Source organism: Pelecanus crispus, chromosome 3 (assembly GCF_030463565.1).
Source record: "Pelecanus crispus isolate bPelCri1 chromosome 3, bPelCri1.pri, whole genome shotgun sequence".
Taxonomy (NCBI): Eukaryota; Metazoa; Chordata; class Aves; order Pelecaniformes; family Pelecanidae; genus Pelecanus; species Pelecanus crispus.
The window spans coordinates 75,279,168-75,539,963 of NC_134645.1; the positions used below are offsets into that span (position 1 = coordinate 75,279,168).

The 260,796-nt window shown below is 40.0% G+C and overlaps 1 protein-coding gene across 1 annotated transcript; it reads left to right on the forward strand.

The window, feature by feature from the left end:
• Positions 1 to 44,753: 44,753 nt before the first annotated feature.
• Positions 44,754 to 193,838, forward strand: MAN1A1 (mannosidase alpha class 1A member 1). The gene is made up of 12 exons (XM_075707345.1): positions 44,754 to 45,347; positions 85,199 to 85,295; positions 95,969 to 96,084; positions 107,535 to 107,615; positions 133,196 to 133,290; positions 166,752 to 166,875; positions 169,243 to 169,336; positions 173,413 to 173,528; positions 186,417 to 186,636; positions 187,442 to 187,614; positions 193,074 to 193,189; positions 193,712 to 193,838. Exons 1-12 carry the CDS (start codon positions 44,754 to 44,756, stop codon positions 193,836 to 193,838), a joined length of 1,953 nt encoding a protein of 650 aa, XP_075563460.1.
• The last annotated feature ends 66,958 nt before the right edge of the window (positions 193,839 to 260,796 follow it).

The window sequence follows — 260,796 nt, forward strand, 5'->3', positions numbered from 1 at the left end:
TGTATTCTGTACCAGCTCCCCAATAAGATAAAACATATAATGACATTATACAGTAATTTGGGTATTTTACTGACTTTATATTCTGGCAGTATGTTTCATGCCTCATTTGGTAGAAAACTCATTAGACGAGTGCAAACCATGTTTTAATGCAATAGGTTGAGACTTCTTTCCCAACTAACTTGAGTCCCTGCCTATTTTCTGTACTTTCATGCTCGAGTTAATAAATTGCAAACTTTTAACTCTTCAGTTTGCTCTGGTCTCCTTTACATACCATTTATTGGTAGTTCTATATTTTGAGAGAGAAGGAAGAGATGAAAAGCAAATTATCCCCTTGGGCTCGTGGAATAAATTTTGCCTTCATATAATCTGTATTCTTATGGAGCATTATATTTTATTGAGCTCTCAATTTGTGACAAAAGCATTCACTGAAACATGGAAATATCAATAGGGAAGAACACTGAAGAGCAAACAGTTGAGAAGTTTCAAACCCAAATAGAGTTTTAGCCATGATTTTGGATTTGATAGCTGGAATCAATTGGAAGATCTGCTGCTAGGTCTAGTGTATTCTAACATCAGACATAAGTAGTTTGTTAAAGTTCTTATAAAATGTAAAATAACTTTATCACTGATTAATTATAAATGGTGCATATGCATGCATACAGATGTGCATGTGCAGTGATATGTGTCCTACGCTAGGTTTCTTGGTTAACTGACTAACTATCCAAGTAGTGGGAACTCAGAACTTCAGCCGACACTGCTTTGCAAACTCCAAGACACTTAAGATACAAGTGTGCCATGGCCCTGGCTCCAATGTTCAGAGAACTTACTGAGTCTAGACCTAAAAGTACACACAGTAACCAGCAGAACAGTGCTGAAATCTTATTTAGGTCATCCAGCAAGAGTGCAGTCAGCAACATATTATTTGTGATTACAAAGCAAGAGCTGACAGGACTGTGGTTGCATCATAAACATAATAAGAGGTGGAAAACGCCGATTCTAGTCTTTGCAATGTAACTACTTGGGAACAAATTTTTAAATTTTTGGAAGAGGATAAATTTACAGTCTCAAGGACCTGGCTATGTTAAAGGATCTAGAACACACAAAACAAAAGTGTCTCTAATAGTACATTTTTTCTTAAAATTACATCCCTAGATAGGATCATAGGATCAGAGAATCACAGAATAGTTGAGATTGGAAGGGACTTCTGGAGGTCATCTGGTCCAACCCCCTGCTAAAGCAGGATTATCTAGAGAGGGTTTCCCAGATCCGTATCCAGATGGCTTTTGCATATCTCCAAGGGTGGAGACTCCACAAACTCTCTGGGCAACCCGTGCCGGTGCTCAGTCAATTATCGTGGGATAACAGGCTGGATGGGAGGGCTGCCCCACTGGCTCGCCAGGGAAAAGCCTTTTCCGCATATCCCATCTGAACCTCTCTTGCTTGTTTCAGACAATGCCCTTTGTCTAACTCCCTCTTCACCTCTCCATAGGTACTGGGGGGCTGCTGTTAGTCCACCCAGAGCTGTCTCTCCCTGAGGCTGAGCTAGGCCCAGTCCCTCAGCCTCTCCTTGCAGGGCAACCTATTCCCAGGGGTTATTGACTATGCAGTTGTCCCCACTGAATTTCATAAAGCTCCTGTTGGCCTGTTCCTCCAACTTGTCTTGGTCCCTGTGAATGGCAGCCCTGCTCTCAAGCTCATCAACTGATCCCCCCATTTACTGTCACCTGCAGACTTGAAGAGAGTGCAGCCCATCATCTCCAGATCACCGATAAAGATATTACATGGGACAGGTCCGAGGACAGACCCCAGCAGTACCCAATTTGTTGCCAGCCTCCAGGCAAAGTACAATCTATTAACGACCACCCTCCAGTTGTGCAAATTGTCCCACCACATCTCAGCTATTCCAACAACCTTGCAGGTTTGTGAGAGCACATGGTGCTCAAGATCCTCCTGCTTGTTTCCCTGGCTATGTGCATTTGTGTGAATACAGTTAACGGGGTGTCACCTTACATATGTTCTGGAGCAGCCACTGGACCCTCACAGCCATTGGCATCTCTCTTACTGCAACTCTTTGGCAAGGGTAGAGCAAGTAATCCACATCTCAATCCATCCACGAGAAGTATTGAGAAAGCTTTATGAGGAAAAATATATGTAATTATCTCCACTGATTTTACCAGGATTTGATATGTCATCACTTCTGATGCAAGTCACACTTTTGCCTCAGGTTTACATGTATGCAGTACATATTACTGTCAGCTGTTAGTGAGATTATTGTAACCAAAAGGTGCTGTCACAATAGCACAACTAGAGAAACAAAATTATAAGAGTAATTTATAGGTCAATAAATATCACAGTTGAAGGAAAAGGAAAATGAGCTTGTAGTTACTCATGATTGTCTACAAAAATTAGAGTTCTAACAATAATGCAAGCATGCATAGAAATGATAGCCAGGAGATAATTTCACTTTGTGCCTGTGATACCACCTGCACTGTTTTTATTAAATATTTTAGAATAAAAGCACACAGCTGGATTAAAAAATAATTTTAAAATGATCTGACATTGAAATACTTCCTTCTTCTTCCCTTGAAGAGTATGTGTCTCCCAGGACAGAATCATTCAGTTCTGGATCAGTTACCAATTTCTGAGATATACAGATACCTAATGATCCAAAAACATAGCGGTTCTGCTAGGCATTGTCTTTCCACCTCACTCCTAGTGAATTCTTGTGATTCTTGTGATTCTTTGGCTTTGAATTCCAATATTCTAGTTCTCCCACATCATGGTATATGGTTTGTTTGGATCTACATCATTACTTATGTGGATTGAAAAATAATTTCAGGTTGCATCTAGAGATAAACCTTACTATAAATAAAATATCAACCTTTATGTACAAGTAGTAACAAAAAGCCTCAATAATGAATATAAACAATTTTTGTGTATCACATAACAAAGACAGTCTCTGCATAAGGTTTGTTTGGTACTTGTTGGGATGACCTACATAATTTAGCTTTGCCTTTTGCATCTCTCGAGTAATGCAGGCATCTCATACTCATGTTGATAAATTCTTTATATTACACCACCATGTCTTCCCTTTACATAATGCATCATGCATGGTTTGGGGGTTTTTGTCATGTGTTTTATACACAGTCCCATGCACTTCTGTTTTCCTGAGGGAGATGGATTGAAGAAAATACTCAAAAAGAAAAGAGACTGTGTTGGCACAGCATAGCACTTACTTATGCAGGCACACACAGCACATGTTCTCTTTAACTTAAGTGGTGCAACAGTTGAATAATTCTGGCCCAGCACATCTGGTTTAAAACATTGGAACCACTTTAAAAATTATACATAAAGCAGGAGGGGGAGAAATGAAAACAATATTTACTCCAGGGTCTTCAAACACTGCACATCTTTTTTTGAGAAATATGTATTCTGCCAACCTGATTCTCCTTGACTTACTTATTTAAATTCAAAAGTTACAGGTGAAGGTCACATCTGTAACATCCTATTAGGATTTTTGAGTGTAAAGTCATTAAAGAGAAATTGTGTCCCCGGAATACGACAATGCAAAGAACCAAGTTTATTTGTTTTTGTCAGTGTCCTTCCTGTATACTCACTTTGCTTCCCCTATCATGGATAATGTTTTTCAAGAGCCTTTAAGGTACTGTGACCAAGCTGCAGTATTCTGAAACTAATTAATCTGTGGTGCATTTGTAAGAAGCAACTGCATCTCATTATAGATATATATTGCTGTAGAGAAAGAGCAGCTTAATCTTTCTAATATCTAGTCTTACAGGGTTTATTACACAGCTTCTGGCATGATCATTTTTCATTTTTTTGACTATTTCTCTAATGATTGATAAACATTCTTACAAAGGTGCTCAGGTGAGCTCATTACTCAGTTTTAAGCTATTTAAATTGCAATTCTTAAAATGCCTGTGAAGTGTAACCGAGACTAATGCACAAGTGTGGGGCCTGAGTCAGAATCAGAGCACGTGGCACTATCTGGTGTCCTGCTACAGTGCCCCACGGCTTACTGGGTCCTCACCAGCTATGCTGAAACATTGCAGGTGAGCACACCAAAAATTGTAAGAAAGGGAAAGATAAAACAGTGGTAATAAACATTACGTGGCTGCAATAAATATTAAACTAGTATCACAAATTACTCTGATTTAAGGGAAGACAACCAGCCATTTGTGACTGTTGCACAGATCAGGTGTTACAATCTGGGGTTACAGAACAATAAAACAGTACTGAGTTGTACTCCATTAATTTCACTGAAGATAAATTTTTCTTTCCCATATCATCTCCTACACGCGCTAGTATTTTTCCAGTGGCACACATTAGTAGCTACAGAACAGAGTTCTTTGCAGATGAAGTGAAAATCTTGATTTTAAAAAATAGGATTTTTTGATTTTATGATATGATTTTAAAAAAAAGGACTCTACAGTTAGGTTCTGAAATACTGTTTTTTTTAAATGTTGACCTTTCAGTATTGGTGTGAAAACCCAAAGCTCTAATTCTTCAATGCAATCGCTGCCTGGATAACTCAGATTTTATATTTGTGTTCATCTCTTCATATTTTAAACAGTTTTTAAAACTGTTACCTATGGTACCATTTTCACAAAAAATATCCTGAAAATAATTCTCAGTAGACCTGAACGTTTGGAAAGTGGCTGCTTTACACACAAATACCTACAGCTGTCTGCATGCATGACTATCAGTGTGTGAACAATATTTGTTTGGCACTTCTTATAATCTTGTTGTTTGGTTTTTGTTGGGTTTTTATCCCTCTACTTGCTTTGTTTCGGTTACCCTATTAAGGGCCTGATCCAGTACCATATGATAGAATTTTTTGCACATCATAAATATTCATTGCAAACAACCATTGCACCTGACAAGTATTCAACCAACTTGGCAACTGATTATAACTAACAAATACTTTCACAGAAATGAATGCACAAATCATACACAGAAAAGAAGACCATGTTTAGCCATAATATATTTGCAAGGAGTGCAATACCGAGCTCCAATCCCTACACAAAATATTTACCCCAAATATAGTTCCTCGAAGATAGTTCTTTTTTTTCCTTAAGTTGTTTTTGTTTTGCTATCAGCAATAGCAGCATTCACGGTGCATAGCAGAAAATAGCTAATTTAGGAGAATGAATCACCAAACCGTTTCACAGCCTGTCAATATAATATCACTTATAATTGCTATTGTTTATGTCATTAACAACCCATTCAAATAAAGCTGCTTAAAGATACGTTATCAGGTGTGGTATGTTGCCATGACACATTCATTCTGGATTCCAGGAGAGATGCAGACTTCAGAGGGAAATCTCTCCTTACTCACTTATCAAGCAGTGCGGTTGAAACCTTGACACTTCCAATTTGCAGAGATCTATGCAAACCTTTCTCTTGGCATGGATTCAAGCCTCCTGAATTTCACTGTGAGCTTTAGGTTTGAATTAGTCCAAACCCCACAGTAACACTTAGCCAAAATTGTTAATTTCTGCCAAATTCACAGAGCTTTGAATGGTTTCCATTTCTTGTTAAATAAGTGCTGTACAGCTGGCTTAAAAATTGGTTCGGGTTTGGCAGTAAGCTCGCAAATTAAATCTGACTCAGTTCTGTACCCACACTAAATCTTGCCTAGTAAGTGCAAACCCATACGTGGAGGGGGGAGCAGAGCTCCCACTGCGGGGAAACTCTCAGAGGAGCAGCCCAGGGGCAGGTATGAAGAGCACGCAGCCTCTTTGGCTGCAGCAAGTGTCCCCTTCCAGCCTGCTCTTTGCTGAAATGACTTGCTGCATGCTACTCAGAGGCACTCGTCAGGGCAAGCATACCCTGCTTTCTGCCTCGGAGATTCCCCCTTCCCAGGCACTGTCACATTTTCATTTCTTACTTTTCACGTAGCTGTTCTGTCCTCATTATGATAGCAATCAATATATCCCTATCATCTAGCACTGGCTAAATTTCAAGGACAAAAACATCCAGATACCATTTTTCATCTGGATTAGACCTGCCTGAAGCAGATCCATAGCTGTGCCAACTACCTGGGATTCGGGGCTCTGACAGACAAATGAGGACTGTCTACCCTGGGGCAGCGATTGTGGTTCCCGCTTCCAGCTCTGCTCCCCCTCCCTTCCTCCACTGTACAGGTGACAGAGATGTTCATGTTGAGGGTGTGTACCATGTACCAAGGTAAGCAGGTGCTCATTTCACATTGCCTCAGTACTACAGGCTGCAAGCTGGGACCCAGGCAAACAGCGGAGCATCCAACAGGAGGGGTGAGAAGCTCTGAGAAGGAGTGGGCTGTGCAGGCGGAGCCAGGAGCGACTGTGGCTTTCACTCTGTTGTAAATCTGCATCATTTCTGAAGGCAGCAAGTGTTAGGAACATTAAATCACCCATGCTGGATCTGGGGGTTTTTCCACAAAACTTGAGATGGGATTTACTAAAACTCAGACACAATTTTGAAAAATGAAGATTTTCCAATTTTCCAATAATAGATTTTCCAGTAACATTCTCCAGTATAAAACAAAGCACAGCCAACTAACAAATTTAGTTTTCTGATCCTATAAAAAGCCTTTGTCTTGCTTGCAATGTGTTGTGATTGATGTATATAAGTTTCACCACCATGAAGAAAAAAGACATATTCAAATCTTTGCTTGTCAAGGTAAGAGTGGACTCCTAAAACCATTTCAAAAGCCCTCTAGCTATAATTTCTATTTACATTTTATTACAAAAAGAACATTGCAATAAATATATCTCCTATTCTACCCAAGCTAATTTGTAAAATATTCCGTTATTTGGAATCATTCACAACTCCTAAAAAACAAAGCATATTTAACTGTGTCATAAATTTAGCTGGTTTTGAAAATTCCAGATGATGCTTCGATTAAATCTAGTGTCAGCAGCAACCAACTTGAACACAGTATAGTGTGCACCCAAGTCTAAGCTGCAAAATCATTTGACTTAAATCAGCAGCAAAGTAATACAAAAGGAAAATAACCATTAAAACACTTTAATCTTTGAGTTTCGCTTACAGGGTTGCCTGGTTAAAGCATATAGCCTCTGTTTCCAGATGTGCTTACAGTAAGCGGTGCACCTGCTCATTGTTTCAGAGCAGTGCAATGCAGATGGACATCAGCAACTGGTCTGGAAACAGATGGCCTTCATGTATTTTTCATCATTTTAATAAAAAGAAAGCTCATATCTTTGCCTCACAATCAATATCTTTGCCAGCAAGCTCCATAGGCAAATCAGTGAGGAAACACTGGAAGGAGACCTGTCCCCCACCCCAGGAGGAGCACGCTTTGCCTCACAGGGCAGACATCCTGAGTGGGGCTGGTGGAGGCACCTGCAGGACCAGCCTCGTGTGGCCTCCACATCACACGGTGACAGTTTCGGAGCAGTGTCACTCACAGGATAATGCTCCGAAAGGTTCTCCCTCAGAGAGACGAGTTAGCTTGGCAAAAAAAAAAAAAAAGACACCTGATGTTTTCATCTCCTTGTAACACCTTAGTCCTCTTCCTGCTTTCCCCACCCTCTTGTGATGGCTCCCTCTCCTCCCCGCCTCCTCAGCTGCCTTTCTGCCTCAGGCAGATGTCAGAGGACAACTTTTACCACAGGACATCTCAGCCTGTGTATGGCTGCTAAGTGTCACCTTAGTCAAAAGAGGTATTGCTGATAACGCTAATAGTGATGAGGAGAACAATAGATTTTATGAGTGAAAAAGCAGACTACATGTCAAAAGTGGGCAGGGAGGGAAGAAAAGCCACGTGGCGGGGAGCTGATGGAAGATGAGGGATCCCTTCACAGGGGGGACCATCCCCATCCCTTTGGCAAGGAAAATGGGGACCAGTGAAGACCCTCTATTCCCATGCTCCTTTGCTTTATGCTTATGCTCCCCTCCTTTCCCATTTCTGTCTTACCAGACCTCTCCCCTTCCTCCCTCTCACACTCTGCCCTGGTATTTCACACTTCATCCTCACTTTCCTATCTTCTTGGTTCCTTTTTTTTTTTCGCACTTTCCACATATTGGAAACCTAATGTTCCTCAGAGTGGAAAAGCCTGTCTTCCTCTCCTTGCTGAGGATGTATGCAATTCCCTACCTGAGCTGCCCCACTGCTCCCCCAAACCTGCCTCCACAGCTCCTGAGGGACAGACTCCCAGCACAGGAGTGTCCTGCTCCAGCAGAAGGGCTCCCCCAGAGATCCCCCCGCTGGCGCTGGCAGCAGATGCCTTGCTTGTTGGGGCACCATGGGCTGCCTGGAGGCTGCACTTGCAGTCAGCCAGCACACAGGCAGTTTCACTGGAAGGGTGGGCAGCAGCCTCCGAGGAGCCCCAGCTTCTCAGATTTGTGGATGTTAGAGCAAAACACTGATTTGTGTCACAAATGAAAGCTGGTGGAGACGCGGTGATGGGCCCTGAAACCAGTGCACATTCCCAGTTACTAGAGATACGTGTTCTCTTTTGCGGTGTCTGCATGCGCATCCCCTCAGGGATGGTACCAAAGGAACTTCACAGAGAGAGCCCAGCCGGGCAGCATGGATCCCACGGAAACAAGCACTGAGGGGGAAAAGTGTGACGGTTTCTAAAGGGACGCTGTGTGCCTCAGTCTGCCTGCCTTTTGATGCTTACAAGAAAATACTCCTGAATCAAATGCTTGTATCGAACAGATCCAAATCGTCCTAATGATAAAGTAGTGCGTTTAATATGTTCTTCGTATGCTAGGATGGTTTCCATTAATCCTTCACATAGTGTTAAGATTTCAGCCAACAGTCATTCATTGTATTAACACATCCTGGATTTTCCAGTCATTACTTTATCTCCTACTGTTTAACACACCACCAAGCATTTTCCAGTTCTGCCCTAGGATCTATCTCCTGCTTTATGCTAAACTTAAACCTTTTTCACATTCATTTTATATATTCTTATGTCTTTTATAGAATTATTATGCTAATTCCAAGTCAATTTATGATCATTTAAGGATGCAGTTTTGAGCATATAACAAAATGTTATTGTTTTCACTGAGTTGTAGCATTTACAATACAGCTATGTTTATGAGAGATTAAACACCTCCAAATTTATGAAGGCTATTACGTTTTTAACAACAAAATTAAATGATAGTGAGAAGAGAAAGAAATCGATACATTCAGACCAGGAGTAGACAAAATCTGGAATAATTGGGCTGATCCTTTTGACAGGGAGAAATAGGAAACTAATTTTATACAGTGTTGCATAAGCTTTACATCAGGATAAGCAATGCATGTCACCCAACAGAGACATTTCTGGGTTTTCTTGTCTTTAAACTGGAGACAGATTGATGAAAATCCAGCCCAAGAATTTTCTTCGAGACTTGAGGACATAGTGTGTAGCTTCGGAAAAAGGAAAAATATTCTGTAATACTCTCTGGAAGGCTGTTCATGCAGGAAGTTATTCCAGAATAGCTTGGTTTACTATACGCTCATGTTGGCTAGTTTGTACTTGTTGACAGTCCCTTACGAACAGGAAAAAAAAAAAATGGTGGAGAGAAAGATGAAAAGAGCACAAGGGGAAGAGAGACATGGATCTGTGAAATGGAGAGGTTTTGAAGCAAGAAGGGTAAATTTGACATTAAAAATGGTGAGCAAAATCATCTGATCATGCAGGAGAGATTGTGACCATCTGTGCATATGTGCAAAGGGATGTACCATTCCAGGTATGCTGCAATATGGAAAATCAAGGAAAAGGGGAGACTGTAATGTCCTCCAACAATTTGCAGAACTTGTGCATTGCTCTTTGCACAGTCACCCATACCAGTATGCTCCCAGCAGGAAAGAGGAAAGGGACCCGTTGAGCAGGAGCAGGGTCACAAGTAAAAATGGAAAAACCCTAACTCAAAAATTCAACAGAGCAGCAAGACCCTGCCACTTGCGCAGGTGATGCCTTGCTTTGAGGAGGGGTGAGGGGGCAGCCCCCAAGCTCTGAGCGTGGCTGGGGCCAGGGACCCTGCGCATGAAGAGGCCAGGCCAGGCAGCGGGATCCCCCAGGGCTTTCTGCCACAAGCCCTGAGGCTTTGTCCCTCAATGAGAGAAGAGCACAGAGGATATACTACCCCCCAGAGAGCTCTTGGCAGTCGAAGGGGAGTTTCTTCCCTTCCAAAAAGGGAAGTGAGGCCATCCTATGCAAACCAAAGGATGTATGGATTTTTCATACTTCATCAAGAGATAGTGTGTTTTGCTTTCCCCCTGGCATTGGGTGTGTGAGCTATCCCAACAGAAATGTCCTTGTGTCTCTTCCCTTTTTTTCCTGCTGTTTTTCTTACTCTGGTCACACAAAGGTAAATTAGTATGCAAGGTGGAAGGCAGAGGGGAATGAGGCAGTCACAGCAGATTTATACTGGGAGACTTTGGCATCTGGGATAACATGGTGCAAACAAAAAATCTGAAGCACAGAAAGAAACTAGACACGTACCCTGCCCAAGATGAGCAAAAAGATAGCAAGTCAAAGGGGAAAATGAGTTTTGTCAACACCAACCAAAGGCAGGGATATGGACAAAAAGACCTTTATGTCTTACAGGTGATACTATGAGTGTACAGTTGAGAATCATCAGCATTAAAGCATGAGATATGAAGGTCACTTATCGAAACTTCCATCCAGCCTTAAGCAGCATAGATGTTAAAATACCCTCATTACTTTGAAAGCTCAGATGACTCATAAAACAGGATCTAAAATCTTCCATTTCCCAGCATTATTGTAGCATTTTATTAGTTAAGACTATAATATGGAGCAAATTCTCCCCATCATCAACATAACTTTTTTTTCACGCTACTTAAGAAATGAGGAGTTAGCAACAAAAGCTCCACTTCATTATTGTTAATTTTTTTTATTAGCTGCCATGTTTTTAAGCTGCTCCATCATCCTCCCTCTCAATTTCCATCAGTTTATTAACAAAGAGCCATGAAACTACAGCTGCTTTCTAAAATATCACCATTGTTATTTGGAGCTTCTTAGTAACACCAAGGATCAAGCTTTGACTGCTTTGTCTCAGAGGTGAAGGGGCAGGAGTTGTCTCCAGGTTAAGACACCTAAATGTAGGTATTTTACCCACCAAGTTCACAGGTTGACATCTTCAGTTAGGTATCTTACTCTGGAGCTGAATCCCACTCCAAACCTTCACTAGTGGGATTACATGGGACTTGGTTAATATTTCAACAGTATGCACGGCAAATCCCAGCAATTTTTTTTTTTTTTTTCTAGCAGAAGGCAATTGTACACAAGTGTGTATAAGGGTACACATGTTGATTGTGCACAAGCACATACGCACCCTAGAGTGTGGCAGTTCTTTTCCCTGTAATGAAAAAACTAACTGAGTTTATACAAGTGTTTTTCTTATTTCTACCCATGAGAGCAAAATCATAGTAGTAGACACCTTTGCTATGTCATTACAGTTTTTTTGTCTTCAGTTGCCACATTCTGTCTGTGCTGGTTTATACTTGTCATGGATGTCTGTTGCCATCTCTCTTGCAAAAAGCTACTGGCACCACTAGAAGCAAGGTTGTAACAGGTTGATTTATCACTGTCAGAGGTACTTTATTTCATTCTGTCTAAAATGACTGTAATTATTAAAGCACTTTTCTGATTATGAACTATTTACATGTTCACTATTTGATACTAAAGAAATCACTTGTGATTTTGCAAGAGAAAATTATCAGGGTTACGTAACTTTTTCACATCTTATTTTGTATTGTTAGGTGGGAACACAGCACTCTCTCCATACAGAGTAATTGCTGCCTGTAAAAGGGAACATTTGCTGCTCCCGCTGCAAAGGCCGTAGTTTTCATATTGATTTATCATTTTCTGTGGGCCAAATACCTCAGTGACTAGTAACTCCTGTGATACTTTTAGTGACCCAACAAAGCAGGTCACCTTCCCACTCAAGGTGTCCCTTGACTGAAAGTCCACCAATGCATCTCCATTTCCCTACACTGAACACTCTGTCCTCCCACAGGAGACGTCTGTTAAATCACTCTGGATTGCACTGACAGCTTACTCGCAAGCTTTTATATCCTCAGAGGATTCCTATAGTTCCATCTCCCTATATACAACAAAACCTCACCTACACACATATCTTCATTGAACTCCCTTAATATCTCACTTCACCATCAAACATGAAGTAGGGATATATGAAGTATACCAGGGTTTTCCACGGAGATTGGTTTAAACACAAAACCAAATGAAATAACTTAGCAACACTGTGAGATCACAGTTTACCTGATCATCCATTGCCCAAATGATATATGTCTGGCTTTGAATGCAAAGTTCTTTGAATGGAGAGAGTCTTTGTGAATACGTTAGACTATGTCTTGGCAACAAATGGAGAAAGAAATTTCTTCTGTACTACCAGGATTACAAATGCATAAACCAAATGCCCAGCCCTCTTGGTGAGCAAACTAACAGACCTTATGTCCCAGGGCTTTCCATCAAACTGACTTGCTGTTGACGTGCTATGGGACACGTTCCCTCAGTCCCCAACCCCCCTTCCTAGACCCCCTGTGCAATGTGAAAGTGATGGGAGCACCACAACAAACACAGAGGTAGTTGAAGCTCACAGCCACTGCCCCTCCCCATGCCCAGGCAGAGGACTATCAAGGTCCATAAAATTAAGTCTGGTCCTGACAGTTTTATTGGGTCAGTACTACAGTGCTTAGTACTGTGCTGGATTCAGCTGCAAGCCTGGCTGATCTCTCTGGCTTGGCTCTCACCACGAGCAAGGATGCCTACAGGAAGTTTCAGCTCCAGTTCGCACTCACGCCAAGGAAACAGGCTGAACATCCAAGCTGAATTATTTTGCATCTAACAATCACCTTCTGACTACAATGGTGCTTTGGTGGTGTTCTGCTTGTTTCTGATTTGACTCTCCGCTTCAGAAGTAGTCTTCTGCCAGTATATAACCTTGTGCCTGCTGACAACACAACAACAATTAAAGCTGGCTCAGTACCATCATTAAACTGTCATCTAGTATAGCCAAATTTGAGTACACACTCTTTGCATCTACAATACATTGGCTTATCTGTACCAACCAGAGGCTCCTCATAACACTTTATTCTTCATGTCATGCCTCGGGTGGCAATACCCCTGCCTCCACCTTCCAACCTGGGCACTCACTGCAAACACAGTGAGTATCCGTAACATCTTGTATCATAACAGGGGGTCTGAATTTCCAGTTAATTTTTATTCGTTTTCTTAAACAAAGCCTACACAGGGTCTATCACAAGTAACACGCAATCTAAGAAAGTATAAGCAATATAAGAACTCTGATGGAGTAGACCTGCAAGTTGAAGTATTTCTTTGAGCCCTATCTGTCTACACTGGCAGGTGATAGGAACATTGCACTTACTTGGCACACGTAAGAATAGTGACTGAATCAGTCTCTCAGTGCAGAGGTGGTCTCTCAAGTCCAGAAACTGTGGAACAATATTTATACCAGCAAAAATAAATATCATTAAGGTGATGAGTGACAGCAACAGACTAAAAGGAAAGCATTGTGCTCTCCATTTCTTGATGTCTTCTGGAAGTTATGCATTAATCAAAGATTTGAGCCTGGCTAAAGAACTGTAAGAAGCTCACACTCTGACTTTCGTAAGAGGCAAAACTAAATGACCTACTGGTTTACTTTTGGCTTCAAGATCTAAGACTACCTGTCCTAAAGCCTTGTATGAGATCAAATTCATATTGAGGGCTTTTTGTATGTAAAAAAATAAGCAAACTCCTTAACTCTGAAAGAGCAGCAGAGTCCAGTCTGATGCCTCCTAGTAACTCATTGGCTCAGTCTGCAAGTAAAAGTGAAAGCACAGAGCAGACATGTTTCCTGCCTGCCAGCCCAGCACAATTTTGCCCTTTCCACCACACACAGCTGTAGCAATGCAAAGGTTAGCAGGCCAAAGCGTGCACATGCAGGAAAAAACAGGGTCTGCTCCTTTTGCCAGGTGTCCTATCACAGCAGGGGGAACAGATGGGAAAATCAGCAAAATTTGGATGCACAGAAAAGCTGCTCCATCAGGCAGCATGCTACCTATTTAAAAATATGACCTTCCAGAAGAGAGCTTCCCACTAAAATCACAAGCTTAACATTGTTTTACATCAAAAGTAAATGTCAATAAAAGATTTTGAGGAAAGCAACAAGTTTCATACTTCTGGGTTTGTTCTTCAAAAAAGGCAAATTTACAACTGAATCAGTCATTAGAAAGTCAAGTTGCAGCTGTGACAAACAAGCGGAGAGCTATTCAAGTCACAGTATCACCAATAGTATTAATGATCTTGGTAATGAAAAGCTGATGAGTTTTAACAAGTGTTATCTGACACACAAGATAAATACTATTAAATATGAAAAGTCTCTTTAATTACATATGGAGTTTAGAGGCTTGTAAAAAAAAAAAAAGGAAATTGGTGTGCCATCATGTCCTTTACCTGTCACTGGGCAGAATAATGTGATCGCTCAATTACTGCCAGTGCCGCTGATGCCTGAGCCCTGGCTTCCCGCGACACGTGGAGGCGTGGGCTTCTGTTCCAGATCTTTCCATCAGGAAACCATAAGTTCAAGGCAATTGCAAAACCAGTGCTGAGTAGTTGGGTTAATAGAGACGACACAGGTTACCAGCTAACAAAGATGCCACTGCATTTAAATGGTTTTAACTGTGTTCATGTTTTTCCTGTGCAAGAACCTTACAGAGCAGCCTGTGTCATGTTTTTTTCTCTGAGGCACTGATAGTCACAAAGGCGGACTGTATCTCTCGAAGGAGAGTTAAAAAGGCAGAGTCTGACAGTCAGTTCCTGACCAAGTTTGTAATTTAGGATTCAGCGGGCTTTTGTTTCAGTGCCCATGATAAACACACAAAATGCCCGTCCTGCTTTTCACTGACGTGGTAAGACGTTTAAGAAAAAAAAATCCTTTCCAACCATCACACGTCTTTACATGTGTATTTTTATACCAAAATTTAAAACAGCAAATAAAAGATGAGACTTTTTTCATTTTAGTAGGTAACAAGCTTTCTTAATATTTCTGGCGATTCTATTAAGTTGTTTTGGTGAATGAAGTTTAACCTACCCTCATGAATAACAGAGCCACTTCCTAATACTTCTAATTTACAGCAGAAGCACAGGAGAGAAATATAATTTTCTAAAATTGCTCCTCCAGCTACATATTCTACTCCATCCCATCAACAGACCTGTGTAAGGAGTCTCATCTTTGACCTAAAAAAGCTAAGTCATGTTCACACTAGTTTGGAGGGTAGACCTGGGGTGCAAGGCTTCTCTTGCGGGGAATGGGAGGAACCTTCTGGCTACAGAAGGATTAAAATCTCCAATGAATGATTTTCTGTGCAGCATTTTCTTAAATAAATCAAATTTCAGTTTTGATTAAATTGGACCCTTGGTCCATTTATGTCTGAAAGACATGTATAACAACGTGATTTGTCAAAAATATGACATACATAAATTAAATTTTAATAGCATATACACAGTTGCCATTGGCATATTAAAAACCTCACGGCTTCATTTAACAGAGAATTAAAGTAAAAATACTCCTAAGGCGAGGTCTTCTGAACACCTGCTGTCTAACCTCCTTTTTCTGTCTTCTGAGGAAGAAGAAATGAGCTCCTAGTAGGTATGTATATAAGATGCAAATAAAAATATTTGGGGTGAGTCTGTATGTATGTCCTCCCAAACATCTTGGATCCACTCAAATAGGAAATAATATTTCCCACTTGATTTTTAAAATGTTTTTTTAATTAAAATATGAGTTCATACTCAATTGAAAACAAATTTTAGCCATGGCTGGAAGAAGGGGGAAGAGAAGGGAGGGAATGGGGTGGAGAGCAAATTAATGAAGTATCTTCACTTCACTTACCAGTTATTTGAAAACAGAAGTAAAACCCGCTTCTCCTCCCCGGCTTCTTGAATGGCACTTTAGGTGTATGTCCTATCCTGCTTATTTTTGCTTCTCTGCCACCGGCATTGGAATGTTTTTGTGGGAACCATGTAGCGGTGCCTTGAGTAGCCATTTGGGTGTCATACAGGTAAGCATCTAGGCTGACAAGCGCTACCCATTGGAGCAAACTCCAATAGGAACTGAGACTGCTGTGCCTCACAGGATTGATGTGTTATATTTGGTGCTGCCACTTGCTGTGGAGTCACATATGGTTGCTTTTAATAGGATTATGCAGTACTGTACAACAGACTCTACTCCTAATTGGTAAAAGCTCCACAACCTGACCCTGAAAAATGCAGCATTTTCCATTGAAATATTCCTCTCTATTGCTGCCAGGAGCTGAGGACCCTCAGTCCTTCCAGGAGTTGGTCAGCTCACTGCAGGATCCAGTCTGTTTGAGCCTGTTACTCTTCCCTGTGCATTAATTATCATCGCCATAGAAACAGACATAAAGTGCATTTGACTTAAGAAGGAAGCACAATTAATATTTTGTACTTCCAATTTAAAATGTTATTAACCTTTTATAATCAGAACCAGATACTTTCAAATTTTGAAATGATACAGTATTTTATTAAGTTTTGAAGCTGCCTCTATTAAAATCACTGGAGGTGTTAAAAACATGCCTTTGACTTTTAATGGGGACGAGGTAAACTCCTAAATTCCTGAACTAACTACAGGATTTTTTTATGAATTATGGGGCATGATACCCCCATGAGAATGTGGAAACAGTTTCACATCTTTATATTACTAAAGAGCCTTGCCATATCAATGATCTGGATGAGGGGATTGAGTGCACCCTCAGTAAGTTTGCAGATGACACCAAATTGGGTGGGAGTGTCGATCTGCTCGAGGGTAGGATGGCCCTGCAGAGGGATCTGGACAGGCTGGATCAATGGGCCGTGGCCAACTGTATGAGGTTCAACAAGGCCAAGTGCTGGGTCCTGCACTTCGGTCACAACAACCCCATGCAACGCTATAGGCTTGGGGAAGAGTGGCTGGAAAGCTGCTCTGTGGAAAAGAACCTGGGAGTGTTGGTCGACAGCCAGCTGAACATGAGCCAGCAGTGTGCCCACGTGGCCAAGAAGGCCAATGGCATCCTGGCTTGTATCAGGAATAGTGTGGCCAGCAGGAGCAGGGAGGCGATTGTCCCTCTGTACTCAGCACTGGTGAGGCCGCACCTTGAATACTGTGTCCAGTTTTGGGCCCCTCAATACAAGAAAGACATTGAGGTGCTGGAGCATGTCCAGAGAAGGGCAATGAAGCTGTCACCAGGGCCTGGATCACAAGTCTTATAAGGAATGGCTGAGGGAACCAGGTTTGTTTAGCCTGGAGAAGAGGAGGCTGAGGGGAGACTTTCTCGCTCTCTACAACTATCTGAAAGGAGGTTGTAGTGAGGTGGGTGTTGGTTTCTTCTCCCAAGTAACTAGCCATAGGACAAGAGGAAATGGCCTCAAACTGCACCAGGGGAGGTTTAGGTTGGAAATTAGGAAAAATTTCTTTACAGAAAGGGTGGTCAAGCATTGGAACAGGCTGCCCAGAGAGGTGGTGGAGTCACTATCCCTGGAAGTGTTCAAAAAACGGGTAGATGTGGCACTTTGGGACATGGTTTAGTAGGCATGGTGGTGTTGGGTTGATGGTTGGACTGATGATCTTAAGAGATCCTTTCCAACCTTAGTGATTCCTAGTTTTACTTTCATTAAAAAATAATCCAGCTACCAAGCTAGGAAACATGAAATTAATTATTACTCTATCCTTAACTGGTTTAGTGGTGGACTTGGTAATGTTAGGTTAATGGTTGGACTTGATGATCTTAAAGGTCTTTTCCAATCTAAACCATTCTATGATTCTATTTATTACTCACTTTCTTCTGCCCTAAGCATTTGAGAGGCCGAAAGGAGATGCTGAAAGGAGGTGTGTTAGCAAAAAAACCACAGTATGAAAAGGGTACAAGGGTTGTCAGATTAACAGGAGGAGACAAAAAGTTTAACATATTTAATTACAGAATTTTTATGGAATTTGTAATCCAAACCATTGGCCACCTTTATTTCGCCAAGCAGAACCAAATGCTGTAATTCGTTATACCTCTGGGACCAATGACGCTGCAGCAACTTGTTAAATACATAGCATATTACAATGCGTCCAAAGTGGCCAACTGTATGGTCAAACCTGTCTGCCAATACCCACCGTGCTCTACTGGAGGAAGCAATTCATTGTATTACCAGAACTGTCTTTGCACAATGTTTCCAGGTGGGAACATGGATTAAACTTTTTTCATCAACACGCAGCTCCTGGGCAGCTCAAAAGCACTGTGGGAAGGCGATGAGCCACCAAACTGCATGATGAGTAGCTACAGCTATGGTAGCTTTAGCATCTCATTCTGAGCTCACTGTCTTCCTTGGGGAAAATCACAGCGTAAAGGCAATATGCTCTGTGGTATGTTACCATGCCAGGTCTTTGGGTGCCTTCAGCTGCCTGCCAGTGTAAATCACCAAGATGAACATACATGCACACATGGAATACACAACGTGTGAGTTGTTCTGAGACCTCCACAGCAGCTTGGCTGACATCCTCAATGCAGTAAGTAAAGCCAGGGAAAACATGATAATATCCCGGCATCTCAGTTCCCTTCACCTGTTGTAAAGCTACACCCCATGAGTTTAGGAGGCTCTTTGCTCAGAAAGCACAGTCAAAGGACCAGTGGACCACAGTTCACTGCCACCTCCATGCTTACATTTCTTCAAAGGCAAAACTCCTGCTGACTCCAATGGTGCAGTATCAGAGGGAAGGTGCTCCTCGATATCATCTGGGGATCTGGCCACCCTCATTAGGTGTAATAGCACAGATGATGCACAGGCTCCTGAAACAAAACCATTTTCTCTCTCAGGAGATGGAATTGTAAAAACAAAGTATTAATGGTTCATCTGGTAAAAGCTTCACAGCGTGTTTGATCACCCAACAGTCAGAAACTGCCTTAACTTTCTCTCTGCTTTTAGTGTCACAGTACAACATAAAGCCTCCAAATGCGACAAAACCCCATGAACAGAGAAATACCTCATGTCCATATACTTTTACATAGATGCATTGTAATTTACACAGACTTTGTTATGGTTTACTTTTTCTAAAACCCAGCCTTAAAATCACACTTTAAAGTCACATGTAGATTTCTAATTATGAGTAAATGACACGAATATCTGTAAGCTGCATTGCAAACAGAATGCAAAAAAACCCAACCAAAACTTAAAACATGGAGTTATAAACTCAGGAATATTAAGACCTTATCTGGTAACAGCTTCATAGTGTGCCATCTGGGAAATAAACACAAATGATTGTGAGTATTTATTTTTCCCAGTCTAAAATAACCCATTGCATTTTTTGGGTGAAAAAATACCCTGCTCAAACAAACCCCGCAAGGAACTATCAAAAGTTGAACATACACAGAAACACATATGTGAATCTATCTATCTGTATCTACCCATATGATATATGATGCAGTTTTACCATCTGTATTCCACTATGGAAAGCAAAGTCATGAAAAGCCTTAAATACATGCTCATTTAGAATGGAGTTATATTCTGTTGACATACCAATAGCTATACTCTTCATTTGAGTAATATTTAGCATTCTTCCATCTATTTACATGTTTATATCAAAATGCAGCTATTACAATCATTGTAAAGCATCCCAGAGAAACAGAGGGTGTCTTACCCTTGTTTTATAGGCAGTTGGGCAGCAGGGACAGATATGTATCAAGCAACAGTCCATAGGCACAGGATGAACCAGCATTCAGAAAACGAATTCAGAGACCTGCATGGGGGGAAATAAAGCATAAAATCTTGATTAATCAAAACTGCATAATTGTTGTAGAAATGTATTGGGAAAGATCTCCTAGTGTCTCCAATGGTGCAGGGAGGTAGTTGGGTTTTTTGTTGTTATATCTGGAGATAGAGGAGAGCTCTGCTCCAGAATGGCTGAGCAGTTCTGTACTTATATCAAATGCAGGCAGGAAAGGGTCTTGTCCCTGGGCTAAAACAGATTATTAGGGTATTCAGTATCCAGTGTGAATGCCCCAAATACTCAGCTACTACTCACTGCTAGTGTCTTCACTCCATAAATAAATAAATAAAATGAACACAAAAAAAGGTCTCATTTTCCTCTCAGTATAAACCAGGAAAAAAGAAGATATCTCAAAAATTTCTTTCTCCAAACCATGCTGTTTCTGTATGCTATTACTTCTTTATCTTTCTATCAGAGAAACATGGAAGCACTAGGGCTGGGAGATGCAGCCAAGCGCAGCCACCTGCAGATACTAGGAAAACCACAAAATATTTCCTGGAGCAGCAGATGCCAATGTTTAGCTTGCTACATAGATCGAGGAGAAACAGGGGAGGGAGGGCTCAAGTAGGAGAAAAACATGAGGAAAGCTTCTGTGCGTAACTCACTGAAGGATGGAGAGATTAAATTAAGAGATGGCTAAATAAAAATGTAAATCTGGATTCATCTGTCTTTTCTGGGAGGTATAAAATGTGCAGAATAAGCAGGAATGTATAGATTGTTGTTTTCCCTGATTGAGGTCCACATTAATATTTCTGGTCTCAGAAATCTTCTTTCTCATTGAAAATGAGGTGCTCCTGACAGAAGGAGTTTCACATATTAGAACTGTTTAGCCTAAGGGTCTGAGCTGAAGAGAATATGAGTCAATAATGCGAAGTGAAACAAAGTAAATAATGAAATCAATGGAAAACTCCCACCAAGTCTAGCTCCCAGTGGACTACAGATCAGGCTGTAAGGCAGTAGAAATACATCCAGTGGAACAGAAATCCTGAGAGGAAAATGTATTTAGCAAAAAGTATATTTACATTTCTTAATGTGATTAAAAGCTACGGAAGGAATTCAACTATTTGGCATTACAATGTCCCTTGTGATGATGCAATGACCTACCTCACCAAGGGCCCAGACGCTGCTGAGCCTAATAGGAATGTGCTACGCTTGTACAAGACAGCAAATTGTTACTGGGGAGAGAAGCTGTATTCCTTGATTGTTGCGCATATTGGCAATAAACCCATATTTTCTCTCAATGAACACTTTTAAATTTAGTTTTCAAGGTAAAAGAAAAAGAAAACACGTTCAGCATGAGAAATACACTAGGAGGAATGAACAGATAGTACTGTAAATAGGAAGAGGTCAGACCTTTTCTTCTACTTGCTGATTTCTTCTCAAAGGTTTCATTAGAACAATGCTTTAAAAAGCTCAACAATTTGTAAAGGCTGATTAAAAAGCAATATGGAGTCATTCGAGAAAAGCTCAGTTATATGTGGCCACAGGAAAGGAAATGAAATGTACTCGGAGTGTAAAAATATTTTTGCCTGTCACTTCAAAAAATACACCTGATTATCTCCGTTTTCATAATTTGCCTTTTCCTGTTTTCCAGTTCAGTAGAATTAAAGGAGCTTAGTGGATGCCTTCAGCTACGTTGTTTTCTGTTTGGCCACAACTTTTAGAGGATCCAAAAATGCCAGGTATTTTTCTGAACAAGAACTACGAGCAGGGGGCTGCTTACCATTCTGGTTTCTTAGACAAAGAAGTAAAGCACAGACTGATTAAATGGCTTGCACAAGGCAATATGGGAAATCTGGAGCAGAACTGAGAAAGAAACCCTGCACCCCCAGCCAGGATTCAGCACCGTAACACCTTGACCACACTTTTGTCACTACCTCCTTGTTATCACAAAAACAGAACAGGAATTAAATTCTGACAAATAATCAATTATGTAAGCAAGGCAATCTGTCCTGGAGAAGGTATGTTTTAATCACCAGTTTCCCTCAGTCTTCAGCCAAAGGCCTGATGGCTGTGGTATTGCAAATCAAAAGCTCAGATCTGGCAGAATAATGCAGAAAAATATAGAAGTTCTTTAGTGTTATGACTTACCTGCACTTCACTGAGGGCAAAAAAATGCAGTAATTGTCCTCAGCGTAACTGAAAGGCTAAGGCTCATTGGAAATTCAGGAGATAATTTCTGATTTCTAACTGCTTGCTGCTTCCCAATTCCTGGTATCCTGTTAAGGACAAGAGAAATACTGCTGGCTGGTCATTCCTTTGAAATGGCAATGAAAAAGTTAATTCTCTTGGAACTAATCAGATGCTACACTGTTCTGGTTTCAGCTTTACTGTTCTACAATTATTGTATTGAACAAAGGTCTGTCTAAAGCAAAATTAGTCTAACACCTCTAAATGATGCAGTCACGTGTATTTTCAGTTGTCACAAATAAGAAATCTAGTCACCCTCTTAGCATCAATTCTTGCTGTATGGTTTTGTGGAAATAGTTCTCTTCAAAATTCATGAGATCTCTGTGTTCATTTAATTTCACCTGTTCTGAAGAAAGATATTAATATTTTGGCAAAGAGACAGAGCTCATTGTTTGTTATGACGACTGCCCAATAGCTGGATGCATTCAAAGGATCCCTGCCTTTTTTAATTCAAGACTGAATAGCATTATACCTTCTTTTGAGTGCTGGACTATAAAACCATCTGCCCATACAGTTGTTCTAGATTTCTCATTATTTTAGACTGCATACAGTGTGTTTGTTATTTTAAATTACAGTGCTGTAATTTACACCCACTGGCATGAGAGATGGAAACTGAAAAATCTTAATGCCTACTAAAGTCTGATGCGCTCAAGGGAAAGCAAGAAGCATAAACAAGTTGGCATTAATGCCCTTGTCGCTGAGTTTTTTACAGCAAGTGGCTTGAAACTTGTGCTTGCTGATGATAGATATATTAAATCATTGTGTCTGGAAGCCTTGACTCAACACCTCCCAGTTGTAAGGCTCTGCTGGCCCATCCTGTGGCTCTAACATAGTGCACAGGGTACTTGCACTGTGCTGCAATGCACCAGAAGATGAAGGAGCTGCTACCAGGCACTCTCCTGGTGATGGACACCAGTGTAGGCACTTTGTGAATCGAGCCTCCAGAATTTTCCAGACTGACCAGAATAAAACAACAACTGATATATATACAAAAATGTTGACATCCTGTGATGTTCCTGTTAATATCACCTTAAGAAAGTCCCATCACATTCATGAACTAGTATGAAATGGCCTAAGAAGGAAAGGAAACAGATATTAAAAGAAAGACAAACTCTTTGCTGGGACTCCCAGAGGTCCAGACCTGGTATAGTGATTTCCTGTGAGATCTCCAGCACAAGTGAAGGGCCACTGCCTTTTTCTTTCTCACCTGCATCCTACCAAGACCCACAAAAATGTCTGCCCACAACCTTGCCACACCTTGCTAAGAACTTCCTATAAATCTAGTGAATTAAGATATCCTGGAGCAGAAACCTGACGGCCTACTCCAACTTTCTACTGCCCCTTCCTACAAATAGTGTTGAATGTCCACACAGGACATCTAGCTAAAAGTGTAATAGCTATTACATTTTTAAAGGTGCAGCCTAAATTGTTCTATATGTATTTCATTTTGTGGGCAAGCGTCTAATTCAAGAACATTTATACAGCCTCCCTAAATAACTGTCTCCCTAAATAACTTAAAAATTACACTACTGACAAGTGGCTAATAAGCCATTAGGGTTATCATAAACTTTTTCCTAACAAGAATAAACTAAGAATGACAGAGACGTGGGAACTGTTTTAATTCAATCATAGAATACCAGCTTTATTTAAACAAAGCTAATGCTGTCTGTAAAAAGTTTTGAGTGTTTAAAAGATAGAAAGATTGGTGAGGGGTTCAATAAACTACTTGTTGCTTCTGTTACTGGACTCTCAAGGGAGAAATCTGGAAAAAAAATCCCACATCTATGCAACACACCACTACACTCAATCAACAGAATGCTCTGCTTTAAAAATGGTATGGAAAAACTCAGCTGGAAATTCAGTGTTGGTGTTCTCTCGCGTTGACCACGACAACGTATTTGTCTTAGTGCTCTGACAGTCGAACAAGCAGGCATGCATGAATGATGCTTATGGATGGCACTTGTGTATGTAATGCTTCCCAAAACCTGTTCAAGGACACCTCATCCTTGGAACACGCAATTCCTAATTCTGTCAAGTTTGGTTCCTCCACAGGTTATCTGCCAAGTAATTGTCAGTTCTTTAACCTAAAACTGTCTGGGGACAACTTCAGAGATCAATGGGAACACAGAGATATTTTGGCTTTCTCCTCTGCACACTCACCTCCCTTCAGCTGCAGGTTTTCCCCACATCACACCCTGTTTTCATACATCTACATCCTCATCAAACGGTGATCCAGCCATAACGTGGAGCAGTACAGGGCAGACCTGAGCTAGCTTATACTGAGCACTGCACAGCCAAGGTGACAGTGGTGCAAAGCCTGTTACAACAAGCAAATATTTGTGAGTGCTCCTGGCCCTCACCCTAGCCACTTCCGCACTCCTGCCTCCATGTCATCACACTTCCACTACTGCTCTCACCTCCAGCTGCAAATAATCTGCCTGCACACATCCCTGCTCAGCTTCCTCTATCCCACTTTGCTTGGAGGGCTCTTGACTTCACCCCTGCGTTGTCCTCTATGCCGCATCGCAACTCCCAGCAGCCCGTCCTGCGGCCACCTCGCCCAGGGCTCAGACTTCGTTCTGGGAAGAGGTATGCAAAAAGCACCAATTACATCCTCAGAGGAGCACACCTCACTAACTACTGCCTGATCACAGGACTGGACAGACCAGAAAACACCAAGCATTCACATTGAGGGCATGGGAGGCCAATGCCAAAAAATGGGGACCCAAAGCTGCCCTGACATCTGTAAACTCACCCGGCTTCTGAGCCATGCCCTGGACACGCATGCACAAACGTATCAGCAGGGTCAGGAGCTCACAAGCAGGCCCCAGGGGTGAGCAGACATGCTTCATCTCCTTTTCAGTCCAGAAAGGGGTGACAGTCATCTCAGAGGCACCCTAGCCCTGAATCACCACCTCTTCGCCTTGGACTGACTGCCTCATAGTACAGCAGCGTGAAGGTGATCTGCATGGGAGAACAAAGGGGGAGCTAAGCCTATCATCAGGGCAAGGTATTATTATGAAAGATTTGGGTGAGGTTTTACCCTCTAATTTTGGCTGTGACTTCCCAAGTGGTGAAATGGTACATTGTAAGCTCACTTCTAGTTGTCTGCTTCCCTTGACTCACCCATGCTTTGAAGATGCAGGTGAAGAGAGGTAAAAATGCAGTGCCATAAATGTAGTCTTACAGTGTTCAGAATGTCATTTTTCTTATGGTAGAGAAGCAAAAATAACAAGCTTTATCATTGTTGTAAAAAATAATATGCCATAAAATGTTATTAAATGCACCTCCACCCAAATACCATTTCATCTAAGTCTCACTCTCCCAAAAAGAAACCGAGATCAGTTTGATCCATTACTGGAAAGTGATAAAATAGCATGTGTTTTGCTCAGTAAAAATTACAGGTGTTCTCTGAAATTTCTTGTTAAGACTAGTATCCCTGTACTATCCTTGTAATTTGTCATTTTTACCCTGTTGCTAACCCAGCTATCTGCTAAAGATCCAGAAAAAATCCCTTTACACAAACAGAAAAGATCTTCTCTTCACAGCCCTGGTCCTGCTTCCCTGCCAGAGTGAAAGAAGAAGGGGAATGCCGTCCTGGTGATGGAAATCAGGTGGTCTGTAGCCAACTTCTGCACCAGCCTTTCGACAAGGAGGCAGCTGCAGGAGCAAAAGATATACTGCTGTGCCTGCCTCTGGTCACTTGGGCGAAGGGAACCTGCTCCTGTCACACCTTCCCATTTCCTCCCGCTGCCTGCAAGCACATAGACTAACGCACAGCACTGCCCAGAGCACTGCCTGCAAGCACTGAGTTACTATAGGGCAAACCGGGGGATGCTCCATACTGTCTATCCCACAATCAGACACGTGGTAAGATGGGGATAGAGAGAGGAAGCAGCCTGCTGACATGATGGGGTAGCTCTGCCATAATGCACTGACAAATGCGTTCACTAACATGTTGATGCTGACCTGTGGGCAGACAGGAATTAAGACAGACATGGCCTTCTGCCTTATTTTTTGATCTGTAGCTATAAGAAAAAAATCATTCTAACAGTTCAGGAAAGGGGATTCTGTTCTTCCCACTGGTGCTGCTGGAAATAAAGCATTTATAGGAAAGTAGTTATATAGCTAAAAGCGTATGGGTTTTTTTACAGCAAAAAGGCACAGTGCCCCTTCAACCTGCAGAAATAAAACATAAATGCTTTGTAGTCTGAATTACTACGACCTTCTTATATCAAAACCTTGTAAGTCAGGAGTAAGGAACATGACTATGGTCTGTATGGAATGTGCCCGTACTGGATATGAGCGTAGCACCTACAAGGCCCTCCAGTTTGTGTCCCTTCATGCACTGGAGTTAACCTAACATGAAAGCTGCTCTGAATGAAAATCATAGAATCATAGAATGGTTTGGTTTGGAAGGGACCTTAAAGACCATCTAGTTCCAATCCTCCTGCCATAGGCAGGGACATCTTCCACTAGACCAGGTTGCTCAAAGCCCCATCCTATCTAGCCTTGAACACTTCCAGGGATGGGGCATCCACAACTCCTCTGGGCAACCTGTTCCAGTGCCTCACCACCCTCATAGTAAGGAACTTCTTCCTTATATCTCATCTAAATCTACCCTCTTACAGTTTAAAGCCATTACCACTTGTCCTATCACTACATGCCCTTGTAAAAAGTCCCTCTCCAGCTTTCTTGTAGGCCCCCTTCAGGTACTGGAAGGCTGCTATAAGGTCTCCCTGGAGCCTTCCCTTCTCCAAGTTGAACAACCCCTACTGTCTCAGCCTGTCCTTGTAGGAAAGGTGCTCTAGCCCCCGATCATCTTTGTGGCCCTCCTCTGGACTTGCTCAAACAGGTCCATGTCCTTTTTATATTGGGGGCCCAAGAGCTGAATGTAGTACTCCAGGTGGGATCTCACGAGAGCAGAGTAGAGGGGCAGAATCACCTCCCTCAACATACTGGCCATGCTTCTTTTGATGAAGCCCAGGATACAGTTGGCTTTCTGGGCTGCAAGCACACATTGACGGGTCATGCTGAGCTTCTCGTCAACCAACACTTCTAAGTTCTTCCCCTCAAGGTTGCTCTCAATCCATTCTCTGCCCAGCCTCTATTTGTGCTTGGGATTGCCCTGATCCATGTGCAGGACCTTACATTTGGCCTTGTTAAACTTCATGAGGTTCACATAGGCCCACCTCTCAAGCCTGCCAAGGTCCCTCTGGATGGCATCCCTTCCCTCCAGCATGTCGACCGCACTACACAGCTTGGTGTTGTTGGCAAATTTGTTGACGGTGCACTCAGTCCCACTGTCCATGTTGCCAACAAAAATGTTAAACAGTGCCGGTCCCACTACCAACCCCTGAGGAACACCACTTGTCACTCATCTCCACTTGGACATCGAACTGTTGACCGCAACTCTTAAAATCTCTCTTAAGTTGCTCCAAAGTTTGGGATAAAATGTAGATCGATAATCCAGAGGGCATTATATAATCTTACTCAAGATTGTTAATAAATGCTATATATTCCAATTTCTGTCACCTTCCAAGAAAGATATAAAGTCATTCTGCCATCTCTCATTGTTGTCTAGGACTTTTACCTTTATATTTATGGCAGATTGGAAAGGTTGAAAAATTAATCTGGCAACAGATTTTACTTTCATAAAAATAAAAAACACATTCAAAACAAGTTAGGAAAATAGGAAATGTGGGGTTTTTTCATAGATCAGTATTTTCTGACTTGAGGGGAGTTGTGCTGCTACTGAGGGGTTTTGTACAGCAGCAACACAATAAACAAAATTCATGAAATATAGGCGAAAAAATCTGTAGCTGGAATTGTGGTCTCAGATAAAAGGTGCTGACTAGTAAAAAGATGAATTCTCATGAGACATTCAGAGAAACACTTTTGTTTATTCCTTGTCTAGAAATATATCAGTGCAGACCTCTATTTCACTTGTGTGAAAGGCAGAAAACAATTCCACTCTACTGCTTCTAGATCAGCAAGTGCCTTCTCATTTCACTTCTGGTGCCATCTTGTTCCCCTTGTGCTCTGCTTCTTTGACGTATCTCATTTTTAGCCATCTGGCCAAGCATCTTCTTTCCAGTTAAGGAACCCATGTGAAAAAAAAAAGAATGCCCACTGATTTTAAACTGTGCAAATGAGGCATCCACCATTTTATTTTCTGGCTATTCTATATATGCTGACACACAGTCAGCTCTTGTAGAATATAAGTTATTCATGAAGACAGTCTCATTTGCCCTAAACAACGCTCTGCTTTTAATTACATTGTCACAGAACAGCTGAACTACTCTCAGGAGTCCATTCCAAAATTCTAAAAAAAATGTCTTGGCTCAGACAAGACTTCTGTTTACTGCAAGGATGCATTTAAACTATATCTCTCTATATACAGATATATATGTAGTTAAAGATACAGATAATAGCTCTGGTAGTGGTGCCGCTTCTTGGCTGGTGTTGCATCAAAGATGCAGTTGCCTCTCTGTACTCCTTGCTGGAAAGCAGAAACACAAGAACACGATACCATTGAACAAAAAATCCCCCAAACTAAGTTGTTTAGTTGCTTGTTGCTTGTTGTCCCCTTGCTCCTTCCCATGCACTTCAACCCCAAATCCTATTCACTTGGGCCATATAAGCTCCACTGCTATAAAAGGTGTCCAAATCTGCTTCTGTTTGTGTCATTTTTTTTCTCCCAGATATTTATTTGGATATGTAAAATACATACTTTAATGGTACAATGATCCATCCTGGCTCTATCTATATAGCACAGCAGAGGTTTTTGCTCTGTGCTCCATAGTCCTGTTCCCCTAATACTGCAGATATGTTAGAGCTGTGATTCCCTTGGAAACTAAACTACAGAAAAGAGGGGTGAAGTGTGTGCGTGAGTACTGTGTCCCTGCAGCTCACACCTGAATCAGTGAGATGGGAAGAGCTCCTGGGTGGTACATGGGCTTGCTCTTTCCACGTTTCACAGTTATTTAGGATAGCAAGGAAAAATAAACAATAATTTATTAGGTAAAGGTTTTTTTAACCTCTTTGACACTGTGCTATTGTTCAGGCTACATTAAGCCTGACAGTGAAAAATCTGTTCTCTGTAACTGGAGATATGTAATCTGTAAAAGATCTAACTTAAATGATTTTCCTTAGCTGAAATCTGTGACCTAAGTCTTACTAGAATATTTTGATAACAAGAAGCTTCTCTATAATTAATTCAGAATGGTAATGTAACAAATGGTAAATTAAAAAATGGAAGACTCAGCTGTTGGAGTCTTAAAGTAAAACACCCATTGAACAAAAGCCTTTCTGAAAAAGTCTGTTTTCTTGCCACATACTTATAATGCAAGAGGAAAAACCAGATTGACTGATTAGTTACAAATTTAAAAACCAACACTGAAACTACCCTTAGGTTTTGTTCCTGGAGCATCACCTCAGCTGTAAAATCAGCTCTGCAAAGCTGTCTTCTGGCTAGAACCTGCCAGGATGAAATTAAGTCACTTTTCTTTAATACAGTACCTAGAAACTTCACAAAAGGCCTGACGTTTATTCCTAAAGAATTTCCAAGTGTTAGAAGTCTTATTTTTAAATCGTGCTTTTAAATACATTGCTTCACAAACATTGCATGCATTATAATATATAAAAAAAAATTACATTATAAAATAAAGATTTTGTTAAAGAGCACAATTGTGCTGAATTTTGTCAATGAAATGTTTACATGGGATTACAATTCAGTCCTCAGAGATTTAGCTGTCTGGTTCTTTCACTCACTGTTGATATAGAGAAAAAGGAATTGTGTAGTTCTAATAATCTGCTTTTAACCTCCAAATAGTATTTTCTAATTACTTAGGCCACTGACATTCAGATGCCTGAACTTCTTTGTTATACTATAGGTGGGGTTATTTACTCTTAAATCCAATTTTGAGCCCAAACCTCCTTAGTTGTTCACTGGTTTCCCATGAAACAGTGTCAGATGTTCTCACAACTAGCAGTTTCCTGCAGTTTGAGTATCTCATGTGTTAGAAAAAGAATTTCTTCCACTCAAAAACTACACTTCACATTTCATATAAAGCTGTTGTAATTACAAATAAGCAAAGTCATATTTTACTAATATCTATTCTACCTTTTCACACCCAGTGCAAAACCAGCACTTCCCCAAGGAAAGACTTGGGGGGCAGAACTTAGCCCAATAAATTCCTGCCTCAGTGGAGCCTTTAGGAACATACTTCACTCTGTGTTTAAAAAGAACGTGACTGAAGGTTTGCAGGGATCAGGGCCAAGACGACTAGTGCCCATCACTGCAAAGTAATAAATAAGCATACTAAATTTGCTCTGCAATAAATGGTAGCTTTCAAATCACAAAAGATGTGTGAAAATCACCTTTGTGAAATGAAAGAAGAAAATATCTAAGTCCAGGTACTAAATAATAAATCCTTCAGGGATTCAAATGACTCTGTTAATTAGTAACAGAGCTTGAAATTTTAATCTCTAGGTCACCCATTCAAATCCAGCTAAATTCAGTAATAAAAGGTTATTGCTGTTTAATGACACCTTCCTGAACAAGCAAAAAGGGTGTGTTTAAAGGTAGCCTTAAAGGAAGCCCAAGGACAGAGGGAGTCCTTCGATTGTGAATCCACTGATTTGAAAGAAAAGACACTTGCGTTAACACCAGCCACACCACATCACTATTTTTCCCTACACTAATGGGAAAACTACAACAATATTATATTTGAGTAAGCTATGAAGTTTTTCTCTTTGATTGTGTTAAATTATCTCAGTTCTTCACAGTGATCCATAAGGAAGGGGCTTTCCCACGCACAATGCTTCTGTTTGCCTGAGTCACTGCACAGGAGAGGCTTTACATAAAGCTGGCTTTAATAAGAAATAAATTACTTTGTGAGGGTAATAGAACAAGCAGCGGCTTGAGGGGAAAGGAAAACATCCAAGTGATCGGGGGGCTGACTCCATTCTTCCTTACATCAGTTTTAAAAAAGCTGAACTGCACAGGCTTTCAGTACTTAGCATGAACATTTCAGAGCGCATGGGCACTGCCAGATCAGACTATGGATACCCTATTACCTCTTCACAGGGTAAAAAATCCTTGCAAAGGTGAAAGGCAAAGGATGGTCAGGACTATAGGGTTCATCCCCAATAAGGGATAGATGTATATCCTCAGGGGGAAGAAAAAGACGACCTATCAGCATTACAGTCAAGAACACTGATAAAGAACTGCAACTCAGTGCAATCTCACTGCAGCTTTTGAACCAGCTCTGTGACAGGAACCTGTCAGAGTGCAATTCAGTTACTTTTCATTAAAGCAGTGCCTGGAAACTGCATACAAGACCTAACGTTTTACTAAGTGCTTGTGAGAGGACTGTAAGAGAGGAAAGCCCGTTTTCACTAATAGTTCATGCTTTATGAACAAGGATACCGAGATAGGAGCACATACTGCATCGGGCAAGAGTGGTCTTTCTCTTGATATTATATACCAGCTCATTCACTTGCCTGTTTCCCCATCTGACTCAGAAAACAAAATCTCCAGAGCTTTCCTACACCTCTGGAAGAAACCACTGGTGCTTGCTTGTCAGCTGCTCCTGGGCGATTATCACAGGCATTACTCTATAAGCTCCAAGAGTTTTTTCTGTTGCTGGTGGAGAGACACCATCTCTTCCATAAGAGATTCAGAACAAAAGCCCAAAGCAGCTGTACTTTATCACATCTGAAAGGGCTTATCTTTCTCCACTGACTACAGAGGACTCCATGGAAATGGCCCTTGCTAGACTAACAGTAGTCTTGTACAATACTCCCCTTCTTTCTCCAGAGTGTATCCTTTCCCATTACTTTAATTGTCTTTGTTTACAAGTAGCCAGAAAAGGAAGAGAAAGCTTAACTACCTACAATTTATCTTGCTTTGTAGGAGCTTTTTTCTGTAATGTTTATTAATAACAAATTATGTTGACAAAACATTTTTTACATATATTTACTGGACTATTTAGTGTCTTGACCTCCTAAATTATAGGCAAGGAGAACAACAAACAACAACAGAAGAAAAGAAGCATCAACTGATTTTAATGTCCATATTAAAAACTAGTAATATTGCCTTTGGAAAGAGATTTTTCTAAGATAACAAGACCAAGACCATTTACAGGATGAAGGGGTCTATACCAATAGTTTACATTTCATCTAAAACCAGCTAGAAACTATTTTAGATCATGGAGTATGGTAGAGTACTTCCTGATACCTAGATTTGACTGCAACCCACAGTGGCTGAAGTTTCTCAGTAGCCTTTTAGTGTATTTTAGTCTAACAAGGACAATAATTAGGGTGAGGTAAAAGAGAGGAGGGAGAATTGTTCTTGACTACCCATACCTGGGCACAAGGAAGAAGCTAGAGATTTAGTGGGATCACAGATCAGGACTTGGTTAAGAACCACTCACAAAAGGATCAAGCGTAAATTTTCCTCTTCTTGATGTGCTTTTTCACTTACCACATTATTTCAGTCCCGTATTGCACCACTTCCTGAAAACTCATCTTCACCAAGGCCCAAACAGAGCCAGACCCCTCTGACTCAGCACTTGAGATTGAGTGAAACTGAGACACATTTTGTGAGTCTACAGAGCACTAGAGTCTGACCTCATGATCCCTTTTGATGACTACAATCAACCTGAGTATAACTGATTGCAGGATTAGATTTATGTTTGTAAACATCTGAGCTCTGCACTTAAAAAAACCCCCACATGGGTTGTCCATTCACTGCAGTTTTATGCCTTTCAATAATGTCCACAGAGGAGTTTTTAGGGACAAGTTATAACTAATAGATTTCTATGTAGTATAACATATCTTACTTAAATCCTTTATTCATTTTTTTTATATTAAAAGCAAGCAAAAACAAATGAAAATCAATTTTTGCCATTTATTGCTTTATTGTTGGACATGTGGAAGGAGAAAGGAAAATGAGTAAAAAGGACATCTTACAAGGGGCCAGTACCCTACTTGGAGACAAGGCAATCTGGTGTACTTTGCTTATGGTTATGCAGGGCTTGTTTATTTAATCCTACAAAGCTCTTTTAAGAAAAAGCCTGAACTGAACCAAAACTCATTCAAGTGTCTTTAGCGATACTTTGCTGAGCAAATAGTTCAGTCAGGGAACTATGTTCTTTCCTACTACTTTTATTTTGTTCCTGTGGGAAACATTTAGGCAGGACATATTGTCTCTGTCAGGTTTGTACAGATAGTATGAGAGAGAAATTTTAGTACTGGCCAGTTGCCACGTCATGAGTCTTTCACTAGTATCAATCTAACCTACAGTAAAGGAAAACACACTGGCAATGGGGTGGTAAACATTGGAAATATCATATGACTGGGTTACTACTAGCCCTTCAAGTGAAATTCATCTTTGTAATTTTTAAAAGATTATTCATACATTATTTTATCACTATTATAAAAATATCTAGCTGGTATTTTTTTCATATTAAAGCTGGTTACTTCTTGTATTCCCAAATGCTTAGACTTGCTTTGGTACCCTATCTAGTTCTCCATCTCAATGACAGGCAGCTCAGATTAAATCTCCACAGCTAAAAATTGAAGGAGAGCAAAGGATAAGGAGTACTAGACAGGCCTGACACAGGACGCAACTCAGCAACTTCTATTTATGGATCCACTTTCCACATCCACCCATCCTGTTTTGGGAAGGACAGTGGAGTAACTCATTTTAGGTTAGTGCATTAACCTAAAGCAACCCATTCAAATTTTCTAGTAGTTGTTATTATTATGTCTGCTTTTCTTATGTATTTAAGCATTTATCCTAGTATTTAGTTCACTGCATTAACCATACACAAGCCATTCACAGACAAGCATGGTAGTAACCCTGCTGCCCTGGCAGCTTAACCTCCAAGCCATGCTTTTAAACAGATTCAGCTGCAGGGAAGAGCACTGCTCCTACGCAGAATTTGTTGGTCAAGGCTTCAGAGCACACAACTGACACATCATTACACAGATTATTTCCACATCACAATAAGTAATCCAATTGTCTAAAATAGGATGGAATTAGGCAGTATCTAATAGCAGTAACAGTAATAAAACTGTCTCTAAGAAAGACCTCACCCATAATTTTGAAAGGCTTATACCATGGCTGTACTTTCCCTGGTCACTGTGAACCATCCTGGTCAACATCTGGATGATCGCAGGTCAGTAAGGCTAAGAAATGCTGGTGTGTAGAGGAGGTGAGGCATAGATGTTTTAAGGTCTCCTTCTTGCCTCTGGCTAGCTCAGGAGACAACTACAAAGATACCTTGTCCTGGACAATGACTATGGATTGTGACTCTAGCTGGCAATAAATAAGGTTTCATGACAATGGCTGGTTTCCTGACACGGTGCCTCAGGGACGGACTTTTGCTCCCAATTGTCTGCTTTCTATTCCTTACTTTTTCTTCCACACACAAATAGCCCTAAGAACTGTTCTCTACATTCATCCTTCTAGCAGTCCATGTGCTATATGGTCCATATTCCATAGACAAATCATCCATATTTGTGTTGTCAGTCCAGAGCTGCTGGACCAATGACCCTTGCAGAATGTGCCAACGGAGCCAGCTCCAGGCTGGGGGGGGATTGTCTTCTTCTGTACAGGCTACAAAAGGATGGGAGGGTGCCAGCTGGCTGGTCCTTCAGGACAACTGGGTGTAGGGGCACATGAGGCAAGTCTGTAGACTGAAAGTCTGGCACCAGCCCATGTTCCTAATCTCCCACTTTTGCTATGAGGTGCTGATGGGCGATGGCTTAAATGAAGCTATTGGCTTTCTACAAGACCACGAGATGCCTACACGTGGCACAAACGCATCAGTGATGGAGTGAGTAGCCAGAGGTGCAAAAAGACCTTGGTGGTAAAGATGTGGTCTCTGAGATGCCTTGTGGAGGCCCCTCTACAGCCCCAGTAGGACTGTTAATAGGGCAGGACTGGTGAGAGGGCAAGTCAGCACAAGCCTTCCCCAGTGCAACAACCCTTTTGAGAGACCGAATAAAGCAGCACAGTGTTGGTCAGAAAGTAATTTCTTAACTTTCTTTCTACTGTATTCAGAGTTCTTTGCAATTTTTTCAAACATTCTGACACACATTTGGCAAATACGGTGTTACTTTTTAGTAGTGTCATATAAAAAGTTTCCATTAATGTTCTGAGGCAAACACTTGACTATTAATTTTTCTGGCCACCTGAGTTCTGCAGTGTCAAATTGTCACTATGAACCAAACCAGAGGAATAAACGTGAGGCAACAGAAGACAGAAAATCTTTCTTTGAAGAGAGATGGTGAGGTAGTAGTAAAACACAGCATGACACCAAACCACTTCTGATAAAGATCCTTAAAGACAACCCCATCTGTTTTTTCAAAAGCAGTATGTTCCAGCTCTTGCAAAAGGCATGGGGTAGGCCATGCCAGCCCAAACCGTTAGAGAAACGTGACTTCTCCCTGCCTGCTAGGTAGGATCCAACTAGAAAGAAGAATAAATTACTTGCAGCTGCTTAAATGCTATGTGGTAAACTTCGTTGTCTATCAGGAAACACTCCTTACTGATAAAGAAAAAACGATCCTAATTTTAAAGATCTTTCCAGAGCAGTTTGCAAATCAATGTCTTCCTAATATAGATCAAAGAATAAGGTGTATGGCCATGAAAAGAAACTGCCTCTGTGCTAAACTTTGGGGGAAAAACAAGGTAAATCTAAATTTAATGGGTGATTCTAGGAGCATGACAACCTTACCCGGACGCCTCATTCTGCTCTGTTTGGATTTTGTCCTCTGTGTTCATGTACATATGTTAACAATTAACTTATTTTGCTGTCTCTCATCGGTTGATTCAAATACATAAGGGGAAAGACATGCCAAATTGTTTTCAGTTGAGCAAAATAGCTGATGCCAATGATGAGACAAAAATAAGGAACAGAGCACGAATATTTTTCAAACGTAGCCAGTTACTGGTTAACTTGAGAAAAAAACAGATATTACCTCTTACAGTCGATATATTATCTAAATATATTGATGTCCAACCACTGTTACAAAAACTAACTATTCACTTCCCATGTTTGCAACTGCCCTGTAGGCTTATTCAAGACAAAGGCAGGTTCCCACCCTGCTGGCAGGGACATTAAAGGAACAGACTGTATAAAAGCGAACTAGAGAAATATGCAAAGAGGCAAGAAACTATGAAAAGCTTAGAGGACCTTCTCCCACTTATAACCCACTTTGTAGATTTGATTTACATAGAGATGTTTAGCCTTTTCTCAAGACAATACTCTACATGCATGAAGACCTTCATGCCACAGATACCAGAAAAATACATTCTTCAGTCTTCAGCATCTTCTTTGAGTTGGAAGGGTTTCCCTAAGAAACACTTGCTTCTGACTTAATAATTCTCTTCCCTTTTCAGCCTTGGATATTTTCCTGAGTCTCATCTTAAATAGAAATCTGCCTGTCTGAAAGCTGCTTGCTGCTAATTCATTCTTGTTATTCTCGAGTCTGGGATCCCGTACTGCCTGGTGCTTTTGGGGGACATAAAGCACTCATAGATACCTTGAATTCACAAAACCATTACACACTGCAAGCTCAGGGTTGCAGCAATGGACCAGAGCATCAGATGACACTGAAGCAATACAGATGTCAATAAAGTAGAAGGCTCAGGGACAACTGGACACATGTGGAGGAGGAAGGAGACCTGCGTTTCAGGAAGGCAGGCAAAAAAAGGGAAATGAACCAGAACTGGTCTAGGATAGATTGTCAGCAGTGTACTACAAGACCTCGGATTAGTAATTGAGTGTTGAAAACTAGGAAGAATTTAATTTTTAAGGAAAACAAAGCAAAACTTTGCACCCCAAAACAACATTTCATCTAAGGATATCAAAGCAAACTCCATACATTAGGTCTCACTGTGAAATAGGTTACCTCTTATTTTACAGCTAAGGAAACTAAGGCTTATTATCACACAGAGAAAAAATGGCAAAGCCATTTTTCTTATCTAGGTTTTCAATAAGATCCTGGTTTAGCCAAACAGCAAGAGCAAAGGTCAGATTAGCTCTGATCTTTTCTGCATAATTTAGCCCAAGCAGTAAATCAAACAAGGGAGTTTCAGTAGGATAAAAGATCAGATTTGAACTGAGGTTGAAACTCCTGGATTTCATTTAGAGAAGACAAATAATTTACAACTGTGTAAGATCTGAGCAGACACGTGTGTATTGTGTGCACACACACCAGCTGGCATTATGCAGCCGAGAGCCACTACTGTGGGAGTGATTTTACGAAAAAGAATTCAAGCGGCCTCTCAAGTGGTAGAGGGACACATCTAACTCATTATCACTACCTGTGAAGGTGAGTCAGAACACACATAGTGCAGACAGGAAAATAAAATAAAAAAAAAATCTCCATCACCAAAAGGCTTCTGTGGCTTGGGGTAAGAAAATCTGTCAAGGACTGATGGAACTGGCCACAACAATTTTGAACAAAAGTCTGTGAAGAGGAAATGTGTAGTGGTCCTAATTAGAACCACTGGAAAAAGGTGCACCACTTTTTTCCAGGTGACAGAGCCAATGAACAGTGGAACATTTTCAATAGGAAAGATTAACTAAGAAAATAACTAAATACATAACCTCTGCTGCTTATAACCCCAAAGCCGTGTAAGACCTACAGAAAGAGAAAGCGGCTTTAAAATAGACTTGAAAATAAAGTAAAGTTGCGGTAATGCCTCAATCAATCAGGGTACAGTTAGTAAGCCATGTCTATACTTGTATCAAAACGTGCTGTTGAGCAGAATTAACTAACCTTGTTAGGGAAACAGCCACTGGAAAGAGAGAGGCATGAGGACACCACTTCATCTCTTACATGAGGGCAATTTTACACAATCCACATGGCATCACATGTGGTTGGGGTGATAAAAGGTTGGGAACATTTTCAGCTTTGTTTTTTATGAAACAGCCGAGAAGCCATTAAATACAGAATTAAAATCTTGTACAAATCAAGCACTCCTAATATAAAGAAATAAATGAATAATTCACAGTGTCCTTTCTTTCTAAGATCTCTTGATACTTTCAATCATCTATTATAATATGCTTTGTAATATCCTTAGCACAGTTATCAGGTTAGTAATCTCCACTCTAACCACTTCTCCTTGGGGCTATATACTAAAAGAGCCAGCTCTGGTTTGCAACCAAGATGTCCAGTAATTCCCATCATTTGGCTGCTAAATACAGCTGTTAAATGACTGCAAAACCCAGCATCAATGGCCATGCCTTGTCTTCTGCCAACTCTTCTCCCCACTAGTTCAGGAAAATGATGCCACTTTGGAAAGGCAAGTAAGTCTGTTTTCCAAGGATCCTCTCACAAAATTTTGCCTCCTTGTCTCGATTTAATCTTGTCAGAATAAACTCTAGGTTCATACCTGTAAATGCGGTATACAAATTTGATGACAGCCAAGAAAGCGCTGCTGGGAGAAAGCAGTTGCTACAGTCATCTGGCACAAGATATTTTAGTGCTATTGGAGATAATTAAGACTAAAGGAAAGCACAGTGGTAAATCATTTTCAGTCACTCACAATCCACTGAGCTTTGTCCCTTAAATATATGCCATATCTGCTGGCCTTCTACCTTTGCTGGGGATTGTGGGTACAGAAACAGGAGACTGGAAGTAAAAGAACACATGAACATCTATCTAACAGCAGTCTCTTCAATTTGGAGGGATAGGGAAGAGAATAGAGGTATTTGCCATGATTTTTAATAATCTCTTAAAGATCTAAGGTCCAGATGGAATTTCATGGGATCTCTCAAAACAACTTCATCCTTAATTGCTATGAGAATAATTATATGAGACACCTATCTGAATCTTAAATGGTGAAATACCATAAATGCTAACTTCCATTTCTTAGCTCAGTAGCTAAAACTCTCTTCAAGGATGTGAGCATTAATAAACTGCTCGGAAAGAGGGACAAAAGTTTGTATCTCTTTTTCCTTCCTTCATTTTCCCTTGCACACGTAACACCACGGCCTTGTTTGCTTGCTCTGAGGGCCCGCAGACAGTCTGTAACAGAAGCAATAAAAAAAAGATGAAAAGCAAGGAGTAACTTAAGTGGGATATTCTCAACAATGCCATCTGGGGTTGAGTATGATAGGTCCATGCTAGTACTGAACACGATCCTGTAAGTGGTCACAGTTCAAGTTCTAGACTCAGGCTTCTTGCGATGTTGAAGAAAATGCTTTTAATCTTTCATGGTTTTATAGAACGAGAGTCAAATCTATTTTCTTCAGGCAGCATTTCTTGCAGTTCATTTTCTGTGCCTTCTGAAGTCTTGGAGAAGAGAGAAAGGGCAGAGCTTTTCTGCCCTTAGCTGGATGCTCCCAATAAGCACTGAAAGCTGTATGCACTACAGAGCCTTCATTTTGTGAAACAGATGATCCCCTCCCTCAGGTGAGGATGGAAGGGGTTATGAAGGATAATCCCAAAGATCCTGGTAGAAAAGAGACCTTTCGTAGCATTGATGGGCCATGCCAGAAAAGAGTTGAAGGGATGGAGTAAGAAGTTCTGAAAGCTTACAGCTTCATATTCCCGGTACATTTCTGTAGTATTTATAAGGTTTGGATATTAGCCACACTCATCTCATGTGTTTAACTAGAGGAAATGTTTGAGAAAGGTTGTCATGGAATTTATTTTTCTTTCTTCTCTTTTTCATCCTCAAATAGGAGACCAATCTTCAACATCCATCTCATTGGGAAAGGAATAAACTGCTATCTCCCATCTCTCAGATCAGTGCCCGAGCTCTTAGGCTGTAAGCTTCTCTGGGAGTGGAGTGTTCTCACTTCAGGGCTGTTGAGCCTTTACGGAAAACTTTTCTCCTCTTTTCCTTCAGAGTCCTGCACTCCTCTCTGAGTCATAGCACTACTTCAAAAGGAAAGGTGATGGGGAATGTACATGTTCTCCAGGATATTACTGAAAGGCAAAAGAGGATAATTTGAATCCCCTGAGACTACAAAACGTGTTGAACACAAATCTCCAACTTCCTGAGCAAGTGCTCTAACCACAGGACTCCTAAATAAGTGGTCAACACTTCTCTCTTCTGAGCTCTTAAAGAAAAGCATGAGGCAGTCTCTTATTCCTAAAGCACTGAAGATCAAGCAAAGTTTTTGTGGCTGTGAATCACACTTTCCTCACATACTGAACTCAGAACTGCAGCCAAGCGCCAAAATCAGAGAGACAGAGAGCATTTCATACACATCTGGTCCTCAAATGGCTGAAGCCTCCTTCTAAACAGCACACTGAGTGTTATGAATCCAGCTTGTGAGCCCTGGGAACCCTAAGTCTATGTCATGCTACTTACTTACTCCATGGAGAGCTAGGTGTATAGCTTGGGTTTGTCAATCACATTCCCAAAGGCAAGCCTTTTAAAAGTATCTCTGAAGAGCTGGGCAAAAGTATTGCATTTCAAAAGCAAGCTGTCAAATAATTTTTTACAGTACTCTTAACCAGAACGTAACACTTGGAACCCCTTGTAAGGGAGTGGTACTGTTACAAATATCAGTCAGTATCTCTGCTTCAGCTGAATGTGCCTAAAAATGGGCCAACTGTTAATACCCTCCTTAGCTGCTACATGTATCTTTTAGACCACGCAGGCTAATTCCCTATCACTAGGCAAGATCTAAGGCTAGAACCATGACAAATTAGGTGTAGCTGATTAAAAAAAAAAATAGGAAAAGAAACAGTAATTTTTTTTCCCAGGCCTTTCAGTCAATATGCAGCAAATTTGCCCATTCAGCACATTTATTATAGAGAAGTGTCTTGTCCCTTGATTATGCAAATCTCCCTCTCACCACCTCTCATGTATCAGTTTTACCTTTCTATAAATGCCTGACCTGTGCATGATTGCTGGAAAATGATTCCTGATCCTGCAGCTGAACCTGCAGAAGAGGCGTTTCCCTCCATGGGAGAGATGCAGTCCAGTGTTTTGTTGGCACAACCAAGCTGGATCGGACCCAGCCTTACCCAGCATAGCAAAACAACTGCCTGAATACTAGGGTTTTTTTTTTTCCCCCCCATTTAGCTGATGTCACCCAGGAAGTAATGCAGCTAAATTAGCAAAAAAAACAATTCCCCAAACCCCCCAAAAACCCAAAGTGTCAGCCACCTCAACGTTTCCATTAGTGGGATATGCTGACAAAGCTGTGTCAAAAGAGGCTCTTCCAGAGCAAGCCCTGGTGCAGGCGGGCGGGCTTTCCACTGCTCTCACTAGATTACTGCAAACACCAAGCTTCATTTGTTCATGCTTTATTTGGATTTTTTGACACTGTTTAAACACCTGTCAATGTGGTTTAACTTTACAGCTCCATTGCCTGTTGGACACAGCCAGTCAAAACTGAGCATGTACAATCCTTGCTTGCATTTGAGGTATTTTTTTCTGAGATATTCCCTCTGTTTTCATGTTCGTTGGAATATCCTGTACAGTTCTGTATTGTGCCTAACGTAAATCATTGACGAAAAACGAGGGACTTGCATAGTGATGTTGGGTTGAGGCAGGTTTTTTTTCTTTCAGTCTGCATTGCCCTCATCTTGTGAACAGGTCTGTATGCCAGTAACTTTATATGCATCAATAGTCCCACTGAATAGTTCCCACATGACTTCACTGGTAACTTTGTGACATCAGGTGTTAACAACAGGGAAGCTCTGCATACAAAATTTAGCGTCCTGTTCAGAGGAGGAGTCCCATTGTAGGGCCTAGATTACAGAATAATAGAATCATAGAATCGTTTAGGTTGGAAAAGACCTTTAAGATCATCCAGTCCGACCATTAACCTAACACTACCAAGTCCACCACTAAACCAACTAAGGGTAGAGTAATAATTAATTTCATGTTTCCCGGCTTGGTGGCTGGATTAGTTTTTAATGAAAGTAAAACTAGGAATCATTAAGGTTGGAAAGGACCTCTAAGGTCATCAGTCCAACCATCAACCCAACACCACCATGCCCACTAAACCATGTCCCAGATTATCATTGTCCTTGGAATGATCATCTTATCACAGAGGCTAGAGAATTTAACAACTTCTGTCTTTGCAGAGAAAATACTGGTGGTTGCCTCCCACATGCTCAGGAAATGAGCACGATGTCCCAAAGATAGCGAAGAGGGTGGCAGCAAAAACCCTAGCACGGATTCCTTTGTAACCCCTAGCACTTAGGAAGGACACCAAAAGGAGGCAAGAGGCTGGGGAATTTGGAGGGCTTCAGTTTAGGAAGAGGCACAGGAGCAGAACCCCATGTGATGACATTTTCAACTCTTGCATCCGTTCATGAAGTGCTATAGAAATATGGCAACCTAAGGAATTACTTCAGAATACTGAAGAAAGGCACTTCTTCCAGCAATAAATTCTGCCCCCAAATATTATCACATAAGTAGTGATGAGTTTTGAGGGCAATCTGTGAAAAATATTATACGCCCACATACACAGCGATTGAAACAGAATATGCTTGCTGAAGCCGAGAGCAGTATTTCACCATTTAGGAAGCTTTTTCAATAGTCAACTGTCTTTCAATAGCTAAACTCCATATTTGCTACCTTAAATGTTGCTTTTTTTTTTTTTTTTTTTAAAAAAAAGCAGCATAGATTCTTATCTCCTTTTCCAAACAGGCTGAATTCTTCAATCCTAAACAGTTTTACCTTGGCACAGCTATCAGGCTACGTTACACATTTCTGGGAAATGTGTGTCAAAATCAGAGTGCTTATTCTTTAGCTTAAGGAATAATTTCACATCTAAATGCGGGGAAATGTAACTCAGGAAAAAATAGGATTTAAAAGAAAACCAGAGTAAAACCTAAGGGAAATTACTGATTTCTCTGGACGCAAAATTGGGCCCCGATCCTTCAGTTTCACGCATAATCCCGAAATTTTACAGAAGCATATGCTTGTATAATTATGGCAGCTTTGCAGGACTCAGTCCAACGTTTCTATGTAACTGTCTTCTCTAAACCTGTTTTTAATTAATCTATTACATACTCTAACTCCTAAAGAATGGGATTTAGAAAAGCACTGAGCAGCAGCCTTACTTTATTCCTATTAAGTCAATGGTGAAACTCCCCTTAATTCCACTGGGAGCAGAATTAGGCCCATGCCAAGCCCATTTTCAAAATCACATCTCTACAGCTTATGCAATGCCGTCTCCCTGCCCTTGGTTAGAGCACAGACTTCCCTCTACCGTTTTTTGGTTTTTTTTTCCCCCTTGCAAAATAAAGTCATGCAAATGCCCAAACCAACCAACCTCAGCATCATAACTTCTGGGAACAACATATAGCACCGGTTGCTTTCTGACTCTGCGATTCACAGTTCGGAGGAAGCATTTAAGTTTACGGTGCTGAACCCGCCGTGAAAGTCTAGGTAGGCTCCAAGTCCGGTCCAAAAAAGTTGGAGATAAACCTCTGGGTATTGGCCGGATTCCCTTTTCCAGTTAAAGTGACCCAGCATTTTACTGTGTTTCCCTGCTTCTCGCATCCCCACTGTTTATTGCATCGCTCTGCAACTCCAGCAAAAGCATAGATCTGTATTGCTTTCTTTTTGGAAACTTCTCCTCTCGCGGAAAGCTTGGGGAGCTCGATGCAGCAATTTGATCAGCTATCCAACACGACACCTCTTTGCGCCAAGACGCGTTGTTTTTTCCCTTTGCACTCGCACAGACGAAAAGTCGAATTTTGCACACTCACAGAGATACATTCCCCCTACTTCCTCGCACCAGAGGAACCTTTTCCCTGCGGAAAAAGAAACTGAAATCAAAACCCCGGTTTTTTTTTTCCAAAGGACACGGCTCCTCCTGCAGCAGCGGGCAGGGGTTTACACCCAGCCCCGCTCCGCCGCCGGCCCCGCTCACGGGGACACCCGCGGGGCCGCTGCCCCCCCCCCCCCCCGCCCCGCCCCGCCGCTAGCTGCGTGCACGCCCGAGTGCGTGTGTGCACGCGTGTGCGCGTGTGCCCTCCGCCCGCGTGCAAGCACCCGCGCGCACCGCCGCGGGGTGGGGGGGGGAGGGGGGGGAGACGGACACGGACACGCGCCTCCGCACACGCGCCTGGCGCCGCGCTGCGCGTGTGCGCGCCCGGGCGTGCACGCACGGCCGGGGGGCGGCGCGCGCGCGCGCGCGCGCCTGTGTCTGTGCACAAGTGTGCACGTGGGTGCGCGTGTGCGCGCGTGCCCCCCTGCCGGCACGTGCCGCTGCCGCGCGCCGGCCTGGGGCCGCCGCCGCCGCCGCCGCAAGGAAGAAGCGGCCGCAGGCGCTGCCCCGGGCGGGCGGAGCCGCCGCCGCCGAAGCCCCGCGGAGGGCAGGCGGCGCCCGGGAAAGGCCCTCCCCGGGGCTGAGCCCGGGGCCCGCGGGCTCCGGCAGCGCGGGAGGGCGGTGGCGCCCGCGCCCCGCCCCCGCCCCGCCCCCCGCCATTGGGCCGGCGGCGGCCCCGCCCCGCCCCGCCCCGCCCCCGGCTGCCCGGCAGTTCCGCGCGGGCGGAGCGGGGAGCGGCGCCGCGGCCCGGCAGCATGGGCTGGAGCTGACAGCGCCCGCCCCGCAGACGCCGAGCGCTGCCGGCGGGGAAGCGAAAAGTTGCCGCGCCCGCCCGGGGAAACTTTCTGCCGCCCAGGCGGGGAAGGGGGCGGCGGAGCCCCAGCCGTCCGGTCCGGTCCGGCGCGCTGCGCTGCGGTCCCTGCGCGGCGGCGGGGCGCGCTGCGCTGCGCTGCGCTGCGCTGAGGCGGCGCGGGGGCCATGCCCGCCGCCAGCCTGCTGCCGCTCTTCGGTAGCGCGGCGGGGCCGGGGGCGCTGGGCGGCCCCGCGGGCGGCGGCGCGGGCGGCGGGGGCAGGAAGGCGGCGGGCCCCGGCGCGTTCCGGCTGACGGAGAAGTTCGTGCTGCTGCTGGTGTTCAGCGCCTTCATCACCCTCTGCTTCGGGGCCATCTTCTTCCTGCCCGACTCCTCCAAGCTCCTCAGCGGCGTCTTCTTCCACTCGGCCGCCCTGCAGCCGCCGCCGCCGCCGCCCGGCGGGCAGCCCCGCGCCCCGCCGCAGCCCGGGGGCGGCCCGGGGGTGGCGGCGGCGGCCGCGGGCGGGGCGGGCAGCCTGGAGCGGATCCGCGCGGACCACGAGCGGGCTCTGCGGGAGGCCAAGGAGACGCTGCAGAAGCTGCCCGAGGAGATCCGCAGGGACATCCGCCAGGACAAGGAGAAACTTCTGCAGGACGCCCGCGGCAGGAAGGAGGCGGGAGCCCCCGGGCTGCCCCAGCGCCTCTTCCGCCAGCCCGTCGGCGCCGTGGGGCAGGAGCCCGCCGACCCCGCCGTCCGGCAGAGGAGGGCCAAAATCAAGGAGGTGGGTGGCGGCGGCCGGTCCCGCTCCGGGGACGCGCCTCGGCACCGCCGCGCGGGGCAACAGGTCGCTGGTGGGGGGGGGGGGAAAGCCCTGAGCCCTCCTCCTCCTCCCTGCGGGAGGGGGTCTTTCTGGCCGCCCCTCGCTCGGCAGCCGCCGCGCAGGGCGGCTCGGTCGCCCGCGGTTGCACCCTGGCAGCCCGCGCTGCCTCCCGCACCCTTGCGCGGCGGCGGAGCGAGCGCTGCCTGCGGACCGGGCACTGCCGGCGCCGGCCGCCCCCCCCTCCCCCCCCCCCGCCCCGACGTTACCGGCCTCCCCGAGCTGTGGCACCGAAATCCGGCGGGGAGGCAAAGCCCGGCGAGCGCCGGGGGCCGGGCGAGGGCTTGCGGGCAGCGGCGCCGCGGGGAGGGAAAGCAGCGCCCGGCAAAGCCCGTGGCGACGCGGGTCCGCCTGCGCGCCCCGTGGGGCACACGGCGGGCCCGGCCGCCGGTCGGTGAGCGGCGAGTGCCTGCCCGGGGTGCCCGCAGCGTGCCCCGCGGCTGGCGGAGCGGCGGCCGCCCCGGGCTGCCCTGCGCTGGGCGAGCGGGTGGGTGCCCGGGGCCAGCTGTGCCGCCGCTGCTGCGGCGCCGCGGGGATGTCGCGGTCGGTCGGGGGCTCGTGCGGCTCGCTCCTCTGTGACATCGGCTGTCGGGAGAGTTGAGGGTATTTGGCAAAATACAGGCGCTTTAGGCGATAGCGGTAAAGCGTCTGAGCTGTGATGTGTTTCGGCAAATTCCCTCAACTGTCTCGTTCGTTCGTGCTGCTTGGGTGGTTCCGGTACCGTTTTAAAAGTCAGAAATTCTCCAAACTGCGTATAGCGAAGACTGTCTTGAGCGGAGCTTGACGGGGTCCTCTGACAGAAGAAGAATTTCCTTGATAATATAGTTCAACTTCCCGTCGTTGCTGGCTGGTTTATTTATCGAACTGACAATTACAGCTGCCTGCAGAGATTAGGGTTTATGAATTAATTAGTAGTATACGTTTCCTGTTCTGTGGCGATGGCAATGAGATAGGAGTAGGACTGTAACTACTGAGTATTTCTGTGTTTGTGAAACATCGTTAGCCTTATTTGGACCGATTTATTTGTATTGCGTGTTTGTACAGAGCGGTCTGAAAAGTGAGCCCTGACATCACACGGAGCACCAGATAATAAGCCCTCGCAATTCTCAAGTTGTGTTCCTTGCTCTGGAGTCCTTGCATCAGTTTAACTCTTTTAGCAAATTGTGCAGCAGTCATAAGCCAAATACCATTGCAAAGGTATTTTGAGGGGAGAAACTCTCAGGAGTGCACGGTACAGACCACATCTTGGTGTGCAGAGACTGTGTTCTCTTCTGTTTTAGTCATACAGCCTCCCTGAGGCATACAGAACAATTAGAAATACCAGCAAACTCTTTTCCCAGTTATCTGGAATTGCCACGTAGAAGTATTTAGAAGCAGTGGGGCTCCAGACCTGATGTACGTGATTCTGTAGTACAGAAGACTGAAACAAGTAAATAAGCAGAAGGAAGAAGATAAAACTTAAGTATGCTGCTTTTGCTGGTCCCGCTCTGTGCCAGCTAGTCCAAGTCATCTTTTATTAAATATGGATACGTGTGTGTATGTGTACGTATATTTATATGCTTGTGTATATATGTATGTGTACATACATACATACGCCAGTATCTCTTCAATTTTTCTTCCTCCCTTTCCATTCCATCACTCTTCTTTCTTTTCCACTTCTGCACGGGAGCCACCAACAACACAGTAACTCTCCAAACCATATTTTTGGCCATGTAAGCATAGGAGATGACAGAGACACTGCACTTAAGTTTCCAGATCTTTATTTTTCCTTCATATCCCAGTATAATTCCTCAGTACTGTGTGTTGTCTCTCGGAGTTTCCTTTCCTCCTGATTCAGTATGTGACTGTAACATGTTGTTTACTTAATTGCTTATGCAGTTTTGCAGTACCTTGACTGGTTTTGATTTTTCTTTTTTAAACAATACGTCCTTTTTTTTTTTTTTTTTTCCCCCTCCCTGACTGTAAAACAGTGTTTCCTATTCTGTGTTAACTTGCTTCACATTGTTTCATGTGTTGGCCTGTATGTTGCTTTTCTCTGTCTTTGCAAGCTCTTTCCCACTTTTTTTATGTTGATACTTTACTGTCAAGCTGGAATTCCAATCTGCAGACTTTTTAGAAATAGTTTAAAACTGTAACTTTTTAAAGTGTGAACTTTTGTATCACACTGTACATGCACAGAAACTGGAATTATTCTTTAAAGCTCCTCTCCTTGTGCCTGCTGGTTGCATGCTGGAGCTGCAAATGTAAAGAATCTTTCTGCGTTCATACCCTTTTGAGGCTGGAATTTGAGTCTGCATTGTATGATGTATGTTGTATACCTAGAACTCAAAATTGGAAGCTATTCCTGTGGATCTTTCTAACAGAAGGAAGTGGGCTACTTTAAATGGAAAGAATGCCAAGAAATAAGGTGGTCGTTCCCTGCATTTCTGTCCTGGGAGAGCTCTGTATCATTAACATGCTGATAGAAAGCTGAGGGGGAGAGAGAGCTTAGAGATGTTTTGTTCATGTGCTGTTTTAAGTTTCAAGTTAAAATAAATGTTTAGAAGTCTAGCCAGTACTAATATGCTTTACAATCACAAAACAATAAAATGCCATGACTTTATAGTGTTTCTTAACAAAGTTTTGTTATAGAAATTTTAACCATTTTTCTTTCCTATGGCATACTTTTTTTGTATTTTAAAAAAAGTGAAACTTAAAAAAGGTGGGAATATAAAGATTCTTGAACTTTATTTAGTATCAAAACCAACATAGTATGACAAATAACTAGAAAAATAAGTTGCTAGAAGCTTATCGAGCAAGTAAAAGACTGGTGGAGACATGGGAAGTGGAGATTGTGTTGCTGTCGCTGCCTTCCACTCCACCAGAATGATACGGTCGCTCTCAAGTTCTGTGTTTGGTAACCGTCCCGCCGTGTTACACCCACAGGGCCTGCCTGTGCGCATGTGTGCCCATACGGGTAAGGGGTGTGGGCCAAAGACTAGAGATCCTAATGGGTGCTGCGATACTCCTCTATTTCTCTTCTGATGATGGGTTACAGGCAAACTCAAAAGAAAGAGGATCTGTTCTGCTGGCAGTGGGGTTTGCCCCATACTTCCTGTTATAAAACCTCTGTCAGTTGCTTGTGGCTGCTGAATGTTTTACTGGCTAACCTCATGTTGGCTGCTCTGAGCGTCCTCCTCATGCCGGATGCTTCAGGAAGGCTTGAGCGAAGAGGCACAGCTGCATTTGAGCATAGCAGCGTGCTTGTATTTTGTCAGAACTTGAGTTCTTCAGGTAGTTCCACTGATGCTCTGGTGTCTCCATGACTTGGGGCAGAGTCTGGGTACCTGGTACACCTCACACTGGTCTCTGTTTCGATGTCCTGATTAGGAGCCCCAGACTGTGAACGAGGAAATTGTGGTTTATATTCCTGCCTTTCCACTCACTGATTTGAGAGGTGGCCCCTCTTTTGAGCAAGTACCTCCTGTGATATCTGTTCCTCATCTGTAAAAAGAGGGGAGTGGAAGGCAATGATGGCTCTGTTCCACTCAAGCTGAAAGTCTTCCAGTCTTTGCTCTTGTCACTGTTGGTTGTGGCTGGACATCATTATTTATAATGTCCAGGGAAGACTTGCAGGTGCATAGGCAGTTTGGAAAAGGTGGCAGCTTGGTATGAACAAAAGAAGTGATTAGAAGAGGATGGTAGTAGTGGGCTATGGAAGCAGGAGTTCCACTGTTTCAGTTTGGGAAACCTGACTTTGAATCTTTTTCAAGTCTCACTCCTCTCTCTTCCAAAAAAAAAAAAAAGTGATTGAATTATTTAGGTGTTAAGAAAATAGCAAAAACTGAACTCTTTTTATTTCAGAGGAAAGGAATAGAAAACGATGAATGAGCTAGCTCAGGTACTAGAAGCAATATAATCACATTAGTGCAGTGCTCTGCCCAGGCTAATTAATCCTGCTGAACAGGAAGCTATTGGTGTTGGTGGAGCACCATATTAATGCAGCTGTGCTGCTTTTGTGCAAGGTAGCTAGCTTGGAAACTGTACACATTATTGTTCAGAGCTGTTTGGACATGTTTTCAGGATAAAAGCCTTCTTGGTAAACTGGAATTTATGTCCGAAGAACATGATCATGCGGTGCTCCAAATACAGCTCTCAACTGTTGCAGTCATCGAGTAGAAGTCCTGGAGGGGAGAACTTTAGTCCCTGATTCTACAGTCATTCCTGAGCAGTAGTCCTTTGAGCTCAACGGGGCAATGGTCGCAAGTCAGCAAACCAGACTTTGCAGCTAAGCGTTACTTCACTCTGTCTTTCTATAAGGAACTGAATTGAGGTTGCATTGGTAGTGTGAATTCTGGAGCTTCCTAAGTCCTTAGCATTCATTTTGTTTGTTTAATTGTTTCCTATGGTGGCTTTTATGCAGTTTAGTTGGAAGTCATTAGGTTAAGCAAGAAGTCTCAGTAATGTTGCAAGGAAGTTCAGAAGTATCTGGAGGAAAGAAGGCTTGTGAGCATGGAAATGAAGCACTAATCGGAGATCTAATACGCACTTGACATGGCAGCACTTGGCCATAATCAGAACTCTCCAGTAACAAGGAGGAATGACGGCAAAAGTATAGGAGGTGGTTTGCTGCTGAAGAAGGGCAGTCAGCCCCTTATGCCTTCCTGCACGCTTCCACCGCTTGCTTTCCTACTGCCTACTATCCTGGTGCTGCTGCTCAGGGGGGATCCAGTGCCAGATTGAGGGGAGATTTCTTTCCTTTTGGTGATTTTTATGAGACAAGGTGAGCTCACTAATACTTGTTGCTGCCAAAAGAGGAGGGGAAGTCTCTTCTTATGACTTTTGACTGCCTTCTCCCACTGACTGCTCTGTGTTAATTCCACTGTAGCCCTCCCTAAGCTGCTTCAGCTCACTAAACCAGCAGAAACCTGCCAGAGCAAAAAAGTTGGATAGTTTTCTGCCAAGTTTTCTGCTAAGTTGGTGAGTTGAAGGCCTTAATGGAAGGGTTGACTTGATGCTAGTTTTGGCTCTGGTGAGGGAACAGTACTATGTGGATGAGAGAGGTACAAAACCTCTTTCAGTAGCCTTGTTCTAGGAGCTGGTATCTGATCTTCTGGCCTAGCTTCTCCATTAAAATTGAATCTCCACAATGTGACATTTGCAGAGCAAAGGCTCAATCTACTGTAATAACTTTCTATAGCGGGCTGAAGTGCTGCGCTTCAGGAGACTTACTTCCCAACTCCTTTTCTCAGAGTGGAAAAGGGGAAAAGAAACACAGTTACAGGAATTACTGAAGCCCCAGCTCCTATAGACCAAAATTCAGAGTGCTTTTACTGGGAGGAAGATTGTGGGGGCCTTCGCAGGAGGGGGAGGGAAAGAGTTAAAATGCAGCTGTGGAAGTATTGAGTGGTTTGGGTTTCAAACAGAAAAAGCCACCTTCCTTGATGGTAGGTTTCTTTAAGAACAAGATACAGTGAAAGGAAAGGAATTGACATGTAATGAGTAAGCAATGTGGTAATTCCTGGCAATATGCTGATGATGCAATGCATTTTGAAAGAAGTTTTCTTAAAGTACTTTGTGATCTTAATGCTGGCATCTTGTAGCTGTCATTCAGTTTGTCAAAGGAGTTTAAAATGAATCTTGGGGGGGGGGGGGTTCTCCCCCCAAAAAGCTTTATTTACCTACCTATAATCTTCAGTATTTTTGTATCTCTAGTTCTTTTTGAGTGTTTTGCAGTGCTTTCCTTCATGATAAATATGGTTGGGGTTTTTTTTGTTTGGGGAGGTTTTTTTAGTAATGGTTTTATAAAAGATGCTAAGGAGGTGAATCAAGTGCCTAAATACAGGTAATCAAATATGGTGGATAGGTAGGTACCTTATACTGCTAAGGTAAGGGCGTCCTTACAGAGCTCGCAGAGGTTCTCCCTGGGTTGTTTGGGAGATTTGTGCTCTTGTGAACTGGCAGCTGGAGGTGGCAGGGGCTATCTTATGGCACCTAAAATGTCACAAAACAGTAAGTTAAATTGCTTGCTTAGGGATAATGGCACTACAAGATGCAGAGAATCATAGAATAGTTTGGGTTGGAAGGGACCATTAAAGGTCATCTAGTCCAACCCCCAGAGAAGCTTTATCTGAGTTACTAAGGGTATGATTCAGTGACTCTCTTAAGCAACCTCTTGTTTCTGTCACTTGCCAGACCTTATGCAGAGCCAGTTCAACCTACCAACCAGACAGAAAGCTACCCCTGCTTTTGTTGGGTTCACGGCCTCGTGGGGTAAGGAGCCAAAATGGCTTAGTGGAGGTCTGAGCACAGTGGAAGCAGTGGACCCCCACTAAGCCGATGCATTTGAAAGGAGAGCAAAGTGGAGGAGAATGGGCCTGAGGCATCTTTCTGTCCGCAAGACCTGAAATAGGGTATGCGTTTGCCAAATTAATGTTCTTTCTGCTGGGAGCCCTTAAGGTCTTTTTAGGCGAGGACATTGTTTCAGGTGAGTTGCTTCAGCTGCCTGTTTTTTGAGAACCTGGCAGCCTCTTCTCAGTCAAATGACTTGAAGTTTCTGCCATGCAGGCAAATGCCTGTCTGATTTGAACATCAGTCATGAGATGGAGGGTTGTCTCAGTGTGTGGCTGTGTGCATATGTGACTGGAATAGGGTGTGTTCCCATTGCTAGTTCATGTTTTTTCAGTGTTATACCTGTTTTCTGTGAGCTAAGAAGAATATTTAATTTTCTTATGTTCAGACTTTGTGTTCTCAACAGGTAAATTTACTAATGTAACTGGATCCTCAGAATTGTGGGGAAAATGAAAAGGCTTTAAATGGTCAGTGGAAAACATCTGGCTTTCACAAAAAAATCAAGCACATGATTAATTCTTTAACTGAAAACCCACATGCGCATTTTATGTAAAGGCAAAACCTAAATTCCAGACACACAGGACTCTTTTCGTGAAAGCTACATAAGGTGATGTAAAGACATGAGGTAAAGCTTAAAATGGAATGTCTCCTGCGTTTTGGCAAAAGTTATATTCTCATGGTGATGATTTTGTATTTAATGTTAGTATAGCAGCCTATGGCAGCCATTTAATATAAAGAAACGGAGTAAATCGTAATGTTGGTCAGTACAGTTGCTTAAGGCTGTAGTTCTGTGGGCAAACTGAAGCAGAAAAATTCCACCTGTTTATTAAAATCTACCGCTAAGGCCAAAAAATGTCTTATTCAGGGGGGAAATAAGAGTGGTAGACAGCCAGGCTTTCATAGCTTCTTTGAATGCTAATGCAAGCATGGGACTACGAAAAGGAAATCATGGACAGACAGGAGACAGCACTTCTTGTGGAAGGTAATTAACGTTTTTACAGAAGCACTTGTATGACTATTGGATGGACAGACCTTAGCTTAAAGCTACCTGAAAAATGCTTCTGTAAGAATTGTTCAGTGTGTTAACTTTCTGTTTGGTTGGTTTGGCTTTGGTTTTTTTTTTTTCCCCTAGCTTGGTTGGTGAGCCAGCGTAGGTGTAAATTTCTGTAGTTTTCATCTTAAACAGAGTATCTTAGGAAGTAGTTCCTTTATTTACAAATAATAAATTTGTCTTCCTAACGTATTTGGCAGAATAAGAGTCTAATACTTCAGGAAAGCGGCTTTGATTCCGTGTTTCCTGCTGTCTAACGGTGCAGCACTTCTCTAGCAATAAACTGCCGCCTGAGATGGTACAGAGGTGATGAAACACTCTGGTTGTGTGCTTTTCTGGTAACAGCTATTCAGATGTGTCTCTGTATAAAGTATGTTTTAGACATTCAGTTTTGAAGGATTTTGTGGTCTATTTCTAAGTTATTTCTAGAACTGTCATTTTACAAATGAACCAAATAATTGTTTAGGTGGGCCTATGGATTAAGCAGTATGGGCAGTGTTCCAGATACCCAATATACTGGTCCCTTCTTTGGTGTGAAAATCTCCTTTATCCACAAAATTTGTTTAGAGGTTTTTTTGCTTGTTTTTTATTAAGCATGTGATATAAAGAATGTGAGCACACTTCTAAGAAGCATCTCTGTTTTTCTGTTTTCCGTGACTTTTTATAATCAGGTCTGCCAGTCTGTCATGAAAACATAATTGGTGAGTAAAAAAGCACATGCTTGCCCAAACCAGATTAAATGAAACCTTTTACAGAATTGCGGTTAAGTCACTGTTGTATCGCAGTACTCGGCAGCCTTTCCTGCAGGGTCCGGAAGACTTTTCCAGGGGTGAGAGGGGTTTAGTGACTTGCGCAAGATCGCACAGTGTGATGGTAAAGAGCAGAGCTTGACTACCTGGCTCCGAATTGTTTTTTTTTTCCCCACTAAGCCAGGGGCTGTTGCTGTGTGCTGGGCAAACGCTCCTACCCACGCTGCAGGTCTCCAGCCTGGGCATGTCAGCTCACTAGGGTCAGTTTAAACCTGGGTTTTTGGAGCCTGGTTCATGGCTGCATGTGGGTAGCTGCGGTTTGCCACTGAACTGCTGGTAATCACGCTGTTTATTACGGAGGGAGGCTAAACCTGAGACTCCCTGGTTCTATGTTTAGGTCACCAGCTGTAAGCTTTTTAAGCAATACTTGAAATCAAATGCTCTGGTCCAGTGCTGTTTTGAAGGAAGGCGAGTAGGGTGGTAAAACTCCCAGTTTGCCTTTCTTGCATCTTGAAATCTTCAGTTTGAACTCTGTTGTAACCAAGAAACGCTTGTACAAAATAATATGACAACTTGCTATAACTCTCTGCAGTAAACTGATTGGATTTTATAGCTGGTGTTTATGAAGATACAGGTATTGCTCATTCTGATGCCTCTAATTTTAAAAGCTTTTCAAACAGATTGGATGAGCACATAACCTGCTGTTACATTCTTATAACTGTTAAACATTCACAGCCCTTGTGGGAACACTGAGATATGCAGTCTCTTTTGCAAAGGTAACTACAAGTGTAAAATCTACTTTCATTTGTCCTCCCACTCCCTCTTGGAAACTATATGTACCTTGGCTTTTAAATTGTCTTAGGAATAAAGCAAGTGAATGGAAGTCTGGCTTCTAAGAAACTTGGGCCTTTTTTTTTTTTTTTAAATGTAAGTCTCTAATAAGGTAAGAAAAGACATGAAGATCAGAAGAGACAGTAGGTAATATTGAGCAGAGGACCAAAATGGTGCTGTGCAATGGATGAGCTGATGACTGTGGAACATCTGGCTGTTACAAGACTTCCTGTGCGCATCTCAAAAATTATTTCAGAAGAATCAACTTCTTTCTCTGATGCTGGGCAGAAACAGAAGTTGCATTTTTAATGTAAAAACATGTAGCTTTGCACTTCTCATGTGAAGATACGTATTGCTGGCATTTAGGTTAGAGGCAGTACTGTGTGTTGTTTATATGAATAAAGTAGAAAGGAAAGAACGTCTGATACTTTTTTCCAGAATTTTACATCATCTGACTTGTGTAGGGGTGATGGTATGGCTTGGCAACGTAAACCTTTTTTTTTTCAATTATTTATTCAAGGTCAGTATGTGCTTTTAAAACATTGCAATAAAATTGCGTTAGATCAGTGCAGCTTGCTTCTTTAATTAGTATTCACACCACTGTGAGGCTATTTTCTTAAAGTATTTGCATAATTTTCTTTCGCTTAGTCCACTGCGTAATAAACATATCTGTGCCTTTTGAAAGTTCTTTTGTTCAGGGGCTGCTTTCTTCCAAGGAAATAGGAAGTAGCTGGTGTAAAAGAATACCAAGCTAAAAAACATTTCGCTTTCAAAGCGTAGTGCTTAAGGAGATAGTAATTTTACCATTCACTAATACACACACGCAGATGCAGACCCGGTCTTTAACTCCACTGTCAGTTTTCTCACTGCCTTTGAGCACTGACATCTGTTGGTGCTCTGAATGGTGATACTAATGATAAAGCCTTGCCCATACTGCTGTCTGCAGGGAAATCTGCTGCTTGTTACTGTGGTTATAGTTCTCCACCCATCTGTGATTTTGAGAATTGCACTTTACATTTTGTTTTGGACCTACATAGTAATACTAGATTCTTTAAACTAAAGCTTGAAGAAGAGAAATAGATGTTAATCATTTGTAGTGATGGATTTCCACCCCCCTCGCCATCATGCAACAGAAAACCTAATTACCATTTAGAGAGTAGAAAAGTTACATGTATTACATATTTTAAAAGTCATAATACTTAAAAGATGCATGCTGCTGGCTTTGTTCTGGTGAGATTGCGTGAAGAATCACCAGGGGAAAACCTGTGCTATGTAAAGACAAACTGAAAGTTGAGTGATATTTTTATGTCTTATTCTGTAAAGCTCTAGAGTAAGCATGGCACTGAACCTGAACTGACTCTTCTTAGAAATGTGTGTGATCTTGTCAAGGGCTGAAGTGACATCACAGATCAAGAAGGGCATTTCAAAAAATGACCTTTCTGAAGACAAGCCCGTAAGTCTTTTCATGCAGTTTCTTTAAAAAAAATCACTGTATTCATATATTGAGACAGAGACGTATTCGTATCTCTCTCCATATATATGTTTTACATAAGAGCCAAATATATTGTACAGTTGGTGAATGATAAATTCTGTTGTCTGTAACTGAATACGTAGTTTGTTGGGGGCAAGCTCTGATCTGAGTAAACACCTTGAAAGAAATAAAAGGCATAGTTGGTTGTTTTTTTTTACAAATAGTCAGCTAAATTGAACAGATAATTATACATATGCTGCAAGCAAAATCCAGAACATTAGGATGGAGCAAAGAAATCCTTGTATTTCAATAATCAGTTTTGCTCAAGCTATTTTTTTATTATATAAATCTAAACCTTGCAGAAAGTAGATGCTCCGTGAGAAAGTTTTCAGACTTCATGGAAACAGTTTTCATATGCAGCCTGATCATCTGAAAGCATTACAGAGACATGGTTGGTCTGCATTTATGCACAATGTAGTCCTGTTTTGCTTTCTCCCAACTTTCTTCTTGCCATATGATTTTGTTGTTGAGAAGGAACGAGATTCAGACTCACCACTGGACCTCTGGAGGCCTGATTCCTTGCTTAGAGCAGGGCTGGCTTCAAAATTAAATTGGGTTGTTCAGTCTTGTGCACTCGTGTGGAAAATCTCTGTGGAGGGAGATTCTGCAGCCCCTCTGGACAAACATATTCCAGTGTTTGAAGGCTCTTATTGTAGGTTTTTTTAATTATTATTGTATTTAGTTAGAATTTCTCTTGCTGCAACTTGTGACCACTGCCTTTTCTCCTTTTACTGTGCACTGCTGAGAAGGTCTTGGCTACCATTACTCTGTGGGCACCAAGTCATTAAGAAGCCTTCTCTAGTCTAAATAAACCCAGCCTCATTTATCTCTTCTTGTATGTCATGTGTTTTCGTTTTTTTTTTTTTTTAAAAAAAAAATCTCTGATTGGTACAAGGGAGCTGAAAACCAAGAACAGGGCTCCCATTTGAGGCATCAGGAATGTTGCATAGAAAGTATTAATTGCTTCCCATCACTAGCAAGCATTCTTGCTAATGAAGCCCACTATACAGTTAGCCTTCATCAGTGCAAGAATGCCTTGCTTGCTTGTGTTCAACAGGTTGTTCACCAGGATGCCCAGGACATTTGTTGCAAAGCTGGTTTTGAGCCTGTAAGTGCCCATTATGTACTGTGGCGTGGGATTATTCCACATTAGGTATAAGATTTTTACATTTGCTTTTACTGGGCTTCATGAGGCTTGTCAGCTCACTCCTCCAGCTTGTTGAGGTCCTTCGGGTGGGAGCCCTGCTGTCCAGCCTCTTGATTGCTGTAGTTTGGTGTTACTCATGAAGTTGGTGAGGGTGTGTTCTGCTCTGTTGTTCAGATTAACTCCAGAGAAATGTTACTCATAGCTAGCCACTAGTTAGACTTTGACCTGTTTACTGCTGTCTTGAGCTTGTCAGTCCAGCTACTTTTTCCATCAACCTTGTTGACCAGCCATCTAGTCCATGCCTTTTGGCTGCCGTAGTGCTAAGGGGGGACTGCATCAAAAAGCATGCTAAAGTCAAGGTAAACGATGTCTGCTGCTGTGTCCTCATCCACAGGGCCAGTGGCTTCATCATAATAAGTAACTGGGTTGGTTGAGCACATTTTGCCTTTGGGAAATTATGCTTGCTGTTCACAAAGGTGTTACTGTCCTTTATGTTCCTGGAAATAGATTCAAGGAGGATTTGCTCCATTTTCTTCCCAGGGTTTGGAATAAGGCTGACTGGCCTGAAGTTCCCTGGATGTTCCTTCTTGCTTTTTTCCTCAGTTACCAGGGACCTCCCTTGGTTGCTACAGCCTTTCAAAGGTGGTCTGGAGAGGCCTTGCAATTAAATCAGCCAACTCCCTCAGCACTGTCAGAAGCATCTCATCTGGTCCCATGGACTTGCATATGTCCATTTTGCTTAAGTACTCTGTCCCTAACTTCATCTTCATTTACCTGACACCTTTCCCCAGGCCCTTGCCACTAAGCCCTGTGAGTATGCCTGGCCGATAAAGACCAAAGCAAAAGAGACAGACTGCTTCAGCCTTTTCATGTCCTTTGCCACTGGTTTTCTCAACCTGTTGAGCAGCAGCAGGTCCCTGTTCTGTTTGGTCCTTCTTTTGCTGCTGATGTACGTGTAGAGGCCACTCCTGTCCCGTGGCAGTTTCCAGCTGAGCTTTGGCCTTCTCTCCCCTCGTGCCTAGGCAGCACTGCCATGGGGCAGCCCCTGCCCGCTCCCCCTCCATGAGCTTCCTCGGGGGCTTGGGCTCAGCTGGGTGCTCCACATGCAGCCACCCTGCCATGGGCCATTCTCATGCTTGAAGATCAACGAGGTCTCGGGGGCGCCTTTGCCCTATGGGGAACTCTCCCATGGGATCCTGCGGATCAGGTCCCTGAACAGACTCAACTTGTTCCCCTGAAGTCTGGGGTCCTTATTACTTGTCTCCCTCAGTTCCTTCAGGATCTTAAACTCTCCTGTCTAGCACTTAAATAGGTTTGGGGTTTAGACATTTCTCATTTGTGCATTAATTGTTTTAAAGTGAGCTTTTATTATGGGAGGTGGGGTGATGGAGGAAAAGGGCATGTGGCCTTTTCTGACTAACTTGCATCTGTGCTACCTTTCTCGGTTTCATTAGGGAAGCACAGCAGGCAACTGCATGTTAGTTCAGCAGTATTTTGAAATTTTTAAAAATGAGGAAATGTGTACTGGACAAACAGTAATTCTGGACAAACAGGTTAATATAGGGAATTCCAATTTGAATTTTTGAAATACAAGTTACTGATGGAAAACAAACCTCTTAGTTGCAGCTTTTGCCACTTTTGTGGGTGTAAATGGGTTACTAGTGTACTGACATGGGCTGAGAGATGTGCCATCAAAGAATTGTATGCTGTTTTGAAGCTTCTTCACTCTACGTACCTCTGGTTAAAATATCGATCATCTGATGTTTATACATTGCAAATGCGAAACTAAGGACATGAAAGCCAATATAGTGTCAGCTAAAGTTGAGAAGTTCAATGTTTGAATCGTAACTGAAGTGTATACCACTGAATTAGATTTAAATCAAAGTTCTGCTTGAATTTTTTCTTAAGGGTGTAACTTCATTTGTAAGCACTTAAAATGAGCAAATACTTATTGCTAGCTTACAAACTTGTGGTTTTTGATTAAATTTCCATCTGTTTTGTGTGACTTAGTGCGCGATTTACAGCAGGCGCTGTAAATATTTTTACAGTAGGGTTGTACTATTGCCCTGCACTACCAATTCATGAGAGTCCAGCTCTTAAGCATTTGATTTTCTATCGCTTTTGACATCACAAGGAGGCCTGGCTTTACAGAAGTTTGGTTTTGAAAACAAAGTGTTTCTTTATACTACCTCATGCTCAGCGTTTCAACTCACTAGTCACGTGTAAAAGGGTAGGTTTCCAGCAATGCATGAGCATCCTGTCAATTTGATATGCCTATTCTGATTTTGTGATGTGAGAAGCAAAGCTCTTTCCAGCTATAGCAGGGACCATATAACCTTCCTTTTGCCCCAACTTTATGATCCTTTGTTATGGGAACAGTGATGACCCATAGTTTTTATTTGGCACTTAAAGCAAAAGTGTGAAAAGGTAGCTGTAAAACCTACACGAGTACTTTTGGTGGGAATAAGTTTGAGGAAGGAGCCTCTGAGTTTTGGAAAGTAGTCAAGCTTGGTTTAACTTTCATTCGACTTTTTTTCCTTAAATTTTCTACTAAGTCTGTGTATGGAAGTTTCATTTCATCAAGAAAGTAAGTTATTTTGAATCTTGTTTAGCAATCCAAAGCATGACCAGTGGCTGTGTCTCCACTTTTACATTTTTGGTGTGTGACTTGAAGTAGAAATTCAGCATTTCATTTTCTGATGTAAAGCAGGTCCTGTAGTCTAAGCTATTGAATATTGAAGGTCGTACCACTTGTGTCTCTTGCATGTGAAAAGAAACTTAGATGAATGGTCTTCTGATCCTTATGTGCTGAGCACTGAAAAAACATTTTTTTGGTAAGCCGTAGTCTTGATCATGAGAACCTAGAAGGACACAACTATTACGAAGCTATTTTAAACACATAATAGTGCACTGCAAGATGTTAACACAAGTTCACTTCAGAGTGACTTTATAGTAGCTTCCCAGTGTGCTAATTACCCATTACTGTGTTCTGTGATGGGGGGATTTTGTGGAGTTTTTTCTTCCCTTCTGTTTGAACACAGTACTTTTGTGATGCCTATTTTATTCTTTATTTGCCATGAGGAGTCTTATCCACTTCAGATTCATGCCACTGTTTGAAAAATGCTTGTTTTATTTTCTGAGGAAGGAACAAGGCCAGTGGATGGATGATGCCAAACACAAGTCTCAAAAAGAGCTTTAAAAGTCCTCTGTGTTCGTGTGAACACTGCAATGCAAATAAATGGGGGCGTGATCTACTACCTCAATGTCAAACACACCTAGTGTCTGTTTTACCAGCCCTACCTTATGTCCACATGGAGAAACATTTCCCAGAGAACTTTATGGTTGGTTTTACTGGCAGCTTCACCAATAATGGTTCTCTTGTACTTGGTCTTCATGTTGCTGTTAGTCCTCTGTTACGTAGGGAACTTCTGCAGGCTGTAAAACAAGCTGTGAATGTGCTATAATCAGAAAGAAAATAACTTATTCATAATTCTTCTTAGATATTCCTGCTGTGCTTTAATACCAGTTTCAACTATGCTGTCTATAGGAGACATCCTGGCTGGCATTGTATGTGCTGTAATCAAAACAACTGGGAATTTGTTACGTGTTACCTTTTCTACCACCACCATGCTCCCCCTGCTCCCCCGTCACCCACCCCCACCCCCCCCCCCCAAAAAAAAAAAAACAACCCAACCCACTCAAATTTCAGCTTATGTCTTTTCCTTAAATTAGTTGAGGACTTGACTGAATTCCCTAAAGATGTTATATAGAAGGAGGAGATAAACTTTGTGGGTTTTCTGATGGGATAAGGAACAATGAAAGTATGTGAAGGAAAACTTGCTTGTCTTTCATTTGAAAACTAAAAACTGGGAACATCACAGATGTGCCACGTTTTACCAAAGAAACTAGCATATAAAAGAGCTTTTGGAGTGAAGTGGAGGAAGCTTTGTGTGTGTGTATGTATATATAAATATGTATGTGTGTTAATGAAAAAAGACGAAAGAAAAAGCTCATGCTTTAATATATGGAATTATTGCCAAAGAAGTATAGCCAAGCTGTAATTCTTACCATCTTTTTAAACATGGTAAAGATAGGGTTGTAGCACGTTTTTCTATCTGTATTTGCTCTTACGGTAATTAGCATGAATGTTTCACAGCCATTACAGCTTGTATGTGAGACTGGAACCTGGGAAAGGCCCTCGTTTCGGCTGGCGAGTAGGGCGTAGGGAGGAAGTGTTTGGCAGCTTGGATGATGAAAGATAGTTCTTGAAACTTACTGTGTAGCTGTATATAAAGGTGTACTAATGACTTTATGAAGTATGGGTCAGTGGTTTTTTATTCATATTTTTTACCTTTTGCCTTTTTGGACTGCTGAGGAGAAATAACATTTTTGATCTTCAGAAGTGCTACTACGAATTAAATATAGACCTCGTTGGGTAGGAATAGTATTTGCCTGCAAGTTGTAACATGTTTAAAAGTAAATTTTATTCACTATTTTATAGCTTACTGAAAATCCTAATCAGCAGTTCTCAATCAGCTTTTTATACAAGGAATTTGATAACAATTAATTTGTACAGTTAATCCATGTAGTTAATCCTTCTAACTTTGGGACACCACTCAGTTTCATTCATGCTTTCCAGCATTTGTGATATGGTTAGTGTTACTGAAGTAGTTATGACCTCAGTAATACCTCTGGGTGAATTTAGAATTTTTTTTTTTTCCTAGCAGAATTTTCATTTCTTTTAGCATCTATCCCTAAATCTATTTGATTCTGTTTCTGCAGACAAATACTGAAAATATGTATTGTGAAGAAAAACAAACAATTTTTACGTCTTCATTACCTTTTGACATCTATACAGTCAGCCACTTTCCCAAAATCGTCACAAATCCATGTTCCTTTTTTCTCCTTTGGGCTTTGGCAGTACACTTAAAAATCTAACCAGCCTTGGCTCTGCCAGATCAGAGCTGGAGGCAAATTCACAAAAAACCCAGTGTTTTTTTGGCACACACCTTGCCACTGAAAAATTCCTCTTTCCTGAAGGCAGAGTTCACGTGCTAGTGTTGATCAGAGACAAGAATTGTGTGCACTTGGTGCCAAGCCTTTTGGACTGCAGGCGCCAAATGTATCTGGAAATGAATGCAGATTGTGGACTATTTGTACTTTTGCTTGAAGCTTTGGTCATATGATGAACATACATTCCTTTATTTGCTTTCTAACTTGGACGAAAGCCAAACTAACCAAAACTATCATGCACTTTGAGTGATCTGTAAAAACATACCTTGCATGAACAAATTGATTATAGCAGTTTGCTCCTAAGATGACTCCTAATCTACACATAAGGGATCACCAGCTGATCCCTCCAGCTGGGGCAAGGGCTTAAACTCTCCCACTGTCTACGTTTTAAGGCTACGTGTGACATGATGGCATGAAAACAGTTCTTTCCCAATGCTTTCTCAAGGCATTCTAATATACCTTCTTCCATTCTAATATACCTTCTTCAATATTGAGAATGGAAACAGATAAGAATTGGGACATTGCAGTGGACGAATGCTTCTGTTTTTTATGGCTGTATCAGTCAGTTTCAAACAAGGCAAATGCTTCTCCACAGAGACTGCCATTTTCTTGTAGAGAATGAAAGCAGTAAGCAACTTTGCTTAAAATCAATGAAAAACCCACCAGACTGCAAATATTAAACAAGTCTTTCAGGGCATGTGTTTTGGATGACTGTAATTTTTGAACTTGAGTTTATTTAATACTGTCAGGAAACTTCCAATGCAGATGTATTTCTGATGTGTTGCCTCTCTTGCAGACCATTCTTTTTCCATCCTGCTTGACACCCCCCTTGGGTTTAGTTTGCAGTCTGATTACAGCACTAGAGGCTGACTTCAAAACTTCCTCAGAAAATGTAAAATACTTGCTCAGTATTTAAACTTGATAGTTTCTTGCTGTGGCTCCTGGTTATTACCTATTAGCAAGTAGCAGTAGCAGCATATGTAAGGTACGCACGGAGTCAGCTAGAGGAATTGCAAGTCTGAGCTGCTGCGTGTTTTAATTATGCTGATCATAGAATCGTTTAGGTTGGAAAAGACCTTTAAGATCATCCAGTCCGACCATTAACCTACACTACCAACTCCATACTAAACCAATCAAGGGTAGACCAGACTAAACCATGTCCCAAAGTGCCTCGTCTACCCGTTTTTTGAACACTTCCATGGATGGGGACTCCACCACCTCTCTGGGCAGCCTGTTCCAATGCTTGACCACCCTTTCCGTAAAGAAATTTTTCCTAATTTCCAATCTAAACCTCCCCTGGCGCAGCTGGAGCCCATTTCCTCTCATCTATCACTAACTACATGGGAGAAGAGACCAACACCCACCTCGCTACAACCTCCTTTCAGGTAGTTGTCGAGAGCGATAAAGTCTCCCCTCAGCCTCCTCTTCTCTAGGCTAAACAACCCCAGTTCCCTCAGCTGCTCCTCATAAGGCCTGTGCTCCAGACCCTTCACCAGCCTTGTTGATGTGTTTGTGGGATGAACAGCAGGCCTACTCTCTGGCTTCCAGTTTGTTGGCCAGAGGCCCTGATACGAGACCAGCTCCAGTAGCACCGCGCGCCAGAGTAAGGCCTTCTCTGCTGGCCTGCACAGCCAAAAAGCTTTCCTGCCACGTCTCGCTGCTCTTGGTTAGGACGTGAAGAGCTCCGGGCTTCAGCACTTCAGCTGCGGTCTCTGACCGGTGTGATGCTTCTGGAGGGGTCTGCTTTGATTGAGCTGGAGCAATGGTTAGTGACCTGTTTCGGAGTCAGTAGCAGATGAACACGCTGCCTAGTAGCTTTCGTCAAAGCTACTATGCTAGTACATGGAAAAGGACTAGACTCAAAGCTGATACCTCCTCAAAGAAATGGCAGGCCTAAGAGAATATGGGCTATTAATGGGTACAAGTAGAATACAAGGAAATGAGTCTCTTCTGTTGAGCAGGGTAAGGCAGTGACAGAGTTGGCTGCTTTGTTTTTATGACTGGCAGATGGAACAATAAGATTTCCCCTTCAATAGCCACATCAGCACTTCATTGCCTTCTTTACCTAGTGCAGGTAAATTTTTAACTCTCAGTTAACCGTGCCAGCTAAAAGTTTGTAAATAGGCTTAACCTGGCCTGATTGTAACTACATGTATATCTTTTTGGGGACTAGCTATTACTGTTAAGAGCTTTTACTGTGGCAGCAAAATCAGTGGTAGTACGCTAGCATGGGGCACAGTGTTGAGTTTCCACGTATGGAGTTCTGTTGTAGATAGAAAGTGTATCTTCCCATCCTTAGGTACGCTGCTTGCTCATAACCTAATGAAAAGTTTCCCCGTATAGTGATAGGCTTAAGTTTTACTTAACAGATCTCACAGAACTGATTTTTTTTCTCTTTTAAATGATGCTTTACACCAGTACCTTTTTATGTAAGTGACAAGCTAATTCTGTCAAGTCTGAACCTCCTGGCCACGCAGGATCCTGTGTTTTGACTGCTATTTTAAAAGGTAATTTACTTGTTAGAACAAGTTCCACTTCCCTCTTAGAGACTAGCACCTTAATTGTATAGAGGAGTCAAATTTTGATTTTGACACGCATTTCTTTGTACTAGCCCTCAGCTCATATTTCAAATACATACAGGTTTGCTATTTCATGAAACACCAGATAAGTGTATGAAAAAGGCAGAAGTGAAAGTCAGTGGACTCTTGAATTACATCTTCTACTGTCTGTCTATAGTGGACTGTAGGTTGCTTGGGTTCTAAATTAATACTATACCTTTTAAAGAAAAATACTTCCTTTTACTTCTCCAAAATGGTGTGTATATATAGACATGTTGCCACAATACTGCATTGCTAAAAATTAAGAGCAATGAGGTATTTCAAGGTATTCTAAAGTAGCTCCTAAGAACGTGCTCTAAATCAAGAAAGAAGTGTTAAAATGAACTTGGGATATGCCAGAACAGAGGTCTCCAGGTTGCCTTTGTAAGCCTTGACAGTCAAACAAAGACAGTCCTGAAACATTCCATGTGCTTGGCAGACCTAAATCACTGGATGCAGAGGGTGATGGGGCTTGCTTTTTATGATTAACAGGAAACAACTAGGATACGTTATGTTCTACTGTAAACAAGTGATGCCAGGACCTTCTGAAGTGTCCTGGTTTTAAAACAAAGAAAGAAACAAAAAAATTACTCTTACGGATCCAAGTCATGGGCAGATGAGTGCTCTGTGTGTGGTTAATCATTTCCTGTGCATGTTGAAAATATAATTCAGCATTTTGTGAAAGTGGGCAGACAAGACAGACTTAGGGATGTGTCAGGAGGGTTTTTTTGTGATGGTTTTCTTTCCAAGTGGTCATTATAGGATGGAAACCTTGGAATGAGAAACTGACGTAGCTTTTCTGGGTTAATCTCAAGCACAGCAGCAGGGGAGCATTTGGAAGAAATGAAACGTCTCTCTCGAGTTCTTTGATGTCAGAGTGAAACATTTCACATTTTTTTGAAAATATAGTATTAGAATAACAACTATTTCTTCTCCTTTCATTTTTGAAGGGAGAGGTTATGAAAGAACAAGTTCTAGGAATGAAACATATTGCAGTTTTGAGAAGACTGTAAGAAGCTGCCTAAATAGCTTATATGTTCGACTTTTGTGCTCAAAAAGGGAGCTTTGTGTACTTCTGGAGAAATGTAATATCCGTAGAAGGACTGAAACCTCTGTTGCCCTAAACTGTCGTCTCTAAGGCATGTTAGTTTAACATGCTGAATGTTGTATTTGAATCCTTAAAGGTTAAAAGCTCTGGATTTCTGTAATTTGATTCTGACAGTAAGCATATGGAGACAGTGAGAACATAGGCAAGTAACCTGCGCGTCAGTATGAGTAAAAGGGTGCTGCTCATGAACATGGTGTAGAAACTGGATGCTATGATAACACATGGCTATTTTATGTAAGGTTTTTATAGATGGATCTTATAAAGCATTTCAGAGAAGATCAGAACTGCTCCCCCATTTTAGAATGCAGGAACTAAGGCAGACTTAAAGCACTTTAGCTCCTTCTAATACACAAATAGTAGATAATTAGAAGGAAGCTAAATTACACATCTCTGACAGTCAGTCTATTCACCACTACAACCATCTTTACCAAAATACATAATAAAAGCACACTTTGTTTCAAAATTTTAAGATTAAATAGATTCAGCGTTTTCTAGGAAGATAATGTAATTGGGAGAAAGAGGTAATAATAAGACATTGATTTTATGGTGTATTTAGTGGTGTTAGTTAAGACTATTCTGAGAAATATTCCTGCTTGTCGAACGTAGGGCACATCAAATGAAACTACTAGATGACAAAATCAGAACAAACCTGTTCTTTACACATTATGTTGTAGAGCTGTAGAGCTCTTTCTGCAGGAAATTGTGACTATCAAAAATTTTCACAAGTTCAGAAAACAGTTGAGTAATTTCATGAAAGAAAACACTGCTGGGGATTATTAATCATATAAACATCACATCTGGCTCTGAAAGTCCCTGACTCTCAAGCTCTGAATACTCCTATTACTCATAGGAAGTATTCCTGCTTGCTTGTCCTGCAATTTTTGTTAGGTGTAGGAAGCTGTAGTAGATACACCTTTTGGACTCTTCATCGAGCAGTCATTTTTTGTGTTGGGGATCTTCAAGAATTGGAATGGTTGTTGCCTGGCTTGTATGGAGAGAAATCTATTTTTGAGAGGGGAACAACAACCAAAAAAAGGCCCTGAAGATAGTTGCTGGAATTATTTCAGAATGACACAAACAGAATTCCTGTCTTAAATAGAATTACATTAGTATTACCCAAATGCTCAGTTAATGAGCTGTAAGCATGTGGAAAGGTCTGTTCCATCCTGTGCGTTGTTAGGACGTCAGGAGGTTCCCCTCTAGCTATTCTCGCACCAGCAGGAGGGCGAGCACCCAGGTTCCCCCTCACTGCGTAAGTCAGATGCAGATATGACCAGAGCATCAACAGAGGTATTGTCCTGTTCCAAGAGGTGTCAATAACGTGTCCTCAAACACCTGATTTTTTTTCCCCCTTGTATTCCCTTCTCCCATTTTTCCCTTTCCAAGTTCTTTCCATTTACCATCCTCATCGCTTCCCAATTAAACATCTCAGCCCTGTTTCTCTTTCCCCATGGGCCTCAGTTCTGTTGACTGGTAAGTTCTGTTAAGCTAGCGCTCCCCTTCGGTTATCCCTAGTGCCTGCCTGCCCTTTCCCATGTTACTGTCATGTTAGTGGTGCCACAGGACGGGGTGAGCCATCTGCATACACGCTACTTGTCCTCTGTTATCTGTAGCATCTTGCACTTGGTGGTGTCTTGTTAGAGGCACCACAAGCCTGGGCATGCCATTCGCACGCTACCCTGATGTACAGAAAGTCTTGTAGTCTGTAATTCTTTGTGTCTGTGCCCCAGAAAAGATTGCAGAATAATATAGTTTACATACACCTCAATGTTTACATAACTGTAGATGTGGCTGGGGATTTCCTGAAGTCTTTATATGGGGATTACCACAGCTGTTTGCACTGGAGATTAGGGGACTTGGTAACGGGAAAAGGTAGACTTGGAAAAGGGCTCAAGCCCAGTGCTGGATAGAGAACATTGCTTGTGGAAAAAGAAAGAGATTTAGGGAAGAAATGTCAGACAAAAGAACAATTTATTTATTCTCCAAAAATGTTTCACCCAGAAATAGAATCTTCAGAATTTACAAAATTTGCTCATGGGCAGCCAGTAAACCAGAAATGAAAATTGACAGGACCTGTCAAGAAGGGTGCTGGGGAAACTCAGTCCCTGCCTGCTCTGCCCCTCACCCATCAGTCTGCCTGGAAGGGACTTGTCAAATTCAGCTTTCTGTCCACAGCAAGTGAAGTTGATGTGGTTTTGGGTTTTTTGTTTGTTTGTTTTTGGTGGGTGTCCTGGTTTCAGCTGGGATAGACTTAATTTTCTTCCTAGTAGCTGGCATAGTGCTGTGTTTTGGATTTAGTATGAGAATAATGTTGATTACACACTGATGTTTTAGTTGTTCCTAAGTAGTGTTTATGCTAGTCAAGGATTTTTCAGCTTCTCATACTCTGCCAGATGCCCAAGAAACTGGGAGGGGGCACAGCCAGGACAGCTGACCCAAACTGACCCAAGGGGTATTCCATACCGTATGACGTCATGCTCGGTATATAAACTGCAGGAAGTTGGCCGGGGAGCAGCGATCGCTGCTTGGGGCTGGGCTGGGCATAAGTCAGAGGGTGGTGAGCAATTGCATTGTGCATCACTTGCTTTTTATATTATTATTACTATTATTATTATTACTATTTTGCTTTGTTTTATTTGAGTTATTAAACTGTTCTTATCTCAACCCAGGAATGTTTCTCACTCTTACTCCTCCGATTCTCTCCCCCATCCCATCGGGATAGGGGGAGTGAGTGAGCGGCTGCGTGGTGCTTAGTTGCTGGCTGGGATTAAACCATGACAGTGGGGCAAGGAGGAGCTGGTTTTTAAACATGGACAGTTGGATTTTCAACAGGGAACTTCTCCGCCAGTTCTACTCTACCCGACACTTTGTAGCTCAGTGACTTGACAGAGGTATTATTTTTTGGAAATTATTATGACGATTTGGTTGCTTTGTTTTCACTTTTGCCACATAATTGGGCTTATCTTTGAAGTATTTCTTAAAAACAGCTGCAGCAAACTCCCTAGATTATTTTGGATAGTTTAGGCAGAACTATCCAAAACAGTTTGAAGGAGAGCAAAGACTTTGTCTCTTTTGTATTGTAGATTAAAGTACAGTAAATACTTTGATTGATCTCCTTTGGGGAACTTCAAATAAAGTGTGGAATCAACAGAGCGGGTCTGGGAAACTTGTGTGGTTTTACATACCTGCCTGAAAAAAGCAAGAGAATTAAAAGGAAGGGGTGGTGTGTGCCGGAAAAGAAGTCCCATCCGCGGTCTTTCCTTTCTCCAAGCTTGCAGGTCTGTTAACTCTATAGCTGGCTTCCCCGTTCCTGCTTAGGAAAGGACAGAAAGTTCAGGTAGTTGCTTGACTGCATTGTATTATGGAGGAGCAGCCCATCTTCTGTATTTTTTATGATACCTTACGTATTTGTGTGAGGCACCATATATGCTGAGAAACTGGTAAGTTTAGATGGCAGTGCAAAGCTAAAATTTTTGCCTATTGTGGGAATAAGTCTCTACTGGGTGGGTGGCATGGAATATTTGTCCTCCTAATAACACTACACTGCATGAAAGTCAACTCACCATTAGCTGTGTTACAGATAGCGCAAACTGGAATTACACACCATTTGTGCTGTGAAAGCTGTAAGGCATTTGAAACACTTTCTGTTAACAGCTTAGGAAATGTAGTATGAAATTTAGGCCACTACGACCATCCACTCTCTCAAATCCTTCAGTATCCCATTAAGTTGTCACTGTCTGTATCTTCTGGCAATGATTCCTGACTGTTTACCTTTTCAGTAACAAACCTAATAGTTGTGCGTTTCACTTTCTCCTTTTCTTTTGTACAGAGATGTTCAGGAGGAGCCCTTACTTTCTGTATGCGTTTACTTTTATCTTCTTGTCTTTTTGTCCTTTTACAAATAACTAGAGCTGATTTTTCAGCCTTTCCATGCCTCTTAATTGAATCCTTTCTATTTTTTCTGCATCCTCTACTTCCAGGAGGTGATTGGAACAGACCACTAGTATTCATCTCGGCTTTTTTAATTGCATATCTGTTTTACGGTTTTCCATTTGTTTCCTTGTACAACTGAGCATCTGATTTCTTCTGCCTGTCATGAAAGCATGAGCATAGACATTCTCCATAAGCCTGTGGCAGCTCTTCTCAAATCCATGTAGAGCTGATGAAATATTAACCGTACTATAATTTGCTATCTCATTTATAAAGGCTTCTTGCTGAGGAACATTTAGATATATAAGAAAAATACTGTGTAGAGCATTAATGTGCTATGTATAGCACTGGAAGAGATGCTACCTAAGGGTTAAATTACTTCTAGTACATAAAAGCAGATTTGTATGGATTTTTAAGGTTGTTTTTAAATTGTATCTTTCCACAAAAGGATTCACTGCATATATATATACTTTCCAGTATAAAGGTGTCATTTCCAAGCTGTCTTCCTTAACTCCAGCTTGAATAGAGGCAATTATGGATACCAGTAGGTACATTTCATGCATTGGACATGAGGTCAAGTGTCTTATTACTTTTTTTGCAGATCTGTTTATCTGAACTGGAAAGCTAACTTACAAATCTGGTCACTGTTCTGTAACGTGTATACTACAGTAGTGGAATTAAGCAAAAGGTGTAAGGTCTGTGTGTCATGTATTTTGGGAACTTCATGAGCAGTGGTTGTGTCAGGATCCACAGGCCAGGTAATCACATAAATGTTGCAAGAGGAAAACAAATGCCACACAAAGAATGGCCATGTTTAGGTTTACCATATCAATTTTGAAAGCTGTGATAAAACTGCTAAAGGAAAATAACTGATACGTGTTTTCTGTTGTGGTGGTTCTTTCACTGTTTGTAAAGAGAGTGATGACTAATTTACAAGAAATTTTCACCTCAGAAAATTTGCTACAATGCAGCCCATGTTTCCTGGAGATAGTTTGAGGGCTGCAGAAGTCAATCCTTCTTAAAATAATTTTCTTCTGAAATCAAATGCGGCCCTGGGTAAGCTCTTTGATCAGCCCTGACCAAGATAAGTAGATGTAAATGTGAAATGGGCAGAAATCATGAATTTGTACATGACACTGGATCTTCATGTTTCACTAGGGTCTGATTATCTGAATTGTTCTTCTTGCATCTTTCTACACTAAGGCAGTAAGTAGATAGCTCTTAACTTCCTGTCAGAAACGAGCTGGCAGTGTTTTGCATAGCTGAAGTAGTTTATTCAATATAGAAAATACCTTGAAATATTTCTGAAGGCTGGGAAAAACCTTTAACAACTCGTAATTCTCATCTGGACCATTTTAAACAGTCACAATCGTGGGCTGGAATTTGAGTTGTGTCCTTGTTGTCGATGGGGAGAAGTAGCTCAATTTACTTGCTCTGTAAAATTTAGCTAAATATGTGCAATCCATACTGAATTTAATGGGATGACAGGATAACTTGGCCTGGCGGTCCAAGGAGGTCCCTGGTCCGTCCCTGCCGCAGCAGGCTCAGCGCTGAGGTCAGACCCAGCTGCTCAGGGCTGTGCCCCCCTCGGGGCTGGAACCCCCCCGGACCGAGCCGGCACTGCCTCCCTGGGCAGCCTGCGCCTCTGGTCCCCAGGGAAAAACCTTTTCTTCAGATCCCATCTCAACCTCTCTGCTTGGTCCAGCCGATGCCTCTTGTCTCTGTGGCTCCCTCTTCTCGACCACCTCCGTGCAGGTACGGGGGGGTGCTGCCAGCCCCCCCGGAGCCACCTCTGCCCAGGCTGAGCCAGCCCCGTCCCTCAGCCTCTCCTCGAGGGGGAACTGCTCCAGCCGTGACCAACTTGGGCCCCACGCCACTGGACTCACACCGGTTTATTGATATCTCCCCTGTACTGGGAGGCCCAGAGCTGGGTGCAGTATCTAGATGTGGCCTCCTGAGCACTGAGGACAGGGGGGTAATCCCACCCCTTGATGGGTGGGCTGTGGTCCTGCTGCCCAGGACGTGGGCGCTGCTGCTGGCACGTGCACAGCGCCCTGTGCACCAGAGCCCCAGGGCCTTACCCGCAGAGCTGCTCCCCAGCCCAGCCCTCCCCAGCCTGTGCCATCGCTAGGGGTTATGGACTTTGCATTTGTCCTCGCTGAATTTCATGAAGTTCCCATTGACCTGTTCCTCCGGCTTGTCTTAGCCTCTGTGAATGGCAGCCCTGAGTCCCAGATGGGATTTCCCTTGCCCGCCCCAACTTGGTGTTACCTGCAAACTTGATAAGGGTACACTGCATCACATCCTCCAGGTCACTGATAAAGATGTTAAAAGGAGGGGGGGGGGGGAAAAAGTCATACATTAGTATCATCTGCTTTTGACCTCAGTGTAACTGGTTTTCAGCTATTGGGAAATGGTCCAATCCTTTTGCTCTAATTTCAGGCTATTAGGCTGAAGATACTTCTGTGAGGGTAGTGGTAATGATGCAGACTTAGCCCTTGATCCCTGCAGCAGCTGCGTATCATATTAATCTATGTAAATACTTTTCAGTGAACAGGCTCTCTGACTTCTGAAAGTGCAGTTTCACCATGGCCACAATAATGAGCTTTAGCAGTGGAGTACTTTAGCTTCTTTAACTGGATGCTGCAGAGAGGAGAGCAGAGTGGAGAGGAAGAACTCATTTGGGGCACGGGAAGAGGAGAAAAATACTTACAGCTGACAATTAGTGGCACATGGATAAGGATTTGATATGGTCTGGTCTGGCCTGGCCTCTTGTCAAAAGCTGATGGCCTGAGGATGGGAAAAGTATTTACTGCCAGTACCCAGTATTTTGGAAAGCTCAAAGTGCCCTGCACTTCGTGAATTCAGTGATAACATGAAGCTTAGTAAGTTTCTCATTAACTGATAATCTAATATTTTTTTATAACTGGTTTGTGTTTTTACTTACTGTTATTAGCTACTTAACTAGGTTGGTGATAGTTCCAAATCTACTAATAATGCATGGCTCACTGTTTAATATTTTTTCCTTATGGAAAAAAAAAAACCCTACTGTGAAAAAAAAGTTTAAAAATAATTGCTTCAAAAGAATGTAATTAAATACAAGAAAATACAATTAAAGAAAAATTTTGCTTAGAAAATACATCTGAAATTTTGCCTTTCAGTGCCAGTCTGGCATTCCTCTCACAAATAAAACTTCTCACCGGCAAGGGTAGTCTCTTGTCCCTCCCAGTTTCTGACATGTGCCCTGGTAGGTAAACAGGATTGTGGGTTGAATGTAGACTCATTCTGCAAGGGGGAGAAACTTCTGGTGGGTTGTTGTTGGTTTTTTGGTTGTTGTTCCTGTTTAGTTTTTGTTTTGAAAGACATCCTGGGTAGGCCTGGATACACCGATGCCATTCCATATAATGGGGTGGACAAAAGTTTGATACTTACTGACTTTAGTGACAGAGTAAAACTTACAAGCATGGGAGGGGAGATTGCGAGTTCAAACTGTGGAAAAGAGAAATAAACAGGATCTTTAAATCTGTCTTACTTCCTTTTTGTGGATTTTAATCGTGGTCTGAAACAGCAATTTGAATCACCTTGATGTTAATCACTTCATCTGTATGTGTTGTACTGCATAGCACTGTGCTTATTTTTTATTTGCATTACCCCTGCTGAGATTGGGAACTTCAGTAGCAGCACGGCTATGTAGTGCCGGGTACCTAATGAACAAGTAAGAGATACAGTCCATGCCATGAATAATTTATAATCTAATTAGGAGCAAACCTTATCAAATAACTGTTTAAAGAACAGTTGGAGAAAATAGAGAACAAAAGCATGATTGTATCATGCAGTTGTGGGAGCCTAGCTGTTCATGCTGTTCAGCTTGGGAGTTCTTGGAAACTGTAGCAAGTCATAAGTAGACCAGGAAAAAAAAAAAAATGACACTGAGTGGGATGAGTCTATGTATACCACTGTTCTTCATAAGAGTAGTATTTCCACAAATTGCTTTCTTTTTTCTTTCCCTCTTATGACATTAGTCAAATTATGCATGAACTTCAGAGGCTGCTACTAATTCTGCATAAGATCAAAGAAATAAATTAGTTTTTTATACAACTCTGCAATGCTTTTCAGCTTTAAGTGAAAATACTTCAACTTTCTTTCTGGTTATTGGCAGTAATGAACAATGACTTGAGTTCTTGCACATTACCTTATGATGTGATATGTTTCTCTTTTAATGGATGTTTCAGTAACACAAAACATCTGTGTGATTTGGTTCTTTAAAAATTAGCCATCAGTGACTCTTCTTAGAAAAAAAAACATTGCAGCATCACTGATTTGTCTATCACAGAAATTATAAAAATTCAAACTGCTGAAATCATAGATTGTCTGAAGAAACATAATTTACCTCTTACGCTAGTAATAAGGAAGTAATTTTGCAGTCTGTCTGTTAAAGAGTCCATCTGACTTTTTTTGTTAAGTGTTTGAAGAGGACTTAGCTTTGGAGAAATACAGTGGTCTTGAGTGACAAGCTGTAGGATTCATTTTTTTTCTGAAATGCAGATCTTGGTAACAGTTGCTAAGTTGTAAGATAGAGGCTGTATGACTTATTCTTTAGACTGCTCTTTTGTTTGTAACAGAATGACTTGGGACAGTTCATTTAAGATTTCCACCTTGTGTATGTATACAGATGTAAATGGCAACTGAAACAAGTTGAAAATAGTGCATCTTCAACATCAAAGTCATCTATGCTCAATTTTGTAATTCAGTGCTATATTTTCATTTCTTTTTCCACTGGTGTAGTCACTGAGAACGTGTCACTGGTTCCCCCACTAGTAGCTGAGAGTTGGAGGCCAAAGCCATTCGACAGCATCTTAATTGGTGCTTTCAAGGCAGATATTTTCAGGAAAAGCTCTTCAGATGCCTACAGAACATATTCAAATGCTAGCTTACCTGGGGGGAGAAACAAATATATTATCCAAATCCCCCAGTTTTAAAAGGAAATAGTGATTTCTTGCATATCTATTTTGCTTTCTGTATGTTGGGCAGAAGACAGCTGAAGTTAAGCAAATGAATCTAAAACTGATCTACTTTGGATGGTTCAAGATAAGGTGAAAGCTGTTATGTTAGATTTGGGTAACTATATGGGCAAGGTTCTTGAACCACGTTTTGGGGGCTTTTTTTTTTTTTTTTTTTTTCCCTTCCTTTCCCCGGAATTAATATTTTCATTTGGCTGAAATTAGCCAGACTTCAGCTTCAGAAAGTGCAAGTACAGTGCTGTTTGTGGAAAGGGTTGTACATTGTTCTTCCCTTCCTAGTTTTTGTTTAGTCAAGGAAAGGGTCTCAGCTAGGATGTTTCTGTGCTGCACCAAATAGTTTGGTTTTCTTGTATGTGGGGTGTTGGGATGGCCAGGTAAGCAGCAGGCTGTAGATAGCAGCTTGTACTGAATGATATTTGTATTTGGAGTATGGAGGTGAACTCTGGTCTTTCTTCAAGTTTCGCTGCCTTATCACCCTGTGACTTCTACTAAAATGAACTGTGCGATAGTTAAAGCACTATGGCCCAGCTCTCGGAAACTAACGGTAAAGCATTCTGGTATCTCCAGTTTTGCAGTAAATTCATAGTTTTAGAAGTACTTTACTGTTCAGCAAAGAGAGGTATGCCTGACAAATGAGTAAAATGTAGCTTGTTATCATTGAGTAGTTTAGTATGTAGTGCAATCATTTTCAAATGAACTCCTTGTATTTTTTGGTGCAGACATATCAAAGCATCAGGGCTGCTGTTATTAATTATTTCTTACATGAAATAGTCTCATTTTTGCTGTGTGCTTGTGCATTAAATAAAATATGCAGTAACAGAATAAGTGTAGACAATACCTTACCTGCAAATTTCCTGTTCTTTTTAGTTACCTTTTAATTAGAATTCTTGTTACAGAATTAATAGGATAATTTTTTCCTTTTAAAATGCATAACAGAATGAAGCACTGTGCAACGTCTGTCCCTGGTTAACAAATGATGCCCAGAACAGCATATGATGAATATTAGTTGGATAGTTTAATACACTGCTAAAGAGTACTTACAAGCTACTGTGAGGATATAGAATATAAGCTTATCTGTTACTTAACATAACACATGTGGGAATAATACTTAGCATTTCTGTCAGGCTTTCCGTTGAGGATTTTGAAGTGCTTTGCAATACAAATGACGAATTAATCCTCAGAATAGTCCTTAAAGTTTTTATTTTCCCTCTTAGTTACTTTTTTTATATGCAGATATTAGACTTTTTTTTAAATTTTAATTTGGTTTTGAGGGCAACAAATGAAATATTTGTAGGATCCTGAAATGCTGAGGAGTAGCAGGAATTTGCTCACATATTCCTTTAATATAGAGCATTAAATACGGAACCATATAAAATATTTCATGATGTGATGTGCATGTTTAATATTAATGGAGAATCCTGTAAATCAGTTTGGCTGCCTTAAGCTCTATTGTCATTTTAAGAGTTGTAGGTATTTTCCCCACTCGGTTTGCAGCAATGCCGTATGCTGTGGGTAGCGCTCTCAGACAAACTTCTGAGTTGTTAGGAGTTCTTTGCTCCTGTCACAACGCAAAACGAAGCCGTGAGCTAAATGGCAAGCACCTAAATGTTCCCAAAATCTCTAGCTGCTGCTTAATGGAAGACAACAACTGGGAATTGTTGTTACTGGCCCATTAACAAATACAAAAGTCTCCACTGGGGGTTTACTTGGCTAAGTGGAAGTCACGTCAGGAAGCAGAAACTCTTCCAGCCTGCGTGTGCTTCAGAGCATGGTTGTCATCCACCTGCTAAATTAGAAACGGTGACACGTTGGCAGTGGCTGTTAAACAAACATTGACAGTGTGTAGCTGGCTTTTAACTCAGGATGATGCCATTAGGAAATGAGGTTATAAACACCAGAAATCTGTCAAGCTCCTGATTCGCAGTAATCTTCCTGCTGACAGATAAGTGGTTTTATATATATATATATATATATATATGAAGGTTCATAGTGACTGGATTTATTTTACGTGTCTTGAAGGTGAAAAACAAATTTCTGTTGCCAGTAGAGAAAGGGAGTATGTTGTCATTTGTATCTTACTCTGTCAGATTCAAGGAAAAAAAAGTAAACAGTATCCCATGAGATGAACCTTCTTTGGATATTTGAGGTTTAGGTTTGGTGGGTTTTTTTGTTTTGTTTTGTTTTGTTTTTTTACAGCTTTGTTTCTGGAATAAGAAATAGTAACTAAAAATGAAGAGCTTAGAATAAAATTCTGCCAACTGTAATTGCTAATTTTTAATTTGAAATCAAACTCTAGACACAGTTCTACCTACAGAAAACCTGATCTGAATATAAACCAGGTTTATCTAGTTTTCTAGTGAATCTTGGTCTTCAGTCAAGAAATTAACTTTGAGTGTTGTTTGATGAAAAATTGCTTAAAACTAATGTTGTCAGCAGTCTAGCATAACGGTAGACAGTGTAACTGAAAAAAACGGAAGCAGGCATGTATCACTGTCATATCTGCATTTCTGCTTAGATAAGGTTATGAACTAATTAGCAAAGAAGTAACTGCAGTAGAACACCCTACATCTTTACCTAAAATTTCCACTATACAGCAAGTCTGAACAGGGTAAAAGAGCTGCAAATACTGATAAAAATTACTTTCAAAATCCAATTTAATATTTTAAGGCAATTCAAGGCAGTTATTAGTGATCGAAACACTTCCAGATAGAAAAGACATTGGAGTGTGTTATGATTACATGCAGAACTGCAAAAAAAGATTGAAATACAGGGTTCAAAGTACTACCGAAGCAATAATAGTGAATAATGACAAAAGTAACAAAGATCAGGCTCTGAAACAAGGGAAATTGTGAAATGATTTCACAGTGTAGTTGTGCTTCTTAATCCTAGGAAAAAAATGTTACGTATTAAGATCTAGAGAAAAATTCACCTGTTACTTCATGTTTCCAAGATGCAAATTATTCAAGACAAGATCAATAAACTTAGTTAATAACTTATATTTCTATAGAAGTGCAGTGTTACACTAAATATCATTATGAAGATGATGAGACACAAATGTAGTACTTTTGATAACTAAAATAAAAAAGACAGACTGTGTATTGCCAAAAATTACTCACTGTGATAATCAGTAGATTCTGTAAGAGCATATTAAACAGAGCTTTTATATATGCAGTATGATTTTATGAAAACAGATAATGAATCAGTTGAAGGAGATCATACAGTTTTTCACAGAGAAATCCTGATTGGTGACAGTGCCTTCAAAGGTACTGTTACATTTACTAATAACAGATTTCTGGAATGATTGTGAAATTTTTCAACTGTACTGCAATTTGGCTGGTAGGTGGGGACTGTGAAAACAGTTGAGAATAGGTCTTTCAATGGGGGTTGGGCAAGATGACCTCCACAGTCCCTTCCAGCCTCAAGTTTTAGAATCATAGAAAGCTTTGGGTTGGAAGGGACCTTTAGAGATCATCTAGCCCAACCCCCCTGCAGTGAGCAGGGACAGCTTTAACCAGATCAGGTTGCTCAGAGCCCCGTCCAACCTGACCTTCAATGTTTCTAGGGATGGGGCCTCTACCACCTCTCTGGGCAACCTGTTCCAGTGCTTGACCACCCTCATCATAAAAAATTTCTTCCTTATGTCTAGTCTAAATCTGTTTTTCTTTAGTTTAAATCCATTACTGCTTGTCCTGTCACAAGAGGCCTTGCTAAAAAGATTGTCCCCATCTTTCCTATAGGCCCCCTTTAAGTACTGGAAGGTCGCAATAAGGTCTCCTCGCAGCATTCTCTTCTCCAGGCTGAACAACCCCAACTCTCTCAGCCTGGCCTCATAGGAGAGGTGCTCCAGCCCTCGGAGAGGTGCTCCAGCCCTCGGATCATTTTTGTGGCCCTCCTCTGGACCCACTCCACCAGGTCCATGTCCTTAGGTTCAGCTATGGTTAACAGTAATGGGAATGGAAAGTGAGGAAGTAAGGCTTTCTAAAGCTTGAGTTTTTGCTAATGGTTAATGTAATATTGTCATCAGAGCGAAGAAACCAGCTGGGGGCTGTCTTGTGGTCACAAACTTCCTGCACTGGAGATACTATGAGTGACACTGTGGAGGGTTCAGCCTGGCCAGGAGCCAAGCACCCACACAGCTGTTGGCCCACCAGGTGGGCTGCAGGAGAGAACAGGAAGAATGAAAGCGAGAAAAGTGGTGGGTCGAGATAAAGATCGTTTACTAGGTGAAGGAAGGAGGGGGCAGGAGCAAGTGATGCAAAGGCAATCACTCACCGCCTCCCACAAGCAGACTGATGCCTAGTCTCTGAGCAACAGCCACCTTGGAAAACCCCTCCTTTTTCTTCCTCTGCCTCAGTTTCTATTGCTGAACATGGTACATGGGACAGCTGGGATATTCCCTACCAGTTGTGTCCCCTCCCAAACTCTTGGCCACCCCCCCATCCTACTTGTCGGGGGGAGCAGGAAAGGGGCAGGGGATGGAAAAAGAGAAAGCCTTGCTGTTGTACAAGCACTGTTCAGCTTTAGCTAAAACATTGCTGTGTTATCAAATATTATTTCAGCCACAAATTCAAAACACCATATGGGCTGCTGTGAAGGATGCTAACTCCATCCCGGCCAGACCCAGTACAGTCATAGAATCATGGAATCATGGAATCATTTAGGTAAAATCGTTTAGGAAAAGACCTTTAAGATCATCCAGTCCAACCATTAACCTACACCACCAACTCCATACTAATAACCATGTCCCAAAGTGCCTCGTCTACCCGTTTTTTGAACACTTCCAGGGATGGGGACTCCACCACCTCTCTGGGCAGCCTGTTCCAATTCTTGACCACCCTTTCCGTAAAGAAATTTTTCCTAATATCAAATCTAAACCTCCCCTGGCACAGCTTGAGCCCATTTCCTCTCATCCTATCACTAACTACATGGGAGAAGAGACCAACACCCACCTCACTACAACCTCCTTTCAGGTAGTTGTAGAGAGCGATAAGGTCTCCCCTCAGCCTCCTCTTCTCCAGGCTAAACAACCCGAGTTCCCTCAGCCACTCCTCATAAGGCCTGTGCTCCAGACCCTTCACCAGCTTTGTTGCCCTTCTCTGAACACGCTCCAGCACCTCAATGTCCTTCTTGTATTGGGGGGCCCAAAACTGGACACAGTATTCCAGGTGCGGCCTCACCAGCGCCGAGTACAGGGGAACAATCGCCTCCCTGCTCCTGCTGGTCATCAACCATGCAAGTTGATTTGTACAGGAGGAAAGTTTAAGTGGACCATGTATAGAGGTTTCTTACCAATTCTAGGGACTTCCTTCATTTCCTTTGCTGATACCATGAAAGAAACAGAAAAGAGAGAAGATTCAGGGGGACTAGACTGAATGAACATGTAGTTCTGTGAGGAGAAGTTTAAAAGGTGAGTAACTTAAATGTGTAAAAAGTTCAGTGTAAATTGAGAAAGAGAGGATTATTTAATCTATCAATGAGAGTTTAGTAGAGATTAGACAAGCAAACTTTCTTCAGAGGTTTTTGGTTGGTTGGGGTTTTTTAACTTGTCTCTTCATTTCTGGGGTTTCCAGTGCCTTGGTCTTATCTTCCTTCCTTGTCTTGGCATGGTTTAAATGGCTCTGAAGGTCAGGATGGTACTATTTCATGCAATTAATTTTTTTTTTCCCTTTAATATGCCAGTTTTAGAATGTGCTTGAATTCTTTTCGTAATGTCTTCTTTGACATCTCCCCAGCTTGTATGTAACTGCTAAAAATAAACCTTATTAAGTTCTTATTATTTTCACTCCACCTGGTATTGCAGTAGTTTGCATCTAAATACCACTATTACTGTGCTGATTCAGCATTGCTCTTGTTTTCTGGCAATGTTTCGTGCCTGAACTCTTGGGTACTCCTGTTTGAATAGAACTGTATTTTGCGCATTTCAGGTGGCTTATGTGTCCTCTGTAGATATTGTTTTGGAAGACAGTAGTAACTGAAATACCAACAAATGGGAGTGCATTGTCATCATCTTTTGGTTGGCCAGCATTATAGCTGTAGAAAAGGTCTTTTTTTTTGGCTTCTGGAGAACAAATCTGATTTTTTTTCCTTTATTTAATATTCAGTGGGTTCAGAAGGATTTTAAAATTATATTTCAAAATGTTTCCTTTAGAGTTAAACAAAGCAATACACAGGTTCTTCTGTGCATAATGTCAGACCTTCACTTTTTTTCTTGTAAGTGACTTTGCTGATGTCAATTACAATAGCACACTTCATTATTCTTCAACAGAGGTGGGGTAGTATTTTGGCATTTCATGACTTCATAAGAAAAAAATCAGTGTCCCATTTTTTTCTGAAGAGGTAAAAGCAGCCAGCTTACTACCGAGACAGTGCTAGCTAGTCAAACCTTTGGCTGCTGCTTCTTATTGTGAGTGACCTGAGGCAGAGCTCTGTCAGAAACTGGCTTTGCTAATGTAGACATGGGGCTTCGCAGTGAGCTGTCAGGCTCTTCCAGAGTTTGAGGTTCAATGAACATGTCTTAGTAAAACTAGAAAGACTGAGGAGTACATCTACACAAATGTAACTCTGCGTATTGACGTCCTGGAGGACTAATAAGGAATTATTTGAAAGCACTTGGGTGAACTAATTTTATTAGTTGCAGTGTAGAGGAGTTTGAGAGTATCTGGAATCATCTGGTCAAAAGCTTTTAGACTCTTCGTTATTAGGAATCTCTCTTGTTAACAGGATCCATAATGTTGTGCTGAAACACAGATGTTCTCAGTAACTGTGATCTTTATTTAGACATTCCAAGCGATCAACAGTACTTGTACAAGTAGTCAGAGATGTGATCAGAAGGGCCTTTGTGAATTAAAATATCTGGAGATACTGATTTGGGGATGTCTTATGCAAACAGAAAGGTGAAGACTGCAAAGATAGATGGATTTCTCCAAAAAACCTGTTAAAATTCATTCCTGAACTACCAGTGCCAGGAGTTTTGCCTAAGCAAAGGCTTATTTATCAGTGGGCTGGGTCTATTAAAATTGCTACTCAATATTTTAGAACTTTTTCATTTTTACCTAGAAAATAAATAGGAAATTCATTTAGTGGGAAACAATACAGTTTTGTAATTTCCACGGGCAGAAAAGCATGTACAGTATTTCTGATGTACTGAATTCTAGAAATTGGGACTTCTTGCTATGTGAGAAGCAGAAACTCACTTGTCCATCAGGCAGTGTTGATTAAGGTGGGTTTTTTAGACTACCATATCTATGGGCTGTTTGCACAGTGAGTACAGTAATGCTGAGTCCTAGTAACTTTTTGCTAAATAGCCTTTCACTTTCACCTAGTTGGAATAACTCCTGTCCTTTTGAAGCACTAGAGGGCTCACTGACTGCTTTTGGAGTTGTTTTTTGCTTTCAATGTTATGTCCATAAACCTCCAAATGTCTAAAGCAAGGATGTTCTAAAGGTGGATTTTCTTTAGGAGGAAACTTACTTACTAAGTTTGGTGTTTTTATCTAAATCTAGACTTTCTGGAAGAGTGTTAAATTAAAACTTTGACTAATCAAAAAAAGATTAATTAAATCTTTTGCTCAGTAGATTCTGGTGGTTTTTTTCCCACTGATGTATTTCTTAAGGTTTTGGGTTTTTTTCAAGTTGCTGGCTTTGTCTGCTTGGCTTTTTGGATTCACGCGTTATAATTTCCTAAGAAGCGGTTAGACAAATGTACCTGAGTAGTTAGACTCAGCAAAGTGGGAGGACATTTTGGAAAACAAAAAAAAGGGTTATTCATTAACATGTAATAATTACTAGAAGGTAGTGCCTAGTGTGTGGGTTAGCTTCCTGTCTTACTATCTAGGGGTTGACTAAAAAGAAAGTAATCGGGGTGGTTCTTCTTAGCAGAAGTTAAGAACACACACATGCATTTACAATGCAGTATAATCAAAATGTCAATAAGTTGGAAGAACTAAAGTCAACTGAGTACATATGGGAAATCTTGTAGTGTTGTGCACTTTGTGACTGTTTTGGTTGAACTGAACTGGGTTTGGAGCTGTTCCTGCCTTTCCTGCTTGGTAACTCATACTTGTGGCAATCTGACTTGGGGAATGAGACAGGACAAAAATGATCCTCAAAACAAAAATTTCACTTGCAAAAGTTTCTGTTTCCTGAACTGACTTGGTGTGGGGATAGATGAGCACTGCATTTCTTATGCAAGAGAAGGAGCAGGGATGTGCTAGGAGGAAAAAAAGGGGGAAAAGGAAGGACCATGGCAGTACTGGCTTGAGCAATTTTAATTTTGTATAATACCACATCTTTAGGCACCTTGATTCAGACCAGTTAATTACAACTTTGATTTTTTTTTTTTTTTTTTTTAAAAATCCCTCTGTGTGGTGTTCCCAGATTAAGTTCAGTGCAGGGCAGGATTTAGCTGGCTGAAATCTTTGAGAATTTGTGTTTTAATGTCTAAAGCTGAGCTTGCAGGTCTGACACATGACGGCAGGGCAGAATAAATCTTTCTTGTATAATATGCAAAATTACTGGAAAACTTCAGTTGGTAAATTAGAAAATATGCTGTGGCCAAATGAGCAGTTTCATGTGATCTTGATCCCTGTAGCCAGGGATTGGGAATGCCCCATAGCCATGAAGTCAACCACTTGGCTGCCTCCTACCAGTTCTGTGTTGGGATAAAATACCCTGTCCTTGGAGAGCTCCTAAGCCATTTCGCAATGAAGTCGAGCAAGGGACACCGCTCTTTCTGTCTGGTGTATTGGTGCCATCCGTGGCCGAAGAGCATTTCCACACAGCCTCTTGCTGCGTTTCAGCTGAGATCTGACACCGCACTAACCCTCTGGTTGAAAATGGTCATGTATTAAATGCAGACACCAAATTTTGCATTTGTGAAGCTGGGCCTGTAAGGGCTCTAGAGTAGATTAACATCCCTGAATTTTCCTGCAGGATAGATGCACATTTATGCTTCTGTGAATAGCAAAGAAACATTTATTCTTACAAGTGTAGCAGTACTCCAGAAAATCTGTTGTCATTTATTATAGTCTGGCTTAATGCAGAGTTTTACTTGAAATAATTTCTCTATGTGATTTGAGCAAAGGAAAGAGAAAAGAAAAAAGTGCAGGATTACTATTACCAGCGAGTCCCAAGGCTGTTGCTTTTAAATTTAGGATTCTAACTGTTATTTAACAGAATTATCCTTGACACACATGGCCTCAGGAAGAGGTCTGAAAGCAAGGGCAGAGCAGTGTTGTCAACTGACAGCCTGGAGCAATATCTTTGAAAGGTCTGAAATCGTCACTTTTTGTCTAGAAGATGACCTCTGGCATTCCAAGCCTGCTCTGCCTTGTGGAAGAGGGGAGGAGGGACAACAGGGAGGCAAAAATCTTTCCTTCTGTTATGTAAAGTCAGGCTGCTTGTGGTGGCCCTTGAAGAAGTGCTCCTCCTGAGCAGGCGTTAAAGGTGGTGGTTGGTAAGGGCGGTGTTGGACCTGCTGGAGCGGCAGTGGTTCTTCACCAGGCCTGCAGAGCTGTGTGCGTTGTCCTTGCCACGTGCTTGGGGAGGGGCAGGTGGGCTGCTGGCCGTGCACCTGGACCACCCCCGAAAAGGACAGGTTAGGATAGGTCTGGCTGATCGTGGTGGTAGAGAGCGTGAGGTGTCCTTGAGTCAATCCGCTGTCCCAGCTTCTGATGTGGATGTCCTCTGCTCTTATCACAGAGGTGCTGTGCTGGGTTCCCCAGGGCAGTTTCCCAAAGCAGTATTTATTTGTGGTGCACCTCTTATGCAAAACATGTTTTTGCAGTGGTATGTTTAAGTTGTAAAAGGTTTTGGCTATTTGTGCAAAATGACATGTGAAAGCAGCTACAGATGCATACGGTAGCATTTATAGTCACAGAACATTATATTATAATAACCTCAAAACCTCTCCTAGGTGTTCTGCCTGCCCACTTCAGCTTTCTTCTTCTGTTATTAGCCATACTGAGTTTGAACCAGCTAGTTTTATACAAGAAAGTCTCTGCCAGAATGTGAAAACTACCGTGAGCTTAATTTGACCTTAAAAGTTCCTGCTCTAGGAGAAAAAAAATCTTCTTTAAATATGTTTAGTTCCCTCAGTTTCAGAGGTATATACTTAAGGGAAAAAAAAATCTTATTTGAATTGATACATAACACAGTAAATTCCCTTCCTAAAGATTAATTATTTTTGAGTGTGTCTTGATCATAAGCGTGCAGATAATGATAGAGGTGGATGGGACAGACATGGAATTCTTACGGTAACTATCCCACTGCCACACAGAAAACAGTGCCACTGTATTCTGTATTGAGTATTTCATAGTTCTAATGCATACAACATGTATTTAATTAAGCATTGAATTAAATATGTTTAATATTGAGAGTATTCTCAAGTCAGTATTTGCTGTGGCTTCTTGTTAAATCAACATTATAATCCTGCTTTCGTTTCCCCACAGATGATGAAACATGCCTGGGATAATTATAAGCGTTACGCATGGGGATTAAATGAACTGAAACCCATATCTAAGCAAGGACATTCAAGCAATTTATTTGGTGAGTAGAGTGTATTTTTGTGCTTAGTGACGTTAACATAAAACAGTAAATCAGCTGAAAAGCTTATAGGTGATCAACGTGTTCTTTCTACCCTTAGTCATGCAGTGTGGTGTTTCTTGCTTATGTTACGTATAAAAAGTAGCAGTAAATGAAGGTGATGTTTTCTATGACTTTTATAGATTCTCTTCTGAATAAGAATAAATGAAGTGTGTCATTGCTGCATGATAAAGATGTAGTTTTGTTGCGTTAAATACTGCCCTGCCTTAAACTTTTCCTATGAAGTGGAACTCATTGACACTGCATTCAATAAGCAGAAAACAAAAACTATAAGGGGGGAAAAAATAAATCCTGTACAAGGAACAAAAGATACTCTCTACAGTCATGAAGGTAGCTGAAGCTGTCTACAGTTCTCAGGAATTTATTTCCATTCCTTAAAAAAACTTGTTAATCTGTATCAGTCAGGCTCCCTTACCAGGCTTTCTCTTTAATGAATATAACCACTATTTGAACCTCTAAATGTTGCACAAGAGATGCTTAAATAATGCCCAAGTTGTTATCAATGTCGAACAAATATGGGTCTGAAAAGTTCTAGCAGGAGAGGCACGCTGCAGAAATCCAGTGTAATGAGGCAAGACTTTCTATGTCCAAGTGGGACATAGGGCTGGATAAATAGCAGCTGAAGAGCAACAGCATTCTGAGGAAGTACGCGAAAGCAGTCCTATGAATTGTCATCATCTTCAGTTTTGCAGAAAAACGAAGAATTAAACTGTTTGACAGCAATCTTTGTATTCAAATATCTTGTGTTTTCCAAATGGAAAGCTGAAAAATGAGCTAATTTCTATAGCTGAGACAAAATCAATACATCATTTTGATTTTAGCGGGAACTTATTTTGTTGAATGTTTGGAAAAGATAGTTTGAAGTGGAAACAGTTCCTAAAACAGCTTAAATAGAGCACTTATCAAATCCTCAACTGTATTTGGAAGTTGCTAAGAGACAGCAGTTGCAATTACAAAAATAATTTTGAAAATACATCTACATTGGTCTTGCTGCATTGCTTGTCTACCCAATGTAACATCAAAAATGTTACTAGATAATTATTATGTAGTTAGTTATTGGACTTTAAACAGGAATTGGATGCTTGAAACCAAAGTAGTTTGGGTGAACTTCAGGGTTAAGTTGGGCTTCTGTTTTCTTCAAAACTAAATTTTTAAATTTCCATTCAGATGACTGATAGTTGTGCAATTTAATATCATATTTGAAGAACTATTTAATTCATTTCTGTTTTCTTTGTTTTCTTGGAGGACAACAAAATGGCACAGGATGTCTTCAAAATTAAAATGCTTAATCTAGTTTCATTTGGAATCAGAAATGGTATAAAAATTTACAAGGTTTGAGTTCTTAATGATACTGCGTGGATTCACAGAAAAAGCTGTAGATGTATTGACTTGTGAAGTTCTTGAGCAGGAGTTCTGTGGATGTTGCATAAGAATAAGTCACTGCAGGCACTATTCAGTGTGAAACAGGACAAGTGTTGAATTTGAAAATAAAACTGCGTTTAAAGGAGTAAGAGCCAGAGTCAGTCTAAATGCAGATCACTTTCTCATCATGGCCATCTACTGTAAGATCTTATTTCTGAGGAGATTTCCTTAGAAATACCTTCGCTCTTATTGATCTTGGTGGCAAATCAAAATAAGCATTAGGTCTCTATCTGCTGAATTGCTTTACAGAATACTAAAGAGTGGCATATCTGTAAGCACTTCTGTCTCATAAGCTACCCTTTCCTGAATCCATAATCTCCTTTTGTTTTTTAGAAACAAATCCCTGTCTGCTCATCATTAGATCTGATCTGTACCTTCATGTTTGAATTCAACAAATGCCTTTTCTTTCATAAAGCAAGGATGATCTGGTTTTGCTGCTTTTTTTTTTTTGGGTCAAATAGTTGAACCTCTTTTTTCTTGTGAAAGGACAAACAAGTTTCCTTATCTTCTTTGTTTCTGTTCTTATTTTTTTTTTTTAAAAATGCAGTGGTTGCGTTATTTTATTAAAAAATGCAAAAAAATTGCAAATGGTTAATTACTTTTAAGGTAATTCTGAATTAAATTAGTTGAGAATAGGTTACCTCCAGCTCTGTGTCCCACGAATCTCCTCACAACCTCCAGAAATCAAGAAAGACCTTCAGTTCACTGTCATCCATCATTACTATCTCCAGTTTGCCACGATCGTCCTTCCTCTTGCTTCCAGGTCTCAATTTTTCAAAAATACAAGTTTCTGATTGTCTTAACAGAATCATAGAATTGTTTAGGTTGGAAAAGACCTTTAAGATCATCAAGTCCAACCATTAACCTAACACTACCAAGTCCACCACTAAAACAATTAAGGGTAGAGTAATAATTAATTTCATGTTTCCTGGGTTGGTGGCTGGATTATTTTTTAATGAAAGTAAAACTAGAATAGAATCATTAAGGTTGGAACGGACCTCTAAGATCATCAGTCCAACCGTCAACTCAACACTGCCATGCCTACTAAACTGTGTCCTGAAGTGCCACAACTAGCAAGATACAGCACATTTAATTAGCCAGCTGTTTAATTTTGAACACTTCCTGTCCTATGAATTAATTGGTGCAGTTATGATACTTTGTATATATTGGGAATGTCTGTTATGGGACGGAGACTTTAAGTACCTCACTGTGGGGAACAGCAGGTTCCAACACTGTGGCTCACTGGTGGTTGATGTTGTACAGCTTACAGACAGTATAGCTCTCCTGACGCAGAAGGGGAGAGTTGTTTTCCAATTATATTGCTTCTAAGCTTAATTTTGAAAGTATAAATGCTTCAGTCCTTGCTAGCATGATAAGGCATTTTGTAGATAGATCATAATGATGGTTGTGTCTTGAAGGCAAGACGCAAAAATAAGATGGGCTTTTAAGAAGTGTAGTTACACATAGATGTGACTGTTAGGCAATACCATCATGAATTTGGCAAACTATACTGACACTATTGTTAGGCTAGGGGAAGAGGTATACGGCCAGTGGGGTGACAGTCGGAGAAAGGGTAGTGACAACCGGTGGTTCTGACCTCGGGGGAAGGAAAAGCACCCTGCTTTAGCACCTTGTACAAATCAAGAGTAGTACAGCTCTTCTTCTGTAACTGGGGTCTTCTTGATGAACTTTGAAATGACATTTTATTTGTCCTAAACTGAGGCCATAAAAACGACTTTTGAAGACAAGGACCTGCCTTGATCTTGCTGGTATTCTGTGAGCGGTGTGTGGATGGTGTATTTGATAAGTTGAGGGAGTCTTTAGACTGTAGGCTTACTCATGTTATGAGCAGAAGTTGCTTATTCTCACATGTGCACACTAGAAATAGTTAACTTTTGGAGAAAGGGTGAAACATGTAAGCTGAAGTATTTCTGTTTCAAGCCAAAGCCACATACTTGCCTCTGACCATTGCAGTCTTTTCAGCACATCCATGTAATGTTTTGATTTCCTTTTTATTTGCAGCTTTAGCTTTTACCATGTTGCCTTGGCAAGTAACTAAACATTATTGTGGCTTTTTTTTTGTATTTTACTCCGACTACAAAGAATCCAGTTACAATAACAACTATCTGAAAAGGCAGAAGTGAAAAGTCATCAGTTGTTGTCTCTGTAGCATTCGTATTAGTTTAATTCATGAAGTGTACAACTATTTCCAGACTAGTCAAGTAAATTGGAATAGCTAAAACAAGGCATGTCTCCTATGCTGGTATGATTTCTGCTGTGAGTACTAATCATTCTCTGTCCATACCTGGTAGAAAGTAGGCCCTGAGTAAGTGCTGTTAATTTTTAATACTTTAACCTTTAAAGTTTCAGATTACTGTTAACAATGTTTCCTAAAATAGAGCTTTATCCATCTACTCTCGTAGTGTGGCAGAAAGTGGCAAAATCACATTTTTGCCAATTTTTTTTTCACAGCACCCCACCACCAGCCCCCCAACCCAGGATCTATTCCTCTCCAAGCCTTCTGTACTAATTTTAAAACTAATGAGCATTGCTGCACTGGTGGAGAGCTTTTTCTAGAAGTGGTTTCTCCACTTAAGTGAGTGTTACTAAAGGGCTTTTTTAATTATCTGTAACTGTATTTCATGTGCAGTATTGCAAGTTTAATAATATTGTAACTTGTGGGCATAGTATAATTAGTCTCTGCAAGTGAAAAAGGACCTTTTCTGGAGGGGAGAAGAGAGACATTTGATAAATAGTCACAATCTGCAAAGCCGAAGTACTATACTCTGAACTGATTTTTGTAGTTTCTTGTATGGAGTATTGAGGTGTATGAAGATTTTTAAAGCCTGCCAGAATTCATATTCAAAACTGTCTTGTGGTGTACACCAATGTGTATTTTTAAACTGTAAGTTTATTAATATCGCTCTAGAAAATTAATTGTACATGTATTTAAACAATATGTTAATTTAAACAGAAAAGCTTCAACATCTTCACCCTCCCTCCCCGCCCATCTTGTTTCTCTTCACTTTTGCTGCTGGATTCCTTGAAATTTTGCATTTCAGTATGTGGTCTTGATTTTGGAAGTAAGCCTGACATCTTTTCCAACTAAATGAATAGAAACTTGTCTAAAGACTAACAACAGATATGTGGATGAATGACTCAAAACAGCATTTGTGAGAGGAGGTCATGATGCACAACGGCTGTTTTTTCAAAGTTGGTCAATATGGAGACAAGTTTATTGTCAAAAGCATTTTTCAGGGTTATTACTGGCCTCTCTCAGGGATCCATTGCTGCTGAGGCCATATTCTCAAATTATTTATCACAGTGCTGGAAAATCAAGTCACCAGAGTGACAGTTTGGCAGCGCTAACAAGTTACTTAAGGTAGCTGCGGCAATGGCAAACTGCAAATGATTGCATGAACCCAGAATGATTCCCCGACAGATGGTGATTGCTCTTTAAAATAGAAAATGGGGCCTAACACACCTAAATTTAAAATGGCACATAGTGGCATGGGAGATACGATTCTAAGTTAGTACACAGAACTGGCAGACTTGAACTCAAGGTAGTAAAGATCAAAAACTTCTCAGTGTAATATATGGAGGGGCATAGACTGGGTGACCGAGGATTGTTTCTAGTGGGGAACAATAACCTTTGTAAGGGGTGGAAATACCAAATCAGTAGGTGGCATGTTCAGACAAACAAAAGAAGGTGGTTCATAACAAAATGCGTAGCTGAGCTGCATGGGTGCCAGAAGCATAGTGGATGCCAAAGGCTTCCATGGAAAGCAGAGACAAGCAGTGGAGGAAAAATTCATCAAGCTCTATTAAATACAAAGATACCAGAGCTGGCTCTAACATGCACAAACGTACAAAATATTAGAGATTAGAAGAGTATCCTAGAAATACCACAGCATTGTTTCATGTTACACATATGAAAAGCCAGATCTGTAAAAAAATTGAAAGTATTGTTTCTTTTTCCACTCTAACCAGCTGGTAATAGTGACTGAAATTAAAAATGTTAGTGTTGCTGAGGGTTTGCCAGTACTTGAGTAAGAGTTTCATGTTTTGGCATAGCACACTTTAATAATTAATCACTCTTGACACTTCAAATTGCTAATGATATTGGATAGGAACCTTTTCAATGAACTTTATTTAAAGGAAAACACTTTTAAGATCTGAGTCAGCTTTTGAAACAATGCTGTAAGAAACCTACAGCTGTAATCAAAATGTTAATTTTGTCAAACCTATATGTATTCTCAATATGTTGAGAATAATGTAGTTCACATTTGTTACTGTACAATATATATGCATATAGAGCTGAAAAAAAATTGTATGCTTGATTAATTTTTTTTTAGTTTGCATATTTAATGTTACAAATAATCTGGTCTTATTCCCCATGTTAAGAAAATCTGAACTGTTCTTAATGGCCAGATTAAGAAAAAATTGTGACAGATTATATTTCTGTATTTTTGGCTGGAATTTTGAGTCTGAAATGACAAACTGGAGGAAGATTTCATACAATACATCTGCTTTGACTGAGCTTCTTCAACTTGCAATGACTGGAAGGTGACAAGACAAGTTTGCCTTACTGGCTGAAAACAATGAGGAGTCTAAGAAGGTCAGGGTGGGGCTGAGTGCAATTCAATTACAGCTATGTATAAAATTTTCTTTTCCGCAGTAGTGCAAAGTAACCCTAAAAAGCAGTTCTTCTGACAATAATAGAGGAAACATCTTTTTGAATATCTACACTTTTTTTTACGGGTTATCCATTATTATTTGTATGTGCTGAATTTCTATCACATTAAAAAATTACAAATATGAATGTCCTATATTAATTTTCATACTTCATATCAGAAACACAAAACAAACTTTTTCTGGAAGAAAAACCAACATTCTACTCATCTTCTATAGTCATGCAAGAACAAGAAATCCTAGTTTCTGACACTTGTTGGATGGTGAACTGTTACAGGTGAGGGAGCTGATGTATAGCATGACCTGAGGCCACTTCACAGTTCATCTTTCCTTGTCTTCCATTTTTGTCCTATGCTTTGCCACAGTTTCCCTACAGTCAGAATGTGACACAGAGTCAGGAAAAGAAAAGCAGTTGAATTTGAGAAGAGTAAGGGGCCTGGGTTCCATCCTGTTATAGACAGTGCATTAGGACACATCTGAAACTTTTCTCCATGTAATGTTCTGTATGATATGCTTGCAATCACAAATCTTATCTATTTCACATATATGTAAGCGTGTGTGTGTGTATACATCTCCAAATATATTTAATGGCAAAGAATGTGGATGTTCTGGAGAACCAAACCCCGAACTTGGTACACAAGGGGTGGGAGGAAAGTTGTAAACAAACTATTAAGTGCACCAACATGCATTGATTCTGGCGTCCTGGGTGTATTCTATTTCGGACTCTTTTGGCAAAAATGTAAGCCATGTCTAAAAGCCTGGACTAGACAAATAAAAGCTGATTTTGGCCCACGCTCCAAACAGTTTGGCCATAAGCCAGTTGTGGTTCTTAAACCATATGGCCACAGCGCTATGCTAATAAGCTTGTCATCCATACCAGTTCTCCCTGCAATGACACCCTGGAAACTCATAAAAAGTTATTCATCTGCTGATCACTGTTTTTATCCTGCTCTGCTCCTTCCCACCCCCTGCCCTGAGGTGCTACTCTGTTCTCTAATGTAATCTCCTTTTTTTTTATTTATCTGCACATACCTTTGCATTGTTAGATATTAAAAAGCATGCTGCTTAAATGGACCCACTGTGTACTACCCAGGGGTGATCTAGACTGCTCTGTGCTTTATATCACACTATTCTGAAATGCTGGGTAATCAGCCATCTTCATTAATCATCCACAAATGTTGTCAGCAGTAGGTTCTTTTTATTTTCTTCAAGATCATTGCTAAAAGATTTCAAGTGTTAAACTGGAAAGGATGCTCTGTAGATCCTGCTAGATAGTCCCCTTGAAGTCTCATGTTGACTGATTTCTTTTGCTTTCTCTTCAGTTAACTAGCTTGTAGGCTATCTTACATGTTCTCTATTAATCACTTACATGGAATAAATGATCCTTTTGGGAAAGAGGAGAGAGAAAAACAGAAGCAGGTTTAACAAAGGAAGTAAAATGGAGCATATATGAGTACTTGGTCTGGAGGTTTCAGTAGAGACTAATAATGTTTCACTTTGGTAGGCTTGTACATCTAGTTATCTCTTTTATCATCAAAATTACTCGCTTCAAGCTTATGTTTTATGAATTTCAAGTCCCTTTTCTCTACCTTGAGTATACTATTTTTTGTATTATCTGCAAAATATATCTGTAATTACCTGAGGTGTATGAATTTGCTCTGAGTATTACTTGTGATATATTCCTTCCGCCTAGGGCAACTATGAAACTCTACCACGGTGACTGCAACTTTGCTGGCACTTTTTGTAACCCAGTGCTCACTGTTAATCAAATCTGTAGCAGTACCTTGGGTGTATAACGAAACAGTCTTCCTGTCCAAATATGCTGTCATATGAGTGTGTATTGTAATTGCCTGGCACTGATTTTTGCCTCTTGTAGAACTTAATCCTGTGTAATTCCTTGGGAACGTTGTATAGGAACTAACATGAATGATAACTGTATTTAATAATTTATGTGGTGTGCTTTGAGAAGCATAGCATATATAGGCTTGTGAAATACTTGGTCTTATTCGATAATAAGAGATGTTCATTTAACTTCTTTGCATTCCTCCCCTACCCCTTGTTTGTCTGACTGGTTATAAATGAGCTGTTCAGATACACAATTTCCTTAACACTCTTTTAAGTTTGGATTATCCTGTTGGCTAACTTAGAGTAAACTGCAGTTGTTCACAAGTCATAATTCTGGCCTCTAAACTGACACTTTAAAAATGCATTCTGTGTTATTTTATCAAGAATTTTGAAGTATAACTGTTTTGAGACAGACTTGACTATTTGTCACATTAATTGCTTTATTATGTTTTCTGGAGCCATCAGAACAATAGCAAAAGTTGTTTCAAATAAAGTTAAGATCTACTTGAGATTCTCCCATTTTCTTCTACTTGAGATGCTCCCATTTTCTTCTGTCTGTTTGCAGGGAGAGGTCTATGCTCTAAGCAGGCCATATAGGCCAGATTCAGGGAAAAAAAAAAAAAATCATAGGAAGAGGATGACTCCAAGGGCGATTTCTCAATAAGGTTGAATTCTCGCCTTTTTCTTCTGACTCAGTAGTGAGTTGCAGCTCAAGTACTAATCCTTAAAAATGAAAGCTCAACTGTTTAGAGGTGGTGTTAGCTGTATTACAAGAGGATTATCACAAAGAATGTCATTGCATGGTGAGCCTATCGCAATCCACTCAAGCAAATCAGGTTATAGATGATTTTTCTGTAAGTAGAACTCAGTTGTAAAAGTTCACCAGGAGCTGCTTTTGTTGTACAGAGTTACTGAACATCTCCAGAGCCTTTGTATAGTGTCTTGAGCACATGTCCTCCAGCAGTTTTCCGTAATTGCTCTCACTTTCTCATGAGCTCAGGAAAAATACAAGTTATGTAGCCAAGTTTAAAGGAATGCTTTTCCTTTAATATGAGAGAAGGGCAGCCAAGCTCCAAATAAGCTCTGGGAAGATATGATGTCCTTCTTACCAAAGTATGCTGCAGTTTTATTAGTGAAATATCTGGGGGAAAGCACAGATTACTTCTTCAGAGTAGGAAAGGAACGTTCCAGAAAGGATGGTATAAGCAGTTAGCAGCTGCTAAAACAGAGAGAACATCTGGTTCTGTTAAATATACCAAGTGACTGTTATAATAATCTCAAGTATTATTTTGTTTAAGATGATACAAATGGAAAATTATTTTCTACCTGGAAGCTTAAGTTAAGAAAGTGATGACAATCCTGCTACATGGAGGTCTCCAATCACTCATCCATTTCATGAAGAAGCAGAAAACCTTGATGGTAGTAAATGGAAGAGTTGACTAAAATAGTGGATTTTCTACTTAAATATGAATAATTCAGTTCTGATACTTGATAAGTCTACAAAACTAAGTTTACTTTTTCATCAGGTATTTCAGAGGCAAGATGCTAATCAAGTTCTGTAAAGTTAGTTGTAGCTACTGTCTTGTTATTCACCCAGTACAATCAATTCCTGAATGAGTAGTCAACTATACACCTCAGTCACTAGCCCTGCTGGGGGAGAGAGATTGGACCTCATGACTTCCTCTGTTCCTTGCAACTGGAATTATTCTGTAATTCTAAATGTTTACTTCTGTACCTAGGGTCTTCTCTAAAGAATATCTTACCAGTAGTTTGCTTTCATAATTAAAATTTTCTTAGATGAAAAAGTGTTTTTAAAAGGTCATTGTAAATTTGAAGGAAGCATGGGAAAGTCATTTGAGTGGCTTTATTTTCTCCCTGACCTTCCACATTACCCTTTCAGTACAGGATCACGAACATTTAATCCATGCCAATGTGAACATATTGATGATACTTCATCTTGCAACATTGGCTGAAGGCTGGTAATCTGACTCTTATCTGTCTCCATAATGGAGGCAGAAGGACACCACTTCTGCAAACAACCAGAACTTGCTTTGAAAACCATTGTCTGGCGGTCTGTCCTGAGCTGAGAAATTCAGATGTGTGCAAGTTTGCCTTTGCTCCCTCAGTGCTATCTTGTGCAGGTTACATGGTGATGCACAGTATCAGAAAAATTATTTTTCAGAGAGGGTAATTCTTAAAGGGCTTGCTTAACTGAAATGTGATCAATACCAGCTTCTTAAAGCTTTATGTATATTATTGAGTATAAAAACAAAAAAGCAACTGATTTTTTTCACTCCAAAGTGGAAGAAACAGTCATTTTCCATTTATTGAGATTTATTGTCTTCTATGAATTATATTTTACAGTGAACTGATCCATCAGTGTTTAAAAATGCAAAATCATGGCTGAAAATGCAGTGCATCAGAACCACTCTTCAAAACTTCACTAGTGGAAGAAATACTTAAATATGCTGTGTTGTGGCATGGGAATCAAAGTTAAGGCTGTGAGTTACTAGTTGGCCACTTGAATGCTTATACACCTGGTTTTTAATTGGATTAACTGAAATTGGACGTTGAAATTAGAATTAATTTAAATGAATTAGATCTAACTGAAAAGCCTTCTGTTGGAAAGTAAATCACTGGGTCTTCATGTATTTCAGGTAACATTCAAGGAGCAACGATAGTGGATGCCCTTGATACACTATACATCATGGAAATGAAAGAGGAATTCAAGGAAGCCAAGGAGTGGGTTGAAAAAAACTTAGATTTCAATGTGGTAAGTAGTGTTGCTGATTAACTTTTAATGCTCTGTTTAGTCTCCAGGGGCCAACTGATGACTGGGTTCTGATATTGCAAGCATGATACAAGGCTACAGAATTTAGATCATTGATAGATAAAACAAGGCAGGAAGCAGAAACATAATAAACTTACTGCTCTGCTTATACGCAGTTTTTCAGTCTGAGAGATTTAGGTAGATAGGAGGCAACAAGCTGGACTGAAGGAAGGAAAAAGGAATAGTGTATTTACCATTTTAAAGTAAACAACAAACTTTTCAGCCCTTTGGGGTAGAAGAATCAGGACACTTCCAGCCTTCCACAAATTAGACTTGCATTTAAAGAAAGCTGCACGCCATACATACCATTTAAGTTCCTTTGTATATTCTAGTAAAGTTGAATTCTATGAGTTAGGCTGAACTGTTGGCACAAAATGAGCTGCTTTAGTCTTATGAGGCACCAGGTCATCACAACTGCATGTACAAATCATCCTATTAACTGGTAAATATGCAGCTGAGAGCAAAGTTCATTATTGAAGTTTCTATTGTAGAAAGGCCCTGAACAGGCAAGAACCTCTGTAAAACTTCAGTTAAATTGAGAAGTCCTGGTTTTGGTCTTCCCCTGCCCCGCCCCCCCCCCCCCCCCCCCTTTCCTTTTGTGGGCCAGAGTATGTACTGTAATTGCTGGGTACAGAGAGCTAATGGAGTACCTCTGCTGATCGGTATAGTAAAGTGGGAAAGCATTGTAGGCATGGTACACTGAGCACTTAAAAGCTCTTGTAGTTGACAAGCATAATGGTAGAAACACTTTCTGAACACAAGGTACTCTTTCTAATATGTTATGCAAAAGTCAGAATTAATTAACTTCTCTTACATGCTTGAGAATTAATTATCATTTTAAGAAGAAGGAGTTAATAAGAGTGGATATTATATAGTTTATATAAGCAGCAATTTAGTGTGCATTTATGTTTACATTAATAATGTAAATACAGGATATTAAACTGTGTTTCCAAGTAGTGTCAGATGTCTGAATGACATGCTAACTCTATCTTGTGCATAAGACATTTTTTTTCTAAAGGAATTTTTGTAATGCTAAATTTCTGTCTTATTAGGTTTGCATTAGTAAGATGTTTAAAAGTGTAAGAACAAAACATCATAGAAAATAGCAAACTCCACTTTAAAGGAAGAGCTGAGCTCTGCTTGGAGGAACATCATAAAGCGTTGTAGAGTGATTTACATTCATAACACTAAAATCTTTGGTTTTGCATAGATCTTGCTATACTGGAATCTTCTACTTCTAGATGGTGTGGCCTATAATTTCAGCTCCTCTTGTTAATTTATGTACTTTTTAAAATTATGTAGAACTTACTTATTTTTTCGCAGTAATGCTTAAAAGCTATGAAGTCTTTCAAAATGTCTGAAATTTTGTATTGCTTAGTCGGTCAAAGGAGCAATCCAGCAGATTTACCAAAACTGCTTTACAGATAATACTGATATGCATTAGGAACAATATCTTGTTCCTGATGTTCCTGTAAATAGGTGCCTTGAATTCGATACCTCACAAAATTATTTTCATAGTACTTCATAGTCATATAGAATTGAATTTTACATTGGTATCAGTGATGAGTAGATGAATTTTTCCAAAGTGGAACGAGGAAATGAAAATAAATAACCACAACACCAACTTTAATAATTGACATCAGTTTGTTTAATGGCTGAATTGTTTGAAGCAACTCAACTTATACTCTTGTTTAGTTTTCCAGTTGAAATATAAGTTCTAGTTTCAAACGCTGCTTTGTATTTGTATCTTATAGTTTAAAGAACAGCAGGGCCCTCTCTTTTGTGTTTAAGCATTTATCATGTATTGGGCATAACTTGACATTTTCTGCATTAATCTTTTGTACACTCTTACTTGTTCCTGTTTTAGAAACCTTTCTCCCATGAAAGTGATTTAGTTTTTAATAACTGACACAGTGACATATCCTTAAGTGTTATTTCTTGTGAGTAGAATAAAACATGTTTCTGTTTGATGTTTCTGGTCATTTCCTGGGCAATGACTGCTTAATCAGCTTTTGGGGAAGCATGTTTGGCCTTTATTTGTATAAAAAGGATTAGTTTTTCTCTCCATTTAATCTTAGAACTATGCTTTTTAAATCTTAAATTTTCTTTAAGATGTTCTTTACAAAAATAGTTGTGACTGTGTTCTGTGGCAGAATCTGTTCTCTTTATATTCTACGTCAGTGCAGCTGGATAAAGCAATTTTTCCTCTCTAGAAGTTTGTAATACATCAGATACTCATTGTACATGTTGAACTATTTGGCCAGCACTTGATCATTCTCATCACCTCATCATAAAAGTCTCCAAATGTCACTTTGCAAAGTAGACACTAGTTTATCCACATAAAAGGATTTATGGAATAAAGATGACGTAATGGGATATGGCATCATCTCTTCACAAGTTAAATTTCAGTCCCTCAGTTTGATGAATTAGTTGTCAGGGTTACTCTTGCTTACCTTTCTGAAGAAAGCAAACTTTTCATTTCGAAGGAAAATTCTAGATCAGTAAATGCCACCTTTCTTGGCAAACTTGTGAATTTTGGTAAGCTTGTGCGTGGATGGTTTTAGTAGCTTCCCCTTTTGGAGTATAACTTGCTTAGGCTATTTTTATTATAGCTGGAGCTGGTGGCCCTGTGATTTTATAACTAAGATATCCACATTGCAATGCTTGGAGGTGGTTTTCTCTCATAACTGCTGGAATTCCTCATATTTGATACCTTGCTGAAGTTTCAGCCAAACTGAGTAGTCCTTCAGGAGTCCTTAATTAAGTTGCATTTTCTGATTCTGTCAATATTTTAAGAGATTTAGACATACTTGTACCTTTGGAAAGAGTTGACATTTAGCAGTGGCTAAATCCATTGTCTTTGCATCATGGATGTGTGTTCTGTATTCCATTAAATCACTTCATCTCTTTGCTCTCATCATCTTTGCTCTTCTGTTAATATAGCTGAAGATTTGGTCTGACCTCCCCATGCATGCTGCTTGCCCACACACCCCTTTCACAGTGCTCATGCACAGCCCTGCCCAAGGCTGCACTGGGCTGTGTTGTGTATCAAATGCATTGCAATGGAGGAAAAAGGAGCCAGTCTTTCATGGGATCACTAGGGAGCTTGGCTGTTTCCTAGCTACAACTACACATTGCTGTGTGCTTCTCTGTTTTTATTTTTTTCATTATTTGCTTTAGGACCTGCACACACACACAGAGCATTCATAGCTTTCTGAAAGAGTTTCTGTACCACCTCCCAATTTCTGCTTCACGCTGGGGATGAAAGAGCTATCGGCGCTGCAGCACAAGGGGTGAACCACAATGAATCCATACTTGAGGAGAGAGATTGGAAGAGGGATCTTAATGAGACAGATGAAGGGGTCAGGAGTCGGGGAGGTGCAGGAGCTGAGCCACTTGGCACAGCAGTGAAGGGTTGGGAGTTGTGAAGTACTGGAATTGATGGTGCTTCGCTTCTACACCCAGACACACCAAAACATTTTTAAGATGAGAGACTAAGTGATCCGTCCCCCTGTTCTTCAGCCCTGCTAAACTCCTTGCCCGCAAAACAACAGTATTGCTGTACTGCATACTGGGAACAGTCATAGAATCATAGAATGGTTTGAGTTGGAAGGGACCTTTAAAGGTCAGCTAGTTCCAACCCCCCTGCCATGGGCAGGGACATCTTCCACTAGACCAGGTTGCTCAGAGATCCATCCAACCTGACCTTGAATGTTTCCAGGGATGGGGCATCTACCACCTCTCTGGGCAACCTGTTCTGGTGTTTCACCACCCTCACTGTAAAAAATTTCTTCCTTATATCTAGTCTGAGTCTACCCTCTTTTAGTTTAAAACCATTACCCCTTGTCTTATCGCAACAGGCCCTACTAAAAAAGTCTGTCCCCATCTTTCTTATAAGACCCCTTTAAGTACTGAAAGGCTGCAGTAAGATCTCCCTGGAGCCTTCTCTTCTCCAGGCTGAACAACCCCAACTCTCTCAGCCTTTCCTCATAGGAGAGGTGTTCCATCCCTCCGATCATTTTTGTGTCCCTCTTCTGGACCCGCTCCAACAGGTCCACGTCTTTCCTGTGCTGAGGGCTCCAGAGCTGACCGCAGTACTCCAGGTGGGGTCTCATGAGGGCAGAACAGAGGGGCAGAATCACCTCCCTCAACCTGCTGGCCACGCTTCTTTTGATGCAGCCCAGGATACAGTTGGCTTTCTGGGCTGTAAGTGCACATTGTTGGCTCATGTCCAGCTTTTCATCCACCAGTACCCCCAAGTCCTTCACTCTTTGGCCTACATGGTGTCCTAAAGCATGCCTGGACATTGGCTGGAACAACAGGGGCCCAAACCAGACCAGAAGGTGCTAACAATTAAATGGTATGTGGGACAGTGCTTGAATTCATGCCCTGATCCACTGATCAGCCATCCGACATGAGTGTAGGCAGGCAAGACCAGAATGGGAACAAGGTATGGAGCAGGAAGCCATGCACTTGTTGGGAGAAGAGGAATATGGTTTCTTCCACCAGGAGATTTCTCAAAGGTGAGTTTGAATTCAAACTAAAATAAAGTCTATTGGTTATTAGTGGATTTTGCTTTGTTTGCCTCATCCCTCTCTATTTTTGGCCAAAATGGAGGATGGCAGGAAGTTATGATTGCTCGGTCAAATGGAAGTGGCAGCGCTCTGCGCAATAGCTCTATCTATGTGGATATAATTTAGTTGACTTCAGTTGACATTTTGTGCGAGCACTGACTCATCGTGCATTATCAGTCTCATCACAGATACCGTCCCTTGTTAACTGCACTGGATGGATAAACCTAGGAAAGAGTTGATGTTGTGCTGTGGGGAAAGTATGAAGAGCATTTCATTATTTGCTCTTGAAGATAGGTACTAAATGAGTTGAGGAACTGCATAAAGAGAAGGGAATGAGTAAGACAGCAAGGATACATTCAGTCTTGTGTCCTGCCAGCACTCTTAAGCAAAGCTGTTTACAGAGGTGAGTCAGTCACTGTATCTGATTTTATAAGCCACCCTGAAGCTTGAAGGCTTACTTACCAGTGCTGATTGTCATCTTTGTACTCAGCTTTGGAAATTTGAGTGTCTTTTAAAGAAGCTTTGTGTGCAGCTTCGTGCAACGTAGAATTTTTGCATGATATGTCTACTGTTTTGAGAACTAGAGAAGAGTGGAAAAAGTATAGAAACTTGAAATTATGTTTATCTCTACTGCCATGTATAGATTAACATACCCCTTTTCCAAGATCCCAGAAGAGCAAATATTATTTGGATCTAATTATTAATGCTTCCAGCATTTATCTTTAGCTCATATCTGTCTGTGGTGTGGCAGTCAGTAACAAGACAGACTTTTAGAATCCAGATAGTTTATTTCAAGCTACGGCATTTACAAATCTAAATAAAGCGGAAAAAAACACATCTGCTCCAAGCCAGAACATTAGGCTATGGACTGTTAAATATAACAATTTGCAACAGGGTAGCTTTCCTGCCTTTTTTTTTCTTTTTTAAAAAAAAAAAGGCATGCGGGAGGTATGAGTAAATGGACTTCAAGTAAACGTATAATGGGTCTGTGAGGAAGCTTAAGAAAGCCAGCAGCTGAAAATGGTTCTTTAGTTTGTGGAAGTATTTGTTTACTAGTTTGCCACATAACTTGTTAGTACACTCTAAATGCCAGATTTCAAAGTGACTTCATTTTGGTTTGATTATGAATAAGAAATTATTTTGATGGGGTAAAAGGAGATCTTGCAAATTTATTACTAAATGCAGTTCTTTTGCTGCTAGAGTTTGTCAGTGCCTTCAGTAACACTTTATTTTTGTGCCTGTTTAAAATCTTACGGTTTGCCATGTTGGGACTTAAGCAAGGTTAAATAGCATGTTATGCAAGGCTTTGACACTTGCAATAAAAAGGTTGCTAAAATTGTTTCCTTTGTCTATGGGAACTGAGTATTTTAGCAAGGTGCCACTAAGTTTCATTTGTGGAATATTAGTGAAGCTTTTTTTTCCCCACAATTGCAAGTAATTAAAATGTTGTTTAATTACAGTGGTTTGAAGCGAGCTACTGTAGTACTCTTTGTGTCTCTGTCATACTTCCTGGACTGCTTGAAAATGCTAAGATTTGTTGTTCCCAACCTTTGTCCTTCAACAGGGGGATGTTATTATTTAATAGTAATAATAATTACAAATTCCTCTCATTTCACTTGAGAAGTGGGCCCTTTGTGTCCATTTTTTAGTCTGGAATTATATACATTATTCAACATTGTTCAGTGTAGGGTCCGTGGCATTCTCTTGCACAGCTTGTTAATCTGCAGGATAGGGGCTGTTTGCAATGATATGGTATGGTATGTGGACGTGGGGGGAGTCACTATATTCCTTGTACATAAGAGCAATAGATGGAAATGCAGATGAGGTGGCTGAAGTTTTATTACACTCTTGATGAGACAATAAAAGGAGAACTGAAGGAAAGAAAGTTTTTGGAAAGTATCTGTGCAATAAAGAAGACTGAAACAAATTATTTGGTAGGCTTTGTGCCTTATTTGGATCTTTATAAAAACTGAGAGTAAGCTCTTTATCAAATATAAATCAAGGTGACTTGATTATTGTGAATACATTCATCCACATAACGAGCACACAGTATTTTCTCCAACTGAGTTATGAATGGCAGAGCAAGTACCAGTGTTGATGAGTGCCAGGTGGAAGCTGATACTAGATAAATAAAACTGGGTTGTATTTCAGATGTTGTGTTTATAAGTGAGGGTGACTTCCCATGAGAAAACATAGATGGAAATTGTTTTGGCCTTGGTCTACAGATTTGTGGAGAGGAAGACTTTCAGGAAAGAAATGCGTTAAGGAAACGATCCACAAGGATGTGAATACTGATTTTTGGGAAGCTGGAGTAGTCCAATAGGAGAAGGGCTTCAGAAGACCCCAGCTGACAGCTGTTTTGTTGCCTGAAAAGTGCTTTCAACATTAAATTCAACCACAGCTGGTTGAAGCTTCAGCAGTTTACCAGTTGTGGACTTAATCTTCCAGTTTACGGAAGGGTGAGGGAAGTGAAGTGGTGAGGTGCAGCTGAGATCAGATTGGCCCTGTCATAGGTTTGCAAATAAAATACAAATGTTGAGTGATACAAACTGGCTAATGTAACTCTTGGCACTTTTTTTTCCCCGTTTGGTAATATTTGTTGGTTTTTGAAGGTGGCACTTCCTAAGGTATAGTCAGCCCCCCTTTTAAAGAAAGGAGTTAGTTTAATAGCTTTGCTAGTTAAAACTGTCACGTTCTGCAGCTTCTTGAGTGTTTCTGAGTTATGGTTCTTCTCTTGCTTAAACCCCCATTATTTTAGCATTTCTCCTTGTCAGGGCAAAATGTAGTACCATTCAGCTGTTTCATCCTTAGATTTGCATAGCCTGAGTTTGAGGAAGAGCAGTCTCCACCATATCTAAATAGGTTCACTTTGGTGTTATGTGTCTAGCCAGCAGTGCGAAGGATGTTACATCCCTTTGTCAGAATAATTTTTTCTTTAGAAGCTGATCAAAGAAACCAGATGAAATTCCATAAAGTTGTCACAGTTTTGCTCTTGCACCATGTAATGGGTACATATATTGCTTTTTGGGTTTCTATTTCTCTAAGTATAGTGAGCAGCAGTCACAATTTCTCTGGATTTCATATAGTACTTAGACTACCCCATTTATGATTCACTTATCAGAATATCAAATAGTGAATGATAAATTATTAATCAAATGTAAGATGAAAGACCAAATTACTCATGTACTTCAATTCACATAAAAGCCCTGGAAGTAAAACAAAAATGCGTTGTTCCCAATATACATATCACTTTCCCAAGCATCTACATACTTTCAGAATCCTTTATAAAAGGGAGGCCTCCAAAATTAGCAGGTAGAGCAAGATGATAGTGCATAGGAACAATAAGAGCTTAGCACAGATGTGTACTAACAAAGGTGTTTCGGATATTGTCGTACACAGCACATGGCCATGCAGTCTAATTGGGGGACTAATGAAAAGACTGTAAAATTAGAGATTATATCTATCTACTTGGTCAGAGTAATCTTATATACTTGGGTTCTTACAAAAGGAGTATCATAGTCATTTTAAAATAAGCATGTCCAGTCACTTGTCCTTACAGAAGTTCCATTAGATATAATGGAAATAATTCAACCACTCCTCAGACCTGCTATGTAATGATGGTTTGAAAGAGAAGGCTAAAATTTGAAATAAAAAATAAACTAAAATAATTCTGGCCTCTTCAGCTGGTGAAGTAGAAACTTTGGGAAGGGCAGATAAGGGTTTTTCCTATATATTTTGGCACTGTTAAAGGGATCATAAGGTATTTGTGTACAGCTGGATCCGAGACCAAAATAAAAAATAACATTGCTTACTTAGGATTTGACTGCTGAGTAGAAATATACAGACTTACTTGTGCAATCTGTATGTGGATGATGATTAAAAATATGAAGAGAGGGTAATGATCAGGGTGTGGCATCTTAAATGTGTAATAGAAAAATTTAACAAATCAAACCAGAAAGAAGGGTAAAGTTGGAGTAGCAGAAATCTGCTACTTTTAGGACAAGTTCACTTTTCTTAACAGACTTCACATGAACTTTCCATGTAGAGATGAATGTTTCTTTGACATGAAATTATAAAGCTTCTTTAACTGTTTTGCAAATTGCTATAATTTCTGTGCTTTCTGAGAATACTACTAGCCTGGTATAATGAGTTTAAGAATAGCTATGTATTAAGCATACAGCTTTCAAATCTACTATTAATGAAATGTCTGTCCATTTCATTAATTGCCTCTGCTTCAGTGGCTTGTAAAAAGATTTTAGTAAGAGATGAGGATTTCGAACAAAGCTTTCAGACATGTGTGTAAAGGCAAAATGTAGGGTTCTGGAGACAAAATATTCAGCTCATAAATCACTCAATTTACTTCAAGCAATTCAAAATAAAAAAGTAATTTAATTCAATCCTTACAGGAAACACAAGTGTCTGGGATATCTGATTAACTAATCTCCTTGTCTAATACCTGCCTCTTTACAGCTTCAACTTTCCCACATCAAAGAAAAGTTCTTGGCGTGTGCTGAGGCTCAGGGTTGAAATGGAAGGAACCTGAACTTCTGAAGAAGGTTCTCAAGTAAAATACTATTTATAGGAGTTTCAGCTAGCTCAAGTTCCAGGGAAGACATGCTGCCCCTATCAGTCTTTCAATCATCCTTTCTCCAGTCAGATCAGATCAGATCAGCCTTTCTTAAGTCAGATCGGTTCTCTACAAGCTGTTTTATGCACTGGATTTAGTTAAGGTAGACTTCTTCATTTAATGCAGAGTTCTTACATAGGTAGCCTGCTTAGCAGGTGAACAGCTGTATTGTCTAATTAGTTCAGATTTCTAGAGGATTTAAATGTTTTTACATCCATCTCCCCACTTTTACCATGTATCATAAAAAGAAATGCACAGAAACAGCACTAGTTAAAGTTGAAGTGAATACATGTTTCCAGTTACTTCATCGTTCTTGGTGGATTCAGTGAGACAATGACTGAACACTTGGAAGCAGAAATATCAGATTAATTTAAGCCCTTTGTTTTGTTTTGGGTTGGGGGGGGGGCGGGGCGCGGCGAGTTTCTTTCAGAAAGAATAAGAGTAGACTGGTATTGGGAGACCGGTAAGGAGAAACTGCAGAGTTTTAGTACACTTAAAATAAACTTGGAAAAATGTTATGTTCTGAGCAGTGCAAGACAGCAACATAACTTCTTCAGTTTGCAGTCTTAACACATGACACCAGGTCTGAGTTTTCAATAGGCAGATGTGTGTGATGGCTTTATTTTGCCCCTTTGAATTGCACTCATGTATAAAAAAAAAACCTACACAGGCACACACATACAGTACAGATTAATTATATTTTAATCTGAGCAATTCTATGGATGAAATTATATCCTTTGTTTTTGGAGAGGGAGGTGCACAATATATTTTAAAGTAGAAAAGTTAAATTCCTAAGGGTAAGTGGACAAGCATTGTAGCAAGTTAGTGAGTGTTTTTTTGAAGTCTGTACCTTTACAACTGATGAAACACTGAACAACTCTCTGCAATGTGTCTAGATACCTTTCTGTAATCAGAGTGCCTTGCAAACTGAAAAACATGAAATAATATTTTTAATAAGTAACTTAGTGCTGTCTTCTTCTGCAAAGGCAGTTTACTAGAATTTAAAATCCATAGAAAACAGGGAGCAACTTCTTCCCTCCTACGTAAACTGACATCTGAACATTTAAACTGGAAAAGTACAAAAACTAGCTGAGTGAGAAAAGCCTGCAAGCCCTTTGGAAGAAAATCCCACAGCTCCACCATGCATTGATTTATGTGGAATATAGCTATAGTGCATGTCAGTAAATAGAAGATGGAAAAATGACTCAATAGAAGCAAGAGCAACCCAGAACACATGAAAGTCAAACACCTTATTTATGTGCCCAAAAGTTTAGAAGATTGACTGCTGGGTACCATTTTTCTACATAAATACAAAAATATAAAAAAAGTAATATTACATAAAAAAGCAAAAATTGAGAAACTTCAGTACATCAGTTTTTCAACTGAATGCCTCTTGAGTGGATTGGGTGTTGTGAGTTGGGGTAAAATTGGAATTGACTTGGTAAAGAACAAGAGAAGGTAGCTATCATGAGACTCAGATTCTTCATTTAGGTTTGAATTTAAAAGGGCAGAGAAGAATGTGCTTTGAGTTTTGAAATAGGTAATGGCTGTATCTATACTGCTCAGTACAACAAACCGAGTCTCTATCATTGGTAAAGACCAGGCCAGCTTGGGAAGGGCTGTCACTGTAATAGTGAAAGATCATCTGCTTCCTAGTGAATACATACCATGATTACATTTTTATTATGAACATATAATTGACTCATTCTAATGTTACCTCCCATTTTACAATAACCTGCATTTAGGCTTGAGGTAGGAAAATTCTTGTTATGACATTCTGATCAAGAACTTCTTAAAAGGTGTCTAAGAAACGATGGTGTGAGGTGAGGTAGTGTGGGGCAGAGGATCTGAGAGCACATTTTGTGTGTAAGTGCAGAATCATCTGCAGGGAGGTACTTAGATATGTGGATTTAGAGAATGTCCAGGTGGAAGAGATGAAAAGTTAATCAGGATGAGGATAATGGAGAGGATATTCTGTTGACATGAGGAAGAGAAGGAAATACTTTAAAATGCCTGAAATTCACTTATCTTGGCTTTCCCTACATCTTCTGTGTTTTGCTGTTTACAGCTGTTGTAGCTTAATACCTGCATGTATATTTAAAAACAAACAAACAAAAAACACACCAAAAGACCCAACCAAAACATTATGGAAAAGTATCAGGGAGTAAAACTATGTTTGTTTATTTCAACAGAATGCTGAAATTTCGGTATTTGAAGTGAACATCCGTTTTGTTGGTGGATTACTTTCAGCTTACTACCTTTCAGGAGAAGAGGTAAGATATTTCCACATGGCTTATCTGAAATATCATCATCTAGCTAAGTAGTTAACTTTTAGTTTAATAATTTTATTTATCAGAATTAAACTTCAGAACTTTGAAAATAGCTTGTACAGCAGAGACTTGTCCAGTAGATTTTCTTTCTTCTACTGCTGTTGCTTTGTATAAGTTTTAAAGTGTTAAATGAATTTTATTTTTTCCTGAGTTGAAACCATACCCAGTATGTGCTTACTGGGCTTCGTGCCAGAGTGTGTAATTACAGAGTTCCTGTGCCATAGTAGGGGTAGATTTAGAGCATATTCTTTAACTCCTCTAAACTATACTTCTCTTGGCCTTCCTGAAGCTGAAGCTTCAACTCACATGGAAAAGACATGTTAAGAATGAAAAGATAACTGGTAAACATACACATGCAAATGTCTTTAAAGCATTAATATCACATTAGTATCTATTGACTGTCGTGGTTTCTGGAGAGGATGAAGAAGCAATTTTATCCAAGATCTTGGACTAATGCCGTTATTTCTGTAATATATTTAGAGAAGGCTATACTAAGTCACAGGTACTGTGATATTTTAAATTTTTAGCTTGGCACTTGAAAAGTCTTTAATCTTACTAGTTAAAATTCTTGTTCCTGTCTCTGGATTACAGTAATATTTTATTGTAGGATTAACATAAGTTAATACTCTTTAACTGTAAGTTGAATTTATCATTGGATTTCTTTAAATCCAAAGCAATTACTGGTGGAAACTCTACAAAACCCTAAAGATGTATAATTTTCTTTCATATGTAAATTTCCCAAATGCTGGATAAAGCTCTGTTTTGAACCTGTCACTTTAAATTAACTTAAATTCTATGGTGTGCATGTTGGTTTTTGTTAAAATTTATCATTGTGTTAAAGCTGTCTTAGCAGGTATGATCTGGTCATGTACCTGACAAAGCAGTTATAAGGAGACAATGTTTCTCTGACACTTTACATCTTAAGTAGACTTACCTATTTATTTGCCATGGTCCTGTCCTGAGTGTAGGTGGCATTGAAAAGACATTAATGTTTTAAAATATACAGGTTTTCGTATTTTAACTGTTTTATAATTTTCTGGAAAAAAAATTGCACTTGGACACATTTCAAATTCACACTTAACAGTAATGAAAAGGATTGAGACGTGCTTGGTAGCTGGCTTCTTCATCTTTACTAAATATTGTTTTACTTAATGTTTCATGTCCGACTCTTGAAGGAAATCACTTGTCCTCCTACAGTAACTCAGCAACTAGAAATAAGCATATCTAAGGAGGAATAGAATTGAAAGCTCTTCCTTCTGCGATTAAATACTTGTATCTTTCACTGCAGATCTACTTCTCGCAAACAGGAATGAACTTTTCCAGTATAACCTATTGGTACATTTTAATTAACCGGTTCTGACAGAAGCAGAGGATGCTTCTTGGCAGACAACAAGCTGGTAGAGGACTGCATGTGAGCCTTTACATCAAGTGGCAGTTGTGTGCCAAGAAATACGTGAACCATTTGCCATCAGTGCCGTTCATTTCATATGTATGTTGATGGTTTATATCTTGTGTCTGTTAATGTGCAGGCTCACTCTCAATCAGTGCATATAGTTTCTCCTGAATAACACCTAGTCATTGCTTCTCAGCCATTCCATCGCCTTTATCACCACCTCTTGGACTAGACTGATAGCAACACTGGTGTTCAAATAAAATTCTGTTGTACAAATGAAATGAGGAAATATTTAAAACAAAAGAACGTGTTTCACGCAATGCGTAATTAAGTGGAACTCTTTGCAGTGGAATGTTAGTGATACTGGATGCTAATGTCCATTTTAAAAATGAATGGACTCATTAATGAAGGTAAAATGGGCCCCTAAACCCAAAGATGATCTGTATGGTTAAGGAGGGTGCTGAGCTCTTGCAGGCTGGGAAGGACACAGTCCATGCTTACCACTGGTTTTCATACTCTTTGATGGGCATCTGCTGTCTGAGACAGAATGATGTTCCTAAACTAACAGTTGTCCTCGTGGCTTAGAGAGTGCAACTCAGCATGCTCTGCCTTTATCAGATTTGGGGAAACTTCCCGATTTGTCTCCTAAATCCAAGACACTGAAGCAAGAGGCAGCCACTGCCTATGGGAGGAGCGGGCTGCGGCCATTGTGAGGACACAGCAGCCATGCAGCGGTGGGAGGTTTCCCATGTTGCGTGGGTCTGTCCTTCACTGGTGCTGCTGACAGGTGGGGAAAGGGCTGAGGTTCCCAGGGGCTGGCTGTCACCGTGGAAAATATATCTTTAACCGTCCTTTAGTCCATTATATTAGTGGGCATTCCTAAGGAGGTGGAACAACCTGTGTGCAGGCTGTTTGGGGGATTAAGCTTTCTCAGTTAAAAGCTCATTTTATTCTTTATCAGATTAATTATTAAAAAATCTTATATTTGATGTACACACTTATCAATATCCTAATTAAAGAAAGCTATGTTTCAGTAAAAGGAGTGACGAAAATAATTGTTAGTACTTCTGAATTACATTTCCATGGGTAATGATCCCAAGCTGCAACATATTGTATGTTCCATAATCATTTGTAAGTCTGACTAATCATGATTAAAGTATATCCTATCATACTGAGTAGTTCCTAAAACATCCTGCTCACATAATAGTTCATTTAAATAAAGGCACCAATATGAATAATTTTAAAAATGAACAAATTGAATACTTTACCTCTTGATAACTGTGTGGTGCTTACTTGCAAACAGAGCTATGAGATGCATTATATTAAACTTCCTAGAATTTCTGCCTTACTAGAATTAATATGAAATGCCTGAAAGTGATAGAACAGTGTCATACACTTTAATTCACTTTTTTTTTAAATTTTATGATTGCTATTTAAACCCAAGCTAGAAAGAATTCCAGTCAAATATCAAACTTAATTTGTAAAACAGCTACAAATACTAGAAAATTTGATTTCAAGGTAAGTAATTTTTTTAAGGACTGCTCTTTTTTTTCTTTGCAGTCACTCATAGTAATATTACATGTGAGTGCTTCCCTGGTATTTTTCCATGAGTCAGTGGCTATAAGGGATTAGTAAAAATAAACCTGGCTCCTTTAAAGCAGTGCTAGTATTAATTTTGTTGTTTGTTTGTTTATTTGTATGAAAACATCTGGAGGAGCCTGTAATATGGTAAGTTTAAACCACAGGAACAGGACAGATTTATTTGCAAACTTCCTTGATTGTTTTGTTTAAATTAAACCTGAATTCATTAGTAGACATGTGATTCCTCTTCTAAGCAACTTAGTATGTGGTGGGTTTTGGTTTTGTACTGGAAAATAAGATGTCTAGGAAGGGAGAGATTTGTTTTACAAATGCTTTGTGGTACTGACGTCTGATGTAAAATTCTGGTATACCAAGGACCAGGAGTATTGCATGCAACAAGATCCCCTGTTTTGCAGACCCAGATATTTTTTATCCCCTCCTGCTTAAAGCACACTTCCAAATGTAGTCATATAAGGAGATAATTTGTTAACTTTTGGAGGACAACACTGTGTCCTCTAACAGCAGCTAAGACCTTTCTTAGAATTCATGGAGATGGCAAACATTATTTCTGAGCACTGTAATTGCCACTGTTGGGAATAAGTGTGATACTGGTGCTGAAAGTCATCGCAAGTGTATGGCACTGCTTGTGGAGAACATACAAGCCTGAAGACCGGCCTGACTAGCTCTTCTGTTTTACTGGCAGCAACTATAAGAATAGGTGCTGCTGAAGCTGTGTAATGAGGGGACTGTTTTACCTGAAGGTTCATTCCACAGTCAGGGAATACATTGCATAGGCAGAAATAGAAGGAGCTTTTAATAATTGCTGTTTGTATGAGTAGCAAAAAAGTAAATCCAAAATTCTCTGAAGTGAATAAGGAGCATGTGAGTTTCAGATCCAGCTTGTAAGTTCCCAGATTCCTTTGAAGCTCTTCCATTTTTTGAATGAGATGAGTATTTTTTTTTTCCCTCAGAGTTAAAATATTTTGGATTCAGCAGCTGTTCTTCCTGCATAATATAACCTTCTGTTTTCTAGGACTAAAGATAGTTATCTTCACTGGAGGAAGACAAAATAAAGCTGATAATGATGTTCATATTGCCATTTCTCTCCATGGCATGAAGCAGAAATGTGACAGGTTTTTTTGCCTTTTTTTTTTTTTTTTTTTTTTTAACCCTGGCTGTATATCCTGTTTGAAGGAACACAAATATCAGGATGAAGTAATAAAAAACCCCGTAACAAACGGTTCTTCATGATGATAAATGTTGGACTTTCTGAATTTCATCTATTACTCGCTCCCAACTGTTAATTAGAAGTAAAAAAAGAAGGGGAAAAAAAAGGTGATGACTTATCACCTAATTAGTTTATATCTGCATTTAGAATAGGTGTTACAGTGCCACTATTCAACCTCACTTGATGATCTTGGCCTCCTGTCTGACTTCAGACCTAATCATTGCTCACTTAAAACAACCATCCGTCAGTGATGGTAGTGCTGTCTTATTAATGAGGACAGACATGAAATAATGATGCAGATGCTATTGATCTAAAGCTGCCTTTGCCAGGCTGACCACAAAACGCTGCTGACTTCAAGTAGTGCTAAGATTCTCCAGAATTTAGCTGTAGCTATTTTTATCTGGCTCTCCCTCTCTTGTAGAGGTCTCCCTTCATAGAGAATATTTAAATTCCATAAATACAAAAAATATAATTCATCACTTAGCGATCTTGAATAGTAGGAGGATGAAGTTTGTCACATATACAAAGGTATTGGCCTATTTCTGGAAATCAGGAATGTAAGTTCCAGTATAGATGCCTTGGGGATCTTATCTCACCAGTGTGAGAATTGACCCCATGTTTTATCTCCCACTTTCTTTCACTTAACTTGACACTAATTAACAAGAGGACTTTTCCTTTTATGTCTTGGAACCTTGATTTCTAATGCTGTTTGAAACTCCAGGCATACTGTATCAGCTTGATCACTTCTGTGTGAATGCCACTTAACTCCTCCTTAAGCATCTTCACAGGCTGGCAGTAGAATGCCCTGTTTGGTAGAAACTAGAAGACTGCAATTGCCTGTAGTTTTCTCCAGCCCTCTTTTCAGACTTGGGTCCTGTTTCCCCACCTACCATCCATCTGCTGCCACTTTGAAGTTATACATCAGTACTTCAGTGGTGTCATGTTTTAGTTCCTTTAGAGCTCTGAAATGATCTTGATGATTTGTTTCATTTTTATCAATTTATGGGGTTTTTTTAACTTCCATATTTCATAGAATCCTGGAGTCATTCAGCTTGGAAGGGACCTCAAAAGGTCATCTAGTCCAGCCTCAATATTGGGACAGTGCATCAGGCTTGTCCTTTTAAGAATCTCCTTGCATGGGAACCTGCATAGGCTCTTCAAGACTGAACACTGGGGCAAATTTAGCTTTTCTGCAATGGCTATGTTTCATCCACTGTGCTCTTTCATACGGACATGTCCTAATTGTTCCTCCTGGCTCTCTAGCAGACCTCATGTTTCTCTTTTTGTTTTTTAACTTTACAAACTTGTTCTTCAAAAGTTACTTTTAGCCTGACTTAATAGTTTTTCATTTAACTTGCCAGACATTATCAGTTTCTGTATTCCTTAATCAGACTTAATATACTTTTGCTTTTAATGACCTTCTTTACAGTCACACCAAAAGAATATAGAAGTCGTCTGAGCCTTTTGATTCGAGAATCTTGTGACTCTGAACCTCATCTTTTATCACCAAGTCATCTCCAAGCATTTTACCCATTTGGCTGTTCCTTTCAAAGTTCATTTCAGCTAGTCTTCATGGTTCTCTTTCCAAACTTAAACATTACCAAAGTGAACCTTTTGTTCACTTTGTTGAATTGGAGCATGTGGCCCCTGTTAGACAGTAATATGTCAAACTAAGTCAAAAGCTACTTTTTCTTTTATAGACTCTGAGTTTCTGCAAGAAGCTGTCATTACAATGTATAAAAGCATGGTTTATATCTGCTCTGATGTAGCACTTAACAGCCTACTCAGGGACAGAGAAGGATTTAAAGTCTCCTCTGTTTCCCGCAATCACAGTCTGTCGTCTCCATTAGTATTTCAGTCTCTTCACCACCTTTAATAGGTCTAACGGTGTTCTCTTTCTGTGCTAGCTGCATGAAAATGTGCTGCTGAATCCCTGCGGTTACCCATTCTAGATATAACCTTGATTCCTAAGATTTTCTTTGGTGCAGACTGTTCTTCTGCTGTTCCATGCAGACTCCCATTCAGTCTTCTAAGTTCCTGCAGTGCAATTAATTACACTGTCACTGTTGATGAAACTCATCGTCACTGTTAAATAGGTTCCCTATATTCCAAAAGCTTCCTCCTTCCTAGTACTTCTGTCCCCTTTCTCCCAATGCTACTTGCTCAGCTGCTCTGTGCAACTCTGCCTCTCAAGCTAGCCCCACACATCATGCTGAGGAAACTTCAAAAAATGGTAACAGAGATGCTGATTTCCAGTCTTGCACTTAATTCAAATTTTGCTTCTTGGTTTTCTTTCTCTTCTGTCCTGGTTTTGGCTGGGATAGAGTTAATTTTCTTCCTAGTAGCTGGCATAGTGCTGTGGTTTGGATTTAGCATGAGAATAATGTTGATAACACACTGATGTCTGTCTTGTTGCTAATTAGTGCTTACACTAATCAAGAACTTTCCAGCTTCTCATGCCCTACCGACTGAGAAGGCTGGAGGTGCACAAGAAGCTGGGAGGGGGCACAGCCAGGACAGCTGACCCAAACTGCCCAAAGGGATATTCCGTACCATATGACGTCATGCTCAGTATATAAACTGGAGGAAAGCTGGCCGGGGGGCCACTGCTCGGGGACAGGCTGGGCATCAGTCGGTGGGTGGTGAGCGGTTGCATCGTGCATCACTTGCTTTGTATATTCTCTTATCATCGTCATTGTTATTATTATTACTACTACTACTATTTTATTTTATTTCAATTATTAAACTGTTCTTATCTCAACCCATGAGGGGTTTGGGGTTTTTTTCACTTTTACTCTTCTGATTCTCTCCTGCATCCCACGAGGGAGGCAGTGAGCAAGCAGCTGTGTGGGGCTCAGTTGCTGGCTGGGATTAAACCACAACATCTTCCCTCTCAGCTTTGGAGTTACTGATACTACGTATGCATACTCTGCCTGGGAGCTCTTACTTGGCTCTAAGTACCTGAAGCCTTGTGGAGCTCCTGCCACCTGTACCCCAGGCATGCAATCAACTGCCATCAGCAACAATTTTTGTGCCTCATAATAAAGACCCTCAGGCTACTCTACTAATGTAAAGTGAAAATAGTGGCAATTTACATTAATTCAGTGAATTGCTGTCTGCAGGAGTTCAGCAGTGGGTATGTTTCTGTTTCAGATGTCTGTCATCAGCATGAATATCCACAGCAGGGGGACAGAGCAGCTATGGTGATAGCCTGCTGCAGCTGCCATAACTCAGCCTACTGTGAAACCAGGAGCCAGAGCCCTGATTTTGGTCTGAGAAACATGCGTTTAGAACTCTGACCTGTATACAACCACATTCTTCACTTTTAGTGGTTTCCCTTTTATGGATTGTTTGGGGAGTTATTTCAAAGCAACAGAAAAATTTGTTTGTCCCATGGCAAACTTATTTGATATGTTTTTGCATTCGTGCACTGACTTTAGAAATAACTGAACAGAAATGCTTTATTGCTCATTACATTAAACAAAAATCCCTGCTTACCTCCAGACTACTATAGTCTGATGCTAAAGCTGGTAAACTGTTAGAAAGGAGGATGGACGATAATGAGAGCTAAGTAATACCTGTTTGTGATTGTAACAGTTGGTGTTTGACATGAGCTCATGAGCTATATTATTAAGTAGAATTCAAGCAGTTGAGAGGGAGCTGGTTTGTTTGCTCTGAGGATTTGGCTCTCAACCAGCTCCTGCAGTTTCACTTGATTGTGGTTCTACAGAACAGTTGGAGAGGGCATGTCTACCAGAAATACTAGTGTGGGTGCTTTCCTCTTGAGCAGCAGCTTTAGATAGACCCGAAAGAATAATTCTTTGCATGTGGGTTAATATACTATACAGAAGAAATGATATGCTATTAACAGTCTGTCCAGAGTCACCACGCATCTGCAAAGAAATTCAATCTCCAAGACGTTTGTCTCTCTCATTTATCTCAGTGTTCAGTTCTGTCATTTTGCCGCATCAAATGCAATTGCAGTAATAAAGCAGAATAAAAGGAGAGTAAAAACATATTGCCTGAGGAATTAGTGGGATTGTCCTGTTCTGCAAATTTAATAGACAATGTACAACATGTTGTTAAATACATGGTTCTGTGGAGCCATTTGCAAGCAGTGTTGAGGTTGTTACAAATATACTATCTAAAGAATAATCCTTATGTATAATTTTACAGCCAAGAATCTGCCTTATTTCTGCAAATGAAAGCAACATAAAAATATTTCAGTCAGTGCTGGCAGTGGGAATAGATCAGCATTAATTTATCCTCCTTTAATTCTAGGCTATATAAAATATTTCGGAAAGTATATTGTCTCTGTGGATGTATTATAAAAGTTCAATTAGGTGATAAGTAATAAATGTTACCAAACCATCGTACTGAATTTGTTTCTTCAAAAGGTACAGGTAAAAATAGTATGTACCTGCATTTTACTCTGGGCATGGAGTAACTCTTCATTTCTTCATCTAAATCTTTCTTAATGTTTAGCTAGTTTATGTAAGATTGCATTTTGTGCTTTGTCTCCATAGACTGAGTCTGATCCAGAGGTTATTTTTCATTAAGTTGGGAGTTAAGTAGATGATAACGTCCTCTCCTTATTAGTTTAGAGAAGATAAAAGCATAAACCATCCAGTAGAAGATTCCCATGTTTTTCATTCTGTTGGCAACTACTAAGGCATTCCATCAGACTCCCAAATCTGACTTTAGCAAAGAATCCTTCTACTTTCATATCTTTTTGCAAAAAAATTAAATTACTTCTATTAAAGAATATGTAAGCATTAATTAATTCCAAATATTTTAAATACAAATCAAGTGAATGGAAGTTTATGATAAAATTGGGAAAGCTCCTAATCCAATTTGCTGTTTGAAGGATCAGATTAGAGATTCGTTACAAACACCACTTTGTGCCACGTACAAGTCCTGCTGCTTCAAGCTAACTGAAAATCATTAAGAAAATTGAATGCCTGAAATCAGAAGCAGACATCATTGCTGTTCTTGAATGCCCTTCATGCCTCCAGCAACAGGTACAGATAATGGCATCTTTGCTGCAGAAGAATCAGATACTCTTAGTCTCCTTTGGATTTAGCAATACATCTTGCTCAGCAGATCAAACCTGAAACAGATACAAACAAGGTTCACTGGCTTTAAGTTAGCATGAACTCTTGAGATCAATTTATGGAGAGTGCTAATTGGCCTGTGTATTTTTTTTTGGCAGGACCTATTGTTTATACTTTTCAAACAACAGAAATCTGAAAGATTTGAAAGGAAAGATGAGGAGGGAGCTTCTCACCAGGTCTTTCAGAAATTGCAGGAATCCACATGCTATTTGTTTGCCAAATGTTTGTAAAAATGCAACAGTTGAATAATGTTGATAAATGTTGTGGTTGATAAATGAGTGCAGTTCCTGTCTCTCCTGTGCCATACACAGACTGTATTTGCACCCTACGTGCAAATAATTGTGAAGGAATTTGGAAAAGATGTTCACATGAAAAATCCTTTGCCACTTCCAGCACAACGGATGCCAAGGGGAATTTGGGTTTTTGGTAGGTGATTGCCCCTAAACAGAGCTGTCAAAGCATTTGAAAGACAAATCTTTGTTTTCTTCAAATCAATGAATACAAGGGCTCATTTTGCATAGGCATAAGGGCACAGATATGGGCAAACTGCAAACTTGTCTTAAGCCAGAGATTGAGAAGAGGATAAACAAAATCACTCCCATGAAGATTTGAAAGGTGAAAAAGAGTAGTGGTATGTAGTGCCAGTGTTTCATATAAATCCTACTTGCTTTCCTCAAGTCAAAAATAGTTTAGGATGTATTTAAACAGCAGATTCAGTTTCTTAGCTCACTGTTTATATTGCAAGTCTTTTGTCAACATGTATTATACTTTTATATTCTCACAGGTGTTAGCTGGTCAGCTATGTTACTGTTTAATTTTCTAGTAAAGCATAAGATATAAGAGGGGTCAGGAGGTGGTAAGATATTCTGAAGAACTTGGATTTTGTTTGATGTGTTAAGTTCTGATATTCTTCACTCGGCACATTTGATTTCTTATGTTAACCCACCTGACCTTGATAACTCCTTCAAATAGCAGCTAATTAAGTTGGGACTCTCATCATTCAGCTACATGAAGGCTCAAAAGCTTATTTTAACATCCAAAAAACCCAATCCTATGTAAACTGACAAAACTCTAAAGCAAACAAGGAAGATCATTCCAGCAGAAGTGTTACTGGAGGAGAGTCAACCTTCAATTAACAGAAAGCAATCTTCCTTCTGGCATCAAGGGCTGGTTCCATTGTTTCTTGTGATTCAGATGCATTGAACTACGAAAAGGCTCTGTAAAACGAGTTAATCTGAAGAACTAGGAGTATCTGGTTTGTTTTGTTTCTTCAACCTTTAGGCAATCATCTGTTTTTGCAGGCTAAGCAAAATAACCACACTAGTTGTTTTTGGAAGCTGGTTCAGCCCAGTTAGTGCTTTAAAGTCGTGTTGTCCCTTGGGGGGCAAGTTGTCCTTAATTTTTGCAAGCATGACTAGATAATTTTACAGTCCAGTAGATCCTCAGGATCATCATGTGAAAAGGATATGCTGTGAAATTCATTCTCTTCCTTTTTTTCTTTGAAAACTCTTTTTTGTTTTCTTCAAACCAGCAGCTGCAGAACAAAGTCAGCAGCTCACAATGCCATTTCTTAAAAGATCCTATTTTCCCCAACTTGTTCTTAAAAACACTATTCATAGTATACAGACAATTTCAATCTTTTTCCTTTTATCATGCAAAACCAGTGAATAACTCAAACCTTCTCATCAGCATTTGCTGCTTGTAGGGTATCTTGTACAAACATCGTTCAATCTGTGCTCAGTCTTTTCTCTCCAGAGTTGCTTTTATTTCCATTTATATTCTAGAAGGAAGAACAAATAATTTTCCTGATTCCAGGCAAGATCAATAACTGCTGAGGTGCTCTGGGCAAATATTGCCACAATGCTGCAGGAGACTATGAGGATGGTGCTCCGCACATCTGAGCAGACTTACTCTGATGTTAAATGCCATCAGCCTTTCTGATTTGCTTGAAGGTTGTGTGCTAAGTTAATATGGTTATTAACTGACCCAAGGCCAGAAGTGAAGACTTACTGAGACAGTGAGAGGAACTCCTTGCTCAACCATTTTTTTTTTTTATTTCCTTGATGGACTATGACAGTTGGTGATAGAAGTAATGAGTGTAGCTGGTGCTAAGATGCCCCTTTTCTAAATCATACTTTTAAGACTTTTTTTATATCCAGTTCTAACTTGAAATTACAGTTAAGGTACTGTAATGTTTTAATTTACATACCATCAAATATAAAAATAATTAGTGAAATCTGCAAAGTATTCTCTCTAGGAATGGCTATGTGAAGTGTTCAGTCAAACAGTAAAATAAAACACTAAAGCCATGTCATGAGTTTTGGTAAAAACAGAGAGAGTTTACATGACTGTCATGTCTTCTTTTCTCTCCCCTTGCTTCAAGTGGGGGTATGGAAAGCAATGTAATGATACCTATATATGCTAATATGCATGCTTGAACTCTTTATGAATACTTCTAACCGTTATTTCCTCCAAATATACACTGCATTCAAAAATAACATTAATCTTTGGAGAGAACATTTTATGGCTGTTTAATTATAGGAATGATTTTGAGGTTTAACTGTAAAAAAAGTTTTAACTGCAGGGAATTCAGAGAAGCAGTTGAATTGCTCATAAATTTATGACTTGCTGGCAGCACTGCTCTTCAGTCAGAGCACTTGTTTCTGACTCTTAAGAATTGGAAATGTCTGCTTGCCTCCTTATGTTTTAGTCACTTCAGTTCTATGGCTTGTCCAGTAAGAGAAATAGTCTTACAGTAAACAGTGAGGAATTGAACTAGCCTGCCTGATGATTGAACTTACAACATAAAAGCAGCTTCTTAAATCATAGTTCTTCTCTCTTGAAGCCTCCTGTTTGGCTTACATAAAAAGAACTACAAGAGAGTTCATGTTTCTTATATTTAATGTAAGGAAAATACACAAGTACTTTATTTAGGCTCGTTTTGGATGTGCCCATTATTTATCAGACAATTCAGTGACTTTCAATTGTCTTTCAGAGAAATCTCAACAGTAAGAAAGAAAGCACTGACTTAAGAAACCATCGTCTTTTCCTGCTATACAAAAGAAGTTTTTTCTTGTTGCTTTACTTAGATAAAAAGCCAGCTAGATGGTGTGTCAGAGGTCTTGTGGAGGAAGGAACCTGCAGAGTATGCTAAATTTTAACATGTTCCTCTCCCCTGAAAAATAGTTTCTTAGGAATGCATCATCAGTGCAACTGCTAGTGTTACAAAACTCGCCTGTCACAAAGTCAAGCTAAACTGTTTGCACAGTTGCAAATCCAAGCTGAATTAACCCAAATGGCACCTTCTCAATCCCATTGTTTTTAATGGAATTTACCAAAACAAATGAAAGAAGTAGTTTCTATGATGTTAGCGGTTGTGACAGCCATCAACATGTACTTGTAGTCTGAGAAACCACTGAAATGTTAGGGCTGGAACAGATAAAACTCTTGGTTCCTTTTCCATATATATAAAAGTGAAACAGAAGTAGTCTGTAACTGCTGGTGGCAGAGAAAGATCAGTGAGAGTTTTATGATCAAATGGCTTGTTCCCAAGTGATCCATGCTGTAAATCTAACAGAGTGACAGTTGGCACTGTCTTTGTACTTGTGATCATTTTACTTTTTAAGTTATTTATTAAGTTTCCAGTATCTGAGATCACGAAATCTGGAAATTTCTGTGTCAGCTTCAATCCTAGTATAAGAATTAAAAGCATTTTACTCTTTAAACATGGGACAGCCTTAATATAAAACATTAGTTTTCAGCAAGTACTCATTATATTTGATCTATATTTAAAGAGTAGAAGAAACACTCTAAAGTAGTTTTAAATTTATTCATCTTGTATCCATGAACACATCAAAGTAATGGTCAGTGGAATTGCCCATGCATGAAGAGGAACAGAGGGTCTCTGGTAAAGGACATTAGAGTAAACTTTAATGCAAATGAGACTCCTTAAGCTTTTTGTGTTTAATGAAGACTGTGTAAAGCCTGGAACTCTGTAATCTGTGCCCAACGTCATGACTTGTTTTTAAAACTTCGCTATTCAAACTTGTCGGTTTGGATTCTCATCCTGCTTTGTTCCTTGCACTAATCCTTTTGTCACCTGCATTCGCTAGTTATTAGTCGTTCTTGTTATTACTATTATTAGTTTACTGCTTGCTTCTTTCTAAAGCAAGCCACTACTACCTTACGAGAGAAGACTCCTGTTGATAAATAGTTTGTTTCAGTGTCTACTGAAGCTATAGCTTGGAAAAAAGTCACTTAGGACTGTACTACAACACTGCCCTGTATATGTCCTAATGCTGTGCCACAATATATGTATAACATTTATATGTAACTTTCAGCAGAAACTGAATGTTGGGAGATTCCTTCTGAACATCAGGAAACACGTTTTTACCTTCAGGGTGACCAAGCACTGCACAGGTTGCCCAGAGAGATTGTGGAGTCTCCATCCTTGGAGATACTCAAAAGCCATCTAGAACAGTCCTGAGCAGCTGGCTTTAGGTGGCCTTACTTGAGCAGGGGGGGTTGGACCAGATGACCTCCAGAGGTCCCTTCCGACCTTAACCATCCTGCGATTCTGTGAACTCACAGCCCCTTGGCTATCTGGAGCATCTTGTGTGAAAACAACAGGGAAAAGGAAAACTTTCCTTTCTCTGGGCCACAGCACTACCACTGCAGACCCACGACAATTGCTCTACAGCAACAGGAGTAACTGCCTCCAGAAGGAACAAACCCTGAGATGGTTGGAGAAGAGCTTCTCTGTGCTACCTCGGCTGAGGACATTGTCAGTATAAATTTTAACCATTTGAGGACTGGCCTTTGAGTGATATAAGTACCTGACTTAAAATACCTGTGATGGTGTCAGATTGAGACTATGTGGTGATTCAGGAAGACTGCCCTTTTGAGGGGGACCAGAGCAAAATGACAGAGTAGTTATTTTTTTCCATTGGCTCAGTGAGCTGACCAGGTTTGCCCTGCAGGTACCCATTAGCTAGTGGTCAGTTCCGAGAAGATGGCAGAATATGGGAGATCCTGAGCTTCGGACCCTTTTTGTCCGAGGACCCTTTCGATTCCAACTGTTGAGAGTCATTTCATTAAGCTATTTTTCTGACGTTGGACTAAAATATTAAAGTGCGTAAATGAATTTAGAGAAAAAATGTGCAGGAGAACAATTAAAGTAGGCATACTTGGTATCCTGTTCACGTTGTTATACTTCTATATTTGATAAGCATAATATAAAACTCTTTCCATTAACAGCTGGAACAAACTTACAAGTATCACATAATGCTGGCTGAAACAAACAGTTCTCCTTTTGCTGTTGAGTTAACATAAAAAAGCAAATAGGATATCCTTTACCTATGCAGAGTGATTTTAGCCTTTTCTGTGCCTGCCACCATGGTACTTTATAGTGAAGGCATCACTCTAAAACACTTAATGGTATGAGAATTAAAAGATACAGTTGAATTTACAAGGCCAGGAATGAATCTTCTGTTAGCACTTTATGCTACATTAAGTATGTAATTATTGATTCACCATGCAAAGTTTATTAGGCTCCTCCACCCCACCCCTGCTTTCACACAGATGGTGTTGCACATCACCTCTCAACGGTCACCTGCTTGAAAGGAGAGTTTCATATGCAAAATGCTATTCTTTGTTTAGATATGATAGCTTGCAAGATGTAAAATGAGGCAGCTATTTAAATTTGTTGTTACAGCACTTGGGCTGGGTACACAAGATTAAATAAAAAGAAAATTAGGAAGCAGATGCTTGTGGCTTAACAGAGGAATTGTGCTAAAAGATACTCTTCATTACCGGTGGATATGAGTAATTTTACTAAGGCAGCTGTTTCCTTAATCAGCAAAAACACAAACCTCTAAGATGACATCCAGATGTTTTCTGTATTGATTCACAATATAATGAGTTTCCATTGTATATGCCATATTTTTAATTCCATTCGTATTTACTTACATCCAATATATTTTCAGATACGTGTCATCTTCCTTAACTGTAGAAGACCTGAGCGTTAAATACGTGATGTATTTTGTGCTCTTGACATCCTTGCCTGGTGTTAGCCTACGAGTTGCTTCTAGGGCTGACGGTGTCTCTCACCAGCATCCAAGCATTTGAATATTGAACTTCTGCGGGTTTGAGGGGAGTTGTTTTGCTGGGGATAGAGGGGTCTTGGGAAGGAGTTTTTTAGTGATAATAGTGTCTGTTCATCCTTTAGTTGTGCAGTTGTATGGTACCTCTTACAGTGCCGCCTGTTGTTCAGAGCAGGACATACCATAGTGTTAATACATATATAGTGGGTTAATATCCTGTTCCAGTTATGTGGGTATCGGGTAAAACCAGAGATTTAGAACTTCCACTAGCTCTTAGGTGTGGGCTCAGTCCTCTGTCGTGGGCTGCTGACAGTTTTAAAGCCTGCTAGCTTGCCATCTGCCCTTGCTAGAAACACATGCTTGATTTGACTGGAGACCTGGGATTCCAGGCTTTCTATTGCTGACAGGATGCAAGACTGGCATCCCAAATCTTTGACGCTGATTTACTGACACTGAGCTGTTTCATAATTTATTTATTTGGGGTGGTATAGGATTTCAGAATCTTAAGATTTGAGCACAGCTTTTGTAGGCGTGAGTCTTGTTACCTGTGGTTTGGGCCTTGGGAGCCAGCTGCCAGCACACAGTTGATCTGCACACATGCAGCAAATCCAACTCATTACTCACTGTGCGTGCTGTGTATCGCACCTCTTGAAAAATTAAGGCTGCCCTGAGTTTGGGGTGAGGAATTCTCAAAGGCTTTTATACCTAACTAATTCTTTTTATTACAGGCAGTCGTTAAAGTGTGTTTACTACATTCATTACTACCTTTTCTTGAATTATCACAACAGAGACATTATTAAATGGTCAGTTCATGAGCTTTCCATGTACTAATGGGTTGTAGCTAAACTTTTAATTGTGCAAGTATACATAAGCTTTAAAAAAACTGATGTGTTCTTGACAATAGTAGATAAATTAGCAGTTACTTTTTCTCTTGTGGTCTAAAAGTTCATACCGTTAAATAGTTCTTGGAGTTTATGTCTGTGTAAGCAGTCTTAAATGCACATGAATAGCACAAAAGGAAATAACTGAATATAATTGGAACAAACTCTTCCTTTATGATTTTTTTTAATTCTGCAGTTATTTCACAATTCCTTCCTTCATTCCATTTTTAAAGTGCAAGTCAGATGTGTATAAGTTAGTGTACATTAATATTTCTTTGGTTTGTGCCTTGCCTTCTTTCTGCCAGTTTGTACCATTTATTACTGGCCTTCCTAAAATAAGATTTTCAAACACAATATATCTACTTAGAAATTCTTTAGTTAAAAAACAACTGAAGTAATTACATGTGTTAGCTACTGCTGATAACCTGAGGGGTTTTGTGCTTGTTGCTATGTACATTTGGATTAAATCTGGAAATCTCTCACTAATCCAGTTACTTCCATTTGATTAAGTTCTCTACAGTCTTTTCTACAGGGGGAGACTGTTCATGGTACTATGTGACTTCTTTGGTACAATAATGAGCTAGAAAAGAAAATTCATTTTCTTGCCATCAGTGAAACCATAACAAAAAATGCTAATTGAATAAAAGAAGGGATTTTTAATTTTTTTCAGAAATGTAATCTATTTTTGTAATAAGCATCTTTTTAAAGTAGATTTGCTTCTATGAGCTGGTGACCAGCATGCTGGAGTATTCTGAAAAGGGCAGTACAAATCTAAAAGCTTACCCATGTTTCTTATTTCATCAAGTTGTGAAAAAGACACGTACTGCTCTAGCAGTTTGCAGGTGAGAGAGAGGTGTCGCTCACAGATACCACAAGCTGCCTGAATCTCTCCACTAAGGTTATTTGCATACTTCTACAGTCACAATTTTCAAAAGCTGGAAACTTATGTGCACCTTCCTGAATCGCCACGTCATCTTGGGTTCCAAGAACTTTTGCAAGGTTTGAGTGCTCTGATGCCTGCTGCTCGCACAGATAGGTTAAATACAAGCTTTGGATTCACGTACTGAAGATCTCATTATAAATACTACCCTGTGGCTGTTTCAGCCTTGGATTGGGATAGAAAGTCCCCTTTTACTAGAGGATCTATATTTTCCAGGCTCTCTCCACTGAAAACCATTTGTCTCTTAACACATTCCTGCCCAGCACTGTATGATAGCAGAGGCTGAGCAGGATTGTGGAAATGGCTGCAGATTGTCATTATTTTCAAATGAAACATTCCTCCTGCTGTATACAGCTGTGATATTGTTTACATGTGTGAGGGAGAGATTTGTATGAAAACTAGTGCTGCTTTGAGAATTTTAATGAGAGGGGAGCATCTGAGATTATCTGCCAAACTAAGGGGTTTTTTTAATTCAGTCCTTTTCCTGGGATTTCTGACATCTCCTAACCCCAAGATGCCCCTGTCCTGTGCTGTGTAAGAGCTTAACTTGTGCTCCCTCTGCCGGCATCCCGGTGGGATAGAGACCTGACCAGTTGCAGTTTGCTAATCTCCAGGGAGGGAGTGGCTTTACTTTAAGTTCTCAATAAAATAAAATGCTGCTCTGTCCGGTCAAAATTCTCAGGTGAACGTGTGACAAACCGTGTGTTGTAAAGGAGCTAAAGCACACTTTGTTTCTTTCACGGCACTTTTATGGAAACGGTGCTGATATAAATTTCCAGCACGTAGTCAGCTCTTCACTGTCCGGGCTGAGTATGCCTGGGATGCCCCTCTTGGTGGGTTTGGCTCGGGCAGCGCAGGCAGTGTGGGATGCTTTAGGGGGTTTAGTGCAGAAGCAGCCTCTTGCCTCTGTAGGGAAACTTCTTGCAACCAGCCAAGCCTCTGAGCTCCAGCTTGGTGCAACTCCAGGAGAGCCAGCCCTGCTCCACTTGGCCATCAGTGAGCCCTCTGCTCTTGGGGACCGAGGGGAGGCTTACTAGCTCTGAGCAAAGTAGTACAGATGGGCAAAGGCGCTTTGGGTCTGATGCTATGCTTACAAACCAGAAAGTCTTCCCCAAACTCAGAGTGCTGAAGAACGTGATGCTGACTCTGGTGTCAGCATCTGCAGTCATGCACAGATTAGCAGGTTAGCTCTGGCTTGTCTTGACCGCTGTAGGCATAGCCTCAAGTGGAGCCGCTCGTTTTTAGTGCACTGTCCTCTTCTGTATCCTGGCAGGAGACATGAGGTTGGGTGCAGCCCTGGACTGGAGGTGGGCTCACATGTTGGTGTGGTATTTCACGTGTGTTCTGCTCAGGTCCAGCAGGACCAGGGCTGGCCCAGAGCTAGCAAGCAGGTCTTGGCCCCAGTCTGTTTCCTGGGGAAAATGCTCAAAACATACGCTCGGCACTTCTGGATCTGGGTGTACAATAAATACTACTACAGCTGTGAAGGTCCTAAATGAAGTCCATTTGGGCCCCTTCTGTTGGTACTGGTTACCACACTGACATGACTCATTACAGTGCTTGTTTCCAGAAATGTTATTAGCTGTCTCCTCACCTTGTAGCACAGGTAATTCGTAACTGACTTGGCTCAGCCAGGGGTAAGTGAGGACTGAATGAAATTAAACTCAAAACCACCTGCTAGTGTCAAGGTGACAGTAATTGTAAAAGCAGTAATTGCTGCTGAATTAATGCCAGCAGCTGGGTAACTTATCCAGGTGTCATAAACACTGAAAATATGTTACAGGAAATTTTTTCAAATAATATGACGTTTAAGTGTGGTATCACTTGGTATTGAAGATAGTGGAAGAATTCAGCTTACGCTGTTTCAAGTATTCTGGTATGTCAAGTGGAGTGCCACAATTTTTGTAGCATTTCTAATCTTTCATTGTAAAAATAAAACAGATGCAAACATAGTAAAAATCCTGGATTGTCTGTCAGCAAAGATGGTATTGGAACAAGTTCTTCTAAGAGAATTCCTTTCTGTTAGCAGATCGCTTTAAACCTAAATCAACATTTGTTACGCTGAAAGGATTTCTATTCAGTGTTCTGAAGAGCAGCAAAGCGGCCTGTCCCTGTTCATTTTTCTGCTCTCGTTTCCTGCTTTTGCACTGAAATATTCATTCCTTACCCTACTGGGAAAGGCAGTCAGGTACAGGAAAAAAAGCAATAAATCTTTCTTAGTGGCTTGTCAGTTTCTATCTGTAAATATAAAACAAAAATGGAAAATGCTTAATTTGACAGAATTAGATATGCAGAGAAAATGTCTTTGTCAATTAAAAAAAAATTTAAAATAGGATTGTTTCCTGTGGTGTTAAAATTTAACTTCTGGTTTCCTTCATACAGAAGACTTTTTAAGGCAGAATTCTGGCTGTTCTTTAATTTATGGTATTGTACCATGTTATGCTCTTTTTAATTGTACGTGCCTCATATGCAATTCTAAGATATTTCTTTGTTTCCTGTGTTTTCTTTTTTTCTTGATTAGCAACAGCAATTAAATCTATGATGAGTTAATCTAACATTTTCAAAGGGGTCTGTCATTCCAGGTAGAGGAAATGGTTTTGTTTATCCAGAGGAGATAACATTCTTGCACTATAATGAAAGCCAGCGCTCACCAAATGACAGCTGTTGTCTTACCCCTGCAGTTGCATCTTTGCAGGCAGATCCTCATTTCTCCGTGGGAACGCTGTTTTCCCTAATAAGATTTGGTAATGGACACAAGAGTCTGCAAAGTCTGATTGATTGTGGGATTGGGTCTTCCAACATGAGCAACACAGTTCTGAATGTATGACCTCTTTTAACAATCTCTTTCAAAAGAAAAAGACTTTTTCTCTAAATCCATTTAAAAAGATCACAAAACACACTTTGATATCTGCATGCCACAAGATTTTGTAGAGAATGTAACTGCTTTAAATTGAGTATTCAGAAAACATAGTTCATCCAGTTCACAACTTCTTTTCATCCAAAGTTTGTCTCTCTGTCCTAATTCATGCCCCAAGCCTCTGCATTTGCATCAGTGTCACGAAGTAAGCAGAACCAAAAAAAACCCATGCCCAAACTGCTTTACTAAGCAAGAGTGCTTCCCTAGATTAAGGTCATATTTGAGAGAAATAAGGAAATTTTTATTAGAAAAACAATTACTGTGGGAAAACTGCTGATGGAAGTACTGTATATGTAAATGTGGTTACTTTGCTTACCTTTTTCAGTAATAGTACTAGCAGTCCTACTAGAATGAAAGATGCAGATTATAGTTGCTGAGGAAGTGGATGAGTCTCGGCATTGAGAATCACAATGTGCGTAGGTACGGTGTTGTGCAAAAGCATACCTCCTAGCAGCTTGTGCAGTGGTGGTGTGGTAGGGGAAGTTCCCAAGTTAGTTTGTTCTCTCTTATGAAGACCAAAAAATATTTATATGCGTTTGAAAAATAATTAAGAACATGTAATGGAGTGAGAAAATAATGTTTTGCTCCCTGGCTTGGTACGTGTGCTGCCTGTGGAATGAAGAGACAGCAACAGGAAATCTGCATGTGTGCAGCAGATTTCTTGTTCAGATGTTAACTGTGTACTCAAATGTTGTTTGAAGAATGGCTGGCTTGGAGTAATGGTGACAGGGCTTGGTATGACTTTTGTGTTTGTAAGGCACTTGAGATTGGTAACTCAAAGGACAATGAAGGTGCTGCTTTACTGAGCATTGAGCTTTTTCTAACTAACAATTCATAGCCTACTAATATAAACAGAGACCTCAATAGAAAATGTAGTAACTGTATCTTCTGTATAATCTATTATATGACTATAGTAAGTATCTAACTTGCTTTAGTGCTAATTTTAATTATGAGTAGGAAGGAGTTTGTGTATTTATTCCATGGAGGAGACTTTCTTACACAAGACCTTCACACAGTGAGAATCATTATTATACAAGTTTGTTAGAGATCTTACATAAACCTTCTAAAAAATGTTAATAATACTTTGAGTTTAAAAAGAAGGATTACCTCACATCCAAAGTCTGTCTTCTGGCAAAAATTAGGTTGGAGAGAAATGCTTGAGGAAAGCTTTTAATATCCTACCTAACTTTAAGAGTGTTAGATACTGATCATGTATTTCTGACTAGTTTCAATTCTGTTCTTTCCTGAATCACAGTGCTTCACTTCAAATAATTTTCTTTGTTGTAGTATAGTATGTAGCTGAGTTAAATGTCAGCACAATTTTTAGTGATTTGTTTGCTTTTTAAAGGTAGCCACAATGCTTTCCTCTGAATCCTCACTTTAACAGAAGGGCTTGATGACGGTGTGGCTTACTCATTGCATCACCTGATGAAGGGACAGCTGATATGTCAGGGAAATAACTCCACAATCCCTCTTCCTTAAAAAGTATGTAATCTAGATGCGATAAAGCAGTGGAGCAAGTCGTGGAGGTCTTGGGAGTGGTTTGTAGACTTTTAGACTTGTAGGTAAATATTTAAACCACAAGAACTAAGTGTGGGGTGAAGGGTGGGTGCAGGCGTGGGACCGTGACGGCTTCTGCCAGGTCTGATCGAGTTGGAGTACTCTGTGTCAGTAAGCCTTCATTCCTGCTGGCCAAGCATCCATGAGAGAGGCCAGGAAAAGTCCTTGAGCCTCTCAAGATAACCACTGGGATGGGAAATTTTGCTGTAGATCTTTTCCTTTATTATATATAATGTCTCTTGGTTTTGTGCTCTGTCATTTCTGCCTTTACTCTGTGCATCGCGGTAATGGGTGTCATACTTTTTGCTTACCAAAAAATGACTCTACTGAGTGATAGTGGGGAGAGATTAGGGCTTGGCAAAAAGATGAAATTCATGTCAGCAATAGAGTTATTAAGTAGAAGCTTCTATTGTTTATTTACTTTTATTATCCAGAAAAATATCTTACCCCCTACAATATTTATTTCTTGTCCAGTATTAGAAGTTTCTGCAAAAGAAAAATATGCTGAACATTGTGGACGGTGTGCAATAATTACAACACCCGCTTTTCCTATTATTATTTTTTAACTGGTAAAGCTGAAAATTGAAAAATACAGTGGTTCCTTTATTAATCTTCACCCTTTTACCCTTGCAGAAAGAGCATAATTTTGCTGCATGAAGTTGTTATTTATTGTGTTCAGTCATTCAGAGTGTTGTTGTGTTCTTGTCATTCTTGCCTATAGTGTTCTACTTAATAGATAGTGATTTAGCAGTCAGTTGTTCAGCCATGTTAAATTAGCCCTAGAGATAAAATTGGATAATGTCCATAGTTGACATTTTTTTTAACTTTGGAAGGGGAAAGAAAATCACTAGCATGCATTAGTAATAACCTGTTGAAATTCTCTTGTAAACAAGAAGTGCATCTTTACCTCAAGACTTGTTCCAAAATTGTGTGATGGTTTAAAAATAATTTTTTAATTCTCTTTTCCTAGTTGCCTACTAGGAAAATTGTTCACTACATTGGAAGAGGGGCATTTTGGACAAGAAAGAAGTTAGAACGCCTGGCTTCACTGTGTGTTCTAATGTTGGTGTTCAGAGCACTGTCCTTATCAGGGGTGAATTACATTTTCCTTGCGTATCCATATGTGGAACAATATTTCCTTTCTGCTTCATATCAGATGTGTTTATTTTTTGATAACCATTATTTTTGGCATTTCCATGAAGTAGGCAATTTTATTTTGAAAGAAATTGGGTTGTTAATTTATAAAAGAAATACAATAGAATTGAAAAAGTACATGAGAGTTGGTAGAAATATTTGAAAGTAAAGCATTATAGCTGTACATAAAATCTTTAATTAAGATACTAAAATGTTACATTTTTGTCCAGAAGCAATTATTCTAACAGACCCCTTTCTGAGCTTTAATGATGAAGGATTAAGACAGCCTGTAAGGTACAGCAGTTGCTGAGCCTTGCTGCCACTGCTATGGTTAAACATGTATGTGCTTTTTGAAAGGGAGATTTCCTCTTGTCCTTAAAAAACACATCTAAAAGGAGTACATATGGCACCTTTAACCACATTCTATAAAGTAAAATATATACCCCCTTTACATACGGCAAAAGATGGGGTTTTGTGCTGCGCAGCAGATGCTTCTACAGAAATTTGGGGTCCTTGTGTGCCTGTTGCTTGGGAGGGTCATCATAACTGCTCTCCTGTTAATACTTCAGTGTTTCAGGGCAGAGATGCTAAGGTAAGCTGATGAGTTGATTGCACCGTATGTTGTGAAAAGCTGAGGAGGCCTCTCTTGTGCTGAAAGAGCAAAGCATAGGTTTGGGTGCAGCAGAGCAAGGTGAAAAAATGTAGCTGCATGGTGTAACAAGGGGAAAGCTTGTGTGCTCCTGCTGGGGTTACTGTTGCTGGCTCCTCTCAAGGAACTCTGCTAAGAGATAATAATGTTCTGCACCAACTGTTTCTGAGTGTCCCTCAAGGTTTTAACCCTTGGGGAAACTGAATTATGTGCTGGATGAAGATCACAAATCTGTAACTAATTCTCAGCAGAATCCACACAATTGGTAAACTGGGAAGTCAGAATTAATGTGGATTATGAAGACATTTCCAAGCAAATTGTTTTCCCTGCTGCCGTGCTTCAGGTTTCTCCCAGCACTCACATGAAGTCCACTCGAAAATGTTTTCTGACTCCAGCCATCATTCTGCTTCAAATTACTTAACCTCCCTCAAAATATCTTCTACTGTAATTCTAAATCTTGAGATCTAGAAATCTTGTTGTCACAGAAATCTTGAGACCTGTATCATATGAAGAGACTGTGGGGTAGTCTGGACCTTCTTTATGGTAACGTGATTATCCCAGAGTTTTATATTCTCTCCTGATCACGTATTTTTCAATAACAAAAGCCTTTATTCAAAGTCTTTTAGAAAGTGGGATTTTATAAATTTTATTTTATTTGTGTGGAAAGAAATGTCTTTATTACCTTGTTTTGATCAGCAAATGTCTTTATTTATATATTCACATAAACATATATGCATTTTTTTTCCTTCTCCAAAAATTTGCTGTTACCGTATTTGGCTACACCATGAGATACATCAGATGTACAAGTTGATTTCTAATACATAAATAAGTAAAAGTTCATCATAAATATGTGTGAGGGAAAAAAAATGAATTGAAGGGAGCCATTATTAGAAAGAGAGAATGATGAAGGTCACTTTGCTATTTTGGCTACTATACTTGGGATAATCCCTTTCAGTGTTGCACAGGTTCCCAGTGTAATTCCAAGCAAATAGGGCTTGAACATCCACATATTGAAATCACTAAATAGGTTTCTATATTTAAGTTGGAACAATATTGCTTCTAATTAAAAACTCTCTTACTAGAGCACTCAGTGCTCGAAAAGTCAGGTTAATGTAATCTGAGTTGAGCTGGCAGTTGGAAGGAGAGTAAAATCCTCTTTGTTCTAGCCTTGTAACTGTTACTCTGAATGCAAAAGTTCCTGATGTTAAATTGTTTGTCATTCTTGTGGGCACATGTTAAGCAATTGGAGTCTTTCGTCTTCTTGTTTTTAAGATGAAATCTGAAACTCTTTACATGCTAAAGACCAGTTAAGTCTCAGTTATCTGTAGAGGTATATTCCAACTTTTTGATTAATTATGGCATTCATACCCATCTGGGTATAGGCCAGCTAAGTCCATAAGACTGTGGTGCTGCAAAAATATCATTTTTCTTTTTTTGGGGTGGGCGGAGGGGAGGATGTTATTTTTGCTGCAGATTGCCCGTGCAGCACATTCGCAGTACGGCGGGTACATGGCCACCCAGCCCGGGTTCCCACAGCACGCTGAGCCACTGCTAATAAACCTCGTGCAGAGCAAAGGCTGCGTTTCTGCGGCAGCATCCCCACCGCTCTGCGGGGAGGTGCCGCTGGGGGCAGGGAGCTGCCTGCGAGCCAGCCTGGATCCAGCAGCGTGCCTGGCTAATGGCCCCCCTCCCTGACCCCAGAGCATGGCGGGGAGCGCGCAAGCAGCTCTCCGCAAACCCGCGCAGGTCTGACCACGCTGATGTCTCTGGCTTGATGCTGGTCATGCCAGATGCAGGTCATCTGGGCATCGTCACTGTGGGATCCTGCTCTGTGAGTTCTCCCGTTGCTGTGCGTAATTGGAAAACAGGTTGTGCTGCTTCGTTCCTTTGACGTCACTAAAAAAACAGGGACGCTTCGTTGTGCTGGGATGACTTACACTATATGCTCAATAACGGTATTATCTAAATTAATTTAGTGGGAGCAACAGTGCGTTTTCCAACACTTTGTTTCTTCTTAACTTCCAGGTTTTCCGAAAAAAGGCAGTGGAGCTTGGAGAGAAATTGCTGCCTGCTTTCAACACTCCCACTGGGATACCTTGGGCATTGCTTAATATTAAGAGGTAAAACAACTGCTTTTTGGTGACTAGAGCATATGAAAAAGTTATGTTGAAACAGTCTTCATCACAGAACTATTACAATTGCTGCACAGTTTTTGTCTTTCCAGCTAGGTAAACATTGACATAAGATCCTTGGTTCTACAGTTTAAATTAGGAAATTTAAGTAGATAATAACATTGTATGGACAAGAATGCATATAAAAATACATTTATGTACCTCGGAACTGGTTGCTTTTTTGTCAGTTAGTATGTTGCTCATCGCTTTTCCTGAAGTCCTCCATTACTTTTGGTGTTGTTACACGTAGGGTAAGGGCCAAAGAACATGTGCTGTTCTGAAAGGGTAAAGTTTCCAGCCACTTTGTTCTCATATTTTCAGCTGTTCTCAAACATAGTATCAGCATGTCCTTCAACAGCATATCAAGAAACAAGAGTAATATCTGTTACAAGTGACTCACTGTTTTGCACCCTCTCCCACGGAGTGGTTTTGCTTTGGCCAGTTGTGCTTTGAAGACAGCTGCATGTTTGCTGTAGGAGGTGCACGCTCTCCTGGAGTCACTCTGGCTCTAGGCAGATGTCAGCAATTCCATAGTCTGCCTCAGGCCTGCTAGCAGTGATACTGTGGTGGTAAAGAAAATGGGGTTTTTTTGCACTGCCTGGGGAAGAATATTGCAAGTTGCACCTGTGGGGTACATTTGTGTATTCATAAGGACACATCAGCCTTCTTCATACTGCAGATGAACCCCAGCACCACCTGCCACAAGAAAGTGAATCAAGGAGAATTTCACACTTGCGTGTGTTGGTGTTGCATTGTGGGTTTTTGCGTGATTCCCTCCTTGACAGTCAGCATCTTCCGCTGTTCTCTGCTTGATCTGTGTTTACAGGTACACCTTTTCCCCAGAGTGGGACGTGCATTCATGTGCTTGCTTGGTTGGCCGTGTTTGCTTCAGGCTTCCCAGTAAACTGCTCAGCGCTAGTCCTGCAGACACCAGTGGTATGTCAGTTCAGACAGGCTTATCTTCCGCCTTCCCTTCAAACAGAAGTGAGGCGGGAGGCAAAAAGCACATCTGTGTGCAGGAGCAGGAGGGAGTTAGTGCCCCTGAACTTTCCTGTCGTTGAGGGGGCTGATTAAGTGCTGCCTGGTGATGATCCTTGGACTTTGGCTGGTTGCTTACATGCATGCTAATGATTTCTTCTCAACAGACTTTAATGAGTTCTGCACAAGTTCAGGAGCTCAATGGCTTGAGGTTTGTTGGTTATTTGTTTTTAAGCTGTTACAAAAACTTCTGAGTATGAAACCCTAGCATACATTTGTACTTGCAACACAACAGTACCTTATTCTACATAGTATATGTAAACATAATTAAGGTCTTTAGGGTAAAATTTTGTCTTATATGTAGCCCTTATTTAAATCCCTGCTTATCTACTGAACATGTCAACGGTTTTTGCAAATAGTTCAAATTCTGTGGTAGGTCTTTATGATCTTGTTCCTAGCTTCTCGCAACAACTTCTGTGGTGCACTGCAAATGTCACCCACAAACGCTACAGGGCAGTGATACAAAGGGGATTCATTTCTTATCTTGCACCAAAGTGGAAGAGGATCTCTGCCGAGATAACTTCCTTTGCTGTGGCAGGAAGAGTTACATTAAATGCTGCATTCTTGGTTATTTGTTCTGAATCCTTGCGCATCTGTCTAGATTTGACCTTCAATAGATGACTCTTCCATAATACTGTGTGTAAACAAATACGCTGTCATCCAAGCTTAGGAAATGCTAAGCCACTGAAGCCTGCATATATTACAGATCTAATACGCCTCATTTCTGATTAGTATTTTATTTGATTTTATTTTGATTTATGCTTCAAATTGGAGAACACTCACAATAGTTTGTGGGTGTCAGTGGTTATTTTTAAATTACTATTTTTGGATTAACAGATGAGCTGGATATTTGTTTCACTGTGTAAATGTTCTTCACTAAATAATTTGTTTTCTCTGCTCGTCCTGTATCATCACAGCCAGACTTGCTCTCTTCTTGGGTGCCTCTGTGTGTAAACATATATATGTGCTTTTGTCTGAATGTGTCCTTACATATCAAAGGCATCCACCTGAAGTCTTGTACTCTTTCTCTTCTCCATTGTTTTTCTTCATCCTGCTTCCTTCCTCAAGACTTAATGACCATCGGACACTTACTGTCTTTTTGTGGAACCCTAATTATCAAATATATTAAAAAATTCACTGTACTATTCTTCAGCTAAAATTATTAGCTGATTTTTGAGTGTGTTTGTAGAATTTCCTTTTGTCTCTGAAGTACATTTTGAGTAATTAGATTGGTAGTTTGTACTGGGATTTCCTTTTCTTTCTTTCTAAGTGTTTCAGTTGCATTTCCATATTTCTGATGTTCTTGATATTGCTCTATATCTTCAGTTCATCTGCAACATCTGTTTTTTCACTTCTGCTTATACTGCCAAATTCAAAGTTCCTTTTACAGCTCACTTGCTTATTTGAGTAATCAGTGTTGTATAACACTTGTTGACTATTCTGGCTGAAAACACTGCTACACATTGAGGCTGCAGAGGGAGAATGTGTATAAAGTGGTGTTGGCTTGACAGATAGGTTTGAGTCTTCTTTTGGGCATAAGGAGCACAAGCTGGCAAAGGTGCTTTTATTTATTTATTTACTTACTTACTTAGCTTCCTCCCTCACCCAAATCCTTTGTTTAGATATTTCATCTTCAGTACTTGTAAAACAGCAACTATAACAGCTTCTTAAAATAACTCTAGTTCATGATCCTTTATTTTTGTTCTCAGTGAGCTGTGACAATCTGGCTTCTTCATACTAAAATTTTCATTTCCCTTTCTCTCTAAAAACTTCAAGTAACTTATGACTGAGCAATCGGATTGCTTGTGTATTTCTGTAATATGCCTCTCAGATTTATAGAAATAAAAAAATCTGAAATTATGACTTTCTTAGTGAGTTAAGTAATCTTAACAAATATCCAGCTTGCATCATGTTCGCAGGATCAAGTAACCCTTTTAATGTATCTATTTATTTTTACCCCTGTAACTATTAAAAAGGAAGCTGTATGGGGCTTGTGTTTATGGGATGATGCCCAGCTGTGAAATAGAGAGAAGAACGCAGATTGTTGTTGGTCTGTTGGATCAGGCAGAAATAAACTTCTGAGTATAAGATCCTATACAATATTTTTTCTCTTTTGGATGGAAATTGTCTCTTTATGTCACTGTTTCCCCCTTTGAAAGCAGACCTGTATCTTTTTTTAGTCACTATTGGTTCCAATAAGACCACATTACTTCTTTCTAATAAGCAACCCAGAAGCATTCTTACATGAAAGAATATATTTTCCATAAAATGTTTGCTCTCTATGCATTGACCAGTTGAATAGTTGGTTTAAGGTTATTTATTGTCTCGTGTGTGCTAGTCTGTAGCAATAGTGTTAGACATTAAGGTGCCTGGCTTTTTGTGAAGAGTCAATGTATCATATAACCTTTAAGTGCTTCTGAACGTTGAAAAATAGTTATGTTCTACCCTAATGAAAAAGTTTTCAACTGGGCTAAATAATACTTTTATTTCTGGAAACAAAACAAACTGGAAATGGGTTTTTTGGACATCCAGCCTGTTTGCAAATGTTGCTGTGGCTAAGGGGGATATTGTGCTTGTTTCCCTGGCTCAGTGACAAAAGTAAATAATGCAAATAAAGTAAATTTATGGATATAGGGACCATGGGAAGTTCCATATAGAAGGAAAAGCTATGAGGTATGGGTGGAGTGGGTCAGAGCAGGGAAGCTTAACAGAAGTCAGAAAGGAGGAGTTTGAAATAAATTTGATTAATTTGTATTAAAATCAAACCCCAGGGGGTGATAAGATTTACTCAGCATAGACGTAAAATGTTTACTGTGTCTGATGTCAGCCTAGGATTTTTTGCCTTTTACACTTTAGCATTGATTATATGTAAAAGGCGGACCTGAGTTGAATTCGATATTACATATTTTACAAAGTGAGATAGCAGAGGTCTTGCTAAATTGTTTGAACAAAGTAGTTACTCATTTGTAGGTAACTGAGGATGGAAGTGACAAAATGCAATATTTATGCTATTGGGATGTTGTCACCATGATTTTAAAGCAAAGTCCTCTCTTGATTTTTTTAAAAAATTATTATCAGTTTTTTAAATTATCACATTTTGTACAGAATATTTATGTTTTGCCACAGGCCTTTCCAGGCCTCAAAGCATTCAAGGTTTGGACAAAAGTTTCTTGGAGCTACTGAGGCCTCGGAACCACTGCGTAGATTGAGAACAAGAAGATACATCCACAGCACAGCTTCAAAACCAATCTTTTTTCCCTCGTGTTGTTTGAAAAAAAAAGAAAATACCAAGGAAAAACACTCCCATCGTTTTTTATTTTGAATGCTTTAAGTTTTACTACCAGCTAAGATTCCTGTTCCATGACAGTAGTGCCAAGCAGGATGGCTCTCCCCCACCAGGTTTGCCCAACAGAGCTTCTTTCGAGAGGGGTTTTATGCTAAAATGCTACAGTGTCTGTCAGGGTGACACAGGCACAGGTGTTGTTCTCTGCTGGGGCACATGCTGTCGTATTTCAGAGTATCAGCAGTATTTTAGGTTGCAGACATTTAAAGGAGCTTATCTCTCAGCACCTTCCATCTAGGAGGAAATGTGGCTGATAAACTAACCATCAAGGTATGAAATATTGGTCTTTAGACAACAGAACTTGCTTGAAAATATTTTAAGTTTCAAAATAATTCCCAAATTCAAAACATGTTTAAGGTCTCATGTGCCTAAATCACTTGAGGAATAGATGGCCTTCAGAATTTCTTTAGTGTGCTACCTCAGAAAAACTCTAGTGTTCCTAAGAAAAGATTTAGCGTATAACAGAACGGTTCTCTTTGAGTTCTGGAACTTCTTCCAAAACATCATAATCAATGCACTTAAAAGTATATTCCTTTATAGTTTGTAAAGGAATCTTAATGCATTGAGAAAGTTTGAAAATATAAGGAAGAAAGGATCCAAACACGTAAATTCAATAAACCTTTTTGGATAGCTTAATTTCCCCACTTACACTATCCGAAATGCCTGAAATGTGATTGTTGCATTAATTTGCAAAATTTTTCTAAGCATCAAGTTGTTTGTATGATACAATGATAAAAACTTGTTCTTTAACAGAATTAGTGGTTCATGCTTTTACCTGTCCTAGTGACTCAACAACCACTTTCTTGCAGAGATTCAATCAGGATAGCTGATTTAAATTTTCTGGTTTGCACTATTAACTCTAGTGTCTAAATTAAATTTTAAAAAGGAAAAAAAAGACTACGGAGTTAAATAAAGCTTGTTCTTCAAATTTGACTATCTTTGGCAAAAATAAACCTGTTTTAAAAAAAAAGGTTTCTTTAAAAGAAAAGGAAAAAAAAAAGGAAAAACTTACATTGTCTGCACAGTTTGTCATTGTAGGACCATGCAGAAGTTGTGTTTAGATGGAATCTTTAATTTTATGCCTTTTAACTTGGGGATAATTTTAGAGGAAGAAATCAAAACTCTCTAAGAAAAAAAAGCTAGAAGTAATCTAGTTTGCACACTTAAGAAAGGCTTTGTGTGTGTGGTTCTGGCAAACGTTCCACTGATGTAATAAAGTAAAGTGGCAATAGTAACAAAAAGGATTTGGATATTGAGTTAAACACTGAGATTTCCCTGTAGCAAAACAGACCAATTGAAACCAGACTTTTTGCTTCAGGCATTTGGATCACAGTGTGGATTTGTATTAGCATTGGATTCAAAGAGATAAATCCTATCTGAACTTTACCTATCTAAGAATTCTTTGTCTGGTGTTAAACATATGTTTTGGCATAGAATGTTTTGCCTTCTAGAGATACTGATCTCTTTCCATTGACTAAAGAAGACCGTAGGCAAATAATTGAAAGAACTAAGTTTTTGAGTTGAGGAAATGAATTCCATCCTAATTTATAAATAATTAGTGAGAAAGATTATTTCAGCAAAAGGTACCTTTTTTCGCTACTGCCATTTCAGGTGCTGGTTAACCTACTGGTTCATTGCATGATTCATAAAGAAGTTTACATTTCTTGAGTCAGTACTGGATGCAAAATAAACTTGAAAAATGGTTTTGTGTTTGGGGCATTTTGATATCACCATGTTACGTGTCACCTGATTAGCAATTTCATTGTTTTAGAACATGTTAGAACACCACAGTAAGCAAGTTCCTTGACATGTCTTTGCTTCATCTGAAATGAGTAGCCATTTCTTCATTGCATCACTAGTGCTTTATATTCAATAAGAATCAAATGAACTGTTCTAAAATTGTATTTCATTAAAAAAAACCAAACAGCTTTCCTTTTTTCCTTTGAGTATCCATAAATAATTCTTCCATGGTCACACATAAATTTTAAAAAATTGTAGATATCAATACTCGTCAGTGCAGTTTTCAGGATAGATACTTTTGACCTCTGGTGGTGTCTGATTTTCCATTGAGCAATGTAAAAAATCTTGTTATAAAAGTATAAGAAAAATTCCATGAGACAATTCAAGCAACATATCTGTTTGGCAGGGAAAAAAAAAAGAACCAAGAATAATATCATTTTGGTGATAGCCCATAACGTTAAGCTGTATTATTCAAACAGCAGCTTCAATTCAATATTGCAACACTGAATTTGAGCGGGAGGCTGCCCTCTGGCAATAACACAGGAAGGATTTGGGACCTATTATTGCTACTGCAAAGTATCTTTCTCAGTTCAAGTGCTTTCTTTATAGCCAAAGGAAAGAGATTCTAGTCCCAAATTCTAAGGTTAAACACTAAGTCTTTCTGCACAGTTTATTAGTGCACTGTAAAATGAGTATAAATACTTACGAGTGCTTAATTATCATACTACTTATCTGTGTAAAACCCTATGTGAGTATTAGTAATGTGATTCCTCAGCATAAAATATATGATTGCAAACACTTTGTAGATCTCTGTGGTGCTCACAGTGGGTAGTGTTCTTTTATAAAACAAAACAAGGCTTTTGACAAACAGTCCCGCAGAAGCCAGCTGGTTACAGGAAGGTCTTGGTCTTCACTTCATGGGTTTTGCCCCCCTCCACAGCAGACGCTGTCTTCAGGTATCAAAATCTTCCCCCGCTATCATAAATTTTTGTCTTGATGGCATAAAGAAAATGGGAAATGGCTTTTTTTGCCGGTTACTTACAAAGAAGATATGAAAGTTTTCTGCACTGGAAAGGGGAAGGGATTTGAGTCAGGATAAGCAGGCTGCGCTATTTTGTGCTTTACCCTGGAAGAAATCGGGAGTAGGAAGTTCACCCTGGTCACCTATGGCACGTACCAATAGGTGACATGTACCAACCAGGTACTTCAAATTTTCTGCTAGTCTGGTTGCAAATTAACCTGGCTGAAACCCAGTGACATAGGGTGGATAGTGATGAGCGTCGGAAAGTTGCATCAGATGCACAATTTTCTTCCTGATAGTTAAAACTGTTCTTGCTCCCCAAAGAAAGCTGCCTGCAAGATTTTGAAATTGCATTTATTGAAAACAGGATTTTATAAATTAGTATATACATGTTGGTGTTGCTTATGCTCTTGCTTTAGCTGGATAACTACTGCTATCACCTTGATATTGGCAGATAATGAGGAGTTATTTGTGTGACGTACTTCTCCGCTGCCTAGGACATGCAAGGGAACCCTTAGTGTTGAGTTGCCAGACATATTTGAGAGTTGGAGTTGTACAGAAAGATGTGCAGGACGAGGCTCAGTTCGAGATGAGACACATTTGCATGTTTTACCAGCGCAGCAGGAACTACCTCTTGTTACAGTCATTAGGGAGCCAGGCACTACAAAGCACTCTGAGGAGCAGTTGTCTTGCCCTGAAATAAATGCCTGCTGCCTGGCCCACTGAGCTGCCCTTCCTTGACCATGTTGACTGTGCTGGGAACTCCGACACCTGAATGTAGGCGCATTAATCTTTGCACTGGTTAAAGATCATTTCCCTTCAATTGCTTGTCTATGTCCTAATTCTAATTTGTGTCCGCTAACTGATAATCTTACAATAGACAAAATGACTGTTGGAAGGGGCTTCCTTCAGAGGGAAGGGAATCAATTCGTACAGACTTCAGGTTTCCTTAAATAAAGCAAATGAGCACAAGCACTTCTCAGTCACTTCCACCACAATTCAAGTCGCCTCAGGGAAACACTTCATCTAAAAATGATAGTTGCATTAGGATTGTTTCTCCTAAGAATTTTCTAAATGAGAAATAGTGAAGACAGTTATGAATTATTTACTTTGTGTATTTGATACAGTGTACGTACCTTTGCGGGATTTTGCCTGCAAAATTCATCACTCCATATTTCATTAGGGAACTCTTTAAATGGCCATGAGAAGGGGAGAGGAGCATTTACCAAACGTTTTGCTTGTGTATTTTAGCTCGAATTGCTTTAATACTTCTACCTGGATAAATTCTAAAATGGAGTGTGTCATTCTTAAAAATAGTCGTTTCAGAATGGAAGGGTCGTTGTTGGTTTTTTCCTACTCTAGTTTAAGCATCTTTCTGATGTGGTGGATAATAGGGATTGAGATCTACCAAGCACTATACTTTTACTGTCTGACTAAATTGTTGGTGATAATATGTGTAAGGGTATGATACCTGTTCAGCATTACAAGACTGGAGGAACAAGATTTTTACCTAGCATTGAAAGTAAGCACTAGTTTAAATAGGTGACTAATGTTTGTAGATACTCTGTGTTCTTGTCCTAAAATAATGCATGTGAAGAAGAGCTGCTAACTACATTTTTTCGAAAATCATTACTGAGAACACATTCTACTGTCCTCTTCACAGAAAACTACCTTTTTTTTTCTCACTAAAAGGACATTTTTCCCTTCAATACTTCTCTAAGTACATTAACCTTTTAATATATCTTTCATTATAGATATGCACACACACACGTGTGTGTGTATTTATGTAAACCTTTATTTATCATTATATGGTTTCTCATTGCTGCTGATATGAGAGGATCGCTCCTTAACCTCCTCCAAATTGTAATCTCCCAGCTGGACAGCTGAAACCCTACCTGTAACTGATGCAGTTGTGATGTGTCATGTATAGCACAAATAACTGTTTCACTTATCTGAATTTTAAACTTCTCTTCGTAGTACTTCATAATCCTATTAATACTGTGAAACTTGAATTTTGTACTTTTCAGTTTCATTATACCAATACTGACAGGGGGTTTCTATGCCATTTTTGTAAGCATGTTTAATTTTAAGCTGACTATTCATAACTGCCTATGACATCTTTTGTTCTTCTGAAATTCATGGCATATCCATTTTCATTGATGCATCAGATACTCTTTCAGTGCAGTTTTCCATTTAATCTTTTAGAGTGACCTTAAAATAACAAATCAGCATAAAATAGGTTACCTTTTTCTCTATAAATCAGTCCATTATATCAGAATGAGAACAACATTCATGCACACTGATTTTTAGCTTTAGTTTTGTTTGGGGTTTTTTTGAACAGAAACTAAAGTTTATTATTTGTTAATTGTTCGGTTAGGTTTAGCATTTGGGGAGGTTTGCGGAATTTCCTTTCTTTTCAGGAATCTTAAATGATGGAAGGATTCTTGGCTTCCTCTTGCATAATTGATGATCATTAGTTGGATTTTCTCAGGTTTATGACCAGCTTCATACATCCAGCTGAATACAGAACACATCCTTGTTTTTAGATAATAATCTCAGCATTAAATACAGATACCTGAAGTGCTATACTTGTTATTTCCAGTTGTCTCGGTGTTAGTCAGTGTAATGGCACAGGTTTTGGTTGGAAAGCAGCTACGTTGTTTCTTGTAGTGTCTCTTCAGCATCCAGACCTTATTTGAATCCTTAATCTAAGTTGCAATTTTTTATTACAAGCTTCTGAGATCATCCAGTGCCTTTTAGTTGTATGTTTTCTGTAAATCAAGAACTGTTGCAATCTGTCTTTGATCCTGTTCTAATTTATGTATTTTCTAACCCTGTTACTCCTCTTCCATGCTTGCTGCCCTCTTCTAATCCATTTTTACTTTGGAGGAGAAGCACACCAGTGGTGCCAGATCTATGGGTTTTCTCTGAGTCTTTTTTCAGATGTATCAGTTTCATAGCTTGTGAAAATTAATGTTTGGGAACTGTACTATTGTCCCACATATGTCTTCTGAGACTTCTGGGCTGCCTGTTTTTCAGCCGTTTCCTCCCTCCCTCCCTCTTGTGTTTGAGGTTGTGTAGTTGATCTGCTTCTCTGCAGTACCCAAAATGGGACATACGCTAGAGTTGCTGCCTTAAGGTAAGATGCTTTATGGAAGAGTTGATCCATAAATCTTACTTCTCCTAGTATGTTACCATGTAATACACTGTTCCTTAAGGTCTTGAATGTATTAAAGTACTTGAATATTCTGGAAGGTGTGATAATCAAGCTATTCTTAGGCATATTTTAGCGTACATTCGGGGGAGTATACATGTATACACACATATGGATGTTTTTTATGTATATAGAGATATACATAACATATTTATTTTATATATATATGTGTAACATTTAGCAGTGTAAGGCAAATTGGGCTGCTTTAGGGAAGTTTGGGAGAAAGGATAAATAAAAAATAAAGTTGCGCTTGGCTTTGCTGCTGAAGGCTATATATTCTTCTAAAATCTCTTTTCCTATCTCCAGTTTCTCTCAAATACAGAATTATGTGGTTTTTACCATCCCCTGGAAGACTTTAGAAACATTAGAAAAAAAAAAACAAACCCAAAACATTTTCAGCCTTCATTTTCACTATTGAATATTCAGTCTTCCCTTTCTGACACCTAAGCTCACCACGTGAAAACTTCTATTAGATCGGAATAAAATGGCTCTTTGGAAGCCATGATGTCATAATTCTCATATTTCTACACTCATTCTTATCTTTTACAAAGGAGGGGCTACAAGGAGGGAAAAGAAATAGCTTTTAAGCAGCAGTGAGGCTGGCAAAGTAAAACATCTTTCGGGCATAAATGGAAAATTAAAAAAGGCACATTCATTTTACTCTGTTTTCCTTTCCTCACAAGAGAACCCTTGAATAATCCTTTCCATTTTATAAACACACCTTTTGATGCTAATACAGATATGGACACAGGAAGATGTATGCTGCTTGAATGCTGCATTGATTATCTTTGCAGTATTTGTAACTGAACGCTCTTGATCAGAACTCTGATGAACTTTAGTCTATATCTCCATAAAGTTGTTTTCCTTTACTAGTTCTTAAAATTTCTTGCAATTTGTGCTCTGCGAAGACCAGACAGGTGTGGAGCACTTTTAATGGTTTTTAATGACAAAGTCAGCTGATGAAGAAATTTAAAAAGTCTCAGCAGTGAAGTCTTTCAACAATGCAACTACAAGTAAAACCTCTTTTCTAGTTAAAAATACGTTGAAATACTATGCACCTTTTAATTTTGTCATTAAGAAGATTCTTTAAAAATTCATTTTTCAGCATATATAGTTTTTCTACTAACTGTATTAAGTCACACTATAATTTATTTGCCTTATGACAACACTTCATTAAAATGTCAGAAGATACAGCTTCTAGGCAGGGTATTACACCAAGAACTATACATGCGGTGCTTTTCACATATGGATATAGCTACAGCAGTTCTGTTCTGCAGCGTGAATTAACAAAGATTGATTGCAATCTGTTTTTATTAACTCAAGGAAGAAAAGCAGTGTAGTGATATCAAGAAAATTAATTATAACTTTCTAATCTGGTAATTAACGTGCAGCTGGGCATGAGTGCAGTTAGTGCAATTCAGTGATTTGGCAGTTCTGACAAATTAATATCATCTGTTTTAAGGTAGACAACTGGTTTTTACTCTTCACTCAAATTTTTATAATCTTTTCCATTTCAGAGTGGTTTTAACAATTTATATGTTAGATATGTCCTTTTACTATAATAATGTTAACTGAAGCTTGATTGTACCTTTTAGGCTGGAAGTTCAGTTGTATTTTTTAGAACCCTCTTTTATTCTTTTCTGGTGTTGTACTGAAGTTTCTTATGAAGCAGTTGTATGAAACAGTGATTACTGGTAATTGACCTGCATATGTTGAATAATCTTAAAATGCTACTGAGAATTTAATGTACCCTGTAAATTGAGACGCTTCCAATTAAATAGAGTTCTTAGGATAATCACTTTCAAAACTAATCAAGTAATATAACGACGTTACTAAAACTCTTGTCGACTTAATTGTGACAAATTAATAAACCTAACCAATGCAATTACTACAATGGTCATATTAGTTTGCATTTTTCATAACCTATCCATAAGTGTTTTTCAGAAACACAAAGGGAAAATAGAAATTACCTAGGTGTATTGAATTAGCATGACAAGGTGACTTGAGCGGGGGAGAGCTTGTGCCGTTCCTGCCTTCTTTATGAGGCGTGAAGGTTATTGTGGATCACCCCATGCTCAGTGCCTCTCATCTATTAGGAAATCAAATGCTACTGAACAAAAATTAGAACTAGGATCCTAGCACTGGAATTGTTAAAAGAAAATGCTCTTAAGCAGTCTGACTGGCTTTGCTACTATCAAATTAGATCTCCTAAAATACACTGGTGAACAAAGTATTGTAATCTTGTCAATAAAGTTTATCTTTTGTGTTATTTTTAACAACGGAATGGGAAAAAGCACAAAGTATCTATGTAAATCAGTGTCTGAAAACTGTCCAAAACTATTCAATATCCTTACACTGTCAGTGAACAGATGGTTTAAAAAAATGTGCTTTGTTTACATCAGACTTTTTGGAGGTTTGATTGTCCTCTTTAAGGGCTTTTATTGTTGTTGTTGAAGCAACATGTTAGCAATGCATTAGAGAAGGTGTTCTGGAAGACCAAAAGCTGGGAGTTTTCAGCCCAGTGAATCTGTCCTTTTTGTTGTTTTGTGACACAATTTCAACAGGAGAAAAGATGGACAGCCTTTCCCAGAATAGCTTCTTGTCTAGTACTTAAGACGTTCTCCAGGAATTCAGCAGGCATAGGTTTGAACCTCCTCAGCTGGAGGAGAATTGAACTGAGGTCTTTCACTTCTTGGATATTTGCTTTAGCTCCCTAGGTTATTCCTTCCTTTAAAAGAAAGCACTAGCTTTAGTTTAAATCAGTCTGATCTTACTGATAGATGGATGGTGCGTATGTTATGGCTTAAGGGCTTGTGAATAATTAAGGTCAAGGAATCAATGTGGATGTCTTCATTAGCAGGTTAGTTCAGCACAGGAGTAAGCTTCTGAGGTGTTTCTCCAGGTCTTCCCCACTTGCCGTACAGCGATTTATGCTTAAATGTGAAAGTGTCTAAAAGTGGATGTTTGCTCGGTAGCTTTGACCTACCTGTTCTCGGGACATGTGGGGATCACAAACCTGGTCTTCGAGACCTGAAGTAAAGCAAAGCCTTCTGTGTCTTTTGTTTGATCCAGCTCAAGCTGAGCTGAGAGCCTGCCAAGATTTTAAGCAGAAATTAAAAGATTTGATTATTCTGTAATGAAAATAAATATATAAAGGATTGGGGAGTGGTGGGAAGGTGTTACTGAGGCTCTAATCAAATAAAAGCCTTGGAATTTTATAAAGGACCTACTAGGAAATTCGGTTGTTTTAGTGATAGAGAGTAAGATTCAGGCAGATCTCCTACTGGGTTTGCTTTATGAATAACACCTAGAGACATGAAAAAAACTTTTAAACCCACACCCAAAAAAACCTCAAGCACAAAGAGTGGAACTTGAAAATTGGCAGAGGTTTGTTGGTTGTCATTAATGACTGTTAATACTTTATGGTGGTGTTCACTATCTTACGCTTTCTTCTAATTTGTGTTTCACAGCTAGTGTCATATCAGTGGTTTTAGGATCCTGAGACATTCCATATTGTTCTCCATATCAAAGAAATTTTATTGAATAAATTAGCTTGTATTTCAAAATAAAAGATAGGCAACAATGCAGTTTATTGCATTAGTCATATTGAACAATTCATTTTGGAACAATCAAATGAATAAAGAATATAGCAAATTCAGCTTTTCTTTCTGTTTAGACACATGGTTGTGAACAATTCATATTTTCATTATTTTTGTCTGCTTCAAACCATTTTGTCAATATCTTAAGTGTTTGTATTGTTTTATTTTCAAATTTGCTAATTATTTTCTTTGCACTCACCAATGTAACACAACCTTCATGAGCATTCATAGTAATAAAGCTCAGTTTGCACATGGCAAAATAAAAATAGTTACATGAAATGCAGCTATTTGGAGAAAGTGATATTTTGAAGTGTTTTATGTATACTTTGAAGATTAGACACTCCTGTACTGTAAATCAGTTTGATCATGCTGTAACTTTCAGTTAGATCAGCTGTACTTCCGTTATGTGCTTTCATGTACTACCAGGTATTACAACTGACAAAGAGCACACATTACAGAATTAGTTTGTAGATACGTAGGACAAAATATAACCCTAAATGATATCCAGTGGTATAATTCATTGAGCTGTGCTGATGAAATGGATGGTTGCAGAACTGGCATGCGTGATGAAGTCCAAGAGAACCTCCAGAAGCAAATTTAGTCATACATATGAATGCCTCAAGGCTTTTTGTAGCTATCTGTAGTTTTTCCTCATAGTGTGAAAAGGTATGGAATGTTAACCACAACACTTCAATCATTCTGTCCAGTTTTGATAGATAGGTTGGTTTTTAATGTCTTCTTTTTTTAAAGAAAGGCTTTTAACTTTTTAATCTCCTGATTGCTGATCAGTTGCAGGTACATACAACTTTGAAAGCTGGTCCTCTGTCATATCTTTGGGTTTCTGCTATGACAGCCAGCATGATACTCATATTGAGAAAGAAACTGTAAAAGAAGACGCTGAATTCTTCTGTCAGGAGGAATAAGGACAACCAAAGAATCTGTATCTGCTGAGATTTTCTCTATGCTGTTTTGGAATGAGTTGTTGCTAAAAATCCTTTACGCATTCATACTAACTGTATGGCTTTATCGTATCAATGTTATGGCTGGGTGAGCATTTCAAGTGAGTGTGCCTTTTGCTACCGGCACCTGCCGGTGTTAGGCTGATTATTGGGTTCTGTGTGGGCTGAATCTCTGCTTTTTTTTTTTTTTTTTTTTAATATTACCATATAATTTGGAATTACTATGAAGTAGAGAGCTAATGCCTGGCTAGTCAACCTTAAGAATGAATGACCCAATGAACAATACTTCCATGATCATGTTCTGCTCTGACTGATCTTTAACTCATTACAGACTGACTTGTGTAAGGGTAGAGAAGAGTAGGAATTCACAAGCCTATCTTTGTGTTGCAGAAAACAAGCCATCTGACTTCCTACTCCGTAGTCCAGCGGGCTAATGCGGACTGCCTTCTTTGTGTTGGGTTAGGTGGATATACCTAGCCAACGTCCAAAATACGTGGTGTTCTCCCAGGTTCTTGCTGTAATCTCACATTAAAAAATGAGCAGCTTCATTTTTTACTGCTTTTTGATGAACAGACCTTGCTTGCAGTAGTACACCATAACCTAACTGAGTGGACCTGGCTTAGAAGATATGGGATAACTGAATGTAATTTTTAAAGACTTATCAGAATAGTTGGTTTGCTCTGTATTAAACAATCCACTGCCCACCAACAAGCAGTAATAAAATCCCAGTGGTAAATGCCACAGTCACATGGATGTCGCTGTAGGAATCCAGATAGCGGGTAGAGACAAAATGAGACTTGTACAATGGTGGGCTAGTTTGAGAAGGAAATAAAGAGAGGCTAGTGAGCCAGCTAAGCGGTTTGTTCCAGAAATTTGCCTTCATTGGTTTAAACTTCATGTTAAAATTACATTTTTATTGTTACAACACTGACACATCTTTACAAGGAAGTTAATAGGAGGGAACAATCTTTCAGCAAATTAAATGAAAGGCTACTATTTCCAGCTGACATCTGTGAAACTGCTGCTACATTCCTTGCAGTAGTGCTGAGAGAAATAAATGAGCAAGTATTCATTATAATCGAGCTTTAATGGTATCCATATGCTATATATCTTGTAATGGTGCTCATGTTGTGTGGTTTCTGTGTAGTATAAAAAAATCGAGTATTAGTCTGTCAAAGGCCCATTAATGTAAATGTCTTGATTCAATACTTAGCCTTGGTGAGGCTCATGTGTTTTAAATATACCCCAGCAAATCGTGGTTGGTGCAGCAAATCTGACAGTCTTTCTGGTTGACCTTTCAGGTTGTCCATTTCATAGCATACTTTCTAGATAATGAAGTCTATTGGAGCAAAGAAGATTTTAAAAGTGTTTCATTTCAATTTTAATTCTTTTGAAATTAATATTTTCTAACAGACGTTAGAATGTGCACTCTTTTAGCAATGTTGTTTCACATCATGTCATGGTATTCTACTGAGGCCGTAAATAACCTATTTTCTCTATCTTCTACACAGAATTCATTTTGTAAATTAACTGAGTTTTGCTTAACTATGTTTTAGTCAGCATTGTTTTAACAGCTAATAGCTTTTGGACCTATCTTTGAAGGCTTAAATCTATCATTTTAGTATTCACCCTGTTGTATGGTTAAGGTTTAGTAGCATCCAAGGTTTTCATGAGCAGTACAAGTTCACAAGCCTGCTTTTGAGTAACTAAACTTTGGACAGTGGTTCAGACTTGCTTCTTTTTCTCCACTTAAAGAATTCTGAACTGTCCAGTTTTTGCATGATAGACTGCTTCTTCTGAATGACGTACCACAGATGCTTTGGTAAGGCATACCTTAAAAATTAGAAAAGGACTCTTTATGGGCTTTACTTGCTTCCCTCCTCTTCCTATAATGCACAGGGATGGGATGCTGTAAAATTTTTATTACTAGGTTTTGAACAAGCTTAATTCATCAAGAATATATGATTTAGCTTTCTATTGCTTTATCAGATGTTTTGGGGAGGTTTCAGAAATTAAATGATGACAGAATATAAGGCAGAAGTCATGTCATCAATACGTATGTTCCAATACTGAACACCTAAGCTGCGCCTAAGTTATCCCAGACGGATGTTTGTTTAGCTGTTTCCTCAAGACCTGCAACATTGAGATTCCATGTTTTTCCAAGGAAGCTGATTCCAGTGCTTCTGTGTCTTCACTATTGGGAGTGTTTGGGGATGGGTGTTATTTTCTCTGATGTCTATCCTGGAACTTAAATACTAAACAATTTTGATGGAAGATTTATCCCCTTTTGAGTATTGGAAGAAGACTATTGCCATGTCTCATCTATTACCGTTAACAAGATCACTCTTTCTCTCATCAGCCCTGGGGCAATGCTTTCTGTGTTCCTGATAATTCTTGTTACTCTTCTCTAAGCTTTCTAAAATTTGCCTCTGTCTTTCTTGAAATGTGGTTGGTGTCTGGTATTGGATGCAGATCAAGGAAGGCCTTTCCATGAGTGAGTAACATACGCCCTTCAGCACCTTCATTCCTCACTTCACATTTAAGCCACGTCATACACCCCGCAACATGCCTTGTTTGCATTTACACTTAACAGCCTGCTCAGTTCTAAAACCTCCTTCCACACAACTGCTTCTCCAAGCTTTTTGGAATGCTTCTGTAGCAAATTCTAATCCTAGGTAGTAGGATGAATTCTCCAGACCTCTTTTCCAAATACATCTTTTGAGTCAGCAAAATACTTGTCTTCTCAGAGCAGCTCTGGCATACGCTCAGCATCACTTACACTTATTTCCCTCACTCAAGTACAACAGAAAGAGAAAACATTGAACAAAGCCATGGCATCACCATCACTTTTATGTATTTTTTTGTGTTATTCTATACCATATCAGTACTTGATCCTCTGATATGGGAGACTTTATGTTTCAGTATCTCTTGAGCCTCTTTGAAATAAATAACTGGTTTATTTTTTTCCTCTTTTCCTTTTATGATCCTTTGTAATTTTATAGCTTTTTGTGGGTGAGCCAGATTGGTTTGTTGTTAAATCAGTCGTGTATTGACTAAACATGTCTTAGGTACTTCAGAGGATTAGAAAAAGACCTGTTGCCATCCACAGACAGTAGCTGTAATGGGGGTTGTTCTTTGTGCTTGCCTGTTAGGGAGGAGAAGGGAGCCTGGCCTTTTATATTCCATCCCTGCATTCCCCCATACATCAAAGGCATTTGGACTCTGGTTGTTGGCCCTTGAAGACACCCTTTGGAAATCTGCATGCCTGAAAGATATGGGAGTGAGAAAGGGGAGCCATCTCTACTTTTGTGTTTACTCCAATCATTTTGACTTGGGCCATGGTGTTGTGCTCATACTCTCAAATTTGTGATATAATAAGAGTCAAGAAATAAATCATTTTGATAGAGCAGACAGACTCTATGTACTCCAATCCTGACAAAGTCTTCATTTTAGTTGAGGAACAAGTATGGCGCTTCTTACATGATGATCCTTGCAAGATACTCCATGCTATACTATTCCAGTCTACAGCTGGGAATACAAAAAAGCAAAAAAAAAAAAAGCTTAAAATACAAATTCTTGCACTAAAGCCATTAATAGCAGTGAGAGATTACAAACAACACTTAAAGCCTTTGACCAAATGTTTTGCTGGGATTGGCACAGAAACCTGATTTTCTTAAATGCTTTATAAAACTATAGCATCATTGTTCTCATTGGTAATTTAAAAAAGAAAAATAGCAAGGTACTTTCCCTGTGTACATTGTTTAATATGCAGAAGCTTTCTCAATGTGGTTAATGAAACAGCGTGTGCTGGTGCAGGAACAAAAAGTACATATACTATCTCCAGCAGGATTCCAGAAGTGTGGGGTTTTTTCTGAGCCTTTGATTCTTCTATCATTTTAAATAGTAATCCTTTCATGCTGATTTCACTTCATCCTTTGTTATCTTATTTTCATTGTATTGATTAAAATCCCATTACTGTTAAGAAAAGCTTATTTCACTACTTGATGCCAGCCCCTTTATTATCTGATAATCTGGTTTACAAAATCCTCCAAGGAATATCTTAAGTGTGGTCATGAGTATTAGTGCATGGACTGTGTTTTTTTTTTTTTTTTAAAGAAGTACTTTTAGAGGAAATGTTTGGTACTTCTCATTTTTCTGCTCTGCCACGCTAGTGTAGGTCTTTCAGCCTTTTTCAACTCTATTCAACTATTAGGTAATTGGATGGAAAACTCCTTTCCTTCTTCAGGATATTCACTACTTTAAACTATCATTGTATTGTAATTTAAAACATGGATTACTGCAAAAAGATTGTGGAACAAAATTACTTTTTCTTTAAAAATACAAGTCTTGCCTAATCTGACTTTACTGAGTTTTCAAGGTAATGTTTGTCCTTTTTTTCCCCCTTCTTCTCTTTATGGTATAATCAGATTGTCCTGGATCATAATTTTTAGTGCATATCTGAGAATTAAGCTGTATTGTGCTGTGCCTTGCCATCTCAGATAGTTGGCATCATAATAGCTCATCTATAAGATGAGCAGCAGCTGTGTAAAAATATTTGTTGCTTGAAGTAATAAGTAGTAGATTACAGGTGAAGTTCTGGGTTTGGTGGAACACAGCTGAATGACTGATAATAGACTACAACAGGAAAAGTGTGATGGGGATATTTGCCTCAGGTGAAAATCAGATGTGTATTAGGTTATGTGGTTTGGGGTTTTTTTTCTGTCTGCCTGCTATACTGTAGGAAATATTACTATTTAAGCATACCTTAGTTAATGAGTTTGATCATATTTTAGCCATTGGTTGACTTTCCTTGATGACACAAACAATGAGGGACTTGATTCATTTATAAATATGTGATCCAATGAAATCACATTTAATGTTTATTTAAACCATATTGCATTATGTTTGGAGCACAAGCATAACATTCAGAATCAGAAACTGATAAAAAGCATGGCTATCTTCCACTAGCCTAGTGATATGCCTGAAACTAATGTCATTTGAGAAAAATAGGGATAGCTCTTTATCGTTAAATGGACTGTATTATACTGAATAATATGTATCTTCTATAAATGTATAAAGTGGGGAAAAAGGAATCTGTAAATTGCATGTAAACAAGTACTTCTTTTCTTTAAAGTAATTGACCTTAATCTTGATTTTCAAATAGTTAATAGGCATTGAAGGATAAAACTGTGCATAAGCAAATGTGTCATGTGCTGGAAGAAGAAGCCAGAACAGTCTTTTTTTACATTGTATTACCGATTTCCAGAAAGAGAACCAGTTCCCAAATCTGGACGGTGTTAATGGAAGGGATTTATATAGTGATACTGGTGTTTCAGTCAGGCTGCAGGGGTTCCCTGTATCCATATTAACCTGTCGTCTCTGCAGTAATTTTAATGACAGTTACAGGATTTTAATGTTTGATCAATGCCTGTTGAAGCCACCAGGAGTTTTTCTGTTGGCTGTGAATAAGGATCAAGCCCTTAGTGACTGGCACTGAGAAAAACAAATGTTTATCTGATCCCAGAACAAATGGATTTATATGACACAGCAATGTGTGGGTAAAGAGGAAGGCGAAGATTGAAGCAGACTGGAAAAAAGGGACATTTACACTTTTCTTAAAGCATTTGTCAAAACAGATTATGTCTTTAGCAACACTAGTCTGAAAAAGACTACTTCAGGGTTTTTTTTTATCTGGAAAAGCTGTGTGAACCAGAATGCCATTTCAGTAGAGTTTCATACAGCTGTCACAGCATCTGTGAAAGCAGATACTGAAGAGAGAGGTTTCCCTCGACAACAGTGGTGTCTCTGTATTGTGCATGTTTAGATCGATATATGTATCTGTAAATGCATATGCAAGTGTAATTCATGGCATATGTAAGTTAATGTTATATCAGATGAGTATCACAGCTGCAAGTCTTGTGACAAGCTGTCCAGTATCTGAAACCACTGGTGATCCAAACAGCTGTATTAAAAGGAGAAATAATTGACTGTCAGTCAGAAAGCCTTTGGCGTAGGCTCTTTGCAATGAATGGTAGCTACAAATATGCTTAAAACAGACCTTTGCAACTTGTCAGCCAATTATTTTTAATAACGGAGCCATGCAGTTAGTGTAATGATTTTGGTTCTCACTTCAAACATTTAATGGTACCACATGCAATATTGAGCACAATAAATGTGACTAAATCCTTTGAAAGACTTTTTAACTTAAATGACTGTGAACCCACTTAAAATATTTTCTTTACATGAGAAGCTAGTAAAAGCTAATTGAGTTCAGAAAAGTAAAAGATTAAAAACACTTTTTAAAGTTACCATCTGGTGGTAAGGAATTAATATGATCTGGATAAACAAAAGTGATACAGATATATTTAAAATGACCGAGACTGAGATTAGGACGATCTAGAGTATTATAAAATTAGTGTTGGGAAGTGGGAAAGTGGGAATTAGTGGCTGGGAAGTTTCATGTAGCCTGTCACTTGCCATCTGTTCCTTTGATGCTTTGAATCTTTACCTTCTCTGAAAAGTCCTCATCCATGACTTTTCATTTCCTGTTATTTTCACTTTTCTTCGGGGACCTGATTAAAAGTAGTCTAAGCTGGTACTTATTATCTCTAGCCTTGCTCTGTTATGTTGTATTCCCTCTTGCTTTTTTAGCCCTTGGAAGTTGATTAATTAAACCTTTAGTGCATAAAATAGAAAACATGAATTGTTTAGTTTATTCATTAGTGTGTTGTGGGAGACATGTAGATCTGTGCCGTGCTCAGATAGCTTTTATCAGAAATGATTACAGTAACAAGTACAGTTTTAGTACAGTTTTAGATGGTGACACTGAAAATTACCTTTAAACACTTGACATGTCTCATAGTGATGTTTCAAATCATGTACTGCTTGGCTACTAATTGTCTCTCCCTGTGTCACACTCCTCCACGTGGGTGTGTACGCGTGAGCTTACTGCTCTGTTGGTTTGCCAAAGGGTGCCAGTTCCCCAAGCTTTGATGCCCCTTTAGAGCACCAGTAACGCGAAAAGTGTCACAGGGCAGACAGCCGTAAGGAAAGGATTGTACGAACCCTGACAGTAAAGTCCTAAAGAAATTCAGTATTTTTCCACAGAGAAATGCTGCAGGAATTTGACATAAACGAAGCAGCCCAACAGTCTGAATGGACTGTTGAGAATAAGGTACTTTGATTATTTTAAGCATCAACAGACACAGTATCGGTCGATCCAGATGTTCAAAACCCATGTATCAGATCAGGAAAGAAGTATCCCAGGGTGTCTGGTGGTGTTCAGAGCCTATGGAGGAGTTGTTTTATTTTTTTATTCTCAGCAGCTGACAGACTTCAATGCGTACAGTAAAGCATGATCTTCCCACAGGCAATTTCACTGGCCTTTGCTTATTCTCTGCTGCTCTCCAGAGGCAGATGAGTTTGTCTCCTCCTTGTCTTGGTTCTCTCTGGCATTTTGGTTTCCACCTGCATCTTGGCTCCTCCTGCTCTGTGGGCTGCTGTTTCCATTTGCTTCAGTGTCCACTCACTTCAGTATTTCCCCGGGACATCATTACTCTGACCTAATTATGAGCAAGCAGTTTTCACCACGGAGGGGCTGGTCCTGTTGCCATGACAGTGAGTTTGATGGTGATGTTGAACAGAGTCATTTTTACTGAGTGAAGAGTGCTTAGTGGGGTTTCATGGACTACGACTTGGACATAGAGCAGACATAACCTCCTCTGCATGTTTATATGCATACTTCTCCCAACACCTCCTCCACCGCTGACTTGATCCTTCAGGGAGGTGGGTACTTGTCCTGGCAGAGGCCACAGCACAGGTTGATACTGGAAATTTCATACTTCATGCACCTTCTGTTTCCTTCCCGCTTTTACATTAACAGTGCTCTTCAGTCTCTGTTGCTGTTCTGCGCAGTTTCAAGAGAAATTGCCTGTCGGATGGTCACCTTGAGGAAGATCAGCCCATTTGATAGTGTTCCATGAGCGTTTTAACCTTTTGCCTGCAAGTACAGTAAGGAAATAGTGACCATTCTAGGACAGCTTTAAAGGTCACTGGGTAGGTTTCCTTACAAAGGTGAAAGGAAAAAATGTTGGGTGGAGGATAACCTTTGTTCTTGAAAAATTTAACCGCAGACAGTGCAGCTGATGTGGTTAGGTACTGTAGGGTCTCTAAAACAACTGTTAATCTTCAAGAACCACAAAACTATTCTGACTGGTCCCGTCTTCCTAAAATTGACAAGGGGAGCAAGGAGACTGTTTGCTCTTCTGCCCTTTTACAGACATCTCTGTAATGTTTGGATTAGAAAGTATGCCACATACGTTGCCTTTGAAGGACCTGATGAACCTCATGGAGACAAGCAGGGATCTTGTTTTAAGATCCGTTTCACATTAGCATCTTTTTGGAGCTGTGCTGGTAGTTTCTCACACGATGAACAGTCAGCTGCAGTCATCTGACTTCTCTACTCTCATTTCCAGCAAGATGATGATGTGCGTGTGCCTCCAATACAAACGTATGCATCTCCCGTACCAGCAGAATTGAAGTGGCCAGGAGATCAGCATGTATTAATGCTGACACTGCATATGACTAGGCAAATAGACAAAATTAATGTTCTCAAACTAATAGCTCTCGAGGCTATACCTCTTCATTATCTCACTTGTTACAGTAAAAAAAAAGTTCATGTTCTGTCTGACATTACAGCATAGAATTTTTTTTATTCCCTGTCGTACTGTAAAATTGAGTAACCACTTTTGTTGTTAGTCTTTGTACTGCATTTGCTGATGGTACTAATTCACTGTCTAGCTCCTCCTGCTAAGTCAGCATCCCTAGAAATCACTCACCAGGTAATAGCTGGTATCAGTCAATCTTCAGAGAGCGCGGCTCAGCTGAGCAGGAAGCTGCCAGCTGGGCAATGATCAGGCAAGGGCAGTAGTTACACGTTCATTGTCACAGCTGAAAAACTAACCAGCTGTTAGCATTTGCCTAAACGATTCTCCTAACAAAGAAGAATGAAACAGATATCAAAAACTACCACACAGGCTAGCTAGCTGATTTAAGGTTCGTTTTCTGCTCTCTCCAGCTGTCAAAGCATTGTGTGAGAGATGCTTAACCAGATTATAATAATTTTCCTTTCTCAGAAAAGGGATACTGTGGAAAAGTCAGAGCTCCAGCAGGAGTCTGTCAGCCTTGGTTGATGCTGTCTGGGGGGAGATAGGGACCACACAGGCCTGCAAAAAGTTAATTGCCATTTATTGGGAGTTGGACAGGAAGGTGTTTTACGCTTGCTGCTGGGGCTAGAAATACACAGCTACTGTGCGAGCCCTGCCTGGGTTGCCCCATTTGACTTTGCCCACGAGGTGCTGTGCCGGCAGCTCCCGACACTAGGCTTGGGTGGAAGAGTTGAGTACCAGTGGTGCACGCAAACGTGGCATTTCTGTGTTCCTATCTTTCTTCTGTCAAACAGGGTTACGGATGATTTGTTAGGTATGGGGAAAACAAAAACACATTAAATATCTTTGAAGTGTTAACAAATAAATCATCGATTTCAGTGCTTGTGAAGACAGGCCCTTACACCAAGATCCCATATGTTGTACTCTTGGGGGTGGGGGGTGAACTTTTGGACATGTAATTTATCAAATACAGTAGTCGAAACTTTAGCAAGCATTGCCTGGTGCTCCATGGTTGGGGTTTTTTGTTTGTTTTAAAAAGTATGGCCCTCTAATAAAATAATTTCATTCATCACATTCTTCATCTTCTTCACATCACTTTATAAATTAAGTCATAAACCACAGCTGATTAGCATTGTTAGTTAGCTGCAATACTAAAAGGAGAAAGATGCAGCACAGGTGTCTGAAAGGAACCTCTTCTTAAAAGTATGAACAGCAGGTCACCCTTTAACTTCCCCAGTTTGGTCTGTAGTATTGGATTTAGCTTCTCTCTTAGCACGTTGTTAGCCAGGGATGTGTGTCTAATGATCAGCATTGGTTTCTGGGAAGAGAAGAAGCTGCTCTTCATTTATTTTTGTGACACATTGACAAATGGTTCCATTCAGGGCAAAATAAAAAATCATTCTTATGAAAGCGTTTTCAGATGTGGCAATCCTAAATAATGCATGAAACTTTAGATATTCTATGAAAATGACCTCGAGTATCATCCTTTTGGCTGCCATAGTGACTCCCTTAGCTAGGGGATCACAGTATGCAACTATAGTATTGATGAAATATTTTTTCCCATTATTTGCTTATTTTTATGTTGGGGTGTGTGTCACAAAGTATATTTAGAACGTATTAATTGTTTGGGTTTGAGTTCATTCATTTGCCCAGGAAATTCTGAAAGCAATTAAGTTTTATTTAGCATTTTGACGTATTTTGTGCCATCTATGGCTCTATAGCAACTTAATCTTTTAAATATATTCTTTTTAAAATGAGAAATAGATACTCAGTATGTAAATGAAAACCTGACCCTTCACTGACCTCTCTTCATTTGTTCTAAGGAGACTTAGTTGACTTGATTAAATTAAAATATTGTTATGAAAGACTGGTAGTGGCAGAAAAGAAATAGACTGAAGACTTTTGCAATGTATAAACAGTTTATTAGAAATGCAGTGACTGGCCATTATGTAGCTATACTGACTTTTTATAAAAGGAAGACATTTTAAAAAAAAAAAAAAAGTCATCCATAGAAATAATGACCAATTCTGCCAAAATGGAATGTGCCCTTGGAGTTTTTTCTTACTGGATTGAAATATGGCAGAGAAAATAATAATAAAATTACATGTATGACATCTATGAGAGAAATTTTGGACATAATGCATTGTGTTAACTTGTTTATTTTACTAATTCACAATATATGGCACTGTCTGTATGGCTTTGCCTGTCTAGGTATAGAGGATTCATGGACTTTTGAGATATCCTTTTCATGTCACAGTACTGCAGAAGGGTTTTATGTATGCATTTTTGTAGTTTGATCTGCCAAAGTTACCTTGCAATATTTTATAAAAATGTCATGCAAGTGTGGCCAGTACAAAAAAGGACCATGAAAAATAAATTGTGAGCTAGGAAAAACCTTATTTTATAATTAAAGAATTAAAAATATAACGTTACAAAGTGTTTATCTCCAGTCCTACTTTTTGTTACATATATTAGCCTGTAGAGAGTTAAAAAATTCATCTGATACCTGTGAAACTAATTGAAATCTTGGGGAGATTTGGGCACCTGGCAGGGGGTAACTGTAGGTGAGACTGGTCTCCCTGGGTTTAATCTGTAAAGGGAGAGACTCCATCTTTAGCTTAATCTCCTCTGTGAAGTGATTTAATTCTGTTATCTCCCTGTACTGTTTATTAGGGGGGCCCTGAAGAGATTCATTTCTGTGAATACCCTTGCTGGAATTGCACAGCTTTCGCATTTCCCCATCTCCACTCATGGTCAGACCTGTAGCTGGTACACAACGTCCATGTGCTGAATTACACAGTCTGCGTGTGGTGGGCTGACCCTGGCTGGACGCCAGGTGCCCACCAAAGCCGCTCTATCACTCCCCTCCTCAGCTGGAGGGGGGAGAGAAACGATAACGAAAGGCTCCTGGGTCAAGATAAGGACAGGGAGAGATCACTCACCAATTACCATCATGGGCAAAGCAGACTTGACTTGGGGAAAAAAATTAATTTAATTTATTACCAATCAAATCAGAATAGGAATGAGAAATGAAACCAAATCTTAAAAACACCTTCCTCCCACCCCTCCCTTCTTCTCGGGCTTAATTTCACTCCCAATTTTCTCTACCTCCTGCCCCGCAGCAGCACAGGGGGACAGGGAGTGGGGGTTGCAGTCAGTTCATCACACGTTGTCTCTGCTGCTCCTTCCTCCTCAGGGGGAGGACTTCTCACACTCTTCCCCTGCTCCAGCATGGGGTCCCTGGGTCTCTCCCACAGGAGACAGTCCTCCGCAACCTGCTCCAACATGGGTCTTTCCCACAGGCTACAGTTCTTCACGAACCGCTCTGGTGTGGGTCCCTTCCATGGGGTGCAGTCCTTCAGGAGCAGACTGCTCCAGCGTGGGTCCCCCCCGGGGTCACAAGTCCTGCCAGCAAACCTGCTCCAGCCTGGGCTCCTCTCTCCATGGGTCCACAGGTCCTGCCAGGAGCCTGCTCCAGCGCGGGCTTCCCATGGGGTCACAGCCTCCTTCGGGCACATCCACCTGCTCCAGCGTGGGCTCCTCCATGGGCTGCAGGTGGATATCTGCTCCACCATGGACCTCCATGGGCTGCAGGGGCACAGCCTGCCTCACCATGGTCTTCAGCAGGGAAGAAGGAGAAGAAAGCTGCAGGAAAGTTTGTGTGGCCTTTGCATCACCCTCCCCCTTTGGGAAGGTCCCTCTCCCTCGTGGGTGTTGGAGGGGTGGCTGGTGCTACGGAGGAAGGCGAGCCAGCCAGGGGCTGCAGCTTGGGCTGGGCAACGTTCTGCTCATGCGGGTTCCTGTTAAAACAGGATGAAGCCCAACAAATTCCAGTCATAAGTTGCACTCTCCAGGCAGATCTCCTTGCCCCCTCAGCAATCCTGGAAGTACCAGGCACAACTTGTATGCTCCAACTCAAGTCTCATGGCTCTGGTGAATTTAAATGGACCCTTCGTAGTGCCATGTTCTCATTTCTGTGTCGTAGCATTTTGCATTTTCACCCACCATCATAGTTGGAATAGCTTTTTTGCGAAAAAGATCAGCACTAGTAAAGTCCAAAGGGGAGTTATTTTCATATTTAATTCTAAAACCTTTTGCAACAGCGGCTCTCGGACACTTCACATTGTTGCTGCTAGGTCTCTTTTATTCTGGCCTTTCACCTTTTTTACTGGCTAAGTCTGCAGGAGGATGCTGACTATTAGGTTGTGCATTTGCATTTTGCATTAAATATTGAAATTCTGAAGTCTTGCTCTGCCTGCAGCTTGTGCAGTTGTCCTGGCACCCTCCAGGAAAGGTTGGGGGATAATAAACAAACTGCCTGCAAGGACTGAAACAGTTCCGCTCACTGATGGCAAGAATTTTGATTTGATAAGCGTTTTGACCCTTTGAAGTATTCATGCATTTCCCTGAAGATTTGCTGTTCCTTTCAGTTGAAAATCAGCTGTTGCTTTATATATATAGGGGGCGTAAAGTAATTTTTAAAAACTGTTGTCAATGTTGTGCCTCTGAATTTCAGTAGTTTAAAAAAAAAAAAAAACTTTAAATATTTATATTTCCTCTGTGGTTCCCTCTCCTGGTACGTTCTGTATGTTTTAGAAGAGATACTGATCTCATACTTTCTGTTCCTATGTACAGAAGGACCAGCAGTGGTCTACTGGAAAAATACTGAGTTGAGTTACCAGCAGCCCAGGTCAATCAGGCTCGTATTTCCTCAGAATGAATGACAGTAGAATGACAAACAGTGTATTTCAGATTCTGTGGCACTGGGTGTTCAGTAATAACGTTTATGAAATGAACAGGAAATATAAAACAGTGACGGTCCTGCCTTAATATGCTTTTCTGGTCCAGATCCTCACTTCAGATTTCACTTAATTACATAAAAGTAGTTATAACACTAGTTATAATAATAATATAGAAATAGGTTCTAAAGTTCTATTAATATTTTACAGAAAAATTTAATGGGTTTTAAGTAGTATAAACAATATGATTTTAGACACAATTATTTGAGATACATTAAAATAGTGACCTGTAAACTAAAACTATTTTAGTACTGGCCTGAACCTTCAAACAAGTTTAAGTAGTCTGGCTTCTCCTTCCTTCCTGAAGTGTGTAGAAGGAGTTTTGTTTCTGACTCTGATGTCAGTACATGACTGATGCTTAGTACAGGCTGTAGTGACTACCAACGCAGGAAAATTGACAAATGCAGTGGCAAAGTAAATTACAAAAAAAAAGTAAGATAAAGGAATGCAGCTGATAAAAAGGGCCCCAGTCATACCTGGGCCCCCTTTGCTGTCCTCTACCGGCGGTGGTATGTATCTGTCTCTTTCTGAAGAGTGCATTTGTCAGCTTACAAGGCATTTGGGACATTAAACCATTTTGGAAGAATAACTGAGTGAAAATAAGCTGCAAAAAGTTTTCAGTGCTTTACAGATTTTGCTTTGGTTGAGACAAGTGATCTGTGCATAAGTTTGTGCAGATCACAAACAGAGCCATAAGCCACCTTTTGAAAATCTCCCAAATGCCCTAGTCATTCTTCGGATTCAGATTGCTGCTGTAGTTTCTTGACCTGAGTAACGGGTGCCCTTGGAAGTAAAAATGTAGGAACTTGCAATATTATACATAGTTTTGCTAAACCTTGGAGTAGAAATAAAACCTTTTACCAGAGCCCCAGGCTTGCATCTCAAGACTTCAGGAAGACAGCCCATAACTTCATAACTGAAGAGTAAATAGATATCCAGCATTGACTTTATGGCTGAAGACTAAAGAGGTACCTAGCATTGACTTTTTTAACTTTGGAGAATTTTTTGGTCACCCCAATAATAATATTGGTGAAGAGCTTGAAAAATGTCTGACTTGGGAGCACTGGATGTGTTGTCTCATGCATGGGCAGAAATCAGTATTTTACTATGCCTGGTTATTAAGATTTACTGAGCTATTACACTTATTTATTGCATGTTATTTTCTAGGGCACCTCATATGATTTATAAATGTACTTACTGTTTATAATCCTTGACACAGAAGTCTTTTTCCATTTCACCATATCCCTTCATCTGTTCAGGTTCTCTCTTGCTGAAAGTCTGTTCTGTTTCTGTTTAGGAAAATTTTTTTGGGGGTGTGGTGGAAAAAGAGCACCCTCTTCAGTTTCCGTTTTTTAAGCCAAGTGACTGTTAAACAAAAGCCAAAGTCTACTTTCTGTGGTCAAAAAGGATCAGAGAGTATGAAATCTCTCTCATTCTATATGCTGAGAGCTTTGTTGAGTATCTCCTGGGCTCTAGCAATGTCTCTTCACGAGCTGACTGTCTGCATAGCCATGCACGCTGGACCGTCGCCTTAGGGTAAGCATAGAGTTCAATGGAACCAGAACCAATAAAATCATAGAATGCTTTGGGTTGGAAGGGACCTTCAGAGGTCACCTAGCCCAACCCCCCTGCAGTGAGCAGGGACAGCTTTAACCAGATCAGGTTGCTCAGGGCCCCGTCCAACCTGACCTTCAATGTTTCTAGCGATGGGGCCTCCACTACCTCTCTGGGCAACCTGTTCCAGTGCTTCACCACCCTCACTGTAAAAAATTTCTTTCTAATGTCTAGTCTAAATCTATTCTTCTTTAGTTTAAATCCATTATTCCTTGTTCTGTCACAACAGGCCTTGTTAAAAAGATTCTTCCCCTCCTTCCTGCAGGCCCCCTTTAAGTACTGGAAGGCCGCAATAAGGTCTCCTCGCAGCCTTCTCTTCTCCAGGCTGAACAACCCCAACTCTCTCAGCCTGGCCTCATAGGAGAGGTGCTCCAGCCCCCGGATCATTTTTGTGGCCCTCTTCTGGACCCGCTCCAACAGGTCCAGGTCCTTCTTGTGCTGAGGATATGTGCAATATTGTGACTCCTCCAGTTAGTATGAGGGGATATGGAAAACTTACCTGTTTCGTTGCTCCCAAAGATGAAATACAGGAGAGAATATCAGGCATCCATGGCTGAAGGTTGCATGAGAAATAGTTAAGGCACTGAATTGCAATTCTTGGGTTCTGCCACTCATTGAAGCAAGCTTGTGAGTTTTGACTTAGAGCACCCATCTGAGACTAAACCAACAGATATCCTCATTATTTTGCAGGTATATGTTGATGCCTTTTTTTTTTTTCTAACTAGCTGTCCTAACTGAAATCAATAAAAGCTACATTAAATAGTACATAGATGCAACATAGGTGTTTCCTTCTACTTTCCTTGCATTAAAAGTAAAGAATGCAAGTTTTTAGTTTTCAAATCATCTTAAGCAAAAAGAATCTTCCACTCATGGTAAAACACATTGCTGCATGCAGAAAACCTCTCAATGGCCGTGCTTGGAAATTTTTCTGGTTAACAAAATGCAATACATCAAAATATTCTGACAGGTTGTGTTGATATCAGCAGACATTGTGGTGGAGTGCAAGTAGGGACTTTATTATGTTTTCTGCCAAGTTTGGTTGATACCTTGCTGCAGGAACAGCTCAATGTTCCCACTTGGAGATTTATTGAGAAATTTAATAGAAAAAAAAGTGGGCTTTTGCCAGTTGCACCACAACATGGTAACTTTTCAAAACCTTGAAATATTTCACATTTTTTTTCTGGCAAGCTTTATTTACCAGTAGTGTCTTATGTCATCTTTTTAATCAGGGTGATTTGGAAACAAGCTAAAATATTTTCATCTAGAAGGCAGCAGTTAGGCAGGACTTGGGCCACGGTGTCCCAGAGATGGTGTCTGTTCTTGGGTGAATAACCAGCCTGTAGGTGTAAGCTCTTCAGTATGTAGATAAGAGATTTCCAGACATGTTGTCCACAGTACTCACCTTGATCTTATTTTCTGTAATATCTGATGCTTTTATGTCACCATTTGGAAAAATTCTGAGCCATGGTAGATTGAAGTGCAGACAGCTTGTAAGACAGGTGGGTTTTTCTCTTCATTTTTGTTTTCATCAAATGTACAAAGCACTCTTAATCCTTGTAAGATCACTCTTAAAATGAGGTATTCAGATCCCGTAAAACTTGTGTTCTGTTTCTGTCATACAAATACCGTATCAAAGTTGGATTGCATGTGTCTTTTCCGTACCCTGATTTGGTTATGTCGAGTTTGTCGGCAGCTATGAAGATTAGGAACATTTTTCTCCTTTGGAGTTTTGGGCAATCATTTGCATCAGATGACTTCCATGTGTTCCAGCCTCTTGCACCTTTATGGTCAGCCAGGGGACCCACATCTGATCTCTTTTCCTCTTGCTCCACCAAGTTCTCCCTCCACTCAGCACTGAGATAAGCTTAGTCACTTCAGTGCTTTATGGTCTGGGAAAAAGAAAATCTACAGCATACCTGTGGGGAGTATTTGAAAGATGCTATGGTACTTCAGAAATGGGACAATGTAAGTCTGCCTATCAGTAGGTAATACTCTGGGTTTATTTTTGGTGGCACTTGAGTGACTTGCAGCAGTGCCTTCAGCACAAGGCCAGGCAGCCAAAGGTGTTGCACGGTTTAAAGCTGTGACATTTAAGTAAAACACAAATATGCTCCTTATTTGTAGCCTTTACTCTGCTTTTAGTTTAATGACTTGTTTTTATTTTGTGTGTGTGGCAGAAATCTCAAAATAATGTGTTAATACAGCTAGTAGGGAAATTAATTTAATGGAGTCTTAATTTCATTATATTGGTTAAACTTCAGTTATAGATACTTGACCTTTTGAAGAAGAAATTTTAATACAATTGAGGACTTCCATCGTGATGAACTAGAGATGGGGTTTCTTGGGGTTTTGCTTTGTTTTGCTTTTTCATAATATGAGTCACATTTTAACTCGGGAAGAATACCCGATTTTCATGGTTGTGCAAGTGCTAACTGTAGTGGCTGCTTACATGTAAAAGTAAAATTAAATTTTTGTTTATATATGTGTGTTTAATGCTGTTTACAACTTGAAAATAAGAAGACATTCCGGTACCTAATAAGTGTATTTATATCTAACATTCATGCTAATAATATGCTGGTATAATATGTCGTTATTCACTTAGATGCTCTGCAAGGTTAGCTAGCTTTTCTTTAATTTCAGGGCAGTTTCTGAATATTCCTGCTGGAAATTTCAAGGGAAAAAACCCCACCTTTTTGTAGTGAAACTTTAGCAGACTTTTTGTCCTGAATCTCAACCAGCATTAGTTTCTAGTGAGGATTTAGCAATTAATGTGCTTTTCGCTACTCTCAGCACAAAACCTGAAATTAATTTTGCTGTGAAGTATCTTTAGGTCTTAATTAAAACTGAAGTTACTCATCCTGGTAAGAGTGCCCGGACAGACAATGCCTACATACCCTACTCTATTAAATTCTCAGGTAGTGAGAAGGATATATGGCATGCAGTACTTTTAACTTAAAGCCTATGCTGTATATATGGAGTATTTTATGTTAATAAACAATTGCACTGTAGAGGGAAGAGTTAGAATTGGAGAGTGTTGTGTTAAATACAGGGAAAACAAGTGAAGTATGAGAATGTTTCCTCATACTCAGTGGTTTTTGAAATGTCTTTAAACGTGATATTGTACAGTGAAACACTGGAATGGTGATAAGTGTAATGGAGCTATTCATGAGCTAAAAGACTGGCTTGTTGCAAGAAGTGATTTTACAAGCCTAAGTAGAACTGGACCAAAGTAATTCAACGTCCTGTGGTGAAGTCATGGAAGGCTGACAAGGCGTGGTTTCTTACATAGATATGAAGTACATTTTAAATTAATTATCTTCTCTTGATAACAGTATATCTACTACCTGTTACATTTTATTAGCATTGCGCTATAGATGCTCATGGTTATTTTCTGTATTTCTCTTCCCCTTATCTTAGTGGAATCGGTCGAAATTGGCCATGGGCCTCCGGTGGCAGCAGCATTTTGGCAGAATTTGGGACTTTGCATCTGGAGTTCGTACACTTGAGCCACCTGTCTGGAAACCCTGTCTTTGCTGAAAAGGTTAGACTGTTCAGTCAAAATCATGTTGTAAAAGATAAAACACGTGTTGGGAGACTAATATCTCTGGGGAAAGATTTGGATTTTCCTCAGTTGTAAGCATTTGTCACAGGAGGTAGATATTTTCTAAATGCTTCCCTAATCACCTAGGCATGTTTTTGTATTATAAAGTCAAAAATCTGTTGCAAAATCCTTGTGATGCATCTTCATGTATATAGCACTTACCTGGACCCATAAAACATATCATTTCTGTTTATGTTCAAAATTAGGATCACATTAAACAACCAGACTGTAGAGCTTTCATCAGTACTTCACCTGAATGTGGTGAAAACAAAAGTTGACATTATATTTGGGATAATATGTGATGCCTGTAGAAAGCAAAGCACCATGGCTACCTTGTGTGATTTCAGCAAGTTTAGTCTTCAAAATGCTGTATAATATCACTGCTGTCAGTGAGGTCAGAAAGCCCTTGCATTGCACTGACCTTTAAGAAATGTGCTTTGAACATTTCTTTGGGGGAAGGGAAAAAATGTAAAAAAACATCCTTTGACAAAACAGTTGTTGTGCTTACTAATTCTTCCAAAATTTGATAACATTGTCTTCTGGATACTTTTTAGTTACATGAGCCATGGAAGGCAACTCCTCTTCTCCTTCCCTCAGTTCCCACCTAAGCAATTTTCCTTTGCTTTTTGGTGTGTAAATAGTCAGAAAGTCCTGTTCTTTATGATACACTGTATCATATTTCTTCTTTTTTCTTTCCTAATTAAAACTTCCACTTGTTTTGGTTTAGTATTCTTACTACACCTGCCCCATGTTAGCTAAACCTGATATTATCTATCTAATAATCTAATTAATAATGAGACTCCAAATGTTTAGCAGTAGGTTTAAAAGCAATGGTCAAATCTAAAATGAATACTAGTTGTACCAAACTTAAAGGACTGAATGACTTTGCTGCAATACCATTGTCATAACTGGAATAAATTTTGTGAAACAAACTCCTAGCAATTTTAATGTATTTAGGTGTGAATTTAAAGACAGGGCTTCTTTTAAACAAATCTGAACTGGGGGAGGAGGGATGGGATGGGGAGGGGTGTCAGCACCCAGGAACAGCCAGAAACCAGCTTACTAGATAACTTAATTATCTTTTGACATTTATGGTGTAACATCTGTTCTACTAAGAGACAATTAAAGTGTGATGAAAGTGCATGATGATGTTAAAAATCCTAGCCTATGGTTCTCTTCCAAAGTAGCATCGAGCTATAGCTGCAAGACGCTGGAAATCTATTTATGTAAGCTGCTCTTAAAACCCTTTAGAGATTGCAATTCCACAGCCCTCTGAGGCAAGCCATTCCAGAGCTGGTACACTTGATAAAGAAGAAACACTGGAATAAGCTTTGCATGGAAGTATTCATAGAAGAATTCATTAAATGAGGTCTAGGACTCGTTGCAGTCTGCATCTGGGCAATGACTGTTAGCAATGTAGTGTCAAGATGCAGAAGGTGGTTTGTGTACCACAACAGAAATCCTTGTGCCGCTTGGTGTAAGCTAATTTATCTTCTTTCTCAGCAGCTAGTTCACTCGATCTCTAGGCATTCAGGGTGTTATAATGAAGCTGTCAGTACCTTTTTGTTACGATTTCTGGTCTGTGGTGCTCAGGATCTTCATTTTCCCAAGCTGCCACATTTTCTTTTTCTGTGAATGTTAAAATTCAGTATGAATTATTTCATGTGCTCTGCAATGGATTGTGCTGCTCGATGACTCCAGCTGCAGAGCATCTGGACTGTAGTTGTTTCCCAGGGCCTCTCATTTGTAGCGAGCTCCTTAACAGTCCGGTGGAGCGCTCAGGGCTGCATGGGTTCCAGCTGGGCAAGCTGGTTGTACGAAGCTCAGTTCCAGCAGCGCTCTCCTTTCCAGGCAAAACTGCTTTATAATTCACTTCTGCATCTGAACTGGGTGATAGGCTTAATATTTAATACCATTTCTGATTTGGGTATACGAGGAATATAATGCTGAAGTAGCAGGGCTTAGTCAAGGCAGCTAGCTTCCATGAATTTCAGTGTCCTGTGGAGGGGCGAGATACTCTGCATGGCAAATCGTGAACTTCAGAGCTTGCTTCTGTTGTGTTGTTTCATTACCAACACTTGACACAGAAACTCCAGAGGTTTTGAGGAGCTCATTTACGTGATGGTATCAGCTTAGAGGATCTTTTTTAATAGTAATATGATTGCACAGAGGTATTCAGGTGTATGTTTGAATAAGACTGGTTTTTTATTTTTAGGGATATTTGTACTTTAAGACTTTTGTACTGACACTGTTTTATTTTGGGGGGAAAAATGGATCAGTGCTCAGTGTTTTGTACCCTTCCAATAGGTAATGAATATTCGAAAAGTTCTAAATCGACTGGATAAACCAGAGGGCCTTTACCCCAACTATCTGAATCCCAGCAGTGGCCAATGGGGCCAGCGTAAGTAGATCACTTCTTTGTTCCTGTAACCTGTCTATCAGTGTGCTGTTTGCAGCAATCGCTAACTTTCAATCACTGTTATGTGGGTTTTGTGTATATATAAAGAACTTTCATGAAGTATAAACTTCATGTATAAACTCACGTTATATCTGAGGTTCTATACAATGTAAAAAATACGACAAATATAAAAATAATAATCCTACTTGCTGTATTTTAATGTACTTTTCTTTGATCTTTCAGTATGGCTTGTGCAAGCAGGGAAGTATCTGGATATGTATCATTTTGGAAGGGAATTTGTAGACTACAGAAGTCTTTTATTCAAAAATCTAAAGTGTTCTCTAAAGTAGCTGTTTAAGGAAACATTATCAGCTCATCTGAATCAAATTCCTATTTTCAGAGTGGTGTGGCTCCACTGAAAATAAAATAAAACAAGTCTTTCCAGTTAACACCAGCTGTGATTTCTGTTGAAGTTTAATGCTAACAACTGAGGATGCAAACTAAACAGAACTGTGTCGTGGCATTAATCCCCTTGGAACCATTACTGGAGATGTGAAAACTAGAAGGGAAAGAGTATAATAAAATGCTTGAAGTATTCAAACTTCCTAGCCCCTTCGTGATGACTGAGCCTTTTCTTGTTGTACATGCCTTCTCCGATCTTCATAACATGTTCAAAGCCTACTTAGGTTCAGTCTACCACCATCCCATTCATGTGACTCAATGTTCTTGTATTTTTTCCTCCCTACGTTATTGAAAGAAAACAAGCAACATACTCTGTCTTGGTCTGAAAAGACATGGGCAGATGAGATGGTCCTGTAGGTTATCAGTGTTGGAGCTGGTTAGACAATACAAGAGAGGGAAAGGACTGGAGAAGTTTTTGAATATGGTAGTTTGTTCAGGATGCAGCTAAGGTGGAATCGATGTTCTGGAGTCCTTATGGGACTGGCCACAGTCCGGATAGATAAGATAATTTTCACAAAGGCAAAGAATGAAAGTTTTATTGACTAAAATATGGTTTCGAATGCTTTGTGTCACTCTGAATTAAAAAGATGTCCAAAAAGGTTGTGCTGCTCAGTTGTATTGTCCCAACAAGGCAAAGGCTGTTTCCCTTTATGAATTAGAAGTATGCCCATCATTTTACAAAGCCTTCTAGTCTGCTATGCTGTGAGGCTTCCTTCAGGTCACCGTGCCACAAGGCCTGGGGCAGCTCAGCATGCATAACCATTGAGTCCAGTTGGCATGTTGGTGTAAACTCTGACATCCATTTACAGATCTGAGAGGTGTGTGACCACTTGTTGCACATGTTGGTTTAGCACAGCTTTGTAAAACTTTAAAACTTCCCCCTGGAAGTGTTGATCCTACAGCAATAGGCACTGGGTTTGGTTAGAAGGCCACCTCAGCATCTGTGAGCCAGGTCCAGTCCCCTCCTTCCTTGGCTTCAGTCAGCCACAGAAACTCAGCTTTTTGGTGAGCTGCATGAGAGCAGATCTTTCTAGTGGCTGATGCTATTAGTGGCTCTGCCTTATTTATTTTAAAGTAGTCAAATACTTATTCTGCCTTACGGCCTTTGCCATTTCCCTATTTTTAGTATAATTGCATCTCATGTACTCCTCGTTCACATTAAATGCCAGTTTTTGTTGGTGTGCACAGGAAAACTTGCAGTTTATACCAGCTTTGCTTTCCAATAGCATGTAGTATTGACACAGAAATAGCTTCCTGCACATGCAAATGATGGACACAGATGTCGATGCGGGTCAGCCCCTAGCATGCTGAAATGGCAAAAGCAAATTCGATCTTGTTGCATCTCTTCCAGTTCAGTTGCCTCCGTTTGCAGACACTGATTTATTAATTTTTTTCCCATAGTAGAAGATCAGAATGTACGACTTGAGAGATGTTTTATTTGAGATTGCTTTTCTAGGCTGTTTTCAGTTGATTACAACAGGAAGAAAAAACCCTAGACTCTTAATTGGTACAAGACAGAAGTATTATCTCTCAAACATCAAGTGGGGAGGGAGGAATAATTTCTGAATGTTTCTTCTGTAGCAGTGCTGTAACTGTGAAGGACACTGCTGGATCACTGCCATTGTTCCTGTAAATTCATTTAGCCCTTGTTATTTTGACAGTAAACTGACAGTGATTTGCTGCAGCGTGCGTCAATTGGATTTGTCTACTGCAATAATGTATATAATAACAGGGCTTATTATTGATGAAACTGTGCTTGTGCTATTTAGTTTGCAAATGTCAGAGGTTTCTATGGTAATTTATTTAGGAAACCGTAAAGGTCATTTAAATGCTGCTGTTCAAAGATCAGCCTTCGATCATAGAAAATGTTCTCTCTTTTTTTTTTTTTTTAAGAAGCCTCTTTTGCTTTTGGATCATGAACGTTTAATTAAATAAATGGTGTATTCTTTCCAGAAATTTAATATCTCATTCAAAAGAGGGGTGGGGGCATGGAGGGGAAGCTGTTTATAATCCAGGTTTGGTGGTACAATGTATTTGTTAGGCAAAGGGACAGGATATGTTTGGAAAACTAAATTTTTTTTTTGTGTCACAGCCTAGTGGAAGAAAAAGGCACTGTTAATAAAGTTTGAATAAAAAAAAGTCTATCTTCTACATTTGCATGGCTTTGCAACCTATTCAGAAGGTGAAAGGAGGCATTCCATGATGAGAAGATACTAAGGAGTTTAAAAATAAATTCTCTACGTTCTTTTGAATTCCACCAACAGAGGCATAACTTTGAGGCTACAATCAGAGTTAGGTGTTGGGAAGTGTGAGCTCTGTACCACTAACCCTTCTGCATCTCGCTTTATGAGACTGGATTGCCCCATGCGTGTTCTGCTTTTCTCATGCCCAGAATTTTGTGCTATGACTCACAGACTTGCTGCGTGATATATGTAACCACATCTCCATCCTGGATGTCTCGGGTGGAATTAGCAGACCCCTTCCTTGCTGTAAAATGGACGGTTATAAATGAGTAGTCCTGGGAAAGCACTTTGAAATCCTTTCACTGAAGACTCAATAAATGCCAATCCCTTAATGTTACCAGGGAGCACCAACTTAAAAAAGAAAACCTCTAGCTAGTGTTCTTAGTTTAATGGAGCTTTGAGAAACACTTTATATATATATATATATATATATATATATATATTTGTAGTATTTGATGTGTTTAGGGGATCTATGCTGAAATCATATGATAGCCCATTAAAATTTTGCCAAGAATCTTTTAGGCTCTTGGAGAGCAAGTGAGTGCAACGTCATGCAAGCGGCTGAGAGCATCACTAACCTTCATGTCACTCGTACAACTGACATTGAACAGTCTGACCCAGTCGGTGTTAGCGTTTGCAGGGTCATGTCCTAAACATCTGCAGTTGAAGAAACACAGCATCAGTAGTACCAGATCATTTCACATAGTAAATGTAGGGCAGAGTAAAGCAGTGCGATAGCAATAATCATCTGTAGATGTGGCAAAGTCTTTTTTTTCCTTCTAAAAAACCACTGCTGAGTTCTCAGAGCAGCCAGATGTTCAAAGAAGTAATCTTATTTTTAAACATATGGATTGGCATTTTGCAATACCATAAAATAACCTGGAATTCAACTCTGCACCTAAACCATTTTGGCCTTTTTTTATAAAGTGACTTAAATGGAGCATTAGTGAATAAAAGAGCAAATTAAAACAATGCTTGCATGTTAAGAGGGGAATGTCTTTATCAAATTAGAGAGCACTTTCTAATTTTTTTCCTGGTTTTAAAATAAAAAAGAACTTAGGTTAATACATTTTTGTATGGGGTAGACTACATGAATTACATGTTAAACATATAAATTCTTGTTTCTTTGCCATGAACTCCTGTGGCACATTGTGGATATTGAATAACTGTTGTGCTTTAGCCTGATGAAAAAGTTAGCAATTGAAGAAATAATTACGTGTATATTCCAGTTTAAGTTTTTCCTGAGGTTCCAGACTCACATTTATTGAAGATTATTGTAGGAAGAGATGTTTAAATGCGTTAAACGTGCTGTTTCAAACTGTAGTATTTTATTGCCCAGGCTGAAGATGAAATTACTGTTTCTTCCCTTTTTAGATCACGTCTCTGTTGGAGGGCTTGGGGATAGCTTTTATGAATATTTGCTCAAGGCATGGCTGATGTCGGGCAAGACAGATGAAGAAGGCAAGAAAATGTATTATGATGCTGTTCAGGTAAATAAGATATTTAAATCTTCCTTTCCATAATAATCTAATCTATAATAATCCTAAAGACAGGCTCTGGGGACAGTGTGAGGAATTTATGTCTTTGCCACCACAGTGTGTTTTTTTCGAAGAATTAGTTTCTCTTTTAAAAATACTTCATCAAATATAAATACTAGAGGAATACAGATACTGTGGGAAAGTGGAGAGTCTTGAAGTATAGCTATTTTTTTCCAACTGAAAGTCAGTTCTCTTTAATGCTGGAGGAGAAAAGCATAAAATATGCAACAAAAAATGCATGTACAAATAGCTCTCAGGTAGAAGTTCAATTCTTTTTTCCTCAGCTTTCCCTAAACATATTCTTTCTGTCCTTTTTCCTTACATCCAGGAGGGGGTTCCTTTCTTGTGTTTTGACCTCATATTTCAGCCATTAGAGTATTTTGATTGTGGTCAACACAGGGATCAATATATTATGGTAGATAATTATAAATGAAAATAGACATTTTTGTTGCACAATGACGTTTTGTTACAAGAGGCATATATTTGCCAGCTTCTGTGAAACAGCCCGTTATTCAAATTGGACACAAAAAAAAGTTTTCCAAAATCAGAAATAATGGTTTTGTGACACTGGATTGAGACTCAGGAAGTATTAAGTTTAAATCCCTATTTACATGCTTTCTTTGCAGTCGTGGGCAAATGACCTATTTTCTCAGTTCTTTGCTTTTAAATATATATAAAAAAGAGGATACTATTACTTCTTTTTTCCCCATTGTTTCATCTGTTTTGACTGGAAGCCTTCTAGGGCCAGGACTTTTATCTCTTATTAACTGTATGTATGTACAGTGCCTCTGTAGACAAGGCTTCGAGCTGCTAAGCAATATCTGCTTATCCTTTCATACATCTGGAAATTTGCTGTGCCTAGGGAAGAGACATAAGTCTCCTTTTACTTCCCACACCAAAAAAAGTGGTGGCATTAAAAAAATGCAGCTATGGCTCACTGCAGCTTTTTTTTCATTAGAGAGAAGAGTCATATGTGGTGATTTGAGGGAGGGTGTGATCTCTGGTGGTAGTAAATTTGACAACCAAGTAAGTATTCTTTGCTAAGAAAACCCTGCCTTCAACTTTGTACATGCAGATTTGGATGCAGTCAGCTCCATTTTCACCACTGACGTGGTTTCAGCTTTGGAGCAAAAGGTGGCTTTTAAATCGGGTTTGAGTGCATTTGAGGCTATAACATAAGAACAGTGATACTGTAATAGCTCAGCCATTAGGTTGGCAGCCAAAAAGAGAGAACAAAGTGTCTGATAATACAATATCAATTCATCTTACCATGGAAGGCATTTTGAAGCACCTCAAATCTGCTTCAGTCTTCTACTTCCACTGGTTTAATAATGTCAGGTTTTTCTTTTAAATACATTCTTACACAGGGTAAGCGCTAGCGCATAGACGCAAGCGGTAAAAAATGTGCTTTTGCTAGTACAGTTATTCTGGAAACCGCTGCAGGTAGAATATCCCAAATGTGGTATGACGGTCACCCTTGTCGGTGGGACTGAGCGCATTTGACTCCCGTCCTGCCCGGGAGCAGCAGGGGCGCGTTGATCCCAGCCGGTAACAGAGTCCGAGAGAGCCCAGCGTCTCAATGGCCGGCGCTGGGCTGCTCCTGCTGAGGCTGAAGATTCCTCTTCCCCCGACTTGAGCACAGCTGGAGCACGGTACCTCAGGAAGTCTGTCTTGCCGTATGGCACACGAGCGGGTGTGCCGTCCCATGTCAGCTGGACGATGGCAGCGTGCCTGGGTCACTCCTGAGCCAGCCCAAAACTGCCCAGCTGGTGGAGAGCTGCCTGCTGTTGGCTGGCCATCGGGGAGTAGGGCCAGGAGTGCTCCAAGGTGTGTCCGTACGGGGTGCAGCAGCACGGCTTTGTTTAAACTCACACCTTAGCTATAGCGGGATAACAACCGCCTCGGGTATGGCAGTTGTCGTAGGCACCCTGAGGTCCCGGCGAGGAGCAGAAGTGGTGATGGCCACCACACTGCGCAGCCGGTTCTTCCTGCCTCGGGATTGAGCCGGGGGAGCAGAACTGCCCGGTCAGCAGCATCACTGAATGTGGCAATATCAATATCTGAGCTCTGCTGTCTATGACTAGCTTTAAAGTACCTATTATCTTAATATTTTTCAGTAGTACTAGCTCTTAAGCAGTCCAAGCATCGTGTCTGTCCAGACTATCAACGTTTGAGAGGTCCAAGTGATCGCTAAATAAGTGCTAGATTTCACTGTCCTGCTGGCTGAACGCTATTCCCAGTATTTTCTGAGCAGTGGCGTTCATGTTCTGTTTTCTATACCGAGGTACATCTGTACCAAAGCTGGAAGTGTACATGCAGCATGTGGAGGTACAGCTTGATGTTGTAATGTAGCTTGTTCAGAAAACAGTAGGGAAGTTGCAGTCTCACTGAAACTGCAGACTGGTTGGGCCCCATTGAGATGCTAGGTTCTTCACCAGAATAACTAGCCTGTTTGGAAATCCATCCTGATACTGGCTTTATTGCTATCGATCCCTTACTTATCTAAATTAAAGCTAATTTAAGTGTCTGCACAAGCTGCAGTCTTTCTTTATGACTAAGCCTACACGGTTTGGGCATTCTGAGTCTGCTTCGTATTTTCTTAGATAAATTTCCCCTGACACTTTCAGAATCTTTTTAAGACTATGCCAAGGGGAACAGCATGATTATTCCTGGCCATTCAGTCCAGCACATACCCACCAAACTCTGAAAGAGCAATGCGAAGGTTTGGTGCCTAATTCAATATCTTCTGCTATCCAGAAACCACAAATGAAAATATATGGTGTTATAGTTCACTGTGAAAAGCTGAAATTTATTTAGATAAAGCTTTGGGGTTATTTCTTACGTTGTTCTGTAACCCATATTAGAGTTCTTTCTATTAGAATTTTCGTAGCGTCTGTAGATTGTTTCATGGCTTAAGTTAAAAGCAATAACTAAGATGTCAAACTAGATTTTAAAAATTTTTCTGCATGCCATGAATAAGATGTGTATTTGACTGATGCCATGTAAAGAAGAGTTTATTTGTAATGGGAAAAGGGACAGAGATAGTCTTGAATACCAGAGCATAATATGAATGTATTTATAAGGCCATCAGAGGGATTCATAAACTCTAGAATTTGCACAAAAAGACCAGTGAATGTATTTTTAATGTAAGTTATTTTTCTCTTTTGAAAAGCAATGCATATAATGTCCTGTTTCACATAATACAGGAAGTAAGAGATCTTCTTAAACTGGATTCAATGGAAAGCATGCAACATTTAGTTACAGAACAAGCATGTATTCAGATTTTAGTCCTATTTTGAGGGTGTGACTGGCCATAGAATAATCTATCAGTCTTTGCAAGTATCTAGGACAGGAACCATCCCATTCTCCTTAGTTATCACAGTTAATCTCTGAGACACAACTGGGCAGGTTTAGTAAGAGAACATGATAATTTAGAGCAAAAATGGACCTTCTGGGTTCACTTATGTCTAGTCTAGCAACAGCAGTGTCACAAGCAACTGCATCAAATCCTCCCCTCTTAAATGTGTCAGCCTTCATTTTCTAAGGTGAAGGGCAGTTTTCCCACTACTCCTGTTAATAGGTTGTCTCACACTTGAGGTCTGATGGTTAGGTATCTTTTCCAAATTTTCCCATTACATTTATTTATGGCCATTGCTGCAAGCTTTCTGCATCTTAAATATTTCTTCTCTCTGTCTGGCGCTGCCTTCATCCCCTCCTCAGTGTATTTCTAGAGTAGTGGCATATCTGAAGGCTGTAAAGAGAGCAGTACTGAGCCCAGAAGAACTTCACAGGAAGAGGGAGAATCCCTTGCCAGCACTTTCCAAGCAGCTCAGTTCACTGCAGCCCACGGTGGCCCCGTGGTATCGGAGACGTAAAGCTGCTGCAATCTGCAGTTTTACCTTTAGACAGGGTAGTTTACTTTTAGACATTTGGAATGTTTAATTTTTCTGACTGGGTAACAACTGCTCAGAAGATTGTAACAAGAAAACTAGTGATCTCCAGAGAAACTAGCACATGGAAGTAGAAACGATGGAAATAGCAAAAAGAAGAATAGGTCTTGTCAAGCAGTGCCACGGCCGTTCTCTGCCAGATTTCAACAGTGCTCCTAAAAGTCAGCCTGCTGCTAGGCTGGGTTGCACGATTAAGGAGTGCAGTAGCCTTTTGTGGGTATCAAAAGGGGAAAAAGTCATTTTTGGCCTTGGGATTTTGAGTATTCAGACAGAAAATATATAGGATCACTTTTAAATTTTTTATAGGGTTTTTTTTTGGCACATTGCTGACTTTTGAGACTAGCCTTGATATACTCAGTTTGTACTCTGCCAAAGGAAGCTATATGGTTTTGATTTTGTTTGGGGGGGGGTGGTATATTTAATTGTCAGCATTAAGTAGTGAATATTTTTCAGAACTGTCGAGATTTCAGCCTTTCAGATAAATAAAACAAATCCATGTAGACTCCTTTCTCATTGAAATGAGGGAGAGAACAAAGTGGTGTTAGCAGACTGAATATATGATATTGGCAGATAGGCCCTTTTCATTTCCAGAGTTTCATGAGGGTCTGTTTAACTGTGGTGACAGTCTGGTGGCTGGTCTGTGCTGATTGCAGTTTTCATTAAGTTGCTTGAAGTGGTTTGCTTTGTGATAGTAGTGATCTTAAAAACTGCATAACTGATGTGGACAACGACAGAACTGCAACAACTCAATTAGAATAGTTTGTCATACAGGGTAAAGCCAAAAGCGTATTAATGAATTGAACATTCATTACTTGAGCACTTCTTGGCATTGAAGGAAATACGTAAATAGGGCAGGCAGGGTGGTGCAATAGGAGCCCATCTTCAGAATAAAACAGTTGGTGCAGGGGACCCAGCATTCCCACTGCATGTATTTTTTTTTTGGGGGGGGGGGGGGGGGGGGGGGTATCGTCTATAACCTGAATGTGTAAAAATGCAGAAATATGCAGTTTATTTACATATTTTGTCAGCTGTCATGTTTAAAATATTTATCACCCAGCTGCACTGGTGTTCTGCATGTAGTGATAGTATAGCCGTATTATGTAGGAACACAAGATTCATTGCACTTAACAGATGAGAACATCCAGAGGACTCGCTGCTCCTTTTTATTCTCTTCACTATATTCCCCCTCTTGACAGGAGATTTGAGGCTCTCTACAACTGCTTACAGAAAGCGTCAAGACTAAAGACAGGCTTCTGCAGATTTTTAAATTGTTAATGATTTACTTTACTACAACTGCACAATGTCTATATTTTGGACTATAGAAAGTACTTATTAAAATGTTTGCTTGTTTATGGACTGTCAGGAGAAGCAGCAAGCTGTAACGTTGTTAGAACTCTTTAAGGAGGGTTTTAACTAGAAAAGTCCTGCAAGAGAAATTGTCCCCTTTTTGCTCGTGGCTTTGCTCTTGTTGTCAGAGCAGCCATGTCCTTACTACTTGTGCTATTTTCCCTTCATTTTCTGACAGCAAAAAAGCTTATCAGGAGCGATAGATATTTATTCTAGAATATTCAGAAAATACATAATGTAACATTTTGAGAGTCACTTGCTTTGATTTGTGCCATGACATTATTACTGTTTTAAGAATATGAATAAATCTAGCCTTCTGCTAGCAGACAGCATTAAGTACATTTAGTGCAAGAGCTTTGGTGCTCTTAGAGACACTAATAGGTCTATACAGGGGGAAAAAAAAACATAAGGAGATTTTCAGACAAAAGTAAATTAACAATTTTCCCCTAGAACTTAATCATCTTTTTAGTGATCAGATGGATAGGTATGATAGTAGTTAAATGCTTGCCAGCATTTCCATTTTAAAAACTTAGGCATTTCCATTATAATAATTCATATTTCATTTCACATGTAAGCTTGTCTGTATAACACATCTTAAGTCCAAAAGCAGTAAGTGCCTTATTGCTTTCAAAATGTTTCTTATATATTGTGTTTAAGCAAATGAAAGTTCTTGTGTCTTCAGATATCAGTTTTGATTTTTAAAGCGCAGTTCAGTAAGCAGTGAGGACCTCAGGATAAGAAGATGCCACTTTGGCAGAAGTATTTAAATAAATTGTAACGAGGGCTTGAACTTCCTATTCTGTCCTAGTTTTTCTGACTGTTTGCTTTCACGTGATTCATGCATCTTGTAATATATATTTAAAACCTGTATGAATGATAGTTAAGAAAACAGAATCAACTAATAAATACAAAGTTTAAAAAAAAAAGTGCAATGTTTTTCTGCCATCTCCAAAACAGCTGCAATAATGGAACAATGCAAATCTTAAACTTTTCATAATAAAATAATTGGAATTTTGGATAAAGGATAAATTTGATGAATTATGAAGATTGCTGAAGAAAAATATCTGTTGCATTAGATCAACTCAGCAGAGAAAGCATGAGGGAAGTAACTTAAAGTCAATAAAACAGGCAATTGACTTATAAACTCACAGCATGCAAAACCACAATAACCCTGACCCGCTTGCTGTGTGCTGTTTCAAAGCAATGAAAAGTATTGGTGCAAGCCATATATATTAAAATAAATAAGTAAGAAATTGACATTATACGTCTTTGAATTATTGGAGATACCACGTGGTAGAATTCTCTTTCATACTCGCTGTTGCTTCAAATCGTCAAAATACTGTTTATGAAGAAGATTCCTAGGGGAAGAAAAATATATTAAAAGTTTGGACTGAGATAATTCATAGTGCTTTGTTGTAAAGCCTGCAAAGTTGTAATTATCCCCAAAACAAACATTATGAACCCTGGAAATTTAGAACTTGGATGATATTTTTGAAGTTTCAAATTTATTAAGGTATGGAAATACGTAACTATGACTTGCAAGACAGTTTTATCTCTGGCTACAGTGACGTCTTGAGGTGGGAAATGAAACGCCTGGGTTTTGTTGTTAAAACAGCAGTAGTCATTGACATTCATTAATCATACTTAAAGCATTATTGTAAAAGGAGAGGTAAAATGCCTAAGTGCTAGAGGAAGTAGAACTGCAGTTTTACATTAATTTTGAGGTTTGTAGTTTGTTATCCATGCTCCTTTAGCAGAATTAACTTATTCGTGGCACGTGTTTATTTTGAATTGAGCAACTTTGAGGTGCAGAACGTTTTTCCTGAGAAGCCTACATCTGTGCTCTTGTAGGCATCTCTGTTAATATTTTTATTACCTGTCAGCATAATCCACCAAGAGAATACCCTCTATTAAAAATAAGCTTGTTGATTGGGTTTTTTTACTCATTTGAACAGTGAGATGACTTCAGTTCTGTATCCTCTATGTTTCTCTATCAGCAATCCAGTTCGACATCCTATACAACTGAAGGGGTAAATGAAGGACTTGCCAATCACAAAATCAAGTGAGAGATTGAGGAAGGGGGGCGGTGAAGACAGCATTTAAGCTGTGTGAAAAGCTTAAAGGAGTGAAGGACTGAATGAAGGAAAATGGGTATTCGTCAGGAGGGTCCAGTTCTGCTTAATTTTGCAAGGGTAAGGACTGGTAGTATAATGTAAAGGTTAAGGAGCAGGCTGATGAGCAGAGAAACAAAACATGTCGCCTTCAGAAAGGGGGCAGGAGAGGGAGGAAATCAGGTTGGGAAAAACTGAAGAGTTTCTCTTTTGTGCTGTCAATAGCAGAGATTACACACACATGCAATGTGCAATCCTGTAACCTAAACAATTCATAATGTCTCATTCACTGCAGTTCTTCCAGTGTGACAGATAGGCGAGGGCGTAATTTTAACGTGAACTCGTAAGAAAGATGCCAGGAGTAATACAAGGTGCACTTGAGTCACAATTCAAACTGTAAAAGGGACTGTTAGCGTTTCTAATTGAGTGCTCAAGCATTTTTACAGTTGTTGTATAGAAGGAATAATTTCCCACAAGATAGGAAAAAAAGTAATTTAGCTAAAGGCTTTATTGCAGTGAGGACTGTAAGCAGAGCCTTACATAAAAGCACCAAAAAAAAAAAAAAAAAAAAAAATTGCGAGGAACTGTATCAGCTGTAAAAGTCAGTCTGGCTGTAAGAGCTTGCAGGTATACTACAAACCATGCGCCGTATCAGCTTTACACGTAGTAAATTTATTTCTTTAAATATCTAGCAAATGTTGTTTATTTTCTTTTAGTTTCCCTTCCTCCCTCAGGTGGTCTCAATTTTTTTTTTTTTTGGTCACTCCCAGGTAGCATCTGCTATTGCTCCCTTTGGGAACATACATTTGCAGCCTCTTCTTTGCAGCAGTCTCTCTGCTTTACCTTGATGGAAAGAAAGAAATTACTATTTGAATTGCAGAAATATGTTCTGGAAAACAGTAACATGAAATTTCCATTTACTTAAAAGAAAAACTCTACCAGCTCCAAACAATTATCCATCAATAATGTATTTTGAACTAATCAAAGATGACATTAGCTTTTTTGATTCTTTGCATATGTTGTATATTGGTTTATGCTGAGAATATTCATTATAGTAAAATGAAATAATAATCTCTATAGTGATAAATATGACACCACCTGTTCTGGGAAGTAGAGCAGGAAGGAATTATTCGTAGGTGGGGACCAACTTTTAGTAATAGAGCTGCAATTCAAATAAACCTGTCCCTTTTTTAAGTGTGTAGGTAATTATATCAAAGTAAAAGTAAATTGATTCTAAGTAGGAAATTCAAAATTAATTCTACCAAACAGATGGTGGATCTTTGTCACCATACTACCTATGCTCCGTTTATAATAACTTGGTTTAGTAACTTGAGTTCCCTGCCAGAGCTGCGCCCACAGCACTGCAGATAGCAAGTAGCGTTTCACTATGGGTTTGTAACCCTGCCTTTCCATCCTACTGCTCAAGTTCGGAGAGTCTTCTTAGATCTTCGTTTAAACTGGCAGTATTTCTTCCTCATCCTAGTACTTTCTCAACCTTGCATTCAAGTTTTTTGATAACTTAAAACAATTTCCCATGTATCCCGAAATCTCAGAAAGTTCAGTCCAGCCTGTTGGCGCTTACAACCTTTGTGAAACTCACTGAAAAATATTTTGATGTGCTGCTCACAGGAGTACATACCATTATATTACAACCAAAAAAATATTAAAAATGTGAATATCCATTTTGTGAATTTCCAATAGAGGGATGATAGATGGCACTTTGGCAGTGTGGGTATAGATTCAGAATTGATAATTGAAAGAGTACGGATTTTTGTTTATTGTTTACTTTCAAAGTATTTTATTGTACTAATGCATTATACAAACATTATACTTTCCAGAAGTAGTGCATTAACAATATTTGGAAGTAAATTCTGAAATTAAACTATAGTTAGGTTGGACTTGTGGGGAAAAGGAAGGTTTTACCACATCTTAATGCTGCAAATACTGTTATCGATACAGGACTTCAAAATGTCAGTGAATACCTTCATCAATAGTTAATGTTGGGGAGTTTCTTTTATATGTTCTACTCATGCAGGTTATACAATATTTTTTAAGATCAAAAGCATTTACATTTCTGAGGCTTTCTAAATATGCTGATTTTTTATAACAACTTTTTTTTTTTAATGTTGAGTTCCTGAAACAACTGGAACACACCTAACAAATTCATTATAATCTGACACTTCAGTGCCATGCTGGAATTATTCCAAACTTCATGCAACTTTGATATTGCAAATTCGTTAGCAACCCTTTGGTGAATGTTGTTTCAGGGCAAGCGGCTAGTCTCTCTATTCTCAGTTGGAGAGTAGATGAATAGTGATGAGAGAAGGGAAGCCTATTTCTGACAAAAACAGTTGGTCTAGCTCAGACCAAAAATGGCCTGTGAAGAAACTTCTCAGATTTAGTTGAAGCTTCTGGCAGTCCCACTGTAAGCTCCCTGGCAGTGATTTGGTGAGCTCTGCTGGTGCAGCACCCAGTACCACAAGAAGAGCTACCAGCCCTCCGGAAAGAGGCGCTCCTCTGCCTTTCATGCTTTACAAAAGCTAGTTCGGTTGAGGTCAGTTTGCTTAAATCATGTCACTTCTACAAACTATTACTTCATAAGCATATAACTTCAAATGAAGTTTGGGCTTTACCAAGTTGCAGCATTTGTTTTCCTGTCTTCCAGAATAAGAGTCTGTTGAGTGCTGATGGACTTGCAAGTTCGGCACACTTGGGCTTATGGCTTCTGAAAGTTATTTGTACATATCGAAGGTTGTTTGGATTTCATGTCTAGGTAGAGATGATTAGTTACCTAGCATGCCGTTAATAAAGGTATATTCATCAGTATAGGTATTCTGTAGCACTCAGGGACCCATGATTGTACAAAGTATGACAAGGCAATTTGGGAGTCTGTCATATATCAAATAATTACCTAATAAAAATAGCTTTAAGTAAGACGCTTACATAATAAAAATAACTTTTAATAGGCATATGCACTAGTTCTTAATAGGACTCATTTATAAAACCAAGATGATTTGATTTACTAAACATGAATAATTAATTTGGAAATATATTTTTATTTTGTGACATTCTTAGCATCAATTAACATCAATTTGTTAGATTCTTAACACCAGTTTCTTAGAATAATTTTAAAATTTCCCAAGTAGAAGTCATCCTTTTTCAGCCTGAACCTTAATCTTGAGCCAGAAGAGGGGTAAAAAACTCTGAAAGACTAATTGGTATCGCAAAATCCATTTTCATACCACAAGAATCAACTCTGGTCTAGTTGCTATAGTTCTGAAGGTGCATGATTACTGTTATTTCTGTCAGGTAGAGTAATACTTCATTCTGTCTTTCATTAATTCTTTACTAAAAAAATTGCAATGTAGGTAAATTTAGTCATCAATCTATTTTTATATTTGTTTATTTTTTAAATAAATTCTGACTCAACAGCTAAGTGACCAGTGGAGTTATCAACTATTGCTAGAATTGTTGATTTGGTGAGACGGGGATACCATGCTGAAAGGTTTAATGAAATGTCATTAAATTAAAAGTTTTTCACTTCTGAACTCAGTTTCAGGTAGCTTATTTTTTAGAATGCCTAAGTAGTCTAAAAGCTATTTCCCACAAAGTTGTTGTGTGTTTTTAACAATAAGGCATCCTATTACAAAATATAAACCGTTTAATAAAAATGCAAACAGAACTCTGAAAGATTCTGGAAGTTTTCCAATTATTTCTATCTTCTCATAAATTTTGCCTTGTTTATGCATTAATACATTTTGTAGCAGGTTCTTTGAACTCCGTTCTGTCAATTCTTCAATCATAAATTCAAATATTTTATACCCAAATGAGCATGAAAGACATGTTTTAAAGGACATAATTTTTTAAAAAAGTACCTAGATATTCCTCTACTAGTTTCCCAATCTGACAGAAAAGCTTTTTATATGTACTTGGAATATGTGACCACCGATTAGCTTGACACCAACTCAGCCTCTGTAATTCTTTCATCTTCCACAGTGGGGTCTGTGGTTTGGATGCTTAAGGAAACTGTTTTCCCACCTTTCCCCTTTCATATTTAATTCCTCTTTTTATAGGCAAAATTATGCATGATTTGTTGAAAGTACAGGAATCTTCATTATTTACTGCTGCTTTAAAATTTAGGTATGCTTTTCAGTAGGTACCAGTGCTAAAAACATACAATCAAGGAGGAAAGAAAGGGATGGAGGAGTTTTCTGAGCCAATAATGGGTCTGGAGGTGGGCAGAAAACATCCTTACTAAGTGCTTTGCACTAATATTAGTGGAAAACAAAGTATAGTTTTCAATGTGACATTCTTGGCACAAAAAAACTACTTAGTAAGTAAAACTTGTACAATTATTTTGCTGATGCTTCTAGTTTAGAGAAGATTTTTCATGCTTATAAAAAACAACCTTTCCAGCTGTTTAAATGGCAAGAAATAACTACAATCAATACCTTCTCTTTATAACACTTTTTGGTTTTTTTTTTATCCTGGCTTATTTGTTAATAGTTTTCTGTACTGATATTTTATTCATGTTTTTCTCTTGTATAATGCATGTTGAGTACTGTTTCTGGATCTTATGATTTCAATGGAATAAACCAGAGTACTGCTAGATAACTGAATGTATGATAGCGTTGTTTGTCTCCTCTCAATTACCCTTTAAAGAGTAGTAAAGAGTTGCTTTCTGTGTGGGCTTCTAATTAATGTGCTCTTCTGCATCTCCTCTGTTGTTTTAATTGTGTTCCTCTCATAAGGGAAGGTTGTTTTCCTGGATTTTGTAATCATTGACTGTACATTGCTAACGGCACAAACTTCTAATTCTCTCTAGGAGATTTATATGTTTTTATTCTGCTTGGGTTTTTTTCCAGGCCCTATTCTTGATTGATAACTACAGAGGAATTCAGTCTTGCAGGGGGAAACTCATTGGACTTTGGAATGCTCAGACTCAGACTCAGAGCCCTAACATTCAGTGCACTCACTGAGTCAGGCCTTTTGAATATGAGTTATGTCTGCATATAATTGACATGAAATTATAATAATAACCACATCCTTTAAGTCAGAATTGCAATGGGAAGTATGGAAGCTGAAGTGATGGCTAATCACCATTAAAAGTGAAATTACCTAAAATTGCTCAAAGTAGAAAGGGAAAGAAATAAAGAATTTTAAAATCGAATCGTATTTTTTAGGTCTTTCCAATATTTTTATAAAATGTACTGTGTAAATTGCTCAAAGTTGTAGCAGAATTACTCATCATTACTGATGTATGCTAATCTGTGTTGGTTTGGCTGCACTTTGAGGCTACGCTAGCTCATATTATCCATTTTACTTTATAAGCAAAGGCAATATGGAGAAAAACCAACCAACGTACAAGACAACTTCGTCCTTCATGCTTTACCAAATGGTACCAAAGGGTTTGAAATCATGTACTTTTGCAGGCTATAGAGACCCACCTCATTCGCAAATCAAGCGGGGGACTGACATACATTGCTGAGTGGAAGGGTGGGCTGCTTGAACACAAGATGGGACACCTCACTTGTTTTGCTGGAGGCATGTTTGCTCTTGGAGCAGACGGAGCACCTAACGACAAGACGGGCCATCACATCGAGCTTGGTGCGGAAATTGCTAGGACTTGCCATGAATCCTATGATCGTACGAGTAAGTACTGTATTGCAGAGTTTAGTTTCACAGTTTCACTTTGTGAAGGCAGCCATTGGTATTTTTGCGTAATGCTGAATGAAGGTTGTATGATGGTGAGAACTCTTCATCCTTTCTGACCAAATGCTGCTTTGCTCTAGCAATAACTTTAAGAATGGCTGCTCTGTTTTATAAATACTTTCTGTGCACCTGAATCGTATCTACTCACTCTAGTAATTAACATGACAGCTTTTTTTTTTCACTTTGCCAATTTCTGTGTAGCCAAAAGAGAGAGCCTGTTCATTTATGCATCAATATAGCTATTAATCATCTTTTATGCACAAAAAACTATTTTATTCTCAGTTCTGTTGGTACAATGCTGCAAACAATAGAATTGCACAAAGAAAGTGGGTTTCTGTGCAGGAAATTTCTTTGGATTCTTTCGCCGTCTTATAAAAATAACCCTGGCAGCATTTCAGGACCCAGAGTGTATTTTCCAGTTTGATATAGAAAAGTAAATATCCTCATCTTTTAAGCAAGATTTCACATGTTGCTAGTTATATGAAGTCTTCCAGAACACAAATGTTAGCATCAGTGTTCAACCTGGAACTGCTGTGTAAGGCATTGATGAAGAACAGCTCTCTCCTACTCCAAATTATTTACAAAATATTAAAAACAGGAGGTGCTGCAGTATTTTTCAGAAATTATATACCTTTTGGGTAACCTGGCTTTGTGCCACATGAAAGGATAGTTGATTTGGTAGGGTACGTAATTTGAAACCTTTTTAAAATGCTTTTATTTTAGCATGTGTTTTTATATTGGTTAGGCATGAAACTGGGACCAGAAGCCTTCAGATTTGATGGTGGTGTTGAGGCCATTGCTACAAGACAAAATGAAAAATACTACATCCTACGACCAGAAGTCATAGAGACCTACATGTACATGTGGCGGCTCACTCATGACCCAAAGTATAGGCAGTGGGGATGGGAAGCTGTAGAGGTAATGTTCTGTTGGACTTTTTTCTTATTAAATCCTAACATCTTGTTAAGAAGTGAGCTATTGAATGATATCTGGATATTGTTTAGCAGTTGGAGAGTAAATATTTATTTTAAATCAGTAATAGCAACTCAAATTTCCAGAGATTCACTTACTAAATAGATGAACTAAGATCATTTTGACAAAACCAAATACTGCTGGTATTGTATATTAGAAAAATACCTTGTGATTTCTCCTTAAATACTTCTTGGATCAGGGTCATATTTGGATGTACTGCTCAAGATGTTGAGTATTGCTGCATGTGAATGGAGAGTGCAAACATGTCTCAGATTTGAGCCTGGGGCATGGAAATAAGTTTTATGAAGTGTGTTTTCAACAGTAATTGTACAAATGTGATTTTAATTAAGGTGATGAAGGCCAAGATGAAGTAGTAGATAGTACCTAACATTTAAAAATGGGTCCCATTCAAAAAGCATAGGTCATCTGGACTGAAGTCCATTAATGATAACAATCTCGTCTAGATTTAAATTTCTGTGTCCCACTAGCCTTTGAGCTTCAACCAGTCATGCTGAACCTAGCTATTTGTGTTTGTCTAGCACAAGTCTTCCAAGAGGGCAGCTAGTCTATACTGCAAAAATTGTTTTGCCAAATCTATTGTTTCCGTCATTTCAGTGGTTAATCACTCTTACTGTTAGAGATGAGAGCCTTTGGATTTACCATGTTTCATCTGCCAGGTATGGGTCCTTACTACACTTCTAGAGTTCACTTATTTTCTCCTTACATTAATGTTGCCCTTGCTAAATTATTTGCATTTCACTCTTACTTTGGAATGTCTAAGCAGACTGAGATGTTATAGGAGATACAGGAAGCGGAACAATATTACTTTTGCAGCCCTGTATACCTAAGAAAAATGAAAAAAAACCCCAAAACAGTATTTTGTTCACAGTGACCTCTCCTTTGCAGAGTTACTGCTTTCCAGGATATCAAAAATGTCCTGTTTGTCAGTTTGCCCAACACCTCTTGTTTGTACGAGTGTATGATTATAACTTTCTTGAATGGGCCTACACCGCTAGTTGTAGAAGGTTGTTCTATACTGCGGGAAGAACATGTAGACTTGTGTCATGCAATTTCTCATCCCCAAGGGACCGTACTAGAGAGCTGTTACTGGGTTATGACTCCATATACCTGGCTGCGACATGACATCTGCCAGTTACCTGGCTCCCTCCACAGCAACCAAGATCTGTAATTGTATTCACTGTGTGAGATACTGAACGTATCTCAACTGTTGTGCAGTGTTGTGAAAGAAGAGCATTTCAAGTTTGGTAATTAGCTATTCTTGAAGAATGAAACTTACAGTAAAATCTGCTTTCCATAAAAGAATAGCTGCTAGCATTAACTGTACTTCTACTCTCTAACTCCTCCTTGTTTGATATTCACAGCAATTCCATATCTGCAGTCAACACTGTATTCAGCTAGGTAGACGGTAGTTATTTAGGACACTTTATTTGCCTCCCTCAGGTGTAGGCTCTGTTGGCCCTGAAACAATGTGCTTCCGAGTTAAAGATTCCAAAGCAATTTTTAAAAAAAAAAATCTCTAATTCAGCGTGCTATTCCCTTACTTTCTTCTTCGCTAACACCATCCACAGGCACACATTTTACTACTGGAATCTTCCCAGGCAGATAATAATTGGAATATTTACAATGGCTGTTTATGGAAGTCATCCCACCAGGCTTCAACAATGCCAAGTGTCCCTTCTCCAGGAGATGCATTTCCTGAGTCATTGTTGCTGCCCACACTGATAACATTGTTATAAACAATTGAAATGTTTTCCTTATTATTATTCTTTACCCTGCTGGTTCAGTTTGTTTGTGTTTATTTCAGGTTTGTACACTCATTTACCTTCTTAGCGCTCCCCCGTGTTCCTTGTTTAACATTCTTGTGGTTACGCTCATCTGGCTCTAACATCGTGGATTAGAGCCCGTGTGGGGGAGATGCAGCTGGTCCCATTCTGTACAGGCCCATCTTCCACTGTCATAATGTGCAGTTGCATGTTTCACAAAAACAAATCTTAGAGCTTCACAGAAGTTAAACAGTCAGTTGCAGGTTTCAAATCTTTTTTTTTTTTTTTCTCTCAGCTTTTTATAGCCTGTACAGCTCCACCTGATACTGTATTTCTTCGTTCCAGCATGTGTCATGATAGCTTACCACACCAATGTCATAAATTCTGCTCCCTCTTGCTCCAGAGAGTATTTCTCTCCACGTTTTGTTCTTGGGGAAGTCCCTGACCACTGACTGTGGTTGGTTTAATAACCAACACCCGTTGCACAAAGAGGAAGCTGAGATTGAAACAAGAAAAAAGGGGCAACAATCAGACCATTTGTTGTTGCCAAAAAAGTTGTTCTTCAGGTGTTTCTTGTCCATTTTCAACTCATGACACTGGCAATAAGAGCTCATTAGGTTTGTGTCCCAGTGCCCTTGTAGTAGGAAAGGAGGCTGCTCTATAGGTCATGACTTCTAAATTCTCCAACAAGTCCATTAATTCTTCCTCTAACTTTTGTAGACTAAAAACGTGCTCTAGCATCTCCATTTTTTTCTTTGGAAACTTGCTTTGCTGCTTTGAGTCCAAGATCATTCTGTATGTACTTCAGCAGTTGGAGAAAATGCAGTTATGACCAACAGCAATATCCACTGTTACTGAGTCAGACAGGTTTTATCAGCTTAGCTCTTGAAAGTCTCCCTTTCTGCATTATAAATGCAGCACGTATTTTGAATTCACAGCACTGCTTTTGTTTTTTTCCCTTTATGATACTTTGAGACTGTCAGCCAGTTTTCACTCCGCTTGATGTTTTCCATTACCCAAGCATAACTGATCTTAGCCACCCTCATTTTCTGAGAACTACTAATTTAAAATGTGTCTGATTGTTTCTTCCCACCCACCACTGCCCCACTGTCAATGTGAACATCGCTGTACTCTGAAACTGCAGGTATGGGCACAAAAGGCCATTATTGCCAGTTAAAGGAAGGTGACAACTGAGAGCCTTTTTATCGTACTAATGCCGCACGTGAATGTCCTGTTCCTTTAGTTAAGTGGGAAGTAGCTTTGAGGGGTAAGATAGTTCACATTTGCATCAAGTAGATACCACCAGGTGACTAACATGGAGCAAGTTAACCTCTTAGTTTCCATCACAGCAGTGTGTTCAGGTGCCTGTAGGGTATCTCCCTACAATGGACATAAAGAAGGCTCTAACTACATGTTAGAGCACATAAACCCCAGAAGCAATTTGCTTTTATTTTACCTCACCCTGTTTAGAATGCAGATGTTTTGTTGAATAATAGCCTTATCCTTCAAGTTGAAGTTCTCCTTCTGCTGTGCCTTGGAAAACATAATCTTGTGTTTGACATTGAAAAACCAGACACAGATTCAGCATTTTGAATTCATTGCAGGTTGAAGTAGACGAGAGGGAAGGAGTACCAGCCAGGGGAAATTACTTGTTTAAACTTAAGTATATTTGTCACTTAGTAAAAGTGTCCAGGAAAATTAAAGAACCTAAAGACACATAAGAAAAGACAAATAGGCCTGTTATATTTTAAAGGATCTCTCCTGGAGAAAAATCCCTTTTAAATATACAATAGGCAGCTTACTCTCCAGTGAAAACTATGGAGACCCTGACATGCAAGCTAAATATATGCAGATAGCTACAGTCCAGCAAAAACAAGGACGTTTAGGATATCTGCTCACAGCAAAACACAGATCTTGAACAGCATGTAGAGCAGGTGGAGGTGAAGGATACCTCAGTAATTATTAGTGACTTTTAGTCCCATCTCTCATCAGAAAACGCTTATTCTGCCTGTTTGCTTTTTTTAGACAAATCTCCTGCCTTTTCATAGCTTTTTGCCATATGACGTTTGAAATGCAGCATCTTTCCCTAAAGAAAATCTACACATCCTGTAATCACTTCAGTGATATTTGTAATAACTTCAGATATGGAGGAGCTAGTTGTCTTCCATCTCTCTGTCGGGGGATTGATAAAGTGCCAGGTATTTCTGCCTGAAAGTTGTTGCTCCAATACCCACCTCCACAGCAAGCACCATGTTTCAGAGTAGTGTGGTCCTGAGCAAATGTAGTAATCTATCATGCTTACCATCATTTTCATTGTGAGAACTTATTTAGGGCTAAAGAGTGTTTTCTGGATTTGTTTTTGAATAATGAGCTGTTTTAAATATAATCATCTCAGATTCTCTTCGCTCCTCTATTATACTACATGATACCAGAGAGTTATTATAAAGCAGAATAAGAAAAATGAAGATGCTAAGAATATTTTCAGCCTTGTTAAATAGGTCAATTATAAAGAAAAAAGATGAATGAATATTTTTAAACAAAGCAGTGATAAGAGAACTAATATTCAAATAAAGTATTGGATAGCACTCTTTAAAGAAGTGGTGGCTCATATATAGGCACCACCTTTCTAATGCAAACAGCTGTCTAAAATAAAGCAAAGCAGCAAAGTTTATTAAATAGCATAACTGTATATACCTTCTACGCTTCCAGCACCAAGTACATGTTTTTTGCCCTTCTGTATACACCCTTCATTTGATCTTTTTTCGCCTTCAAAATTAGCTGATCATATAGAACATTCCTGTGGGCAGAAAATAAATTATATTTTTAGGTGTAAAATAGGAATCAATCAGCTGGTTTACACCTTTTAACTGAATACACAGTTTGGAAACTAGCTAGAGAAAAACACATTCCTACATCTAAAACATGTTGCATTAAGTCCAGCCACATACTAGCTTTCCATCTACTCCTGAGTAACAGACAAAGGCTTTTCAGAAAGGTATCAAAGAAAAATAGTATCTACCACAGAAAAGAAATTCAGTCACAGCCCAATATCGGAGGTTTCCCATTGAAAAATGAAATAATTGCACAGAGAAACCAAACAACTTACATACTTTCTATGTAAGAGTTGCCTTTCCTTTTTCAAAGCTACTTACAGGAGGTAAGGAGAAGACTGGTCTTTATCATGGCATTCACTTCTATCACAATAATTTTTAAGCACTAAAATATGACCAAGAAAGGTATATGTGGCACAATCTCTGAAGGCTGATAGACAAGCCTGTGAGAGAGAGGCTATTGTTATTCCTATTAAAAAGAGGTAAAAGAAAATAAGTGAAAATCCATATATCTTTACATCCATATATCTTTCCTTCTCAAAATTGGTTTGTGTTCACTTCTTTTATTGATTTATCATTTTGCTTCTCTTCCTAAATGTAAAATTAGACATGTGTGCCCATGTCTTTTTAAAAAGAGTTTTCTATCTAGAGCTTTATCTAGTTTTCATCTCTTTGTCAACAGACAATTTTTTGTGACAATTTTTTTGGGCTAGTTTTATTGTCAAACAAAGAAAAACTGACAGATGATTCATTTTTTTAATCCCACTGTCTTTTCCTCCCCCCTCTTCAGGCACTGGAAAAACATTGCAGAGTGGATGGTGGCTATTCTGGTATTAGAGACGTATATAACAATCATGAAAGCCATGATGATGTGCAGCAAAGCTTCTTCCTTTCAGAGACACTCAAGTAAGTTAAGAAACTTGACTTTCATTAATATGAAGTAGTTCTACGTGTCATCTTTACAGATGTATTTATCATTAGTACTGTTGACATTCATGTAACAAAATCTGACTGAAATAGTAGAGCTTTTCATACCTTGATATATGTGGACATTCAGGAGGAAAAGAATTACTATGAAATTACTATGTTTTGTATATTATCAAAATAATATGTAATAAAATTACCAAGGAGGAAATGGAAGTGAACTGATATTTAACCTTGATAGCCTAAACTTCTTTGTCCTCTATCAGGACAGAGGCATTCTTCTGTTGGTCTCAGTTGCTATTGCCCTTGAGTCCAATCTGAGTTGAGTAGCCTCAAATTTTTGTGCTAATCATTGTGATGCTGGGACTTACTGGTGTTTTGTGTTTGGTCAGCTGTTCCCATTGATACATTCATCTAGGGAAATCAGGTGTTTATGTTTTCCTGAAAACTATTGTAGTTTCACTTCTCTGATGTGGTCACATTTCCTGCTTTTTTTCTTGCCAGGTACTTGTATTTGCTGTTTTCTGAAGATGATCTTCTTCCATTCGAACACTGGGTCTTCAACACAGAGGCTCATCCTCTCCCTGTTCTTCACAAAGATGATGGGAATAAAGAAGAAAACCAGAAATAGATGAAGATTAAGTTATACTTTGTTTCATTCCTTATGTTTCTTTTCAGGACTTGGGCACGTGATTTCATTTTAAATTCCTGAGTTAAATTTTGAAATCAAGTGTTTTGCAGTCTGTTTTCTTTAACAGTAAATATTTATGAATGGACCCCAACTGATTTTCCTCTTATCCAGCTAACCACTTCTTAGAAGAGAAATAGGACATCGCTCCACATCTTGTTAGGCTGCAGTGTCATCTTGGCCAAAAAGAGCAGAGGGTCTGCGTGTTACTTGTTTCCTGTTATGCTTTTAATTTGACTGCAAAATTCTTTTCTCCTCTGTGAGGAGATGTCTGCTTTAAGCTGTAATATTTTGCCATGTTGCAAAAAGCCATATTGAATTAAGTATAAAGAGCTTTTTTTTTTTTTTTTGTTCTATGTTAATTTGTTTTGTGTGTCATCCAAGACAAATCTTGTGACTGTGACAGTCTCTTCTTATGCGGGTCTATCATTACTTGGTAAAGTATCTGATGTATTTCATTGTCAATGAAGTCTACATAGGAATATTTTCATCTCATGCAGACACAACTCTGAAACTGTAGTATGCGTTGACATTAGACTAAACTAGTTTCTATGAATTTAGCACATTAGTTAGCAGACCTTAGTTTTTCAGGTTTTGATTAGAATACTGTAATAGAATAAATTGTTTCCTCCCTTTTCTAAAAGTGGTGGTATTCTCATGTCTTTAGTCAGGCTACTGTGGAGTAAAATAAGGTAGTAATTTCTTATTAAGAAAAGGAGTCTTACCTTCTTTATATATTTAGTCGAGTAACTTTCATTTGGTTGGATGGTAAAAAGACAAAAAAAAAACTCTATGACCTTTTCCTGGAAGCTGAGAATTACACCAGAGACAATTTGTTTGGTTTTCTGGGACTTTCTCAAACATTCAGATAGGTTCAGACTTGACACCAGACTCTGATATTTTTTTGTCACAAAGCAATTTAGTGTATCTACATGAATAAAACTAGATGTTCAGATGCCTTGAAGAAAACTTGTCTCCTTAAAAGAAGATAATAATTCAGAGAGGAAATTATCTAGCATAGAACTAAAACTTTCTGAAAGCACCAAGTCTGTCTTCTCTGAGTGACAGAAACGCAGCATACTTAAAAATATTCCCCAGATTAGAGGCCTGGCTTACTAAGGGCAACAGCTTTGCCAAAAATGTTTTACTTTGTGGCATCACCAAAGGGGAGGGGGAAGAGGCATGATTAAGTAAGTCCTGTTTCTACTTAAGTGTAGTCTGGAGTGGTTTACATGATTATTAAGTCTACCTATGTTTCCATTTAGTGACAGGATGACTTTCATACATTTTGAGCAGGGTATAACACCTTGCTTCCCGTTCTGAGGAAGCACATTATTCACTGATTGGACTGCAGCAAAACAAATATGGTTCTGAACAGTAATCGTCTTTAAAGGTGTTTAGTTAAGATAGCTCACACGTCCAGCATAGCTAATCACAGCTGAGGAAGCACATTTGCTTGTTTAGGCATTACAGAGTACATTTTTTGCTATACTGGTAGAGGTCTGCGATGTAGGTTTTCTTAGGTAAAAGCCAAGAGCAAAGGTAACGGATTACATTTTTATATATAGCAGCTGGAGGCTGACCCGTAAACTTGACCCTCTGGAGTCTGTACAGATAGCGCTGCCTCTCTGCTTCCCCTGCAGACCAAGAAGACGGCACGTGCCACGTGAGCTGCCAAAGACATTTATGTAGGGGGCAAGGCAAGAGGAGCTTCAGTGATGCTGAGCCTTCCATCGCAGGCATGGCAGAGTCGTGCGTTCGTACATGGAATTTAACAGGGGCACCCTGTTGAGCCTGGGCAACCCAGCGCTGGGAGAATGGATACAAATGTACGTGCCTCTGCCACAGATAAAGCCTGCTTATGTGGAACCAGCACATTGGCTCACGACTTTCTGCTTTACTACCTTTTTTTTTTTTAAATCATTATTATTTAAAATATGGATACCCTTATGTCACAGTGACAGTTTTCTGAAACTGAACGAGCAAGGATGAAGTCTTGGCTCTCTTCCGTTGAAAAGCAGAACTCCTGCTGATGTCTTGGAGGACTATAATATTTCATTGTGTTTCTTCAGAAACTGTATTTATAAAGGGAGCTCAGAGAAATAATAGCTGTGAAATTAAAAAAAAAAAACCAAAAAACTCTTCCCTCTTTAACCAAAAAGTAGTAAGATAACTAAGACTTTTGTCTTGGTTATCTTTATTGGGTCATCTGCTGCCTACCACATGGCTGTGCATGTGCTGCTATACGCCTTGTATCAGTTAAATAACTACAATAGCTCAGACAAAAACAGCCTTTGAGAAATGGGTTTTGTAAGCCTCTTTTTACATGGTTTTCTTAACCACAGTATGCTTCCCCCAGATGTGTCTAGTGATCTTGCATTTACTTAACAAGCTGAAGAGAAACAGTGGAGAACTAGATAGGCTCCTCTCCGTGTTTCAAAAAGCAGGCTACACACACAGAAGTCTTGTATGCATTGGGTCCTATGTACTCAGATATAAGTGTCATGACTGTTTCCTTGTAATACAGACATTTAGTATGAAATTTATAATTTTTTTTTTTTTTTTTTTTAAGTTTGGGAGTTACGATGATTTGAAAGAGCACAAATTTGATGTGACTGGGATTGGTATTCAGGTTGTATGTACAAACTGCACTATACTGTACTTTTTGTAAACTAATGTAAGTAGACGAGAAGATTGTACAACGTGTAGATCTGCCAACTGTAAGAAAACAACCTTTTCATAAACTGAGAATATATTGATTTTTCTTCCTTTTTTTTTTTTTAAATAATCCCAAAACACCAAAGTTAGAGCAATCATTTTGAAACAGTCAGTACTTACCACTGCTTGTTAGATTGCTGAGATAACGTGCGTTTTATTTCCCGTTCACTGAACTAGCTGCGTGGAAGTGGCTAGTGATGGTCACTTTGTGTTCCCAGTCATTCATAAGAGCAAAAGAAGTTGCTTGGGGGTGGGAGGGGCACTATCTTTCCATAAATACACTGCCTATACTTTTTCCATTTCTTTATAGCATAATAATGCATTTAAATCTGCATATATTAAGCCCTAAGAGGTAGATCACTTTCAATGGCACCCACATTGTTTCATGGGAAGAAAAATGTTTTGATTGCTTGTGAGATAAGTATTGCATATGTGTTGGTTGTACACAGATTTTTGCAATGCCCAATGGCTCACTGTTTCTATGGTGACTTCATCATACATATTATCCATTTCTATCATGCATTTAAATCATTTTTTATTTGTACATAGTCCATTTAGCCTTTCCATCTTTATATAAACTGAAATTATGAAATACATAATAGATCAAGATGCTTAATTTTTAAGAACTTATATTTGTAAAAATTTCTCTATTGTGAATAAAGTCTTTTAATATATCTGTTCAACTCGTTATAATTTTTCCTAAGTGTGTTGCAGAAGTAACTACAGGAATCTGCTGCGTAGTCTGGTTTGGCTGCTATACTCATGAATTTTTGTCAGCAGATTGGTTTGATACGGGCTAGTACTCTGTGTACTTGTTATGATACCATTGTTAATTAATGTTAGTCAGTGTATAGAATTGCTACCACAGAAAAAAAATTCCTATACATTTTTTGTCAATAAAATTTATCCTACCAAATGTATTTTGGTAGAAAGTGAGCTTACTAATGAAAAGTGGGAAGCTGGGAAGTCAGAGGCGGCAGGCAGTAAGCACAGTGAAGGTCGGTCACTCCAATTCGTGTTCTGCACAATACAAGCAGGCTTCAGCTAAATGCCATTTAGGAGCAAACCCCGGAGCAGAGATGACAAGGCTGTCACAGTGCCCAGCGTTACATGATCGTGTAATGAAACACTATCATTAGCCCATGCTCTGGAGGAGAGAGGAACAGTTGTCATAGGAACTGTAACTACATTCTGTGTCGGAAGGACATGTCGGTAAGATCTCCCATCTGAATGTTGAAATAACAGCTACATCTCATAGCTAACCCTGTTTTCTCTGTTTAGTAGAAAGCCTCACCCAAAGATGATAGTGAAATAAACTGCCATGATTTTACGGAACAGTCTCGGTAGTATCAATTTCTGTCAAAGGACTTACTCATTAGAGCTGCTTAAGTCAGTTATTTTTGAGGGTAGCTCTTAGATCTGGTGTCTCATTTTTCCAGCGTAGTTGTGGGCGTGCAGCTGCACAGTGCAATCTTTGGGGTAGTCAGAAGGCAGTCCCCTCCCGGCTCCAGGACCACACAGACTGCTGCTCAACAAGTTAAACATGAACTAATGCAAGCCTTAGTGCAGCACGTTATTCACAAGAGATGCAAACACAAGCCTGGGTTAGAATTTCAACCAATTTGGTCTCTTAATTGGACGCTTGGTGTGGTTTTTTTTTCTGCAGGGGGAAAAAGGAGCTAGGACCGAGTTGACAATTAGTCCAGACTAACAGGATTTGCCCCGCCATCTGCATTGCCCTATGGCCTCCCTCTAGCACAAGAGTAACCCGGTGCTCGTATGACAGCATCTGCTATGGAAACAGCCCTTCATCTGATCTGCCTTAATCTTGGGATTAGTCTGTCCTGGTTGATCTCAAATGCAGGAGGAAAGATTAAGCATCAAAAAGCAGTCTGCCAAACCCAGGAAATGGTCGCAGACACTCAGAGTTCCTGTCTGAATACTGCAAGACAAGATAAACCACAGAGTTTCGCGCTGTCCTGGTTTTGTGCGTTCATACATGCACAAAGTGGTGGATGGAGCAAGTCACACAGCTGCAGAATCCAGTTGGAGCCCAGCAGGCTGTTAGCCTTCAACAGTACCTCAAAAGCCAGCAGTTTGACCTTCATTTCTCAGGTATCTGCTCCTCTGTCTGCACCAGCTCTTATTCACCCTGTAACTAAAATCACCATAATCAACCTTCCCTTTGGAAGGTTGACTCTCAAACTTTCACATGCTCTCAAAACTGTCTGTGCACACTGTGGAAGGTTGTTTGCCTTTCACCATTCCCATACCGACATTTTACAGGACATTAAAGACCCCTCTCATTATTGACATTTTATCCCTTCAATTGTGTTTTGCTTTCACAGCATCAGAGTTACTCTTAGTCTTGAGCACCTCAAGTTAGGAAAAAAAAAAAAATTAAATTGTCAGTGTGACTTTATTATACTGTCACATTGCGGCCATTGATTCATCTGCCAAGGAACATCACCCTATGACAAGGGGACGTGCTGGTACTCTGGAAGCTCAGAGAGGTGTTATGGTTAGCAGTGCACATGACAGAAGAGCCCAAAGTTATTTATGTTGGCCATGGGGGATAGTTAAAGGATCCTGATGCTGCAAATAGTGATCCTACAGTAATGGTAGGTTACATGATTTTTAAAAGTTCATCAGCACATATCCAAAGGAGCACACAGGCAACGGCATACTGAGGCACCATGAAATACCCTGTCCCAGCTACTCCCAGACCCACGGGAGTCAGCCCATCAAAGGCCCACCTCCACACCCCCAGAGGAGCGCAGGGGCACACAGGCAGGTGGGAACCAAGTGAGGGACCCGGAAGAAAGGACATGCTGCCCAGGCCCCCTCCCAGGGCTGTCCCAGGAGAGCCTCAGCCCTGGTGCCCAGGTGTCCACCCATTGGGATGAGTCAACAGGAGCAAATCTCCAGAGCACCTTTGTTTTTTGGGGTTTGGGTTTTTGGTTTGGGTTTTGGTTTTTTTTTTTCCCGGGGGGGTGGGGGGCAAGGGGCATTACCAAGGATCATAGAATCATAGAACAGAATCATAGAATCATTTAGGTTGGAAAAGACCTTTAAGATCATCCAGTCCAACCATTAACCTACACTACCACGTCTACTCTAAGCCAATCAAGGGTAGACTGGACTAAACCATGTCCCAAATTGCCACATCTACCCGTTTTTTGAACACAAAAATTATGCAGGGGAAGAGGATTTTGGCATTGCACAAGGCATACAGGATGTTTAGAGGAAGCATCAAAGGTGGGCAAAGCAAAGGATATAGGTGATTTCCCAAGGATGGAAAAATAGAGGAATAAGGGGCTTGCATGAGTGCCGAGTATGTCTGTGCTGCTCTGTGTCACTGGCCATATACATAGATATATATATATATGCATGCTCTGTATAGGTCTGTCTGTGCATGCATGTGCCTACTGGGAATACATGCTCAGCCCTGCTACTGGTTGAACCCGGGGCTCAGGGCTGCCGGATTCATCTGCCCCAAGGCGACATGGCCCAGCAGCTACAGATGAGGACAAGGCTTTGGGATTGCCTGTGCAGTGGGCAGCTGTGTCACTGGTTGGCCTCAGCTGGCTTGAACTATGTTTACTAAACTACATGGTCAAAGTTTTTCAGCTTCCTTGCACCGCTGTAAGATCTCACAGGTGCGATCCTGGTGCTCTTACCCAGCAGTTCAGATGTTGTTATCCATCTTTTATCTCTAACTGGAGCCTATACTAATTTCTCCCTGCTAAATACTTGCCATGTAATAACCAGCACTTTCCCTCCCACCACATTTTCTATCTTGTTCCTTGAGGTACCTCAGTTGGTATGAAACATTTCTATGCTTTAGTCCTACTTTTCTCAATCCAGGCGCTTCATGTTGGCTGCTGGGGGCACCTCTGCTTCCCTCAGCTCTGAGTACCTCAGGTGCCCCCAGCCCCTCTCAAAGGTGGAGACTGTTCTCATGGAGGTGCATTCTCAGAGCTCGCTCCTCTGCTGCTGCTTGAATCTTACAAGTCACTGCTGCTTTCTCTTAGCATGTTAAATTGCTTAACTTCAAAAAACTCAGAATAAGAGGAGCCTCATAACCCTTCTGCTTTCACATTTGCTACGTCCAACCACATGGAAAAAATTGTTGCTATGTACTGTGAAGAGCTATATCCATAAGCTTCATAGCAGTCCCTCAATTTGCAATTTAAAATACTGCAATACCCTATTTCAAAAGTACAGTGCAAGGAGTTGTATAGCAGGAGGGTCAAAGTAAGGGATGAGCAAAACTATACCAAATGCTGTATTTACAAGGGGTTTTATTACAATTTGATCATCTTTTAGCTGTTCAGCCACTGTTGCTTTCTATTCCATTTGCTTCTGGGTTTGAGGTAATTCTAGCTCCTGTTGTATGTGTTTCATGTGCTTTTCCTAAGAAATTTGTATTCAGCTTTCCAGTGGTAACAACTAGTCATAAGCACTCCATGTTTAAAAAAAAAACAAAACAAAAACCACTGCAAGATTTTATGTTACTTTAAATATTGAGCTACATTTCTATGGTACACAAGTAAGCAGAAGGAGAACTTATTCTAAAAACATATTTTTCATGTGCAGTTCCAATCATTACAGTTTATACGACCCCTTCTAATCTACAGCTGCACAATAGTTTCCGGATTTGTCTCAGCCGTCCGCCAAGATGCCACCCAGAGCTAACAAAATTCGCTGCTGCTGCCCAATACCACAACACTCCATAGCCATTCTGGGCAGGAGCTGCAAACACCAGATTGCAGAAGATACCCAGGAAAGCAAAACATAATGTCTCAAAATACCACCAAAAGAGTCTAATGTCCAGACACATTTATTGTGCTCCTCCCTGGAAGGGCAGAGGGAGAAGAGACCCAAACCACCAGCTCAAGCATCTCAGAGCTCCTCCTTCTTGGTTCAGGAACCATTCAACTGGTCCCTGATGTTTTCCCTGTGTAAGGAGGAGTTTGCCACCGGTCTCCTTTGCTGCCTGCCTGTGCATAACCAGCGTCCCTCAGTGTGGGTGCCCCTGCGGTCCTGCTGCCCACCTACATGCCACTACAGGGCAGCACGATGGTGACAGGGTGCTGGAGACCAACACCTTTGGGCATGCCACAATGGAGCCGCTGATCAGTGGTGGTGCCCCCAAAAAATCAGCTCCCAGCTCCTTACCTGTAATCCAGCTGAACGCTGACTAATGACTCAGATTTTTAACACAGAATCACACAACAAAACAAAGAGGTTTTGACCACTTCTAAGCCTTCCCCGATGAATTTAAGGCTGCGGCACCTTCTAGTCAATGAATGGCTTCTACTTTGTCCAGAGTGAACTGAAACCTACTGAGACATGTAGCGTACATTGTGAGGAAAAGTCCTCTACTCCCTGCTGCGACATGAAAAACTGAAGGCAGAGCTAATTAGGGGAGTAGAGTTGCTAGTTGTGAAAAGCCACAGGTCTTTGCAAATACACCAGTTTCAATGCACCTTTTGGTTATAGAAGTTTTTTCTAACCACCACTGTCATCCACTGGCCAGAAGCACCATCCAGACAGCCAGAGGCTCAGGTACTCATCGGGCAGCAAAAGATGCAGGTCAGGTGTCTGGTCCAAGTTGCAAAGAGCCCCAAACCCCATCCTGTGGGCTCACTGAGCTCTCCTCCCCTCCCCAGACACCTACGCAGTCCCACTGGGGTATCAGAACGGGACCCAGCAACAGGATCAAGACCTATGGAAGTGCTCAGCTGCAACAAAGCCAGGTACCACTCGCCAAGAAATCACTCGCCAGACATCATTCTCAGCCAGGAAACACTACAGAGCTGAGCGCTGCCAGCACCACATGGGAAGCAAGGTTCCCATACTGGCTTGACTCCTCCTGGAGTCCAGTCATTTCTCTGGAAACTCTGCAGCCCGAGAAAGATTGCTACTTTTTATTGTTTCAGTGTTTTAACATTAAGCAGCAAATTGCCAAGAAGTAGCTTCAAACATGCTTTTTCCACTGCTAGTTACAGTGTAAAACCAGCTCTCACCATCGTGGTCCCTGTGTTTGGGAACAGCCACACAGACTAGAAGTGAGCACGAACAAATCAAAACTTGCCTAAGAGCAACCAACCCGCCTCACTAGCACTTAACTGCACCAAGGACTCACAATAAAACACCGACTGAGCGTTAATCAACCACCACCTATGGAAGCTGGCAACAGAGCGCTCCCCTCTCCACAGTGCCAAACTCCCTTCCTCATGTCTCAGAGCGTAGAAAAGCACAAGAGCGAAATTCCTAAAAGTAGGAGCGGCAATTTCTCACGGCACAGCACAGGCGCTACTCAGACAGCCCAGGAAACTAGTTTTGGTGACTTAGCTCCAGTGCAACCCATGCCAGCAAAAGAACGAAAAGCAGAGGAGGAGACTTAGCAGGCTGAGAGAGCAGAAACTTAAAAGAAAGATGCTAGAAAAAAACCTGAGAGTCTCTAAAGAAAAAGAAACTTGCCATTTCCTCCTTTTCTCATGAAGCACCTTTCTACCATGTCATTGCAAGAATACAGGTAGAAAACTAATTAAAACACACCTTCACAGCCCGATGGGATGGAGACAGAAAAAGGGAGTTTATCATCTTATTGATCACCTCTCTCCTGACACCCACAGATGCAAACAAGGGGCAGAAGATCAGCCAGGACCTACATGATGAGCAATTACCTGGGAGGCCCCCTCAGGGTCTCCTGGCGAGACCGGAGCAGAGCAATGCAAGAGTCCCTCTCACAATTTCTGCAAGGGCCCTCAGCTGCTACCATAACCATTTCCACCCTGAGAGCTCTAGAGAAAAATAAGTTTATGAGTGAAGCCAGTTGGTGTTGCACCCACATCTAAAGCCCTGAAAAACTACATTGAATTACAGGAAATTGAGGCTATAGAGAAAAATAATCCTGTTCTTCAATTTGCCATTTTTGTCTCATGCTTATCTCTGACTGAATAACCAATGAAGTATTCTTTGATTTTTTTTCTTAGATCCAAAATTGAATACATTTGTCCAGTAAAATGCTATTGTCCACATCTTACTTTAATCTAAAACCTGAACATTTCTCAATAAAAAGAGAAAGTGAGAGTACATGTAGACTCTATTAGTGTTTTATACTAAGATATATTTACAGATGTAAGCAATCCTTCTAACTATCCACTTCTGCAGTAGGATTTGATAGACTGTAACATACATCTCAGTATCTAATTCTCATTTCTTTCTGTTCCAAGGCAAAAAGGAGGGAAACAGCCTCACACGGAAGTATATGAACATTTTCTGACTAGATAATTAATTGGCTGCTCACAGTCACAACTTGTTTGGGGCACTAAATCTTCTGTCTTTATACCCATGCTATCACCAAGGTGTGCTAATTGGGGAAAATTTCTTGCATCAATGAGCGTTTTTCTTTCTAAAAATAACTTATACAGCAAGAAAGCCAGTTCCATTTAAGTCAACAGCAAAACTCCTGTTTATTCTAGTGAAGTCAAATGACCAGAAAAAAACAAATTCATAGAATTTTGCATGGAGATTTATGAAGCAGATACAGCCTAAGAAACACTCAAGGTGCTCTGCCTCTTCTTTTCTTTTTTTTTTTTAGTACCCTATGGATTATCTATTTTTCAAGTGTGGTTATTTCAGACAATAAACACTATGGCTGGATTTATTCTCTCTGAGCAAACTATCCATTTTCTTATCATTCAGAGTTATGTTGAATCTAGTGAAAACAAACCAGTGACTTTGATTCAGCTGACGTTTGGCTTCTTTAATTAAAGTGTGCATGTCTTAACATGAATAGCTTCAACAAAATTTGAAGCTTTCTTCTCTCTATCACTCTGAAGTGTTTTAATATATCACATCTCAGGCTCTTTTTCTCTCCCTCTCCCTCCACTGGCTGCCAACATACATAAAGCCAAATCTCCACCTTTCATAATTTGCATACAAAATCCTGCAGCCTCTTTCCATTTCTCAGCAAAAATTTAACAGCCAGCCACAGTAGTGAGTTCCCATTTTGTGGGACTCCATTAATTTTATAAAATATGCTGCAGAACACTTACAAGTATGCCATTATATATTAAAATAAAAGTACACTTGTCAAATAAGAGACCATTTTGCAATGCATTATTAATAACAACCATTTATACTCTATAATGCCATAAAGGTAGAGCAAGTTATACAGACATATTCTCTTCCTGAAATTTTTTACAATAGAAGATAAGATAAATGTAAGTGACTGGGCAATTACTCAAACGAGAAAAGGGCATAGGGAGATCAGCAGTGAAAAGAATAAGGCAAAATGAGTTGCTGGAAGGACTGGATTGAAAGGAAGGTGGTGAAGAGACGATGACATAACTTTTATAAGTTGAAGCCACTAAACCAGGCACGTTGACCTGTGATAACAGCGAGATACTTCAGAGTGGATGAGGAGAAGGAGTCGGAGGTAACAGGTGTCACACACACACACAAACTGGGCACTTCAAAAAAAAAAAAAAAAAATCTTCAGACAGGCCAAGAATTGAATTGTGGTGAAGATGGCACTGCTGTCGCAGAGAGGCCTCCTCCTTTTCAGGGCTGAGGCGTGCAGAGCAGACCTGCTACGCGGGGCAGCTACAGCACGCCCGCTCTGCATCTGCGGGGGCACCAACGCTGGAAACCTAATTTAAGAGTCAATCATTGAAAATACGAGCTGCTAACTACAACCAGAAAAAAACCCTGATATGGCCCTGCACTGCAGACTGGCCTCCTGTCCACTCACCACTCCCAAATCCCCCTCCCTCCTCCTGGTGTGTCCACGGGCTCTGTCCTTCTCCACGGCACAAGTGGGTGCTGGTACCACTCGACCCAGCTGCCAGAAAAAGTTGAAAATATTCTTGCACAGCTTTCCTTCCCTGGCTTATTAAAATGCAGTACATGTAACATCCACTTTTTGTCTTACTCTGTGTTCAAACAACAAAAGAAACAAACAAAACCTATGAGCTGATAATTTTTTTCCCTGCTGTAGAGATGGCAGTCACAGGTTGTTGGTTGCCCGTCAACACAAACATCACCGAGCAGTTTTTACTGATCATCCCAGCTCTCTGCTTAGCCTTATACACTTCACAGCCCGCTTGAACCCCTCACTGGATTTGCCCTTTCACCAGGAGGTAGGTATCTATAGACTTTCTTCAAGTAAATCTCCTAGAGAGATGCACACAGACCTTTTAAAGGTTAGGAGAGATGGAGATTTCCCTGAGCTCGTACAGCTCTTTCCTGCCTACCCAGACTTCGAACATTTGTACAGCTTCCTAAATTTGAATAAGCTTTTTAAATCCCAGTGGTAAATCACAGCCCAGGCTGCAAAGCACGAAGATTAATACTCAGGCTAGAGCGATCACTGTAGACTTCAGCAAGTCCCAGGCCAAAGCTGTTTGTAGCATTTAGTGAAGAGCCCCAAACTGTTGTAAACAACATTATTCACAGATTTGCAGCATGATGAGCAGATTAAAAGCACAGAAGCGGTGTACATGGTAGTACGGCCACAGCAGCATCTTCAGAGTAATTTAGGGGAACATTTTAAAGAGGCACAAGTCATCTTACTGTCTCCAGTTACCAGCAATAATGTGTAAATAATTCATTAGGACAGGGCAGCCTGCACATCATCACCACTCAGAGGAACCAGAAAGCCCACAAAAATAAAAACAGAAACATGATCATTACATTAATTACTGATAATGTAAGGTTTAGCAGCTCCATTTTACATTATAATATCCCAGCTTCAAAAAGGCTGATAGCAAAGACTTCTTATGAACCAAAATGCCAGTAGAAATAAGCCAGTCTCGTTGTTTAGCTTTCTTAAGAGCCTAAAAATGCTGGAAGTGACCTGGTTAGGCAGAAAATAGACATTTTTGGGGTTTTAATCCATTCACACCAGTAAACAAACATTACCCACACTGTGGAACCAATGCATTTTTGATAGTCCCAGACTTTTATAAGCACACTCTTGAACTTTGAAAACCAGAAGCCATATCAGAGCCAATCCAGCTTACCCTCAAACCTCTCTTCCCTCTCTGCCCCATCTTCAAAAATAAAACACACACCACAACGAGACCTGTTGTCCTTGTCCTTCACCACGGGGAAACAAATTGCTGCAAAGCTAATTTATGCAAAATCTTTAGCTCTTTTCATGCATTTTTTAGCATCCACCTTGTCCTTACCAGGTCTCTCTCTCTCATTTCAGACCATCTTTAGACCTTGAGAGGGAGCCACTGTTCAGCCCACACCACAGAGCAGCCCTGACCATCCTTTAACTCGGGGACTTTCACATTTTTGCTAGTAACAAGGGGAATTTTTCTTGCATAGTTTTACTCAGTCTCCTCTTTGCTTTGTGTTTTTAATAGGGAAGTCCAGGGAAAGAACTTCCCAGGCACACTTCGTTTGTGCCTTCAGTCCAGCTTATTTGTCCAAGGAGGTAGGTACCTTAGAAGACCGCATACTTCATCCGAGTCTCATAATGCCTATTCCCACAGGCCCTAATCTTTTTATCTTACTACTATATATCTTTAAAACCAAAGGATATTTGCTTTTCTTTCAGGATTACATTCCACTCTCTCTGTCCCCAGGAAAGATGTGAAGGCTGAAATACGCTTATGGAGCAAATATATCAGCCACAGGAGAAGAAAAGAGAGGAGGAAACAATCTTATTCAAACACGGCAACAGAGCAGCACCACACTGGAGCCCTATTTTCTGCTGCTTCACATGGGGAGAACAAAACCCTCTAAAACTAGCCAAGAATTAGATCTGTATTTACAGAAGGGAGCATGTACACCAGGCACATAAAATGACTCACCCAAGGTTACAGAGCCAGGCAGTCAAACCCCTCAGCACAGCTGCCGATTCTCAACTCCACTCCGCTTTCCAGCTGCTGAACAATATTCTTCCTCCCACCCCCATGTAAGACATGAGCCAATTTTACTTTTATGACACTAAATTACCCCTATTCATCTCCTGTCATGGTAAATGAGTTACTAGCGAACTTTCTCATTTCTCAAAATTTTATTCACAAAGTCTTGTCTTTATAATTCCATTTACCTGTATGTGAAGAAACACATGTTGTTTTTATAAGCATGAATAAATCAGGTATGATTTCCTTCGCATTAAGTTGCTGTTTCTTTTACCACAGGGGAAGAGATAAGCATAAGTAGTAAAAGAAAAAAAAAATTTTAAAAAATTAGAAGGGTGTAGATTATGGCTAATATGCCTTAAATGGGAAAAAGTATTCCCAGGTTCAGGAGGTAGACTCAAAGAGACACCACCATGAAGCAACAACCACAGCACGCACGTCGCAACATGCAGGAGCTGACTCAGGATGCCTCCTGCATCCTCTCTTTGCGTTCCTATGAGGGAAGGAGGAAAAGCCATACACCATACAGATTGCTCCACAAGCAGCTGGGTGCAGCCAGGAGCCTGCAACATAAGGGTACAATAACAACATTGAATAAATTAAAAGGTGCAAAAATATACCCAAAGGGATACCAGGAAATACTTGTCTTCATCTTTCACTATGCACTATAAGACATGGCAGCGCATAAATGATCATGGCCTGACAATGCTCATAGAAAAACAGTAAATTTCGAGCTATAATCCATTTCTAAATGGTCATTTAGTCTGCCCATGTTACTTTGTCCCTCTCTAAGGGCTTTCTAACCTGTCAGGCTGATTTCAACCCAGATTTTCTCCAGAGATGAAGCATTTGAGTCCCACTAACAATTGTATTTTTAAGAACTTACAGGCATGCATAGTTAAGAAAAGGAGAGGGTATTTACTATAGCTACAAACTTTTGATCCTATCAAAGGTGGTTGGTGGTGGTGAATCAGTTGGGAAAATGGAGCAATTCTTTTTAGCAAAAATAGGAACCACACAGCTAGACATCAGCCACTCGGAGCCCAGCACTGCTGGCTGCTCTCAGCAAGAGGGACAACAGGGAGGGGGCGGGCAGCTGCACCCCAGCAGGAACAGCAGGGTTTTGCAGGCAGCAAGGAGGGCAGGGTGCTTAGCAGGGATCAGGGCCCTGGTTGCACTGTGCAAGGATGGGTCTGGGAGGAAGCATCTTTGAGCAAAGACTCTCTTCGTTGCACCAAAGAGAAGACAGGGAGTTCCTTAGCATCTGTACCTGCAACCCAGGTATTTTCAGCTTGGAGTGCCCAAAGTGTGTCAGGTCCTTCTCCTAGTCCAAGGGAGGGGCAATTCTTTCCACTGAGAGTTTAAAATTTAACAAAATTAAAATGAAATCTCAATTACTAAATAAGCATCTTATATGCCTACACGAATTTTGTTTTCCTGTCTTGTGACTTTTTACAGATTTTCTTTTTTTTTTTTTTCCTTGTCTGGTGACTTGGAAGCTATAGTCACATCAGCATTTCTGTAGCCAAAAGTTAAAAAAAAAAAAAAGTCCTTGTGAGAACCATGTAAAGGAGATTAACATTTAACAACTGTTTCTCCTTCACTAAACAGAAATAAGCAAGGCCCTGGGAGGCATTTGGGTTTGAGTTTTATTTTAGGGCAGGGAAGAGAGGAAGAGAAGGGTCTTTCAGTAAAAAGTAAGTTTACTACAGTTCAATGGACTTTGAATTCCCAAGTTTTTAATTAAAACGTGCATCAAAGTAACAACGAATGCCAGTTGGAAAGGCTGCACTGATTTGAAAACAGAGCCCAACCAGTCCAGAGCTTTCCAAACCCATCACATTCAGCAGCCCCACAAGGGATGGAGGGGGACAGCACAGACCTGCTCAGCCAGCTGGGCTGTCAAGTGGCTTTTATTTCCCTGTGTGCGAGAGCAGCAAAGGTGTTGAGCAGACAGATGATGAAAAGTTGGGGGGAGGAGGGCACAACATCAGAGGAAAGAGATTCATAAGAATAATTTAATCTAGACATAAAATTAATCCAACAAAACAGAGGAACAGATGTGAAGGGATTTGAAACTCCTTCTTGGATCATATCCCCTTAACTTTACTGTACTCACAATCTGAATGTGATCTTATTTATTCATAATATTGAAACCATATTAATTAAGCAATAAAATACTCCAGACAGCTTATTGTTAGGATTATTTACATAATGTGTGTATTAAAGGGGGAGGAGGAGAAATTAGTGGCTCCATCCTGAGAGGTGACTAAACGCCAGAGGAAACAATTCCTGGCTTTTTATAGCATGAAGGATTCCTCTTGCTGCTGGAGCACTTGCCACAGACAGTTTTTCAAAGAGCTTTGCTAATTAAGATATGTACTCATACGAGCAAATATTTGGCTATGTCAGTGTTGCTGTTATCTCCCCTGTGAAGCTAGGAAAACCAAGGCAAACAGAGGGGAATAAGGAGATCTGAAATATTTCCTATCTCTGACCCCACTAAGTAGGCTAAGTCAGTCATCTGCTTTAACCACGAGGTGATTAGTACGGCGACAACAAACAGCTACAAATCTGGATGAGCTCTCTGGGGAGCCTGCCAAGGAATACGCTGCCTTTCCAAACAGAGGACGTGCCACTCTTCACTCTGCCATACAACTGATGTGAGATCTTGGGCAGCAAACCACAGATCTTGAGGATATCAGTTTTGCCTCCAAGGAGGCAGAATAAAGGTCACATTGCTAACCTCTTCTGCAAGCCAGGCCTGTCTGTTATTACAGCGCTGTGGTGTAAAGGACCTGGCTGAATTTTGCCTGTACAAACAAACTGGACAAATAGAAGTTAAATAAGAGCAGGAAGGAGTTCATCATCAACAGATGCTTACCTGAATATCTGGGGCAACAGTCAATATGAAAGTAATCCCCTCTGTCCATGCAAAAAGCTCTCTTACTTTACAAGCCTTGCACTACCTTCAAGTTTAGCAGAAGTGGCTCCACAGTTTCTTCCAGCAGGGATTACTATGAGCTCTGCTTGCCTTAAAGCTGAATTCAGTTTGAAGGGATACCACTGATCTCTTAAGTACTTAACAAGTACAGGTCAGGCCATCATGCCTGTGTCATTTACTAATGAGACAACTGATCTGTGCTCCAGGTGCCTTCACTATTTCTTAATTGTTTTCCTTTGGAGAGGGATGACTATTACCACCTGAGCTTTTCTTCATAGTTTTAGTCTTCTTAATCCTGTGTGCCAGCCATTCCCTGGAGAGCAGTGCGGAACAAGATCTAACTGATGCCCAAGCAAGTACAGCTGAGGGAGGAAGCTGGAATATAATGTCTCTCATGGGCACGGGCTCACTGTCCATGACCAGCATCAGCAGAACAATGTTTGAGAGAGCTCCAGTTTTTAATAACCTCACTGACTACCTTCACAGGACCTTAGGGCTGAGTGAAAGCAAAAGAATATTATCTGCAAAAAAATACACATGCTTGTTTTAAACATTTCCCTTTTCCAAATATAAAAGTGTACCCTCCTCTTGGGACTAGAGATAGTAAAATATTTCTCCCCAGCATCACTGCTTTTACCAATCTTCTTTAGTTTGTTTGCAAGTGACTTAAAAGAAAAGCTTGCTTTTTGTGTACCTAAAAGCACCTTGTATGAGGAAGACCCAGTCATGCTGGGAACCCTAGGTATCTATTATGGTAGGTAAGAGTGGAGACTTCATCACTGCTGTGGACAAACTGTTACTTTCTCCATTGTAAAGTCTAGACACATCTTTACTCTTGGAAGAGAAAACTATTTTATTGATCTCCCTTCAGAGACTAATTGAAGGAAGAAGATTTCAAAGGGTTCGTAAAAAAAAAAAAATATGTGATTCAGCCACCAGGCCGTTACTGACAATATGCCTGGATGCTGCAATTATTGTCTAGCTTTTGATACAGCTGCTCAAAAAGATCTCCCTCCCCTGAATCATTTCCAAAGATTTTGGTTTTCTTCCCCAACCAAAATATTTACATTGAAAACATATTCTACCTTGCCCTCAAATAAACATCTTGTCTATACATACAGCAACAAAGGAAAGTTTTACAGTCAGATTGCTATACTGAAACCCAGAAAGCCTATGTTCGGTCAGTCACAAGAAGACATGGCTCTAAGGAGTGAGTAGAACAGCTTCTATCAGAGCAGGGGATTACTGATCTAACCCAGTTACCTGGGAGGCCCGAGTCTGAAATGCTATTTTAAATTGTGTCATTAGACAATAAGGAATTAGAATTATTCGTTGTGCCTAACCTAACCTCATTACAGCCTCCACCGGGAATAATTATTTCAAAACGTTTCTTGCTCTTCAGAACCTAAGGGCACAATTTTTGATTCTTCCTGTGCTTGGCTCAAATCATTTCTCTAAATTCTGGGGAGCCGCTCTGGCTCCCAGCACAAACTGAACCCACCAAGGAACCAGTCTTATTTGCAGCAAAGAAATGCAGGTGGCTGCTGCTGGATTCACCTATCTGCCCAACCCCAGCCAACGCCATCACGCCGCAGCCTGTGGCTGTCCCCCTTACATCCCTTTCCATCACAAAGATTCATTTCCCCAGGTGGGGGGATCCCACCTTTCAAGTCAGGGCAATGTTACTGCTACCAAACTGTTGCAAAGCAAACCTGCCAAAAATCAGGTGCTTTCCTGGTTTGTGTAACCCTTTCCTGCAGAAATGGAAGGATAATGAAATGTGGGTCATTATATGCAATTTGCAGCTTATGTGTGTTTTGGAGAAACACCTCACACACCCTGTATCCAACCTCTGGCAGACAAAGCTTTTCTAAAGCAATGATTCATAGGGGGCACAATACTTCATTTACAGAAAATGGGTCATTGCAAATATTTCTTTCAACATCTCATCTGTGAAGATCTTGTGAAGATCAGAGTGTACTTAGTAAGAAATGTGATGTCAGTGAAATAAGCTGCATACAGTTCTGGCAATAATGTTAGCACAGCTGCAGGAGATTATCAATTGCTGTTTAAAGGAGTAACTAGAAAGACTCTCTCAGTAATATTTCAGATTCTTTCCACAAATATAAAGTACAGTTCCAATGAAAATGCGTGCTGTGACTTCTATCAGTCAGATCTTGACTTGTCTAATACTGCTTTCTTTCTTACTAGTGTAAATTAGTCTGTTCAGAGCTGATCTTTGTCATTTCAAGGATTTTTAATGCCTTTATGAAAAGATCTAGAGAGCTGCCATCCAAAAGGAGTTGAGGTGGAAGATGCTTTCCTCTGGTTTTTGTACTCAGGCGCTCTGTCTGCTGAAAAAAAGCACTAAAAAAAAAAGTAGCAGTGATGAAGCTAGAAAAAAAAAAAATCTAAAGAGTGACTGAAATCAGAAACAGAAGTGAGAGTCAACTGGAAGAGACAATCTTTTCTCTGCATTCTTCCGAGTCATATTGGACTTCAGTGGAGTTAGTCTGTCAAGCTCTCCTACTGTTTAAGTGCAGGAATAATTCTTCCACAACTGAAAAGCTTTAAAAGTTTCCAGAATATTACATCTTCAGCTCAGGAATGTTCTTTTGCATTGCTCTGATCTAAAATCATGACCAGCATGAAATAGGTATAAACATTGGTCCTGTTTCCCAGTAAGCTACTTAAGACTTCTGGAGACAATTCAGAACAGAAATATTCTCTCCTGGGATTATCAGACATAAAATAATTTCATTTGCACAAATAAATAGATTGTGATCCATTTCCTGATTAGCCAAAAGAGCACAGCAAGACAAGATTAAGTAAACCAACTGACGTAAAAGCAAGATATAACATCTCATCTAAGTGAACTGTTGAAGTCCTAAACAAAATGAATGAGGAAAAAAGCATTTGTAAATATTTTACTTCTATAGAGTTCCAGTAAACATCATTTGGTAGTTACGTTTGTTATCTCAGATTTACAGGGATTTTCAAGCTACATTAATGCATCACACAGGTCCAAATCACATCACCAATTTACAACAATATAAATAACCACAATATAAACAAGATAATCACGTCACCAATTTTCAACAATACAAAACTTTTCTGTTTGACCTTTGACCAATGTGCCCCAGCAACTTTGGTCTGCCATCTGAAAGCTGACCTCTCATTCAAAACACGGGAGACAAAGACTATTCCTGTTAATGGAGGAAATGGGCAAGGCTTCCTTTCAATGCTCAGCAAACTTCTTTTAAAAAAGCTAATTTCTGACACTCATTCAGGAAACCTTTTTTTAGTACTGAGAACTCTGGATGTTCCTTCAGTAATTCTACTTACTGTTTTCCTCAAGGAACAAAAAGGGTTCATGAACAATGTTTTGGGCATATGCATATCCTTACAGCATGTTACCAACAGCCTAGCACCTTCATTTCACTTAATTGGGAATGTGAGAGAGGGATAAAGATTGCACCAGTTTTAAAATGGGGGATGTAGATCTGGTTTTGGTTTAGGGGGCTTGGGGGCTCGTGTGTTTTGGGTTGGTTTTGCAAGTTTTAGTCTTGCATTTAGCACCATAAAATTCCAACCTGTTTCAGTAGCACATTAAGCGATTTGGTCTCTCAGTTTCTCCATGGGAGGAAAAAGCAAAATTAAGCATTTTAGGGCTCCTGGAAGCATGCCTCCTTCTACAGTCGTGGTTTATTCCTCCCTACTATGATTCGTACCAGATTCTTCACTCTCCCCCCAAGCCAGAGCTGGTTATAGCCTCAGTACCACAGTCGCTTGTTTATTCTTCCTTATGCTACGAAATGGCCTGTTTGTTGTTGTCGTCAGAACAAGCAGCAATTTTATAGTATTTCATAAGTAAAAGATGAGTGACTGACTTCTCAGAGGCAAGTTTTGTCTCTGCATACGTACACTATACACGACTCATGGTTTTAAACTTCACTGCCTAAGCTTAAGTCAAACAATAAGATACAGTTTAAAACATACCAAAACACACCAGGCAAACAGAAGTTATTTTTGCTCTGTCGTGAAGCAAAACAAAAAAATATGTACATTTAATTAGAAGCAATTGTGTGTGAAATGTTTTACACCCACTCAGTGCTGCCACAGCTTCTACAATTTGTGTGGGTGAGCTCTGACAGCGCTGTGCTGCCACCCTCTGTCCTCGGTCCTAAGCATCAGCAATTAATATTGGGGCAATATTAACTTCTTCTCAATCTGGGAATCCGTGAAGGTTAAAGTCTACATCATGCAAGCAGCTGATGAGTTACCAGAGCATAAGGGAGAGCTTGTTTTCTTCCCAAGCATATTAAGCCTTGCCAAGCATCCTGTGCTATCTGTAACGCTGTGGTTACAGGACCGCTTAGGAAGCCTGTAGTAAAAGGTCCTAGCTTGCAGGAAGAGTCCCAGTGAAGCAGACTTGTGTGTACCTGCAGCCGCACTCAGCCTATCAAAAAAGGAACAAAACCCGAAGCTGACCCCACATTCGTAAGGACCTGACCACTTCTGCTCTGCTGATTTTGTTTAGGTTCTTAAGGTCACCAGGTCTGTCTTACTTGTCCACATTTGCTCTGTGATAGCCTTTAGAAACAAATAAAGTTAAGCATTGTTTCGTATGTACATTTCCTGTATTTCAGGGTATGTTTACTCAGTATTACTCATGTTTGAAACAACTGCAGAAATGTGCTTTCCCTTGCATGTCCCAAAATGTCCCAAAGGACCATTGTTTTGCAAGGCTTGTCAGCATAAGGAGAGGCTCAGGATCTTCCCCATTGCACTGACTGGCCCTGGGTATTTTCTATGAAGTCAAGAACTAGGATTATTTTGTCCACAGAATCCTCTCCCAGACTGGACTTCTTGAAGCATTTCAATTGAACATTTGACACTTTGTGAGAGCGGGAGGAGCCCTTAATGTTGCCAGAGAACTATAAACCAACACAGACCCTCAACCATAAAGGCACAGGAGAACCAAGCAGAATGGCAAAAACAACTTCCACCTTCCTGGCTAGAGCATGCCTGGCTCCAGTCCTTAATTCAATGCCAAGTAACTCTTCCAGTCCCATGTTTAGGCACGTCCATCAGGAAACCAAAAATTATGACAAGAGAGACTAGATTAATAAACTCTGAGCAGTAATTAGGTCAAATACACACCTTTCTAGACTAGCTATGTAACAGCAAAGAAAAGAGCCTGTGGCTGGTGTTTTTGTGTTCAAAAAACGGGTAGATGTGGCACTTCAGGACATGGTTTAGTCTAGTCTACCCTTGTTTGGCTTAGTGTGGACTTGGTAGTGTACGTTAATGGTTGGACTGGATGATCTTAAAGGTCTTTTCCAACCTAAACGATTCTATGATTCTATGGGAGACGTGAACAGAACATAAACAGCCCAAAAGTGTCCTCAGTCTGTTAATCTCAGCTTTCCATAAGAACTGCCAATGTTGCTTTTGAAAGGGCTTCTAACCGCTCTGAAAGGAACACATAAAGCAGAACATAAAGCTGAAAACAAGGATAAATGCCAGTAAGACTTTCTCTTCTGTGTGCTTTTTCCATAGGAAGGGAAAAATACAGACTGTAATCTGCTAAAATGAGCTGGAGTCTAGAGAAAGCTGACTTTTTCTCAAGAGGTTGTCAAGCATTAACAATATTCCACCATACAGCAGCAAGCTTACATGGAAAGGGTTTCACACAGTGCTAGCAATACACCACTACTTTGTGAAGCCTAGCTTTAGGCACATTTGACATACCTAGGCAGAGCTTTACAAACTACAGCAGGGAAAAAAAAATAGCTAGATCTTCAAGGTGAGGCAAAGTCATTCCAGGGTATGTAGATATTTCTAGATGGCTTTGCAGCATCCTGCTTGCCCTTCAGTGTTTCGCTGTTTCTGTTCATTTTTAGATTGTCTCCCCCACGGCACTATTATGCCTTACGATGTTTGGAAGTCATAAGTGCCCTTTTGCACTCATTAAGCTCTCAGCAGAAAGTTGCTGTAAGTGTAAAATAAGTCAGGATGTCAATGTGCCTGGCAAGAAAAGAAAGCAGAAAGCGTGGAAGGAGTGCAAGGAAAACACAAGGGCATGTGTCAGCCCCTCCTTCCCAGGGCAGGGGAGAGTTCATAAATTGGCCAGGGGTCACTACACAATTGCTAATGCCAACCTCCCGTTAGTGGGCTGCTAAGCTCTGTTTGGGCGGGGGGTGAAAGAGAAGGACAGAAAAGCAGACATTCCTCTCATTTATGGTTACAGCTCCCAGACATGCCAAGCAGAGGGATAAAAACACTGTCATCTTACATTTAGGAAGGTCATTTTTGCTGGTGCTTGTGTCTTTATCACAAGCTGTAAGGGCCACAGTGAGCAGTAGACAGTTGTGTGCACACACGCACACACCCACATACACAGGGAAAGGTAAGATCTAAATAAAGACATTCTAGCTATGCATGGACTTTTGAGGCTAAAGGGACACTGTAGAAACTGTAATAGGTGTGACTCCACTTGGAGACCTTGAAATCAGAGTCCTTAGAAACCCCCATGAGATGTGAATAATGCATGTATTCACATGCATCCCCACCGGTACATAAAATTTACTGCAGAAGAGAATCAACAATTTCACTTACATCAATGACAGCCTTTTCCTAGAGGAAAAAAAACACCCTTGTATAAAAATAGCCTCTATTCACTGACCCTAAGAAAGAAGCAAACATTGCTCTTCTCCTCCTGTTGCTCAACTGCAGCTTCAAAACAGCTCTTAGAAGACAGGAACTCTCCTAGCCCTCTGACCCAGAACTGCTCCTTCACTTCTTCCTCCTTGCAAATATACTGGTTTTCCAAATTAAACCACAAAGTACACCACCAGCATGAAGACTGCCTCTTGACTTTGTACTCCTTCCCCTCTGGCTCTCAATACAAGCATACCTGAGGGTCCACTGTTCTTAAAAAGGTCTTAGTAGAGACTGAACTGAAAGAAATTCTATCCTGCTTACCAGCTATCTGCAACTACTACCTCAAAGCCATTTTTCTATCACACTTACTATCTAATATTCTCCAGTTCAGCTTTAATCCTTTTCAGCACCAAAATCCCTCCTGAAATTCCAGATGGCATCTTCCTTAGCAAAGTTTGTATTGTTATTCTTTAGCTTATTCTGCCTTGTCTCAATTGTTCGATTCAGTTACGTCCTTATTCACAAATCTACACAGACCTGGTCATGACAGTTGTGTGCGTTGCTCCCTGTGGTCCAAAAATCTGTTCACAATCTTCTATCTTCCATGAACATGTTAAAAAAAAACCCCAAAAAACGCACATCCGCAAAATTATTTGTACTTTTAGCTTCTACAACATCTGCATCAATGAGACCTCCATCTTCACCATACACTGTGTGAAAGACTACTGTCTCCTCTGCAATAAAGCTACTGCTGGAGTTTTACGGCATGCCTCTTACTCCTGATGAAGGTGACAAAGGCACATGAGTGAGTAACAGTTCGCTACAGGAGATACACATGCAACCCACAGATGCTAAAATAAAAAGGACATTGCTCTTTCTAATCAACAATGGCATGAGAGCTCTATAATTACCATTATTTATAAGGCCAATTAAGCACCCAGGTTGCTTGAATATAATGAGTGTTTCCCTCCCTCCCAATCTGCCATCCCATACTTTGCCATTGTTTGGAGAGAACCTGTCAGTGGCTGTAGCTTCTAAGCCTGGACTTCAATTTTCTTCTAGCAGTCAGAGTTAGCTGGCAGAGAGGGTGACAGCCTGACAGCCTTCTGTTAGTACTAAAGCACTGTCAGTACTAAAGCACTGTCTAATGCACCTGCTATCAGAGGTAATTTTACAGAGAAGCCTAGAGATAATTTTTCAATTTGCTGTCTAGTGAATCAATTGCAGCTCAGTAATCAAGACAATGGCTGTAAAATGCAATGTGTGGAGTGTATAAGTGGAGTGACGGTTTCACGCTGCAAATCTGAATCAGAGCAGAGTAATAGTATTTTCCCTTAAGCCTATGGAAACTCCAAAAGGACCTCTGAATTTAAATGGATAGAAGCAAATTACAACTGCTGATACTCCAAGATTCTTCTTGCTTCTGATAAAACTAGCAGGGAAATGGGTATGGGCAGGCTTCAGTAAAAGCAGTGTGCTATGGAAAGGCATAGTTGAGATCATACCCTTCTTATAGAAGGGACGAAGGAAAATTTAGGACTGATGTTAATTGGGCAATACCTCAAATTCACAGACATTACTATTGCTCTTCACTTAAAAGATCTTTAAATGAAACATAGCACCCTAAAGGCAGCTATGTCATTGTCATGTCAGTAAGTCTCAAGGTTATGGATGGATTTTTGTTCTGATTTTTAATGTATGTTTGCTTGAAGAAGGAGGAAAACTAGGAGAAATATAACAGGAAAAGAAATAAAGGGTAGGTACCTTATACTATGACCTTGAAATGTAACAAAACATTTGTGCAAAGTCCTATCAGGTAGAAAGGGATTTCAGTTATAAGCAAAGCAAGTCCTTCCTGTTTCCTCTGGTTCCCAAGAAATAGGGTTTCCTCTAAGATTGCCAAAATTCTAAGAGATCATTTGTGAGGCCCCAAAGTTTGGCTGATCAAAAGATGGTTTCAATTTCACAAAAAATAAGGAAGGTTCTATACACTGCACTTCTAGAGATGGATGGGTCCTCCTGTATGCGCTCATTTTTAATTCATTAATCATTTCTGGTTTTAAGTTTACATTCAAAAGGTTTAGAACCAAAAAGGGTGAGGATGTCATAGCCATATTCTGTTTCCTTTATTCTGAATTACATGGGATAGGAAGTTACATGTCTTTCTAAGCAAGAGAGATGAAAAAAGATAAAAAGGAATAGGTAACCAATTTCCATACTAATTTCAGAGTACATGTAACTGAAAACAGTTCCCCTAGTGAGTATAACTTCTCCCAGAAGCAAGGACCATATACCACTACAGAAAAAAAAAGAAAAAAAAAAATTTTTCACTGTTTACACAGCTATGTTCTCCAGGCTTGGGCAAAGCAACTCCTCACTGAAAAAGGGAACAGAATTCCAACAGGCTGCACCATGTCCATATGTACAAAAGGTTTTACCTAAAGGAATCTTAAATGCTGAGCAGTTATAAAAATACAAGAAAAGGAATAGCAGCACAAAGAGGCTAGTTTGTTGCCTGCCTAGAAATTGGCATCCGTGTATCTTGTATAGACCCTGTAAGAGATGGTCTCTGTCTCAAACAAGTTATAGACTACTTGGGGAAGACAGAAAGGAAGCAATATTACTGAAACCCCAATGGAAAAAAGTGTTTAATCTGTCTAATTTGTCCACAGTAACAGAGGAACGCTACAGCCAAGTGAACAATTCTCTGACCTGTGCTTTACCCACAAGCCTATCCTTCCTTTTAGCCCCTAAAGGAGGTTAAATATCTAAAGGGGGCTTAAATATTTTTCTTTTATGCTGCTGAAATGAAGCTGAAGAACTATCTGCAATTTCTTGTGGAATAGTGTAAAAAATTAGCAAACCAGGATAGACGTAGGTAATGCTGCAGTTGAACATGACTTATTTTGCCTATGAACATTTGCAAAAAAAGAAACCAGATGTTTCAACACTTTGGACAGATGCACCATTTTTAGAGGCAATAATTTAAATTCATTGTCAGAGTAAGCATACTTGCACTTTAGCCTGATAATTTATCTGTCTGGGAAAACAGCTTTTGCATAGCGAGCACTGCCTACTTTGTTATCGAATGCTTAATAGAATTGACACTGCAGGCTGTTAAAGTCCAGTTCATGAACACACAAGATCAAGAAAGACAGTTTGGAGACTTTTCTGGTTTTATTAGTACATTGATTCATAGAACAGCTTTTAAAATCAGATCCCTATTCTAAGAGACAAATTAAGAATACTCAATCTAAAACCACCTATTGGATCGCTGGAGCTATCTTAGTACTGGATATTCACTTCAGGTATACACACCTGAAAAAAAAAGCTGTACCTCCAATTTAAACATTTTATTGGCTTTGTCAACCATTTGTAAACAAACATGTGGGCCAGGTATCCATCCATTTGTGTAAGTCCCATGCCTAAATATATGTCTAAATGCTTAAATATATGTGGCAAGTTATTTATGGCAAAAGGTTTTTGCAAATTAAGAAAAGCATTTCTAGGCCCACAAAGGTTGTTCCATGCATCTCCCAAGACCTCCATTTTCTCACAGTCATTGTCTGTTCCATAAGAAGTGCCACCGCAGGGACTTGTGTGAGAAAACAGGCGTGGCAGACTCAAACTGGGAATAAGTAGCACCTAAAGTACCCACAAGCAGAAAAGAACCAGCAAGACTATGTGGGACAGCAATTCAGGCTGGTGCATCAGACACCATAAGCCAGTTTTGATTTTCCAATATTCCAGTATTTTCTCTCTAATCCAGCATAACCTGCACTTACTCACATACAATACTAAAAACCTGAGGTCCGAACTTGTCTCTGCAGCAGGGATACAAACCCTAGTCTCTCACATCACAGAGGATGTCTCCCTGTTTCTCCAATATAATTCTCTCATTTTGTCCCTTTATATAGTCTGAGCAATATGGACTGAGCCATATAGTTTGCTTCTATTGTCCAGCATTTCTGACATGTCTGTCATGACAAAAAAAAAAAAACCAAACCAACCCATACAACCAAAAAAAAAAAAAAAAAGGAGAGACAGTCACTTTATTTATACAAATCCATAAATCCAGAAGACAGAGCAGTCATCTCATGTGAGAGTTCACAGTATCTAGGAAACTCCTCTGGCAGGTTTTCTATACCACTGGGTAAAGCTTTAACCATTGCCAAATTTGCTGCAATGAATCCCAGGTTGCTCTTGCCATGTTCTGAGAGAGACAAGCCAGCCTTCTTTCCAAGAGGGACTTTGTAACTGTGAGTTACATGTGGAATTAGGTACCTATTTATCTTTGGCACTTCCTGATGCCTTGCTTCTCTGACTACACTCGTGCCCTACAATCCCTTTCTTAAGCATCTAACCACTATGCATTACCTGGAAAGCCCAGGAACGTAGCTTCAGGTTGAATATTCCTTTGGGGGGGTGGGGGGGTGTACATCCCCCCCCCCCCCCCTCTTTTTTTTCCCTTTCTCTTCGGCCACTTTACAATCTCAGGAATTCCAGGCCGCAGCTTTTGCGTAGCGAGTTGGTCAGTTAAGCGCCCCTTAATTGTACCAGAAACTCCTACATGGCTGGAGCAGAGAGCGGCCCTGTCCTTATCAACATTCATATTATGGCTAACGAGGGGAACAAGAACAAACAGCTACCCCGGACAGCCTTGAAACAGAGTGGTATCATCATTGCTGGAATTCCAACAATAAGCCAACCCGAATTGTGGCTCGGATGGAAATTTACTGGTGATTAAAGTCAATCATCTCACAATCCTATAAACAGCAGTCCTAAGTGAGGCCCTTTGAGCTCTCCTGGACTGCCACGGGCTGTACCAGCACCTCGCTCTGATTGAAAAGTCTCTCAGAGTCAGCAAAAACTAGCAGGCTCCGAAAGTCTGCTGCAACCAGAACTCCATTGCCGAAGATCGACAACAGAGCCTGGGCTGAAATTCTTCACTCCTCGAGGCTCTACTCTCACCCCTTGAGAAATGCCAAGGCATTAGATGTATTTCACTAAACTCGAGGGGAATTTTTAACAGGTATACCATTTTCATATATGTATTCATATTTGTGAGTATGCATGCGTGAATCAATTTAAGTAGTCTGTAGATGTATGATTTAATTTCAAAGGGAGTCTTATACTGCTGCATTATTCTTATAGCATTACTCTCAGAAACCGTTGACCAAGTCTGAGACTAAGAGTGGGCCCAGCCGCACCTCAGCTCCTCTCTGAGAAGGAGCTTAGAAAGCAAGGGGGTCCATTCTAAACCTCGTGACTCAACGGGAAGGTTCCTGTATCCCCTACATACAATTTCTCCCCCCCCCCCCCCCTCGTGTAACCCGATTTCCTTTATACACTTCTATGTACTAGATATACATATATACATATATATTATCCTTATTCACATAAACCGTTGACCAAGTCTGAGACTAAGATTAGACCCAGCCGCACCTAGGCTCCTTTCTGAGAAAGAGTTTAGAAAGCAAGGGGGTCCATTCTGAACCTCGTGACTCAACGGGAGGGTCCTCCTTATCCCCTATATACGCGATCCCTTTATGAATCATTCCAACTCAGTGTAATTCAATTTTCCTTTATGCGCTTCCATGTAGGCTTCCATGTAGTAACAGAGTGACCCTTGCCATCTTCGAGTCTGTAACTAAGTCACTGTTTTGATCAATTTTGTCTAATCACTTTATTAATCATTGATGATTGAGTGCTATTGAAAATATTATAATCAAATTCTGTGATTTGCTACAAGTAAATTCTAACTGTTACTAAATCAAACCGTGTAAAGTCACTCATTTGTAGTAAATTGACATAATCAGCAGGATTCACAAACCTGCATTCGTGACAGGGGGGTCAAAAGGTCACTAATGCAACAGCAGCTGAACATAGTAGCCAAATCCCACCAGCCCTATTAGCATACCAACAACAATCTGACAGTTTACCACGAGTTTGTTTTCATTCCTGGAGACTAATTAAAACCAAGGTAGTTCAAAAATTAAGCTGGAACACCACATAGAGAAGATGCTGTTAAAAGCGCATACATTTGAAGTACAGGCGACTGACCTATGCAGTACCCATGCAGTACTTCTAGACTTTAGGTTGGTTATGGTTTACCCTGGAGGAGTTACTAACATTTTATTGGACCATGTGTTTCGCTGTGTCAAGTTCGAAGAGAAAAATCAAAAAATGTTTTCCTCTCTAGCAAGTTAGGAAGTATCACTGCTTGTTCACTCTGTATTTCAAGCAGAACTGCAAGCTGTTCTGCACTTAAAACAGCAGTTCAGGTTATTTCCTATTTTGCCTGATCAAGGTAAGAACCTCTAGAACAAGAATTTTCAGGTACTTAAGCAACTTCCATGCAGTAGGTTAATGGTCTTCATACTGAAGACCAAATGCTGTTCTTTGCCAAGATCCTTTTCAGGCAATAACTTGGACTTCAGGGGCTCTAATAGCCTCTTGGGTTTCCACAGAAGAATTTCCATAGATCACTGAAGAGAAGACTTACCTCCTTCACTGACAGCAGGAGCAAGTTTAACTCCTTCAGTTTTAATGCAAAAGAGATAATAACAAATGGTGTCTCAGAAAAAAAGATCAGCCAAAGAAATCCCTAAATAGAAAGACTGGCTGATAAGAAAGGCACAAATTCTAAGAACTCTTTTCATCATGATTTTCTTTTTTTAAAGAGATGGGAATTGAAGTTTAAAGTCACTCAGCACTGCCCTCCTCACCCTCAGAATAATCCTACAAAGAGGGTGAGAGCACAGCACAAAGCACAACAATGAATTCTTTGGACAAGTTCCTAGACAGCAGCACCCACAAAACCTCCTTCATCTGGTTTCAAAGTTTTAGTGACTATTTAGAAGATAAAGCAGAAGATAGGAGAGATGAAAAACCACAGCAACGCACTGCTGCACCTTTGTACATGAAATGCTCGAGGAGGGTACACAGAAAGACCAAAGCAGGGAAACCTTTTCCCTTGGTACCCATATTAGTCTGAGTATGAGCATTGTTTACCTTGGAGTATTTGATATCTGGAGAGGCAGTAGCCATCAACCATCATTTTTCAATAGGCAAAGACTGAAAACTTCTGACAGCATCACACGAGAAGCGGGATTTGCTGTAACAAATGGCATTCACAGTGTACTTGCTTATACAAATAACTCATGGGTCTGTCTATAGGCGTCCTGCATCCAGCTTTCTGTCCTAAATCAAATCACAGAATACTGAACTTTTAAACTGATCAGTATAATCTCAGCCAGTAATTTCAGCCTCATCCTTCATCTTACCCCTCAAGACAATTTGTCCGTTAGATGCACAAATATTTATAAATCCTTGTTTCTCACCTTCCACACAAGTACCCTAATCACCAGTGTAGCGGGGTGGGTGTACAGACACAGTCCATTCTTTCTGGTCAAGCCACTCAATGTATAATAAAAGGAAATCAAGATTAATTGAGCCAGAAGAAGAGCACAAAAGACTGTGCCTCTACAGTCAGCTACAGTTACAGTCTGTCAGGGGGAAGAATTAATTCTCTTCATCTTCTCCACTAATTGTTTAACTTCCATACAGAAAAGTCCTCAAAGCAAGGACCAGAGCCTAGCGCATCACCTTGCAGGTGAGTGACCTGATCACTATACATATTAGGCAACAGCTGAAAGAGTTTGTTATTGCAATCAGCTTGTCTCCTGTTTTCTAGAAGAGTGCTCTGACCAGAAATGATGGCTACTTCCACACAAAAAGCTAAATAGTGCCAGAGCCCATTCTATGGCCCTGATACCAGCTGTTACAGACTAGCCACATCCATAGCAATAAACCTCTTTGCCTCCAGAATAGTTGTGCCCCATTCAAACTACACATTGGGAACAGTCCTTGGCCTGTGCTGGGAGAGCACTTTTTGACCCACCCAAGGAGCCAGACACCATACAAATAATTTAACATCATTGTCAGTCTGGTTCCAATGTCCAGGCACCATATGGTTTGCTGGTGCAGACACAATTTATGAATCCTGTTCACTCTTCTGCCATTCAGATACAAAGCGACACTAAGAGGTTCAACACCACCTCCAATGAGGCACACAGACACACGCTTCTGAGCTGCTGGAAGACTCAGTTTTAGAAAGGTGTTCACTAAAAGTTAGTTATTTCTGCTGCTGAGCAACAATCCAATAAACATTGGAAAGGTTCCTTATTGAGTCATTTTTGGTATTCATGTCTCTCTTTGTAGTGATTAGGAGAAATACACCTAATTTTGGCTGCTATTGTCAAGCTTCTTCATGAAGCTCGGTTCTTTTTTTCTTTGTTAGTTAGCTGTCCAGAACCTACTTACTGGATATAACCAAAAGATTAAAGCAAAATTTTATGTATAAATCTGCATGTTGGGAAATGAGTGAACAAGGCAGGGCAGGCTCTGAAAACAGGACTCCCTCTCCCCCATAACCAAATACTGAAAACCCCATACTACATGAAAGCTTGTCAGAGGGGACTCAGGAGCACCATCTCAGATGGCTCTCCTCAACCCACTTATCCTTTGCTATTTTGCATCACTCCTCACAACTGGGCTTCAACATTAAAAGACAAATGTTGCATAACAGGTCTCAGAAAGAGGACTTATTTGGTGGAATTCACCCTCAAACCAAGAATCTAGCAGGCACACTTTCAACCACAATGATTTCCTCTCTCTGTACTCTTCCACACTCAAACCGCAAGGAAACAGCTGACCGAGGATCACAGGAACAAACCACTGCAACAATATCCCATAGAGAGCATAAACCTTGCAGCAGTATATGAACTATTCTGACTATATGTGCTCACAGTCATCACCACCTCTCACCAACACCAGTGAGGACACACTTGGGGTTTCTAAGGTGATGTTATTTAGCTTTGATTTTGAGCCAAAAAAGGCTAGGAAAATAACTATAGAAAGTCCAGTTTATCTTTAAAACTTCTACCTCAGAGAAGCCATTTTCAATTGCCTCAGGTCATTTCACACCCCCCCAAGATTAGCTATCGTAAATACACACCACTGAGGTTTTAGAATGAAGAAGGGTTTGATTTTGATGAAGACGCAGACAATTTTAAAAAAAAAATGTCAAGGGACAGTCAAAGTGGTTGGAAGTTACCTCAGCCTTAACCAAAAGGACAGGAGAGGCTCTTCATTAAAACAAAGCAGTCAACCTCCATGTTTTCATAACCTGTTTCGGCACTCCTGAAGTATATCCTCTCTGCGAGGTGCCAGCTCATTGCAGTCACTTCCCTATTGATCTGTCTGCCGCACCTCTGGAAAGGTCAAGTAGGAGGAGGGTCCTTTCCAGTGCTCTTCCAAAGCACTTCATTCCCTTCCAGAAAGGGCGAAAGCTCTCAGGTGACAGGCTAATTAATTCAGTCTTTTTCACCTGTGCAGAACTATGACATTTATAATTTATTCTGAAAGGAAAACAAATGTAATTTAATCCTGTTGAAGATATCACCACATCCCTTACCAAAATTTTGTATTACACTGTTTTATTCAGACGTTTCAAATGTGTCAGATTAACACTTTGTACACATTTGTATTCTGTTTGCCTCTTTCAAAGATGGCTCCAGTGCTACCACATACAAATAACATATGTATTCATATAGAAAAAAAATTTACAGTAGTTCACAGCAGTGGCTACAAACTCCTAAGCAGAGCTATTGTACATTGTTATTTTAGGACTACTACTGAAGTATTTTCCTCAAAACAAGGGTTTTGATTTCTAGCCATGAAACTGCTGCTTCAAAAACAATGCAGTTACTTATTTCAGTCAGTCACAGTATAGGTTTAGTTTATTTTATATCAAAACAAGAATTCTTTGTGTGTTCAGAAAGAGAATTGAGATTTTCCTTCAGGAAATTTGAAAGTCATCCTTGAAATCAAGAGATGTATATAAGATCATGAGTACTGCAGAGAATTATGATAAATACCCAGAGCTTAGACTAAATGAAAACAAGCCAAATGCAGACATTCTTTTTGTCTTGTTCAAAAGTACCTTTTCTTTCCTCAGATGCAAAAACACACAAGAGGTCTCACTATCTCCTTAGCAGGATGGGACCCTTGTAATGGCTTTAAATGGACAAGGCTGAGTCAACTATTAAAACAGGTGTAGTTCAGATGCAGTCTGTCCTTCAGATAAAGGGATCCCTGTATACAGTCTGCTGTCTGTCAGAACCAGCAACCAGAGCATTTTTTCAGCTTGTTTTGGATTTAGTATGAGAAGAATGTTGATAACACACTGATGTTTTAGTTGTTGCTGAGTACTGCTTATGCTAGTCAAGGACTTTTCAGCTTCCCATGCTCTGCCAGGTGCACAAGAAACTGGGAGGGGGCACAGCCAGAACAGTTGATCCAAACTGACCAAAGGGGTATTCCATACCATATGACGTCATGCTCAGTATAGAAACTGGGGGGGGTTGGCAGGGGAGCAGCGATCACTGCTCGGAAACTGTCTGGGTATCGTTTGGCGGTTGGTGAGCAATTGCATTGTGCATCACTTGCTTTGTATATTATTATTACTATTATTATTATATTGTTATTATTATTATTTTACTTTATTTTATTTCAATTACTAAACTTGAATACAGTGAGTGTTTCTCACTCTTACTCCTCCGATTCTCTCCCCCATCCCATCGGGGTAGGGGGAGTGAGCGAGTGGCTGCGTGGTGCTTAGTTGCTGGCTGGGGCTAAACCACGACAAGCTGAAGGTACCTTTCCCTTAGGCCAAGGCAGAAAATAACCATTTACCACGCAACTCCTCACAGTAGAAGGCCATGACTGCTGTATGGACACTGGTGCAGACAGTTCTTGAATCTAAGCCTCCTTGATAATAAATACCTTTCACTATTTTCAGTGGCTCAAGATGTCCTAGATACTTTGGAGAAATAACAACTCTTTAATATTAATGGCATTTAAGAATCAGAGTGATTTACTGTAGCTTTTCATCAAAGTGCTCTGCTGATATTTCTAGAAAGACAATGTCCTCTCCAGTCTTACGTTCCGAAGTCATCAACTCTTGTTGTCCCCACAGCCATATCAAATAATTTATTTTAACAGAAGATCAAGCACCAGCCAAGGCCTAGATAATTTTTAAGCCCTATTACTCTGGTTGGAAAGCTTTTTTAGAACTTCAATTCTGTGGTGGTTTGTAACTTTCTTTAGAGTTTACTAACCTTAGACCCAGCTGTTCTGGGGCTAACATCATATCCTGTACCTTTAACAGGCTTTCTTCTATCATGATGCTTACCACCTTGATGTACTTCAAATCGTTAACCATTTTGTTTTTCAGTCTAATCTTCATAAACTAAGTCAGTCAAGTCCTTTCAAGAAAATAAGATCTCTATTCCTTCAACTCCTGATGAACTTATTCAGGTTTGAACTCATTTTTCCTCATAAAGGCTACTGGAGGTGCCTGTCAGTCATCTTACAACTGTATCTGCCTTCCCCATGGCTGTATTGGCACCGGTGGCCCAGGCGTGTGGCAATCAGCTAACACATTTGATCAGTTTATTCCCTTCAAAATGCTTATTGTCCCCCAGTTTTTTGCATAGCAACACACAAAACTGTTTCACTGCTATAACTCCAGTCTTACTTGTTTCTGGTCTATACACTAATCTTCCTACACACAGACGGTGTTTCCCAAATTTTCTCAGCATTCTCCAACTGAAATAAGTGAAAATATTTCAAGAGTCCCAAAATCCATGCTTGCAAAAATACACTGATAGCATCCTTTCATCCATAATTTTTGCCTTGGAAAAGACTCTTTCACAGACCTGTAGAATAATTTAATTTGAAAGGGATCACCGGAGATCATTTGATCCCACCTTTCACTCAAAGCAGGGTCAATTTGGACATTAGATCACATGGTTCAGGCTCATCTCCAGCAGAGCTCTGAGTTTCTTCAAGGGTGGAATTTTCACATTGCCTTTGGACAACTTGATCCAGTGTTTGACCCTGCTCACTGTGAAAAAAACCTTCATAACATCTAATTAAAGTTTCTCTTGTTGCAACATGTGTCCTTTGCCTTTTATCCTACCACCGTGCACCTCTGTGAATAGTCTGGCTCCACCTTACCTTCACCTTCCACCAGTTCCACATTTTTCTACTAATCTGTGTCTTCTCCTATAATGATTTACTCCCTAGCATTGTATCAAGTGCTTTACTGACCTACAAAGGACTAATTAAAAAAACTGTGTCAGCCTGATACAATCAACTGTTAGTAAACACATACATCGCATTTCACCTAATTTTCCATTTATGTGCAAGTCCCCACATATTCTTACTTCAGAGCTGGTTATAAAGGCTTCTATATTTTGACAGTCAAATGGGTCTGTAGCAATGTGGATCACATTTTCTTTGTTTAGTAGCATATGTGCTTTTTTCGCATGGTTTTAGGATCACATCTAAGCTTTTTAAATCAGGTACACTTCCGTTTCCAAACATTATAGAAAATTTTGATTTTAGCCTCATTTAACTGTGCTCTAACTGCATTACTATATGTAACTGCATTAATTTACTGAAAACTGAGGCAAACTGTTCTTTTCATTCTGGTGCCATACTAGCACCACCTCTAATTGCTAGTTAATTTCTACTGCACAATACCACCATTCATCCCTCATTCTCTTTATTTACTGTTCCTTCAAAGCAAGTCAGCTACAGCAACTTTTGGCCAACTGTCAGTCCACTTAATAGGCTGCATTAGTAATTTACAGTTTAGGTTTAATCCCTTTTACCTAGTTCAGCTCTGCCCCTTCTTTTTACCCAGCAGGTCCCGCAACTATTGTCAAAGATAAAATACCTCCAGATACCCTCAGCTGCAAAGCCTCCATCTTTACATTGACGCACAGCTCTCAAATACTGTGTGAATTACCACCAAACCAAGCAAAACCCCAGACAGATAAATTAGTGTACCCTCTAGAACACCTAATTACCTCTTCAGCAAGAACAAGTTTCATCTCAACATCCTTATTTACTGCTTTCTGTTCCTCAGTCACCTCAGTAACCGCCAGCTATTCAGCTTTCTAAAGCTTTTCCCTCAGCTGGCTCTGCCCCATTTACCCTCAGCAGCTAGCTCTGAGCTATCATCAAAAGTAGAGAGTCTCATAATATCAGCTGCAAGGCTATTAGTTTATTCATAATGCACAGCTCCCAAAAGGGAACTAAATTGCAATCAAACCCACCATCGTACAACAAACGAGCAAATTCTCTTCACCCAGAGAAACCAGGATGGCTCTTTCCTCACCCAGGACAAGCCTTGGGCAGACTGCTGGGCTCACCATGGCTTGTTCACCACACCCACCCACCCTGGGAAGGAGAAGGGGGCAATGACCAGCCAGGCAAACCCAACCCACTCGGAGGCCCACGAAGCCAGCAGGGCTGCCAGGAGGTGGCTGGGCCACTGCCAAGGCCCTGGCCAACCAAGGAGGCGGCGGGGAGCTGCTGGTGAGACAGAGCTGGAGGTGGCTATAGCACTGCAAGACACAGGCACACGTGATGGACAGTGCCGCCGTGGATGGTGGGACACTGCGGGGGCCTATGGAGGAGACGTGTGAGCTACAGGTGGACTTCACAGAGAACTGGGGAACTGGAGGGGATTCATGAGGACATTTTTGGGAGCATGGTCTTGCAAAGCCAACATCATGTAGGTTGTTATTGTTACCAATATTGTCATAAAAGGCCAAGATGACCTAGGTAATGGCATCAGAAATATCAAATTTGGGTACAGATATAGCAAAACAAGGACCAATGTGGGAAAAGTAATTAGGGACAGGTTGCTTTTTCAGGAGGACACTGGGGTAGAGAAGGGATGATGCAAGGACAGCAAAGCAGGGGACCAGGGAAAAGGATAACGTGTCGTGCTGATTATGTGCCTGCTGCTGTCAGGGGGTACCTGTCAGGCAGCCCTGCACTTGATCACCACAGCTGGAGCAGGACAATAAACAAAACAGCCTGTGCTGATCATACTGTAAGGGTCAGGCCTGCCCCCACATTCAGGAATGCTGAGGCAGGTGCCGGGTGAGTGCTTCCCCTGCCCCTCCAGGGAGCACCTGGACAGATGGACCGAGCATCCTGGTATCACCACATCGGTGCTTGACCCAGGCCTGTGGGCATCAACAGTACCCACCACTTCACAACATTATTACCGTAATTCTTGTTGGCATATCTCTGCAGAAGTACACCCATCAATGTTCCTAGGATTCATAGCAACATTGGTGCTTCCAAAAGATGCTGGACTTGGTCAGCATGCATTGCGGAGTCTTAACGTTGTGTGCAGCACGTGTACGGTAGGTACACTGGCTCCGAGGGGTGTCAGGCTGGGTGAGCACATGCTGCAGAGCTGCATGCCCAGGAAATGTTTCCAGTTATCCCACCACACAGTCATTTCAGAGAGCTGCCAGGTCTCAAGGAGGCCTGGGCTACATGTGGAGTCTTCAGACTTCACGTGGACACAGTTTCTAGAAATGTCCAAGAAAGCAAATGTGGTGGCCTTCTACCAGCTCCTCGCTTCCCAGCCCCTGAAAACATGGGATTATTCAAACAAAAAAGATACATTTTGGTTCTCTTGCTTTTTAAACTCCCCTTGCTCCCTAGTTCCATGACAGAAGGTATTGTTAATTTTCCCAGGGACAATAAATCAAGTGCCTTGACCCTCAATACAAAAGTTCTCACCATTACTTATGTTATGGGACTTTACTGTTGCCTTTAAGCTCCAACAGTCTCCAATGCTCTTCCCAGCTCTTACTTCTATCTGTTTACTCAGACTTACATGTTTTCTCCCCAGACCACGGGGACAGTTTTAAGAGCTCCCACTACTTTTCCCTCCTAATCTTCCAAGTTAGACAACACTTCAGGACTTTTTCATTCCCTCCTCTCCTCCCTTCTTTTCCTTGGTCAAGCATTGAAGGAGTGGGAGCAAACTCACCTCTTTCTCAAATGAGCTGGTAATCTTTTATCCCCTATTCTTCTCTCTTCTGATGTACATTGTCAATTGCGTCTGATCATAAAGGAAGTAAAGGAGAGTTTCACTTGATTTCTGTGGCAGTCTTTCTTTATTGACAGCTTTGCAGAAGAAAGGCAAGTGAGGTCAAGCAGAAGCAAAGCTTGAAATTTTCTAGAGACTGTCTGTCCTAAGTTGCAAATAGCACCAGACAAACTCTAATAGGCTTTAGTTTTAAGTTGCTGTGAAACCTTCTGCCTTTAATGCTCAGGCCTACAACACACCCTAATGCTATCTTAGCTGATTACTTTTTAATTGTTGTTACTGTGTTGGACAGAAAGACTCTTTTCCTCTAAGTACTTTTTTCATATATGAAAGAACAGTCACTGAGCTCTCCTTAAGGGAGGAATTTTTCCCCAATCAAAAATCAGAGAACACAGCCAAAGCCTGAACCTTGGATCTAACTGAAGCTGAATTTCTAAAACATTCTAAAACATTCTAAAACATTCTAAAACATAAGCTGGGCTTATGGCAGATGCAATAACTTCAACCAAGTTACAAATTAAATCTTTGTGATCTCTTAGAAACTTTGTAACTCAAATTTTGTAGTACAGAACCAGCCAAAGCAACATCAGCTTTATTCACTAAGTGTAATACAGAATGTAAGGTATTTCCTCATATTTTTCTTTTATTGATAGGTTGTTGCAGGGCACTCTGAAGTAATTTAAGAAACAAGCAAAGTAAAGTTTATTTCAGCATTTGTTTTGGTTATACTCTTCTAATGCAATCTGGGGAAATTGGTTTACACTATCCTTTTTTTCAAGATACAATCTGGATGCATTAAAATAAAAACTTTCATTTACTAGCACAGTTTTACAGAAGATAATTTTTATAGCTACATTTTTTATGAATTCTGAATGTGTTCATCATTAGCCAAATCACATAATACATAATAAGAGCTTTTAAAGGACACTAAGTCAAAAGTCTCAGAACATTTTCATCAACTAAACTTTGTAATACACTTGTCACTCAGATATTAGTGACTTTCTAAGTGTGAAAAGTAACACTTAAATTTAAACACTAAATAGAAGTTAAGTGACTTGCTCAAGGTCCCACAGTAGATAATAGCATAGCCAAAACCTGAGCTGACCAAGAAGGCTGTGCACTTTTGCGTCTCTGGGGATCGTGAAGTCTTCCCATAAACAGGAAGGGGAGAAAATAAACTCAAACACAATGATGTCCATTTCCTTAGTGAACAGAAACACTCCCAGATTCCTTTAAATGCCTTACGACAAATTCTCAACCATATAGACAATTCGTTGAAAATGGATTGACAGTGGCTACAATTTCTGACCTTGATCTTAGCATGGAAACAGTTTGTATTCTGTGAACTTTAGGATTGCTGTGTTAAGCACTCTTTGGAAAAAGACAAGCTGGCAAAATTCAACCACTCATGTTTCATCTATGCACCATCTGCATAAGTAACAATCTCCATTTGTCAGAAGAAATTAAGACATTGCTTTTGTATGACTGCAAAAACAAGCTGGCAGTTCACTCAGTGATTAAACTATAGTAATTTGATGCACTTCATGCTGATCACTGTTATATTGTACTTTTATTATATTTGTTGATACTTTAAGTACTCCAAATTGGGCAAAAGAGCATAAACTATAATATGCAGAAAGCAAACTATTATTTGAATCATCATGTATGTTCTCAGTTTGAGTGAAGTGTTTATGAAACACTTAAAATCTAGGGCTAGATCTTCTGTTTCTACAAATCAGTCCTGCTCCATTGGCTTCAGTGAAGAAAGAATGATTTACAGTCCTTGAGGACCAGACTTATAATATTCGTTCATTTTGCTATGATTTGCAGAGATGGGAAAAATCAAGAGATTGTCATATTAGATCCTTACAAGTAGAGATATATTTAGTTTGTAAATGTGCTGTATTAGAGGAGTTAGAACCAATACCTGTGAAATGGGATGCAGTGCCTTTACTAGAGTGCAGGAAGGACTTTTAAATATTATAGAAACTAATACTTTGCTTTCTTATACAGACAGTCAAAAATAATTTCTTACCATAACACCTCAGTAAAGTTGCTTGACTAGATTCATTTGAAAAAAAAAATTACAAAACTATCCAGCTGTACTTAGAAAATGTTTATGCCACAACAATTTAATCATCTCTACTTACTTCCCTTGTGCCATTCTCATTCTTTTATGTAATTATTTACTTATTTCTGTATTTATTTGCAGGATGTGTGAAGAACTACATGAATTTCTCTCCTACTATTTTATATGTATTATCTACAAAATCATAAAATATATAGAAATATTCACTGTATTTTTTTGTACATTATCCCAAATGACCTTTGATGCCTCTAGGTTTTTCTGGATATTTTGGTGCCTAGAATGATTGCAGTACTGTAGAGGTAAATCTTATTAAAGTTACTTTCCTTATTCTGTTCTACACCAGCCTGATACATGCAGGCTTTAATGCCTTTCTGTTCTGTACTAGGATCCACCGTGTATCTCAATGATAAAAACCCACTGCAGTAGTACAGGGAGAGCTATCTTACATCACCAGCTGTCCTCCTACTTTCTTTTAGAGATGAAACAAGGAGATAGTCCAGTTCAGAAAATGCAGATGTTCAACCCTCACTCCCAAACCACTCAAGTTCTGTGTTAAGGCTGGAGAGTTTCTGAAAGCTTCCTGCTCAAAGTTTGAACAGTGGGATTTTGTCATGAGTGTTTATAGACTGGAAACTGAACAAATTGACCAAAAAGAGAGCTGAAGAGATGACTGCGAGCGTTTGCTATCTGGATTGTCAATTAACTTTACAGCCAGAAAAAGTTAAATAATTTTATGTAAACACTTCTCCTCCCTCCTGCTAGAGCAGGAACTTGGTAGACAGGACAGAATGATAGTCAATGCATGTCTTGTCGCTTGCCTGAGATGTGAAGGTCTTTGAAGACACTGGGAAGGAAGAAGCACTCATGTAAACCGGGATTAATATTAGATTTCAACTGCAGATGGCAGCAAACCCCCAAATATATCTGCAGTCTCACGCAGGTAATCTCTGATCCATATACAAAGAAGAAAAAACATGCTTTAACGTATTAGAAATAAACAAAAGTGTATTTAAAAATGAGAACACATTTGCTAAATTAGAGGGTGACATGACTCACAGAAACATGCAGGATTTTTTAGAAACATCCAAATGCCAGTGAATGATGAGAGGTGACAGCTCCCCCAGTGAAGGTGTCAATCACTTGCATAAAGAGTCCCAGAAAAAATGACAGTGAGCATGGGCTCTAGATTCTCCCTGCCTTCTGTCAGGCCCTCTAGCAGTCCCTGCAGCTCGGCAGTTAGCAGCAGGAGGAAAGAAGTCTGGTAAAACGGACACTTATATGTCCTTGCCTCATAATTTAATTCAAAATAATCAGGGAACATCTACCGAGGGCACTATTATTGAGACAGGTAACAGTCAAAATGGAGCCAGCAAAATTTCCAGCCAGGAGACTGGCGTCAACACCTACACACTGGGAGGACACCAAGGGGAGGTAATCCACACCTGCCTTCACAGAGCTTCACAGGTGGTGTGACAGAGTGCATGCACCCTAGCAAGAGATGGGCTTGTAATGAAACCCCTGATCTGGGGGGTTGCTACAAGTAGCACTGGCAGGACCCTGAAAACAGGGGGAGGATGATCTGAATGCATCTGAACCCGGCAGCTTAGTGGGTACATTAGCGAAAAGGTGATCTTGAAGAACAAAGAGAAGATTCACCCCAGCACACAGCCTAAATGGTGCTTTTCTAGACTGTATTTCCAGGAAGCCTGAAATTGTTTAATGGCCTTGGACTATGAGGACAAGCTTGGCTCATCGGTTAAACATGTGGCTCTTTGCTTCCGTACTTTCCTGAGACAACTTACAGTAGCAGAGATCCGACATTCAGTCCATCACTGAAACAAGGAGCAGTGAGACAATGTAGTTCTAGACAGTGATCAGATCAGGCCTCATATTTTAACCCACATGAGGGGAATTTAGGGCTCATTTTTATTACCCTCTCACCCTGGGGGAGCCCTGGGCCCAGGCATCACTGAAAGGCAGGCCAACAAATTCCATTCGTTCATGCTGTTGACACTTTTTTCATATTCAGACAGGCCTATACAGATTAAAGAGGCATATCCACTCTCTTCTAAGCCATTAGGTACTAGTTGTAGGTAATTATTAGCGAAGTTAATTGCTGTAGATTATTTGATAACATGTTTCTTTATTGTCTTTTCCATTCCCTTTTACCTCAGCTCATAACTTTGCCTCTTATCCCTTTCCATAATACAGTGGGTATTTCTATTTAAACTTCCTTTTAGTTTTTATTTCCTTTTCTTTCTTAATTGTTTGGAGATCAGAGGAGCTGTATTTTAATGCACCTTACCCATGGTGCAAAGCTTTATCAAAAGGCAAGTTGTGCATTGAAAATCCAGTTTGATTCCAGAAATCATATAGCTGAGGCCTTTAAATCCATCAGCTGAAAAACAGGCCTATGGGCTGATTCTTAGCACTTATGCACGGTTTCTTTGTAGGTTACTCAGCAGCAAATACATCCTGTTACATATAAGATGATAACAGGTGGAAAAAAACATGGAAGTCAATCCCAAAATTGCTACTGAAGTTAGTGGAGTGAGGATTTCATACTAAATCTGCAACCCAAAGACCCTCTGATGATTGGTGTAACAGCTTACTTTTTTTTCTTTTCCAAATGAAAGGAAAGCACGCTGGTAGAAACTCAGCAGGACTTTGGAGTTGCTGCTTCCCAAATAAGCTTTCTGCTTTTAATCCACTTCTTGGTATCTTGCCTCAGCATGACTCCAGAAGATTAAGCCCAGCAGGAACTGAGACATAAGAGCTCTGTCCGACCATGCCTGACACAGGGCTCTTCCTGCAGCCAACCCAACATTTCAGTGCTGCTTCTGTAACAGAAGGAGGGTGAATGAGTAGCCATGTCTTTCAGAAACAGCTACTGGGTTTAGCATTCTTTTCTCTAGGAGTGATGGGAAGAACAAGTCAAAGAGTTCCCCTTGGAAATGTCAGGGCCCTGAGGGCACCCATTGGCCTTAATGGCCCTGACCAGCTTCATCTGGGGCCACCCCCACCCCTGCCCATGGGCCCAGGAGCCCCATTTCAGCTCAGCCTGGGGCTGTCTGTGCCTGCCTGGGCTGTGCTGGAGCAGTGCCGATCTCCCAGCCCTGCCTCTGGCCCTGCCCCTCGCATGAACTTTGGACCCATGTCATAACCTCGTCCCTGGTCCTGTCTCCAGTCTCCTCTGCTTTAGCTCCTGATGGGAGCCCCTGGATGGTCCTTGGCCCTGGTTCTTCACTTTCCATATCAGGGGCTGTCCATGAACCATGTTACGAGCCCTGGCTCTGCCCACCATGGTCAGACGCACCCACCAGTGAGGGCATGGCCTGCACTGGGGTCACCCTCAGATGCCAGCTCATCCTCCCATAGGGATTAACCAGCTCTCATTGAGCCCTGACAAGAAAAAAAAGCAGGAGAACTATTTATATTTGATCATGAAGAGCTAGCAACGTTGCTTCCTTATGAGCTCTCTGAGGAAAGGCAAGGAGAGCTTATTCTTAGCATTGGAGTAGCAAGACTGTTGTAGGACTTGTAGTGAGTGGGTAGTGAGAAACAAGAAGGTCTGAAGTCTCACTGGCACCTTTGCAGATCATCTAGTCTTCAGTCATCACTGTTTGATATGGCATATTCCAGGCACAACCTAATCTGCATCTTGAATAACATCCTTAAGGCTCATTTGGGAAAAAAATATTTTATTTCCATCTGCATGTGTAGAGTTCAACAAATTGGCTGAACTCCAGAGAAGTGACAAACAACTGTTTGTACTCATGGGATGGTACTATGAGACTACAGCTTCTTACGGATCATTAACACTATTGTCTCTACACTGAACTTGCACCATCTAGTTTTACAGCCTTTAGCATTCTGCAGGTTAGAGACTTGCGCTTATTCAGTAAATATCCAAGGCTCTTTTGGGAAGAAAAAGCACATATTATAACTTCCGTCAAACCTTTACACCGAATCCCGGCAGTCTTCAGATATGTAGCTTTCCCTCAGTCTCTCATGGCAACATGGTTTTTTATATCTTTCATTCTCTCCTCCAGTATGTGTCTTAGCAGCAATGACCTTTCCCATGTCTCTGAACACTGCCTTCAAACTGCTAGGGGCCAGTGCATGAAACGATGTGGCTTTTTGGGTGCAGGACTCTTCCAGAGGGTATTCATTAGGTTGATGTGCTTTGCATTTGGAAAATTAACTCTAAAATGTATTCTGCTTAGAAAGCCTTTCCCTAAACTGAATTAGGTGAGCCAATAATAACACAAAGAATAATGCAATCCACATGCACATCACAATAGTCCCTGGGAAAACTAAACAAAACCAGAATAAAATCTGTATTAAAACTGAGCAGAGCTGATGCAAGGTTTTTTGCTGCCCTAGGCAGATAAAAAATTGCTATCCTCTTCCCTTATCACTATTCACTCTCTTTCAAAATTTTCCACCCTGCCCTGTGCAGCTGTTACCTCTTTGGGCTCAGAGAGGTGTCCTCTGGCAAATCTTGAAGGGAGATCTAAGTCCTCAGATGTCTGCACCATCTGTGTGCCAGGGGATGCTGCTCCAGCAGCAGCAGTGGGAGACAGGAATGTGCGTCTACATTTCTACTGCCCTGACCAATAGTCTAAGCTATTAGCGCAAACCCAAGCAGTGGGCACCCTAAAAAGCTAACTAACCGGAATTAACAACAAAGGAAAACATTATGCCTCAAAAATAACAGTATACCTGAACAGTGTTAAAAACTACTGTCTTGCTCTTCTTGTGTCAATCCTTGTCCCTTTAGTGTTTGGCCCTCAAGTCACCTTGTTGACCGCATACATCTCTGACATGACATTTGAGCAGTGCCCACTTTAGAACTGATGAAAGAAAAGGTTTCATGACACACAAAGGACACATACAGATGTCAGATTTATGTCACATTTGTCACATATGGCAGATTCTGGATATACAAAACAGGTTCCCACTTGCAGACTTGCAGATTCAAAATGCAATGACTTTTTTTCTGAGTTGCCACAGACTTCTGAGAAAAGTTCGTTAAAGTTCCTTGAAAACAAAACAGCTGGTTCCTTCTGAAGCCTCCAGGGTCTCCATCAGAGCCTCATTACAACACAAATTAATGGGTTTAAACACAGGTATTACTGGCTGTGAAGAGCAACAGAAGGGCAGCACACGCCTTCCCCAGGCAACATATTTTGAAAAAAAATCAATTCTGATACTCCCATATTTGTAATTTCAGTATTAGTTTACATTCTAAATACAGTCTGTGAGACTGGGTAGCTTAAAAGGCAATTGCAAGTTTTATTTTACAGTATTTCCTGTGAAAATGTCAGTATTTTTTATTATTCTTATCACATCTTGCAATTTTTTCAGAGCAATTCTGTGGAAATTATTTAGAAGTATGAACTGATAAATAAAACAGCCTTAGGGAAAGCTGTGTGAGACAGTAAATACAAAGAAAATATTTTCTCCTAAAATTCAATATATCCTATATGCTTTTCAAGCAAAACGCACAACTCTCTGAGAGACACATAATCAGTCTAACTTTTAAGCATTATTTTATACCAGAAATACACGAGGCAGAATTTTCCCTTTCCTTTTCTTTCTGGTTTGTGCTTATTTACAGTTAACTTACTGTATATGCAATTTATTTATGTATGTTTAACATAAGCATGTTTATGCATATCTGCTGGCACTTTTTAAAAGGAGGCCTTACAGTACCAGGAAGCTGCACGGCTCACAAGATAGATTTTCAGAAAAATCTGACTTACTTAAAGCTGTCGACATTTGTATGTTCAAGGCTGCATCTAGTTTTTGCCTACAGACAGTGAGCCAGAAATACAGCCAGGCCTGCAGTCTGTAAGAAGGTACACAGGTCACAGAACACTTTCCCTCCCAGGACAAGAAAAGTTCTCCTTTTCCTGTCATGTTGCTCAGTGGCTGACAGCATTAATGTCTCACACACTGCAGTGATAGAGCTCAGAAAGGCAGGAACACACTGGGAGGTTTTGGTGGGAACAGGCTGCCCAGAGAGGTGGTGGAGTCACCATCCCTGGAAGTGTTCAAAAAACAGGTAGATGTGGCACTTCGGGACATGGTTTAGTCTAGTCTACCCTTGATTGGTTTAGTGTGGACTTGGTAGTGTAGGTTAATGGTTGGACTGGATGATCTTAAAGGTCTTTTCCAACCTAAACGATTCTATGATTCTACGATTCTATGATTAACATGTGCACAGACTTCAGTCCTCTTCTATGCGTTTCAGCAGGCAACTGAGGAACATGCTTCTCCTGGGTTATCTGTCAAGCTCAGGGGACAACAGAGGCCCAGAAGCACTGCCTCTGGGAAGGGAAAGCCACCAGCAGGATAAATAGAGCAATTCGCACATTGCAGAGCTTTTTTCATCCAACAGAGAAGATCTTTAGGTGAGTAAACCACGTCACCCTGAAATACAATTCCTTAGCAGCTTAAACCAACCTAAACTGGGTGTTTATGTGACCAGAAAGGGAGCTGGACCATTTGAAAACTAATCTTACGTAACAAAAAAACATAGTTAGTTTTTGGCTGATCCCTGTGCCGATGCAATATCCACAGATGTGAATGCCTATAGGAAGAAGGTGCAGGAACATGCAGCCAGGAAAGAGAAGGCAGGACTGCAGCAGCTTAGCCTAGGTAATCTTTGACTGCCACAAAATAGTTTTACTTCCAAGACAATTTAAGCTAATACAAGTCAGATGCTGCAATCCTGCCCACAGCTTTGCATTGCTCCCTCATACTGCTGCCCACAGTGTTCATTCATATTGACCTTCTGCTGAGTCCTTTCGGAAGGCTCACCTAACAGAAAATTAAATCGGAAAGAAAAATGTACAGTTCTCTGCCCCTTTCACTACCCCAACTAGCTCACATTGGAGTAAGTAAAAATCCTGTGCCAAAGAAAAGAAAGGCAAGAGTGTGCAGCTAAGGAAAGGAAGGAAAGGCCACGGGACTCTAACAGCACCAACCTAGCCTGATTTCAGTCACTATGGAGTTGCAAACCCAAGCTGTGGTTAAATGAACACCTTAAGCCAGCAGAAATTGGCACTGCTACCAAAAGAAGCAGCTCCGTCCACCACCCAGCTCCTGCCCCTGGCGCTGGCACAGCCAGTTGTGCTGCCCTCCAGTGAGTCTTATAAGAGAATTGATCCAGGTTAAAACAGCCATCTTTTCCAAGATGAGTTTTCAGTTGGATCTGTTCTCCAATCAGGTGTGCAAATTCTGAGAAAAAGAATTTTGTACTCAAGATTAAAAGCACTAATTCTGAAGAGGATGTGCTGTATTTTTCATAATAAAGTGCAAATTCAGCACTGAGCTGTGGAATTTTTGGTACCTCTCTAATTTTGCACTATGTCTATGAAATGAGTCCATTTAAGGCCTCCACAGCAAGAACTCTGTGACTAGAGCTGCTAACAGAACTAGATACAGAAGTAGTACCTCACTGTCATGTGCACGGAATATCTTTGAAGATTTTTTGACATCCATTTCCTAAAATTTAACAGCAACGAAGAATCCATTTGGGTTTCTACATTAGAATGTACAATTAAAAGATATGACCACATGACATTTATCAAATAATGCAACTATGTATTTGCTATAACTGTAAGCATACTTGAGGCATTTTCTACTGATTACTTAACCCTGCATACTTATGCTAATTTCATTGTGTTAATGGTCCTGTACATTTCTTATTACTTAGCTGTATTACTCTCAATTTCATTCCTCAAGAATGTATTTAAATAGCATTAACACAGTCTATGTACCACATATTTATTTTATGTTAGATATACAACCCTCCTTAGGTAAAAAAGCAGGTTAGGCAGTGAACTGTGAAACTAACTTGCACAAATAGGTGACCTATATTTGCCAGAAAATTTTCATTGCTCTTCTTTCTCCAAGAAAGAAGAAAATTTTCATTGCTCTTCTTTCTCTTTACTGTAATTTTAACATGTTCTGTACCTTCCACCTATGTGACTTCCATGTGCACTGTGTAGGGAACAGTCCTACATAGTATCACAAGGTATTATACTTTCTGTCTCAGATATGAGAAAAGCTGTGTATGATATTACTTAATGCAATGTGCATAAATCAAAAGGTTCATGGTTATACGTACTGACAACAGGATGTGTTTTTCTTGAGATCTTCATAGGTAAACATACATCCTTCCATATACTGATGCACAGGATTTTTCCAATGGAACTTTTTTTCCCTGTTGCCAAAGGCAGCTCTGAGGACGAGCTCTGTAAACTCTGAACTTCTGCACATGAACTCAGCACGGCTAGAGCTACCAGCTGCCTGCAGGGATTGAAGTCACCTCAACACAGCTGACAAGTGAGCACAGTGTCAGGCACACGTGATGAGTCTGCCCCAGAGCAGCCTCCAAGCAAGCCACAAGCTGGTGGCCAGGCAGTTGTGCAGCGAGATGGGAGGCACAGCATGCTTCATCTTCGGCCATGTCAGAGACCACTCTTTCTGCAGAATACAGAACACAGAAAAACTTCATGTTGATATAGGTAGACATATAAATATATAATTCCATAATTATGGAACTTCACCTTGAAGTTCCGTATCTCAGCTCCTCAGATTTTCAATACACTTGGTAAAAGTCACTATGTACTTCCCAAAGTTCTCAGAAAATTCTTCCAAGCCTCCTAACTCCTGTGATTTATAGCTGCATATTTGCCTATTCTTTCTTTAAGTATCTGAACTCCAAATGCATGACCAACAAATTTTTTTTTTAAACTGTGTGCTTTATTAGTTTCAATAAAAAGTTTAGCTGCACATGTAACATGTAATTTTTGAAGTCTCATAGTATTGCAAAGTAGAAATTAATGTTCCCTTTAACAAGAAAATACATTCACTAAGACTATTTCATGCCATGTTTTACTTTGCAATTTGGGCATCTTAACTGCTTCTATACAGTCTGACATGCTTTTTAACTTTTAGTTTTCAAAAGTTGCAAGTTAGGTACAGTCAAAATCATTACACCTATGATACTGTATGTCCACTTTTTGGCATTTCAGCCATTCATAAACTCAGAAAATTACTGACATTACTGAATAGTGCAATTGAAGCTTTCCATTTGTTTATTTATCATTCAGGCAAAATGTATACACACATTAACTTAAGCCAGTAGTATGTCAGAAATCAAGTTGAAGCCGTTATCCATTATTGTCTTCTATTTATCAGATGTGCAATTATCAGAAGACACAAATTACGTGCATCAGCGGGAAAGGACATTATTTTCTGTAAGAATAGCTGTAAGTGGGTGGATGGCTTTAGCCATGACTGAACAAACTAATTTGTAGTATGGTACAGCAATGAGCAATCAAAGAGCAAATTTGGGAAGCCTCCAATTCTTTGTGCTAAAACTGTGTGGGCTGCCTCAGACTGGGGAGAGATACAGTCTTGAATTCATAAAAATTTGCTTTCTCTTCTCTGTTTGGCCACTTCTTACGGGTTTCAGATGGACCTGGCGGTTACCACGCCTGACTTGGAACCATTTTTTAAATAAGTTGTGCTGGAAAGGATTGGCGATAATCACGGCGGGAATAAGCCATGACCGGACAGGGGCTTCTTTCAGCCCTTCCAGCCATCCCGTTTGAAAAGTGTTACCATACCGTAACATTTGCAGGATGCCCATGCTTCGTTGTGGTGCTTAGGTAAAGCATCTGAACTCCAGTTATGAAAAATCAGGAAAAAAAAAAAAAATCCCCCTGAAAATTAATTTCCGAGAAGGACGGCTGTATCAAAGTGTTCCGAGAATCCCCGAGCGCTCCTGAGGCCCCCCACGGGCCGTGGGCGCACAGAACAAGCAGCAAGCCGAGCGCCGTGCTTTTCCACGCAGCCCAAGGGCAGAGCCCGCCACCCCCAGAGTCGCTGCGGGAGGATCGAGGGCAAACGCCCAAACCACTCGCAGAAACGCGTCGACTTCTAGCAGCGCTGGGCGAAGCGGGCGCCCGCCCGGGAGGCGGCTGGCACCGAGGGGCGGGCCGCGGCGGGTCGTGAGGGGACGGGTCGGCCCCTTCCCGCCCGCCGCCCTCCGAGAGGCAGGCGGCTGCGGGCGCCCAGGCGCATGCGCGGCCCTGAGGCGGCACGGGAGGGGCCTCCCGGGCGCCGAGCAACCGCCGGCGGCCATGGCAACGCTCGCGGGCCGGCGGGCAGGGCCCAGGCGGGAAGATGGAGGCCCCGGGGGACGCCGCGGCCCTGGGTAGGGCTGGCTCCGTGGCCGGGCTCGCCTGCGCCGTGGCGGCTGCGCTTCTGCCTCGCTGTTGTGCTGGGAGAGCCTGGAGCTCGGCAGGCGGCCGAAGGGCCCGCCCTGCTCGCCTCGCTCGGGAACGCGTCCCGGCCGTGGGGCAGGGGGACGCTCCTGTTTGAAGCCTTCCTTGGAGAGGGCTGCATTAGAAAAGGACGCGGAGGGAGCAAACGCCACTGAGAACTTGGTGCTTGCAAAAAAAGGGCTTATTCAAAATGGTATTGGAATTGCATTTTGTGCAATGAAACCGTTAACGTGAGTGGGATTTTATGATAGCGTGCTTCCCCTGTGTAAGCAAACCTCACAGAGTTCAGTGCGGCATCTCCAGAGAGGTCCTTTGGAAGGTAATTTTTCATTTTACTGCAGGTGATGTGAAATGACCCATCCCTGGTGTGTGGGCTGGCAGTGTTTGTTAGGAACATCACTCCTGTGCAGAAGCTTTTCATCATCCCAGGTCAGTCTGTGAGGAATATATGTAGGAGAGAGAACTAAGGTTTTGCTGTGGTGCTAGACAGTTTCTCTTAAAGTTTTAAGTCTGGCTGAGAACTTTCATATTGACAAACATGATATGAATATAAGCACCTTGAAAATAAGGACTGAAACCCCAATGCGTGGCTTCATAAAGGAAGCCAGCGTCAGGAATAGAGAAAGGTTACTTTTGCTCATAGTAGTCACTGCCATGGATACATGTTTCAGATGAGGCTGTTTCCTAAATTGCTGGCTTCAGGTACAATGCAACACTGCAGTCCTACGGGAACATAATAAAATTGTTTTCTAGATGAAGTCAGTTCTGTAACCCTGGATGCCATCATTTCTTCTACAGAGAATATAAAATGTTATTCATGGGTGTCATGCACAAAGAGCTCATTCTGACTAAAAACTTGCTCCATTTGCTTCCTCTTGTCCTCTTGATGGCAGTCATATAGTTCTTCGTTCTTAACAATGGACCCAAGCGTTACCTCCATATCTGTCTACTTGTTCACTAGAAATGATATAAAAGTAGACACTGAACAGAACTAGAGCAAAAATGGATCTTCCTGGGACTCTCCCAGGTAGTCTTTACTGTGAAATGCTAACTGTATTCTGCTCCTGTCTCCAAAGCCTTAGTGGACTACATATTAATATATAACCAGTCTAAAATGGGCATAAAATTTCCTAAAATAATTCCTTCTATTGTCAGTCAAGGAAAGAAATAATTCATTCACCATGGCCCAACAATGTTCACTGAGACAGAGCAAAGACAGCCCCAGGTTACTGAAGTGACCTAGTTTCATCCTATATATTCACCACAGAGCAGCATTAAAAATTCTCTGACAAGTCAAAGACAGACTGAAATTTCAAAGTGGGAAATAGGAAGTTCTACAGCAGGAAGAGGCAGCCAAATAACACAGTTACTTTTTAAAAATATTGCAATACTACCTTGAAAAAACTTGAGGAGTTGTTATCACTGCAAGTGTTTGCAGTGGACAGTTCATTAGTAAACAACAGTTCCTTCACATCCCTAAATGAATGAATTCTTGCTTGTATGGGAATCATGAACGCGAGGCTGGCACGGTGCCTCAACCAACGTTATCAGAAAGATCCCAGCTACTCTGTGTCAATTTTCTATTGTGAATTTCCTCTGCCAAAACCTTACAAAAAGAATGGAGAAAGTTTATGTCAGGCTGTAACTGGTTTTGTAGTGTATTAATACAGTATTTAATATGTTAGAAACCCCCCATTTCTGATATCATTTGGGGCAACCTGAAAAATATTTTTTGCTTTGGATTCTGTCTGCAGTGGTAACACTAGTATCCCCCTGGCGTGGTGAGCAGCTGAGACACGTTCTTGGTATCACCCTGAGCGTAGCTGACTTGCTTCATGGCTGCACACAGGTGAGGCTGTAGAGAGGAGCTCTCTTTTAGTTTTGTCCTTTTCTGTTACCAAGATAGAGCAGAGCAGGTGACTTTCCCAGTACCTCTGTTGTGAAGGATTGTTTAACACACTATTTTCATGATGAGAAATAGTTTCATATTGGAAACCTTAATTTAAAGGCCTGGTTTAATTCTGTAGACTCTGGGCTGTCTAGCAAATATTATAAAGGGCTATGAAGCCAGATCTCTACAGAAAGAAGTTTCTTTCATCTTACATGATTATTTTATATGAAAGCATTTCTGCTGTCCTGGTCAGGCTTTACTTTGGTATCATTCTGCACATCTGGAAGGGAAGCACTTCTTTTTGTTATATAAAATTCTTCTGTGTTATATACATACAGAAAGAAATCTGAGAAAAAACTCTTCACATCATCTTTCTACTTCCCAAACAGATGGACTTAAAGGAAAAAAAGCTTTCCATAGAACTTGATGTAATTGAAAAAAATCCATCTTTTCCTCTTTGCTCTCCTCCTCTTGTTCCTCAAACCCTGGCAACAGAATTACCTCAATTCTTAATTTAAGAGAAGCAAAGGCACAGGAAAGTATCATTATCCTTAAATAGCTGTGTTTTGTTAAATTATTATTTTAAGAATTTCATCTGTTGTTTCGGATACTGTCCTTTGCTAGGAAAAGGGAATGTTTATTACAGGATGAGTCAGGTAGTACGAGATGTGTTAAAGGCTGCAGGATAAATACGATCTCACACTGCTGGTTCACCTAACAGCTCCTTGCCAAAAGTGAGGTTCCACTGGTCCTAACAAAAGCAAGGAACCAGAGGGAGGGACGCGTCAGATAACCCTTAATAAAACCAAAACAAAAGCCATAAATAATGCAAGCTATTGCCTGTTGCAGATGCTTTCTTTTGAAGCTAGTCAGAATGGATTTGCAAATGCATTGTTGGAGTGTGTTCAGCCTGGAGACGAGAAGGCTTAGGGGGGATCTAACAGCAACGTGCTAATACCTACAAGGTGGGGGTTATCAAGAAGATGGAGCCTTATGGTGGTGCATGGCAGAAGGATTTATGACAGTGGCCTACACTGAAAGAAGAGACGTTCAAGCTGGATATAAGGAAAAACTTCCTCCATGAGGACAGTCAGGCAGCGTAGCAGCAGGCTGCCTGGAGAAGCTGTGCTGCCTCCATCACTGGAGGTTTTCCAGCCCCGACCAGGCAAAGCCTGGCCTCACAACTGAGCCTATCCGGGGCAGGAGGTTGGACTAGAGACCTCTTGAGGTCCCTCCTAACCTGAATTATTCTGGGAATGCTTAGAATTACAAACTTGTCTGTGTGTGATTACTTTGCGTCATAACTACTTAGCAGAAATATACTTGAAGTAAATTGTCTTTTGGTTTAATAAAGGGATTTTCAGCTGATGTGGTCTATTGACTTCATGTCAATGTTAAGATTCCACAGGAGCTATTCCATATTGTAAGAGCTGTTAGAGAGTGGAATTGTCATCAGCCAAAAAGGGGTTTGCTCTGACACCTGGCCTTCCATGTGAAACCCTGGCTTTTCCTTGCAAGTGGCAGGGGGAAGTAAAATCCATGAAATGAGTTTTGCATATAATAATGCATGAAATGGCTTTCATTCTTAGACACATTTATTGACTTAAAAAAGAACTACGGAAGAGTAAGTTGTGCTGAAATGGATTAATATAGACATATATCAGTTATTTCTGAGTGATATGTAATCCTGGTTTTAGCAGTCATTCTACCAGAAAACATTACAAGTATAATTTCTCAAGTGATTTGGAATATAACTTTGGATGCATTTCTTTAAAGCTGGTCCATGAATTCTAAGTTTAAAATTGTAGCATTTGCATGAAATATGTTAGTTTTCAAGTGGAGACAGTGGCATTACAGTAGAAATGTTGCAGAGGAGAAAAATACCTTACAAAGAAAATAATAATGAAAGAAATATTTTAGAAGAAAATGGTGTGTCCTGGTTTCAGCTGGGATAGAGTTAAATTTTATTCCTAGTAGCTGGCATAGTGCTGTGTTTTGGATTTAGTATGAGAAGAATGTTGATAACACACTGATGTTTTAGTTGTTGCTGAGTACTGCTTATGCTAGTCAAGGACTTTTCAGCTTCCCATGCTCTGCCAGGGGCACAAGAAACTGGGATGGGGCACAGCCAGAACAGTTGATCCAAACTGACCAAAGGGCTATTCCATACCACATGATGTCATGCTCAGTATAGAAACTGGGGGGGGTTGGCTGGGGAGCAGCAATTGCTGCTCGGGAACTGTCTGGGTATTGGTTGGCGGGTGGTGAGCAATTGCATTGTGCATCACTTGCTTTGTATATTATTATTACTATTATTATTATATTTTTATTATTATCATTACTATTTTACTTTATTTCAATTATTAAACTGTTCTTATGTCAACCCAGGAGTGTTTCTCACTCTTACTCCTCCGATTCTCTCCCGCATCCCACTGGGGCAGGGGGAGTGAGTGAGCGGCTGCGTGGTGCTTAGTTGCTGGCTGGGGCTAAACCACGACATGGTGGAAGACTCGTTCATTACCACTGTAAATTTTTTTTTAATATATGCGTGCAAGACTGAAAAGGGATGAGTGACATTCTGCAGTACAGAGGCACCGCTGTACAGAGGTACAGAGGCACCGTTCACACCTGAAGTGTTTGGGAAGTACAGAAAATACCTGAGAGAGAATGAAAGCATCCAAGAAAAGAGAGAAAGCTTTGCTTCATTATGTAATAGTGAGGCAGTAATACTTGGTGAACAAGTAAAGTAAAATTATTATAGGGATTTCTCACTTGTTAAGATGTCAAATCTTGATTAAAATAGTATTATGTAATTAGTCTCCCAGATCTGTTCTTCTTCTGTATGCTTGTCTTGGGATCATAACATGAAACTGATATCAGAAAGAACTTCTAACAGCATTGTAAAAATAGTTTTCTCTAGGTGATACAGATTGAATGGAAGATCTGAAACTGTCTTTGAAAGAGAAGGATGTTCAGTCTCACTAGCTACTCTGGTATCCTGCCAAACAAAAAATAACCGTGTTGGTCATACTCTAAATTAGCTCTACACTATTAGAACTCCTGATTCTTTGAAGTGCTAGGTGTCAGTTAAAGGGGTTTGTCAGTGGTATTCTGTATCAGCTCTCTATCAAAACCAATGCTGATAGTTTATTTGTTCCTTCTCTAGAAAGAAATGATGATTGGCTAAGTTTGGATCCTCTAGTCCAGGACTAGTATCTGGTGAAGCCAGATTCACCACTGTGCTCACTGGGAAGGAATAAAATGCAGAAGCTGCAGGAATTCAAACAGAGCTTAGTATTTTTCTCTTCAGCCATGTCAAACCCATTCCACTTTTCATGCTTAGTTTCTCAAATATGGAAATAATTGGAGCTGCAGAAATAATCATCTCTCCTGAGTAAACATGCATCTTTTCTGCATATGGCTTTCTCCTCTCTCTTTTATTTTTATAAAAATGGCGTGACAGAACAACACGTTTTCAACAGCACATTACATAAAATATTTAAAGTAGTTTTCTATAAATGGATTTTAAAATTACTTGGTGTTCAGCATAACATTTGTTTCTTTAGCACGGATCTCCTACCTGATACTGAGAAAGACAGAAGTGTGCTACGTAGCACACTGTAGGAATTCTAAGATACATGCATAGAAGTGAATTTGTATTTATACACAGGTACAAATGTATACTCAGCTGTAAACCTTATTATTAAAAAAGAAATAAATTTAATTCAGCTCATAATTGAAGGTATTGGTAGCCCACTGATGACATAATATTTTTTTTAAAAAAACCTCTTTTCCAGACATCGTACTTTCATAAGAGAAGAAGTAGTTGAAAATAAGCATCTGAATATTCTTTTTAGTATACGTTCATAGATTTTTTCCCCTAAATACTCAATCTGACAAGGCTAAGCAAGTTCTCTCAGCTGCAGTTTGGAATTAGATTTTTCTTTCTCCAAGGGGAAGTTTAGCATGTAACTAAATACCATAATGTATTCCCATTGAAATGGATGTTTCTTTTTCCACCACTGAGGGGATGCACCTGCACACTAATTTGGACTCTCTTAGCTATTGTGTAGCGCTTTGAATGACACCAAAATATTTACAACCAACCAACAAGAAATATCCAATTTAACTAAATATTTATGGACTAACTAAAGGAACTGAGGATGAGGATCAAAAATAGGCAGTAGTACAGTTTGCTTCATTCTTCATTCTTGAAAAGGAAAATAAATGGAAGGTAATTTACAAAGCAAACACAATGAGAAGTGCATGATAATCCTGTAGTGCTGACTGATAATTCTGAAACAGCTGTTTTGTGATGAAAATTGAGTTTGAATGGTGGGCACTATTTCTGAATCAGACACCTTTATCCCTGAGTGATGTTAGATGAGAGCTGAGCAGCTGAATTATGTATTATTATCAAATAGATATTAATTTCCTGCATGAAGAATTAAAATACTCTTTTAATTAAAAAACAGCTGTGTATAATCTTCCAGTAGTTTTCATACTTTGCATATGTACCAGATGACAACAAACTCTCTATATTCTTTCCCCAAATATGAAGTACCTTTTTTACTAGACTTAGATGTTCCAGATTTCTCAAAAATAGAGTAAGGATTGTGCCACAGTCCTTTTACTACAAGAATTTTATTGAGTATCAGATTACGATATGAGTATCGTATTCCTGTGCGTGTCAAGTAGGTTATAATATAAACTGGAAATCTGCATTTACCTGTATATTTACATAGTGTAGTTATGAGCAATAAATATTAAAAAAAAAATATATATAAATCAATGTTTTATTAAAGTGGCCTTCCACCTAGGCAAGCACAAGTTAGTATTCTTCCCCCATACATGTATGTGTTACATGTGGCCCTGAAGGTCTTCTGTAACACTAGGATATTATAGAGATTTATCTTTTAGAATCAAGGCTTTTCCCACTATTTCTGCAGGAGGTGATCTGAGCCTATTTTTATTACAATTCCTGCTCTGGCAAATTTGACATCTCTCCAGAGTACACACGGTATGACAGCTACATGGACTAGAATCAGTCCCTTACTTCTCAGTATCTACTTGGCCTTGCTCTCTGTTTTGGGTGGATGCCAAATTGAGAGCTACTTGCTTCTATGATGGACCCAGTTGTGCTGCAGCAGAAGCTCTGGCTCAGAAAAAAGCTTCTGAAAGGCAAATGATTTTGCCCTGAATTAAACCAAGTGTTAGACATTTAAGATGTCTTTATGAGGGTTGATATGATTTATGATATAAATATGTGAAGCTACCACACAACCTTTTTCCCTGGGTAATTTTGCCAAGATCCTCTCTAGGTAGTCATTAAATAAGCAAGTGTAGTCTGGCATCAAAAAGCTTCTGTGGCAAATAGTGCAGGAGCCAGCTGCACAGCGTATGGGAAGACAGAGCTTCCCATAGACATGGAGTTTATTTACTATAGGAGATCTTTAAAACCCTGATCTGGTTTTAGTGAGTGAAAGGTTAACCTCAGTTACTATTGCATATGCACTACACTTACAGATTTAAGATCTTATAAGCAGAAACCTGGCACTTGAAATTACAGAGATATACTTCCTAAAGTACTTCAAAAGAAGTGAGGGAATTTTAAAGACAAACTGGACTGTCATAAAAATTAGAATTACTGGATTTTCTTCAAAGTTGGGTTTGAATATTAAGTTTCAAAAGCCCACAGATTTCAGATTCTAAAAGAGTGAGGTGTAATTATTCCTAGTAGCTTTATTGTCCTTTTTGGATTTTTCAGTCTCAAAGAATTCAACTGGTTCCGATAAGTTTGACAAGAAAAAAACCCCCACACCTTTAAACTGAGATTAAGCCCTTCTGAATGTCATATCTGAATGATGTTAGAGAAAGCCATGAATAACTTAACTGTGGAGAAATAATACCCCTAATTAAAACAAAATCAAAAACCTTTTATCCTTCTGTAAAAGGTTGATAAATGGGATCTCTTCTGTTTAACTAGATCAGCTGGGAAAAGGGCTCCTTGTTACTAAAAGAATGAATTATTTTTTATTTCTCTGACTGATTTCCTTTCTAAAATTCTCTGAAAGATATAATAGGCTTGAAAAACTAGATAGCAAAAATACCTAGTAGAAGTACATTTCTGCATTTGGCTGGTAGAGTGTGTGGTAAGACTTTTATCAGGTGAAAGCTGATCTCAAAGAGATTACTTGAATACTCAAAGCTAAGTATGTACCTGGTGGACTGAGGCTCTAATCACCAAGCTTACTCTAACTGGATGAAGACTTGGAGTGAATTCTTTTTCTTGCCCTTCAGGTTTCCCACTTCAGAGACCCCACATCACTTCATCACGATCTTTAAGAAATTCTTTGTGGAGTAACTCTTGATATTCAAATGCTGGGGTTTATTACTCTCCTTGCTAAATGTTGTAAATATTTTATCTAGTTTTATTTAGTTTTATCTAGTTCTAATCTTCCAGATCAGGAAAATTTTAGTGTTCAAAACATGGATTTATGTGAAAGTTGATAAACTCTGTTGTGAGTAACTAGCTCATACAAACAGCAGTAATAATGATTTCAAAAGTATTCTTTTAATATTTAACAGGATATGCTTACAACAAGTAAACTAGATTTTATTATAGTAATTAGGGGCAATTGTAACTACAAAGTAAAAATGAACAATGATGTAAAAAATCACTATCAGTGATATGTAACCTTTACAATTTTGTCCTAGTGTTCATAAATTTCAGAAGATGCTCAAAGGCGTTTTATATGCTAAATGTGGAAAAACATACCTCTTATTCGCTTTGTCCAAAATGCCTGTTCTTAAACTTCATAAACAATAATTCGTAAGTTTAAGGACTATTCTGGTCATAGAAATCATCTATATCTCTTCTTTCACTCTCAAGACCATTTTTCAATAAATTATTTACAACCTTTTTCTATAATAATTAAAGATACTCACATTTCTGTGCTTATAAACTAGCTTGATTATGCACCAAACAGGATACTTCACCCTTTATGAAATTTATATGCATGATACACTGAAACACAAGTTTATGCTGATTTTGGGAAGAATGTATTTTAGCTTTCAAAGGTAGCCCATTCTCAAAGCACATCTCTTACCTTGGTCCAGAACCAGGCCTGTGCAACACTAATCCTGATCTCTTCCAAATTTTTAAATATTGTTGAGGGAGTTGGGTTCCTGTCAAGAACTGGGAACGCAGCATTCTGCTGAATGCAAGCTGTGTTGCGTTGATTTGAGTTTGAGCACAGTGGGACATTTTCAGGCCTGATGCACTTTAATCCAGATAGCTGATGATCCTGTAGCATTCACTGTTTCAAGTCAGATCTGGATGTCTGGCAAGCAGGTCTCAAAACGTCACCTCTGTGAATAATAACAGTGCAGTCACCAGATAATAAGCATGGTCACCAGAACTTACAGTTATAGCAGGTTATCTTATTCAGGGCAGATAAACTTTGCTCTTTTCTCCCTACCCCTGACGGTTTTAGTTACTGTGTCAGTTTCAGTAGACTACACTAGGATCAAGAGGTATGCCTCTTGATTTTGACAGGTTAATTGAAGATCAGTAATAAACTCAAAGTGCTCTTCTTTATCCCCCCTTAACCACAGTTTTTACACAACGCTCCTATAAAATGGAACTTTCAGTCAGCAACCCGCAAATTCATCTTAAAATATTGCAGTTTTCAATAAATTTAATTTCAAGAGAAGCCTTCAACTATTTGAAGGTAATAAAAACTTTACAAAAGCCATTTTTATTTGAATATTGACACTTGTGCAAAGCTTTTGGGGCTTCGACGCCATTTCAGCAAAACCGTAAACCCACCACTGTTGGTTTTCTGGAAAGATGCCAGTCCATCTTTCTTCCTTCTTGAAGTATAACCAAAATCCTCTCTAGTCTCCAAATCTGTAAGCTCAAATCCCCCAAAATACATTGGCAAGATGCAGCAATTTGAATTCATATGTGTCATGGAATAGACCGGCAATAACTATGTGGATCAGAAAATCCTGAACCAATGTTGGAGATTAATTAGTCACATTCAAAGTAAAACCCTGCAAGCAACCAATCTCTCCATTTCCAATACGGTCATAGTGAGAAATACAGATTACAAATGTTGTCTGTGTTGCTCTGCAGAATGACCCTGAGGGCAGAATCAGAGCTACGCCAGCCATCTGTTTGAACTTTCCTACTGAAGCATTTATGTGGCTGCTTCCAAATGATCCCATGGGTACTGAGGGAGAAGGAAAACCTGAGCAGTCCTGTCCATTTGGTGCCTTTTCCTGCACTGTAGATAAGACGTGCCGCTCAGTGCAGCTTTCAGCTGTCCCATCCAACCTTCCACTGATGACCTCAAGAATGAAAAAATACCTGTATTTCATCGATTATGCCTGTTGCAAGACTGCATGAATTTTATAGGCATCCTGAAGTCTGAATGAGTACATATGTGGGACAATACGAATGCCAGCATAGAAAGCAGTGACCTAAATCCTTGCCTAGCTTAACTCTGTACCAGCGCTCCTATAATGAGCAGGTATGTGATGTTAGATCAAGCTGCTGAGAACAGTGACACTTAAACTGGGGGCTGTCACTATAGCTGCTTTTTCCTACTGATGATTTTTATCCTGTAGATGAATAATACTTTTATCAGTCAGAATTATTTTTATATTTTAGCCTATAAAGCTGCTTTTCCTCCAAAAAGCAAAGAAGTGCATTACATTTCTGTACAAGTCCAGCATATTTAAATAATGTCAGGTTTGAGCTAAGCAAGTCATACTAATATACCAAAATAATCTTTACCGGTTGCTACTAAAAGGCCATGGCAGATCTCCTTGTATTTGTCTCCTTTTTGAGTTCATTGTAACATTTGCATTAAAACAACCCAGCCCCACACACAGCACTCCCTTGCATTTAATTCTGTCCTTTGAGGAGCATGACAGAAGTTAGCAAGGTTACTTAATGTGTCCCTGGAAGAAGCTCTGATAATATACCAAAGGTCACTGCTCCTTTCAATAGGAATGCTTTCATCCTAATGAAGATAAATATGAATGTATTAATTGAATTAACTGAAATGTATTCATTTTTTACTCTGAACAGTCTCCTAAATGAGTTATTGTCAGAGGAGCATAAGAATGTAAAAGATCAAGTCTACGATAAAGACCTTCAAATTCAACTGTTACTTAATACATCAATTGTCATCCTATCTGCCATTTTGTCCATGAGCAAAACCAAAACCACTTTCTAACATACTGGGATAAAAGTGTCCTAGGCAGCTGATTAAATTTATATTCCAGTGTAGAAATCAAGACTGGATCCCTTCTCTGCAGTAGAGAAGTCAGCATAATAAGAATTATGCTAAATTTAGCATATATTGATAAAATTGTGTTTTCATGTGCAGAAATGTGCCTAGAACTTGAGTTTGAACAGAGAAATTAAATGAAGCTTTCCTTGCATCCCTAAATTTATTTGTAGCATGAATCTAGAAAGATTGATTTGAAACACTGCGATCAGGATTTGGTCTGCCATATTCCAAGGAGTGGAAAACAAGGGTGATTTACACAGGTTGTGCAGGTAGGGATGGCAGTTCTTTTTAATGTCTGCCAAATTCCCCATTAGGGTCCTGCTTAGCAGACCTGCTTTGAAAATCAAGTTCCTTGGCCTCATATTCCTTGCCATAAAGGCCAGACCTGTCCCAGAGGGCCCATGCTTACTCAATGAGACTTCTCTGTGCCCTTCCTCCTGTCCATTCACCATTCTTCTCAAGTACTTGTTCCCAGCAGAGCTGCCAACTTCCCTGTTTTAGGTCTGATTTTTTCTACCTGAAAAAACGTGCATAACTTAAAAAAGGACAACAACATAAAATGAGAAAAGTTGTTAAGAAGCAGCTTGAAGTGGTAGCTAATATATTAAATCTTCGCAGGTGACGTGAAAGGCTATAAGGACTATTCTATCCTGTTTCAGGACTTTGTTGGCAACTTAGAGCAAATGCATACCATTTATCAAAAAAAAAAAAATCCTTGAGAAAAGGCAAAATGAAACATTATTTAAAGTAAGAAGGCTTACTTCAGAAAATACGTTTTGTCAGCCAAAATGACTCCGGAAATGAAGTGACTAATTACTAAAAGCCTGTATCTGAGAGGTTCCATAGGGTTATATGCTACATCTTGATGCAGATTGCTGGCATAGAATATTCTGTTAGGCTACTATAAACACTTACATGAATTTTCAGCATGCACTCTGGCTTCATAATGACCAGTTGTCTTATTAATTTTCTGTCCAGTGGCGAGCACTGATAGGTTTAGTTCTCTGTTTTGACAGGAAAAGCACAAGAGTTCGTTTTTCATGTGTCTGGGTGCTTTCTCCATGTTGGTAAATGCTTTCCTGTGCTGGTAAATTAGCAAGGGACTAGACTGAAATAGCACTTTACAAGGAAAAAGTCATGAATTAATAGAAACACTAAGATTCATACTTAGGATTCATCCAGTTTTCCCCATCTGCGCAGCTGAAGAGAACAGAAAGCTACCAGAAAGTCTTTTCTAAAACAAGAGAAAAAAATATTTTATACTAGGTGGACTCTTAAAGCATCTTTTACCTAGCTGTATCTCAGCAACTTCCAGAAAAGCAGTAAGTGGTACAAACGTACTTTGCGTGACTCCCATCTCTAAAGGACTGTCATGTGTAAGCAGCAGGACGTTTTGCCAGGGCATTAGTTTTCATTTGTTCCCACTTCCGCTGCTGCTTTTTCTTCTTTGTCTGTAAAACAGATCTGTGTTTTCTCTGTAATTTGTGTTTATTTTCTTTAAAATACAACTTCTCTGCATAAAAAAATAGTGGATCAAGCTTAAAAGCCAAAGCTAAAATAAATTATGAGACAACAAAAGTATTCAAACTGAGAGCTGTATCAGAAGAAAGATATAGCCTTACCCTTTTCATATTGGTCTTTTTCCTTTACACTGGATTTTTCCATCCTTAACTACTCTTTTGAGCTTGAAGTTAAAATAATATAAATCTTTACTGAATGAAAACAATTGACATAAAAGAGTGGGCTGTTGTTAATCTTATAAAAAGCCACATGTCCCCAGCTGCATATTTCCATGTAAGGATAAAAATGCCATGCAAGAGAATACACAAGTGGATTTAAAGAAAGATGGAATTATCTGGAGATAATTGCTCATGGGAATTTTTCTGTGTGCCAGTGCACATCTCTACAGAATCTGGAAAATTAATTTCCAAAGAATCATCAAAAAAACCAACCGTTCAAATATGCTTGTTCACAAGTTGCAGCCAAACACCCTCTCTTCCATCATATCTTGACAGTAGTTCCAGTTTGGACACATGCATGAAGTGGCATTCCTTTTAGGTACTGGTGATCTAAATTATTTTCCACAGAGTAACGGTTTCCTAGATGGGCAGCTAGACATAATAAAGGACACAACAGCTTCATTTACATCAGATGTGTGTTCACCATTCTCTGCTTACTTGAAATACTCAGCTTATGCCAGGTTTCTCGTACACCTTAGTTCAAGACTTGCAGGGATTGAGACTTTCAAGCTCTGAAGGCCAAGGCAGCGTACAGCCACAAAATTATAAAACCCAGAAGATGCAAGGACCAAAGATCTACCAGGTAGAGTCCTAAACCTGTATTTGTCACCCTGTACCACTGACTCATTATTGACTGAAAGCTTACTTGCATACACAGAGGCAAGAAGATAATTGATTGAATTACTCAGATAAGTATCCTGAAATGTTGACCCGATTGCATACCCTACATAAATCACAGTCTTGCTAACCCACAAATTAAAAGGTCCTGAGATTATTTCAAAGTTATTAGGATATTTAGTTTCAGTTTTTATTTTTGTTTGGTTCTTCACCTCCCCCTGCATATCCTTCATGATTACATATGCAACCATGGCAAGGTAATTTTGGCTACTCTTTTGTCCTTTATAGATCTGAAAATATACCCCTCTTTGTATCATTATCTACAGCTAGCAGAAGAAGCCCTTGTTACTTGTACACTTTCAAAACAAAATTGTTTTGTATGAGTTCTTACACAGAAATCTCAGCATTATAGATTAACCTCAGCCTTAGCCATGAGGTCTTTATGATAAAGTAGGACATCATGGGCTTATTCAGTTATTATAATCCATCAGGTTTGTTTGGACCAGAAAATTAAAGCAGGAATGACAGATATGTTTAAGCTGTATTGTTATTTTGAGTATTTTATACTATTCTTCTGAATGGTGAATTATTACTTTATGCAAATAATTAAACCTGTATATAAACTTAAGGTAGGTATATAATAAATGGTTAGTTGAGCATTCTAGTAGAAATAAATAGACTTTTTCTTAAAAGTGTCTGTATTTTAAGTATTTAGTTACTAAATACTTGCGTAATTCAACCATTCAGTGAAAATGAGAATTGTGATATAAACACCTTTGTCCATACACATTCACAAAAAATTTGAAAACTCACTGTTCAGAGTTGTAGCTGCAAGCTTACAGATTAGACAGCAGAAACCTGCAAATACCAGTAGGTCAAATTTCTTCTTAACTGTCCTTTCAGTAAAAGCTGCCGACTTTCTGACATCTTCATAGTTGTCAAAAGGCATTATCACAAAGCAAGCTTAGCCCTTGTAACGCTTTCTGTCTATGAAGAATCAGAGAGGGAGTTTTGTGCCTATGGCTTGAAAATAAGGCATACAGTGATTGCACACATTTATCTTAGTCAAAGCTGTGATGAGATAAAGGGGGCTGTGTACACATGGAAATCTGTAATCCATAATATTCCCAGCAGATTAAATGTAAATGAAATTCTTTCCTTGTTTTGCAAACCTCAGTAATGATATTTCATAATTTTAGAAAACATACACACATACCAGAACATATGAACATCAAATATGCAGATAAATAGATAGGCAGTAGAACACAAAAAAGCACAGGTAGATTTCCACGTAGGCAGTGTTGTTGACTTTACACCTGAAACAGTAGAACTATCAAGTCATTGTATGTCTTGCACATACGCTGCTGTACATGCATAGTGGATACATAAAAATGCAATCTTAAAGCATATATTCACTAACAATATTTTCAAATCTATAAAAAAATCTTCCATACGCATATGCCAAGAGCACTCCTACACAGTGCCTCTACTCACATGGAGACAGCAGATAGATAAAAATTGTGCATCACTTACGTAAGCCCGTGGTAACAGAGACACTAAAGGTTTCACCGTACGGCTTTCACACACATCAAGAGCCCTGCCTCATTCTGCTGCTTTTCGCACCCTTCAGCGAACCCAGAGCACTGCCTCTTCACTGCCTCTGGATGGCCTCAGCCCAAGCCCTGGGAGACCTTTGGACCTGTATAGATTCTACTACACTGACAAGACATGAAATCCCACCAAGGGAAAAAACCCATGACAGTCCAGTCCTGACTGTTCTGCTGCATACAGCCTCTTTTCAGCAGGAACCTTAAAGAAAACAGGCTTTATGCTACACATGCAGACCTGAATGGAAAATAGGTTCTTAGCAGCCACCATCTGAGCTCTAAAGGCATAAAATGTGTAAAGAGAAGCTTGAAAACAATTTAAATATGAAAACTACTACTAAAAGGCACATGAAATATTGACAAAGAATATTTAATCACTTTTTCAATTTAAAAGCACCTGACAAAGCTTAGTACTTAGCAACTCAGTACAAGAAGGAGACAAAAATTAAATATATTTGACTCTTTTGTCCTAGCAGATATAAGTCACTTCAAAATGCTTTGAAACAATGATTTGGGGCCAGTATGAACCACAACAAACACGCATACTCCTCAGAAGAAACTGACAAAATGAAACAGTGAGGCTTTTTGTCTCAGAAGAAATGTTGATAAATCCAAACCACTCTAATTTATCTGAAAAATAAGTCTATCCAAAATATTTTAAATGTGTAGACTGAAATACAAATAATACTTTCTGTAACTTCTGAGATTTCTAGGAGCAGTAACAAATTGAAACAGCCATTCCTTAATATCAGAGGCATTATTAGGTACACTAAATAAAGTGCCCTTTTGCATGAGAATTAAGCAGCTTTCTTAAGGTCACACATCAGCCAGACACAACCATTAACTGTAACCACGTCTTCACAATCAGTCTACTGCTTTAATTAGTAGCTTGACCTTCCTAGCCATGAAAAATCACAGTCTCCTCTGCCACTGAATTACTTTTTAATTTGATAAAACTGAATTAACAGTATGTGCTATTCACGGATGTCATCTACGGACACAGATTTGATACAGATGTTCCTAATATTCTTTCTTCCCCTTGTATTTCATCTGTATGAATCGCTGTCTGGGTAGGCACCATCTGTCCTTTGTTCTCTGTTGCCAGAATGGGCCACTTCAGAAGAAAAAAAGAA

Coding starts and splice junctions, on each gene's coding strand:
- MAN1A1 (XM_075707345.1), top strand. CDS start 44,754: ATGCCCGCCGCCAGCCTGCTGCCGCTCTTCGGTAGCGCGGCGGGGCCG. Junction 169,337..173,412: donor CAGTGGCCAATGGGGCCAGC/GTAAGTAGATCA, acceptor TTCCCTTTTTAG/ATCACGTCTCTGTTGGAGGG. Junction 187,615..193,073: donor GGGGATGGGAAGCTGTAGAG/GTAATGTTCTGT, acceptor CCCCCTCTTCAG/GCACTGGAAAAACATTGCAG.